This window comes from Hemiscyllium ocellatum, chromosome 12 (assembly GCF_020745735.1).
Source record: "Hemiscyllium ocellatum isolate sHemOce1 chromosome 12, sHemOce1.pat.X.cur, whole genome shotgun sequence".
Lineage (NCBI taxonomy): Eukaryota > Metazoa > Chordata > Chondrichthyes > Orectolobiformes > Hemiscylliidae > Hemiscyllium > Hemiscyllium ocellatum.
In genome coordinates, this window is record NC_083412.1 from 66,240,412 (window position 1) to 66,482,216 (window position 241,805).

Below are 241,805 nucleotides of genomic sequence, written 5' to 3' on the forward strand. Positions count from 1 at the left end.
TAACCACCTCCCCCCACCAACATTAACCAAACTCCCCAACATATATATACATACATACATACCCACATATATACATAGAGTAATAAAAGAAAACAAACCCACGCGGGGGGGGAATCAAATCCCTCTCCCCGTCCCCCATGATAATATTAAACAATAAGGTAAGAAAAAAGAGAGACAAAAAAGGTGGGGGGATGTAAACCAAAGTGGGGGGAAAAGGCAAACCAACATCCACTATCTCTTACAGTTTATTTAAGACAGTCCAAGAATTCCTTAGCCTTCTCTGGTGATCCGAAGTTATATATGGATCCTTCGTGGTTAAAGCGTAGCGTCGCTGGATAGCGTAAGGAGTACTGAGTATTTAAGTCCCTTAAACGCTTCTTCACCTCATCGAATGCCTTCCTCTTTCGGACCAGAGCTGGGGAAAAGTCCTGGAATAGCATGATCTTGGATCCTTTATAGATCATGGCTTGGGGATCTTTTCCAAGATTTCTTGAGGCTTCTAGGAGCATCTGCCTCTCCCTATAGCTCTGCAGCTGGAACAGGACCGGGCGTGAGCGCTAGTTTGAGCCGGGCCCACGTGTTGCGACCTGGTAGGCCCATTCCACCCTTACCTGGCCTGATCCAGCATGCAGATTTAAAAGCTGTGGCAGCCATTGCTCCAGGAATGTTGTAAGCTGGCCTTCCTCTTCCCGTTCGGGAAGGCCCAGCAAACGAATATTTTTTCGACGACCTCGATTATCGAGGTCGTCAATATGATTTTCTAAGGTCCGGACTCGCTGCTTGAGAGTCCGGACCTGATCGGCAGCCGATTGAGCTGCAGTTTCGGAGGTCGCGGCCTTTAACTCCGCCCCTCCGACTCGGCGCTCGAGTTCCTGGATATCTCGGCCGTGCTTCTGCAGCGCGGCCAAGAGTGATTCCCAGCGATGTCGGGACTCTTTGATAAATGTGTCGATCTTCGCGTCCAGCTTGGTGATCATCTCCACAAGGCTTGTTACCGTCAGTAAGTCCCCCGGGGCGGCTGTGGACACCTCTGCTGCAGCTGAAGAGGGAGAAGGTGGGGGAAGGGGTCCTGCTTGTTGAGAGCTACGGGCTCCCTTCCCTTTGGTCATTTTTCACTAAATGTTAGACTATTCAAATGTAATACTAAGCAACTATTTAAAGTTAACAGCTATTATGAATGATTTGGTGAGTGTGGTGGGGGTGGGTGACCCACTTTGCCCAAGTCTTGGGAAGAGCACTATAGACTCAGACTTGCTGGGTCGCCGCCATCTTGGATCCCCCATAGTTAGTACATTTGCCGATGACATCAAAACTACAGGTGTAGTGGACAGCGAAGAAGGTTACCTCAGATTACAACAGGATCTTGATTAGATGGACCAATGAGCTGAGAAGTGGCAGATGGAGTTTAATTTAGATAAATGTGAGGTGCTACATTTTGGGAAAGCAAATCTTAGCAGGACTTATACACTTAATGGTAAGGTCCTAGTTAGTGTTGCTGAACAAAGAGACCTTGGAGTACAGTTTCATAGCTCCTTGAAGTCGAGTTGCAGGTAGATAGGATAGTGAAGACGGCGTTTGGTATGCTTTCCTTTATTGGTCAGAGTATTGAATACAGGTGTTGGAGCGTCATGTTGCAGCTGTACAGGACATTGGTTAGGCTACTGTTGGAATATTGCGTGCAATTCGGGTCTCCTTCCTATAGGAAAGATGTTGTGAAACTTGAAGGGGTTCAGAAAAGATTTACCAGAATGTTGCCAGGGTTGGAGGATTTGAGCTATAGGGAGAGGTTGAATAGGCTGGGGCTGTTTTCTCTGGAGCATTGGAGGCTGAGGAGAGACCTTATAGAGGTTTATAAAATCATGAGGGGCATGGATAGGATAAATAGACAAAGTCTTTTCCCTGGGATTGGGGAGTCCAAAACTACAGGGCCTAGGTTTAGGGTGAGAGGGGAAAGATATAAAAAAGACCTAAGGGGCAACTTTTTCATGCAGAGGGTGGTATGTGTATGGACTGAGCTGCCAGAGGAAGTGGAGGAGGCTGGTACAATTGCAACATTTAAAAGACATCTGGATGGGTATAAGAATAGGAAGGATTTGGAGGGATATGGGCCGGGTGTTGGCAGGTGGGACTAGATTGGATTGGAATATCTGGTCGGCATGGACCAAAGGATCTGTTTCCATCCTGCACATCTCTATGAGTCTATGACTTCTTATCTCAAAACCAGACAGCTGTAGGTTCTGGTCTTCAGATATTCCTGTGTCTTCCTTTCTCCTTGTCATGAATTTCTGCATCACAGGTTACTGATCAAAAAGGTACCTTTTTAAGAGAGCTATTTTTCAGGCAGTCAGTTTACATGCTGGGCTTGTCAGTTCTCCTCTGAACTGTTCATTTTCCCTGGTCTTATACCCCCAAAGCAATGGATTGTGTCATTAGCTTTTAAGATTGTCAATATACTCAATTCAAACTTGATTGGAAATTGATATTTTTATTGGGGTATAATTTAAACTGATTGGCTGATTTTGAATTTGTTTTTGTCTCCAGGCAATGAACTATTCAAGTTGTTCAACCTGGTGTTCCATGCACTGTTGCCTTATTGAGAACATGGTGCTGTGTCTGGTAGTTCTGCTGCTTTTAACTCTCTTAAAGGTCCACCCACATCTTCATAATACTAATCCACCCTTCCATTTCCTCATCCAAGTCATTTATAAAAAATCACAAGGAGCAGAGGTCCCAGAATCGATCTCTGTGGAACATCACTGGTCGTGTAAAAAGTGAGGTCTGCAGATGCTGGAGATCAGAGCTGAAAATGTGTTGCTGGTTAAAGTACAGCAGGTTAGGCAGCATCCAAGGAACAGGAAATTCGACGTTTCGGGCATAAGCCCTTTATCATCAACTGACAGTCTGTACAGGTAGATCAGATTTCTCTTATCAGAATTGAGGATGTGATCAGTTTCATAGTAATGCTGCACAATGACACTGATTAAGAAATGGGAAACTACAATGTATCTGGAAATGGAGTAATCTAGTTACAAGGATGCTAATTGGAAAACAGTTATTGGATGAATGTCCTGTTCCTTCACACAAAGCAACATCCTGACAGTATTGAAAGTTCCATTCCTCTTCACAGGTAGGTGTTAATGTCTCCTCTGAAGTGGTGAGGTGCTTCCATTGTTCTGTTCCTGAAGCATGCCCTTGCTGGTGCCTCTCTGTCTGACCTGCTCTTTGTATGGCTTTGGTATTGCTGGTGAAACTCCCCTTGGGGTTTTGACATATCTGTGTTGCTCTGTCATGTTCATGGGAGCTTAAAGTGTATTCCCTTGTCTGCATGCTGTCCGATTTGGTTTATTAACTGCTCAGGAATTCTGGGTGTTTTGGTACAGGTTGGCCAATTTTGCTTTTGTGGGCCTATCATGGGCAGATCTTTTCCCACAGCAACATACCATCTGGAAATCTAACTCGTGACCCAAAATCTCCTGTTACTATTGCTCTCCTATTCTCCCCCCTTCCCTTCTCAGCCACAGAGCCATACCAAATGGGATGACTTTAAACCGAGACTGTCCATTTGGCGTTACAAAAGCCAAAATTGTCTTTGTTCTTTCAAAACTCCTGCCAGTATCCTCAGACTAAGTCCAACTTAGAAATTTAAGTTGCTTGTCCCACCTTCTCAACTCAGTCTTACAAACACGGAATCGGATATGCATCAGTCTTTGTAACTGCATTGTCATTGTAATAGTCCACACATTACTGTTGTGTACCATCTGGTTTTGGCACCTTTACTATGCGTGAGCTCCAATCACTGTAACTCACTTTGATTATGTCATCTTGGAGCGTGCATTCAATCTCCTTTTGAACTTGTACTAACTTTAGAGGGTTATACCAATAAGGACGTTGCTTAATTGGAACAGCATTTCCTATATCTACATCATGCATAATTAGGTTAGTACTTCTCAGCTTATTTCCACATATCTCCCCATGTGATAGTAATAGTTCTTTCAGGTCATTTTGATTTTGCTCTGGAAGATAATTCAATAATTTATCCCAATTTTTGACAACTCCCTCATTGTCCAATTTAGTTTGAGGCATGTCCAATTGAGAATCCTCTGAACGTGGCTCTTCCCTCGATGTTGTAACCAAGAACAGTCTCCGTTGGCTTTCCCTCAAAAGCTTTGAGCATATTCACATGACACAGTGAGATTTCTTTCTGTCTGGAGTCCTTATCTGTTGTTCACCTCACTCAATTCTCTTTCAACTTGACAAGGTCCATTAAAACCTTACTGTTAAATGTTTATCTATCACTGGAAATAACACTAACAGCTTAGCAAAATTGCAAGGTTTTGATTTCTTGTCTGCTTCCTGTTTCATTATATTCATTGTATGCGATGATACTTTTAAATGCTGTCTAGCCAACTCTCCCACTCTATTTAACTGTACATCTCTATGACTCTATGTGGTCTCTGAATTATGACTTGCCAATTTCTCTTTAATCAATTTTAACAGTCCTCTCACTTTCTGCCCCAAAACTAATTCAAATGGACTGAATTTGGTCAAATCATTTGGTGGATCTCTGATCGCAAAAGTACAAATGGAATTCCCTTATCCCAATCATCTGAGGTCTTTGATGCTATCTTTGATGCTATCTTTCTTGCACACCCTATGATTCTGGATAGCACACAATAGATTCAAATTGTGTAATTCCTAGGCTATCCGTAACTTTGATGTAATGTTTGACCCTTGATCTGTGGTATGTATGTATCTTGCGAAAAATTTGAGAAATTCCACTACAATTCTTTCAGCTGTGATATTGCTTTGTGGAACAGCCTCTGCAAATCTAGTTGATACATCCATTATTGTTAACGAATATTGATTCCCACTTTTTGTTTAGTTACAGATCCTAAACAATCAATTAGGACCCTTGTAAAAGATTCCTCAAATGAAGGTTAGGTACTACAGATGCGGGTTACATTACTGCCTGTGGTTTTCCAATTACCTAACATGGCAAAATTTAACCATAGCCTTGTGCAATCCAAGCCAGTAAAAAAATGTTTTTGTATTTTAGCTTGAGTTTTTCTCGCCCCTAAATGACCCCCTACTGGTAGCTCATGCGCCACATGCAACACCTCCATTCTATAACACACTGGCAATACAACTTGATATACTTCTGCCCATTTCTCAACTGCGCAAATGTGTGATGGTCTCTATTTCCTCATTAAGACATCATTTCTACAATAGTAACATCTAGAGATATATTCGGATTCTTTTTCTGTGTATGCCTTTTGATATAGTTGCTTTAAAGTTTCAGCTTTTTGCTGTAACTCAATTAATTTATCAGAGTTGAATATATCTGCTGTGTCATCTATCTGCTCTTGGCTTGTCTCCATCATTTGATCAAACAGGGTCTCTGCTAATTCCATTTCAACCTTATCTGTACTCTGATCTTGCCTGTTTCAACTGGACCTCGTTACCACACTGTCAGGAAAAATCCCAGGATATATGTCCTGCAATAGTTCAGTTCCCAGAGTTTCCACTGGCGTTTCAACCACAGTAGGCAGCACTCCTACTTGCAAACTAGCTATTAGCAAGGAAAATCGTATTCCCAGAACTAGGAGTTTGTCCAGTATCCCTACCACAACTTCTCCACTCTTCACTGGATATTCTAACCTCACTATACATAATTGAACACTTCTTCTCTCACCATGAATTCTGTTACTAGCACTTTTTCTGGCAATAGCCCTTCTGAGTTACATTTCTCCTCATCGTTCAACAACAGAGATTGAGGGGAACCTGTTTCTCTTAATATTGTAACCTCTTTATCTGCTGCTCCTAACCTTTGTGAGTAAACCATATACCTGTGAAGGTAAAGTTTAAGAAGATCTGGCACTTTCTCCTTAACCAATCTCTGACCAGGTTGTACATTTTGGTGCAGCTTTCTAGCCTCCACTGTGCTTTCTGTTACCACTCCAACAAAATTGACTATCTTACTCTGCTTTCCTACGTCAGGTTTCCGTGTGTTTTTTCATTTCATGTGGTCTACATTTATACAGTTAGAACACCGAAGCTTTTTGACTTCACTTTCCCCTTGAAGGGTTTCCTTTTCATCCTGTGGTAAGTTATCCTTATGATCTTCACCAGGATCTACCTTTTCCTTTCCATGCAAGAATTTCTCTTTTCTTCAATTTCTATCCCTCACAGAAATTGATTTTGGAAGCCAAACTTTGACTTATGGACCAACTCATAATCATCAGCTATTTTAGCTGTTAATCTTACCGTTTTAACACTCTGCTCTTTCACACAAGTTCTCACTACTTCAGGAAGTGAATTTTTGAACTCCTCCAAAATAATCATCAAAGACCATCTTAGGTTTCCTCCATTTATAATTTTTATAGGTAGATAAGGGCATTGAGTTTGAAACGATCAAACAAAGTAATGTAGGTTTGATTCCTGAAACATTGTCTGTAGGCTTCTGGCACAAGCTCATATGCACTAAGATGGCTTTCTTCACCTCCTCATATGCTCCAGATACCTCCTCTGATAGTGATATGATTACCTCACTAGCTCCACCTACAAGTTTTGTTTGGGTCAACAAAACCCACATGGTCACTGGCCACCACATTTGTTTAGCCACTATTTCAAATGAAGTGCCTAAGGTTTCTACATCCTTCTCATCAAATTTAGGCATTGCTTGAATATATTTAAACAGATTCTCACCAGGCCTTTGGCTACAATGGGTTTGTTCATCCTCACTCTCTTCCTCACTAAGTTTACCTTCAGCCTTCATCTCCATCCTTTTAAACTGTCTTTCCTAAGTGCCAATTTCTGAAATTTCCTCTCTTTTCGTTCTGCTAAAGTAATACATTTTCCTCTTCATCTGATCATAATTGAAACGGTTTCATTTCTGTTGCCCTTTCTTTGTCTTTTGCCTCTTACTCAAGTTGCTTCATTTTCAAATAAATTTTTGCCATCTATAAAAATTCTGATGGAGTTTCCAGCAAATTTAAATTCTGAGCTATTGCTGTAATTATCTCTCCTTTCCTCATGAAATAAGGCAGCTCCAAACACAGCTTGTCTGCTAATTCCAACAGCTTGGCCTTAATCACCTTTTGTAAAACCCCCAAAGTCATTTCTTCCACCCCCAGAAAACTCTTGGTGACTGAAAGAACCATTGCTATCCCAAGCAATTGTTTAAACCAACCAAATATAACACCCAGAACAAAGACATTAACACCTACCTCTCTGATTTCGAATCCATTAACCCTATTGCCAAACCGGAACTATAGAACAAATCTTTCAGAATAGGTGAGAACGCTACAGCTCTCCAAGTTAAAATGGAGTCAGCCTGCTCCCCTGATGGCTGAGCTGGAGATCTGGCTACAGGAAATCTTCTTTTCAACTTCAGAAGAGGGATACCAGGGAACTCACCAAGCAGATGCTCAGTTGATGAGAGAACAGCCTCCTCTAGTTTTAAGACCTCTCTCTTCTGGATGAAAACCTTTACAGTTTTAGAAGGAAGTTCTCAAACAGTGAAGGGCATGATGCCTTTACCCAGCTGAGGGATCAGGAGGTAAGGCAATCCAAAGCCTTCTCTCCAAGTTTGGAGGCAGACCTGAGAGGTTCTGAAAATGGACCAGAGAAGTTCACAGACACCCCCAAAGCTAGCAGGAGAGAGAGACCAGGCAAACTTCCAGAAAGACATGCACATGGTCCCCAAGACATGACTCACTAAACGGATGAACTGCAGGGCAGTACAGCAGGAGCTAGACAGCGATCTGTGGATAGTAAACCCTGCAATTAAGAGGCACAACTGGAGTACCAATCCCACCCCAAGATCAGAGTAAGTCAGTAACCCTGAAGCTCAAATCCACAAACTCAAAACTCCTTCTGTTTGGGACAAAATAGAGAAAAAAAATTATCAACTCTGCTTGTCTGTATTATTACTACATAATTGCAATATCTCATGAAAATTAGTAAGTTTTAAAAAGTAGCTCCTGAAAATCAAAATACAGAACTGAGGAATATCTCACCAAAAATCCTTGAGAAAAAAGACTCCTGGCTAGATCCATACTCATTTATTGGTTACACGTAGATGATCCTTTATCAGAAATCATCGGGACCAGCTGTTTTTCGAAATTTGGAATTTTTCGAATTTCAGAATAAGTGACAGTTTGGTGGTAAAAGTTTTTAAAATCTTACTGGAGGAGCAGACTTACTGAATAAAAACAGGCTTAGAGAGAATCCAGGCTGGATAGTGCTGGGCCACGCCCCACCACGTTGTATCTGAGGGACATGCATGTGTCGACTTGTGTTTACTGTTTGCATGGCAAACAATCTTGTTAATGAGAAAAAGAATTCCCCAAAAAATCTTTGTAGTTCAGAGCTTTTCGGATTTTGGAATTTCAGATAAAGGATCATCTACCTGTATATATAAATAACTTGAATGCTGGAATATGGGGCAACAATCCAAAGTTTTTAGATAAATTTCATTTATTCACGTTTCTGAGCTGTCCACAATGGAGGAATTTTTCTGCTGGGAAGATCTGGGAATTCTTGGGGTAGCACAACGTGAAGTCTGCAAGTTGGACAAGTTCTCTGTTCATTCAGCCATGATTCGATGCACTGTATGGAGCAATATCATCATTAGTCATTTTATTTTAGTTAGTGACTTAGTTTGCAATTAATGTTCATTTCTAAAGCATTTATTAAGGCAAAGTTCATGGATTATAATTTAACAATAAAGGGAAGCTTTAACTACCCTAATATTGAACACGTCAAAGCTTTATGTTAAGACCAAAGGGGAGTAATGTTTTGAAGTTGAGTTTAAGGCAATTTTATTGATCAGTATATTATCTCTTTAATAAGATAACAGGCATTACTGGATCTAGTGGACACCACATTAGAGGAGATCCTTGAAATTTGTGATCATTGTTTAGAGTCATAAAACCAAAAAAAAATTGCTTTATATCATCTTCAAGACCACAGGACATCATGTACTTTTCAGCTACTAATGGACTTTGAAAGCACAGTTGTTTTGTAATCCAAGAAACACAGCAACCTATTTCTGTGCAGTAAGCTCCCAAAACAGCATGATTATGCCCAGATAATCTGTTTTATTGAAGTTATTTTGAGGGATTATTATCGGCCAGAACAAGAGATAGAACTTATGTTTCTTTGAAATAATATCATAAAGAAGAACATTTAAACTCAACCAAGCCAGCACTTGACTTAACGTTTCATCTGAAAAGGACCTCTGACAGTGCAGTACTCCTTCAGCACTGTAGTTGATAGTCAGCTTTGATTTTTGGTGATTATGTTTCTGAAGTGGATCTTGAGCACATAATCTTTTGACTACAGAGCAATATAGAATAAAAATACTTGCAGGAGAGCTAACTTCAGTAAATTGAGGGAAGTTCTATGCTGTACAAACTGGAGTTAAAGATCAACAGATAGAAATGTAATGGAATAACGGACAGACTTTTAGGAGGATAATTTAGAAAGAATCTCTACAATGAGCGACAAGTAAGGACACAGAAGCCAGATTTCCCTTGGTGAGGGAGTGAGATGAAGTGGTAAAAGAGAGAAAAGTACAGGTGTCAGCTTGACAATATAAAAATAGAATCTGGCTGTTAAGTACAGAGGAGTGAAAGAGGAATTAGGATAAAGAGACAATGGGACAACCAATTGGCAAATTACATAAAATGAGATTCAAAAAGCCTTCCACAGACATAATAAGAGGCGTGTCTGGGGATTGCAGCCAATTAGGAAGAAACACTGGAAGCAGTGGGAGAGGCAGAAGGCACAGTTTAGCCATAAATGACCACTGCACGGAAGAGGAGATTACCAAACCCACATGAATGAAGACTACTGAGGTACTGGATGAGATAAGGAAAGAAAAGGGCTAGGAAGTTTGGCCATGTAAATAAGTCACCAGTCTAGATAGAATATTTCCTAGACTGCTGTGGGATGTATTAGCCACAATCTTCCAATGATCCTTAGATACAGGCGCAGTGTCAAAGGACTGAAGGAGAATTCAACAAAGAGGAAACAGTACATCTGACAATTACAAGCCAGTTAGTTTAGTGTTGGTGGTGGGAGTTTTTCATAAGCAGTAACTTAGGAGAAATTAATAACAAATTGTATAAACAGGGATAATAAAGGAGAGCCAGCAAGAACGCAAGGGCAACTTGGTTGGCTAATTTCATTAAGTTTTGTGATGAGTGATGGACTTTAGGCTCAACCTACACACTTATTATCTTTTATGTATGAGCCAAGTCCAGCGTGCTCTTTAAAATAAAGCAATAAAGAAAACATTTAATCTTGCACTTTTAGTTTTATTCTAACAATAAGTGGATAAAGTATACAGAGCTCTGGGTCTAAACCTTTCCGTCCCTGACAAACTACTAAGTCAGTCAGTTCACAAAGAGAAAAGACCCCTCTCTGTCCCTGACACAGTCTTTTATACATTACAAAACATCATACCATCACTCAAGTGAAACTGTCTTCTCATTGGCCATTGCTCTGATTCCATTCCCCGCCTCCTCGCATTTCCGGCTGTTTGACCTCACGTGACCTTCCCTTTGTCGGAGACAAAGGACCACCATGTGGCCTCCTTTCGAGCACGACCCGGCAGTCTCGCCCACTTCCGGGGCGCGAAATGGCCGATCACGTGACCTCCGAGCTGAGGACACGCCCCCAAGCCCGACAATCAGGAGACCACGTGACCTCCGAGCCGAGGACACGCCCCCAAGCCCGACAATCAGGGGACCACGTGACCCCCGAGCCGAGGACACGCCCCAAGCCCGACAATCAGGGGACCATGTGACCTCCGAGCCGAGGACACGCCCCCCCAGGCCACACACACACACACACACACACACACACACACACACACACGGTAACGGAGATTGTGGTTGCAGGAAATGCAGTCAATGATTTACAGGTACAGAAAAACCTCAGTTATCCGAACATCAATTATCCGAATTTCAGAATATCCGTACAAGATCTCAAGATCCTGTAAAAACATTATCCAAAAAATCAGTTATCCAAACAAAATACTCCTCGCCCCTCTCATTCGAATAATCGAGGTTGTTCTGTATATGTTTTTTTGTAGATATTTTTATTGAAATTTAACATTTTTGCAAATTTACAAAAATAAACAAAACTCTCAAATACAAACATTGATGTACAATTAAATCATATATACAATAGTCATAATTTAACAAAGAAAAGAGAAAGAAAGAAAACAAAAAGAGAAAAAAAAGAAACAAAAAAAGAAAGAAAAAAAACTCAACTTTCTACTAATCTAACCTATAACTAACCAGAGTGTATACCTAAGTCTCTTACATGCTCGGAATGTATAAACATCAAATATAATAAAACCCGTATTCGCGCAGGATTCCTCTCCCAAGGGGCCCCGGAGCAGCCCGGTCGGAAATCTTCACTAAATAAAAGCCCTTGTTAGGATAGCCGAAATATCTGCATTTATATAATTCAAAAAGGGCTGCCATATTTTATAAAATAATTCAGTCTTTCGGTGCACCATATTTGTAAGTCAAGGGGGATATATTCCATAATTAATCTGTGCCAATTTGAAAGTCCAGGGGGGCCCTCAGCCACCCAGTTCACCAAAATATTTTTCCTTGCACAGAAAGAGAGAATAGAAAATAGTCTCTTCCCATGCATATCCAGAGATGAGAGGTTCGAAAAGCCCAAAAGGAGAGATACAGGGTCCACCCTAATTTCCGTTCCTAAAATTTCTGTCAGGGTATTTGCCACTTTAGTCCAGTATCTGCGGATTTTCTGACAAGTCCACAGTCAATGCGCAAGAGTACCCACCTCTATTTTGCATTTGGGACACATTGGAGATGTTCCTGCCTTAAATTTTGCCAGTCGAGCCGGAGCTATATGGGCCCTATGAAGTATCTTTAGTTGGATAGCCTGAGTTCTGTTACAGATAGCTATTCTTCTAGCATTTTCCCAAATGTCATTCCACATATCCTCAGAGATTTCTAGCCCCAAGTCCTGCTCCCATGTTTTAATCAGGTCATCCATGTCTCCTGAGACTCCATCATGTAGCAAATGGTATATAGTACTAACGGAGGATAGACTCCATCATGTAGCAAATGGTATATAGTACTAACGGAGGATAGCCCCCGCTGGTCGTAAGACATTACGTTCTCTGTCTGATTTATAAAGACTATCTATTAATGTAGGCTTCCTCTGTATATAATCTCGAACTTGGAAGTATCGAAAGAGATCCCCATTAGGTATTCCGAATTTCAGACGCAGCTGCTCAAAGGACATCAGGATCCCATCTTTAAATAGGTCCCCTAAGCATGAGATGCCCCTGGATCTCCAGAGTTTAAAGGTGGCATCTGTAATCCCCGGTTGGAATCCCCATGCGCCTACTATTGGTACATGGGGGGATGTTTTATGTGAGTTACCCTCATTTTGCCGCATTATATTCCAGGCCTTAATTGTGTTTAATATTATGGGATTTTTACAGTGGTCTGTAATGATTTTCCTCTTATCTGAAAATAAAAGGTTAATAAGTGGGTATTTTACTTGGGAGGCTTCGATATCCAGCCAAATTGATTGTGGATCAGATGAAACCCAATCAGCTATGTAACTTAGTAGGGAGCTTAACTGATATTTCCTAAAGTCTGGGAAGTCCAGTCCTCCCCTTGCCTGTGGAAGCTGTAGCTTCTTCAGCTTAATAAGGGGCCGTCTATGGTTCCAAATAAAGGAGCCCAACCAGCCATATAATTTACGTAGGGCTAGCCTTGGCAGCATCAGCGGGAGCATTCTCATAGGATATAAGAGACGGGGCAGAACATTCATTTTAATTAATGCTATTCTCCCTAGCCAGGAAGTCGGAAGGTCTCTCCATCGCTGGAGGTCCTGCCTTATCCTTTCCATTAATTGTACAAAATTAGCCCTATACAGCTGATCAAATACTGGCGTGATAAAAATACCTAAATATAAGAAGCCCTCCAGGGACCAACGGAAGGGAAAAGGGGATCCGTCCATTAAGTGGGGTATCATAGCCAGACCACCCATTGGCATGGCTTCCGATTTTGAAAAATTAATTTTATAGCCTGAGAATGCACTAAATGTATTAATAACTTGAATTAGACGAGGCACTGACATTAAAGGATTACTGAGGAATAAGAGAACGTCATCTGCATAGAGGGTAATTTTGTGTTTACCTGTACCAATCCTCGGGGCCGTTATATTAGGATCAGTCCGGATGGCTTCTGCTAATGGTTCGATTATCAGTGTAAACAACAATGGTGAGAGAGGACATCCTTGACGGCAGCCCCTACCCACACTGAAGCCATCCGATCTTAACCCATTAGTAATAACAGCTGCTTTGGGGTCATTATACAATGTTGAAACCCATTTGGTAAACACCTGTCCAACGCCAAACCTTTCCAATGTGTAAAATAAATATGACCATTCAACCCTATCAAATGCCTTTTCCGCATCCAATGAAATTACTACTCCTGGTATCTTTCCCTGATGACAGGCTTGGATCATATTCAAGACCCTTCTGATATTATTGGATGATCTGCGGCCCTTAATAAATCCCGTCTGGTCCTCCTTTATAATATATGGCAGTACCCTTTCTAGTCTTAGTGCTAACATTTTTGAGAGAATTTTAAAGTCTACATTTAGTAAGGATATTGGTCTGTAAGATGCACAATCTTCTGGGTCTTTTCCTTTTTTGAGGATAAGAGAAATATTTGCTTCTTTCAGCGTGGGCGGGAGACAGACCTGACTATGCGCAAAATTATACATATCCATAAGTGGGTCAACCAATATTCCTGTAAATTCTTTATAGAATTCAGCTTGAAAACCATCCGGGCCCGGTGCTTTTCCGCTCTGAAGTTGCCTAATTGCCTCAAGTATTTCTTGGACTGTTAAAGGGGTATTTAGGGCCGACACCTGTTCTGGAGTCAGGCCCGGGAAGGTCAAATTTTTAAAAAATGACTGCATCCTCCTAATCCTATCTTCACAATCCTGCGATCTATATAGTTCAGAATAAAATTCTTTAAAGGTCGCATTGATCTTTTTATGATCATGAGTCAGGGTACCTGTACTTTCCTTGATGGTCGGAATAGTTTGAGGGGCTTTCTTTTTCTTTGCAAGAAATGCTAAGTATCTACCCGGTTTGTCGCCATATTCATATAATCTTTGTTTCGCAAATAATATTTCCCTTTTAGCCGTTTGAGTAAGCGCGGTGTTTAAAGCTGTCCTAAGAGCTGTAATCCTCTGCAATTTTGTGATAGAAGGTCTATCAGCGTATGCTGTTTCGGCTGCTTTCAGGCGAGCTTCGAGCAGACGCTGTTGCTCTCCCTTCATTTTCCTCTGGGTCGCTGAATAGGAGATGATCAAACCTCGTGCATAAGCTTTGATGGTCTCCCACATCATTGACGGATTGCTAGCCGTACCAGTATTAATTTCTAAAAAAGTTTTAAGTTCTTGGGAGAAGTACTTTAAAAATTTGCTATCTTTTATCAGGAAGGGGTCCATACGCCAATGCCGAGCGGATGTCCCATTGTTCTTTACCTTAGTTTCCATGTATACAGCGGCATGGTCAGAGATTGCTATAGTACCTATTTTACAGGTTGCTATAGAATTTAGAAAAATCGATGGGGCAAAAAACATATCAATTCTTGTGTGACATTTATGTGGATTAGAGTAGAAAGAAAAATCTCTACCCTGTGGATGGAGACATCTCCATACATCTACCAATCCTAATTCTTTATTCAGGTCCGCCAGTTGTCTAGATCTGGGAGATACTCCAGCGGCACTCTTGGGAATCCTGTCTATTTCCGGATTCATAATACAATTAAAGTCTCCCCCTATAATTGTATGACGGGCACCAAAGGCCATCAGTTTTGAAAAAGCTTCCATTATGAATTTAAAGGGGTGTGCCGGGGGGCAGTACACATTTAAGATCCCATATTCCTCTCCATTTATGAGGGCTTTAATCAAAATATATCGTCCAGATTCGTCTTTTATCTGATTTAGAATTTTCAAAGGGAAGTTCTTCCGGACAAGGATAACGACTCCCCTGCTTTTTGAATTAAAAGAGGAAAAAAAGGCCTGATCAAATCTGCCCTGTCGTAATTTTAAGTGTTCTTTATCCGACAGGTGTGTCTCCTGTAGGAGAGCTATATCAACTCTCTCCTTCTTAAGATTTGATAATATTTTCTTCCTTTTAACTGGTGAATTACTCCCCCTGACATTCCAGGTGCACCACTTAACCGACTGTTCAGCCATAATCATCTGGACAGATCCGAGATCCCTCGGGAGGGGAAACCCTATCTAGAACATCCTGAGCATGGAGCATACAAGATTTACAAAAGTAAAGACTCTCTGATACACTCAAAACAACATAACAAATAACTCTTTCTAAGTATAAAAGATATAAAACATTCCGAATTGAAGACTTTCTCCCTTGTTCCCAGGGAGCGTCACTTCCTCTCCCACAGTCCATCTTACCCTCTTCCAACCAGTGCCCCACCCTTGACCCAGGTGTTCCTCAATAAAATGAGGAGAATTCAAATATAATATAAAGCTAGAGTTAACAGTGAACACCCCACCCCCACCCACATCTAAATATATTTGGGAATATTAATACCATATATAACTATAAGATTACAATCTCAACATGTAATACTTAAATATAATACCACAAAATAACAGGGGAAAGAAAAACAACCCCGTTCCTAAAAACAGAAGTAAAATAGAATAAGGTAACCACCTCTCCCCATCAACATTAACCAAACGCCCCAACATATATATATATACATACACACATAGGGGGAAAGATAAGAAAAGATGAAGGGATGTAAACCAAAATAATGGGAAAGGCAGACCAGCGTCCACAATCTCTTACAGTTTATTCAAGAGAGTCCAAGAATTCCTTAGCCTTCTCCGGTGATCCGAAGTTATATATGGATCCTTCGTGGCTAAGGCATAGCGTCGCTGGATAGCGTAAGGAGTACTGAATATTTAAGTCCCTTAAACGCTTCTTCGCCTCATCGAATGCCTTCCTCTTTCGGACCAAAGCTGGTGAGAAGTCCTGGAACAGCATGATCCTGGATCCTTTGTGGGTCATAGCTTGGGGATCTTTTCCTAGATTTCTTGAGGCTTCCAGGAGCATCTGCCTCTCCCTATAGCTCTGCAGCTGGAACAGGACCGGGCGTGGGCACTGGGTTGAGCCGGGCCCACGTACTTTGACCCGGTAGGCCCATTCTACCCTTACCTGGCCTGATCCATTATGCAGATTTAAAAGTTGTGGCAGCCAATGCTCTAAGAATGCTGTCAGCTGACCTTCCTCTTCCTGCTCGGGCAGGCCCAACAACCGAATATTTTTTCTACGACATCGATCTTCGAGGTCATCAATGTGGTTTTCTAGGTTCTGGACTCGATTCTCGAGAAAACGGATGTGGTCGGCTGCCGATTTTATCGCAGTCTCGGAGGCTGCGGCCTTCGACTCCACCTCTCTGACTCGGCACTCCAATTCCTGAATGTCTCTGCCCTGCTTCTGCAGCTCGGCTGATTGAGTCTCGGCAGAGCAGAGAAGCACTTCGATAAAAGCATCAATCTTCGCCTCCCACCTGGCAAACATCTCCTCAAAGCTCATCTTCATTGGTAAATCCCCTGAAGGAGCTGAAGACACCTTTGTTGCAGCTGAAGAGGGAGAGGGTGGGGGAGGGGTCCCTGCTTTCTTAGAGCCGCCTGTTCCCTTCCCTTTACTCATTTTCCAGCTAGTATTAGACTATTTAAATGTACTAATAGGTAACTATTTAAGGTTAACAACTATTATAAATGGTTTAGTGAGTGTGGTGGGGGTGGATAGCCCACTTTGCCCAAGTTTTGGGTAGAGCACTGTGGACTCAGTCTTGCTGGGTCGCCGCCATCTTGGATCCCCGTTCTGTATATGTTTGATGCATAATGAAGATTGAAGAGTAAAGTAATTCATTTTGAGAGAAAATACAGCTAAAATTACACAATTTTAAAAGGGGTACAAGAGCAGAGACTGTGGATACGTATGCACAAATCTTTCAAGCTACAGCTGTTAATAAAATAAAATGCAACTTGGGTTTCATAAACGAAGCTCAGAGCTCAAAAGTCAGAATGCTATATTTAACTTTCTACAAACTGCAGTTTAGCTTCAGAGGGAGTTATGTCCAATTCTAGACACTACATTTCAGGAAGGATGGGGAGTTTTTGAGAAGGTTCAGATGAGATTTAATGGAATGGTTCAAGGTAAAAGGAATTACAATTAAGTGGATAAGCTAGAGAAGCTGGGGTTGTTGTCTTCAGAACAGTGAAGACTAGGAGAAGATTTAATCAGTGTTTTAAATTTTCAAGGGTTTAGACAGAGTAAATAAAGAGAAAACTTTTCCAATAACCGAAAGATCAGAGCTGAGAGGCGATTGCTAAAAGAATCAATACGAGCAGAAAAAGTGCAAAAATTGGTAAAATTTGGAAGGTACTGCCCAATGGGTGATTCAAAAGCTTTCAAACTGGAATTTGATAAAACTGCATTTTAAAAATTATGTCAAAAGTAATCTCTAGACAATTAAACATCAACAAAGCATAAATCTATAAAAGAAAAAAAAATTGCAAGAATATGTGGAAAGAGCAGGGACTGTTCTTCAATATAGCTGGCACAGACTTGATGTACCAAATGGGATCCTTCTGATTTGTACTCTATGACCTCCTTGTTGCAATGTTGTATAATTCAGAGCAAAAAGTACCTATTTCTGCTCCTATTTATGATGTTCTTATTTGTAGTGGTTATCAGTATGACCTCACATCTTTCATTCTGTAAGGCATCGAGCTGGTGTCACATGCAGATGCCAGAGTCCAAAAATGTGATGCTGGAAAAAACACAGCCGGTCAGGCAGCAACCGAGCAGTTATGGGTGCATCAGGTGCAATCAATAAAACTTTGGTGGTAAGCCAGAAATGGTCTAATCTCAAGCTAATATAATACACTTTAGGGCAGACTGGATTTTCAATTCCTTGTACAATAAACTAAGGCTGTTAGTAGATATGAAGATTGCTAGCCAATGTAATTCATCTATATTGTTCTCTGAAATGGTATTTTCCTGTTGAGAGAATGTTACTGTGGTGGATTCTCTTCCTCTCTATTTGCTCTACATAAGGCATAAAATGAAGTTAACAAAGGCAAAATGTGATAATACCTGGGAGTGGAACTTGTGGGCACATGGTAAAACCAGCATGGATTCTACAGCAAGTTCTTCATGACAGATCACACAAGGGTCTTGTTCCTCAGTCTACAAAATACAAGTATTATTGTGAGTTGCAATAATTCTGTAGCATTCAGTATGCCCAGTGAACTAACATATCGTGGTGGTTCAGCAATTAAAGTTAAAACAAAAATCTCAAGTGGACTGATACACAGTTTTTAATTCAGTGGAACTTCTTGGTTGTTGTTATAATAATTATAGATGAGCAGAAGATTTTTTCTTCTCCCATTTCTGATAAATGGCAAGGGCACGAGTGTTTAGAAAAGTGAATGTGCTCAAAAGGATTAGGTACCATATGTTCAAATGAAATATTGAGCATTGAATACAATCCAGTTAGTATTTTGGAACCCTTTCTAAACACATTCCTCTTTGCAATAATAAATATCATTATCCAAACTCAAACAAGACAAATCATTTTTCAAACTTTTGCCTTGTGCACTCTTTTTCAGCCCTGACAAAGGCAACAAAGTTTTATCTAATGTGATTCCCTTAAACGTCATTGGTTATCACTGTGCAATCTTCCTTCAGTTATGTAGCAAATAAAGTTTAGATCATAGACTTCTTCAGGCCACTCATAACTGGACACTTAGCTTACTAGTATTAATGTTGAATTTGTTAATAGCTGCTACTTTAATCTTGTTTCTCCCCAACCAAAAGATAGGTAGAGACCCAGTTAAAGAGAATATATCAATAGTCACCAAATTTTAATATTATTCAGGATGGCATTCAAGTCCAGCTCTCTCTGATTAAGAGATTAATTCTGCACTGGTCAAACGATCTGCTGTATCAATGACTGCTGATGTCTTTAAGTGTCACAATCCTTTCAAGTGATCAAATTCTTCAAGTCATAGTGTTCTTAAAATTCCAAATCAATAAGAATGCATATTGCAGAACTGTGCACTGGGAGCCTGTGGTTTATGTCATTGAATACTTTGAAAGGTAATGAAAAAATCAAAGGCTAGAGATACAGAGTTTGATGGCAAGAACATGGAAGAAGAATTATAATTTAAAAACACACATAAATGATCTGTCTCAAAATTATATATGTATCGCGTTTCAATACATTAATTGCAAATTACCATTGCCCTGGCTCCTTCCCATGAGTTAAGCTGCCTAGATGAACACCAAGCAAATTGATTAGAGGGCTTATTTTGACCACTGTTGCTGCTCTGAAATGCAAAAGAGACCTATATTAATCACTCTGGAAATCATCTCCTTCTTTAAAACAATACCAATTACTTGCACGCAATTTTCTTCTAGAAACATTGTAATTGCTCAAATTTACCTCAGAGAGTTTTGATTCAATCAATTGTGCTACTTTATTGACAATTTCATCATAGGATAATCCTGAAAGGGATCCACCATTGGACAGTCTTACTTCTTTCAAGAAATCAGTTAATGACCCCCTGAAACACAAACAGAAATATTATTTTCATTTTTAATGTGTCTCAGATTTAAAATAATATAAAAATCATTGCCAACAAATATACAGGAAAAGCAATATTGTAGTGAAGAAAATAAACTGCCACTTCTGTGAGCAAATCATTCTAGTTATTAATACTTACCTGGTAAAATGGGGATAGGATGTTGAAAGCCTCTCCATTATTCTCTCAAAGCTGTTCTTACCACGGATTCCTCCCGGTGTTACCATCAGCCCTGCTGGTCCTTTCGCAGTGAGCAGAGATTGCTGGGATGTGATTAGTTCAGATAGTGGGATAGTCCCTCGAACCTAAGGCATAGAAACTGCATTTTAAAAATTATGTCAAAAGTAATCTCTAGACAATTAAACATCAACAAAGCATATATCTATTTTAAAAATACACAACATTCTTCATCTGCTGAAGCTTCAAAAAGCAGATATTTATGCAAAGATCAACTTTGGAATTAGCACTGAGAAACTGAAGGAGTGTGTCCTTAAATGCAGCATGGCTTGGACAACATTCAGGCTTGGGCTGACAAATGGCAAGCAGCATTCGTACCACATTAATGCCAAGCAATCATCGTCTCCACCAAAAACAATTCTGAACATCTTCCTTTGACATTCAATGACATAAGCACCACTGAATGCTGCCACTGTTAATGTCCTAAAGGTCACCATTAACCAGAAAATGAATATGACCAGCTATATAAATATTGCAAGCACAAGGGTAGGTCAAAGGTTAGAAATTCTGCAAGTAACTTACTTCTTGCTCCTTAATGTTTGCCCAATACCTGAAAGGCACAGGTCATGAGTGCGATGGAGTACTTTTCAATTGTTTGAACGAGTGCAGTTCCAACAACATATCAGAAGCTTGACATCATCTAGGACAAAGTGGCTTGCTTGACTGACAAACCATTGTATATCTCCAAAGTACTCTTGCTCAATCACAGAGACCAGGGTAACAGCATGCACCAGCTGCAAGATGTACTACAACAATTCACGATGGCTACTTGGACATAACCTTCCAAATCTGTGATCTTTCATGAAGAAAGACAAGGACAGCAAATGCACCACCATCATCTGAAAGTCCCCATCTAAACTACAAAACCATCCTGACTTGGTTATTACTTCACTATATTCCTGATGAAGGGCTTTTGCCCGAAACATCAATTTCGCTGCACTTTGGATGCTGCCTCAACTGCTGTGCTCTTCCAGCACCACTGATCCAGAATATTACTTCACCATTGCTGGATCAAAATCTGGAACTCTCATAACTGCACTATGGCTATACCTATAAAAATGGACTGCAGCAATTCACGAAAGTAGCTCAGCACTTTTGTCTCAAAAGCAATCAGGGCTAGGAAATACATGTTCTCCTGAAGAATGATGCAAGCAGTTTGAATGAATGGAAAAAGATACTAACAAATTAGTTTTAATTTGTGTCATCCCAACCAAGAACTTTGCAAATACTTGCTAAAAAAGCTGGGGAAAAAGGAGATCATCAGAATGATGGAAGGAATATATGAGATGCAAGCACCAACCAAGTTAAATTACCAGACATCAAGTAACTCAACAAACTGGGAAAGGATTGTCCCACATTTCATATCAGTTCAGTTAGCCCAGGAGATACTGGTCCTTGTCATTAGTCTAATTAAAGTTTTGGTTTTTACCTGTTCATGTACAGCTGCTGAAGTTTCAGCCTGTCTGGGGACATTTGTCAACCTTCCATTCAAAGACTTTGACAGTCCAAATCCTGTCAGCACATCATTTGCTTTCGCTTGCAAATGCTGCTCCAGAAAATGCTTCATCTAAAAATGAAGGGAAACAAATGCAGACTACATTAATTTTTATGAAAACTTTGATCGCAGCTTTACAGAAATAGAAGATGATTACACAGCAAAATGAACCCAAAAAGATAACCGAGTAATCATACAACTGCATCAGGGTGTGGTGGTGGTGGTGGGATTTTAATCTTTGGAAGTACGTTCAGTTTCGTCCCACTCTTCACCAAGTTTATCTGTTCATCAAATTGATTCTACGAACAAAGGAAATGTTCAAATTAGCAAACGAAAATCCCAGATATTACAACATTTAATTTATTTATTGTCACATACATCTGGTTACAAAATATTGTAAAATGTGTTGTATAATGTTGCCACACTCTGACGTCTTCTTAAAACACAGAAATTAACAAAAATGTAAAATATAAAGATTAAAAAAAATGAAGAAATAAAGAAGCCAGCACAGAAAGACTTTTCTCATTATGTCATACACTTGCAATGAAATCACATTCAGAGAAGCATTCCCTTTCTAATTTCAACCTACTTTGCTAAAATAATGTACTTTTATTATGATACTGTTCCAAAGGCATAAAGGGCACTCTGACATAAAGAACATAGGACTTTTGCTCTTGGGTCAGGAGTGTAGAACTGGGACAATTTCTGTCTCTGAAAAAGTGTACTAAGAAAAACTGGTCTAGAAGCGGTGATCCTTGTTTCAGGGAGGCTGGATTCCCTGGGAACTGGAACAGATAAATGAGTGTGGAGGTTGCTGGGTCTGGAGACAGGCTGGATTGAAGTGTTATCTTGGAGTTTTTTCATTGTATTGATGTTTCAAAAAAAAAAGGACACTAAAACACAAAACAATCCTCAAACTCTCATTTCTCATCCATGTAAAATAGGTGCAGCTTCAACAACTCCTTAGAAACTTGAAACCAACCAGCACAAAACAGATTACTTGATAAATATCCCCTCCACCATCAGTGTATAGTATATGCAACACACATTATATGCAAGATACATTGTAACACTGACCAAGATTCCTTCAAAAGCACCTTCCAAACCTGGGACCTCTAACACAGACAATAAGAAAGGCAGCAGGTGCATGGCAACATTGTATCACTGACTGTTCACTATTCTCTCCTGAAGAGATGTAGGTGGACTGATTTGACAAAGAGCTTACTGATTCAAGAAGTCATCTCACATTATCAATGGGAATTAAGAATGGCAAAAAATACTGAAGATTTCAGATTCATCATCATCTCCTAATGAATAAAAAAAAAGTTGATGCTTTTCATTTGTCACAATTGTAGTGAGAACAGACCATCAAGGTTTTAAGTTACAGCGTTTTACTTTGATTCCTGCAAGTTTCCAGGAATAAAAATGTTACACAGTCAAAAAGTGTGGCACTGGAGAAGCACAGCTGGTCGGGCAGCATCTGAGGAGCAGAACAGTCAACATTTTGAGCATAAACTCTTCATTCCTTATGCTCGGAATGTCAACTCTCCTGCTCCTCAGATGCTGTGCTTTTTGAGTGCTGCACTTTTTGACTCTGATCTGCAGTCCTCACTTTCTCCTGCAAAATGGCACATACTAACCTGACAAACTCAGTGTTACAATCCCAGTTGATGGTAGTATAGAATAAATCAGACTTCAGAGTGAAATCTGGCTTGGTAGATCATAAATTTTACTTTTGTAATTTGGTTACTATGGTGGACAGTCATTAAACATATTCACATAAGGCTGTTAAAGTTATTCAAACAAAAGAATATAATTTATTTTACAAAAGAAAATAAAAGCTGTATGTACAAGATAATTTGGAAAGATCTTTCCATACCAAAAAGACAATTCAACACTTTTTCAAGATTATTTAGAAACCCTCTATTCTGGTGAAATGTCACTCAAATCTTAACTCTTTAATTTCTTACTCAATTAATGAGGTGGTTTCATTTTGATAATTTTCTCCATTATTAAGTCTCACTGAGATACACATGCACCAGCTAATTACTGATGTTTTCCAATTTTTAAAAAAAAAACCTATCTAATGTGAACTGCCAAGCAGTTTAAGACTTGTCCCCAACTCTGAAGTTTGTGGCAACTGCCAGGATATAAGTGTCCTTCTGCTGGCATAAGTCTTCTCAACTGAAACCAGATTCTGTCCCCTAGCCATTTGTCTTCTTGTATGTTGAAGTTCAACTTTGCAAATGGTTCATAAATTAACCCCCCAGGATGGGAAGTCTCAGATATGAGGAGAGATTGGATAGACTAGGCTTGTTTGCCCTGGAGCAGAGGAGACTGAGGGATGATCTGATTGAGATATACAAAATTATGAGAGGCATAGACAGCATAGATCGTAAGAATCGTTTCTCCATGGCAGACGTGTCTAAGACCAAAAAACATGAGCTTTAAGTGTGGGAGTAAGTGGTTTACAGGGAATTGGAGGAAAAATATTTTTACCCATAGGATAGTGGAAATGTGGGATGTGATGCCTGAGAGGATGATGGAGACAGTACTCACGCAACATTTAAGCATCTGCACAAGCACTTAAAATGTCGGGGCTTATTGGACTATGGATCAAGTGCAGGTAAACAGGATCAATGTAGTTTGGTGTTTGTTCGTCAACATCGACTTGGTGGGCTGAAGGGCCTTTTCCTATGCTGTACAGCTATGACTTTAGGTAGCTTCCAGGTCATTTAATTTGTGCTTTGTTGGAAATTCTGAGCTCTCTGCTTAAAAATAAATGACTTTCTAACTTTTTAAAAACACAGAACAAAAAGCTGCTTGGAACAAAAGAAACTGTTCACTCAGAACTCAAGGCCTGCAAACATTACCACTGCAGAAGAAACAAAACAGTAACTAAATATTTGGGGCTCAGCTCATTCTGACAGCTCAAGGACTCTAAAAACTTTAAAGTGGAACTGCCTTTCTATTCCTGTCTATCCTGGACACCCCTTCCCCTCTTGGTAAGTTAACTACCAGTGTTTATGCTTTGATGTCAGGTTTTTTTTTGGGGGGTAGCAAGTAATAAAATCTAACTTACTTGCACTCAAAGAAACCTCCTGACTAATTGGCTTCTTCATTTTGACATAAATTTCAATTGAAGTGTGATAAGAACATAAGGATTGGCCACTCAGTTGCTCAGGCCCACCCCACCATTAGATAACATCATGGCTGATTTGCCCAGGCCTCACTTCTCTTTTATACAAGCTCAGCATAGCCCTCAACTTCCTGATATTTCAAAAATTGATTTACTTCCTCTTTATATACTTTTAACAATCTAACTGCATAACTGTCTGGGGTCGAGAATTCAGACACTTACTACTTACTGGGATACTAAAATCCTTTATATCTCAGTTTTAAATGAGTGTCCCCTTATTCTGTAACTAATTCTCCTAGTTTGGGATTCCCTCACTAGTGGAAACATCTTCTTAACTTCAACCCTGTCAAGACCCTCCGAATCTTGTCTATTTCTATAGAATCGCACCTCATTCTTTAAAACTTTAAATTGGTTTAGTTATTTTTGATAAGTCAACCCCTCCATCTCAGGGATCAGCCTAGTGAATCCCTTTTGAACAGTCTCCAATGCAGTATAATCTTTCTTAGTTCTAGGTTCAAAACTATGTGGCATTCCACCTGTGGCCTCAACACCACCCAGTATTGTGTAAGCAAAATTCTGTTTGCCTTTGAATCAATTTTTGCACCTGCATGCTAGCTTTTTGTATTTCATGCGCTAGACCTCCCAGATTTTTCTGTACTCCACATTTTTGGAGTCATTGTTTGATAAAATATATTGTAATCACCTGACAGTGGTTTAAAAACCTCACTCATTTGTAACGCTAACACAAATTTCAAATCACAATCTGGACAAACACAACAGCCATCTTCTGCTTCTAAGCTATGACATTCTTTGAGAATAACCTGATGGTTATACAACCAAAGTGGAATACCTGTGGCCTCTTGCCCTAACATTAGTGTCCTTTCATCTCATCCACTTTACAAAAGTGTTTATGCAACTTTCTACTTACAGAAACTTTCTTCTAACCCAATACTTCTCTGTATTCAGGTGTTGCCGGTACGGTTTCATATTTTTAGTACTGACTACATTCTTTTCAGATTGGCAGCATTTGTACTTTTTCAAATCATGGTCTTGGGAGTTTCATTTATGCAAGTTATAACACTGACTTACCTTTGTATAACACATTTAAACTAGTAACACACATAACAAATAATTCCTAAAGGAACTTGACAACAGCATAATCAGACAAAAACTGACACGGACTGAAGTCAACACTTTATAATAAATAAATGAAAAAACCTTCACCTTTGTAAAATCAATTTTGTTTCTTATATCAGCTACAATTGCTTGCCAACCATCAACTGTCGCAAGTAAGTCAGCAGACTCAGGATTCCTGTTATACAAAGGTATAATGTTTTTGTTAGTTATGAAGAAGCAATGCATCTTGAACTGCTTATGCAAAGTCAAAGTAGGTTCCTCTTGGTGAGATAACGAACTACATTTGCATTTTATATCATTTCGACTTGGAGGGTATTGTCCAGATATCATTTCTGTTCAAGATTCAGCAAATATTGCATGTTCAAAGGTGGAGAAAGCATTAAACTCGGTAACTACAATATGTGCAATAGTAAGAGTAATAGTGGCTAGGCTACAAGAGGCCATAATATGGGATAAATTTAATATTCACTTTAAAACAGCAATTAGTATGAGTACTTCATAGAATCCCAACAGTGTGGAAACAGGCCATTTGGCCCAACAAATCCACACCAACCTTCCAAAGAGTATCCCATCTAGACCCATTCCCCTACCCATTTACTTTACATTTCTCCTAACTAATGCACCTAACCTACATATCCCTGAACACTATGGACAATTTAGCATGGCCAATTCACTTAATCTTTGGATTGGGGAGGAAACCAGAGCACCTGGAAGAAACCCACAGAGACACAGGGAAAATGTGCAAACTCAACACAGTTGCCTGAGGCTAGAATCGAACCTGGGTCCGTCACAGTGTGAGGCAGCAGGGCTAACCACTGAGCCACTGTGCTGCCCCTAAATTTAACAGGCATGTTGTAAATTTGAAACAATTAAGTTTATTGGGAGGGGTATTACCTGCAGTACTATTGGGCTTTTAAAAGAATTTAATAAGATGTAAGATCATCATTAATAAAAACAAGTTACATAGAATAAGTGTTAAGCAATAATGAAAGTCGGTTGAAAGACTGAAAACGTAGAGTATGAATTAATAGACAGTTTCATAGACTGAAGTGACATAATCTGGGGAACTCTCCGATTATCAGTGTTAGAACTAATGTTTCGATTTCTACCTCTTAGTCATACAGCATGGAAACAGACCCTTCGGTTCAACCAGTCCATGCCGCACATAATCTCAAACTAAAATAGTCCCACCTGCCTACTCCTGACCCATATCCCTCCAAACCTTTCCTATTCATTGACCTATCCTAATGTCTTTTAAACATTGAAACTGTACCCACATTCACCACTTCCTCAGAAAGTTCATTCCACACACAAACCACACTATGTGTAAAAATGTGCCCCGTAGTCTTTAAATCCTCCATCTTAGGGGAAAAAAAACTACCATTAACTATCTATACCTCTCATTATTTTATAAATTTCTATCAGCTCGTTTCTCAACCTCCTACAATCCAGTGAAAAAAGTATTCGCCTATCCGGCCTTTCTTTATAATACAAGCTTTTCATACCCGGCCACATCTTGTTAAGTCTCTTCCGAACCTTCTCCATCTTCATAATATCATTCCCATAACTGGCCGACCAGATCTGGACACAGTATTCCAGAAGAGGCCTCACCAATGTCCTGTACAATCTCAACATGACGTCGTGCCAAATGCCTTTTTAATCACTCTGCCAATGTGTGTCGCAAACCTCAAAGAATTATGAACCTGCTCCCCCAAGTCCATCTGTTCTATTACATTATGCAAGGCCCCACCATTAATGATAAAAGCTCTACCATTTGTTGTATTAAAATGCAATACTTCGCGTTTATCCAGATTGAACTCCATCTGCCATTTTTCAGACCATTGATCTTTTTAATCACAATCTCTTTGTAGTCTCAGAAACCCTACTTCAGATGACTGTACCACCAATTTTTGCATCGTCTGCAAACCTACTAACCATGCCTTCTATATTCTCATCCAAATCATTTACCTAAATGACAAACAAAAAAAAAAGAGGACCCAGAACTGATCCCTGTGGAACACTGCTGGTGACAGGCCTCCAGTCGGAAAAACAACCTCCACCACCCCTTTGTTTCCTGCTGTTAAGCCAATTATGCATCCATTTAGCTAGCTCACCCTGAATCCCATGTAACCTAACTTTACTAATTAGTGTGCCATGCAGAACCTTGAAGGCTTTACTAACTGTACAGTAAGATTAACTTTAAAAGATTACTGTAAATAAATTCAAATTCAGGTGGAAAAAATAGGTTGGTAGAGCAGGATTGATATCACATTAAATTCAATTGAAAAAGATGTGAGATAATGTTTACTCGTTAAAAAAAATCTAACACAAATGTACCTCTACCTACTGGACATGGACTGCAGTGGTTTAAACAGGCAGCTCACTGCCACCTTCTCAAAGGCAACTAGAGATGGGCAGTCAGCGATATCCATATCCCATTCGTGAATAACAAAAAAAAGTGTTAAAATTGGAGTAGACAAAGACAAAAGTTTAGAGTTTTGGTACACAAATGTTTGCAAACGAGTAGAAGAATTGATAAAGCTGTAAAAAAACTATATATATGGGTTGTAAAGTTGCTTAAAAAGGACCAAATATATTTTAAAAAGAAATAATGAGATGCATACAGCACAAAAAGTTGAGGTGTATATGGGAAAAAACAAAATATACATCTGATAAAGTTAGGGCTAAAAATATTAAATATATAAGTAGATGAATTAAAAACTAAAAAAAAAGGACTAAAATAGAAAGAATGCAAAAGTTTAATAGATAAAATAAAACTAAAATATAACAATAGCTAAAATGAAGGCTTAAATGAGACTAGATTAATTTACATCTGGTTGACATAGACAAGTTGGACTGAAGGGTCTGTTTCTGTGCTGCCCAACTCTATGACTCTAAACCTTCAGTCATAAATGAGAATGTAGTCTTAGAGGATAAAAGTAAAAATGGCAATGTGAAATAAATGGAGGTTTTATAAATGATAGTAGATGAAAGAACACTGACATTAAAGCAAGACTTAGAAGCAATGGAGATTAACTGTAGAAAAGGAGTTCTCTTTCTAAATTAAACATTACTCAAAGAAGATAAATCACTGGTCCTTATATAGCAGATACTGAATATCTTGTTTTTGTGCGCCCTGCTAGCAGATAAAGACTTTAGTCCCAAACAAGTGTTCTCCAAGGATCAAGCAAAAGTCCCATGATTCATAATAAACAGTAAACTATACGCAGAAGGTAATCATTTAAAAAAAAGGGTATTTCCCCTCGCTTTTTTTTGGTTCTGAGATATATAGCTTGGGGGCTTTTATGTTTATTAAATGAATAAACATAAAACAACTTCTCCAATTGAAAGCTGTCTGCAAGTGAAATATTTAGGGAGAACTCAGCAGTACAAAAGAATTCTCAAAGAAGATAGGACTTTCTGACTGAATACTAACTTTCAGACTAGGTCAGGGAACCAATTGTAAACTTAAAATTTAATATCTGTGATTTTCCTATTCAATCATAGGGCAAAAATTATCTTTGTTAATTTTGGGGTGCTTCATGGAGTTTCCTTCTCTCCATGAGCTCTAACAAGTTATTGCAAGCAATTCCCCACTGCTGACCTCATTATGTATTCATTCACACAGCTATGCTGCCACTATCATGCTGCCTTGCAATCACCAGCAGCAGAGATACTTGTTACTGCCGAGACTTCCACTCCTGGTGCCATATTTCAAGGCCAGGTGTGACTGGGTAAATCGCTGCCAGCCACGAATAGCTCATTAGTATGTAGTGGTTGCAATACAAAAAAAGACAAGATTCTGAAGGCACACAGGTGGCAGACTAAAACCTTCCTTGGAATTAGGAGCTTAAAGCTGTAAATATAATCCACTCTACATTTGTCAGATTATTAATGTAACTTCAGCTATATCAATTCAAGCTATATAGACTATTCGCCCTTGGCACTATACCATGCTTGAACCCTGTCTAAGGGAGCACTATTCATTCCTTAACACCCAGAGTATTGTGATATTTTGTCATTGTTCAAGATGACTGTGGTCCATTTCCCAGATTGTAATGATACAGAACCTCTCACGTTGGCTGTCCCAAGTGTCTGATTGACCACATAAAAGCCCCTGGACTAATATCAGATAATGTGCTTAAATTTACTGTGCCAGTACCCCCTGACTGATGACAGACTCCTTGACGTGACTAATCCCTTCAGTCTTTCAGACATGGTCATTTTTCACATGTGCGTGTGTGTTTGACACATAAGCTCAGCAAATGCTGAATGTGTAACATTGCAGCATGGATTTCTGCATGTCCATCCACCCTGACTGATCACTGATGGCTGACATGGCAATGCTGCCTGGCTTAAGTTTGCTGTAAGGCACAAGGCAAGACAAGGTAAGGTGGAATGATGTGAGCATCCAAGTAGGCACAGTGTGTGTGAAGAGAGCAAGTGAAGAACATTCCAATGCCCTCTGAGATGGCTACCTGTTACTGAGTGCAAAGGGGCCTACAACAGCATTACAGTGCAATTAGTCAATGTGCTCCAAAGGGGAAGCATTGAAGTGGATAACTGTATTGCAAGTGAGCTGGAGATATACTACAATGATGTAGTGAGGCTGGTGAATGTCTGATGACAACATCCGTTGAGTGATTGCAGGTGGCTGCTACCCAAGAAGCATGCCCTGATGTGCTTGAGACTGTTGGCAAAGACAGATGCCCAGAGGAGCAAGTGTCAAGCTGGAACCACAAGGTGCTTGCTTTGATTTCCACACTGGTAACTGTCACCATCTAGTTTCTCCACACCACATGGGAGAATAGCAAACTTGCTCATTATTCTTGCATGGTCCATCACTGGCTGGGCCAGTATTTACTGCCTGCCTCTACTTGCCCTTGAGGTGATGTTGGTGAGCTGCCTTCTTAAACTGCTGCAGTCCACGTGCTGTAGGTTGACCCACAATGCCATTAGGGAAGGAATTACAGGATTTTGACCCCAGTGACAGCAAAGGAACAATGATATGTTTCCAAATCCTTGTCCTTCTAGATGGAAGTGGCCATGCTTTGGAAGGTGTTGTCCAAAGATCTTTTGAGAATGTCTGCAGTGTATCTTGTAGAAAGTACACACTGTTGTTATTGAGTACTAGTGGTGGAGGGAGTTGATGCTTGTGGATATGATACCAATCAAGAGGACTGCTTTGTCCTGGATGATGCCAAATTCTTGAATGTTTTTGGAGCTGCACTCAATCAGGCAAGTGCAAAATGCATATAAATGAAGCAAGAATAGATAATAATATACAACTGTTTGCAAATCGGACTCTTATGACTCATTGGCGAGATTCCCGTCACGCCAATCAAATCTTGGATGGAAATCTAATTTTTAACCTCCATGCCAAAAATTTTTCTGATATTGCCATATTTTCCCAACTGACTCACCATTGCTCATATCATCCAGGGTTGGGAATATTCAGCACTTAGCATCTAAAGATTGAAGTGATTAAGAACATATGTTCAGAGATCAGCAAGTGCCAATGTCAGCTGCAATAGCCATATGTTCCTGTATTGAAGAACTGCAATTCTCAGTAAACACTCATTGGCAAATTTCTACCCAATTTGGAGGAAGGATACCTTCCTCAATGTCACTGAGTTCAGCTATTTATAGTGAAATACAGAGCACAAGAACACAGGGATATTGATGATCATAACATGCAACCTTGAACAACATATAAATTGTACATTTATTTATGCCACATCTATTGGAGGTGGACTCACTCTGTCAGATTTTCTTCTGCTGTCCTAAGCCGAATTGAACAGTCTTGTTCAGCCTGTTGCAACTGGAATAGGCCATTATCCCTACGGCACTCCAAGAACAAGATCTATAACAAACATTAAATTGACACAACATGTACTATATAACAAAATCCTAGTGAATTATGTTAAAATCAAGTACGAGATTTAATGTTTTCACCATAAAATGGAATTTACCATTGGTAATGCATTGGTTAAATCTTCTTTTTCATGACATTTCAGTAGATATTCAAAATTCATTAGGACATGGAGGCACAACAAGTGTCAAACTATTTCAGAAGGTCCATATTAAAGGAGGAAAGCAATGATTATAACATTATGCATGTTAAGTTAAAGACAAACAGGAAGGTAGACAGACCTGATTGAGTTGAATTACTTCTCATACATTTTAGTTTCGTTGTTAAGTAGCTGCCACCAAATCCAACAGAACTCTTACCAATATTGATCAGATAATTCAAGAGAAACACAAAAGAGAGCAATAATATTATTTTCGCACTGGAGATCTCACCTGGAATAAAACTGGAATAAGCGAATTGAGCTCAGTACTCAAAGACTACAGAAGTCATTATTCTTGTTTGCTATGTAATGACTCTAGATGGGACTGAATACTGATGAATGTGTAATTGAAACATTTGACAGAGCTTAAGATCATTTCCTGTGTGAGTGCAATGACACAAAACTTGTAATGCTGAAATACCCTTGTGCATTTGAAAAAAACTCTGAACAAAACCTCTATCAAGGCCAGTGCAGGAACTAGCTGTGATTCGCAACTATTATGGGATGGAATTCTTGACTGAGCAACTTGGCCTGACAGAACTGCCACACAAACTATCACCATCACCTAATGCTGCTCTACATGCCTCTATATCACAACGAATCTCAGTCTGATAACATACTGCATTCACTTTAATGTAGCATCAAACATTTTAACTCAGATTATCCTGAGGGTAAAGGACTTTAGAACCCAGTGTTTTTTTTGGTGAAAACCATTTCACTTGTATGACTGATCCTTTAATTAATGAATGATTTTAAACAACTTTTTGACCTCTAACTCCACTTAACGGACTGTAAAACACACTTATAGTGTCATCACCTGATGGCTTAAGAATTTCCAAACTAGATGCTTTTAATCTTAGCACCTTTTTCTTTCCGATATATATTTTCATTCTTATGTAAAAAAAAACCTACATGGTTACTGCGCAACAAAATCAGATTTAAATACAAAATAACTAATTTTAATGGCTGAAAAAAAATCAAACAGCTAGCAGAAATTAAAATATATTCCAATGGTGTTAAACCAAATACAAAATTCACAAATTATCCAATAATTTGAGCAATTTCGTATCTATGCTGAGATTATCAATAACACTTACCTCAGCAGCTATTGCTCGCTTTGTTGCCTCTACCAACTTTGCAATGTTTTTTGCAGTTACATCTTCTAGTTTTGCTTTGTCTTTATTCCACAACAACCTGCATAGGAGGGTCAAGAGAGCTCTTAAATATTTGAACTGATATCCAGGAGCTGACAATATTTTAATGAAAAATGTTCACTTGATATTTCAACTCCATGAAAGTTAAATCCAAAAGGTTTCTAATAGCCACCTAAAATCAGCCTTTAATATTACTCCAGGATATTCATTATGACTGCTTTTAAAATATTTATTTATTTTTAGAAGATAGTATGACTTGATAACATGTTTGGATTTGACTTTGAGCATTTTTCCCAAGCAGCAGCAGCTCTAGCTGGCGTGTGAATTACAGGTATGTTTGGTATTGTAAACAGGACAAAATATTTTATTCTATAGATCTACATTGTGATGATAGCTTCACTATCAGTCCAGTAAGTTCATACATGGTTGCAGTAAGCGATCATTTAAAGGTGAAAATTGAGAGGGAGCAGGATCTGATGGCACAATGTCCTCCACAGGTCCTGAGAAAAATAATAGCCCTCCTCTGCAGCTTCCAGTCCACTAGAATCCCTGTTGGAAATTCGAGATGCCAACTCGCAACCAACCACCATTGGTGGGGCCAATCTTCAGATGAACCAAGTATGCAGGGTGGCTCCGAGTGACAGCGTTTTACCAGGCTTGCAACTGCACTTTAATTAGGGCACTGGCACAGGGAATCCCAGGACAGCCTGGCAAGTGGAAAAAGCATGGCAGTACAGGCATCATTGATGGTGATAAGATGGCTCAGGACTGATAGACTCTCTTTAAGCTACATCTTTCCTTTTTCCCACCTCCCACCCTCCAACTCTTAAATTATTCAAAATGGCACCAAACCGTGGTGACAAATGAAAGCTATTCACTGTATTAAGTTGTATTCTTACTGCAAAATACACACGACAATAAAAAACATTCATATTCAGTGCTAAGGACATGCACCTCCAGTAAGAGGTATGATGAGTGGGGCAGCCAGAGGTGTACTGTTTGAATCATGAGGCAAGTTTCAGAAATAGTGTGAGAAATTTTACTAGGGCTCAGAGGTCAAATCTCTGCATGGAACTCAGCAAAATTGACACTTAGCTGACTTCTGATAAAAGTTAGCCCCACATGCCTGTTTTTAGTTGAGTTGTTAGTGCTAATGTCGATCACAACTGCTAACCCATATTTCATGCAGACCATATATCTGTCTTACATCAGGAAAATGTTAAAGAAACAAGTCGAGAAGTATGGTCCCCTGTTACTCGAGCATAAAAGGGTCTAAGATTAAGATGACAGTATCTACGATTTCCTGCTTAACATTATGTCACTGTCCCTTTTTTGTTCTAAAACACATTTCTTTCTCGTTGGTGATTTCATTTGGAAACTTGTTTTGAATTTGCTTACTCCTTCATCATCTTCTTTTATTACTTCTCTGCATTGCTTTACACTATATAGTAGATGTCAAGTTCCTTCATCTTACTGATTCCTTAGGACAGCACAGTGTCTAGCATTGCTGCCTCACAGCGTCGGGGACCCGGGTTAGATTCCTGCCTTGGGTGACTGTCTGCGTGGAGTTTGCACATTCTCCCAGTGTCTGTGTGGGTTTCTTCCAGGTGGTCTGGCTTCCTTGCACAATCCAAGGATGTGCAGGTCAGGTGAATTGGCCATGATAAATTGCCCATAGTGTTAGGAGCATTAGTCAGGAGAAAATATAGGGAGGGTCGGTGTGGACTTGTTGGGCCGAAGGGCCTGTTTCCATACTGTAGGAAATCTAATCTAATCGTTTCCTTAGCATTTAGTACTTTCCCATCTATTAGTTATACAGTCAAAGATGTACAGCATGGAAACAGACACTTCATGCTGACCAGATATCCCAACCCAACTAGTCCCACCTGCCAGCACCCAGCCCATATCCCTCCAAACCCTTCTTATTCATATATCCATCTAGATGCCTTTTAAATGTTGCAATTGTACCAGCCTACACCACATCCTCTGGCAGCTCATTCCATACACGTGCCACCCTCTGTGAAAAAGTTAACCCTTAGGTCCCTTTTATCTTTCCCAGCTCACACTAAAACTATGCCCTCTTGTTCTGGACTCCCCCAACCCAGGGAAAAGACTTGTCTATTCATCCTATCCGTTCCCCTCATAATTTTGTAAACTTCTATAAGGTCACCCCTCAGCCTTCAATGTTCCAGGGAAAATAGCCCCAGTCTCTCCCTATAGCTCAAATCCTCCAACCCTGGCAACATCCTTGTAAATCTTTTCTGAACCCTTTCAAGTTTCACAACATGTTTCCAATAGACATGACCTCCCAACTCCTGTACTCAATACTCTGACCAATAAAGGAAAGCATACCAAATGCCTTCTTCACTATCCTATCTACCTGTGACTCCCCTTTCAAGGAACTATGAACAAGGTCTCTTTGTTCAGTAACACTCCCTAGGAACTTACCATTAAGTAAGGTTTGCTAAGATTTGCTTTCCCAAAATGCAATACCTCACATTTATCTGAATTAAACTCCATCTGCCACTTCTCAGCCCTTTGGCCCATCTGATCAAGATCCCATTATAATCTGAGGTAACCTTCTTTGCTGTCCACTACACCTCCAATTTTGGTGTCATCTGCAAAATTAATAACTATCTCTCTTATGCTCACATCCAAATCATTTATATAAATGACGAAAAGAAGTGGACCCAGCACCGATCCTTGTGGCACTCCACTGGTCACAGGTTTCCAATGTGAAAAACAACCCTCCACCATCTTCTACCTTTGAGCCAGTTCTATATCCAAATGGCTAGTTCTCCCTGTATTCCGTGAGATCTAATCTTGCTAACCAATCTACCATGGGGAATCTTGCCGAACACCTTACCGAAGTCCATACAGATCACATCTACCACTCTGCCCACATTAATCCTCTTTGTTACTTCTTCAAAAAGCTCCATCAAGTTTGTGAGACATGATTTCCCACGCACAAAGCCATGCTGAATATCCCTAATCAGTCTTTGCCTTTCCAAATACATGAACATCCTGTCCCTCAGGATTCCCTCCAACAACATGACCACCACCAATGTCAGGCTCACAGACGTATAGTTCCTTGGCTTATCCTTACCACCTTGCTTAAACAGTGGTACCACGTTATCCAACCTCCAGTCTTCCGGCACCTCACCTGTGCCTATCGATGATACAAATATTTCTGTAAGAGGCCCAGCAATCACTTCCCTAGTCTCCCACAGAGTTTAGATTAGATTAAGTAATCTAATCTAATTAAAGTGTGGAAACAGGCCCTTCAGCCCAACAAGTCCACACCGACCTGCTGAAGCGCACCCATCCAGATCCATTCTCCTACATTTACCCCTGCACCTAACACTACGGGCAATTTAGCATGGCCAATTCATCTAAACTGCACATTTTTCAACTGTGGGAGGAAACCGGAGCACCTGGAGGAAACCCATGCAGACATGGGGGTAAATGTGCAAACTCCACATAGTCAGTCGCCTGAAGTGGGAATTGAACCCAGGTCTCTGGCGCTGTGAGGCAGCAGTGCTAACCACTGTGCCACCGTGCCGCCCACCTAGGTGCACCTGATCAGGCCCTGGAGATTTATCTATCTTTATATATTTCAAGACATCCAGCACTTCCTCCTCTGTAATATGGACATTTTTCAAGATGTCACCATCTATTTCCCTACATTCCATGTCTTCCATGCCCTTTTCCACAGTAAATACTGATTTAAAAAAACTCGTTAGGGAACTGATTCCAGCTAAAGTCTTGGTAATTCCCTGTTGTATGACCAAGAGCGGAAGCTAACTTTTGACATTGGGTTAGGGGACACAGGCTGAACTGGAAATTCCCACTTGTTTTTCCCAAATATAAATTGAAACATTAACCCTGATCTCATTGGCTGTCGTGCATTTTCTTCTCTGAGAACTGATGAATGCTGCATTTCCTTCAGATTTATCCTTCACTTTTACATGCTATGGAACCATTTTGCTTAAGCGCTAACTTTATATTTGCTACTTTGGCAGTGATCTTACCGTTCATTTGCAAATTGAGTTGCAATTTTCTTTATTTCTTCGTCCTTGCTCTGAAGTTGCTGGTTCACTCTTAAAGACACAAGTAAAAATGTTAATATTACTTACAAGAAAAGAGGAGACATTGACTGTAAGGCCCATTAAGCCTACTTCACTTTTTAATCCATTACCGACTATTTCAACTTAACTATCTAAGTACAAACATGCAAATTAGGAGCAAAAATATTTTGCCCCTCATACCGATTTCACCAATTGGTATGATCATGGCTGATTGGCTTCTGGCGTAAACTCCACTCTCTGATCTACTCCTGATAACCTTTGACTCTTCTGTTCATCCAAATCCCATCTCTGTCTGCTTAAAAATAGCCAACAGCCTGTCTCACTGCTTTCTGGGGAACAGAGATCTAGACATATGATTTTATTTATGAGAATTCTTTTTGATCTGACATTTCAGACATCTCTCGCATCCCAATAATCTATCTAGTTAAGCCTGTTGTTGCCCTTCTCAGACAGCTATATTCTTCCTTAGGAAAGGAGACTAAATTTGAAGAAATGTGTGCAGATGTGGTTCCCCATAAGCAGCACGATTCTATTACTTTTGTAAACCAGCTCTGTAATAAAGATGAACATACTATTTAACAGCTGTAACCCGCATGCTAGTTTGCTTTGATTTGTATCTGGAAGACCCTGGGACCCCCAAATCCTTTATATTTACATTTCCTGTAAAGACAAGTATTTAGGTTACATTACATTTATTTTGCCATTTGCAAGACAGAAACAAGAATTAGATACTGCAACAGGTACTCTCAGTTTTTGCATTGCATTCATACCAAATCTGCCAGCATATGCTGTCATTAGTTTGTAAAGCTGTCAGTAACTTATGTTAGCACATAGGGAACGCGCAGATTCAGAAGCTGTTCTCAGCGATTTCACACGCCTCCACCGAATAGAAAGAATGTTGACCTTCTCATGGATAGAAATCAATCCAGACTCACTTGACAAAAAGTTCCATATTTTTACTCTATTATCATTGCAAAATTCTTTGAAAATGCTAAGGTTCATTGATTGGGGTTTAAAAGAGAGAATTTGTAAATGTTTTGCCAAGTCAAAATTATTGAACAACCCTTCTGGACCCAGAAAAAAAAATGTTATATTTATGGAATGCAAATTTTTCCATTCCATTTATTTTTAGAAAATTATAAATTAATGAACTTTTGAAAAAAAAATGACATTTCAAATTTAACTTGATCCTACACATATGTCCCAATCATTATTTCACCTTCTGCAAACGTATATGCAGTGAATGATAACATCTGCTTGTTTGTTGTCTGCAAAATTTTTTCAAAATGATCGTCTGCATGCACGCTTGATAATATTAAAGTCAGTAGATTCCAAAGATGCCCTTTAGTGGGCACTAGAATAAAATTAATACTGGGAAATGTGAACATCACGTCAGAGTTCATTGGAACTCTTCATAGCAGCTTTCTTAGGCGTCAGCAGAAGCAGCATAATTTCTTCACTGACCACATAATCCAAGTCAATGTACTTTATATCTTGATTACGTGACATACACTCTGCATATTCCACATTGAGACAAACCTAGATATTTCTAGCTGATAGTGTTCTTGAAGTCTTGAATACTGGTTTTCTGCATGGGTCCTTTGTTGCTGCTCTTCCTGAAGCTTGGTTATTAATTGGTCTAAATTCCTCACAAGAGCCTGTAAAAGTTTGCAACAAATAAAACAGACGCTGAAATAAAATATTTTGTTAAAGTCATAAATTCCTCTACATTAACAGCAGGCAGTATTATATGTGGAAAATTATCTGTTCATGGTAATTTTCCAATACACATGCTTATGTCTGTTTTAAGAAATTATAATCACACTTTGGCAGGATTGGATGAACTACAGATTACTAATCTCTTGTAAAAAGCTTACTTGGTTTTCATTTTGTAAGGCAAGTAACTTTCGCCTCATTTCCGATTTCTCTTTCGCATTTTGCCATAGGTGCTCCTGTACATTAATGGTTCTATCATCTACTGATGAGGATGAACATAAATCCTGTAAGGGAAAATCAAATCGCTTAACTTCTCTCAGTAAATCAGCATTGGAACAATTGAACCTGTTGCCATATTGACAAAAACAAAATCAACTGCTGAGTCCCCCAGCAAAGCTGTGGAATCAATTATTAAGGAAGTCTTAACAATGCATTGATAAATCATGGTATAATCAGACAAAATCAATTCAGATTTACAATAAGGAAATCATCTTTGACAATACCACAAGCATCGGTGCTGGCTCCACTACTTTTTGTCATTTATATACAGTAAATGACTTGGTGTGACTTAAGAGGTATAGTTAGTAAGTTTGCAGATGACACCAAAATTGAAGGTGTAGTGGACAGCGAAGAAGGTTACCTTAGATTACAATGGGATCTTGATCAGATGGGCCAATGGCCTGAGAAGTGGCAGATGGAGTTTAATTCAGATAAATGTGAGGTATTGCATTTTGGGAAAGTAAATCTTAGCAAACCTTACTTAATGGTAAGGTCCTAGGGAATGTTACTGAACAAAGAGACCTTGTTCATAGTTCCTTGAAAGGGGAGTCACAGGTAGATAGGATAGTGAAGAAGGCATTTGGTATGCTTTCTTTTATTGGTCAGAGTATTGAGTACAGGAGTTGGATGTCATGTACAGGACATTGGTTAGGTCGCTGTTGGAATATTGCATGCAATTCTGGTCTCCTTCCTATTGGAAAGATGTTGTGAAACTTGAAAGGAGTCAGAAAAGATTTACAAGGATGTTGCCAGGATTGGAGGATCTGAGGCTACAGGGAGAGGCTGAACAGACTGGGGCTGTTTTCCCTGGAGCGTTGGAGGCTGAGGGGTGACCTCATAGAGGCTTACAAAATTATGAGGGGAATGGATGGATAAATATACAAAGTCTTTTCCCTGTGGTAGGGGAGTCCAGAACTAGAGGGCATAGGTTTAGGGTGAGGGGAAAGATATAAAAGAGACCCAGGAGCAACTTTTTCACACAGAGGATGATACGTGTATGGAATGAGCTGCCAGAGAAAGTGGTGGAAACTAGTACAATTGCAACATTTAAAAGGCATCTAGATGGTTATATGAATAGGAAGGGTTTGGAGGAATATGGGCCAGGTGCGGGCAGGTGGGACTAGAATGGGTTGGGATATCTGGTCAGCATGGATGGGTTGGACTGAAGGGTCTGTTTCCGTACTGTACATCTCTATGACTCTAAATTTATTAGAGGTTTCGAGAATGGAAAGGCTCGGTCAAATAGAGTATATTCAATGCTGTGATTAAGACCATAAGACATAGGAGTGGAAGAAAGGCCATTCGGCCCATCGAGTCCCCTCCCGCCATTCAATCATGGCTGATGGGCATTTCAATTCCACTTACCAGCATTCTCCCCGTAGCCCTTAATTCCTTGTGGCATCAAGAATTTATCAATCTCTGCCTTGAAGACATTTAGCGTCCCGGCCTCCACTGCACTCCGCGGCAATGAATTCCACAGACCCACCATTCTCTGGCTGAAGAAATGTCTCCACATTTCTGTTCTGAATTGACCCCCTCTAATTCTAAGGCTGTGTCCACGGGTCCTAGTCTCCTCGCCTAACGGAAACAATTTCCTAGCATCCACCCTTTCCAAGCCATGTATTATCCTGTACATTTCGATTAAATCTCCTCAATCTTCTAAACTCCAATGAATACAATCCCAGGATCCTCAGGATTATAAGGTGTACGATTTATACATATCTTAATACTAGTTATTTTAGATTTTTGAATTTTTACCAAGTGACATATGGGTTTGTGTGTCTGAAAAAATTTCATTATTGATTTGTAAGTAAGCCATGATGATTTATTTTAAAAACAGTATTAGTGAGAGATTTTGTGGACAGTTAAAAAGGTTCAGCTTACATTGGGAGAATTAACAAGAGAATAAAATAAGCAGTGTAGTTCATTAAGCTTTTCAATTAAAGACTCTGGAATTTTTGCAGGCTTAGTGGAAACATTCATAGCTAGGACAAATTAACTTTTATTACGATCTATAATGATCCTTATCGAGGGTATCAGATCTCAAGATAGATAAGTGAAGTCACTGTTAAACTAAGCGTATAAATTTGAAAGAATAGGAAATTCACTCTGGTGAGAGTACAATGTGGGAGTATTTTTGGGATTCATGAGATTGTATGTTTTAAAACCTTAAAATTTCTATTATACATAATTAGCTGGCTTTACTCTATTTTATCTTAATATCTTTTGAGCCATAAATGTCTGATTTATTGGTAAAACTAAATTGCAGCATTGCATGATTATGTTTCAGTAAAAGGTCACCTTACTAAAAGCAAAAGGGAGAAACAAAAAATCTAATCAGGCCAGATTTCAGCCTGGGGTCTGACTAGCAGGGTAATAAAATCAGCCATGGTCATAACAGTATACTTGGATTTCCAAAAGACTTCAATATGGTGTTGCTAAGGTGTGGAAAGATATTGGCTCATGCAGTTATAGGTAATATATATTAGCATGGATAAAGGATTGGCTAAACAGGCAGGAAGCAAATTGAAATGATCAGTGGAACATTTTTTAAATTGACAGATAGCATCCAATGAATTGCTACAAGGATTGTTACTGGAACTTCAGCTATTCATAATATGTATCAATGACTTAGACCAAGAGAAACAGAATAATGCATCTAAATTTGCTGACAACACAAAGCTCGGTGGAAATACACAGGAATGTGAAGATTACACAGAGAGGCTCCAAAGAGATGTAGACAGGTTTGGTGAGAACATAAGTTGGCAAGGGAGTACAATGTGTGCAAATGTGAGGTTACTCACTGGGCTGCAAGATTAGAAAAGTAGACTTTATTAAAAAAATATGAAATTTTCAAGTGTTGATGCTCAGAGAGATTTGGATTTGCTCATGTAAGGAAAACAAAGTTAGCACGAATGCACAGCAAGAAGGAAATTGCAAGAGGTTAGCACTAAGGAAGTATTGCTAAAATTCTACAAAGACTTTGGTAAGACTCCATCTTAAATACTGACTGCAGATTTAGTCTTAATATGAAAGGATATACTTTCACTGGAGGCAGTATACTAACGTTTATTAGATTAGAGAATTCTCCTATGACGGGTGATTTCAATGAAACAGGTGAGGTTCATGAAGGGGCTTCACAGAGCAGATTCACAGGTCAGGTCCTCTGGTAGGGGAATTTGAAACACGATCACAGTTTCAGGATAAACAACATATCATTTAGGACTGAGATGAGGAGAAATTTCTTCAGAGGATCGTGAATCTCTGGAATTTTTTACTTGAAAGGGATGTTGAAATAACTGCATGGAGGCAAGTATCCTATCACCAAGTCACTCTTTATTTACATGTGCACAGGATACTGGCTGTTGCCAGCCAGCTCGGAATCAATCATTGAAGTGAGGAGATTCTGAATCCCCTATGTATATTGGTCAGCCAGGGCTTCCTGATTGGCCCAGGTAAGCAGCCTCAATCAAGGATCTCATGGTAAACGAGATCCAGCTGGTTCCAATCACCACATCCCTCCAACCACCATCTCCCACCCCAAGTCCAGGTATATAGACCTGGTCTTTCTCTTGTTGATTTTCCTGCAATGTTTTCACCCCAGGTGTGGTTGCTCTGCCTCAGATTCTGATATGGGTAGTGTGTAGTGGACTGTACCCACCCCTTGGGCTGGAGCATCTCAGGAGAGATTCCTCTTCCTCTGGTGCTAACTGTATCAAGGTTGCATCCATTTCGACACTGGACAGAACAGGAGAACCCACACAGTTTCAAACAGGCCTTTCTGGCTATTCTGAGGGGCCAAATATGTTTTGCTCCTGTCCAGTTTGTGAGGCAGCAGCTTTCAGGTGATCCATGTGTGTGTTGAGGACCACCTCACCTAACTGAACTTTAAATCATAGGACCTGACCTCGCATCAACCTTGCCTTGTACCCATACAGAGCCATTTCTGTGGTTCTGGCACTAAACTTCATTCCCTGAAGTAAAGTGTCTCTCTCGGTTAGGGGAAGCACGTGGTTGACATTGGCATTCCTGCTGTCTCTTCAGGTGTGAATGCTTTATTTTGACTAAAGTCAAGGCTGGGAGAGACAGATTTTGGTTTCCTGCGGACCAAGGGATCTGGAGAGCAGGTGAGAAGTGGAGTTAAAGCCAAAGATCAGCTATGATCGTACTGAATGGCAGAGGAACGTTGATTAGCTGTACAGTCCATTCCTGTTCTTGTGTTAGTGATATGTACAAAGATTGGAAGGTGAACAGAGACTAAGTAAAAGCCAAACTAAGTTAAAACTGTCACACCATCTTATAATTATTATACCCAAATAAACATGCATTCTTCTAAACCAGAAAACATTCACCTCGACCAAAAGCAAATTCTGATTTGATGTTTGAGTGTCAAATTCATACTTAAGTTAACTTTACTGAGTATCAGGCCTATGTAAAAATATATCTTCAAAAGATCACAGATTTGAACTTACTGATGAGGTACATACTGAGGAACCAGTGGACCCCTCATCAATGAGTGTATTTTTAGTTTCATCCAGCTCTCCATCGCTTTCGTAAGTTTGATCAGGTAAGTCATCAAGTTTGTTGACTTCATGACTGGTTAGAAAGGGACCAGCATTATTGTTGTTGTGCACAGTACCCAATACAAGTCGCGATGAGACAGCTACGTCAGCACTAAATGTAGAAACATCACAGCTGGAATCTGCCACTTGCTTGTTGCTTCTGCCATCATCCAGCTGGTTCTCTTGCACAGGAATTGATAGGGTCTCACTGTATAAATAAAACTCAGGTAAGTTTACCTAGCAAGTTTACTGTTAATTAAACACGAGGACAAATTACAGCAGAAGACTTGTACTTGTCTTGAAAAGCTGGACAATCAAATTATTACTTCTATTCACAAAAGCTTTCTTTATCTCCAATCAGTTCCCACATCTTCGTTGACTTTGGTGCATGAAGACAACATGCATTTATATCAAGAGTATTGACCCTCAGAATGAAAAATAGACAATTGGGCATTTTTCCACGTATAACAAAGAATACTATAGCACAAGAACAGGCCGTTTGACCCACCAAGACTGCGCTTTTCTAAACTAGAAACCATTTGCATTTACACAGTCCGTATCTCTCTATTCCCTGCCTATTCATGCATCTATTGATCCTAATACATGGTAGTGGCTTAAAGCTAAAACTTTCCAGAAATACAAGAACTTGAGAGCTTCATGCAGTACACACATGACTCTAACATTTTCAAACCTGCCATTAACACTATATTCAAACTTTGAATGATTCTAGCATTTAAATAAATTCATACATGTGAAATCTCTTCTATAATCAACAGCTGTTTGAAAATAGTGGGGTTTAGATCAGAGTGGTAGTAGAAAAGCACAGCAGGTCAAGCAGCATCCAAGGAGCAGGAAAATCGACGTTTTGGGCAAAAACCCTTAATCTATTCCTGATGAAGGGTTTTTGCCTGAAACATCGATTTTCCTGCTCCCCGAAGCTGCCTGACCTACTGTGCTTTTCCAGCACCACTCTGACCTAAAAACTCTGGTTTTCCAGCATCTGCAGCCCTCACTTTTGCCTATTTGAAAATAGGCATCACAAATTGGTCAGTTTCCCAGGATTTAGTTTGTGTCTTCCAAATGGTAAGAAAGCTGCAGTCACACACATATTTCTGCCTGGCATAATGCAAGTGAAATAAATTCTGGAAATCTGAAATAAAAATAGAAATTGCTAGAGAAACTCAGCAAACTTTGCAACATCTGTGGACAGAAAGCAGAGTTAACATTTCAGCTCCAGTGACCCTTAGGAGCTTGAAACATTAGCTCTGCTTTCTCTCCACAGATGCTTCCAGACTTCCAGCAATTTCTCTTCTTATTTCAGACTGTGCCAAAAGTGATTGAGAGAAGGGAAACAAGGTGTATCCATTATCTATAGCTGAAGCAGAAATTTGGTTGTTTTCAAATGCAAACCAAGGAGTAAATGTCTATCTGAGACCCTATGGCAACAGTGACATGCCATGAGGATTCCTTACTATTTTGGCTGCAGCTTTCTGTAAGTTATTTACCTTTGAAAATAGAGCTGGCAGAAGATGTGATTTGTCAACTTGATTCCCAAATTCAAATCCTGATTTGGTAGCTCATTGCTAGTCAATATTATTTGCTTCTCTGGGCCTATTCCTGAACTATAAACCTCTGCTTCCATAACTCATCTTCCTGCCTGCTCCTTTTCCACGTGAATGGGATCAGAAGCCCAATAACTGACGGTCCTTCGATCATTGTGTAAAAGTGCAGGACAGGTATCCTGTATGGGGTGGTGCCCAAAAATAGCCATTTACCCTTCTCAGGGATAATTAGGGTTAGGCCTTACCAGCAATGCTCAAATTCCACTAATGATTCAAAAAAATTTGTAGGCTAAGGAGTCCAAATTTGACATAATATTTCAACTGGATGTCAATAATATAAGAGTAGAATCATTCAGCTGCATTTGATAGAGAATGATTGTTTGTCCTTTGGAAGGAAAGTTAGTTAGATGTTCCATGTCTTGTGATGCATCATCAACTAGCTTATCAAGCTCATATTGACACAACATTGGTATGAACAGAATATGAAGCAAAGTAATTATGTCAAAATCTGGCCAAAGTACAATCGAATTTAATCTAAGTGCAGATAAATAGGCTTATACGTGAAGGGAGGAAACTGAAAATAAATTGTTACCAATTAAGTCCTCATGTGAAAATTATAAGCCTATTAAAAATGAAGCTTACCATTGATGTATTAATCCATCCCGAGTTATATTGCGATTATCCTCATTTGTTTGAGCCTGAAAAGAAAGAATATAGTTTCAGAAAATTTCATTCACACATCTTTGCTTTACTTTCCATCAAAGTAATGATTCCACATTGCGAATGAAATCTGTGTTGACATAGGGTAAAGATAATAGATCCATGTACTATGGATCTGGATCACAGTAAATAGATTAGAGCAAACTTGTGATGATATCTTTATGTTCCATTACAGAACTGTTGGTTCTGCAATTGCCATTAACATGAACTACTATTCAATAATTATCGACTCGCTAGAATTGCTGTACATAGTCTTTTGTATTTGGTTTATCTTTTTCCAATTGTTTGATGCTTCCGATCACAAACCACATTGTAAAGTTAAGTGACTCTACAGACACATTTTCTGATCAAACTGGATTGCCGAGCACTGATTTACCACAGCTACACTGGTTTACTTGGCTTTCTCCAAGCTAGCGGCCTATGATGCAGCCTATCAACACCACATGGAATTCACTATTGATATGGGTGCATGCAAACATGTTGAAATAATGCTATGCAAGTTTCACACAATTTAAATCATGGATATGACACCAGGATCGCAAATTTGTACCACACAGTTTCTGCCAATATTGTAACGAACATTCCTGAAAAAAAGAAGTTTGAAGAAACAAAAAGGGTCCTCATTACTGTCATTTCATGAATCAGATTCCCTGATTGCAGGTTGGTCAAATTTTATGAAACTGTTTCTATTGAAAGTGTTGATTACATGTCATCTGTTTTTGGAATTATTTTGGTATGCTTATCAGAGCATGTTGTGGCATTCTCCCAGAGATGGTAGAGGACTAGATGAGCTGCTCATAAAAGGGCTTCAACAGTACAGGGTAGTGGCAGCAGTTTGCCTTTGCCAAATTAAAGGCAGATTCTTCCATATCACTTAACAGTAACAGGTAGCTGGCTGATTAGTCTATCGGATGCACCAATCTTTCCATGTTCACAACTATTAAGTGATGTCCTGCATACTCCCCCCATCCCACCAACCAATAGAACATAATATAAATCCCTTCATTTGTTCCTGATACCTTCATAAAAGGGTTGACTCAATGTCTCTATTGATGCTCCTCCGAACTAACTGTAGGCACTCAATGTCACAAACAAAAACCCAACTATTCCCCTTCTGTGAAATAACTTCTGAATTCTTTTAAATGGAGCTTTGGAATTCAACAATGTGAATCTGAACCTGGTACCATCCTACTGTAATGGTCTATTTTGCTGTCACCACTCATTAGCTGGAGATCTCATGATAAAAAAAAGGCAAGAACTTCGCTCATAACTGCAAGGTGTTTGCAAATCTATTTCCATGAACTGTTTAAAAACGTTAAAATAAAAGATCAATCATAACTGTAAAAAGCATGGAAATAGTTCAAGGAAATTGGTCATTAGAAGTACCTTAGGGTTGTATGGTGTTTCCAGATGCAATTAATTTGGACTAGGAATGCAGAAAGCAAATATGAAGGAATTATGTCAAAATCTGGCTAAAAATAGGACAGAATAAAGTCTAAATGTACAGAAAAAATGTATACATAAAGTGAGAATCCTGAAAATGAATTTCATCAATAATTAAGCACTGAAAAAGTTATTAAGAAGGCGGCTTGTTTGATTTTGAATGCAGCATCCTGACCTGTGTTTTGAATGTCATTAAAATACATAAATAATCACTTAATGTCTATTTTGAATTGCAATTTTGATTTTTAGTTCAGAACACACTTCTTTACCAGCTAATCAATAACACAGGTTACCTTTTTACTTCTAGACTTCTTCTTTTTCTTCTTAGACTTCGCTTTGGCTTTAAGTACCTACAATAAGACAAAAGAAAATGACCAAACAATGACATTTAACCTTCACCTAAAATATTTTACCAGCTTTCAGTTCGAAATTGGGGACCAAGTGGACAGCGTTTGAAACAGATGGGTAATGCAAATTTGCACTGGGTGATGTTGGCAACAATTTCCTCTACACATAAAACCGTAAGATATAGGAGCAGAGTTAGGTCATTTTGTCCATCTAGTTTGTTCTGCCATTTGATCACGACTGATATGCTTCTCAACCCCATTCTTAAGCCCATCTCCCATAACCTTTGGCCCAGCTTACCAATGAGGAACCTATTTTTTCTGTCTTAAATACACTCAATGACGTGGCCTCCACATCCTTTTGTGGCAATGAGTTCCACAGATTCACCACTCTTTGGTTAAAGAGGTTTCTCCTCATCTCAGTTCTAGAGGGTTATCCCTTCACTGAGGCTATGCCCTCATGTCAGAGTCTCACCTATGAGTGGAAACATTTTCTCCATGGCCATCCTATCCAAGTCCCTCAGTATTAAATAAGTTTCAATGAAATCCCTGTTCATCCACCTAAACGTCTTCAACTACAGACCCAGAGTCTTCAACTACTCATCATATAAAAACTCATTCATTCCCAGGATAATTCTGGTCTTCCTCCTCCAAGGCCATCACATTCTTTCTTAGAAACATATTCCCAATGCAGTCTGACCAGAGTCTTATACAGCCTCAGTTCCTATATTCAAGCCTTCTCGAAATGGATGCTAACATTGCAGTACCTTCCTAATTGCCAATTGAACCTGCATGTACCTGCCAATTTCAGTTCGGGCCACAAGCTCATTTACCTTGTTTTGTATACTGTGCACATTTAACTGGAACCCCAGCTCATTTACATACTACCTTGAATTTACCTCTTCATCCTGAAAAAAACAGATGATGTAAATTCAGAGCATGTATCTGGAGGTTGCAGCTTTCCACACATTGTCCCTACAGTCACCCAACTCTAACTTCACCAGTGTCAACCATGTGGAAAGAGTAACCTTCAGTCAGCATCACAGTGAAGCAGTTTGGGAAGGGTGTCCTACAGTCAGTTCTTGTTAGAAAAAAAGGTGACATTACAGTAAAACTTCAAGTTTGTTGGCTGAAGATTACCTGAGGAGTTGAAGAGATTATTTATTTGAAGAGTTGGAGATACAAAGAAATGGGTGAAGGAGCACTACGAAGCAAAATTGCATAAGTCACTGCAGGGCTCGAGGCCTATATCACGTATCTTGGGAGTTGGGGAGGTAGTGGGATCTGTGAGGGAGCAGTGTGGAGCAGAATTATATCAATCATGTTCGAGGCACGAGGCCTACATTATTGAGTTTGGGAATCGGGGAAGGTAGTGGGACCTGTGAGACAGCTTCTCAGGGGATAGCTGTAAAAGAATTATACACCAATTAGCCTACCATTGGTAGTGGAGGAAATGCTAGAGTTTACTATAAAAGACATGATAATAGAACATTTACAAAGCATCAACAGAATTGGACAGAGCCACAATATGATGTTCTTGTTACCAATGTGAATAAAAAGCTTCAGAACATTATTGCTGGAAGTAGGTTAACACAGGACGTGACAAATAAGTACAAAGAAGACTGCAGACTGAGCAACCTGAATGTAAGAAGATAAAATCAAAGAGACCTAAGGTCCACCTTTAATTGGCTGATTAATAAATAATAGTGACCTAAGTGACAAAAGGAAGCTGCAAATGGAGGAAATGACAATTAGCATAGTAGGGGAAATCAAAACAGATTTGAAAAATGGGGAGTAGTACCTCGAACCAGAGAAGCATTACAGCACAGAATTCCCTTGCATTCTTTACCCTGGCCAAATGATTAATCTGGAGGGAATTCCATTTGCCACTTCTCTGTCCATTCTCTGGCATCATCCACAGTCAACGTGCATCCATTTCACAATCAACTATCTGGCCAATATATGTGTAATGTACAAGTTTCTCAATTGTCTCTAACTTGTAAATCTAAATCATAAATGTATATCACATCAGCAAGGGACCAATACTGAACCCTGTGAAACAAACTGGAAACCACATTCCATTAACAAAAATATGCCTTTGTTCCCTGTCACTGAGCCAATTTTGAATCCATCGTGCCACATTTCCCTGTATCCGAGAGTTTTAATTTTTTTGGACCAATCTGTCATTTGGGATCTTGTCAAGTGCCTTATTAAAATCAGTGTAGCTATCATCCACTGCACTGTCCTCAACAATCCATCTTGTTATTTTCTGAAATAAATGCAATAGCAAAGCATGATCTTTCCTTAACAAAACTGTGCTTAGATATGCCTGATTAATCCATGCATTTCCACATACCAGTTAATCCCAACTCTTATGATTTGGATATGAATTCAGGAGGCAAAGTTTGTTGATTACATCAAAATAGGTGGTATCATCGTTAATGAAGAAGGCTATCTAGGATTACAAAATCATCTTGATCAACTGGGCCAATGGACGGAGGAGTGGCAGATGGAGTTTAATTTGGATAAATGAGAGGTATTACATTTTAGTAAAACAAACAATCGGCAGGGCCCTGGGTAGTGTTATTGAACAGAGACACCTAGGGGTTCAGGTACACAGTACTTTGACAGTTGCATCACAGGTAGACAGGGTGGTTAAGAAGGCATTTATAGCACACTTGCCTTTATTGCTCAGTCCCTTAAGTATAGGAGTTGGGACCTCATGTTGAGGTTGTACAAGATGTTGGTGAGGCCACTTTTGCAGTACTGTGTCCAATTCTGGTTCCATTGCTATAGGTAAGATATTATTAAATTGGAGAGGCTTTGAAACAATTTACAACGATGTTGGAAGGTTTGAGTTATAAGGAGAGGTTGAATAGGCTAGGACTGGAGCATAGGAGGTTGAGAGGTGACCTTATAGAGGTTTATAAAAATCATGAAGGGCATTGATAAGGTGAATAGCAAAGGTAGTTTCCCTAGGATGAGGGAGTTCAAAACTAAGTGGTGTATTTTTAAGATGACAGGAGAATGAAGGGACTGAGACGCATTTTTTCCAGATAAAGGGTGGTTCACATGTGAAATGAACTGCCAGAGGAAGTGGCAGATGCAGGTACAGTTACAACATTTAAATAACATTTGGATAGGTACATGAATAGGAAAAGTTTAGAGGGATATGGGCCAAATGCAGGTAAGTGGGACTAGTTTAGTTTGGGAAATTTGGTTGGCGTGGACAAGTTGGACTGAAGGATCTGTTTCTGTGCTGTAATGACCGGGTCCTACGTTGCCTCATAGTTTTCCCCTTATCTTCTGTACCTGAAGATTCCTTACTCTTTCCATACTCTCTGTCCTATTACTTGTACTGGAAACTTTAATACTCTCTGCGGAACACTCCCCTCTTTAACTATTTAAAGGTCCTTTAACCACCCTATTTAGCCTTTCAACAAGGACCTATTAGCTGCACAGTAGGCAATTCTAAAGCTGTATATGGATGTATAAAAATTCTGATAGCAGGCCTCTCCTCAATGCTATAGCTGTTAGGAAAGATGCACCTGATCAAATGTATAAGTGATGCAACGTTTATAAGACACACGTCATGTCTGCATTAAATAGTACATGTGGAGCTGCAAGATTATGTCTTATTGTACTGCACCATTACTACAATTGTCCTTATGGTAGTGCAAAGTATGTTTCCTTGCAGTAGCCATATAAAATGAACTGATTTAAATCAAATCAGCATAATGACCTTTTTAAGAGGAAACAAATTTAAATGGATCTTTCACTGTCAAAGAGATTTTCTCTTTCTCTTCTTTCACATGCTAGACATGAAAGAACCATGTCCTATTAGCATGGTCATAGCTACCTAATTCCCAAACTTGACCATCGAAAATTTATAAAAGGTGCATCTTACCGGTGAGTCATCATCACTCTTCAAGTCAGTTGGCTCCATTGTTTGCTGTTTTGTCTCTTGTGGAGCAGTAAGTGCAGGAAGGCCAGTTGCTGAAAGATTTAACAATTTGTCAGCCTAATATCACTTAGTAATGTATAAGGATTAGGTTTCTCAATTACAGGAACACTAGCGCACTGGTTAAACAAACATGTTGGTGATTGTTTGCAATAATGAAACAAAATTGAACAGTACCCACTCTCAGTTATGATCAAATCATAAATCAAATCAAATCAAATCATGCTTCGACAAAACTAATTCTAAAACAAAACTGTAATTTAAATAAATTTTCCTTCTGAAAGCGGCAGGACAGACTAGCCATGAAGTTGTGCTGACAAAGCATTCAGATTTGATATACATAAAAAACAGGAGTAGTAGGCCATTCAGTCCTTCCAGCTTGCTCCATTTCATTAAAGATTATGGCTAGTCATCCAATTCAATACACAATCCTCACATTTCCCCCACATCCTGTGATCCCTTTAGCCCCAACTACTTCTTGAAATCATGCCATGTTTTGGCCTTGACTGCTTTCTGCAGTAGCAAATTCCACAGGCTCAATACTTTCTGGGTAAAGAAATTTCTCCTCATCTCAGTCTTAAATGGTTTATGCCAAATTCTTAAAATTGTGAGCCGTGATCTGATACTCCCCTGCCATTGTGAATTTTCTTCCTGCATCTTCTCTGTCTACATCAGACCACTGTTCATAGACTTTGGTTCGGCATTTAAACTATCACTCCTCAGTACTTGATTGGAAAGCCGAGTCTGCTGGGCCTAAATACCTTCCTTCGTAACTGGATCCTGGACTTTCTGACTGGGAGACCTCGGTCACCATCATACTGAGCACAGGGGCTCCCCTGGGCTGTGTGCTCAATCCACTGCTGTTCACCCTGCAGACACAACAAGTGTGCAGCAATGCATAGGTCAAATTATATCAAGTTTGCTGATGATACGACTACAGTCTCTTCATAAATAGCAACGAGTCAGCATACAGAGTGGAGGTGAAGCGGCTGACGGACTGGTTCAGAGACAACAACCTGTCTCTGAACATGAATAAGGTGAAAGAGATGGTTGACGACTTCAGGAGGGCATGGAGTGACCACTCTCCATTGGACATAGATGGCTCTCCTGTGGAGATCGTAAACAGCACCAAATTTTTTGGTGTCCACCTGATGGAGAATCTCACCTGGACCCTCGCCATCAGCTCCATAGCCAAGAAAGCCCAGCAGTGTATCTAATTTCTGCACAGGCTGAGGAAATCCCACCTCCCAAACCCCCCAACCTCACCACATTCTACAAAGGGTTCACTGAGAGTACTCTGAGCTGCTGCATCACTGCCTGGTTTGGGAAATGCACTGTCACGAATCATAAGACCTAACAAGTGGATAGTGAGGACAGTTGAGATGATCATCAGGGTCTCTTTCCCCTCCATTACAGACATTTACACCACACGCTGCATCCAAAAGGCTAAGGGCATCAAGGAAGACCCCAATACCCCTCACTCAAACTCTTCTCCCTCCTGCCATCTGGCAGAAGACACCAGAGCATTGGGGTTCTCACAGTCAGACTGTGCAATAGATTCTTCCCCCAGGCTATCAAGCTCCTTAAACACAGTATAATGGAGCTCCTTCCCACCTGAAATTCTTTGCGTGACTTTGAATTGCCGCTAGAAAAATGTCTATTATTTATCATTCTTCTAATACGCTATAACTTTCATGGTTTGCAATTCCTATTCACTTTACATTGTGTAAGAGGGTGTAGTTTGTGCTGTCCATGTAACACCTTCGGTCCTGGAGGAATGCTGTCTTGTTTTTTTTTAAACTGTATCCAGATGTATACGGTAGAAATGACAAATAAAAAGCTACTACTACTACTAGTCCTGTTACAATTTCATAGGTTTGTGAGATTCTCCTTCATTCTTCGGAGCCTTTCAACCTACTTCCTAACTCCCTAAATTGTGCTTTTAGGACCCCATCCTTTTTTTTCTTTTACCTTGCATTAACGTACCAATGTATACCGTGTTCTGCAGCTACTCGGAGACATCCTTGACCTTAGCACCAAATGTACCATCCAGGAATCCTGTTTGTGCCCAAAGAAATACCCGTCTATCTCTCTGACACCAGTATCCCCACAGTCTTTACTTGTCCCCTGTGCAGCAGAGTCAGCACTTCTGCAATAAATGTGGCCGTTATTGCTTTACTGAGAGGCCACTCCCCTCAACAGTATCCAAAGAGTTATGTCTGTTGTGCATAATATTTCTCATGTACCATGTTGAGACCTGCTAAGTTTCTCCAACATTTTCTGTGTTGGTTTCAGATTTCCAGTATTCTGCTTTTATAGACACTTCGGTTCCTGAGAGGATTTTGACAAAGTGGAGAGGAGTTTCTCCTTAAAGACCAAGACTCAGGAACACAGTTAATTTTATAATATTTTGAAGGTGGAGGTAGATAGATTTTTTACTACAAAAGGGTCTCAAAGATTTTCAGACGTAGACAAAATTGAGGCAATAATCAAATCAGCTATAATCTAACTGAAAGATATTGCAAGGTTGAGATTTCTATTCTTAAATTGTATGTATCACGTCGGTCTGCCAGCCACTTGTAGTCAAAGATCTGCAGGTCAAGAGTTGACCTGTTCAGTCACATGAAGATCCACAGAGGAACTTATAACCCTGAGTAGCTATCTTACTCGAACTCAGAGACAGCACACAATGATGATAATTATTTTAATGTGCCATGATAAATCCAACTTGTCCCCGGTGCTTAATTTTTGGCAGAGATAATAAAACTGAATAAGTACATTACTGAAATGTTGTGCTAAGAATAATTAGTACAGCCAACTACTTACTGTTTGTTGATATTTCTCTTTTCGTCTGCACTGATGTCTCTATCAAATATTAAAACAGAACAAATTAGAGATTTTTAAGTTACGGGTTGCCTGAAAGTGAGAGAGACAATTTTCAGCCTTCAAGCTACATTTTCAAACTGTACTTTTGAATTTATTGATAATAGCAAAGTAAGTTGGCTTTTTAGCATATACAGTAGCTTGGCCAATTCTAAACATTACTCAATAATCAATCAATCAATCAGTCAATCAGTCAGTCAGAGTAGTTTAGTTAGTATGAGAGCGCAGCAGAATGAGGAAAAGGCTGAGTCAGTTAGTAGAAGAAAGCGAGAACTGCAAATGCGAGAAATTAGACTTGAGTGGGGGGTGCTGGAAAAGGACAGCAGGTCAGGCAGCATCTGAGGAGCAAGAGAATCAATGCTTCGGGCAAAAGCCGACTGTACTGTTGAACATTTTGATCAAAGTGGAAAGTTAATGCAAAGTGGGACAGTGGTACTTTAATTAGGGTATACTGCAAGAAGTAAAAACTTTCCTGATCGAGAGGTCAATAGGACATGATAAAAGGCATGGATCGAGAGGCCGGTCCACAGTGAGACCAGTGGGAATGTGCAGTCACAAACCATAGTGTGATATGAGTGGAAGGAAAGATGCTAATTAAATATTAGATTCATACTGTGGTTAAAACAATTTTAGTGTATATAAATGAAATATCATTACAGTGAAGTGTAAAGAGCAGGGAATCTTGAGTAATTAGTTTATAAGTTAAATACGATAGCGATGTCAGGATAGGTAATGTGGAAACTGCTGGACAGCAAGTGATCCACAGCAATTACATCTGGAGAAAGGTCGGCAGCTCAAGCAACTTTGGATGTGAATCAAGAAACTGGAGCCTCAGCTGCAGGCAGTGCATCAGGGAAAGGGAAAGTTACCGAGACAATTTGCTTCAGAAGACGGTCACACTCTTCAGATTAGGTACAATCAAAATTGGTCTGTGATCGGGGACACAAGGCTGTGACTGTACGTGAGGCAGTTATGAGGACCATGAGTGTTAAAACTAAGGAGCTTTGGTCCCAGCAATTGTTCAATAGTTAGAAGGTGAGAATGTAGGTTGCAGGAAGAGAGAATAAACTGGCTATGGCATCTTGGTGCAGGTGACATTGGCTCAGCAGTTAGCACTGCTGCCTCACAACGTCAGGGACCCAGGTTCAATTCCAGCCTCGGGTGGCTGGGTGTGGAGTTTACACATTTTCCCCGTCTCTTCATGGGTTTCCTCTGACAGTCCAAAGATGTGCAGGTCAGGTGAATTGGCCGTGCTAAATTGCCCATAGTATACAGGGGTGTGTAGGTTAGGTGCATTAGTCAGGGGAAATGTAGAGTAATAGAGTAGGGAAATGGGTCAGGGTGGGTTACTTTTCAGAGGGTTGGTGTGGACTCGTGGGGCCAAATGGCCTGTTTCCACACTGTAGGGATTGTATGATGCTATTCAATTGTAAGGAGGAAATAGGAATTTGATTGGATAGACATGAGGGAATAGACCAGTCTCTGGAGCCATTCACAAGCGCATTGGACTGAAGAAGAAATTGGAAAAAGAGGAAAGGCAGGATCCAATAGCCCCTCATCCACGCTGGTACCAACAACTTTGTTATGACTGGAAAAGAAGTTTTGCTGAAATATTTTAACTAGTTAGGAGCTAAATCAAAAGGGAGAACCTTCCAGGTAATAATTTCTGGATTACTACCCAAGCCATGGGTAAACTGGCATAAAGGTAAATAAAGTATTGGAGTTATTTCGAGGTTATACAAAATATTGATGAGACGTCTTCTGGAGTATTGTGTCCAGTTCTGGTTGCCCTGTTATAGGAAAAATATTACTAAGATGGAGAAAGTTCAGAAGAAAATTACCAGGCTGTTGCCGGAAATAGAAGATTTGAATTATAAGGAGAGGCTGGGATAGGCTGAGACGTTTTTCACTGGAGTGCAGGAAGTTGAGGGGTGACCTTATACAGGTTTATAAAATCATGAGGGGTATAGGTAAGGTGAATTGCAGATGTCTTTTCCCTAGTGTGGGGGATTTCAAGATTAGAGTGTTTTTTTTAAAAGGTGAGAGGACAAAGATTTAAAAAAGGACATATGGGGAAGCTTTTTTTAAAAAGCAGAGTGGTTTGTATGTAGAATGAACTGCTAGAGGATGTGGTGGAGGTGGGTACAGTTACAATGTTTGGATATTTAAATAAGTACATGAGTAAACAATGTTTGGAGGGATATAGGCAAGCACAGGCCAGTTGGGACTAGTTGCTTATGGTCAACATGGAAAGGTTGGACCGAAGGGTCTGTTTCCATGCTGAATGACATAACTCTAAACGAATGACTCAAAAATTAACGTGGGTGAAAATGGATTTCATTTCATGGAGCACCAGTACTGGGGTAAAAGGGAGCTGTTCTGGTGGGATGGGGTTCACTTGTACCACCCTGAGATGAGTGGGGAAAAATTGTATAAACACAAAATTAATTACTCTTCCTTTGAATGTATGTGTATTAACAAAATACAATGCATTAATGACACAAATACAGGTTAACAGGCATGATCATTACAAAGACATGGTTAGAAAATCACTGTTAGAAACTAAATATTCAGGGGGTATTACAGTGTTCAAAAGGACAGGCAAGGAGGAAAGGTTTGTGGGGTAGCACTGTTGCTACAGGATAGAATAAATACCATAGCACATTCGACGTGACTGCACTGTTCACATCAATTGACAAAACCCTAGCCAGAGAAACAATAGCCAACCTACTGGACATACATAACAGAACACAGGAGGCCGAACCTATCAACAAGGACGGCATACTTAAACTACTAGACCTGTGCCTCACCACACACTTTACATTCAACAATCAGATATACGAACAAATCAACGGAACACCCATGGGATCACCAATCTCGGGACTCAGCAGAGGCAGTTATGCAAAGGTTAGAACATACAGCCCTACCACAAATCCAACCCAGACTCTGGATCAGATATGTCGATGACACCTTTGTAATCATCAAAAACACAGAAATAGAAAAAACACACCGAATCATCAACGCCACACTCACAGGAATACGATTCACGAGAGAAGAGGAAAAGGATAGCCAACTCCCATTCCTAGACATGTTAGTAGAGAGAACACCCAACGGAGAATTCACCACAAGGGTACACAGGAAACCAACACACACAAACAAAGCTGCATCAGGACACTATTCAAAAGAGCCACAACACACTGCAGTACACCAGAACTGCGAAAAGAGGAAGAGGAACACCTATACAAGGTATTCGCCAAAAACGGATACCCACGCAACTTTATCAACAGATGCCTAAGAGATAGACCACGGAATGAGGACATGCCGCAACCAAAAGGACTAGCCACACTACCATACGTCAGGAGCGTCTCAGAACTGACAGCCAGACTACTGCGACCCTTAGGACTCATAACAGCACACAAGCCAACTTCCACACTCAGACAACAACTCACTAGAACAAAGGACCCAATAGCCAGCACAAGCCAAACTAACGTAGTTTACAAAATACCATGCAAGGACTGCACAAAACACTATATAGGACAAACAGGAAGACAGCTAACAATCCGCATCCATGAACATCAGCTAGCCACAAAACGACACGACCAGCTATCCCTAGTAGCCATACACTCAGACAACCAGGAACATGAATTTGACTGGGAAAACACTACCATCATAGGATAAGCCAGACAGAGAACAGCCAGGGAATTCCTAGAGGCATGGCATTCATCCACAAACTCCATTAACAGACACATCGACCTGGACCCCACATACAAACTACTACAGCTGAAACTGACACCCGGAAGCGGCAAGAACAAACCACTATAAATACCGGAAGAAACATCAAAGCAGCGCTTCACAGGAGGCTCCAATAGCACTGATGATGTTCCCTAGCCAGGGAACAAAACGTTTGCAGCAAAAACTTCCAGCTCGGCGAACAGAACCACAACAACGGACACCCGAGCTACAAATTTTCAACCAGACTTTAAACCATAGCGAGAAATTGAGTTAAATCCATGTGGGTAGAGGTAAGAAACAAAAGGAAAGAAGACACTAGTAGGAATAATCAACAGGGCCCTTAAGAATAGCTCGGGAGTATGATGCTGGAAAAGCACAACAGGTCAGGCAACATCCGAGGAGCAGGAGAATCGACATTTCCAGCATAAGCCTTTTATCAGGAATTACGCCTGAAACATCAATTCTCCTGTTCCTTGGATGCTGCCTGATCTGCTGTGCTTTTCCAGCACCACACTCTTGACTCTAATCTCTGGCATCTGCAGTCCTCACTTTCTCCTAGCTATTAGAATTATGTAAAATTTTAGAATAAGGGGCTACCTTAATCTAAATAAAACAAATTTAAAAAGTGAATAAGCATTTACAAAGGAAGAATACAAACATGATACCAAATGTCAAACAGCAGGGAAATAAAATTAGATAAACCCTAGTTGAAAAGGTTATGAATAGGATGAATGGCCTTCTGCCTTATAATCTATGATCAATGGGACCATTCAGTAATACTTGACCAATACATGCTTTCTGAATACTTCAAAAGACTATTTCCAACTAATTATAAAAACAATTCTCTTCAGTTTCAATTGTACTGTACCTGGTTGGAAAAGTGACAATAGCATCTGCATGACATCTGCTACAGGTTTGCCCAGATAACTGGCCAGTTGATGGTGATCCTCCCAGAGATTTTCAACAGGACAGTTTTTAAGTTGCTTTAACAATTTGCAATCTGCTCCTAGGCTCACGAGGACTTCTGTGATTTTGTCCCATTCAATGGTAAAATCAGGCTCCTTGATTCCAGTGTTCAGAGTTTCAAAAAGGAGCTGGTTTCGCAAGTTAGAAAGGCGCAAGACAGCAGCACTTTTGCTCTGATCATTTGGCAATGGCTCGGCATCCCATCCACCGCGTGGTGCAGGAAGGATCTTTAGGTGTCTAATAAGTGATGCCAGTAACGTGATATCAAATTTCTTGGAATTGGGCTGTTCATGGTTAGATGGGTAAAGCAAGCTCCATTCGCCGGAGTTAAGTGCAGATCGAGATGAACCCTTGTGATAAGGCTCTAGGATGCGTTTATTCTTCAGTAATTCCCTTTTCAGTATCTGAGGTGGTACAGCTCGATCAAATATCCGCAAAAGGACCTCAGTTCCCTTTATTATTAGTAGATGAAGGAGACGGTAAAATAAAGAATAATCCATATTCTGGGAAAGAGGATCCGCAGACAATATAGTTCCAAAATTAGGGACATGGCCTTTGTCTAAATTCAGTAAGCATTGCATTAGTTGAAGAATAACAAAATAATCAGTTTATCATACATATAGGCAACTGTTGTAATGCTATGATTCCACAAAAGTCATATACAAAAGTTAACAGAGATCTGTCATTCAGTTAATCTTTCACTTTATCTTTGAATATACAAGATTTATATGTGGAAAAGCCAGCTTTCAGCAAAACTAGTATATTATCTATTTATTTATTCCTGTTAATTCTACTCAATCAACAGTAAGTCTGGATCAACAAAATAAGAACCTTCAAATACACTGCTTTCAGTTAAATGTGCTAGCTGTTCCATGATCAGTATAGCATAGAACCTTTCACCAATAGTATTGAGAGCTGAAATGAAATTGGGAATTGCTGCAGTTGAGGACAGCAGTTTCCAATTATTTCTGAAAACAACCTTACATCTTCTACTTGTCTCCACTTGATGTGGATCACACATCACCTACCTGCTCAACTTTCTGCAAATCTAGTAAATATTTTCAAGTCAACCTGTTCAGACATGTTATTACACTTCTGGAGAAGTTGGGGCTTGAATCCAAGTGTCCTTACTCAGAAGTAGGGTCACTACCACCACACTATAGGACCCTATCTACAAATCTGACAGATACTTTTTGATCAACTTGGTCAGAAATGCTATTACAGGTACACACATCTGGACCAGATGTAACTTGAACCCAGGCCTCCTGTTTCAGGAGCAGGGACACTATCATTGCATCACCAGAGTCCTCTCCAATAATGTGATACAGACAGGAACAGAATAGCACTCTGGTACAGACAACTTAATGCAAATATGTAAAGCATGGCCTCTGCTGTGTTTGATGCTAATTGAACACATTAGAGACTAAATGCAGGGCAGCTGATATCCAGTAGAACAAGACAATTATTTCAATTTCCAGCATCCACAGTATTTTGTTTTTATTACTGCAAGACTGCTATTGTGATTTTCTGGGTAATTACAGAAAGAGAGCTTGCTTAAAAGCTGGCAGTATGAGTAACATATGTTTCATCAATTGAAACAAACTCATCCAAAGCCACTTTCATGTTACGTTCTTTCTATTTGTAAAAAAATCCTGAAGTCTGCTACTGCAATTCTTTGCTTCAACCTGTCACCGCTCCCTGATGAAATCCAAGGCAGCTGGTCTCCCATGGTAAATGAGGCTGGTTCAACACTATTTGTCAGGCTTAGAAAAGTCTCATGAGCTAATGAAATCCAACCTCTCTCCTCAGCTTCCCCTGCACTCCCACCCCAAAACCTGGAAATGTTCCCTCATCAAAAAGGTGGAGAATGGCAGAAAGTCTAGGCCATTCTGTTCATGGAAACGGAAATATTTTTCCCTAATTTGGGAGTTCTAATTTGACAAACCTTGACTGTAGATTATGAGCTTTCATAAGATTACTTTAGCAAAGCCTTTGACAAGATTCTGCATGGTAGACTAATGTTCTTTAGGGAAGGAAACTGCCAACCTCATCTAATGTGGCCTGCATGTGACTCCAGACCCACAGCAATGTGGTTGACTCTTAATTGCCCTCTGGACAATTAAGAATGGGCAATAAATTCTGGCCTAGTCAGTGATGCCCTCATCCCCTGAATGAATAAAAAAAAAGTCAGGGTGAGCTTGCCAATTAGATACAAAATTGTCTTAAGGGCAGAAGACAGAGTGATGGTGGAGGGATTTTTTTCAGTCTGGAGGCCTGTGACCAGCGGTGTCCCACATAATTGGTACTGGGTCCACTTTTGTTTGTCATTTATATAAATTATTTAAATAAGAATATAGAAGGCATGGTTAGTAAGTTTGCAGATGACACCAGAATTGATGGTGTAGTGGACAGTGAAGAACGGTGTCTAAGATTGCAAAGCGATCTTGATCAATTTGGTTAATGGGACGAAGAGTGGCAGAAGAATTTAATTCGGATAAATACAATGTATTGCAATTTGATAAAACAAACAAAAACAGGACCTATACAATTAATGGTAGGGCATTGGACAGGTTGGTAGAACAGAGACAGAGGGGTTCAGGTAGAGAATTCTTTGAAATTTGCATCACATGTACACAAGGTAGTTAAGGCGGCAGTTAGCATGCTTGCTTTCATTGCTCAGACTTCTGAGTATAGGTTATGGCTGTTCAAGACTTTGGTGACCTCTTCTGAAGTACTGGAGAGGTTTACAAGAGATTTATCAGGAGATTGCTGGGGATGGAAGGTTTGAGTTATAAAGACAGGCTGGATCTTTTCCTTTCCTCAAGCATGGGAGGTTGAAGGATGACTTCTAGATGTTTTATAAAATGATGAGGGGTATAGATAAGATTAATATTAGGTAGCATTTTCCTTGGGTGGGGGAGTTAAGGGGTATAGTTAAGGTGAGAGAAGATAGATTTAAAAAGACATTGGGGCATTTTTTTTGTTTTACACAGCAAGTGACCTTCCAGAAGAAGTGATAGATGGGAGTATAGCTACAATGTTTAAAAGTCATTTGGATAAGTAAGTGAATAATAAATGTTTGGAGGGATATGGGCCAAGCACAGGCAGGTGGGACTAATTTGGTTTGGGATTATGATCAGCATGGACTGGTTGGACCGAGAGTCGGTTTCCATGCTGTGTGACTCAGAGATAAATTGGACAGGTTGGGTGGCCCAACTGGTGAAATCTTTCCCCTCAGTTCCAATCTGAGATCACTCAACAGCCTCACTATGAATACACCACACCTCTATGGCACCATGCTTACCAGCAGCAGAAATACCTGTCACTGCCAGGACCTCCTAGGATAGGATCGGGCTGTGGCAAATTTAATGCCCAGTTTGTACACAAGGTCAACTGCTGCCAGCTATGAGGAGCCCTTCATGTACACATAGAGTGAGGGAAACAAAAAAAAAAGAAAAGCTTCCGAGGATGTAGGTGGGTTGGGCAAAATTTCATTGGAAATAGAAGCTGACATTGGTAAATGTATTGCTACTCTACATCATCACCTGTCTAATCAGCTGTCTGTAATAACTGCAGCTATAAGAATCAAGTTAAAAAGACAACCCATCCTTCATGTCATACCACGCTAAAACCCTAAGGGAGCGCTACAGTTTTCTGTACAACACAGCATAACTTCTATCATTGTTCAATGTGAGAGTATCATATGCAGGAAAGCATATGCAGTTATAAACATTCATTTTTATTGAGTACCAAGGCAAAGAACAAACAGACAAAAAAAAAAGCTGCATTTGTTTCTGGGAGTAACAGAAACTTGTCTTTCAAGTAGGAGCAAATTCTAAGTCAATGAATGATCCAATTCAAATCTGTTGGAAGAAGGTGTCAACCAAGTACTGAATGCTCGTTTGTCTGAAGCTGCAATGTCCTAGCATAGTGAAGATGCCGTTTCTTCAGCTCAACATCCTCCTCAAAAACTGCTGCTGCTCGCCCAGCTCTTCAGGGGCCATTACAACCCCTTCATGTTTGCTCCAATTGTGCAAAGCACAGCATGAAAGGATTATCTGGCCGACTTTATCTAGATGATACTGCAAAGCTCCCACTCCCTCAAGCATTTCTCATTCTCTTACTACCTCGCAGGCCACTGAGGCCCACGTTCAACAGTGACTTTCAGAAGTGCAGCTGCAAAACTTAGAGGAAACATGTTTAGATTAGATTAGATTATTTAGTGTGGAAACAGGCCCTTTGGCCCAACAAGTCCACACCGACCCTCTGAAGAGCCAACCCACCCAGACCCATTCCCCTACATTTACCCCTTCACTTAACACTACGGGCAATTTGGCATCACCAATTCATCTGACCTGCACATCTTTGGACTGTGGGAGGAAACCGGAGCACCCGGAAGAAACCCACGCAGACACAGGGAGAATGTGCAAACTCCACACAGACAATTGCCCGAGGTGGGAGTTGAACCCGGGTCTCTGGCGCTGTGAGGCAGCAGTGCTAACCACTGTGCCGCCCCAGTCTACGCCAGATCAAACCAAATACTGGAACCTCACCTTTGCAAGGCCTATGATCAATTCTAGCAATACATCTGACTCTTAACTGATCCTTTTGGACAAATAGGGATGGGCATTAAATGCTAGACTAGCCAGCAATGCCCTCATCCTAGTAGAAGGCTTGGATTATATCAACACTCACCCTCAGTTAGTGAGTTGTGCAATGAAGTCATCTGCCATGGTTGCTGATGGGAACCCTTGTCTCCCAGTAATATCTTGTGAAATCATGAAATGAAGCACAAATCTGAGAGCTCTTAGGATATGAGCATCATGGTAAGGCAGTGTAAACCTCTAAGATGTGGTATTGATGATCACAGATGATTTGTAAACTGAAGAACTGGAACTTTTTGCTGTTGATAAAGTTAGCAGTATTACGATGTGGGGCCCTCAATGCAATGTGGTCACGTTCTACAGTGTCCTGCACCTGGGAGAAGTCAGCTATTTTTGCAAAGTCTACACAGTCCAAGCTGCCACTTTGACCTAGTCACAAAGAGGCAAGATGAAGTGTATGATCTGGCACAAATTGTTCTGAGGAAGGGTCACCAGACCTGAAACGTACACTCTGATTTCACTTCACAATAGTTGCCAGACTTGAGTTTTTTTCCACAACTTCTGTTTCTAAGCCTTGATACAGGTGTGGGTTGGAGGATTGAAAGGTCTCACACTGATCCCCAGCAGATCCTTGAAAGCAGCTAAGTGCAATATTTAGCACACACCCTAATGACCACCAACTCCTTCAGGTAACAGATCGCACTCCAGAAGATGGCAGAGTTCTGTGACAGAGTGAGAATATCCCAGGATACTATGCGAGCAACGAAACTCACTCATTTTGATGAAATCATACTGTGGACGACAGACTCTGCACCTCCTGTACCTTCTCTGCATCACGAAGGGACGTTCAACTGTGACGTCTTGATGTGGTGGCTGTTTGGCTGCTGGTCCTGGGCTTCCTGGCACATGTATTCTGCTCAACCCCTCTGCATTTGACTACGCATCGGTCATAGCAATGATCACACCTGCTATAGATCCACTGGTTGTGGCTCACAGGAACCTACATGGGAAATTTCAAAAGCAAAGTGGATCATTAGTATTGTGAGCAGTCAACACTACCATCTCAAACAAATAATGGTAAGGCATAACCCTCTATAACCATCGCAACATGGAGGTCCTGACAATGTTAGCTGTGGAATGCCTATCTATGTCCCTTTGATGTAAAGGATTTTATCACAATGTATGCATCACAAGCCAATGCAGTAAAAGATTGTGAATTCAAAAGTGAGTACCGAAACATTGTCACATCATCCAAGAAAAGTAGCACTGCATTTTAGGAAATACTTACAGTTCATGGTGAGAAGAAATCAGCTCCATTCCAGTTACAGCCCAGGAGACCTTGGATCGTCTTCGTGAATTATGGCTCGCAAGTGACTCTGTTAATGGTATTCACTTTGCAGAGGTGACTGTGGTCAGTTTGTAATGACAATCAAAGGTCAATTTTGCTTGTGACCAGAATACATATTCCACACAGTTGGACACAGCACTTGTTTTCCACGCATGGTACTATAAATACAAATGTCTTCCAAAGAAAACCAATGAACTCCAAATGCTGGAAATCAGAAACAAAAACAGAAATTGCAGGAGAAACTCAGTAGGTCTGGCAGCATGTGGAGAGAAAGCAGAGCTAATGTTTTAGGTCCGGTGACCCTTCTTCAAAACAAACTTTAGTTTTGAAGAAAGGTCATCAGACCAGAAATGTTAACTCTGCTTTCTCTGCACAGATGCTGCCAGACCTGCTGTGTTTTTCCAGATGTCTTCAATCTGTTCAGTGTAAGCAATTGAGCCTTGAAGGATCTGACTTTGTTCACAAATCGAGTTAGTGTCCGGAGCAAGTGGTGAGTTCACTTTCGTATTGGAGCTGTTGTCATCCATTTCTCTCCAGCATGTGGCAAAAATAGGAAGTTGCATAAAAACAATTACATAATAATGAGATGTCAATGCATCAAAACAGGCCTCACCAGCAAGAGTCTTATCTCACTATTGAAACCTTCGGTGGTAAATTGGGACTTTGATGTTGGGCATCCCATCTTTCCAATCTCACCATATTTTCCCACTGTCTTTCCAAATGCTTGATCCATCAGATTTCACACCCCACCCTGGGCTTCTCTGCTCAATGTAAAACCACTCTGGTCTTTCTTCATATCTAAATCATTCCTGCCCAAGCAACATCTGGCAAAATCTCTTCTGTCTCACTCTAGTCCAAAGAATTTTTCATATAGTGTTACAACTGGAACTGCACACAGCAACCTAGCTGTGACCTTACTAATGTTATATACAGGCCCATCACTATCTCCTTGCTCTTGTATTCATGCATTGCCTAACAGAGGCAAGTATTGCATATGCCTTCCTAATCACCTTATTACTGCCTTTGAGGATTTATGGACATGCACATTATGGTCTCACTAATCCTCTGTACTTTCTAGTGTGCCATTATTCAACATGTTAGTCTTCCAAAAATATATCACCTATACAGAATTAAATTCCATTTGCCATTGTTTCGACTCGTCTATATTATCCAGTAGTCGAAGGATTTCCTCCTTGCTCTTTTCCAAACCACCAACTTTCATGTCAGCTGTGAACTTACTGATCATACTTCCTATGTTCATGTCTATATCATTAACTTACACAACAAACAGGAAAGGTTGCAATGAATTCTGTGGCATGCCACTGGTCACAGGCTCTCTGTTAAAAGAATACCCTTTGACCATCACTCTCTGCTTCCTACAGTAAGCCAATTTTGAATCCTGTTTGACAAAATACCGTCTCCCATGGACTCTTGATTTCCTGGTCAATGTGCCATACCATGCCAAAAGCTTTATTGACTTAAGCTATATAAACTTCATCAATTGCACTAGCCTCACCTACACACCTTGTAACCTCTGAAATATTTATTCACATTTGCAGATATCACCATTTACAAAGGCGATGGCCTAGTATATTATCGCGAGGCTATTAATCCAGAGAAAGTGAGGACTGCAGATTAAGAGTCAAAAAGGCCGCATCCGACGAGCAGCAAAGTCAATATTTAAAGCATAAGCTCTTCATCAGGAATGAGGGGATGGCCCAAGGGAGCGGAGATAAATGGGAGGGGGGGTGGGGCTGGGGGAAGGTATCTGGCAATGCAATGGAGGTGGGGGTTGATGGTGACAGGTCAGAAAGGAGGGTGGAGTGGATAGGTGGTAACGAAGATGGACAGAACCAAGTTCGGAGGTTGGATGGGGGGGGGGGGGGGGGGGGCGAATGAAGAAACTGGTGAAACCCACATTGATCCTGGGTTGTTGGATGGGCCCAAGGCAGAAGAGGAGGCATTCTTAATCCAAATGTCAGGTAGGTAGAGTTTGGCGGTGGAGGAGGCCCAGGACTTGCATGTCCTTGGTGGAGTGGGAGGGAGAGTTAAAGTGTTCAGCCACAGGGCCAAGGGGTTGTTTAGTACGCGTGTCCCAGAGATGTTCTCTGAAACATTCTGCAAATTGGCATCCTGTCTCCACAGTGCAGAGGAGACCACATTGAGAGCAACAGACACAGTAGATGACCTGTGTGGAAGAGCTGCTAAATTTTGTTGGATGTGGACAGAGGTGAGGGGGAGGTGTGGGCACAAGTTTTGCAATTCTTGTGGTGGTTGGGGAAGGTGGGTTGGCGGGGGCTGTGCCATTGACACTCATATCTCTTGAATGAAAACAAATGCCATGCTGACTGTACTGATTAATCTACCTCTCCAAAATTCTATTCCTTAGATATTTTCTAGTAGATTTCCTACCACAGATGGAGTTTAGAAGTGTGAGGGATGACTTTAGTAAAGATTGATAAAGTAGACAGGGAAAATACATTTCCTCTGAGTCAGTCTTGAACTAAGGGGCACTATTTAAAAATTAATGTTTGCCCTTTCAGGACAGAGTTGAGGAGATTGTTTTCCCAGAGGAAAAGTGGTTTTTGAAGCTCTCTGTCTCGGAAGGTGGTGGAGGCAGGGGTGTTAAAATATTTTAAAGCCAGATGATTTTGTTGCCTCACAGGAATCTAAGAATTATTGAGGAGGGTAAATAGTAATGTGAAATTCAAAACAGACAATAGACAATAGGTGCACGAGTAGGCCAACTGGCCCTTCAAACCAGCAGCACCATTCAGTATGATCATGAATGATCATCCACCATCAGTATTCTGTTCCTGCCTTATCACCATAACCCATAATTCCACTATCTTTAAAGGCTCTATCCATCTCTTTCTTGAAACAGATGTCCAAACAGTTCATCTATGATCTTATCAAATAGTGGAGTGGGTTTAATCATGTGATCCTATAGTTGTATTCTCAATGCTCAAGCTAAAGCTGGCACATTTGCTTCTGTGTGCCTGTACACAGATTGAAGAATGCTGTGTTCATGGGTCACTTTTGACAATTAAAGACCAATAGAGTGTCAGGATGAATAAAATGTGTTGAAATTGTGTGGTCTTCTTCAACTTACTGAATTTCTCAAACTCTCGGTTAAACTCATCAAACAAAGGCTTCAGTTTGGGTAGACGATCTTGTTCTTCAGCCAGGGCAAACACGAGCTCTCCCATCTGCCAGACATCTTTGTGACTAGTCACTTGTTCCATCAGAACGTCTGGCCTTTGTTCAGATGGGGTTAATGCTAGCATCTTTACTTCTTCTTTACTTAGAGCTTTTCTTGATAGAAGCTTTTGAGCAAAGTTCAGGAGATTTTCCATATCACAAAGGATTGGAATTATAACTTTTTTGTAGCTATACAGGAAGCACAGACTACACTGATCACCTAAAAAAGAAGAAAATGATTGTTTGTACACAAATAAAGGTGCATTGGGACACCTCATTCAGGAAGTGAATGGTCTACACATGCAGCTCATCATCAGGCAATTGTTCAGAGGGAGTATGAAATAAAACAGCCTCTGAAAAACTTATCAATTTTTCCCCACTGTTTGGGATATACTGCCAGGTCTTTAACCAAACAAGAAAAATTAGATTTTAAAAAAAAACAGGATTCCTGAAACAAAGGAGTGTGAACTATTGTTTTGTGAGTTTTAAAGGGAAAGATCAGATATGGTGAAATAGACTGTTAAAGAAAACTACTAGCCCAATTTGCATGGCTGGTATTGACCAATTACAGATTGTGGGCCAATTAGAAACCATTAGAGCAGATGAATGTTGAATAACCTGCCAGTGGTTTCAGAAACTGAATAGGTTGAAGTAATGAGCACCACTAGTAAGAAAGTATCAAGAAAAAAAAGTGAAATGATAAAAAAATGTGACAATAGAAATCTCAAATTAGATTATGTTACAATTATCATTGATATCAAGGAAACAAGCTGGGGAAAATTCTACCGCTAGTGACAATATTGCTTTTAATGGTAATGGTGTTTTAGAATAAAAGGCTTTTGTGAAACCAGATTTAAGATCGACATGGCATTTTGCAAGGAAGGCATAATACAGGCATGACACAGGTATAAGAAAAATTTAGAAGCCTGCAGAAGTCATCTAGCAACAGAAGGAAAAACACCCTGAACACTTGATTTCAACCTTCATCCTGATAGGTTTCCAAAATCCATTTACACCAAAAGTATCATTCAATTTAAATATTTCAGTGGTGGTCTTTAAACTGAGGTCAGCTCAGCACAAGAAAAATTAAAATTCAATCTTACCCAGTTCCAAAATGTAAGTTATCCATTTCTTTAGTTCAGGGTGATTAGAAAGATCCTCATCTTTAAGCATCATTAAAAATTGTCTGATTTTAAAATTGCAATTCCACCTTAAAACATGGTTTAGAATCATTTCTGCAGTAATTTCGCTGCTTTTCTCCATAAATATGTTTTTCAAATCCCAACTGATTATTAGTTCAGTTACTTTTCCAGTTTCAACAATTGCATTTTCAATCAACTTTCTTTTCAGAATGATTTCACGGTACAAGCGACATTTATCTGCAAAAGGCAACAGAATTTGGTAGATGTTAATCACACACTCACTAAAAATCATATGCATATTTATATCGGTTTACATTTGACAAGGAGACAACATTTTACATTACGTTGTGTTGGAACATACTGTGACAGATATATTGAGCAACATCAAGATGTGCCACACTGCTTCTGCATTAAAGCCAAAGTTAGGATTATCATTTTGTACAATTTTGATTTTTTTTAAAAAATGATGATCTGTAATATTCTTTAAAGCTCTATTATTAAAGCATTATTTCCCCATATTTCCCAAAGAGTTGTAACACTCTTTGGTAAATCATTCATTTTATTTGCATAGATCTTATCTACACGATGGAAATTTATAAATGGAAATATTTAATATTCTGTTTAACACACAGAAAAGATTTCCTGATTTGTAGAAATCTGTTTTCAATAATGACATCAGCACTAAGTGAAAAGAAACAATAGCAGTTAGTAAAAAAGTGACGAATAGAGTAAATTTTCCTAACTCTCCATATCTAAGAAAAGGAGAACTAAATCCTTTACATAATAAACAAATCATGAATGCAACGACTTGGCAAAATGAATGTCCATCCTAAAAGCAGTATTACTGCAGGCTACATGTGTCATGTTTAAACAAATTCCTAGTCATAATTTGAAGTATACTATGACAAACAATATTTGAGTGATTTTTGAGAATATTTATTGTTTATTTAAGGAAATGGTATATCCTCTGGTTCCCTGGGTAGGCTATCCCAATCATTTTGTAGAGTGCTTCACTGCCAGAACTTACAAACAAACACCAAGACATAGCTTGGCTGGTGGTAAGAAAGGACTTTCCTGTTCAGCCTTCCTGCATGCACAAAGTCTCAGCCCTTCACACACAGCTGTTGAGATAGCGATGTTATGGAAGAACCATTGATTACCTCCTCATGGGATTTGGCTTTGCAAAAAAAAGTCTGGGGAGAGAGAGAGATGCAATGGCTTTTGTCAAGGTTCATCTCAAGCAGCTCTCCATAGGTCCAGGGACAGAGTGCAGACAACGGTACTGAAAGGATTGTATATAAAGAGCCAGTACGGACTTTATGGTTGGAATGGCCTCCTCTTGTGCTGTAATACCCACATGTAAACATTAGCAGAAATTGCTAGAGAAACTAAACACTTATGGCAGCATCTATTGAGATAAAACAGAGTTAATGTGCTGAGTCCAGTGTCCTTTCTTCAGTTCTACAGATGCTGCCAGACCTGCTGAGTTTCTCCAGCTATTTCTGATTTTGTTTGTTTTACATGTGCAACATCTGAAGTTCTTTGTTTATTCTTATGATTGTAGACTGCTGTCGTCATTGGAAGATTATAAGCTATCACTGATGTGCAAAAATAAGATATCACGATAGGAGCTTTAGACAACACAAATCTTCTTCCAATATTATTAAATCATTAAAAATATATTTTGGTTCAGTCTTCACAAAAGGAGGACACAAACCACCTCCCAGAATTGGTATGATGGGAGAGAAGAATTGAAGGAAAGTAGTATTTGTAGGGAAAAGGTATTGGGGAAATTGATGGGATCAAAGGCGAATAGATCCTTAGGGAACGGCTATCTACATCCCGGTGTATTGAAGAAAGCGGCTCGAGAAAAGAGTGGATACATTGGTGGTCATCTTTCAAGACGCTATAGACTCTGGAACAGTTCCAATGGATTGGAAGGTAGCTAATGTTCCTGGTGAAGGGCTCCTGTCCAAAACGTCAAATTTTCCTGCTTCTCGAATGCTGCCTGATTTGATGTGCTTTTCCAGCACCACTCTAATCTTGACTCTAATCTTCAGCATCTGCAGTCCTCACTTTTGCCTAGCTAATGTAACACCTCTAATTTAAAAAGGTCAAGAGAAAGCAAGGAATTATAGACCGCTTAGCTTGACATCAGTAGTACAGAAAATAATCGAGTCCATTATTTAATAATGTTGACTTTAATAGCAGAGAGGAAAGAGTGAGGACTGCAGATGCTGGAGATCAGAGCTGAAAAATGTGTTGCTGGAAAAGTGCAGCAGGTCAGGCAGCATCCAAGGAGCAGGAGAATCGACGTTTCAGGAAGAAGGGCTTATGTCCGAAACATCGATTCTCCTGCTCTTTGGATGCTGCCTGTCCTGCTGCGCTTTTCCAGCAACACATTTTTCAGCTTTAATAGGAGAGAATTGGTGACAAGATTGGACAGAGTTAGCATAGATTTATGAAAGGGAAGTCATGCTTGACAAATCTATTGGAATTACTTGAGGCTGTAACTCAGTTGATGAGGGGGAACTAGAGGATGTTGTTCACTTAGATTTTCAGGTGGTGTTTGATAGGGTCTCCCATAAGAGATTATTTGTAAATTAAAGTGCATGGGATTGGTGGGGGTGGGGAATAATTACTGACATGGATAGACAACTGGCTGGCAGAGAGGAAACAAATAGTTGAAATAAATGGGTCATTTTCTGAGTGGGAGCCAGTGGGGTAACTGCAAGATCCAGATATTCACAACATATTGTTTAGATGAAGGAACTAAACATAACATTTCCAAGATTTCAATTAACACAAATCTGGGCAGGAGGGTGAGCTATGAGGAGGATGCAAAGATGTAATTTAGACAAGTTGTATGATTAGGAAAATGCATGGCATTGAAGTATAATGTAGATATAAGTGGCGTCATCCACTTGGTAGTAAAAACAAGGAGGCAGTTTCTTATCTGAATGGCAAATTGGGAAAAGGGATGTGCAACAAGACCTGGGAGTCCTTGTAAACCAGTCACTGAAAGAATGCATCCCATAACAGCAGGAGGTCAAGAAGACAAATGTAATGTTGGCCTTCATAATGAGAAGATACAAGTACAGAAACAATGGGCAGTGTCTTGGTGAAACCACACCTGGAGTACCACATACAATTTTGGGTCTCAGAGTCAAAAAGCAGAAACAGACTCTTCGGTCCAACCAGTCCATGCCAAACATAATCCCAAACTAAACTAATCCCATCTGCCTGCTCCGGTCCATATCCCTCCAAAGCTTTCCTATTCATGTACTTATCGAAGAGTATTTTAAATATTGTAACTATGCCCACGTCCACCATTTCCTGAGGAAGTTCTTTTCAAAATTTAATCATCCTCTGTGTAAAATACTTGCCCCTCATATCTTTTTTAAACTTTCGCCTCTCACCTTAAAAGTGATGTCCCCCAGTCTTGAAGTTTGGATCACATCTATCTCCTCATGATTTCATAAACCTCTAAGGTCACCTTTCAATCACCTATGCTCCAGTAAAAAAGGTCCCAGCCTATCTCGCCTTTCTTATAACCCGAACCTTCCATACATGGCAACATCCTGGTAAACCTCTTCTGAACCTCGATCTAAAAAAACACATCCTTCTTATATTAGGGTGACCAGAACTGGACACAGTATTCCAGAAGGGGTCTCAACAATATCCTATACAACCTCAACATTACTTCCTACCTCCTACAGTCAAATAACTGAGCAATTAAGGCAAGTGTGCTAACCTTTTTAACTACCCTGTCTATATGTGATGCAAACTTCAAAGAATTATGTAGTTCCCAATTCTACAACACTACTCAGGGCCTTACCATTAATTGTGTAAGTCCTACCCCTGTTTGTTGTCCAAAATTGCAAAATGACACATTTACCCAAATTGAACTCTATCTGCCATTTTTCAGCCGATTGATCCATTTGATCAAAATCCTTTAGTAATCTTAGAAAATCTTTCTCACTTTGCCTGAGGAAGGATGTTCTGGCTATGGAGGGAATGCAACAAAGATTTACCAGACTGATTCCTAGGATGGCTAGTCTGATGTATGAAGAGACACTGGATTAGTTAGGACTATAATCACTGTAATTTACAAGAAAAAGGGAGGGATCTCATGGAAATCTATACTAACAGGAGCTGTATAGGGGAATCGATTCACCATGACCAGGGAGTCCAGAACCATGACTCTCAGTCTAATGATATAGAGTAGGTCATGTAGGACAGATGGGGAAAAATGTATTTACCCAGAGAGTGATGAGCCTCCTGAATCCTCTACCACTGGAAGTGGCTGAGGCAAAAACATTGAATGTTTTCAAGAAAGCAACAGCTATAGCTCATAGGGGCTGAAGGGATCAATGAATATAGTGGACTGGGCTTAAAGGGCCAGATGGCCCACTCCTGTTCCTGTTTTCAATATGACAGTGTTCGGGGATACGATTGGTGGGGGCAGGAGGTGGAATTTCCAAAGTTAAGCTGAGGAAACTGAATTACTTCCTGTAGGTCGTACAAGTTTAGCAAAGAAGAAATTCATATTACACTCCATGTAATGTTCTCGACCGGTTTTATAGTACATGGGAGAAGAATTTTCCGGTTTGGTTTTCCCTAATTGGCCCTGGGTTTCTTCTGGATATTTTGTGCCTCTTTTAGGTGTTTTGATAGTCACTGAGGGTTGGAGATGTCTCACTATTATGTTCCTGGCATAGGTGTGGGATGACCTAGACTGGCCAATTTGTCTTTTCCTGCTCATTATTTTCACTTGTTTCAGGAGTGCAATCACAATGAAACACTCTTTATTCTCAACAATCCCTTTCCTACCATCTTCCTTACATTAAAAGTGAATGGATTTCACAAGTACTTAGCTAGTTGAAAAGCACTTTAGGACTTGTTATTTAAAAAAGGTGCTATATAAATGGAAGCTTTTTTTTACTTCATCACATGAACAGCAACTTCCCTCTTCAAAGATTATACATAAACCGCCCCCAAGGCACCTCACAGAAGCATAATTATGCAAAAACAGAAGTCAAGCCAAAGAGGATATTATGAACAATGACTGAGAAGAATAATCAAAGATGTTGATTTTAAGAAAAATCTTAAAAGGAGAAGAGATACAGTTAGGGAGAATTCTCAAGCCTATGGCTTGTACAGCTAAAGGTACAGTCAAGCACAGAGCTAAGACATTGCGTAATGCACAAGGCTGAAGGTTAAAGGAACACAGAATTCTAAATCCGTCGTGGAGTTGGAGGAAGACCAGTGAAGCGCAAAGGGATTTAAAACAAGAAGCTAAGCAACAGCCACGACTGAAGTGATTAACGACAGACCAAACAAACCTGTCAGCAGATCGGTTTCTTTTTCTTTCCTTTCTTTCTCACACTCATTCTGTTCATTACGTTTACTCAATCCTTCCAGGGTATTTACAGCCTTTTGTTCACTTTTTCTATAAAAGGAAAATAAAATATTAATTCAAAAGGAAACCCAGCTTCTCTTTTGTAGGACAAGTTGAATATACTGAATACTTGATAAGACCCACAACTGACCCAGATATACCGATGGTTGGTTTCCCCATCTCTGAAGTGTGGGCTGGAGTTCTGCATCAAGACCATTCGCAATCACTGACACAGCTAACACTGTGGGAATTGCCTGGGAAATCGAGATCTTCATAGGGCAATTCCTCGGCTTCTGGAACTCTCTAAAAAAGCCCCTTAAAGTTAGAAACTCAGACTTCAGCTCAGTTAAACTTAATAGTTACTGAAGAAACATTAGGGGATAAAAAATATATTAGTTCTTCAGAAGCTGTTTAACTGATCTCCCCAATTATATATGAATAACTTGACACCCTTAATCTCCATCAGCCCACTGGATAAGCATTGCTGATCTCCCTGCACCCCAGAAGCAAACTAGTTCTTGATGACCGGGTGCCCACAATGCCACAAACTGATCTGACTACTCCCCTCTCCAAAAGCTAGACTTGACAAAAATTCTCACCCATTAACCTGACCCTACCTGTCGAACATGTTACACCCAACATGACCCACCCCCAGCCAACTGAGCCCTCGAGATACCAAAACATTCCACTTCCATATGCAGCAAGACCTGGATTATGCTCAGAGCTGGGCTGACAAGTGGCAAGTAAAATTCGTGCTGCACATGTGACAGGCAATGGACATTTCCAAGGAAGGAATTTAACCATCGCCTCTTGATACTCTATGGCATTACTGAATTCCCGACTACCAACATTCTATGATTATCAGTGATCAGTAAGTGAACTGGACTAGCCATTGACGAAAAGAGCAAGTCGGGGTATGGAAATTCTGTGTTGAGTAACCCGCTCCCTGTCTCCCCAAAGCCTATATGACATTTACAATTCAGGAGTGCACTGGAATATTCCCCACTTCCCTGGATGTATGGAACTCCTATGATGCTTAAGAACCCTGACACCATCCAGACAAAGCAGCTTGCTTGATTGATATCCCATTTGTCAGCTTCAGAATTCCATCACTTTACCACTGTTGTATAGCGGCAGCAATGTGTGTCATCTACAAGATGCACTGCAGTAACTGACTAGGATTTCTTGAATAGCACCTTCCAAACTCAAGACCTCTACCACATTGAAAGACAAGGGCAACTGATACATGGGAATATCTCCAATTGCAAGATCCCGTCCAAGCCATTCACCATCCTGACTTGAAATATATCACTGTTCCTTCACGGTCACTGGGTCAAAATCCTGGAACTCCCTTCCTAACAGCAATATGGGTACCCCTACATCCAAAGAACTGTGGTGCTTTAAGAAAGCAGCTCAGCACTACCTTCTCCTGACTTAGGCAGGAATGGCCACATCCCACAAATGTAAAACGGAAAAAAAAATCCCAACTCCTCAAATCCGCAAAAATGTCTGGTTGGGCCTTAGGATACAGTCAAAAACTGAACGGAATTAAACTTCTTCAGAAACTGCTCTGAGCAAAATCTATGAAATAATTCAAGTTTCCCAATGTAGTAAAAAATAAAACTAATCAAAAGTCCATGTGTGGCAAATAAAAACACTGCATTGTTATACTGACATTTTCCAATTAGTAAAATCCAATATAATTTTACTAAAATGAACTGCAATCACATCATTATCTTTCAATTTTTCTCCCCAGTTATACCCTATAATTTATGTGGCTTGTGTTCTATGCATTCCCCCTCTCTCTTTCCCCTGCCTGTCTCACACTTTGTCCTACATCCTGCACAGCTATCTCTTTTAGTTCTTCCTCCTAACCTATTGCTTTACTACTTCCCAACAAACTTCATTCCATCAACTATCTTTCTGATAATTTTGTAGTGGTTCTGTTCGCCGAGCTGGAAGTTTTTGTTGCAAACGTTTCGTCCCCTGGCTAGGAGACATCATCAGTGCTGTGGAGCCTCCTGCGAAGCGCTTCTTTGATGTTTCTTCCGGCATTTATAGTGGTCTGTCCTTGCCGCTTCCGGGTGTCAGTTTCAGCTGTCCGCTGTAGTGATTGGTATATTGGGTCCAGGTCGATGTGTCTGTTGATGGAATTTGTGGATGAATGCCATGCCTCTAGGAATTCCCTGGCTGTTCTCTGTCTGGCTTGCCCTATGATAGTAGTGTTTGCCCAGTCGAATTCATGTTGCTTGTTGTCAGAGTGTGTGGCTACTAGGGATAGCTGGTCGTGTCGTTTCGTGGCTAGTTGGTGTTCATGTATGCGGATTGTTAGCTGTCTTCCTGTTTGTCCTATATAGTGTTTTGTGCAGTCCTTGCATGGTATTTTATAAACTACATTAGTTTTGCTCATGTTGGGTATTGGCTCCTTTGTTCTAGTAAGTTGTTGTCTGAGCGTGGATGTTGGTTTGTGTGCCGTTATGAGTCCTAGGGGTCGCAGTAGTCTGGCTGTCAGTTCTGAAACGCTCCTGATGTATGGTAGTGTGGCTAGTCCTTTTGGTTGTGGCATGTCCTCGTTCCGTGGTCTATCTCTTAGGCATCTGTTGATAAAGTTGCGCGGGTATCCGTTTTTGGCGAATACCTTGTATAGGTGTTCCTCTTCCTCTTTTCGCAGTTCTGGTGTATTGCAGTGTGTTGTAGCTCTTTTGAATAGTGTCCTGATGCAGCTTCGTTTGTGTGTGTTGGGGTGGTTACTTTCATAGTTTAGGACTTGGTCTGTGTGTGTTGTTTTCCTGTGTACCCTTGTGGTGAATTCTCCGTTCGGTGTTCTCTGTACTATCACGTCTAGGAATGGGAGTTGGTTGTCCTTTTCTACTTCTCTCGTGAATCGGATGCCTGTGAGTGTGGCGTTGATGATCCGGTGTGTTTTTTCTATTTCCGTGTTTTTGATGATTACGAAAGTGTCATCGACATATCTGACCCAGAGTTTGGGTTGAATTTGTGGTAGGGCTGTTTGTTCTAACCTTTGCATAACTGCCTCTGCTGAGTCCCGAGATTGGTGATCCCATGGGTGTTCCGTTGATTTGTTCGTATATCTGATTGTTGAATGTAAAAAGTGTGTAGTGAGGCATAAGTCCAGTAGTTTAAGTATGCCGTCTTTGTTGATAGGTTCCGCCTCCTGTTTTCTGTTGTGTATGTCCAGTAGGTTGGCTATTGTTTCTCTGGCTAGGGTTTTGTCAATCGAAGTGAACAGTGCCTTCACGTCGAATGAGATCATGGTTTCTTCTTTGTCTATGTGTGTATTCCTGATGGCATCCAAGAATTCCTGTGTTGATTGTATGGAGTGTTTGGATCCGCTGACCAGGTGTTTCAGTTTCTGTTGTAGTTCTTTGGCCAGTTTGTATGCTGGTGTCCCTGGTAGTGATACTATGGGTCTGAGTGGGATGTCTGGTTTGTGTACTTTGGGTAGTCCATAGAATCTGGGGGTGTTGTTGCTTTCCGGTTTCATTCTTCGTAGGTCCGCTTTGGTTATCTGTCCGTTTTTTTGGAGATTCCTTAGAGTGTTATTTATTCTATTGGTGAGTTGTGGTGTGGGGTCCGAGTCCTTCATTTGGTAGGTGTTGGTGTCTGCTAGGAGGTGTTGTGCTTTTTTGATGTAGTCTGATTTATCTAGGATGACAGTCATTCTGCCTTTATCTGCTGGTAGTATGATTATGTTCTTATCATTTCTTAGTGCTTTCAGTGCTTCCCTCTCCTTGGTGTTGAGGTTATGTGTTTGTCTTTTTCTTATCATCATAGGTACGACCGTTTGTCTCACTGTTTGTTGTGTCTCTTCAGTCAGTCCATTGTTCCTGACTGTGCATTCCAGTGCTGCTAGGAAGTCTGCTGTCTTGGCGTCCCTGTGGTTGTAGTTGAGTCCCTTGGTCAGTATAGTTCTTTCCATGTCTGTGAGCTGTCTGTGGGAGAGGTTTTTAACCCAGGTGTGTGTTGTGGTGTCCTCTTTTTTGTGTGTTAGTTTGGCCAGTTTTTCTTTTAGTGCCGTTTTTTTTGCGATGTGTTGTCCTGTTCTGTCCTATAGTGACAGCCTGTTCTATGGTCCGGGTCCATTCATGATTAGCGGTCTTTGAAATTAACGACTTTTGGTGCGCAATTTCTTGTTTGTATTTGTGCAGTCGGTTGTGAGCATCTGTGATCATTACCTGGATCATCCTGAGTCCGTTCTGCTTGGCTGTTTCCCTGGCTTGTGGATTGTTGACTGGTGGTCTGTACCTGACACATTGTGGAAGGATTTGATTCTTTCGGCATTCGTGTAGAAACCGGAGTTGTTCATATGTTGCGCTTAGGCGGTTAGCGCAGGATTCCCATTTCCTGGCTTGTCTCAGCGTCTCTCGCCCGTAAGTGTTCAAAGTTTGTGCGAAGATTTGTAGCTCGGGTGCTTGTTGTAGTGGTTCTGTTCGCCGAGCTGGAAGTTTTTGTTGCAAACGTTTCGTCCCTTGGCTAGGAGACATCATCAGTGCTGTGGAGCCTACTGCGAAGCGCTTCTTTGATGTTTCTTCCGGCATTTATAGTGGTCTGTCCTTGCCGCTTCCGGGTGTCAGTTTCAGCTGTCCGCTGTAGTGATTGGTATATTGGGTCCAGGTCGATGTGTCTGTTGATGGAATTTGTGGATGAATGCCATGCCTCTAGGAATTCCCTGGCTGTTCTCTGTCTGGCTTGCCCTATGATAGTAGTGTTTTCCCAGTCGAATTCATGTTGCTTGTTGTCAGAGTGTGTGGCTACTAGGGATAGCTGGTCGTGTCGTTTCGTGGCTAGTTGGTGTTCATGTATGCGGATTGTTAGCTATCTTCCTGTTTGTCCTATATAGTGTTTTGTGCAGTCCTTGCATGGTATTTTATAAACTACATTAGTTTTGCTCATGTTGGGTATTGGCTCCTTTGTTCTAGTAAGTTGTTGTCTGAGCGTGGCTGTTGGTTTGTGTGCCGTTATGAGTCCGTTATAAAATACCATGCAAGGACTGCACAAAACACTATATAGGACAAACAGGAAGACAGCTAACAATCCGCATACATGAACACCAACTAGCCACGAAACGACACGACCAACTATCCCTAGTAGCCACACACTCAGACAACAAGCAACATGAATTTGACTGGGAAAACACTACTATCATAGGGCAAGCCAGACAGAGAACAGCCAGGGAATTCCTAGAGGCATGGCATTCATCCACAAATTCCATCAACAGACACATCGACCTGGACCCAATATACCAATCACTACAGCGGACAGCTGAAACTGACACCCGGAAGCGGCAAGGACAGACCACTATAAATGCCGGAAGAAACATCAAAGAAGCGCTTCGCAGGAGGCTCCACAGCACTGATGATGTCTCCTAGCCAGGGGACGAAACGTTTGCAACAAAAACTTCCAGCTCGGCGAACAGAACCACTACAACAAGCACCCAAGCTACAAATCTTCGCACAAATTCTGATGATTTTTCTGAGTGTTCAAGCTGCTTTCTCAATTTAAATGCATTTAATTATACTAATGCAGTAACACAAATGTAATGCAGTTAACAAATACAGTTTATTCATTTAAAACACTTACATAGTTGAAATTCGTGATGACAGATCTGAATTTTTTATTTCAAACTGCAAAAGAAACATTTTAAAGTTAAAACAATTCTCAAGATTAAAAAAATACATAAATTGAGGAGGTAGAATTAAGCAGCTCAAAACCTGAATAGGTTCCACAATTTAAAAATAGCACTAATTTTGGGCAAAACAGATTATTTAAATAATGCAGATCAAAATTAATAATACAAACTAAAATATCAAACAGTGAACTCAGACTTAAACTATAACTTAATATAGAGTTCAAACTCATTATCTAACATGAAATCAGAAATAGGCTGTGTTCCAGCTATACCACCTATGATGCTAGGCATCAGGGATTTGATGGCAATATTCTAAGCTCACTAATCTTACCCTAACATAGAATCAGAGTCCTTTAATAGTCTAATTCTTACCTCAGTCTGTGCAATTCCTGAAGCATTGTGAATTACACATTTTATGATCAGACCTTTACAATCACTGTTCAGACATTTCATTGAACAGAAATCCTAAAATACATAAAATAAATAAAATCATTTTTATTTTTGAAGTCAAGGCAAATGCAAATTAAAACTGGAGGTCTGATTTTCAGACATGTGCTACTTCAAAAATCTGGTGGGACATGGATTCAAAAATCCAGTTCCCATTCCTGGCAAATTCCATTTTTGCAAGTTTGGGGAAAGTTATAATTCAAACAGTTGTGAAGTGTGAACTTAGCAGGGACATTTGCATTTAGAGCTGAGTTCAAACAGGCTTTGTTTTGGCTTTTCCAGCAACTTAATCAGCAGTGGGGAAGTTACAAATTAATGCAACCAGTGCACATATCCTTGAAGGGCAGCCAAGATCTATTTAAAGGGTCATAGTATGTTTGTTTTTAAATTCTGCACTTTGAACATTGTAAAAGGAGCTGTCAGTAAGACAAAAGAAAGACTTTTTATTGACAGATTATATAATGTAAGAAAAAATATAACCATTTGTTTCACATTTTCACCAGAGTTCCTCAATGACATTTCCCCGGAGAGCTATTGTTATAATTAGAAATGCCTGGTTGAATTTCCAAAGGTTTAAAAGTAGATATCACAGCAAAGGGCTCCGAGTTCACAGTTTAATTAATAGTTTGGAGAGGATCTTGAGGATTAGCTGTCTTTGACATGGCTACTCAACAGAGGTATGTTTGTTTTTATAGTATTAGGAGATTTAAAAGCTTCGATGAATAGGAGTTTTTTTTTCACTATCAAATACACATGAATAAAAAATTATTATATTGTTGGAAGTTTTTTTTACATAAAGAGGTTGTTCCCAAGGCCTACTACATAGATGATTATGATGGAAATAACAGGAGAGGTTTGACAGGATATGCAGGTGAGTGGGGGCAATGTCTGCACAGGGGTACGAGGGGGCATGAGTTAACATGGAGATGGTATGGAGATTGGGGAATAAGGACTAGAGAGCCTAACAACTTTTAAAACAACTGGAATAAAGATCCAGGGAACATAAGTAGGCTTACTAATGATGCTCGAGTCAAAGAGTGTGGTGCTGGAAAAGCACAACTGCTCCGCCAGCATCCGGAAAGCAGGAGATTCAACGTTTTGAGCATAAGCTCTTCATCAGTCATCATGCTGCCTTGACACTCACCTATCCTCAAAATTGCCAATGATTTGCTTTCTGACTGGCAGGATAGAATCTATTATTCTCATCCAACACCAATGTTGAACAGGATACTTCAAACTTAGACAGATCTATAAGTGGGAAATGTCAGGACTCTATCTACCTCCCTTGGTAAAAAAAAATCTAGCTCTTTATCTTTCAGGACAGTAGAAGTAGAACTTCAGAAGGCCATCGACAAGTTGGAGTGGCTAGATAGGTGGCAGATGAGTTGCAATGTACAGGAGTGTGAGGTGATATATTTTCGTGGGAAGAACATCAAAAGACCATACAAAATAGGGGTACAATTCTAAAGAATTGCAGAAGCAGAAGAACTGGGAGATATCTGCAGAGGTCACTGAATGTGGCAGGAGAAATAAATAGAGCATCAAATAAAGAATAAAGGGATCCTTGGCTTTATTAATAGGACCATAGAGTACAAGAGCAAAGAGAGGGTGCTGAACTTGTATCAGACACTTTTAGACCTCAGTTAGAGTACGGTGCACAATGATGCAAACGTATTGGAGTTTACAGAGGCTATTTAGAAGAATGGTTTCAGGGATGAGAAATAGAAGGATAGATTGAAGAAGCTGAGATTGTTGAGATTGTCCTTGGAAATAAGATGACTAAGAGGGGTCTTGATAGAAGTCTTCAAAATTATAAGTGACTGGATAGAGTAGATATGATGGAATCTGTTCCTACCCATAAAAAAGGACTACAACAAGAGTACAGATTTAAAATGATCTGCAAAAGAAGCAAAAATGAAGTGAGGATAAGCATTTTCACTGAGTAGTTAGGGTACGGAATGCACTGGCTGTGTAGGGAGGCACGTTCAATTCAGACATTCCTGAGGCCATTGAATAATCATTTGGATAAAACTAACATATAAAGGTAGAGGGAAGAAAGCACGGGACTGGCACTAGGCAATCATTTAACAAGTCAGTTGCGGGCACAATGTGCCAATTGGCCTCCAATGCCACAATGCTTCTGTGATTCCGAGACACCAAAAACTGTGGACAACAGCAACATTTAATTTAGTGGTGGCATGTACTTCCTGCCCTCTAGCTGTTAAAACAGATAAAATAAATAAAGGGAAAAATACTTCTTACCTGATTAGATTTCCCATGATACGGAGAATCCTTTAGCCTTTTCCAGCAAGTAAGGTGATATGATATCAAGCAATAAGAATCACAGGAAAGTTCTACATAGCCCTGAAATGAGACAAGATGACATGCATAGCTGTGTCAAATTTCACAGATACAAAAATAAATATTTCTTCCTGTAATTTCAATAGAATTCAGAGGAAAAAAAAGGAAGTCATTAACAAAACATTTTGTTAAACTTGCTGAACTGTTGAACTTGAAGGAAATTAATATTCAAGGATAAGAGTAAACAGGAGAATGGATAAAGATTCTGTTAAAATTGTATCGACATTGAATGCTTTTGATTGATAGCCACCCAAACCAAGGCTCAATAATAAACAGAATTTCCTTCAGCTTTGCTGCATCCTTTATTGTACATGGATCTTACTGTAAGAGCATAATACCATAAGCTTTATTAGCAGAAGTAAGCCATTCAGTCCACTGAGTTGTAGTGTTTATTTCCTCTCCTTCTTTGCCCCTTTATTATTTAGTATATCTGGAATGTTATTAGTGTCCTGTATTATGAAGACTGATGCAACTACTAAGAAGAAGTTGGATATAGCACTTGGAGTTAAAGGGATCTAAGGAATTGGAGAAAAAGCAGGAAAAGGCTGTTGAATCGGATGATCAGCAATAATTACAACAAAAAGCAGAGAAGGCTAAAAAGAATGAATAGCTGACTCCTGCTCCTAGTTTCTATCTCCCAAGGATGAAAGAATTTGTAATGGCCAAGCATTGCTCATCTTTCACAAACTACGGAGTCTTTCATTTCAGATAGCTTCCAATGTCAGGAATCCTTGATGTTAAATCCATGATAATCTGTGGGAAGGATAGAACAAAACCATCTAGTTTATTGAAAGGAATCCTCAAACTTTACACCTATCATAATATAGCCTCACATTATACAGTATGGAGGCTCTGCAAGGAGGTCTTTGTCTTGCTTATATAAGGAGCTCTGAGAACATGACATTGACCAATTGTACTTTGCACAGCCAAAATTTTGTCTGATTGCAGATGCTTTGTACACATGACCAGAAAGGAATTAATGTGTGCCATGTGATATTTCCGATTGTTTGAAGCTAAAATATGGATTGTAAATTCTTGACCATGCACATCCTGCCGACTGAAGGGCTTTTCCAGCACCACTTTAATCTAGGCATCCTGCCGATTAAGTCCAAATTGAAGCTAGATGGGTTGCTCCTAATAGGGACTGTAATTCCAAAGGATTTTACTCAGCCCTTAAAATAAAAACAGTAACTTACCCTACCTACTTTGCATAAGCTGTCTGTAATTTTGAGCAGTTATTGCGCATTGACTTTGATCTGACATTGCAAGGTTTGACCTTAAATATTCTTTTCAGTGAGTTGCAGGTTCCACCCAAGATAAAAAATGGTCATTCCCCACCCTTCATGTTCCCTCGCGTGTTGCTGTCCCTGTGCCCCTCTGTCCTTACAGCCTCCCATTTTAGTCTAGTTCTTCACATTAGCACTGATATGCTCACTTTACCCCCACAGCATTGTAGATTCACCGGCCTTTGATGGTCCTCCCGATGTAAGGGCCAGAATAATCAAGACCTGTGAGACAGTTTATGAATGACGAATGAGCTCCCAATCATCGATATAGAATTGCCCCCATCATTGTATTCATTCCCTTACTAATCCAGTGCAATGAAATCCATCCCAATCTTAAGTGCCCCACTTTCCCCAGGACTCCATTACCGGACCTCTGATAAACCCCTGATCTAAATCCCTGACCCCAAGTGACTGACTGACCACAGCCAATGCCCTGGACTACAATCAGACAAATCCCTTGACTGATTGTGGCACCACTCCCTGACTTACTATAGGCCCCCTTTACACCACTAAGGATTTGTCTCCTCAGACTTTCACAAATAGTCTATGGTTTGAAGCACAGCCAGTGTGTTTTCCACATAAAGCTACTGGTACATGTTACTGTACAGAAACATGTCCATCCCTTTGATTGTTCAGTGCTCCCTACCACAACTTGCTGCTTGTCACACCTTGTGTTAACAAGCTATGTAAGGCAGAGAGGTTCGCAGCCTCTAACTGAACAATGAAGATATTGTGCACTAAAAAGTGAGACACACAAGTGATAGGAGAAAGATTTGAAAAGGACCCAAGGGGCAACCTTTTCCACACAGAGGGTGGTTTGTATGTGGAATGAACTGCCAGAGGAAGCAGTAGATGCACGTACAGATACAACATTTTAAAGTACATGAATAGGAAAGGTTTAGAGGGATATGGGCCAAATGCAGGCAAATGGGACGAATTTAGTTTGGGAAACTTGGGTCGGCATGGACAAGTTGGACCAAACGGTCTAAATCTAGGACTCTAAATCAGCACAGAAGCACACCACATCCACTGGTTCTCATTTATCTAACCTACTGAATTAATCCTCAGAAAAACAACAGTATATCTGTTAAGCATGATTTGCCTTTCACAAACCCCATGTGGCTTTGTCTAATTCTGTTAATGCTTTTATCGTAGACTCTAGAATTCCCCCACTACCAGTGTTAAGTTAACTGGTCTGTAAGTCTTTTACTGCAATCCCAACAAGCCCCCTCACACATCCCACTACCTTCACCAATTCCCAAATTCAGTGATGTAGGCCTTGAGCCTTGGACATAATTTATATAATTCTGCTCCACACTGCTCCCTCACAGATCCCACTACCTCCCTGGCTCCCAAGGTATGTGACTTAGGCCTCGGGTCTTGCCATTATTTATATAACCCTCCTCCATGCTGCTCCTTCACCCATCTCGTTATATCTCCAACTCAAGTAAGTAATCTCCCCAACTCCTCAGCTAGTCTTCCAAAATTCAATACTTCAGCCAATGAACTCTTGTTTTCTAACAAGAACAGATTGCTTCACTGATGTTCACTGCAGGACAACCTTCCCAGATTGCCTCACCGTAATGCTGACTGCAGGACCTTCTTGCCATACGTGTGATTATGAAGTATGCAGTGACACTGTTGTGAAGGCAGTGATGGGTGATTGTGGGGACAGCAAGTGGAAAGCTGTCCATCTCCAGGTACATGCTCTGAGTTTGCATAATCTATTTTTTTTTCAGGAAGGAGAGGTGAATTTGAAGTGGTGGATAAGTGAGCTGGATTAATAATAAAATGCAATTTATTTGGGAATAATTAAACGGTGTTCAATACTGAGATCATGAATTTGTAACCAGAATGTGGAGATGCCAGTGTTCAACGGAGGTGGACGAAGTCAGAAGGCACATGACATCAGGGTAAACCTGTTGGAACTATAACTTGGTGTTGTGTGACTTCTGAAATGAATATGGGGGGGGGGGGGGGGCAACAGTTGCAAAACATATTATTGACATTCTGATTTTTTTTCCATTCTTGTCATATTTTCTCAACTTTCTTGTGATGACCCAAGCCACAAGTGGAACATTCTACCCCAATGTTTTCATTTCTATTATTTTCTCACTTATTTACTCTACTATGGTTAACCAAAGTATGTGAGAAAATAATATATCCATATGTTGGAATAGGCAAAGGATTTTCAGAGATTACAAAAGGATCTTATTATATCTATATATTTATATAGTAAAGTGTCAGTTTCCAACTTTCCCTCCTGGACCCTTTCCCTGTGCAGAAGCCACTGGACAGAAGCCCAGTTTTTAAACAGCATCTCAATCAACTCTAACTGTTCTGGCTTACCCTTAAAAAGGACCTACATTTCTAAGTGATATTCTAAACACGGAAATTAATTTTAATTCAAATTTTCGAAATGAAGTGATAGTCCCGTTAAGTGTGAAGCCACTTAAATCTTTTCCTCAACTATTCCTTGAATCAAATACTTTTGAATGGAATTCAGCAATGCATTCAACAAAGTTCTGCGTGGTACACTGGTTACTCAAGATAGATCACATAAGATCCAGGGGGAGTTAGCCAATTGGATATAAATATGGCTTAAAGGTTAGAGACAGACGGTGGTAGCAGACAGTTGCTTTTTGGACTGGAGACTTGTGACCAGCAGTGTGTGACGAGAATCAATGCTGAGCCCACTGCATATGATCGTTTATATAAATGATTTGGATGGGAATATAGGAGGAATGATTAGTACATTTGCAGATGATTCCAAAATAGGTAGTTGTGGACAGTGAAGAAGATTATCTCAGGAGTACAAAGGCCTGATCAGATGGGCCAATGAGTTGAGGATTGGCAGATGCAGTTCAATTTAGATAAATGGGAGGTAATGCATTTTGTAAGGTAAATCAGGGCAGGACATGTGCAGTTAACGGTACAAGAAAGTGAAGACTGCAGATGCTGGAAAAGCAGAGCAGGTCAAGCAGCATCTGAGAAGCAGGAGAGTCGATGCTTCAGGCAAAAGCCCTTCATGGGGACTTCCCTGGAGGGCTTTTGCCTGAAATGTTGATTTGCCTGCTCCACGGATACTGCCTGATCTGCTGTGCTTTTCCAGCACCACACTCTTGACAGTTAATGGTATGACCCTGGGGAGTGTTGCTGAACAAAGACCTAGGGGTACAGGTTCATAGCTCCTTGATAAAGGAGGCATTTGGCATGCTTGCCCTCATTGGTCACAGCACTGAGTATAGGAGTTGGAATGTCATGTACAGGACATTGATGAAGCTACTTTTGGACTATGGAGTAAATTCTGGTCATCTTCTATAGGAAGGATGTTGTTAAACCTGAAAGGGTGCAGAAAATATTTACAAGGACGTTGTTGCTACTGGAAGGTTTGAGTTGTCGGGAGAGGCTGAACGGGTTGGGTTTTTTTCCCCTGAGTGTTGAAGGCTGGTGGTGATCTTACAGAGGTTTATAAAAATCATGAGTAGAGGGGAAGTCCAAAATTAGATGGCATAGGTCTAAGGTGAGAGGGGAAAGGTTTTAAAAGAATCTAAGAGGTAACTTTTTCATGCAGTGAATGGAATGAGCTGCCAGAGGAAATGGTGGCAGCGGATACAATTCCAACATTTAAAAAGGCATCTGAATAGGTACATGAATAGGATGGGGTTAATAAAGAAATGGGCCAAATGTTGGCAGATGGGACTAGGTTAGACTGGGACGTCAGGTCAGCACAGACAAGTTGGAACAAAGGGTCTGTTTCAGTGGTGTATATGAATCTGGATAAAAAGAACTACTGTGTACAAATTCTGAAGCTAATTAATGAAGGGTACAGGTCTGTAAATCAGGATATTATAAAAGACTGAAAAGAGCAAGTGGAAAGACATATTAAACCATACATAGACTTTGCTGTTCTTGAGTTTACAAAACTGGAGCACAGAAGTGTAGGCTTTCTTCACAAAAGGCAAATTTTTGCAGCACACAGCAACAGCCTATGAAAACATGTGAAGTGACTCACAGTCAACCAGATGCATAAACTCCTGCTGCTAAGTGCCAATGGTGCAAACAAAAAGTGAACATCGAGAAACAGTGCTCATATTTGCCTTTTTAAGTAAGATACTGGCAACTGCGTAAGTTCCTTTCAGATACATACCCTAGGTTTTCAAAAGAAGTTTCACATGGAGAAAACAATTCTTTCCTACACATACAAGTAGTGCTGTTGTGTAATGGAGCACAAGAAGCACCAATAAGGATTCTACTATATACAGTCTTCAATTATCTGAATAGGTTGGTGACAGGATTGCCTACTTGAACAAATAAGACATTGAGACATTGCTTTAAAGATGTGTAGACAGTTAAAAGGTTAGCTGTTGTGGCTTGGCTGCAGATTGGATGCCTCTTGGATAAGTACCTTTCTTCAAAAAAAAAACTGAAGTATGTCTGCCTATGCATCTTGAGAAGATGATCCTTGCTCAACTCCCTCATCCTCTCTCAAGGGCAATTAGGGATTGGCAACAAGATTAGATTAGATTAGTTTACTTACAGTGTGGAAACAGGTCCTTCGGCCCAACAAGTCCACACCGACCCACCAAAGCGCAACCCACTCAGATCCATTCCGCTACATTTAACCCTCACCTAACACTCTGGGCAATTTAGCATGGCCAATTCACCTAACCTGCACATTTTTGGACTGTGGGAGGAAACCGGACCACCCAGAGGAAACCCATGCAACACAGGGAGAATGTGCAAACTCCATACAGTCGCCTGAGGTGGGAATTGAACCCGGGTCTCTTTTGAAAAGCAGCTTCTTTTCATCCAAAAATGGCAGGGTGATATTGGGCTCAAAAAGGAAAAAAAAACCCAGCAGACAAATGGTTGCAGGACTCAAAAATCTATAAAATTCATTGCGGGTGGATAGAAATAAGAAAGAGAAGCAATTACTTGCTACCTGCACACTTTAAAGCAAATTCTGTTCCAAGATCAGCACTGAGCAACCCTCAACACTCAGGTTAAGTTAACAGGAAGAGAAGCAGTATAAGAGCAAGAAAAAGATTGAATTACTTTAGCACACCTTAATTAATACTAATAAGCAGAGAGGTGCTTCTTTAAATAATTAGAACAAATGGAAATAGGCAGACAATCAGCACAATAGATCTCAATCCAATTTTAAAAAATGACAATGCTCACTTATAAGAAACATCAATATATTTCCGATATAAGTTCTATCCAAGCAGCTTTTAAATTCATATGTTTCTTTATGTGGAGTTCCCCTTCTTACACTGATAAATACAACTAAAAATACAATACCATTATAACTTCAACAAATGTTAGTGGGTCATTTGGCAACATATTTTCCGCCTTCAAATGATCCATATTAGAATAGATTATAACATGCAAATATTCTGATTTGAGGAACAGACCAACCTTTAAGTACAATTAGAGCATAGAACATTACAGCACAGTAGAGGCCCCTCGGCCCTCGAAATTGTGTCAATCTGTGAAACCAATCTAAAGCCCATCTAACCTACACTATTCCATTATCCAATGACCATCTAAATGCCCTTAATGTTGCTGAGTCTACTACTGTTTCAGGCAGGGCATTCAATGCCCTTACTACTAGGAGTAAAAAAAATTACCTCTGACATCTGTCCGATATCTATCGCCCCTCAATTTAAAGGTATGTCCCCTTGTGCTAGCCATCACCAGAAGGAAAAAGGTTCTTACTGTCCAGCCTATCTAATCTTCTCATCATCTTGTATGCTGCTTTTAAGTCACCTCTTAACCATCTTCTTTCTTACAAAAACAGTCTCAAGTCCCTCAGCCTTTCCTCATAAGACCTTCCCTCCATACCATGTAACATCGTGATACATCTCCTCTGCATCCTTTAATATGGTTTTACATCTTTCCTATAATATGGTGAACAGAACCTGTACCCATTACTCCAAGTGTGGCAGCAGAGTTTTGTACAGTTGTAATATGACCTCGTAGCTCCAAAACTCAATCCCTCTACCAATAAAAGCTAACACACCATATGCCTTCTTAACAACCCTATCAACCTGGGTGGCAGCTTTCAGGGATCTACGTATATGGACACCGAGATCTCTCTGCTCATCCACACTACCAAGAATCCTACCGTTATTAGCCCAGTACTCTGTATTCTTGTTACTCCTTCCAAAGTGAATCACCTTTCACTTTTCCACATTAAACTCCATTTGCCACTTCTCAGCCCAGCACTGCAGCTGAATCTATGACCCGTTGTAACCTGCAACATCCTTCCACACTGTCCACAACTCCACCAACTTTAGTGTCATCTGCAAATTTACTAACCCATCCTTCTACACCTTCATGTAGGTCATTTATAAAAATTATAAACAGCAGTGGCTCCAACACAGATCTTTGCATACACCACCAGTAACTGAACTCCAGGATGAACATTTCCCAACAACTACCACCCTCTGTCTTCTTAAAGCTAGCCAATTTCTGATCCAAACCACTAAATCACCCTCAATCCTATGCCTCCGTATTTTCTGCAATAACCTACTGTGCAGAATCTTACCAAACCCTTTACTGAAAGCCAAACACACCACATCAACTGCTTTACCCTCATCCACCAGTTTGGTCACCTTCTCAAAGAACTCTAAGGTTTGTGAGGCACAACCTACCCTTCACAAAACCGTGTTGACTATCCCTACTCAACTTATTCTTTTCTCGATGATTACAATTGTCAAGATTATTTGGATTTTCTTATAAATACATACCTTGTAATCCGGATCAGTTGGATAGATTTCCCTTTTATAATATCCCTGACAATTTGAATCTTGGCAGATGGCTACAGGCTTAGGAGCACGTTTACACATTTCGATATATTCATTTATTTTGATCTATGGGATGACAAAAGCAGAGTTTCACATTATTTTGAACAAGCAAAAATAAAATGAGGGCTACATGTTTAAAATTATTAATTATTTCAGAGAGTATTTGGATTTTAGGATATTAACTCCAGTCAAGTGGTCTGGTTAAAGCAGAAGTAGTATTACCTGAGCCACTTTCAGATGAAGCCTATCTGCTTCCTTTAACTTTTTTAAAAAATAGTTGATTTATATCATGTCACAAGGCTATATCCCTTGAAGATATGATTTTTAAAAAAAAATTCAACTGGGTGGAACTGTTGAAAGTTGTTCCGAGACAAGGCAAAATGCTTGAACACACAAGGCTACCTTTCAGGTGAAAAAACAAACAACTCTCACTCAGGGAAGTATAAAAAGAAAGATTTCCAGACACTGTCTAAAACTATCACAGGTCGTAATAAGACATTAATAAATGTAAAGTAATGGGATATTGATACAATGACTGGCACATACTGACTGACCGACTGACCCAAATAACCTCTTGGAGAAACACAATGGAACAGGTATTTCAAAGGAGGCTGTAACTGCATTTTTAGCAGCTAATTAAAGAGAAGCTGTCATCTCTATTTTCTCTCTTTCAATAAGTTGACACCAGCTCCCCACAGAAATAGCTAAAGCAAAAAGTCAAAGGACCAAGAGTTTTCTACAGCTGCAAGATTCATATGATCAATTATATCCACTACAAAGAAGCTAATCAACATCAGCCACACATTAAAACTTCATGCAAAAACAGGGCTCAGTTTTGGTGCCCTTGCAGTTTGCGGCTTGTCAAAGATTTGGATTCAATTGTAGATAGTTTGTGGATATGAAATTTGGTGCCCCTTATAATTTAATTCTATGCCTCTTATAATTTAATACACCTCAATCATGTACCTTCCTCTGCATCAAGGAAAACAGCCTCAGTTTATCCAAGCTCTTTTTGTAACAAAGATTGGAGGATAGCCTTAGATTGTAGGAGGATATAATGGTATGGTCAGATGGGCTGATCAGTGGCAGAAGGAATTCAATCCAGATAAATGTGAGGTGATGCACCTTGGTAGGACAAATAAAGGAAGGGAATACATGATGAACGATCCTTGGATGTAGCGAGGATCAGAGACCTCGGTGTGCATATCTGTCAGTCCTTTAAAAGGTAGCAGGACAGGGGGATAAAGTGGCTAAGAATGCATATGGAATGCTTGGCTTTATTAGCTCAGGCATGGAATTTAACTGCAGGGAGGTAATGCTGGGCTGTATTAAGTATTGGTTTTGCCACAGCCACTGTGTTGTTTTCTGTATACTATGATTGTGATTGCACTGGACAGACTGCAGAGGAGATTTATCAAGATGTTGTCTGGGCTGGAGAGTTTATTTTGTTACAAAAAGAGCTTGGATAAACTGAGGCTGTTTTCCTTGATGCAGAGGAAGGTACATGATTGAGGTGTATTAAATTATAAGGGGCATAGATAGGATAGACAGGAGGAAACCTTTCTCCTTTATGGAGTGATCAATGTTCAAGAGACATAGATTTAAGGTAAGGGTAAGAAGTCTAGAGGAGATGGGAGGAAAGATCTTTTCTTCCAGTGGGTGGTGAGAATCTGAAACCCACTATCTGTGGGAGGGCAGTGGGGAATGGTGCTGGAGATCGAAGCCCTCAAAACATTTCAGAAATATCTAGATGTGCATGTGATGCCAAGTCATACTAAAGGGAATCTGTCCGTCCTTACCTGAACTGACCTATGTGTGACTCTAGACCCACAGCAATGTGGCTGACTTAACTGGCCTCGGACAATAAGAAATGGGCATTAAATGCCGGCCTTAATGTGATATAGGCATCACTCTTAACAGATAAAATAAAAACAACTATGAGCCAAGTGCTAGGAAATGGGATTAGAACAGTTGGGTGGTTGCTTTTGACCGGCACAAACTCATGGGTCAAAGATTCTTTTACTGTGCTGCAGATTTCTATGTCAGTCAAAGTCGTATGTTCTTTTACTTTCCTTTGTGTTGGCCAGTACTCTCCTCTAACTTTGAAGATGAGTGTGCATGGGCTGAAGTGAGACCATATGCTTGATGTTACATTTTTCTCTCATTTAAATCATTCATAAATTTGTTCTTTCTTTGACTCAAGAAAACCTTGCAACAAACCTTGCCAGCCCAGTGATGCTCTCATATCATAAAAAGTCTCTCCTTATCCAAAAATCAGACCATGGCAAGTGGACATTAGGGACAAATAGATAACAGTAAATCAATGGTTATAGAACTCTACAAAAAATGCAAAATTCATAGGGTGTAGATAGAAAGCAGAAAAATAAAAGTTTTGGCAGTTACTTTTCAAAAAAAGCCACCTGTAGGCTTTAAAGCAAATTCTGTTCCACAATTAACTATTTTTACTGTGAGCTGAAAAGAAAAAAAGTCAAATTCTGTTCCACGAACAGAATTGACTTTTTTCTTTTCAGCTCATGGTAAAAATAGTTAATTGTATTTTTAACTAGAGAGGGGAATCGTTTCATACAAAAAAATTCAAAACTTTTATTGTTCACACTGGGGAGGGTGAACAGATGGAAGCCAGTTCACCCCTTCTCATTTGATTTCAAGTTCAACATAGACTCACATACTATGTTAAATACTATTAAACTAATTTTACTGAAAATCCCCAATAAAAAAAAAAGTTGTTAGTGAGCACAGCTCTTGCACAACGAGAAGATAGGTCCTTTCCGATTGTAAATCAATTTCCCGTCACACGTTTAGGTCATTAGAAGCATGACTATAAAATAAATCAAAGTGAAATTGGTCAAGTTGCCTATCTGCACAACTGCAACTGTGGCTCACAAGTAGCAATGATATTTATAATGCTTTGCAACACAGAAGGTAAAGTTTTGAGTGACAATTTTCAATTTGCCTCATCTCCACTACTACGAGCTATGAATTTCTGCTGAATAATAATTCTTCAAATCGTAACTTTCATTGAGTTGCCTCAAAACAAAACAAAAACCCAAAGCGATAGAGTATTTCATGATCAGGGGATATTTTACAGCCATAAAGTTCAGGTATAATCCACTGCAGAAATCTAAAAGAATAATGTGATAATGAAAAATAATTGGTTTACTATTATAGATTAAGGGATAAATAGTGGACAGGAGACTGGGAACGGGAGCAGAGTGTTAATAATAGACTAGATGTCAGATGCCTCGACAACTGTTGCACAAATACATGTTCAAATCTTACTTCCGCAGCTGGAATTTTTAAAAAAAACTAGTCTTATTATTGATGATTATAAACTACTGAACTGTGATTAAAGAATCCTTCTAGTTCACAAATGCCTTTCTGAAAAGGAAATTTATCATTAAGGCAGACCTACACTCCATCCGCATTCAGTTGTGAATGCAGGTGAACAATTAAATAACTCACCAGAGGAGCAGGCTCCTTATATATTCCCATCTTCAAGAATGGGGAAGCCTATCAACTGAAGTATCGGCAACCATTTTTAGCCAGAAGTGCTGTGCAGGTGACTCATCTCAGAACCTTCCTGCAGTCTCAACCATTATAGATGTCAAAATTCAGCCAATTTAATTCACCCACACAATAACAAGATGCAACTGATAACCCTTGATATGGACTGGACAATACCTTGTCTGCAGTACTGATGACTTACCATCAAAAACTAACCACAACCAAATTGTTCCAGTGTGGCTATAGCAGTTGTATCTATCCAACGCAGAAAATCACCTAGGTACATCCAATGCAATCTACCCAATTATTTTCCCAATCTATTCTCAAATCATCAGTAAACTGATGGATGTTCTCACTGACATCATTATCTAGCAGCACTTGCAGAGCAATAACCTGCATACCAATGCTCAGTTTGAATTCCACCAGGAATTGCTCAGCTCCAGACTTCATTACAACCTGAATCTAAACATAATAGAAAAAGAAGTTGCAGTCAAGAAGTGAGGGGCGAGTGACTACCTTTGAAATCAAATGTAGACAAGGAGGAGGCTGGGAGAACACAGCATCAGGAGGTAGAGAAGTCGACATTTCGAATGTAACCTTTCTTCAGAACTGGAGGTAGATGTCATGGGACCCACAGATAAAGGGGGAGGTGCAGGATAGTGAGATGGGAATAGGTGGAGACAGGTAAAGGATACGACTGGTTGGTTGATGGGAGGGATGAATCTGGTGGGTGGCTGAGAAGAATCGAAAGGAAGGGGAAGGATTGGGGAACCGGTGGGAGGGATGGGAAGGGAGGTTATTTGTTTCAACATTGAGTTCTTCAATTTCAAAATAACCTCACTTCCCTTCCCATCCCATCCCCCTCCCTTCCACTCCTCTCAGCCACCTACCGGATTCATCCCTCCCGTCAACCAACCAGATCGTACCCTGTACCTGTCTCCACCTCACCACCCTGCCTCCCCTCTACCCCCTATTCCTGCAGCTCCCTTAAGACCTGAGCCCAGTCCAGAAGAAGGGTTACACCTGAAACATTGACTTCTCCACCTCCTGATGCATCTGCAGTTTTTTTTGCCTCTACCCTTGACACCAAAGCAGTATTTGACACGGTGTGGCAAAACTGAGATCAATAGGAATCAAGGAGAACGTTCTTCTTTGGTCAGAGTTGTGTGTCACACAAATGTCTTTGTTACTGGTGCAGGTCGATTATCTTAACCCCAAAACCTTGCTGCAGGTGTCCTTAGGGCAATTTCTTTAACCCAACCATATTCAAATACCTCATTGGCCTTTTCTCTAAAATAGGCCACGTAATAATGTGAACTCATGTTTCAATATTCAGTAAAACTCATTATTGGCAGTAACTATAACAGTCCACGACTCTATGTTGAAAAATCTGGACAACTGAAAAATTCAGGTTTGAGTTAATAACAAACAAGTCAAATCTGCCCAGCAATTACCATATCCAACAAGACAGAATCTAACCCACATATACTCAGCATCCATCAACATTAACATCACTTAATCCTCACCATTCTGGGGGATCATCATTAACTACAAAATAATTTTACTAGTCACAAGCTTAGATTTATAGGAAGAACCTTACCTCGTGCAGTAAACCTGCCCTTCATCTATGAAGACATGATGGAATGATCTGCTCTTGCCTGGATAGCTACAACTCCATCAGAAAGTTGACATCTTCCAGGACAAATCAGCATACTTGATCAGTACCCTACTCACCAATTTAAACAGCCATCTCCTCCACAACCTGGACACCATGGCTGTGGGGTGTAGAAGATTCACTACTGAAACATGCTAAGTCTCCTTCAACTGTCCCTTCCAAACACATTACTTCTACCACTTTAAAAAAACGAATGCAGTAGCCAGAGAACACTCCCGCCTGCATGTTCCCATCCAAGCTGCACATCATCCTAATTTGGTCTTCTACAAATGTCAAAATCCTGGAACTCTCTTCCTAATGGCACTGATGTATTGTCGAAAAAAAAACTGGTCAATATTAAGTTTTTCAAGGGAGATTATGGTTCAGTTAAATGCTGATCTTGCCAGTGATGCATTCCACGAATAATTTTTGATTTTAAAAACACTTACTGGAAAATGTTTTGGTTCAATTTCTTCTGATTTTAGCACCAAATCAGCCCATTCTATTGTTGGTGGGTTATCTTCAAATTCTTGCTTTGAGTTTTGAAACCATTTCATAGCCTCGTCAAATCTACAAAATATGTTTTGAATCTTAGATCACCATTAACATAAGCACAGAGAGAGGAGAGAAAGTAGTAAAACCATAAATCAACACGCTATAAAGTCTACACAATTTAAGTTATGAAAATATAAAAGGACATTGCAATTTTGAACCAAAGCCACGGTGCTTAAGAGTTGACAAAAGGAAAAGACTTCACCCTTTTATTAAGGCCAAAAGAGACTTTGGTGTAGAAGCAGGCCATTCGGCCCACTGAGTCTGCTGTCATTCAATGAGATCATGGCTGAACTGTAAATCCTCCACTCTAGTGCCTTATCTCCATGGTAAGAACAAGGACTGCAGATGCTGGAAACCAGAGTCTAGATTAGAGTGGTGCTGGAAAAGCACAGGTCAGGCAGCATCCGAGGAGCAGGAAAATAGACATTTCGGGCAAAAGCCCTTCATCAGGATCCTGATGAAGGGCTTTTGCCTAAAATGTCAATTTTCCTGCTCATCAGATGCTGCCTGACCTGCTGTGCTTTTCCAGCACCACTCTAATTTAGACTTTGCCTTATCTCCATGACATTTCATTCATTTACTGATTCAAATATCTCTCTCTCTCAGCTTCGAATCTACTTAATAATTTGGCTTTAACAGCACTGTGGGTAAAAATTCATAGATTCACTACCCTCAGAAAAAAAAAGTCATTTGCATCTGACTTAAATGGAAGATTCCTTACTCAGAGATTATGGTCTCTGGTTCTAGAGTTTCCAACTGGGAAAAAAATACCTCTCTATATCCATACTACCAAGCCCTCTGAGAATCTTATTTGTTTTGCTAAGGTTCCCCCTTACTCTTTGAGACTCCAGTAAGTACAATGTCAACCTAACATTATGAAAATCCCTCCATACCCGTAAACAATCTAGCGTATTTTCTCTACTGTTGCCAACGCCCTTACATCTTGCCTTATACAAACATGTATATCCATGATACAGATATATGCATAAAATACATCCTTCCTCAGAATCATAATTGTTCACATTATTCTAGGTGTGGCCTTGTACACTTCTAGCAATGTTTTTTTTTTGGTTACATTTTATAGTCAATTCCCTTTGAAATAAATGCCAACAGTCCATTTGCCTTTCCTAATATTTGCAGCACTTGGATACAGGGTTTGTGATTCATGCATGAGGACCTCCAATAATATTGAACTCATCTATTCTTCCTGCCAAAGTGCCCATTATCACATTTTTCCACATTACATGTAGTTGCCAGGTTTTTGCCCATTCACTCCACCAACTAACAAGCCTCTGAAGACTCTGTCTTCACTAAACCATATGGCTTTTTATGCTAATCAGCGGTCCTGTTATCTCAACCTTAACTAAAGTTTCTACTACTTTCCCTGTGACCAATGTTAGGGTAACAAGCCTTAGTTCTGCATTTTCACTTTTCTTATTTTATAAAAGTGTGATTACTTTTATCATCTCGCAATCTATTGGGACCATTTCAGAGTCTGTGGAATTTTGAAAAATGACCAGCATTCACATGATTGCAATGCTTGCTTCCAAATGCAGGTAAATTCCTGTATGTGTTATTGCTTTCTTTCATAAACTTCAGTATCAGATTCCTTACCTATTTTGCTTGAAGTATAAGCAGCCTAACATGTGATATGCGACATACAGAAAACTTTGACATTCTGGGGTCTCCTTCGTCATTTTTCTAATTGCCATAATATGTTTTTCAGCTTCAAATAGATCCTACAGAAAGAAAATAATAATATAAAAAGGCTGCAAAGCAAATCCAACACAAAACCTTTAAGAAGTCTGGGTTAAAAATTGAATAATGCTGATAAGTAGGTGCTTTATAACTTGCCAGCACTTGCTCTAATGGAGGTGGGTAGCAGCCAGTTTTAGTTCTGGGGTTGGGTATGGGGTGGTGGTGTACAAGATGGCATCACAGGTCAATTTTCAGATGAAATCGGTAATCATTTGTCAGTGTCTGAACCTAAGCACTTGCCAGATGTGCCATTAATGACCTCAAGTGGATGGTCAGCATCAGTTAAAGCATCCGAAGATGACATTTCCTACCCTTTGCTTTAAGCATCTCCTGCTGCTCAATGTACCATGTCTCTTTTACTCAACCATCAGCAGTGCCTTGCACTCAGGATCTATAACTATCCACTACATATCCTTCATCCATACACTACACATCTCCCACATTTATCTTTCAATGCTGCCAGCATTCATCTACTTCTCACTGTCTCCACATGCTTCTCACAATTTAGTTGTGGCATGTAAATCATCTAAACAGTGCAATTTAATCAGTGAAATTCTTCTCTCTCTTGCAGACAGGAAGTGGCACACAAAGGATGATGTGCAGTGCAGAACCCATGGAGATACTTGTATTGTTGAGAGGAGCTGGCTCTTCACATTCTAAGACCTGTGACTACACAGTCCTCAATATCTTATGTTGCTAAAAACCTTACTGGTACACAAAGAATAAAGACCAATATAACAAAGGAAAAGGCCCTTCAGCCCACCAAACCTGTGCTGACACATGATGCGTTTCTAAACTAAAAACGTTTTGCCTTCACGTGGCTCATAACCCTCTATTCCCCCCATTCATGTTTCTGTCAAGATAAATTTTAAAAGTTGCTATTGCATCTGCTTCTACCATCTCCTCTGGCAGTGCATTCCAGGCATTTGGCACCCGCTGTGTAAAAAGCCTGACCTCTACCTTGCCTTTTAAATTAAACCTATGTCCCCTGGTAACTGACATTTCTACATAGGGAAAAAGACTTGGACTATTCATTCCATCCATGCCTTGCACAAATTTGTAAATTTCTATCAGATCACCTCACAACCCCAGATGTTCAAGGAAAAACATCCAATCTCTCATAAATCACACCCTCTAAACCAGGCAGTATCCTAGTAAACCTTTTCTGGACCCTCTCCAAAGCTTCCACATCATTCTGACAGGGGCGACCCAGTGACATTATCACTAGCTTATTAATCCTGAGACCCATATAATGTTCTGGGATGAGTTCAAATGGTGTCAATTCAGATATGGTGGAATTTGAATTCAATTTTAAAAATCTGGAATTAGGAGTTGAATGATGACCATGAAAGCATTGTCGATTGCCAGGTAAAACACATCTGGTTCACTAATGCCCTTTCAGGAAGGAAACTGCAGTCCTTATCTGCTCTGGCCTACATGTGACTCCAGACCCACAACAACATGGCCACATCATTAATGGCCCAGAGGACAGTTAACAGTCAACCACGTAGCTCGGTCACATGTATGCTTCCATGATCTTCTCAGATTTTAACTGAATTCAAGTTCCACCTGTTTTGGCAGGATTTGAACCTGCGTTTCCAGAACATTATCTGGGTCTCTGGATTAGTAGTCTATTGCTAAAACCATTAGACCATTGCCTCCTGGGTCAAGGACACAATCATGAAAGGTCACTTGAGCATCGACACCTCAGACAAAAAGCAGGCATACATATTACATGAAGCTTCATTAAAATCCAACAATTCAAGCTTTCTCACTACACATGGCTGTCTTTCATTCAGGACCTTTTTTTAAAATCATAATTCTTCCAAACCACTTTCTTCTTATTTCAAAATACAGACAGACAATCGCAGCTCCACATTTCCCCCTCCAACTATTGATACAGGCAAACTACTTACATACCTATCGTAATGTCTTTTAATGCCTTTACACTTCTGAAAGAAAAGTTCTAACACAATAAGATGTCAAGATGGGTTAGATTGGGCTTGTACTCACTGCAGCTTAGAGGAATGGGAGGACAGCTTATGGAAACATGTATGATTATTGGGGGCTTGACAGGATTGATGCAGAGAGATTGCTTCTTCTCGAGGGAATGCCTAGGGGACCAGACAGCATAATCTCAGAATAAGAGATTGTTCATTTAAAACAGAGATAAGGAGGTTTTTTGTTCTCTCAAAATGTAATTATCTGTGAAATGCTTTACCGTGCAGGGCTAATAAGGTTTGGCCATCAAATATATTCAAGGCTGAGGTAGGTAGATTTTCAATCAATAAGGGAATTAAAGGTTATGGGGAAAAAGACTGAGTGGAATTGAGGATTATCAGATCAGTCATGATCTCATTGATTAGCAGAGCAAACAATGGGTGGCACGGTGGCACAGTGGTTAGCACTGCTGCCTCATAGTGCCAAAGACCCAGGTTCAATTCCTACACATTTTCCCTGTGTCTGCTGGGGTTTCCTCCGGGTGCTCCAGTTTCCTCCCATAGTCCAAAAATGTGCAGGTTAGGTGAATTGGCCATGCTAACTTTCCCAGTGTTAGGTGAAGGAGTAAATGTAGGGGAATGGGTCTGGGTGGGTTGCGCTTCGGAGGGTCGGTGTGGACTTGTTGGGCCAAAGGGCCTGTTTCCACACTAAGTAATCTAATCTAATCAAACTCAATGGGCCGAATAGCCTACTTCTGCCTCTAAAATTTATGGTGTCATAGAGGGTGACATACTTGAACTCTGTGACATTTGAGAAGCAGTCTGTTCAGCTTGGCAGGATTTGTGCAGAAGATGAGATTGGATATGTCCAGCCAGTTAATGTGCAAATGTGAGCAGATGCTTATCAAGCACCAAAATTTTAATGCAATCATCAGTAAGGATATAACACATCGAGGCTTTTCTCTGCAGCATCTGAATCACCATAACAGATCAGTGAATTAATAAAAGCTAATGCAGCATCTTTTCCTGCCTCAGCCAGCACAACTCTGAAGACCTACAGCTGCTACTGTTAAAGGAAGTACCATCAAGGTGTTCTACCCTACCCTCCACCAAAACAAAAACTTTCACCTCAGTGGGTAATGTTTGTGGAGTAGACACAGGGGTCACATGCTGGTCAATATAGCACTGACATGGGTCCACAGTTAGAGGCGGGAGAAGTGGCCAAGGTCTCTAACATTTGAAGGATTAATAGGAGAATAGTCCCCTTCTGACATATTTGGGTTTTCTGACAGAGATGCAGAGGAAGTAGTGGAAGGTCTGGCAGAGTCATAGAGTCATACAGCATGAAAAGACTGTTAGGACCAACTCATCTGTGCCAACCAGACATCCCAGGTGCCAAATAGTAGGAAGTGAAAGATGAAAAACCAAAGTTACTCTGCTGCATGACTGCAAACTTTTTGTAAAATACTTCCATGGAAAGAAATGCTGCTCAGTGTTCTACATTCCTGTCGTCTCATGCAATCCTCCGACAGTTTGCCATAATCTTGATGCTCACATGAACATCAAGTACAGCATTGCAAAGACTACCAATGCTCTCATGCATATCTTGCATTAAACCCTCCAGGAAGTGAGAACGTACCCTATAAGGTTGGGTTTATGAGTCAATCAGCACGGTGCAGCTCCTCCACATCTCTGAAATAACTAAAGGTCGGTGCAAACAAAGGTCGATGCATTACTTGCATACTAACATGTAAAACTATAAAACTCAATCCTGATGCTCTGGCCTTCAAACTCAACAAAATTTACTGGTGCTAAGGGAACCAAAGACTTGTACAAGGCATGACAAGCAGAACAACGAAGCACTGCTGCCTCACAGCGCCTGTAGACCCGGGTTCATTTCCCGACTCAGGCGACTGACTGTGTGGAGTTTGCACGTTCTCCCCGTGTCTGCGTGGGTTTCCTCCGGGTGCTCCGGTTTCCTCCCACAGTCCAAAGATGTGCGGGTCAGGTGAATTGGCCAAGCTAAATTGCCCGTAGTGTTAGGTAAGGGGTAAATGTAGGGGTATGGGTGGGTTGCGCTTCGGCGGGTCGGTGTGGACTTGTTGGGCCGAAGGGCCTGTTTCCACACTGTAAGTCTAATCTAAAAAAAAAATATTCTCTTGAAAGCAGTAGGCATCATAATGGGCTATTAGTTCTGTGTATTTAGCTATTAGTTCTCAAACTTAGGCCCAGACAACTTGATAGAGGCTTTCAGCCACAGTTTGCCACTGCCCTGGCTTGCTCAGCATCCTCAGCACTGGTGTTCACTCCCTCAGCATCTCAGTCAGCTTCACATTCTTCCTCATCTGAGGGAACAGTCAGCTGCTCCACCTTCCTCTCCAAGTTCTTAACTTATTAGTGAACTTGGGTTTGCACTGCCCAAAAAAATCATTACTCTGGCTGGCAAGCGTTGTCTGCCCCTCCTGAGCAGCCCACACAACAGAGGTACATCTTCAGAAATTCAATTTTCACTTCAATAGTGGTCCAAGTAAATGCATGTGCTGCATTGTGGTGCTGTTTGCCATCAGTTTAAGAGTTTTCATAGAATCTTAAAATCCCTACAAGTATGGAATCACGCTGTTCAGCCTATCGAATTCACACCGACCCTCCGAAAAACATCCAACCCAGACCCAACCCCCTACCTTATTCTGTAACGTTGCATTTCCTAGGGCTAGCCTACACACCCCTGGACACTATGGGCAATTTAACATGGCCAATACACTTAACCTGCACATCTTTGGACTGTGGGAGGAAACTGGAGCACCCAAAAGGAAACCCACACAGACATCTGGTTTGAATTTGAAAACTCCATATAGACAGTTTCCGGAGGATGGAATCAAACTTCAGTCTCTGGTGATGTGAGGCAGCAGTGCTAATCACTAAGCCACTGTATCATCCCAGTGTTTTACACTCGACTCATTACTCATGTTTTCAAAGGTACCCCTCGTCACCCAGGACCCAGTCCTGGGGATGATATGGGAGATGCAAATATTTGAAGAACTTGGGAAACATGCAGAATGTAAGTGTATGGCAGGCTTCCTACATAGTGACTGCATATATACAGAGGATATTGAAGTCACAATAGTTTCAAACAAATTTTAAGAGTACAAATGAGAAGAAGAAGAAAACAAACCTGTGCTTGGCCTCTAGAACAAAGAGCCATAACAAAATAGTGTAATAGTAACAGATACTGCACTTCACTCAGCTGGCGTACCTAAGAACAAGAAACACAGAAAAACAGAATTAAGTCTCTAAAAGGACTGCTGCTCTATGAACTTGCTCTAGAAACTAAATATTTATGTAGTACACTACCCAAGTGTTTGATACTCAACAGTTTTACAGCCAATAAAATATTTTCCAGGTATATTTACAGCTGTAATGGTGAAAACTCTGCAACCCATTTGTGCACAACAAGTTCCCATGCAACAAGGGGATACTGACCAATTAATCTACGTGAGGGATAAATATTAGACTAGAAACATGGGAAATATCCTCTGCTGTTCTTCTAATATTTCTAGGCAATCTTTACAATCCACCGCTGAACTTACCCAGGGTCTCAGTCATATCCAAGGGACAGCATTTCCGACAACATAGTACTCCCTTAGAACGTGTCCATCGTATCAGCTTATATGCAAAAGATTCTGAATTGAGATATGAACCCACTGTCTTCTGGTTATGACGAAAGAGTGAAAAGACTGGAGGTACAGCTATCATACTCCTCCTATTGTTAGTTTGATGGAAAGAAAGGTCACTTAAAAAGAACTAGTTTTCTCCAGTGCTCAGTATCTTTGACTAACTGCAGACTTGGTTGTTCTGCATCATCTTGCCCATGTAGCAAATATCTATGGTATGCAAGCATGGAAACTATTTGATCAAAGTAGATATTATCCTGCCTTTACACAATGTTGATGTAAATTTTCAACAGATGTGGCTAGATAATGATCAGTGGAAAGAATTTTAAACTTATTTTTCTTTACTCTTTCCTCCTAATTAAACAGTACTATCTTCAATTGAAGTATCCAACTTACTGAGTGATGAAGGGGTACTTAAAGCCATGAGACGGTTCAACTGTACATTAGATACCAAAACCAAGTCAAGACTTTTTGGAAATGGAAGCAGGCCTTTAGTGTGACCTGGCCTTTAACCTGCCTCCATTTCTGCCTTCGGTCTGAAGCTTGAAAGGTCCCACCTTGCTGGCATTTTTTAGACACAAGAAAGTCCCACCTCCTGATCTCAGAAAATCTACTCAGAAGTTCTAAAATTCTTAAGTTTTATTCCAGTTATGATTTTAACATGTAAACAGAAGGGCAGCAGAACAGAACAGCATTTATTGTTATAGATCCTCCTCTACAGAATCTACACCAACCATCTGAACAGCATCTCACCCATCACCAACCCTATCCCTATAACTCTGATTCCTGATGAAGGCTTATGCCTGAAACGTCAATTTTCCTGCTCCACGGATGCTGCCTGACCTGCTGTGCTTTTCCAGCAACACAATCTCGACTCTGATCTCCAGCATCTGCGGTCCTCATTTTTTCCTGCATTTCCCATGGCCAATCCACCTAACCTGCATGGAAACTGACTCTTTGGTCAAACTCATCCATGCTGATCAGATATCCTAACCTAATCTCGTCCCATTTGCCAGCAATTGGACCATATCTCATCCCTTCCTATTTATATACCCATCCAGATGCCTTTTAAATGCTGCAACTGTACCAGCCTCCACCACTTCCTCTGGCAGCTCATTCCATACATGCCCAACCTTCTGCATGAAAACTTTGCTCCTTAGGTCCCCTTTATATCTTTCCTCTCTTACCCTAAATCTGATTAGATTACTTACAGTGTGGAAACGGGCCCTTCGGCCCAACAAGTACACACCGACCCTCTGAACAGCAATCGACCCAGACCCATTCCCCTACATTTACTCCTTCACCTAACACTACAAGCAATTTAGCATGGCCAATTCACCTAGTCTGCATATTTTTGGGCTGTGAGAGGAAACCGAAACCGAAACCCGGCTCTCTGGCGCTGAGGCAGCAGTGCTAACCACAGTGCCACTGTGCAGCCTACATTTATTCCCTCTAGTTCCGGATTCTCCCACCCCAGGGAAAAGACTTTGTTGGTTTACCCTATCCGTGCCCCTCATGGTTTTATAAAGGTCCTCGCTCAGCCTCCGACGCTCCAGAGAAAACAGGCACAGCCTACTTAACCTCTCCCTATAGCTCAAATCCTCCAACCCTGGCAACATCCTTGTAAATCTTTTCTGAATCATTTCAAGTTTCACAACATCTTCGGATAGGAAGGAGACCAGAACTGCATGCAACATTCCAACAGTGGCCTAACCAATGTCCTGTACAGCTGCAATATGATCTCCCAACTCCTATACTCAATGCTGTGACCAATAAAGGAAAACATACCAAATGCCTTTTTCACTATCCTATCTACCTGCAACTCTACTTACAAGGAACTATGAACCTGCACTCCAAGGTCTCTTTGTTCAGCAACACTTATACACCATTAGGTGTGGTAGTCCTGCTAAGGTTTTCTTTTCCAAAATGCAGCACCTCACATTTATCTAAATTAAATGACCTCTGCCACTCCTTGCCCATCTGATCAAGATCCCATTGTACTCTGAGGTAACTTTCCTCACCCTCCACTATACCTCCAATTTTGGTGCCATCTGCAAATTTACTAACCATATCTCCTATGTTCACATCCAAATCATTTATATAAATGACAAATAGTAGTGGACCCAGCACTGATCCTTGTGGCACTCCACTGCTCACAGGCCATCTTGGGACTATGGCTGGAAACTGGTGAACTCAGAGGAAACCCATGCAGATACAGGGACAATGTGCAAATTCCACACAGATAGTCGCCCAAGGGCAGAACTGAATCCGGGACCTTGGTGCTGAGGCAGCAATTTATACGCCACAGTTCAAAATAAAAATTTGCAAAGCAGTATATTTTGGGTTATCAACAAACAAACTATTTCACATTAATTTCTTATATACAATTCATTTTCTGTTTGCTGTGCAGGGCCATACAACATGGGCGGCATGGTGGCACAGTGGTCAGCACTGCTGCCTCACAAGCGCCAGAGACCCGGGTTCAATTCCCAACTCAGGCGACTGACTGTGTGGAGTTTGCACATTCTCCCCGTGTCTGCGTGAGTTTCCTCCAGGTGCTCCGGTTTCCTCCCACAAAGATGCACAGGTCAGGAGAATTGACCATGCTAAATTGCCCGTAGTGTTAGGTAAAGGGGTAAATGTAGGGGTATGGGTGGGTTGCGCTTCGGCGGGTCGGTGTGGACTTGTTAATCTAAACATAAAATCCCAGCAATTTCTTTTTCTACTAGATTAATACTCACCAGATCATTAATCAGAGCAGTTGTGAGAAACATTTGAAATTGCTTAATCTTTTCATCTGTACTCATTGATTGGAGGAAACCAAGCTTCTCAATTATGTCTAATGAATTATTTCTGGATGATTCTTCAACATAGTCATTCTTCACCTAACAGGATGCATTATATCAGAATGAGTAAGTAGCACTTTCCTTTTGTTTTAAAGAATTAGATTTAAACATTTTGACTACTAAAATAGGTTTTTCAATTTGATACTTATCTTATGAATTAAAGTGGATTGCATATCAAATAATAGTACAGCATAAATAGTCTAGAAACTGCAAAACTGTGGGCTCTAGTGCCACGGCAGTTTGGAATTAAATAACACTTTTAAGTTAGCAATACATCTCCACTGCACATCAGAGGAACAGAATCAGAAAAAAAAAGACACTAAAAATTAGTAAATAAAATTGGGGCAATCTGAAAGTAAGGTCAAAACAATGTATTTTTGGGAAGGTCTTTGAAGAAGAGGGAAATGACTAGGCAGAGATGAAATTCCACAAAAGCACGGTCTCAAACGATGAAGGTCCAAGAATCAACTGTGAAAAAGTGGACATGCACAAGAGTTGGAGGGACAAAAATTCTTGGGAAGGCTATAGACCTGAAGAAGGTTTCTGAGGTAGGGCACATGATGCCATGAAGAAATGTAAATACACAGATGAGAATTTTAAAATGCATGCATAGGTGGATCAAATAGAAGTGGTATTTGGACAGGATTGGATAAGTTAAAGCTGCGGGGGGTGCGGGTGTGTGATTGGGTACAGAAGGCTACCCAAGACAGAACTGAATTACTCAGGTCCAGAGGTGACAGAAGCTTAGTTGAAGTTTTGATACTAAACAACCTTCAGAGAAAGGTGATATGATGTAGCTACTAATAACGACTTTTGTGATAGAGGGGATGAATGGTTATCAACTCAGCAAATACAACAGGAGTCTGAAAACTTTGGTACATAGTTTCTTAAAAGTGGAGCTGCAGGTAGGTAGGTATGCAATGAGCTGCCAGAGGAAGTGACGGAAGTGGGTACAATTACAACATTTAAAAGGTATCTGGTTGATACTGAATAGGAAGGGTTCAGACGGATATGGGTCAAACGCTGGCAAATGGAATTAGGTCAGCTTTGGAGGGATATGGGCCCAACACAAACAGGTGGGACCAGTTTAGTTTAGGAACACAGTCAGCATGTTCTAAAGATTGGGCTGAAAAGTCTGTTTCTATGCTGTATAACCTTACGACTCCAGAAATTGTAATTTCTTTTTATAGATGTTGTTGGATCTGCTGTGCAATTTTCCAAGTTATTTCACTTTTAATGTATACACTCTGAAAATGAAAAATATGACCTACCTCTGAACAAGTCACTTGTTCTTCAGCCTCAGGACCCATCTTAACACAGTCTTCTTTTTGACCTGTAACAGATATTTTTTTAAATGTAGAGAAATAGCTCAATGGAAATCTATTTCAGTTATGCTAGTACAAAATTTATACAAATTATATGCACAAGGGAATTTCTACAATAAAACACCCTAATTTCCCCCAAACTTTTACTCCTCCAGATAAAACTTTGCTTTGGCACATTTCCTGTTAAGTCTGTATTAATTCCCAAAACAAGCATAGGTGTTTGAATTTTTATAGCTGAAACATCAAATTTATACAATTAATTGTCAGTTGGTTCAGACGTAAATCAAACATCCTGCAAGAAGGTTTCGGATCTCCTCAGCATTTTCTTCTTTCTTCTGAAGGAAATGTTTGGTGCCTGAAGTACCACTACCCTTGAGTAGCAGAGTCACGTAGCTATTCTTCATGTGTGAGACTATGTCATGTCTTGCTATCACAATTTTAGTCTAACTCAATGCCCACATAAACGCCATTTTTAATTCATATGTCACAGAACATATGCAAACTCTGCCTTGATGGAAGCTAAATTTAGCTGATTCCAATTAAATCATTTAGTTACAGGCCTACAACAAAAATTTAAATTGTAAAAAAAAATAAATCCATGGAAAGAGATGATGGTTACATTAAACAAAATTCAAAATTTGCTATCACAATCTGTTGATTCAGTTAAATGAAGTAGGTGGAAAAAGTAACATGCTGAATTGGTACATGCAAATGTACATCGCTAGAGACTCTCTATATCCAACCTATTTGACACTGTAAGCAGCATGAAAATCACTAAAATAATCAAAAATAATTGGAAGTTTTCACAAAATCTTGCTATAATTTAGATGAATCTGGTTCCAATATTATTATCGAGTACCATGACTGATAACGGAGTGAATAGTATAACTGCAAATGAATGAATTATCAACATTCTCCAGAATGTCATATCTTTTATTGCCTACACTCTATATTTTAATTCATAAATCAACAAGTATGAGTTTAATGTAGTAATAGATCTGAAAAATGTCTACTTAATATCAAATAAAATGTGGGCCACTGGATACAAGCATTCTGAATATCTGGTTTTAACCAAGGTGAAGCCATTTTCGGAAACAGAAGAACAAATTATAAATCCACACCTATAGCTGAAAACTGTGCAATCTTAATATGTTCTGAAATTATCCTAATGTTTTGCAAAGTATGAATTCTGGTAAAGCATTAGTTCACAGCATAAGGTTTCTGAAACAGAGGCTGGACAAATAGAGAAGTTTTCTAAAGCAAGAGAAGTCACCTTTGCAGCTTTGCTATCAAATCACTTGAAAATGATGTTTGTACTGGATTACAACATTATCTCAACCTCTTTAATCGTGTCTCGATGATATTCTAAAAGCAAGCACAGGACCCTTTTTGAATAGATAAGGTAGCTAAAAGCCAAATAGAAATAGTTTAGTTTTATTCATTGATATACCTACATAAGATCCTTGGCAATTTATGCACTTAGAAACCCAGGACCCTCTGCATCTCAGAGCTATGCAATTTCTTACTGTTTAGATCATATACTGTTTAGACTCTCCATTTTCCAGATCTTTGTCAACGCAGTTACCTATGTTCCTTTGTAGCTTCCTTATAAGTCGATTCTGTTATAACGTGTGTTTCTTCAAATTAGTTTTTACGCATTTGAAGAATTTATAGAATGTCAAAGATCCTTACCTGTATTGGCTAAAACGTGATTCTGGCCGCATTAGTTTAAATAGTGCAGTTATTGCGTTATTTTCTTATAACGCAAGATCGCACGAGAACAGAACTATTGTATTATATCTGAATTGACTGTATCTTTTTCATGACTTACTTTCTTAGCTCTTTCTGTGTCATCAGAAAATTTGGCAACCATGCGTTTTGCCCCTTCAATCTTATAATTTAAGTGACTGTTAAAAGTCCCAGTACTGACTCTATGATGCATAACTTATTTCACCTTTCCAAGTACTAATTGACTCATTTATGTCTACTTTCTGTTCCTGTCAGCCAGCCAACTTTCTATCATGTTCTACATTAGAGTGGTGCTGAAAAATTGACGTTTCAGGCATAAGTCCTGATGAAGGGCTTTTGCCCGAAACATTGATTTTCCTGCTCCTCGAATGCTGCATGAACTGCTGTGCTTTTCCAGCACGACTCTAATGTAGAATCTGGTTTTTACCTAACTTTCTATCATGCCAGTATGTTATCCCTTACAAGGCAAACTTATTTTCCTCAACAACGTTGCAAGCAACTTTCTGAAATGTAACAGTACATTCAACAGCTTCTTTTATCGACAGGGATATTTCTTTAGAGAACACCAATAAACATGATGCCCCTTTCACAAAGTGATGTTACTACTGCTTGATTATCTTAAAGCTTTCTAAATGCCAGGCTATAACATCTTTAATCAAAACTTCCCTATAACAGATGTTAAACGAAGTGATCTGTCAGTAACTTGCTCATCACTAACAGGAGTGCAGTGGAAAGTGTTTCTTCAGTGAAATAAGCCTTTAATCAGTCTGCATCATATCTTGAGATCAGTTCATATAGTTCCTTCACACCAAATGAACCACCAGTAGCAGTATAAATAGCAATGACTACCTTCTTCTCAGCTGCATCCATCTCCAGAAGTTAAATGGAATCGACATCACAATCCAGCTGAAGAAGGTAAAACCAGCAATATGGTGCAAAAGTGGCAGCTCTTTCTACATATCTGAGCAGCAGTGTTTTAGAAGGCTCAGGCTCTCATTGCAGATTGCTAATAATATCTGCAGTCTCCTGGATCAAAACCATCTTCTCAGTGGGCATGTAACACGTGCTGAAATCCTTTGCTGTGTAATTGTGTAAGCAAACAATATGAATGGAAAAAAATCTGAATATTGTACCATTCCAGAAACAGTGTGTCCCAATAGTTGCTACATTTAATCCTGTCTAGCAATAAAGGTAAGATTTGCCGTCAGATTTGCAACTGGTCACTCTAAACAGCTTAAAGAGTCACTGAAGAACAGTTCAATGGTTAGAGGCCAATGAGTTATAATTGGAGAGAGAGTGAGAAAGGAAGAATGAGAGCGAGAGCTCAAATGAGTAAGTTACATGCAGGAAGATGTCCCAAGTTCTGCATGATAGCTTTGTGTAGTTATGACTTTCAAAAGGGCTAAGATCAAGTCGCTAAGAATTGAAACTGGGTCTCAGAAATATTGAGTGGGCGTGGTGGTTGAAGAAGCCTGTGAGACATTTATACTTCCATCCAGCAATTCAGTTTACAAAGCACACAAGCAGTACTTATTTGGTCCAGATATAGAGTTTGGAGAACTGCAGCTGTACCAGTTTAATGAAGTTATGCCTGTGAGCAGGTGCTGGAGTACAATTTCTACAATTTAGAGAAGCATAGTTCCTATTGGGAGTCTGAAAGACCAGGCCACAAGCAGTCTTTGAGGCAGTGTATGACACAGCATCTTTTGAGAGAATTCCAAAAATAAGTTTTAGAAGAATTAGAATCCCTTGTAAAGATCTGATGGTGTTTTCAAAACATGCATCAGGAGAGGCTTCTGAGAAACCTGTGGGATCAGTCCAGATCTTAATTTACTATTTGATTTGCTCTGTAGGGTTCTCAATCTCATATTTACTGCAGATTAATTCTGAACATTATTCAGAGTCATACAGCATGAAAACAGAAGCTTCGGTCAAACCAGTCCATGCTGAACATAGTCCCAAACTAAACTAGTCCCACATGCCTACTTCTGGACCATATCCCTTCAGACCTTTCCTATTCATGTACTTATTCAAATATATTTTAATTTCTGTAATTATAACCATATCCACCATTTCCTCAGGAAGTTCATTTCACACAAGAAACATCTACTTCAATTTCCTTTTAAGTTGTAGATATATTGTAGATTGAAGTTGTTCTAACTTTATATGGTAAAATTTATTGTTTGTTCAAAACCTTGAAATCTTGTGGCATTATTCTCGTAGTAAACATATGAAATCTCGCACTTCACATTTTTAAAACGTTAGTGGTTTCTACTCAGATAACATATATATCTGGTCTGAGCTGCAGATGTACAGTTCTCAGTGGCTACCAAGGTTCTTGTCAGTGGAAGGCTTCCACTCCCACCCCAAAAATATTCAACTTACAGCAGGTGTGTTTTTTGTCCACTTGAATTTGAAGGTTCATAATGATTTGTGTGGAGTGCACAAATTGATGCAGGAAGGCTAGTGCTGGGAGATAAGGAAATAGCTGAACTTAATAAATACTTTATGTCAGTCTTCACAGTGGAAGACATGAGTAATATTCCACCAATTAAGAAGAATCAAAGGGCAGAGTTGAGTATGGTAGCCATTACAAAAGAGAAAGTGCTAGAAAAGCTAAAATATCTAAAAATTGATAAATATTTAAAATCTGATTGAAGATTTGTAGCTCGGGTATCCGTTGTTGTGGTTCTGCTCGCCGAGCTAGAAGTTTTTGCTGCAAACGTTTCGTTCCCTGGCTAGGGAACATCATCAGTGCTGTTGGAGCCTCGTGTGAAGCGCTGCTTTGATGTTTCTTCCGGTATTTATAGTGGTATAAACCACTATAAATACCGGAAGAAACATCAAAGCAGCGCTTCACACGAGGCTCCAACAGCACTGATGATGTTCCCTAGCCAGGGAACGAAACGTTTGCAGCAAAAACTTCCAGCTCGGCGAGCAGAACCACAACAATTGATAAATATCCTGGCCCCCAAGGGGCTGCGTCCTCGAGTTCTGAGGGAGGTGGCTGAAGAAATAGCAGAGACGTTGTATGTAATCTTTCAAAAATCACTGGAGTCAGAGAAAGTCCCAGATGATTGGAAAATTGCTGTTGTAACCCCCTTGTTCAAGAAAGGATCAAGACAAAAGATGGAAAATTATAGGCCGATCAGCCTAACCTCAGTTGTAGGTAAAATTCTAGAATCCATCATTAAGGATGAGATTTCAAAATTCTTGGAAGTACATGGTCGCATTAGAACAAATCAGCATGGATTTAGTAAGGGGAGGTTGTGCCTGACAAATCTGTTAGAATTCTTTGAAGAGGTAACAAATAGGTCAGACCAGGGAAACCCTTTGGACATTACCTACCTGGATTTCCAAAAGGCCTTTGATAAGTTGCCTCACAGGAGGCTGCTGAATAAGGTGAGGGCCCATGGTGTTCAAGGTGAGCTACTGGCATGGATTGAGGATTGGCTGTCTGACGGAAGGCAGGGAGTTGGGATAAAAAAGGTTCTGTTTCAGAATGGCAGCCAATGACAATGGGTGTCCCACAGGGTTCAGTGTTGGGCCGCAGCTGTTCACTTTATATATTAGTGATCTGGATGAAGGGACTGTGGGCATTCTGCGAAATTCGCCAATGAGATTAAGTTAGGCAGACAGGCATATAGTTCTGAGGGGGTTGGGAGGCTGCAGAAAGACAGTTTAGGAGAGTGGTCCAAGAAATGGCTGATGAAATTCAGCGTGAGCAAATGCGAGGTCTTGCATTTCAGAAAAAAGAATACAGACATGGACTATTTTCTAAACATTGAGAAAATTCCTAAAGCCAAAGTACAAAGGGATCTGGGAAGGCTAATCCAGAATTCTCTACAGGTTGACTTGCAGTTTGAGTCCATAGTTAAGAATGCAAATGTAATGTTGTAATTTATCTCGAGAGTTTGGAATGTAAAAGTAGCAATATACTACTGAGACTTCATAAAGCTCTGGTTAGGCCCATTTAGAATGCGGTATCTAATTTTGGGTCCCACACCTCAGGAAGGACATACTGACACTGCAGCATGCCCAGCGGAGATTCACATGGATGATCCCTGGAATGGTAGGCCTAATAACGATGAATGGCTGAGGATCCTAGGATTGTATTCATTCGAGTTTAGAAGGTCGAGGGGTGATCTAATAGAAACTTACAAGATAATGCACGGCTTAGAAAGGGTGGATGCTGCAAATTTGTTTCCATCAAGTGGGGATACTAGGACTCATGGGCAGTCATAGAGTGAGAGTGGGTCAATTTAAAACAGAAATGAGGAGACATTTCTTCAGTCAGCGAGCCTGTGGAACTCATTGCCTTGGAGCACATTGGAGGCTGGGACGTTAAATGTCTTCAAGGCAGAGACTGATAACTTCTTAATTTGGCAAGGAATTAAGGAATATGGAGAGGGTGCGATAAGTGGCAATGAAATGCCCACCATACATGATCGAATGGCGTCGTGGACTCGATGGGCCAAATGGCCTTACTCCCACTCCTATGTCTTATGGTCTAATTTGGAAAACCACTCCGAGAAATGGGTGTAGGAGAATAATAAACTTAGATGAGCATGACTGTCAGCTGCTTAATGGAGATGTGAGCTAGAAAGACAGGGACCATTCCAGTTGGAACTAAATCTACAAAATTTTGATCATGCTGTGTGTGCCAATGCTGTGTCTTTAAGGAGGAGTGTTTTGTTCCGGTTTCTTTTCAGGAAAGACGGAGGGGGGGGGCAGGTGCAGAGCAGTCTGTAAGAAAGTAAACTGCTTGTGAGGCATTGGGTTTTTTTAAAAAAAGTTGGAACAATTGAAGCAGCCTGAATGGGTGTGGTCAAGCTCCCACAAAACCAGGCATTTTAGGTTCAGCTTTTAGTTGCTGTTGGGATCTTGAAGTAGTGAAAGATATTCTTTCTCTCAAAGTTACAGCCAAAAGCTGGGAGTTTTCTGTCTGCTATGTGAGTTACATGTGAGAACAATCTGTTTTCAGAATTAGCCTTTTTTCCAAGGTTGTGTTTATGGGATGTTACTATGTTGGAACAGTTAACTAGTAACAGTTACTATTATTCTGTTAAGTTTTCCAACAGAGTTTAGTCAGTTATTCCAATTCCTTCTTTCTTTCATTGTATTTAAATGCAGTGGATGACTAAAGTGTATTTTGCTTTAAATTTGGTAGTTTGACCTATTGACTTGCACCTGGAATATAATGCCTTGCATTTACCTTTAAAATAAGAAAAAGTCAGAGTCTAGAGAATATCTTCTGAATATTTTGAGGCGGTTTGGTCTAGTCCATAACATGTGTAACTGTATTAAACTATTACAGCATTTATTTTACAAGTATATTTGCAAACAGTCAATTTTAATAATATGGGTGAATTAACATTTTGCACCATCTACCTATGCAACTAGTGTATCCTTAGATATGCTGTAGACACACATCTAAGATAAAAGCCATCTAGAATGATCAAATCTGTTTATACACAAGGCAAGGTTGGATTCTGTTTCATGGCTGCTACTGCAATGTTCCAGCAATCTGATTGGGATAACAGATTTTGAAAAAGAAGAAAATGTAATATTGAAGGGCTCAGTATGCAGACCAGCCAGCTAGCAGATGCCAGGCTGAGGTTTCATAAATATACAGTAAACTTTATAATTGGTCCAAGTTATACATCCATGTTATTGCACCAATAAGCACCAATCCACAGCATTCTGTATCAAGCCATTCACTCATTCCAAACACAACAGTGTCCAAGCAATTCTATTTGACTCAGAACTGAAATTAAAATCCAATACCAAATTACTCAAAATCAAAATGTCCATTTCAGCTTCTCTGGTCAATCAGATGCCTAGTGTGACCACTTATACTCCAACTTCTACAGAATCTTCTGAAACCTATTCTTTAGTAAAGACTGCCCACTACCACAAACCCCCTCCCCACTGTTCCATTTTTGTAATTTCCTACTGGCCCCTTTTCCCAAGAGATGGATTTCAAAATGACTACTGTCAAACAATGAGCCATTAAATAGTTTTTGAAAATTCAAAGTCTTATACATAAAAACAAACTCCTCCAACTGTCAGTTATTGCCACCACATCCTTCCCGATCATCATCAGTTGTAGTCAAATATACGCTTCACTCTGCTCACAACTTTGCACAGACCATTTCCGTGTTTTTGCACTGCTAAGTAAGATAATTAGAGGTCCATCTTAGTGTGCCACCATGTAAAGTGAGAACTGGGAAGACAGCACCAGAGGCAAAATCTAGCTGTGGTAATGGGGTCCTGCCTACCAGTTGGAAAGCAGCTGTGAAAAAAAGGTGCATCCTTTCCAATGAAACCATGATGTAATTACAAAGTAAGTAGGCTCATACCTCAACAGCACCAGGTCTCACATCAGACTATGAATCCAAAAAGGAGAATTCCTGCACTCAAGATCAGCCAGCCAATCACAGGTTGGCAGCTCTTCATAACTAGCAGTGTCATAGGAGTGGTGACCTCTTGTCAATAGTACCTCGAGTGCTTTCACCAGTGATTGTTGCTGGATTGTCATTGCTGAAGGGGATGATTGGAAGCAATGGCGGTAGAAGGGAGTCACTGGATTAACGTCCTCTCATGCGGAGTCCTTTGTGAACCCACAGGCAGGTCAGGTCACTAGAAATCCCAAAATGGCTACGCAGCTTTCTGAAGCCATCAGAAATGTGGATCTGTGTATTGTTTAATTACTGAGTCACCCAGAACTAACTGGTTTTAAGTTGCTCATTAACAGCACACTTACTGTTGCAGACTGTTCGTACTACTCACTAAAAGTGAGATAGGTTTTCCAGCCACTGAGGGTCAGATCAGCGAATTCCCACCTGATTCTCTGGACTCTCATGCCAGCAGCCTCACTTTTAGAAGGCTCCACTAAATTCTGCTTGATGTCTCTTCAATCAACAAACTGAAGAATCTACCCTAAGACATACAAAGTTTAACCAGGGTGCTGGTAGTATGGTGGTAATTTCACAGGGCTAGCACCAGATTGACGTTCTGGAGAACACGACATTCAAATTCCACAATGGCAAGTGGGGAAATTTGAATTCAATAAAAGTACAGAATTAAAAAGCTAGTCTAATGGTGACCATACAACCATTGTTAACTGCTGTAAATATCCATCTGGTTCACTAAGGTACTTGAGAGGATGAAATCTACTACCATTACCTAGCCTGTCCTACATGTATCACACCATTATATATGAAAAAAAATTCATATAAAATATGACTATTTATTCCACACTGGAGCTTGTAGTTTACATCAGCTTCATTGAACTTTTCATGTTATTCTCTTAACGTTTCCTGATAAATTAATCTAGTCGGTTAGGCAATAAATGTAGAAAGAACTAGAAATGTAATGTTTCAGACTGGAACTTCTTTGTGACTCATCAAGCTGAAACATTAAACTTTTTTTCAGCAAAGATGCTACTTTACCTAAGAACTCAGTCTTTATGTTAGTTTCTCAGCATCTAAAGTATTTTGCTTTTGTCCACCTATTTTTCCCACACCTTTAAATTAAGAAGGAAGAAATAGTGTGATCAAATGAAGACTACAGTACAAAATTAACTTCTACTGAACTGAATCAAGTGTCATTATCTATTCAACAATAATGCAAATGTAGACTTTCCCAGGGTGTGAAACTTATTCTCTGTTAGTAGAAACTAGTAACCCTGAGAATTGATACATTACAGAACTCGGGTAAAGTAGGCAAAGAAACTGATAAATGATATTTATTGTAACAGAAATTGAGTGCATGGGCAATGAATGAAATAAAGAACATCAGGTGCTGTAGATCTGAAACAAGTAAAACCAGAAATTGCTGAAGAAGCTTAGTATGTCTGGTAGCTGGAGAAAACAGAGTTAACAATTCGAGTCAAGCGACCATTCTTCAGAATTAGTTTGCTCTCCACAGATCCTGTCAGACCTGCCGAGCTTCTTCAGCAATTTCTGATTTTTGTTCTTACTAAAGGAAGTGGCCCTGAAAGTATCAGTTGTATTGGTGGCCATCTTCCAAAATGTCCTGATTCTGGCGCAGTTCCTAAAGATTGAAAGATGGACAAATGTAACCCCACTATTAAAAAAAACGACAGAGATAAGGAACAAAATTGCAAATCAGTTAGGTCCACATCAGTAATAGGGAAAATGTTACAGACTATTATAGAAGATGTGATAAAAGAATACTTGGAAAGTATTATCAGGATTAGACAAAGTCAGCATGGGTTTATGAAAAGGAAATCATGCTTAACCAATCTACTGGAGCTTTGAGGATGCAAGTACTGCAATAGATAAGGGAGATCCAGTGGATATGGTGTGTATGGATTTCAGAATGCTTTTAATAAGGTTTCACATAGAAGCTAATGGGAAAAATTAAAGCACACAGGATTGGGAATAATATTCTGGCATGAATTAAGGATTAGTTAACATACCAGAAACAGACAGTGTGAACAAGTGTCTTTTTCCAGGCTGCATGTGGTGATTATAGGGATCAGTGCTTGGGGCCCAGCTGTTCACACACATACAAATGACTTGGATGAAGGAATCAAATGTAATATTTCCAACTTTTCTGATGACACCAAACAATGGGATTGGAGGTCTGGGAGATGCAAGGAGGTCTAGATAAGTGGCACGGTGGTTAACACTACTGCCTCACAGTACCAGAGATGGGGGTTCAATTCCCACCTCAGGCAATTGTCTGTGTGGAGTTTGCACATTCTTCCAGTGTCTGCATAGGGTTCCTCTGGGATCTCCAGTTTCCTCCCACAGTCCAAAAATGTGCAGGTTAGGTGAATTGGCTATGCTAAATTGCCTATAGTGTTAGGTGAAGGGGAAAATGTAGGGGAGTGGGTATGGGTGGTTGCTCTTCGGAAGGTTGGTGTGAACTTGTTGGGCTGAAGGGCCTGTTTCCATACTGTAAGTAAGCTAAACAAAAATTAAGTTGAGTGATTGGTTAAATGCACTGCAGATGCAGTATCACATGGATAAAAGTTACATGTAAAACAGAAGTATTACTTAAATGGTGATGTATTGGGAAATGTTAACGGACAAAGGAATCCGAGTATCCTTGTACACCAGTCACTGAAATTTAACATGCAGGTAAGTTAACCAGATGCCACAAGGTAGGTTAGCTTTCATTGCAAGAGACTGGAATTCAGAAATAAGAATGTTATCCAATTGGTGAGACTGCACCTGGAGAATTGTGTACAGTTTTGGGGGAGGATATACTTGGCTTCCAGGAGGTACAGAAATTCACAAAGCTGATATAGTGACAGTTAGATTGTTGTATCATGAGAATTGGGCTCAAGTGGATCTAGAACTTAGAAGAATGGTTGAAATGAATTTCAAAAATATCTAGCAGTGTCTGACAGACTAGGTGTAGGGAAGATATTTCCCTTGGTTGGAGTGTCAGTCTCAGGATATGAAGTGGGTCATTTAATTTTAATCTGTGGATTTGTCTACCCAGAAAGTAGTGATTAGGTCAATGAACATATACAACAAGGTTTTTTTCCCCAAATATTGAAAGATTCAAATGGCATCGCGAGAAAGCGAGAATGTATTAAAAGACAGGATCAGCCCTGATCATAACGAAAGGCTCAGAAGGGCCTAGTTCCTATGTGTTCAGTCGAGAAGTACTTCACTGAAGAAATTATTGTTCGTTAACATAATAATGTCAATCATAAGCAAAAGAACCAAGGGCAGCACGGCCAAGTACAGTATGAGTTTGATCAATTTTACCCAGGCCTCAGTACAAAAGTCCAGGAAAAAAAATCCAAAATTATTACCCCATCGACTCACCACAGACCGCAGTTTGACCCAATTCTCCAATCACCTCTTGTAGTTTTGTAGATTAAAAATATCAAGAGGAGAAGCGGTTGGGTTTGAACGGAAGGCCCCGAGAAGCAGTTTAAAACAAAAGGGCAAATAATTAATTAATTAATACTTCAAAAGAACAGCTCACGGCAGGCTCATCGGCCAGAGAGTGACACAGGAACAGACAGAGGGGAAAAAAAACAAGCAAACGTTAGTAATTTTCCGGAAATACCCGTGGGACTGACTCATCACTGGAATCAGACACATCATTCACCACCACCCTCCAAACAAAATAATAACTCCTCACACAAACACCCCGGTAGACCCACCTTGAGCAGCCATTTGAGTTGCGTATAAAGCTCCTCGGACACCCCCTTTTTTTTAAAAAATGAATATTATTTTGTTTGTTGTCGCGCTCGCGCTCGCCGACGTGTCAGCGGCTCTCCTGCCTTTTCAGTTTCGACGGTTATTTCCGCACAGGCGTGGTCGTCAGTTTTCATCAATACCGTCTGACATCTCACACACCCTGCCACTCGCGAACATGAGCGTTTGTTTTTGACAGAGTGCGTCAAGAGGAATGGGATTTAGGAATATCCAGCGGGGCGGGGGGGCTCATCTTCTATGCTGTGTTCTCCATGACACTGGGAAGGGCTGAATGCAAACTACCTTGCTCTTTTTTTTTGAAAAACAAGGTTGTGGGTGTCGATTAAGGTGTGAAAGGCAGGGAATGAGTCGTCAAGGTAAACTAGAGAAGGCTGTACCTTGGGGGTGGCTAGTGTAGGGTGTGAGAGAAATGGAGAACAACCATCTGTTTCTCAAATTATGGAATTCAGTGCTGAGACCTGAGTCTGTAAAGTGTCCCAAGTAAAGTTGTTGTTCCTCAAGCTTGCATTGTCATTCATTGGAACATTAACTCATAGAACATAAAACGTAAAAGCACAGTACAGGCCCTTCGGCCCTCGACATTGTGAAAATAGTCTGATGCCCATCTAGCCTACACCATTCCATCATTATCTATATGTATGTCCAACGCCCATTTAAATACCCTTAACATCAGCAAGTCTACTACTGTTTCAGGCAGGCCATTCCACGCCCCTCCTATTTTGAGTGAAGAAATTACTCCTAATATCTGTCCTAAATCTATCACCCCTCAATTTAAAACTATGTCCCCTCATGTTAGTCTTCACCATCCAAGGAAAACATTTCTCACTTTCTACACTATCTCACCCTTTGATTATCTATATGTCTCGATTAAGTCACCTCTCAACTTTCTTATCTCCAAAGAAAACAGCCTCAGTTCCCTCAGCCTTTCCTCATAAGACCTTTCTTCCATATCAGGCAACATCCTAGTAAATTTCCTCTGAACCCTTTCCAAAGCTTCCACATCCTTCCTATAATGTGGTGACCAGAACTGCACGCAATACTCCAGGTTCGGCCTTACCAGTGTCTTGTACAGCTGAAGCATGACCTCGTGGCTCCAAAACTCAATCCCCCTACCAATAAACGCCAGCATACCATATGCCTTCTTGACAATCCTATCAACCTGGGTGGCAACTTTCAGGAATTTATGCACCAGGACAATGAAATCTCTCAGTTCATCTACCCACCAAGAGTTTTACCATTAGTCCAGTATTCTGCATTCCTGTCACTTCTTCCGAAGTGAACTACCTCACACTTTTCCACATTAAACTCCATTTGCCACTTCTCAGCCCAGCTCTGCATCTTATCTATGTCCCTCTGTAACCCACTATATCCTTTGGCACTATCCATAACTCTGTCTACCTTATCATTATCCACAAATTTACTAACCCATCCTTCTATGCCCACATCCAGTTCATTTATAAAAATGACAAACAGCAGTGGTCCCAAAGCAGAACCTTGTAGTACACCACTGGTAACTGAGCCCCAGGATCAACTACCACCCTCTGTCCTCTTTCAGCTAGCCAATTTCTGATCCAAACTGCTACATCATCTTCAATCCCAAAAACTCCTTTGTGCAATAGCCTACTTTATGGTACCTTATCAAACGCCTTACTAAAGTCCATATATACTACGCCAACCGCTTTACCTTCACCCACCTGTTTGTCACCTTCTCGAGTAATTCAATAAGGTTTGTGAGGCACGGCCTACCTTCTCAAAACTGTGTTGACTATCCCTAATCAAATGATTCCTTTCCAGATGATTACAAATCCTATCTCTTACAACCTTTTCAAACATCGTACGCACAACTGAAGTAAGTCTTGCTGGCCTATGATTTCCAAGGTTGCTCTGACTTCCCTTCTTAAACAAGGGAACAACATTTGCTTCCAGTCTCCTGTTGACAATAATGACATAAAGATTAATGCCAAAGGCTCTGCAATCTACTTCCTGGCTTCCCAGAAAATCCCTGGATAAATCCCACCCAACCCACGGGTCTTCTCTATTTTCAGACTTCCAAGATTGCTAAAAACTCCTCTTTGTCAACCTCAATCCCATCTAATCTTGTAGCCTGTATCTTCATATTCTCACTAATATTGCCCTTTTCCAATGTGAATACTGACAAAAGGTATTCATTAAGCACTTCCCCATTGTCCTCAGATTCCAGATAAAACTTTCCACTACTATCTTTGATTGGCCCTAATCTTACTCTAATCATTATTTTATTCCTGATACATCTATGGAAGGCCATAGGGTTTTCCTTGATGCTATCAGCCAACAACTTCTCATGACTCCCCCTGGCTCTTCTTAGCCCTCTCTTTAGATCTTTTCTGGCTAACTTCTAACTCTCAAGTCTCCTAACTGAGCCTTCACACTTCATCCTCACATAAGCATTCTTCTTCCCCTTGTCAAGAACTTCAACCCCTTCAGTAAATCATGGCTCCACCTTTCAAGTGTATCCATCCCCTCCAGTTTTCTTCCTTATCCTATGCATCCTAAACCTAGCCTAATTGTATCATAATTGCCTCTTCCCCAGTGATGCCTCTTTCCCTGCGGTATATACCTATCCCTGCCCATTGCTGTTGTAAACGTAACTGAATTATGGTCACTATCGCCAAAGTGCCCACCTACCTCCAAACCAATACCTGGCCGGATTCCTTTTCCATTACCAAATCCAATATGGCGTCTCTCCTTGCTGGCTTGTCCACATACTACGTCAGAAAACCCTCCTGCACACATTGAACGAAAACTGACCCATCCAAACTACTTGAACTATAATATTCCAGTCAATATTGGGGAAGATAACAACCAGTAAAAAATGAGGTCTGCAGATGCTGGAGATCACAGCAGCAAATGTGTTGCTGGTCAAAGCACAGCAGGCCAGGCAGCATCTCAGGAATAGAGAATTCGACGTTTCGAGCATAAGCCCTTCATCAGGAATAAGAGAGAGAGCCAAGCAGGCTAAGATAAAAGGTAGGGAGGAGGGACTAGGGGGAGGGGCGATGGAGGTGGGATAGGTGGAAGGAGGTCAAGGTGAGGGTGATAGGCCGGAGTGGGGTGGGGGCGGAGAGGTCAGGAAGAGGATTGCAGGTTAGGAGGGCGGTGCTGAGTTGAGGGAACCGACTGAGACAAGGTGGGGGGAGGGGAAATGAGGAAATCTGAATTCATACCTTGTGGTTGGTTGGAATCATCATTGCTATCCTTTTCTCTACATCCCTGGAACAATTTGGAGGTCTACAGAAAAACTCCCAACGGGGTAACCTCTCCTTTTCTGTTTCTAACCTCAGCCCAAACTACCTCAGTGGATGAGTCCTCAAACATTCAGCTGTTGTAATACTATCCTTGATTAACAATGCCACACCTCCCCCACCCCTTTTACCATCATCTCTGTTCTCGCTGAAACATCTAAATCCCAGAATCTGCAACAACCATTCATGTCCCTCCTCTAGCCATGTTTCTGAAATGGCCACAGCATCGAAATCCCAGGTACCAACCCATGCTGCAAGTTCACCCACCTTATTCCGGATGTTCCTGGCATTGAAGTACACACATTTCAAACCAACATCCTGATTGCAGGTACCCTCTCACAACCTTGTAAACCTAACCCTAACACTGTGCTTTCTACCTTGACAGATGCTGCCAGACTTGCTGAGTTTCTCCAGCATTCTCTTTGTTTCAGATTTACAGCACTCTCAGTGTTTTGCTTTTATTAAACAAAACCTGTTTGCTTGTAGTAATTTGAGTTGTTTGAAATATTATAATATTGAGTGTCTGAAGATCAAGAATTGTCTGTATGTTTCTCGGTATCTTTGTGAACCAAAGGTATTCAGGTATATAGGTCACAGGGCAGTCATAATCTCATTGGTGGAACAGAATCACTGAACTGCAGAATTATTACAGTGCAAGAGGAAGCCATTCGATCCATTATGATTTTACTTGCTCCCAAGCATTTAGTTTAGTGCCAATCTCTTATCTTTTCCTTTACATATAAACATTGTTTCTATTTAGATAATGATCTACTGTATTCTTGAACACTTCAATTGAACCTGTCTCCACCATAGTTCCATGCAGTGTCTTGCAAGCCTTAACTATACTGTGAAAAAATTTTCTCCTCTGCAAATCAATTTAAAATTGTGCCCTCTGGTTTGAAAAATGTGGCACTGGAAAAGCACAGCAGGTCAGGCACCATCTGAGAAGCAAGAGAATCGATGTTTTGGGATAAGCCCTTCATCAGGAATGTGGTGGGGAAGGAGGCCAGGGAATGAGAAATAAATAGGAGGGTGGGTGAGTTGGCGGAAGGTAGTTGGGAAGGTGAAAGGTAGATGGAGATGGGGTTGATGACGTTAGGTCTGAGGGGAGGGCGGAGTGGACAGGTGGGAAGGAAGATGGACAGGTAGGACAGGTCAAGAGGGGTGGTGACGGGTTGGATCTGGGATAAGGTGGGAGGGGGGGAATGAGGAAACTGGTGAAATTGACATTGATGCTGTGTGTTTGGAGGATCCCAAGGTGGAAGATGAGGCGTTCTTATTCCAGGCATTAATTGGCTAGGATTTGGCAGCAGAGGAAGACCAGGACTTGAATGTCCTTGCCAGAGGAGATATTGAAGTGGTCAGCCACGGGGCGGTGGGGTTGGTTGGTGCGTGTATCCCAGAAATGTTCTCTGAAACATTCTGCAAGTTGACGTCCTGTCTTCACAATGTAGAGGAGACCACATCGAGAGCAACAGACACAGTAGATGAGGTGTTGGGATGTGCAGGAAAATCTCTGTAGGATGTGGAAGGAATCTTTACCGCCTTGGATGGTGGCGGGGGGAGGTGTGGGCACAGACTTTACACCTCTTGCGGTGGCAAGGGAAAGTGCCAGGAGTGGAGGGTGGGTTGGTGTGGAGTGGGGACATAACGAGGGAATCGCAGAGGGATTGGTTTCTGCAGAGCACAGATAGGGGTAGTGAGGGCAATATATCTCTAATGTTGGGTTCTGATTGTAGTTGGTGGAAATGGCGGAGGATGATGCATTGTATCTGGGTGTTGGTGGGGTGGAAGGTGAGGACTGGGGGGGTCTATTCTTGTTGCAGTTGGAGGGGTGGGATTCAAGGGCGGAGGTGTGGGAAGTGGTGGAGATGTGATGGAGGGCATTGTTGACCACATGGGAGGGGAATCTGCAGCCCTTGAAAATAATAGGCCATCCGGGATGTTCTGAAGTGGAATTGCTCCTCCTGGGAGCAGATATAGCGGAGATGGGGGAATTGGGAATAAGGGATAGTTTTTTAAACAAGGGGATGGTAGGACATGTAGCCCATGTGGTTGAGGGAGTCAATGGTTTTGAAGTAGGTGTCCGTGTTGAAGTGGTCACCAAAGATGGAGACTGACAGGTCCAGGAAGGGGAGGGATATATCCAAGATGGTCCATGTGAACTTGGGACCAGGGCAGAAGGTTTACATGAATTTGTTTAACTGTTCAATCTCCTTGTGGGAGAATGAGGAGGCACTGATACAGTCATCAATGTAGCAGAGGAAAAGGTGGGGAATAGTGCCTGTGTAACAATGGAAGATGGATTGTTCTACATGTCTGACAAAGGGACAGGCATAGCTGGGGCCCTTGTGAGTGCTCATGGCTACCCCTTTGGTAGGAAGTGGGAGGATTCGAAGGAGATGTTGTTGAGGGTGAGGACCAGTTCAGCCAATTGAATGATTGTGGGGGGTGAATGGGTACTGGTTGCATTAGCGGGAAAGGAAGAACCAGATGGCTTGGACGCCTTTGCCATGGTGGATGTACTTGTACTGGGACTGGATATCCATGGAGAAGATGAGGCATTGGGGGTCGGGGAAGCAAAGGTTATGGAGGAGGTGGAGGGCGTGGGTGGTGTCTCGAAAGTATGTGGGTAGTTCCTGGACCAAGGGGGGTCAGGACAATGTCAAGCTATGAGGTGATAACTTAGATAGGGCTCTAATAGTGTACTTGTACCCTAACTACCGGTTAACCACAAGATCAAACTGCCCAATGTAGTGAATTAACAAGTTAATTTTCATTTTTAATTTAAACATTTAGTTCATTATTATGACTTCTAAAGGGGATACAGGAGCAAAGGCACTTGAGTATATAGGTGCATAATTAATTGAATGTGACAGGACTGGTTGAGAGAGCAGTAAATGAAGCACATGATATCTGGGATTTATTAATGGAAAATGACATGATGCTAAACTTGTATAAAACCCTGGTTCATCCTCAACTGAGGCAGGATTTGGAAGACATTAGAGAAAGTGAAAAAAAGTTCTTCAGAGTAATTTCAAGGGTAAGGAAATGAAGTCGTGCGTGTATAGTGAACTTTGGACCTTGGAGCAAAGAAGGTGGAGAGGAGATTGTATATAGGGAGATAAAAAAATCTTGAACCAGTTACCAGGGATGGAGAATCAAAAGGAGAGGTGACAGATTTAAGGTCATAGACTCGTAGAGATGTACAACCCGGAAACAGACCCTTTGGTTCAACTTATCCATGCCGACCACATATCCAAAATTAATCTAGTCTCATTTGCCAGCATTTGACCCATATCCCTTACACTGACACCCTCACCCGCCTGGCTGAACTGGTCCTTACCCGTAACAACTTCTCCTTCCAATCTTCCCATGGAACAGTCCATCGTCCGCAGCTGCACCAGCACTACCTGTTCCTCCGCTACACCAATGACTGTAACGGTGCTCCCTTGTGCTCCCATGAGGAAGTTGAACAGTTCATCAACTTCACTAACTCCTTTCATCCCGGCCTCAAATTCACCTGGACCATCTTGGACACCTCATTCCCCTTCCTGGACCTCTCTATCTCCATCTCTGGTGATTGACTAACCATGGACACCTACTAAAAGCCCACTGACTCCCACAGCTACCTAGACCTCCTACACTACCTCCTGTAAAAACGCCATCCCTTATTACCAATTCCTCCACCTCTGCCACATTTGATCCCAGGATAACTAATTCCACCATAGAAAATCCCAGCTGGCCTCCTTCTTAAAAGATCTCAATTTCCCCTCCCACGCGGTCGATGATGTCATCCAGTGCATCTCCTCCACTTCCCACCCCTCCCAACGCAACAAGGACAGACCCTCTCTCCTGGTCTTCACCTTCCACCCCACCAACTTCTGGATATAATTGCATCATCCTCACCACCTACAAGCAGACCCCACCACAAGAGATATATTTCTCTCTGCACCCCTATCAGCATTCCAGAGGGACCATTCCATCTGCGACTCCCTCATCAGGTCCACACCTCCCACCAGCCCACACTCCACTCCCAGCACCTTCCCTTGCCACTGCAGAAAGTGAAAACCTGCACCCACATCTCCCCCCTCACCTCCGTCCAAGAACCCCAAGAATCCTTCCACATCCAACAGAAATTTACGTGTACTTCGACCAATGTTATCTACTGTATCCGTTGCACCCGATGTGGTCTCCACTACATCAGGGAGACAGGATGCAAACTCCAGATTGTTTCAGGGAATATCTCTGGAACACCTGCACCAACCAACCCTACTGCCCTGTGGCTGAACACTTAACCACCACCACCCCCTCCCACTCCACTATGGACATGCAATTCCAAGGCCTACTCCATCGCCAAACCCCAACGACAAGTGCCTGGGGGAAGAATGTGTCATATTCCGCTTTGGGAACCTGTAACCATGTGGGATCAATGTGGATTTCACCAGTTTCCTCATTTCCCCTCCGCCCACATTATCCCAGTCCCAAGCCTCCAACTCAGCACCGCCCTCTTGACCTGTCCATCACCTATCCCATATATCCCTCACCCTCCTCTCCGACTTATTACCTTCTCCCCCACCATCTACCTATCACATTCTCAGCTACCTACCCTCCTCCCTCCCATTTATCTCTCAGTCCCTTGGCCCACAAGCCACATTCCTGATGAAGGGCTTATTCCCGAAACACGATTCTCCTGCTCCTTGGATGCTGCCTGGCCTACTGTGCTTTTCCAGCACCATATTCTTGACTCTGATCTCCAGCATCTGCAGTCCTCACTTTCTTCATACCTCTCTAATCCTTCATGTTCATATTCTCATTCAGCTGTCTTTTAAGTGTTGTAATTTTACATCCAACACGACTTCCCTGGCAGTTCATTCCATACATGCACCATCATCAGGAATGTGGCTTGTGGGCCAAGGGACTGAGAGATAAATGGAAGGGAGGAATGCATCCCCTGAAAATGTGGTGGAGGTAGGTTCAATGGACGGTTTGAGGTAGTCTGGAACTTTGTCACTGGAGTGTAGGAGGTTGAAGGGTGACCTTATAAAGGTTCACAGGAAACATAGATGAGGTGCACAGCAATGGGTTTCTTTTGTCTAAGGTAGCGGAAGACATACATTAGAGGCAAAGTGCATTAAAAAGTAAATCAACTGTGTGTTCCCACGATTTTGTTCTGTTTCAGACTTCTGACTTGATTTGGTGGTTTGACTTCCCTTGGATACATGGCAGCAGATTAAATAAATAGATTGGTGAACAGGAATTTAATACAGAGCAACAAGAAGGAAATTGCAGTGTGTGACAAACACAGCAGCCCCCATTCAGAAAGGAGGAACTGATTCAGACAAACGACTTATGCAAATGAAACATTAACCATACAGGACAGAAAGTAAAACCCATGATCCTGTTACAGTGATTTTAATTTGATACAATTCTTTAACATGATTTTAATCAGAACCACATGGTTAATCCATTTCTGATTTGGTTTTTTCTAACATTTCAGATTAAAAGGCTCCAACTCTTAAAAAACATTGGCAACTCCACTGGGGATGGGAGGAGCAATGTCAGTTCCCCATATCCCACTTCATCCAGGAAGTGAAACAGGTCAAGAGAAGTACATCTATTCAAACGATATATTCATGAAATAGAAGCCAGCTCAGATACTTCTGTTTCAACAAACTTGTTAACAAATCGTTCACAGAATCGTTAGAATGATTGCTTGGAGGAGAATATGAGCAAATTTATGATTTCAACTGGATTTATTGATCGGAATTAAGCGCACATGTCAATTTCATTAGTAATAATATTCAATTAAAAGGTGATAACAAAATGAAATTCGCCAAATAGTGACACCTTGAATCATTCTCAAAGCTGCGTTATAGTCCAGCACAACCACCAGGTGGAGCTAACTCTAAGCACCTACGCAGCTATCATCCTCTGGTCTTGCCTTTCATATATTTTGCATTCAATATAATTTCTTAATGAGACGTTATCAGTGTCAAAGGTGTTATGTACACATTTTGCTGTTTGTGCCAGGGAAATGCTTTCTGTGTATCTATGCGATGAATCACATCTGTTTCTGACAGAAAATGTGTTTGACTTCCACACGTAGTAATGTAAAACAATGTGCAACTTGCATTGGTGGAGTGTTAAACTTTAAGTGCATTATGAACATGTAACAGAATGTGGTACCAAGGGACATTTTAAAACTTTGAATAATCAGTTTTGCAATCGAGATTGTGGTGCTGGCAAAGCACATCTAGTCAGGCAGCATCCGAGGAGCAGGAAAATCGATGTTTCAGATTTTTATACTCAACTTTAATTCTAATCTGCTGTTACTAATTCTTTTTGCATTTAGTAATTGGCAAACTCATTCTGTTAATTCAACAAAGCCTGGTTAAATGGGCTCCTTTAAATCACAGGTTGATTTAGGTCTGGGAAAACAGTATGTTGAAGGAAAGGGATCATTTTTAAATTAAACATGTTACAACTAATGGAGATGGATTAATAAAGAAGGAGATTGAGTTTATCGCTCCTCAACTTGGAGTTTAACAGTTTCCATTATCCTGTCTGGAACCATAATGAATTGGGGAAACTCGTCCAGGGTCTGGTTGTAACGCATTGTTTTATTTAGGTTAGATTCCGTATAGTGTGGAAAGAGGCCCTTTGGCCCAACCAGTCCACACCGACCCACCGAAGAGTAACCCACCCCCCTCTGACTAATGCACCTAATATGTGCAGTCTAACATGGCCAATTCACCTGGCCTGCACATCTTTGGACTTGGGAGGAAACTGGAGCATCCGGAGGAAACCCACGCAGGCATGGGGAGAATGTGCAAAATCCTCACAGATAGTCGCCTGAGGCTGGAATCAAACTTGGGAGCCTGGTACTGTGAGCATGCTAAGCACTGAGCCACCATGCCACCCCACTGCAGTCATGGGTTCAGTAACAATGACTATCATCTATCAGTCCACCATCCATATGGGGATCTGAAAGAGGTAAATTTGATGAAACAGCATTATCAATCCAAAGTGTTACTATTTATAACTTTTGAGAACAAGAAAATATAACACAAAGTCAGTTTGAAGATATTGCACTTTCTCTTCCTTTATGGACTGTTGCTATCACTAACAAGGCCAGCATTTATTATGTGTTGCTAAGAGAATGAGGAAGTAATGGTGAGCTGCTACTTGAAACACTGCAGTCCTTGTGGTGTGGTACACAGTATTATAAAGGAAACAATGCCAGGATTTTGACCCAATAACAACCACTTCAAAATTATTTCATCAATTGTAAGGTGCTTTGACATGACCAATTTTGTGCAAGCATGTAAAGGTCTGAAAGAATTAATACTAATGCTTTAAGTACCACCCACTGTGATGATGTGATGTGGACTTAGTGGAAGACATCTTAGGATCTTGAAGGAGTAAGAACTAATATCCAGGACCTTCAAGTAGATTCTGTAACAGTGTCTCATGAACTTGTTGTTCAGTACAAGTGGCTTGCCCCCTAGCTGGACCAGTCACTGGCTTTTCTCTACCACAGTAGACCAAGCAGGCCCTTGAGCCCTTTACTCCTAAAGAGGATGTTGGCAGCAAATACAGGGCAACCTACTTTTTTGATCACACAGCATTGCCCTTTGTTGAGAAAGGCACTACTTACCGCTTTGGTGTTTGCTCTCTTCCTTTTGGTGGAATGTAAAAATAGATTTATGCAATGTTGTTCTTCACTGTGTCCTACACCTGCACACACGTGACATGGGTGCTGGGGAAAAATAAGCACTTCTACTGTTAGGCGGTAGTGTGGGGCAAAATCTTCATAAAAAAGAAAAAGAAATAAAGGGGAGTGTCAGAAATGATGAAAAGAAGAAAAAATGCAGAGCAACCTTGATTATTCGAACGTCAGTTATCTGAACATGATCTAAAGGTCCCAATGCTTGGGTAAACTATTATCTGAACATTCGATAATCTGAACAAAATACTCCCCACCTGTGTCGTTCGGATAATCCAGGCTGCCCTGTATATCCCACAGTGAGATGCAGACATGGTTTGGCTGCGTATACAATATCCAGTCTTCATAAAAATGGCTTTATAAATGCAAGCCATTCATTCAAGCCAGGATGATTTGAGAGGATCATGCGAGGAGTGCTTCTTCCATGCAGCTGCTATCCTTGGTCTTTGTGGTGGCAGAGGTTAAGGAATATAACAATGCTTGGATGGACTATCTTAAAATAAGTTCGGAGCAGGATTCACACTTGCTGGAAGTTTCAAGAGAAAATATGCAAAAATAAGTGCTTTGAAGAACATCGGCAATGAAATCTAGGAACAACCATCACAGAAACATGAGCCTTAGCTCAGAGTTCAGAGAAGGACAGACCCAGCTGGGTGATGGAAGCCTGGCCAGTTTTCCCACACTGGTGTGGATAATACCTAAGAGGAAACTTTGTAATCTGACAGTTTTATGCTCTCGTATTAAACTGAAGGAGCATTAAATAAAAATGTAAACTGCACGGGGTATAATCATTGTGTTCATTGGTGTTGACCAAGTTAGGGTAATGGACAACATCAGGTCAGGTCTGTGGTCTCGGATCCAGGTGGAGTGTGGTGTTGGTGTCAGGCTAGCAACAGGTGGCAGGGTTGTAAGGATTTTAGGTTATTTTAGCTTGTCTGGGGATGAGAGTTAGGGCTGCAGGGTGGAGGAGTTAACTGAACTTTGAAACTGAGGATCATATATTCAGTTACTAGTAAGGTGGTTACTGCATTGGTTTCAATTTTCTGAAACTCTGTTGATTAGTGTACAAGTCTATTTGATTATAAGGTAGCTAATGTAGCTCCTTTGTTTAAATAGGAAGGAATACAGAAAGCGGGAAATTACAGACCAGTTATCTTAACATCTGCCATAGGGTAAGGGACTTGGATAAGTTCAAAGTAAAAATGCTGAGTCAAAGTGGTTTTGAAAAGGAAATCATGTTTTACCAATGTATTAGAGTTCTTTGCATTCAAAGTAATCGAAACCAGTGGATGTGCTGTATAGTATTAAGTAAATTAATAAGATACCACATCAAAGATTATTGCAGAAAATAAAACCTCATAATGTAGAAGGATAGTAGATTGGCTGGCTGACAGGAAGCATCAAATGTTTAGATTGGCAAGCTGTAACGTGTGACACAGGGGTTGGTGTTGAACTCTCACATTTTTAGAATTTTGGGCGGCACGGTGGAACAGTGGATAATACTGCTATCCTCACTGTATCAGGGACATGGGTTCAATTCCAGCCTTGGGTGACTTTGGAGTTTGCACGTTCTGCCCACCCACATGTATGTGTGGGTTACCACTATGTTCTCTGGTTTTTCCCACATTCTAAAGATGTGAAGGTTACATGCATTGATGATGCTAAATTGCCCCGTAGTGTCCAGGGATGTATTGATTAGGTGGATTAGTAATGAGAAATGCAGGGTTACGGAGATAGGGTGAGGGGTTGAGTCTAGGTGGAATGCTCTTTGGAAGTTCAATGTGGATTCATTGGGCCCCTTTTGCACTCTTGCGATTCTATAATTGAATTCTTCTTTTCTAACTTATAAATAACATCAATAATTTATTTAAAATACTGATATCCATATATTGAAATAGGCAGCAAAAGACATTAAAAGATTTACATGAGTTTATTGTAAATCCATTGTTTATACCATGTTCTTTACAATCTTTGCCCTAACCAAAAGCCAACACCTCACTGGGGAAGAAACTAGCTCATTTCTTTTTGAAGTCACCCTGTTTAGGCTCACTAAGACCAAAGGGCGGCACAGTGGCTCAGTGGTTAGCACTGCTGCCTCACAGCACCAGGAACCCGGGTTTGATTCCAGCCTCGGGCGACTGTCTGTGTGGAGTTTGCACAATAGGAATTGGCCATAGGTGAATTGGTCAATAGGTGAATTGGCCATGTTAAGTTGTCTGTAGTGCTAGGTGCATGAGGGAAATGGGTCAGGGTGGGTTATTCTTCAGAGGGTCGGTGAGGACTGGTTGGGCTGAAGGGTCTGTTTCCACACTGTAGGGAATCTAATCTAATCTAATCATAAGATATGGTTATGACCATGTGGTTATATATATCCCATAAGATATGGGAGCAAACATTAGGCCATTCAGTCCATCGAGTCTGCTCCACCATTCAATCATGGCTGATAAGTTTCTCAACTCCGTTCTCCCACTTTCTCCCTGTAACCCTTGACTCCCTTGACAATCAACAACCTATCTATCTCCAAGTACACTCAATGACCTGGCCTCCACAGCCTTCTGTGGCAGTGAATTCCATAGATGCACCACTCTCTGACTGATGAGGTTTCTCCTTAACTCTGTTCTAAAAGATCTTCCCCTTACTCTAAAGCTGTGCACTCGGGTCCTAATCTCTCCTACCAATGGAAACATCTTCCCAATATCCAGGCCATTCAGTATTCTGTAAGTTTCAGTTAGATCCCTTCCATCCTCCTCAAGTCCAATAGACCCAGAGTCATCAAATGTTCCTCATATGTTAAGTTGTTCATTCCTGGGACCATTTTTGTAAATCTCCTCTGAACACGCTCCAGGGCCAGTACATCCTCAGGCGACTGACTGTGTGGAGTTTGCACGTTCTCCCCGTGTCTGCGTGGGTTTCCTTTGGGTGCTCCAGTTTCCTCCCACAGTCCAAAAATGTGCAGGTCAGGTGAATAGGCCATGCTAAATTGCCCGTAGTGTTAGGTGAAGGGGTAAATGTAGGGGTATGGGTGGGCTTTGCTTCAGCGGGTCGGTGTGGACTTGTTGGGCCAAAGGGCCTGTTTCCACACTGTAAGCAATCTAACCTAATCTAATCTAATCTAATCCTTCCTGAGATATGGGGCCCAAAACTGTGCACAATACGCCAAATGTGATCTGACAGTGCCTCAGAAGTACATCCCTGCTTTTATATTCAAGTCCTCTCAAAATAAATGCAACCATTGCACTTGCCTTCCTAATACTGACTCAACCTGTAAGTTTACCTTGACAGAATCCTGGATCGAGAACTCTCAAGTCTCTTTTCACTTCAGACTCCTGAATTTTCGCCCCATTTAGAAATAATGCATGTTTCTATTCTTAGAGATCCAGCTGGTAGTAGTGATGATGATGATGATGATGATGATGGAGGAATATCCTTGCTCAAAGAGATGGGAATATAGGACAAAATTAATAAGCCTGATTCTGTATCCATTAAATTCTATCCTTTTTAAACCCTGACTTTGTCCCTGACTTTCCCTGACTTTCACCCCTGAAAAGGTGAAACACACTTCTCAAAAAGAGACACTGGAACCCAACATGTTAACTCTGCTTTTTCTCCACAGATGCTGCCAGACCTGCTGGGTTTTTCCAGCAATTTTTGTTTTTGTTTCTGACTTCCAGCATCCGTTTTGCTTTGATTTTCTTTTGAAACAGACTTTGTTATTTTAGTGAGGAGAATTTGCAATAAATAAAGTTTTAAGCTTCACTGGTTTAAAATGTGTTTTGTTTGCAAACATGTTTATTATAGGTGACCAAAAAGCGCTAACAATAACAAGTCTTGAACTAGAAATAGTGGGCGGCACAGTGGCTCAATGCTTAGCACTGCTGCCTCACAATGCCAGGCACCCAGATTCAATGCAAACCTTGAGTGACTGTGTGTGGAGTTTGCACATTCTCCCCGTGTCTGCGTGGGTTTCCTCCAGGTGCTCTGGTTTCCTCCCACAATCCAAAATGTGCAGCTTAGGTGAATTAGCCAAGCTAAAATGCCCCTGGTGTTCAGGGATGTGGAGGTTAGGTGCATTAGTCAGGGGTAGATACAGGATAGATGAATGTGTCTAGGGGGAATATTCTCTGGAGGGTTGGTGTGGACTTGGGCCAAAGGGCCTGTTTTAACACTGTAAGGAATCTCATCTTCTAAAGTTGCATAACCTCACATTTTCCCACATTGTACTCCATCTGCAATTTCTTTGCCCACTCTCTTAACCTGTCCAAATCCTTCTGCAGCATCCCTGTCTCCTCAATGCTACCTGTCCTTCTACTTATCTTTGTATCATCTGCAAACCTAGCCAGAATACCCTCAGTTCCTTCATCTAGATCAGTGATGTATAAAATGAAAAGTTGTGGTCCCAACACTGAGCCTTGTGGAACACCATTTGTCAGCGGCTGCCACCCCGAGAAGGACTTTTTTTTATGATTCTCCACTTTCTATCCATGCTAGTACCTTTGCTCCAACACCATGGGCCCTACCTTATTCAGTAGCCTTCTATGTGGCACCTGTCGAAAGCCTTTTTGAAGTCCAGATAGATAACACCCATTTGCTCTCCTTGGTTTAATCTGTTTGTAATTTCCTCAAAGAATTCTAGCAGATTTGTCAGGCATGACCTACCCTTGATGAACCCATGCTGACTCTGCCCTATTTTACCATACACTTACAAGTATTCAGAAATCTCATCATTCACAATGGATGCCAGGATCTTACCCAGAACAGAGGTTAGGCTAATTGGTCTGTAATTTTCTGTCTTCTGCCTTACTCACTTTTTAGACACGGGTGTTACGTTAGCGATTTTCCAGTCCTCAGGGACCCTCCCTGATTTTAGTGATTCCTGAAAGATTATGACACACGCCTCCACTATGTCTTCAGCTATCTCCCTTAGAACTCTGGGGTGTAATCCATCTGGTCCAGGTGATTTATCCACCTTCAGGTCATTCAGTTTTTCTAACACATTCTCCTTGGTGATTGCCACCATACTCAGCTCTGCCCCCTCACTCTCTTGATTTTTTGGGATACTACTTATGTCTTCCACTGTGAAGACTGACCTGAAGTAATTATCCAGTTCCTCAGCCATCTCTTTGATCTCCACAACTATTTCTTCTGCAGCAATTTCCAGCAAAACAATGTCTACTTTTGCCTCACTCGCCCTTTATATATCGAAAGAAACTCTTATAGCCTTCTTTTTATGTTACTGGCTCATGTAACCTTATATTTAATCTTCTCCCTTCTTATTTCTCTTTTTGTTGCGCTCTGTTGGTCTTTGTAAGCTTACCAATCCTCTGGTTTCCCACTGTTCTTCGCCACATTATATGCTTTCTCTTTTGCTTTTATGTTATACCTGACTTCCTTCATCTGCCATGGTTGCCTCATCCTCCCTGTACCATGCTTCTTTTCCCTCAGGATTTCTCTGCTGTGCCTCCTGAATTACCCCCAGAAACTCCTGCCATTGCCGTTCCACTGTCTTTCCTGCCAGGCTCCACTCCCAGTCAATTCTACCCAGCTGCCCCTTAATGCCTGTGTAGTTGCCTTTATTCAGTTGAAATACTATTACTTCTGATTCTATCTTTTCTCTCTCTCAAATTACAATGTAAATTTGATCATGTTACAGTTACTACTTCCGAAGAGTTCCTTCACCTAAAGCTCCCTTATCAAGTCTGCTTTATTGCACAACATTAAATCCGGTACAGCCTGTTCCCTACTGGGCTCCATCACAAGCTGCTCCAAAAAACTATCTCGTAGACATTCCACAAATTCCTTTTCTTGTGAACCACTGCCAACCTGATTTTCTCAGTCTGCCTGCAAATTAAAGTCCCCCATGATCACTGTAACCTTGTGGTTCCCCAATTCTACCCACACAGATTCAACACCATCGGACCCTGCTTCGTTTCTTACTGTTGATTGAATTTCATTTCTTACTAATAGGGCAACCCCACCCCCTCTGCCCACCTGTATATCTGTGAATATTCAGCTCCCAATCCTGATCTGCGTGCAGCAACCTCTCTATGATGCCCACCACGTCATACCTGCCAATTTCCATCTGCACCACAAGCTCATTCACCTTACTCCTTATGCTGCATGCATTCAGATAAAGCACCTTCAGTCCTATATTAACTGTCCCTCTTCTCATTGTCATTCGTTTGTTCAGTGTACCTGATATTTGATTGCTTACCCTTTCTATACACTCTGTCCTATTTGTGTCTGTGTTGGAGATTTTAAAGTTATTAAAATCCTGAGCTTTGCACTCTTATCACCTCATTTAGTTTGGGTTTTCTAATTTCCCCTATAACTGAACCCTCCCCTCATTTAGTTTAAAGCCCTGTCTACATCCCTAGTTATGTGATTCACCACGACTCTGGTCCCAGCACAGTTCAAATGGAGGCTGTCCCAACGGAACATGTCCTGTCTTCCCCAGAACTGGTGCCAATGTTCCATGAATTCAAACCTATTCCTCCCACACCAATTGTTGATCCACGCACTTACCTGCTTACTCTTATGGGCCCTGTGCCAATTAGCTTGTGGCTCAGGTAATAATCCAGAAATTATTAACTTTTTGGTTCTGCTTTTTAATTTAATTTAGCTCCTGGCTGTTCAGACTCCCTTAGCAGAACCTCTGTCCTAGTTTTATATATGTCATTGGTACCTATGTGAAGCACGACCACTGGATCTTTACTCTCCCACTCCAAGTTCCTCTGCAGCCTAGATGAGATATCCTGAGCCCGAGCACCAGGTAGGCAACACAACCTTCAGGATTCGCGATTCTGGTCACAGAGAACAGTATCTATGCCCCTAACTATACTATGCTCAAATACAACATTTCTCTTCTGTTTCCTCAGTGAGACTGGAAGCCAGAGGCAAGGATACCATCTATAATGGTAAGGGTACCACTACACCATAACTCAGCTCTTCTTTTTGTTTCAAAAAAATCCAATGACCAAATCAGCCGATATCAAATAACCCCACCAGAGAACAATGGAATTATAGTCTTTGAAGGAGAAGTAATGCACATCAATTCAATGGTGCCCACCTCTCTCTAAAAGCTTTGAGGGTACCAGTGGATATACGTACTCCCTCTCCAAGTACACCTCAGTGGATACACGTACTCCCTCTCCAAGTACACCTCAGTGGATATACGTACTCCCTCTCCAAGTACACCTCAGTGGATATATGTACTCCCTCTCCAAGTACACCTGGGTATGTATGTAAACGTGGAAGAGAGACAGGCAGTTGGGAATTACGAGTAGCTCGTTTTTTTTAGCAGCCCACCACCAATTAAACAAAGCACCCAATCACCTAATTACTAATGCTGGCCAGCAGGGGCAGTGTAACAATAACCAAGAAGAAGTGGGGCAAACAAGAGAAGGAACAATATCAAAATAGTACTCGAGGGGGAAAATAATACACTCCGCTCCCCATGGTGCCCACCTCTCTCTAATAGTATCATGGGCACCAAAAGACATCCATGCACTATATAACTGTAGAAGAAAGGCATGCAGCCAGGAATTACAACCCCCAAGAATGCAGGTCTTTTTAATCAATTTTTGAAATCCATCACCAATTGAACCAAACAACCAATCCTTTAACTGCAAACACATCTTACTGGGCCTGTGTGACAATAAGGAGAAAGTGAGGACTGCAGATGCTGGAGATCAAAGCTGAAAATGTGTTGCTGGAAATCGACATTCCTGAAGAAGGGCTCATGCCCAAAACGTCGACTCTCCTGCTCCTTGGATGCTGCCTGACCTGCTGCGCTTTTCCAGCAACACATTTTCAGCTGTGTGACAATAACCAAAATAAATGAAAAAAAAACAAGGGAGGAGGCTCAATGAAAATTGTATTATTGGGAAAAATGTTGAGGGTACTGGTGGATACTGCATTCTCCCACTCCAAGGATACTCGGCATTGATATACCTGTGGAAGAGCGGGAGAACGTCAGGAAATATGACTCCAAAAATGCAGCTCTTGTTTTTTTGAAAATTATTTCACAAGGAATTAAACTAAACACCCAATGAACAAATTATAGATAGTGTCTATCAGGGGCATTGTCACAACAACAAAAATCACAAACAAAACAGAATTTGTGTGGGATATAATACACCCAAACCCCCATGGTACTCACCTATCTCTGAAAGCCTCAAAGGCATTGGCAAAAACCAAAGGAAAGCAGCATTTAAGAAAAAAAGATTAGGTATCACCAATTCAAACAATAACCAAATTCACACTGTCCACCAGGGGCTGTGTGACAATAACAGAAATTAAAGAAGTGAGTGGAGCCAAGGGAGGAGTCTAAATCAAAATGTTGTTATTGAGAGAAATACTGTATCCGAGCCTCTGTAGTATCCATGCCTACCCTTCTCTGAAAGCCTTGAAGTAAAGGATCAGTTCATTTTTAATTTTATTTTATTAATGGAATCAGTAGCAAAATATTGCACCTCAGCACTGAGTGTGCCCACTTTTCTGAAGGCTTCTGGGGAGAACACAGTTCTTTGTTTTCAAACCACCCATCAAATCATCCATTTACCTGACGAAACAGATCTTACTACTCAACAGGTGCAGTGCAGCAATAACACAATTCATGGAAGGTTCGGAAAAAAGGGCGGAACAAAATCAAAATGAGAATACTTCTTTTTCTATATTTGGAAGTTCCCATCATCAAATTGGCATGGGTTTTTACATTTACTTTTAGTTAACCTAATAAAAATGTTCAGAGATGTTATAAACACTCCTGGAACAGGTGAGGTTTGAATCTGGATCTCTCTGTTCAAGGTAGGGATACTATATAGCCAATTGAATATTTACATGGAAAGCCCATTAAGAGTAATGCAAACCATTAGAAGGTAAGAAGAAGGTAAAGAGAGGGACTTAAAGCAAAATTAGAATACAGTCTTTTTAAAAACAAATTAGACCACCAAATTATCTTTTTGACTCATTAAAAACAGAACAAATTACAAGGAGTGCTCACCAGAAGTAGTTCTGAAAAAGTTCTGAAACATTAAATCTGCTTTCTCTCCACAGATACTGCCAGATCTGCTGAGTTTTTCCAGCACGTTTTGTTTTTGTTCCTGATTTCCACTATCCATATTTCCTTGGTTTTTTTGACAAAATGCAAAATGTTTCTTAATGAAGGATCCAAATTTGTATTCTTTGGACACTCCAGGAAGCATGCCCACACAGTGCAGCTCAAAAGCAAAATACAGAACCATTTGCTAAATTTGGATAATGGTAATGAGCTGCTTTGTGCTCTGTATAATAAAAATTTGTCCCCATGCTTCGTTATGTCTACATATGCATGGAATGCCGAACACACTGAGCAAAAATGACTGAGTCAGTCACTGTGCAAAAGTGATGTTTTCAGAACTGCACACAATACCCCAAAAGTGGCTTAATTAAAATCTTATAAGCTGCAACAGAACTTGCCAACTTTTATACTCAATGCCCCAATTTATGAAGGCAAGCATGCTGTATATCTTCTTTACCAGCTTACCCACTTGTGTTGCTACTTTCAGGGAGCTATGAGCTTGTACCCCCAAGATCCTTCTGTATGTCAATGCTCCTAAAGGTCCTGCCATTTATTACATATTTTCCTCTTTTATTAACTCGCACTTGTCCAGATTAAACTCCATCTGCTATTTCACCACCCAACTTTCCATCTGGTCTATATTCTGTTATATCCTTTGTTTACCTTCCTCACTAACCACAACTCCATCTATATTCTTGTCATCTAGAAACTTACTAATGAGATCATCGGCATTTTCATCCAAATCATTTACAGATCATCCTGTTATAACATGCGTTTCATTAATGTAAATTCACTGGAATCCAATTGTTGAACTGGGGACACTGTTTCTAAAGTGCAAATTTTTAATACATGTGTTGATTTTAATACAATTAAATTGCCAAAACTTTGAGCATTATTTCTAAAGCACGATTTTTCTTTAATGTGGGGTTGCACAAAAATGCAACCAAAACGTTATAGAAGAACTACCTGCATATACATTACAAACAACAGAAACCTCAGCACTGATCCTGGGGGACAGCACTTGTCACAGACTTCCAATCAATAAAAATCCATCCCCAACAATCATCTGTCTTCTATTACCAAACCAATTTTGTATTTAACCTGTCAACTCACCATTGATCCCATGTGGCTTAATCTTTGGGATTAATCCATCATAATGGACCTTGTCAAATCCTTTAGTAAAGTCCATGCAGACACCATCCACTGCCATACCTTCATTGATCATCTTTAAAAATCACACAACACCAGGTTATAGTCCAACAGGTTTAATTGGAAGCACACTAGCTTTCGGAGCGCCGCTCCTTCATCAGGTGATTCTGAAGGACACAATTCTAAGGCACAGAATTTATAGCAAAAATTTACAGTGTGATGTAACTGAAATTATACACTGAAAAATACCTTGATTGTCTGTTGAGTCTTTCATCTGTTCTAATACCATGTTAGTTTCACTTTTTTCATGTGTAAATCACAAAACCTTTTTTTAAAAGTTGCATTCTCGGGTTATCTGTTAACAATGGTGATAGCTAGACAATATGTTGAAGGTGTTAGCCCCCTGTGTTCTCTGTCTATGCCATGATGTTTAGATTGATTCTAATCTAAAAAGTGAGAAAACAGAGTTTTACATGATTTCATGCAGTTTTTGAGCAAAGTACAATGTAAATCTGCAAGTACAAATTAACCCCACAAAATATATGTGTGCATGTAGGTCTTTGCGTCTGTTTGTATGTGTCCGTCTGTCTGGACTGGGGATTGCAAGTGTGAGAGAAAGTGTATATGTGTGTGTTTTGAGTGTAGAGTGTCTTGAGTCTGTGAGGGGGTGCATGTGTGAGTGTGGGAGTGTGTGTGTGTGTGTGTGTGTGTGTGTGTGTGTGTGTGTGTGTGTGTGTGTGTGTGTGTGTGTGTGTGTCTGGGGTGGGGGTTTGTGAGTGTCTGTGAGAGAGAGTGTATGTGTGTGGACATAAGTGTAGAGTGGTCTAAGTCTCTGAGAGGATGCCAATGTGAGTGTGGGAGAGTGTGTGTCTGTAAGGGTGTGTTTGAGTGTCTGTGTGCGTGTCTGTGTATTTGTGTGTGTGTGTAGGAGTGTCCTCCACTATCACCTGATAAAGGAGCAGCGCTCCGAAAGCTAGTGTGCTTCCAATTAAACCTGTTGGACTATAACGTGATGTTGTGTGATTTTTAACATTGTACACCCCAGTCCAACACCGGCATCTCCAAATCTTGGTCATCTTTGTACTTCTTCAATTACGCTTGTGAAACAAGACCTCCAATGCATAAAGCTGTGCTGACTATCCCTAATTAGTCCATTTTTTTCTCCAAAATGAATAAATCCTCATCTTCCAAGAATCCTCTCCAAATATTTTCCTACCATTGATATAAGGCTCACTGGCCTATAATTTCCTGGATTATTCCCATTGTCCTTTTTAAACAAAGGAACAGCATTGGCTATTCGCCAGTCTTCTGGGTTCTCACCTGTGACTAAAAGGGAAATAAACATCTCTAGATACAATAATCTCCATCAAGTATCCAGCAATCTCCTCCCAGTACCCCGGGACAGATTCCATCAAGCCCTGCATTCCATCTCATTAGTTTTGAGATATAAAATTAAGTTAAAATGGGGCAACACGATTGCATTCCTGCCCAGAAACATCCTCAAAACAGTTTTACCAAAATTATCAATATTTGGCTCTTTCTCTGCTCTAGCTCTCAAAGAACTTTATTTCATATTTTAGCAATATCTTATTTACATTTGTATAGAATAATGACCACTCTGAATTATTTACCAAAAAGTGAGCAGGGAATTGCATCAATACTATTGATTCAGACCCTAAGCCTTCCATGCGAATATTGAAGTTATAACAGTCTGACTATAATGTCTGTGCCATCAGGACACCTTGATTATCTCATGTTGTTTTGGCAAAGGTGACCTTGTTCTCATCTGCACATAGCATGACTGTAGAAGAAAAACAAATGTTTTTGCATTTAATTTAAATTCCTGCATATTCTTCAAGTACAATCAAGTATGTGGTTAAGCAACTACAGGCCAAAATTCGGCATCCGAAATTGACCCACAGCTTGAGAAATTCAGTCTGACAGAAAATTAGCCAAATTGAATTAAACAGCAACCAGCAGCTATTAGCTAATGAGAACAGTGGTAACTAAGGTCACAAAGGTTCGGGTGGGGGGGGGGGGGGCGTTGCCTGTTACAATCAGACTTTCTGGCACCTTGACTTCCAGCCACTTTACCCATCCTTGCTATGGCAACAATGACGACACTGGGTGCTTTGAATCCTGATCATAACTCCATTGGCTAAAAGCCATAGAATATTTGGGAAGGTCTGGGGTGAGGGGGAGATAAAAACACAAAGGGCAGCATGATGGTTGAGTGGTGAGCACTGCTGCCTCACAGCGCCAGGGATCCAGGTTCGATTCCAGCCTTGAGAGACTGTCTGTGTGGAGTTTGCACATTCTCCCTGTGTCTGCCTGGGTTTCCTCTGGGTGCTCCAGTTTCCTCCCATAGTCCAAAAATGTGCAGGTCAGGTAAATTGGCCATGTTAAATTGCCCATAGTGTTAGGTGCATTAGTCAGAGGGAAATGGGTCTGGGTGGGTTATTCATCAGAGGGTCGGTGTGGACTTGTTGGGCCAAAGGGTCTGTTCCCACACTATAGGGAATCTAATCAAACCTGGAAGTCACTTTCTGAGAGAAGACTCAGAGCAAGATTGAAACAGATGATCATATGGCAACCCAAGAAGAACCAGAAGAAGATCCTTCCTGACCAGTAAGACCTGTCTTGTGGAATAGAGAACCAATGCAGGGTAGAAGGGGATTCCAATAGTCCAGCTTAAACACATGGATTGTTGTAGATAAGATTATTTCTCAGATGGATAGAGCTAGGTAGAGTTCAGGTACTATATTGTTGAGGCTCAGAATGGAGGAGAAAGGAAGTAACATTCATATCTCTTGTGCACTGCACCTGAGTTATGAGGGCATTGAGAGAGCATGAGAGATAAAGAAAATGAAAATTTTATTGTCAGGTGAAAAACAAATTTCTACAAAATAGAATATTCCATAATTGATTCATAGTCAATGCCAAGTGAGTCAATCTTACCCAGTGAAGCATTTGAAATGTTCCAATGGCTCTGGGAATCAAGCAAAGTCAATGATCAATTTGATTTCCCACTCCTGATCAATAGTGAATGATGAACATTATACAAATTACCTATGGTAACAGCTGTAAGGTTGCCATTGTGGAGGAGGTACCCAATTTTAGACAGTGACTTTTTATTACAGCTCTAAATCACAGTCCCCTTTGTCCCTCACTACTCCTACTTATTAACTGTTTTTTTTATACAATGTTAACATTTCCTTTTAATGAAAAGGGATTAAAAACTAATTCTAGGTTCATTGATTCACAGTTTCATGTTACGTGCTCAGGAACCAGGAAGGTAAAGATTGAATTTTTATTTCTAATGTTCATTGTGGGATTTGAAGCCCTTGTCAGAACTTTCCTCAGGTGCTTTTTATTCCAATTGCCAGTGGAAGGTTAATAGAAAATTAATTTGTGCATCATTCAATGGTTTTGGCCAATCTTTTATTCACGTTTCTTACTTGATTTGGAGAATTTTCTGCAGAAGTTCCTTGTTGCGTCTTGTACACAGGTACTTTATTTCCTTCAAGATGCACCATCTTGCTGTAGTGAAGAGACTTATATTTTCCAGTGACCCTGAGAGTGATGTCATCTGGAGCTCACACTTCTGGCAGGACCTCCCATTGTGGTAATGTTAGGGGCAGGTTCCAGATGAAGTTTGATCCAACAAGTTTTCAATAGTAGAATGTGGAGGAAAGCAACCTCAATGAGTGCAAAGGTAGAAGATAGTTGCAGCAAAAAGTGGCACCAGTTGTCCTGGTTTGTCATTGCCACTGACCTTGGCCACCAACTGTCAAGGTCATATGGAACCTGACTGCACAATGGAGTCTCATGCTAAACTCAACGTGAACAGGCTTCTGTTGCAAATCCTGGATTGTTAACTGACATCATATTGAAATTCTTGCAAGGTTCAACCAGTAGTGTCTGCATTGAATACTGGAGGTCCCCAGCAGGCCAATGCAACTGTCTTCCATGAAGCTGCATTTATCATCCTTGAAGCTCTGTTCCTAAAGAAGCCAACTTTGATGAACATACCATGGTATTTGAATGCCTGAAAACCATTCACCCTGTAGGTTCTCCTTTCCTAGCTCTCCACTGGCTATTGCTGAAAGCACAGTGTGACAATATTATGGTTTTAAGAGGTGTACTTTGTCCTGGTTTTTTTGTGACAGAGGCGCCAGGCAGTCTGCTCCAAAGCCAATTAAATAAACAGGTTGTAAAGCCTTGGGGTTTAGTTTTAAAGTTGGAACAATAGAAGCAGCTTGAATGGTTGGGGTCATGCTCCCACAGAACCATTGTGGGAACTATTTTTACTCCTAGTTTTTCAGTAGTAGTTGATAGATCTTAAAGCTGGATTTGGAAGCTGCAAGACATGGCTCCCTGCTACTTTCTCTCTTTCTTTTGTTGTTTTCCCTCCTGAACTGGAGAATGGCCTATAAGACAATCTATTTTATTGAGTTTGCCTTTGCTAAGAAAGGTTATTAGAAAATTAATTTATGTATTATTCAATGGTTTTGACCAAGCCTCAATTCATGTTTGGTACTTGATTTGGAGAATTTTCTTAGGAAGTTCTTTACTCAATGAGTTGTTGGGATGGAAATATATTTGAAAGTGATCAATTTAGAGGGCTGCGAAGAATGGTTTCTCTTTCTAGAGCCAATAAAGGCATGATTGGTCCATTTAGCATAATGATAGTGTCACACAACATGATGGAAAGTATCCTCAATGTGAAGACAGAATTTCATCTCCACAAGGACTGTGCAGTGATCACTTTTACTAATATTGTCATAGACAGATAAATTTACAACAGGCTGACTGGTGAGGATGAGGTCAAGTACAATATTTACTTTAACTGAATCCCTCACCACCTGCCATTGACCCCATCTTGCAACTGTATCATAGAGTCAGACAGCATGGAAATAGACCCTTCGGTCCAACCAGTCCATGCCAAATATAATCCCAAACTAAACTAATCCCACCTGCCCGCCCCTGCCCATATCCCTCCAAACCTTTCCTATTCACTTATCCAACCAAATGTCTTTTGAACATTTCCATCTCAGTCAATAACGGTGCTTCTAAGGCACTCTTGGTGATGGATATTGAGGGACCCAACCCAAAGTACGTTTTCTGTCTTTGCCACCCTGAGTGTTTCCTCCAGTGGGAGGAAGTTGCAGGAGGGTTTCCTGACACTGTATGTGGAAGGACCAACAAGAGGGGAGGCCACACTGGATCTGGTGCTTGGTAATGAGGTATTTGATTGTGTTTGAGGTGTAATCAGGTGTTTGATTTAGTTGTAGGTGAGCACTTTAGAGAGAGTGACCATAATTCAGAAAGCCAGTTTAACGATGGAAAGGGATAGGTACATGCCACAGGGCAAGAGTTATTGATGGGGCAAGGGCAATAATAATGCGATTAGGCAAGACGTAGGATCATAGAATGAGGTAGCAAAATTCAGGGGATGGGACAATCGAAATATGGAGCTGATTTAAGGAATAGGTATTGCGTGTCCTTGATAGGTATGTCCCTGTCAGGCAGGGAGGAAATGATAAAGTAAGGGAACCATAGTTTACTAGAGAAATTGCATCTCTTGTTAAGCAGAAGAAGGAGGCTTGTATGACAATGAGATGGTTCAGATGAGGTGATGGAGAGTTACACATTAGCTAGAAAGGATTTAAAGAGAGAGTTAAGAAGAGCAAAGCAAGGACATGAGCAGTCTTTAGCAAGTAGAATAAAGGAGAACCCTAAAGCTTTCTATAGCTATGTGAGGAATAAAAGGATGACTAAGGTAGTAATAAGGCCAGTCAAAGACAGAAGTGGGAAGTTGTGTATGGATCCTGTGGAGATCAGAGAGGTGCTAAACAAATATTTCTCATTGGTTTTCACTCAGGAGAAGGAGAATATTGTACAGGAGAAGAATGAGATATGAGATATTACACTATAAAGGATCGAGATTAGTATGGAAGTTGTGTTATCAATTCTTGAAGGAGTGAAAGTAGACAAATCCCTTGGACCGGCCGGATGGGATTTATCCGAGGATTTTCTGGGAAGCTGGTAGGAGGTGTTGGAGCTTTTGGCTTTGATCATTGAGTCATCATTGTCTGCAGGTTTAGTGCCAGAAGACTGGAGGATTGCAAATGTAGTGCCCTTGTTCAAGAAGGTAATGAGATGACCCAGGAAATTATAGACCAGTGAGCCTTACATCTGTTGTAGGAAAAGTTTTCAAAAGGATTATAAGGGATAGGATTAATAATCATCTAGAAAGCAACAATTTGAGTTCAGATAGTTAACATGGTTTCGTCAAGGGCAAGTCATGTCTCACAAAGCTCATTGAGTTTTTTGAGAAGGTGACCAAGCATGTGGTTGAGGGTAGGGCAGATGATGTGGTGTACATGACTTCAGTAAAGCCTTTGATAAGGTTTCACATGGTAGGCTTTTGGAGAAAGTTCAGAGGCATGGGATTAAGGGTACTTTAGCAGTTTGGGTTAGAAACTGGCTTTCTGAAAGAAGGCAGTGAGTGGTGGTTGATGGAAAATATTCAGCCAGAGTCCAGTTACTAGTGGTGTGCCACAAGGATCCGTTTTGTGACCATTGCTGTTTGTCATTTTTATAAGTGGCTTAGATGCAGGCATAGGTGGATGGCTTAGTAAGTTTGCATTTGATACAAATGTCAGTGGAGTAGTGGATAATGCGGAAGAATGTTGTAGGTTGCAGGGGGACTTGCATAAACTGCAGAATTGAGCTGAAGATGGCAAATGGAGTTCAATGCAGATAAATGTGAGGTGATTCACTTTGGGAAGAATAACAGGAAGGCAGAGTACTGGGTCGATGGAAAGATTCTTGGTAGTGTGGATGTGCAGAGGGATCTTGGAGTCCGTGTACATAGATACCTGAATGTTGCCACACAGGTTGATAGTGCTGTTAAGAAGACATAAGGTGTGTTAAGTTTTATTGGTAGAGAGATTGAGTTCCAGAGCCGTAATGTCATGCTGCACCTATACAAAACGCTAGTGCAGCCGCACTTAGAATATTGTGTACAGTTCTGGTCACCCCATTACAGGAAGGATGTGGATGCATTGGAAAAGGTGCAGAGGAGATTTGCCAGGAGGTTGCCTGGTCTGGAGGGAAGGTCATATAAGGAAAGGCTGAAAGATTTGGGTCTGTTCTCATTGGTATGGATATGATAATTGGCTAATGGCAGGAAATAGCAAGTGTAGATAAGGGATTCTTTTTCAAGTTGGTGACCTGTGACCAGCGAGATTCCACAGAGATCAGTGCTGGGATTGCACTATTCAGTATATATTAATGACCTTCAGGGAGGTCATTAATTTAGAGATAGATAGCTCAAAAATAGTTGGAAAGGCAGGTTGTGAGATGGATACAAGCAGTTTACTGAGAGGTGTTGCTAGGGTATGTAAGTTGGCAAATAGAATATAATATGAGAAAATGTTTAGTTAACCATTTTGGAAAGGAACAGAATATTATTTAAATAGCAAAAAAACTGCAGAAAGCTGCAACACAAAGAAACTCAAGGGTAATTGTGCATGAAACACAGAAAGCTAGCACAGAGGTTCATCAGGTAATCAGGAAAGTTAATGGAATGTTTGCCCCTATTTCAAGGGGGTTAAATTATAAAACTAGGGAAGTCTTACTGCAACTGTGCAAAATATTGCTGTGCCCAACAGAGACTGGTACTGTGAACAGTTTTGGTCCCTTTATTTAAGAAAAAATATTAGTTCATTGGAAACCGTTCAGAGGATACTCACTACACTTTAATCCCTGTATGGAGGGACTGATTTTGAGCATAGATTAAACAAGTTAGGACTCAACTCATTAAAATTTAGAAGAATGAGAGGTGATCTAATTTAAACATACTAGATTTTTAGTGAGCATGCAGGACAAATGCTGAGAGGATCTTTCCACACATAAGACAGTCTAGAACAGAGGGCATAGTCTCAGAATTAAGGAGCACCAATTTAACACTGAGATGAGGAGAAATCTCTTGAGATTTTGTGACACCTTGCTCCAGACACCTGTAGGGACTGAGTCCTTGTTCACATTTAAAGTTGAGATAGATAGATTCTTGATTAGTCGGGGAATCAAGGACTATGGGGAAAGGGCATTAAGGTGGATGTGAGGTGTGTTGGATCAACCATGATCCTATTAAATGGCAGAGCAGAATCGAGGGGCCAAATGGCCGACTCCTGTTCCTATTTCTAATGGGTTCAGTTAGTAAGGAGGATTTTGCAGGACTTTTTTTTCCCCGTTGTGGTTCCCCCTACCATAGTCAATGTTGATTCTTCTTTATTCATTCATGGGATGAGGACATTGCTGGTTAGACAGTGTTAATTGCCTGTCCTCAACTGCCCAGAGGGCAGTTAAGAGTCCACCACATTGCTGTAGTTATGGAGTCACATGTAGACCAGACCAGATTTGTTTGGCAATTTCCTTCCCTGAATGGCATGAGTGAAGTAGTTGGGTTTTTCCAACAATTGACAATAATTCCATGGATTTTTAATTCTAGATTTCTATTGAATTCAGGTTCTCATATATTTCCTGGGTCTCTGGATTACTAGACCAGTGACAACACCATTAGGCCATTATATCCCCTTAAACTGAGATGAAACAGCAATGTCTGAATCATCAGTTCATTTCTTTTAATGTAAAGTCAAAACACTGGATGCAACTCACTTCTTCTTTGAAATAGTGTCATTGGATTTTTTATGTCTACTGGAGGGCAGATGGTCCCTGCACTAATACTTTGTACGAAAGCACCCTGATAGTGCAGCATTGCAGTCAATGTCAACTTAGGTTTTGAGTTCAAAATTTTAAAGTGTCACTGTGACTTACAATCCTCTTGCTCAGACACTAGGGTACAAACAAATGAGTAAAGCCTGACCCTTAGAGGAAACTCTAGCCACGTTAAAAATACAATTTGAGAGTGTGAAATTAACCAGACTTGTCCTTCAATAACTGACATTTTCCTACTTAGACCACATATTTTATTAGACTGTCAATTTCACAAGTTTACTATCTTCTATGCAACTTAGAATTACCGCATAAAATTAGAATGTATATGCATTGGAAACTTACTTTACGTCATTAAAAGCTGCCGTAATAGATCCCGTGGTTTTCAGGTCACCAATCTGGTGAAGCATTGCATTACTAATGCAACATTTTTTTTCAATTCACGTCTGACCAACAACACTTCATCAAAGCATTTTCCACAGAAATGGTCTATGATGTATGAAAGGAATATAACTGCTGATTTCTCTACAAATTTGTATTGATATTTTCAAACAAAAGTAAGATTACATTCCACAGAAGCCAAGGTAAGTTTGCAAAATGACAATGATATATGGTTACACTTAGTAAAGTTATGAAAGGGATAAAAGCCGTAAACTAAATTGCATGTCATTTCTGTATATATATTTGTACTAAAATATTCAAATTATTCATGATGGCTATTATCTTGCAACCTTTGTTTCTCAAACAGCTGAAATAGTTTGTACAATCTAGCTAGTTCCTTCATGTAGAATTTATCATGCATCTTCATGTAGTTAGATCTACATGCACACTACAGTGGTAACATGATGAGAATTTCCTGACAAGACAAAAGCTATGAACAGGCTATGTGATAAAAGTCATGATTTGGAAATGCCGGTGTAAGACTGGGGTGTACAACGTTAAAAATCACACAACACCAGGTTATAGTCCAACAGATTTAATTGGAAGCACACTAGCTCCTTCATCAGGTGATAGTGGAGGGCTTGATCATAACACAGAATTTATAGCAAAAATTTGCAGTGTAATGTAACTGAAATTATACATTGAAAAATTGTTTGTCTGTTAAGCCTTTCATCTGTTAGAATACAGTGATAGTTTCACTTTTTTCACGTGTAAATCACAAAACCTTTTTTTAAAGTTGCATTCTCGGGGTAGCTGTTAACAATGGTGATAGCTAGACAATATGTTGAAGGTGTTAGCCCCCTGTGTTCTCTGTCTATGACCTGATGTTTAGATTGATTCTAATCTAAAAAGTGAGATAACAGAGTTTTACATAAATTCATGCAGTTTTTGAGCTCAGAGTTCTACATGAATATATGCAGTTTTTGAGCAAAGTGCAATGTCGATAGCTAGTGTGCTTCCAATTAAACCTGTTGGACTATAACGTGGTGTTGTGTGATTTTTAACATTACTATTATTTTCTCATTTATAAGAGCAGTAAACACTGTAATGTTAATATTGAGAGTAATGAAACAAATGACTGATGGTATCATGCACATTGACCTGGTTATTTAGAGAGTGGAGAGAGTGACAAAATTGATTGGGATGCATATTGCAGTAGTATTGTGTGTTACAGGATTAATAGTCCAGAAGCCTGGACTAATGATTCAGAGATCTGAGAACAAATCCCCCTTGCCAGCTAATTCAGTTAACATACATTCCTTCTGCTGCTGTTATAATGTACTTGCTGTATGCACTTTTTTTAAGATGCATGGCAGTGACATGTCAAACCTTCTTTGGTGGCACCCTCCAACACTTGAACTTTGACTACTGAGAAGAGCAAGAGTACAGGTGTATAAGAACACCACGACTTGCAAGATTCTCTCCGAATCATGCAGTATCCTGACTTGAAACAATGTCATCATCCCTAATTGTTGCTGGGTCAAGATTCTGAATCTCCCATTTCAGTAGTCTCTCAACTTAGCCTTCCACATACAGAGATTTGTGTATTTACAATTGCAATGTTACTGCTTCTCCCTTAAAATTGTACTGTAGTTAATATTGCCTTCTCTTTATTCATAGAAAAATGTACATTTCACAGTTGTCTGCAGTAAAATTTAATTGGTCTTGTATTTGCTCATTTTACCAGTCTATTTCTTCCTAAAACTTGATATCATCTTCATTGTTTACTGCATTTCTCTGTTTACACTCATCACCCAATTTTGAAATTATGTCCTATGCTTCCAAGTCCAGATCATAAATAGAGGTCAAGAATTACAGAAGTCTTAATATTGCCAATGAGGGAACATCAATGTGTACTTTCCCATTTAAAAAAAACTACAGAGATCCAAGATGGCAGCAACTCAGCAAGTCTGAGCCTATAGTGCTCCTCCCAAGACCTAGGCAAAGTGGGCCACCCGCCTCCACCACACTCACCAAATCATTTTAAGAAGTTCTTACTTACTGTAATTAACGGTTCAATACTAAATTTAAACAGTTCAATCTCTTGTAAAAGGCAGGAACCCCTCCCCCACCCTCTCCAGCTGCAGCAGAGGTGTCCGCAGTTGCCCCGGGGGACTTACCTACAATGGCGAGCCTCATGGAAATAATCTCTAAACTTGATGCAAAGATCAATGCTTTCATTGAAGAGTCCCGAAGTCGATGGAATTCATTCTCGGCCGCACTACAAATGCACGGCCAAGACATCGAAGAAATTGAGCGCTGAGTGGGAGGGGTGGAGCTAAAGGTTGCGACCTCCAAGGCCATTGCAGAATTGAGGTCGTTGAAAAAATATTTGTTTGCTGGGTCTTCCTGAAGGGGAAGAAGAAGGCCAGCTTACAGTGTTCCTTGAACAGTGGCTTCCACAGCTTTTAGATCTGGAGGCTGGATCAGGCCAGGTAAGGGTGGAATGGGCCTTCCGGGTTGCAATACGCGGGTCCGGCTCGAACCAGCGTCCCCGCCCAATCCTTTTCCGGCTGCAGAGCTATAAGGAGAGGCAGATACTCTTGGAAGCCTCCAGAAATCTTGGAAAAGTTTCCCAAGCCATGGCTTATAAAGGATCCAAGATTATGTTATTTCAGGACTTTTCCTCAGCTCTGGTCCGAAAGAGGAAGGTGTTTGATGAAGCAAAGAAACGTTTAAGGGATTTAAACATTCAATACTCCTTGCGCTACCCAGCTACACAGAATGGTCCGTATATAACTTCAGATCACGGGAGAAGGCCAAGGAACTTTTGGACTCTCTTAGATAAATTATAAGTGTTGTTTTGCCCTACCCCCACCCGGGTTTACCCCCCTTTTTTTTCCTTTCATTATCTTACTATTTAATATTATCTCCGGGGGTGGGAAGAAGGGTTTATTTATTCATTCTTTACTTAGCGATTTTCTTTCTCCCTTTTCATATATATATATATATATATAGGCCAGGGGTTCTAGTTAATGTAGATGGGAGGGAAGGTGGCTACCTTATCCTATTTTATCTTTGTCCTTGGGAGCAGAGTTGTTTTCCCCTGTTATTTTATATTACTATATTTAATTATTATTTGCTGAGACTGTAATTTTATAGTCATATATGTTCATATATGGTATTAACATTACCAAATATATCCAGATGTTGGTGTGGCTTGGGGGGGGGGGGAGCGGGAGTGGTGGGGGATAGAGTACTCACTGTTAGTTCTAGTTCAGCAGTGTACTTGAATTTTCTTTATCCTATTGTGGGGTGCCTGGATCAAGGGTATGGCACTGGTTGAGAGAGGTTATGATGGGTTTTTTGGAAGGGAAGTGATGCCCCCTGGGAATAAGGGGGAGGATCTCCATTTAAATATGCTTTTTTTTTATTTAGAAACAGTTTTTTTATTATATTGATCTGAATGTATTAAAGAGCTTTTATTTTTGTGAATTTTATATGCTCTATGCTTGGGATGTTTTGGATAGGGTTTCTTCTCCCGGGGGGGGGTCTCGGACTTGCCCGGTGATTATGGATGATCGGTCGATTAAATGGTGCACCTGAAATGTCACGATGAGTAATTCACCAATCAAAAGGAGGAGAGTATTATCAAACCTCAAGAAAGAGAGGATCGATATAGCTCTCCTATCAGAGACACATTTATTGGATAAAGAACACCTGAAATTACGACAGGGAAGAGATTATTTTCCATTCTCTCTTTCTATGCAAGGAAAAACATTTTGGTAAACTGGGTGGCTGAGGGCCCTCATGTACTTTTGAGTTGGCACAGAATAATTATGGAATATACTCCCCCGACTTCCTTACAAATATAGTGCACCAGGAGAAAAAACAAATTACTCCATAAAATATGGCACAAATACAGATATCTTGGTCATCCTACAAGGGCCTTTATTTAATTGAAAGGGTGAACCTGGCTGGTCCGGGGCCCCTTGGGAGAGGAATCCCACATGAATACAGGTTTTGTTGTGATCTGATGTTAACACATTCTGAGCATGTATATCACTGCTCAATTTATGTGTTATCTGTTGGGTTTTTTTTTCTCTTGAATAATGTAAGAATTTTAATGATACATTCTGGTCAGTTGTAAGTTAGATGAGTAGTTAGTTGAGTTTTGTCTTTTTTTTTCTCTTGGTATTTCTTTTTTCTTGTTTGATAGATTTTGGTTAGAGGAGGTCTGGAATCAAGAGACACAATCTCAGAGAAAGGAGCAGACCATTTAAGAGTGATATAGAGAGGATTTTCTTCACTCAGAAAATGGCGAATCTCTGGAATTCTCTACTTCATGGGGCTGTGGAGGTTCAATCATTGAATATATCTAAAACTGAGATTGATAGGCTAATAAGGGATATAAGAATAGTGTGGAATGTGCTGTTGAGGTAGATGATCAGTCTTCAATCAAAGATAAAAATCACACAACACCAGGTTATAGTCCAACAGGTTTAATTGGAAGCACTAGCTTTTGGAGTGCCGCTCCTTCATCAGGTCACTTAACCTGCCAATATCCTTTTTGTGGACTCTCTTCTGTCATCTTCACCATTTGCCTTTCCACCTATTTTTGTATCATCTACAAAAGTGACTTTCATACATGAATCTCCCTGATCCAAATCATTAGTACATATTGTAATGATTGTTTCATCAGCAATGACCCCTTGTCATCCTGAAAATGTCTCTATTATCTAACTCTCTGCCTTCTATTAGTTAACCAATCATCTATTTAGATAGCCTGATGTTGGTACACTTTTCCAAAGCACTTTTTGGAAATCCAAAATTACATCACCAGATTCCCCTTTATCTATCCTGTTTGATACCTCAAAGAACTCTTAAATCTTTTCTCTAGCATGATATCTCCAACATGAAGCTATGCTGACTCTGCTTTATTATATTATGCATTTCTAGATTATCTTCTATTATATCCTTCATGTTAGACTCTTAACACCTAATTCCAAAGATGAATGATAAGTGAACTGGCAGCTTCCAGGACTTTCCAGGATCTAAGAATTGTTGGAAGATTACTGTCAGTGTATCCACGTTCTCTGTGGCTATATCCTATAAAGTCCTGGGAAGCATCCCATCAAGACCAAGGGCTTCTTGGCTTTAAGCCCCATTTGTTTCCCTTTCCCTCCAGTGAATATTTTGGCATTTATTTCTTTTTGCCCTTTTGTCTCTTGATTATTTAATCTTTTTGGAATGTTATTACTGTCTTATACAATGAAGATTGATGCAAAGTTTTTATTTAACTTGTCTGCCATTTTCTGGTTCCATATTATTTCCTGAGAGGATCTCTTAGTGTGACATTACTCTTTCACTCAGCTTCATTGCACATGGTCAATTTAGATCGGTACGTCCCTCACCAGTTGCACAATTGGTGTCTGAAGAAACACTGACAAAAACATTCTCTAAACTCCTCTTCGAATATCACTCTTGCCAGTGTAATTGTCCCAGATTATATGAAGCTTGAAGATTCTCAAAATTATCACAGTGCATTGGAATGGTATGGTGGCTCAGTGGTTAGCCCTACTGTCTCACAGGGGACCTGGGTTCAATTCCACCTTCAGATGACAATCTGTGTGGAGGTTGAACATCCCCTCTGTGTATGTGTGGGCTTTCTAAGAGAGCTCCGCTTTCCTCCCACAGTCCAAAGATGTGCAGGTTAGGTGGATTGGTCATGCTAAATTGCCAATAGAGTCGAGGGATATGCAGGTTAGGTGCATTAGCCATGGAAAATGCAGAGTTATAAGTGTAGGCTGGGGAAGTGGGATGCTCTTCAGAGATTCAGTGTGGACTCAATGGGCTGAATGGTCTGTTTCCACACATTAGGATTCTATGATTATTATTTCCAAGGCCTCATTCTCTAAGGCACTTATGTTCAGTTTGATCACTCTTTTCTATACATTTAAAGAAACCAGGATATCTGCTCGGGGTGGGGGGAGGAACGGGAGGGTCCAGATTTTATGGTCCACTTAGGCACCAATATAGATAGATTGAGAAAAGTGTTTTTGCACAGCCAATATGAGGAACGAGGCATCAAATTAAGAAGCAGAAAGGTTCATTGAATCTTTGGGTTGTTACCTGAACCACGTTCAAAGAAAGCGCAACTAAAAGACTGGAGTGGGAAAGTGCACAGTGGTCCTTCAGGCACCAGTACCAATACTGGGAGAAGTGGGATCTGTCCTGATGGCACAGTCTATACCTAAACCATGTAGGGACAGGTGTGCATGTGAACTGCATAACCAATCATACAGAGTGTGATTTAAACTAAATTGTGGGGGTAACGGTCAAAATTTGGGAAGTTGTGGTGAATCACAAATTGGGAAAAATGCAACAGAGGAAGGAGACAGTGCAAGATAGCAGGTGATGACACATACCTCCCAGACGGTCTCAACACCTTCCATGCTCGCTTTGAGCACACTTTCGGCGGAGAGATAACACCTATTCCGACAAGTCCTGACGAACCTACCCCAACAGTCACTGTATCAGAGGTCAGATCAGTTTTCCTTCATGTGAATCCAAAGAAAGCGATGGGACCAAACAGAGTACCAGGCTGTGCACTCAGAGCATGCGCAGATCAACTAGCAGAGGTCTTCTCAGACATCTTCAACCTCTCCCTGCAGTAGTCCAACATCCCTGGTTGTTTGAAGAGGGCCATCATCATCCCTGTGCCAAAGAAGGCTCAAGCAGCATGTCTCAATGACTATGGCCCAGTGGCCCTAACTTCAGTGGTCATGAAGTGCTTCGAAAGGCTGGTCAAGGCATTAATCAACTCCAGTCTCCCCACTACTCTTGACCCACTCCAATTTGCCTATTGGACCAACAGATCTATGTCAGATGCCAAATCACTTGCCCTTCACTCCTCTCTAGAACATCTTGACACCAAGAATAGCTACATAAGAATCCTACTCATTGACTACAGTTCAGCCTTCAACACTACCATCCCCTCGAGACTGATTACTAAACTTAGTGATTTTGGACTAAGCCCCACTCTCTGCAACGGAATCCTCAGTCTCCGGATCCACAGGCCACAATCACTTTGGGGACAATATTTTATCCTCACTAACACTCAACACTGCAGCCACCCAAGGGTGCGTACTCAGCCCCCTATTGCACTCACTGTATACCCATGACAGCGTCGCCAAATACCAGACTAATGCCATTTACAAGTTTGCTGATGACACCACCATAGTCGGTTGAATCTCAGATGGCGACAAAACAGACTACGGACGGGAGGTGGAAGACCTGGAAAATGGCACACTGAGAATGACCTCACTATCAATGCCAGCAAAACCAAGGAACTCATTACTGACTTTTGACGGGATGTTACTCATGCCTCCCTACATATTAACAGCACAAAGATGGAACAAGTGGAGAGTGTCAAGCTCCTGGGAGTGGTCATCAACAACAGGCTTTCTTGGACTCTTCATGTGGACGCACTGGTTACAAAGGCCCAACAACGTCGCTTCTTCCTCAGGCAGCTCAGAAAATTTAACATGATGGCAAATACCCTTGCTAACTTTTATAAGTCGCCATGGAGAGCATTCTGTCTGGACGTATCACTACCTGGTATGGTAACTACCATTCAAGATTGGAAACAGTTACAGAGTGGTGAACTCGGCCCAGAGAGCTCCAACAAGCCCAAGTGGCTTACTCTTGTTTCTTATTTGTACGCTTGTATGTAATTGAACCATATCTTCTTTGTGCAATGATTGCTTTACATTCCAGTTTTTGGTTCCAATCCAACGAGCCAATGATCTTTTCTATACACTGAATTAGCCTTCCACTTGTTCAGTATTTTTATGCCTGATTTACCTTTTACTTTTCCATTAATCCTAAGCCAGTTTTTGTGATAATCTTCATTCCCCAAATGCTCTCCCACTGAAGAATACTGCAGATATCCCATTTCATTTCTTAGAACTAGATCCAGCACTCCTTCCTTCCTCATTGCACAGGAAACATTCTGGGCTAGACTCTACATTGTTAAACAAAACCTGACATAAATCTCATGGAAGGGGCTGTCTATGCCTGGCCAGCAGGCAGTAGTTTATTTTTGTTTAGGAGATAGTTTTTAAATTAGTATCTAGATTTTCATTCAACCTGTTCACACATGCAATGGCCCATATCTAAAGCAAGTGGGACTTGAATCCAGACATTCTGGCCTAGAGAGAGATACTAATCCTGCACCACAACTGCCCAAAATGACAATTGAATATGGTTTCATGGTCACGAATACACTTTTCAGTCCAGAATTTTTATTCACTGATTTCAAATGTCACCTTGTGTGATTTGGACCAGCATCCACAGCACATTATCTGGGTGTCTGGATTCCTACAGCAACAATACCACTAAGCCATCATCTTCCCCTTTTATTATTATGGGGGTGTCCAGGAAGAAATATTGGCTCACTGAGCTTCTGGACAATCTGCAGCCAGCAATTGTGTCACTTGCTAGTATCAATGGCTAGTGCTGATATCACAGGAAATCTGGCAGGACAGGGAACCACAGATATATCTAAATCTGGGCAAGTCTTGAGATCTTATTGGGGCTGTGATGGCAGGTCGCAGAAAGGGGACTGAGTGGGTGGTGTTGGAAAATGTGCAAATGACACTCTCATCTGACTTATTTTGTACATTTCAAAATGGAGCTCCAGTATGTCTGTGTTTATTTCCATATATTACTTTACTGGCATTTCCCTCCAGGAAAGCAGTAGAGAAAATTGATCACATTTGGCAAAACTGTCAGGGTACATTGCCTATTGGTATAGGGAACATATAATGGAGACGTGTCCCATGTCTCAACATGTCACTGCCCAGCAGTTCATCCTGCCAGGCTGTACACTGGACACGGTCTTCTCCCAATGTCTGTTATATTGATGAGATGGGACTATTACTATGCATTAATTCCCTACTCAAGAACTCCAATGTGGCAAAAGATGTGAGGCTCATCTGCACTTCCCTTTCTGTCCAGAAAATCATAGTGAGAATGTGAGTGGCAAGGCCGGAACTGTGACTGCTTTCCTGTCATTGGGTGACCTATAAAGTTCGAGTAAAAAGTGAGGTCTGCAGATGCTGGAGATCAGAGCTGAAAATGTGTTGCTGGTTAAAGCACAGCAGGTCAGGCAGCATCCAAGGAACAGGAAATTCGACGTTTCGGGCAAAAGCCCTTCATTCCTGATGAAGGGCTTTTGCCCGAAACGTCAAATTTCCTGTTCCTTGGATGCTGCCTGACCTGCTGTGCTTTAACCAGCAACACATTTTCAGCTCTGACCTATAAAATTCAACCTACTCATTGAGAATTAATGTTTGTAAGCATTTTTGATTTCCTTCTTTGCTGTTTGCAATATTACAATTCCAGTACACATCTGGGTCATTAAAGACACCATTTGCAACGTGGCAGGTCTTACCATAATTTCCCTGAAACATTTCTCCTCTACCGCTTTCCCAATATTTGGTAGCCATTAATATACACCCAGTAGCTGTTGTTTTTAATACTCAAACTGAATAGGCTGTGTTTTTGGACCCTCATTCACATCATCCTTTGCCAATGTTATGATATATTTCTGGATCAATATGCCATCCAAATTTTGTTCTTATCTCCATACTTCCTGTATACATGTGGGCTTTGAACCAGATACCAGCTGATTCTACTTTATCATAGTCCCATATCAATGCCAATATGTGCCTTCAGTCCATCCGCCTTATTTACCACAAAACCTTAGATTTGAATCTTAATGTGTACTGAACTGGCTGTACACAGCCGGAGCAGAAATATAAATGGTAATTGCAGCATTAGAGTCTTGAGGCTAAGAAGGCAAATACTTATCAAGGATGTCTACTGTGATAAGACCATAAGAATTAGGAACAGAACTTGTCTCATGGAGTCTACTTTGCCATTCTGTCATAGCTGCTATATTTCTCAACCTCATTCTCTGCCTTCTCCCTATAACCTATTATCATTTTACTAATCAACTGCTGTTGATATCTAGTCACATTTAGTTGTGGACAAGAAAGAGTCACTTTAGCTCTTTGGATAACGATCTAGAAATCTACAGTTCATCTCTTTCTTTTAACTTGTTACTTTTTTTTACTGCTCACTTCTATAAATTATAGTATTAGAAAGCATCAATGGAACTGTCATTATTGTGTTAAACCATGATTCCTTGGTACTCCAAGGTATTAATTTTCATCTTAATTTGTGCTAAGATAGTTGATCATGGCCAAAGTGGCAGAAATAGTACAGTTAACTTCAATGTTCTAGGGCAAAGCAAGAAAATAATTAGCCAGGATGTCTACATTTGATTCCGATCTGGCGGTTCGTCTGATACAGAAAATGTGGTTTGAATGGTTTCACGGAAAAATACTATTTTAATCTGTAGCCTGTGACAGCATTTAAACAAAAATGTTTCCTTGACTGAGTGCTTTTACCACAGATGCCACAGGATATTGATGATGTGGAGGTGCTTGTATTGGACTGGGGTGGACAAAGTTCAAGAACACAACACCAGGTTAGAGTACAGCTGGTTTATTTGAAAGGACAAGCTTTTGGAGCATTGCTTCTTTGTCAGGTAGTTGGTGAGGCAGGAGACAGGGGACACAGAATTTATAAGTAAAAGATCAAAATGTCATAAAACTGAAGTGATGTATTGGACAATTCTAAATGGCTGTTCAGTCTTTAATCATTTAGAATGGGGATGCAAGTTTTGATTGATTAATATGTAAATCACAAAAGTTCTTTCAAGTCACTACCCCGAGATAACTTAAGGTTTTATCAGTATATAAAAAAAATGACATCTCAGCTCTGGCAATGCATTAAAGGTGCAAGATTAGAGTTTGTCTGTATCCCAACCGGACTCAAAATGGTTTTATTTCCAAAGTAGGAGTTTATAAAATGTCACATTGACTGTCTACAGATTGTGTGCTTTTTGGACAAAATAGAATGTATTTGCAAAAACAGATCTGCAAATGCAACTTCATCCCATAGACATTTATGTGTGTGTGCATGTACACACGTGAGTGTGAGAGAGGGAGAGGAAAAGTGCGTGTAGGAGAGAGAGAGAGTGTGTGTGTGTTTGTATGGGTGTAGGAGGGTGGGAGAGAGTGTGAGAGTGTGTGTGTGTGCACGCATGCATGCTTGAGAGAGTGTGTGCATGAGTATGACAGAATACATGCCTGTAAGAGGATGTGCGCGTGAGTGTGTATGTGTGGGTGAGATCGTGTGTATGAGAGAGGGTCTGTATGCAGGCTTGTGTGTATATGAGAGTGTCTAGTGTGGTGGGGTCACCTGTAGTGTAACATGAACCCAAGATCACGGTTGAGGCAATCATCATGAGCGTAGAACTTGGCTATCAGTCTCTGTTCAGAGATTCTGTGCGGTGTATCCCGATGTCTGCCTTGGAGGATGTTCACCTAAAGATCCAAGGCTGAATGTCCTTGACCGTTGAAGTGTTCCTCCACTGGGAGGGGATAGACAATGTTGTCTATCATATGTTACAGGCAACTATGTCCAAAGGCATGATATACTGGCGAAACTACCCAGATGCTACAACAATGGATTAATGGACACTGTGCAACAATCGCCAGACAGGGATGTTCATGGGTTTATGGCACAGATGACCCCACCACACTGTACACACTCACACACAAGTACACATTCACACTAATTCTCACATAGACCCGTTCTCAAGCACATGCTGTCTCTCTAACACACACAAACTCACACTCATGTGCAAACCCTCTTATAGGCATATACTTTGTCACACTCATGCACACACTCTCTCAAGCATGCTCACACACACACGGACTGCACACACACACATACAGATTTGTTTTTGCAGATACATTCTATTTTGTTCAAAAAGTACGCAATCCCTATGCAGTCAGTCAACATGACACTTTATAAATGCCAATTTTGGAAATAAAATCAGTCTGACTCCAGGTTGGGATACAGACAGACTTGCATCCCCATTCTAAGTGATTAAAGATTGAATAGTCATCGCATCAGTTGTATGACACTTTGATCTTTTAATTATAAATTCTGTGCCTTATGTATTCTGCCTCACTAGATACCTGATGAAGGAGCAGCACTGCGAAGGTTTGTTGGACTATAACCTGGTGTTCTATGATTTTTAACAGGATATCAAAACACCTGTGTTGTGAAACTTTTGGGGGTAGAATTGTAGTCCAAATCCTTATTATCAGCAGGGGATAAGGGCATGAAACATCCATGGATAACACAAATATGTGGCTAATGTAATAACAGGAATCCCTTGTCCACTCTGAAGGACCACACATTCTTTTGGCACCTGTCAATTAGGGAAAAGAAAATTGGGTCTTGGGCTAATTTTGCTAGTATGCAAATATGCTGCTAGTGAATCTGTGCATGATCAGGGGTGAGTGGATCATATTTTTGTCTTCATTGCCATCAAACTGGGGTGGCGAAGGCTAGTGATGTTATGCTGGACTGTTAATCCAGAAATCCACTTAATGTTTTGGGGAACTGGGTTTGAATCCCACCACGGCAGATGGTGGAATTTGAATTCAGTCAAATCTGGAATTAAAGATTTATTGATGACTATGAATCCATTGTCAATTGTCAGGAAAAACCCAATTCATTCACTAAAAACTGCCATCTTTCGCTGGTGTGCCTGCAAGTGACTTTAGACCCACAGGCAATGTGGTTGACTCTTAACTTCCTCTTGGCAATTAGACATCATCAATCAATGTTAGTTTAGCCAGCAACAACCTCATCCCATGAATGAATATTTAAAAGAGGGCAAAGATTGGATCTAGTTTGATTGTGAAGTTCATTATGTTGAAGTAGTGAACTGGAGTTACACATGATAGACATGCAACGCACTGGGAGATGGTCAGCATCAATGGAACTATATCCCACAAATAAGAATTCAGTACCTTTACAACAAAATAACATTGAAAACAAAACTCACTAAATAAACAGAATATTTGCTGATGTTCCCTGATCATTTCTCAAAGAAAGCAGAAGTAAATAAAGTTCAGTTTGTGGACATTATGTTAAACTATTTTCATCACTGATCAGGTAATAAAATTAAGATTTAGCGTGCAGCATAAGCAAGACGAAGAAATTAATTGAGTTACTTATATTGTTTTGCTCTTCTGCCTGTAACAGGTAACTGTTACATTATGGGTGTTACTCTCTCAGTGAACATTTATTTCTCATTCCTAACTGTCCTTGACAAGGTGGTGGTGAGCTACCTTCTTGAATTACTGCAGTCCATTTAACATAGATACACCAATAGTGCTATTTGAAAGGAATTTACACGACTTTGATCCAGCAACACTGAAGGAATGGTGAGAAACTTCCAAGTCAGGATGGTGTGTGACTTCTTGGGAAACTTGCAGGTGGTGGTATTTCTGTGAAACTCCTGCATCTGTTTTTCTGAGTGGTAAAGGTCATGGGGTTTGAAGTTGTTATCAAAGGAGTCTTGGTGAATTGCTGCATTGCATTTAAAGATGGTATTTGCTCCTGCTACAGTGTACTAGAAGTGAAGGAAATACATATTGAAAGTCATGACAATGGTAGCAAACAAGGGAGATGCTTTGTCTTGGGTGATATTTCGATTTTTGAGTATTGTTAGATCTGCTCTCATTCAGGTGAGTAGAGTCTATTCCATTACATATCTAATTTGTACCTTGTTGATCATGGACATGCTTTGGGGAGACGGGAGATGAGTTACTCGACCCAGATTTTCCAGCCTTCGACGTATAATGTGGCTATAATATATACATGTGGCTAGTCCAGTTCAGTTCTGGTCAATGGTAACCCCAAGACGTTGATAGCAGGGGATTCAGCAGTGCTAATGCTGTTGAACATCAAAGTGAATAGGATAGATGTTGTAACAAGATGTCTCCTGTTGCAAGTGGCCATTGCCTGATACTTTTGTGCCGTGAATGTTACTTGCCAGTTATCAGCCCAAACCTGGATGTTGTCAATGTCTTGTTGCATATGGGTACAGGTTGCTGAATGTTGTGCATTATTCAGTGAAAATTCCCATTTCCATCTTTATGATGGAGAGAAGGCCACTTGATGAAGCGGGTGGTGATTGGGCCGAGGAGAGTACCCAGAAGATCCTATGCAATGATGTCCTCGGACTGAGCTGATTGACCTCCAATTACTACAACCATCTTACTTTGAGGTAGGTATAACTCTAGTCAATGGAGAAATTTAATCGTGGTTCACTTTGCTTCTAGTTTTGCTAAGATTGCTTGATATCACCCTCAGTCAAATGCTACATTGATGTCAAGGGGAGTCATTCTCATCTCACCACAGTTCAGCTTTTTGATCTTTGTTTGAACCAAGGCTGGATAACCAAGGTTTCCGGGGGGTCCTGTTGTGTGTGCTTCCTGCGCAGAGGAGTCGGGTTGTAACAATCCATATGTACAACCCTCACGTCCCAGCATCGGATATCCTGACCTTCCTGAGAAGATACGTCCAGGTCAAGGGAGAGAGTATCGATGTGGTCGATCCTTTCGGGATCTGGACCAGCAAACAACAGGTCAGGGCAATACTGAGGATCGATGCCAGTGGGAACATTCTCCACCCACCCTCCAGCTTTGCCATCACAGGAAGCAGAGGTTACCTGACATACACAGGGCAGCCGAAAGTGTGCCAAACCTGCGGGAAGTTAGGCCACATAGCGGCAGATTGTAAGGTGACCGTCTGTTGAAACTGCAAGCAGGAAGGCCACCCGACCAAGGAATGTAAGGACGCCAAGAACTGTAACTTGTGTGGAGAGGCGGGCCACATGTACAAGGCCTGCCCAAGACGAGTGGCCGCCATCTGTGCACAGATGGCCAGAGGTGGCAACACGAGCCGTGGACCGCCTAAGACCAGCAAGGTACCACAAAACAGCACGGGAACGGTGTCTCGAGGCACCCAGCAGGAAGGGCAGGCTGTAGCGGAGCAGATGGCAGATAGCGGGGAGATGCAGCAGCCAATCCAAGCTCCTTCAAGGCTGACGGAGGAAATGGAAGAGGTGAGAACAAAGGAGGTAGAGGATTGGATTACTGTCAAAAGCAGGAAGAGGAAACCTCACAAAGCCACCCAGCAAAGGGGGAAGCGACAACTACACGACGAGGATACAGCAGATCTTCCAACAGTGAGGACGGGCACAAGGAGGGTTGTCACCAGAGGAAGAGACAGAGCGCCACAGGGAAAAAGGAGGGCAGCACCGCCCAAGCAGGAAAAGACAATCCCTCTGAGGGGATGGGTAAAGGCCTCCCCCTCCACCCGGTGAGAGCCAAGAGGTACCCACCGGCCCACAGCTCCAGGTAACTGGGAGCAGCGGTCTTGTGACAGCCCCACTGTCAGATGGAGAACTGGACTGCGTGGACCCTGGGCCTGACCCGAAGACACCAGAGCGGGGAAATGGCTCCAGCATTGGAGCCGGACAGCTACCTCAGACCTGGGAGGATCCAGCAGTTTGCCGTCACCATGGGAATGCACACAGCTAACCCAGAGAGGCAAGACCGGCAGCAAATGGACACTGGTATCCTTGTAAACTGTTAAAATGGGGATAAGAATTGCCAGCACAATGTGCATAGCATCAAATCGGCTACGCAATGTGTATCTACGATGGCCTTCCTGGCCAACGTTAAAACCGACGTCCTGTTTCTGCAGGAGTATGGGATACTGCACCTCAGCAGCTACAGGAGATGGTTGAGCTTGTGGGCCCATGGGCCGTCAGTTTGGTCGGGGGGCAACGATAGCCGCGCCCCCGGCCTGGGTACCCTGTTGCGAGGAGGCAACTTCACCAACTCTGAGGTTAAGGAGGTGGTGGGCGGACGTCATGTACAGGAATGCTCCCCTGAGACTGATTAATTTGTACGCCCCAGTGGGTAAGAGGGAATGGTTGGCCGTCCTGCAGCAGCTTCCACTGTTGCTGGCTACGTCCAGACCGGTCATTCTGGCTGGAGACTTCAACTGTATTATTGATGCAGATGGATGATCCGGCGGGGGCGGGGACAGTAAACTGGACGCCACGTCCAGAGCCCTGCTGGACACGGTAAAAGATGCCAAGCTGCACAATGTCTTCAGCACCCCTGCAGACGGAGCGCAGCGTAGATACACCTGGTCACAGGCAGACAGGTCTATCCACTCAAGGATAGATTACCTGTTTGTATCCTGAATGCTCTCGGTCAGATCCACCAACGTCAAGCCGGTGTTCTTCTCTGACCACTGCCTCCTGCTGGCCAACTGTCACCTACAGGACGAACAGCGGGCTGGTAAGGGAACGTGGAAACTGAACACAAAGCTGTTGACCCCAGGAACATTGAGGACCTCAAGAGGGACTACGCAGGTTGGAGAACTGTGAAGCCCCTCTGAGTCCCCAGCGGACTGGTTGGAAACAGTAAAAGGGAACATCAAGAGGTTCTTCATCCTCAAAGGTGTTCAGGGGGCGGGGAAAACTGTCCCAGTTCCAGGAAAGTATGCAGAACTTGCTCCTGCTGCAGACGTTGGGGGTTGATGTCACAGAGGTCCTCCAGGAGTGAAGGGCCAGCAAGCCTTGTTCTTTGCCTCGGAGGCCTCCAAGATAATCTTCCGGTCCAGGGTTCGCTCGATGGAGCAGGACGAGACGTGCTCACATTTTTTCTTCCAGAAGGTACACAAGGAGAGCCCTGTGCTCAGCAGATGAAGGAAGACGATGGCTCAATTACATCATCTCAGGCTGACGTCATGAGGATCAGCAAATCCTTCTATGTCTGTATGATGTGAAGCCACCCGACAGCGCGGCCTCCCAGGAGGTCTGAGACGATAGAACACGGGAGAGGCTGGACCAGCCGTTATCTCTGGATGAGCTGGCCAAGGCCCTCACGTCCTTCGAAAAGAATAAAACTCCCGGAAGCGACAGCTTACCAGTCGAGCTCTTTTCTGCTCCGTGGGACTTGATTGGCCAGGACCTGCTGGAGGTGTATGTCAGTATGCTTCGGGCAGGTACCATGAGTGAATCCATGAGGAAAGGCATCATCACCCTCATCTACAAGCGGAAGGGGGAGAGGGAGGAACTCAAAAATTGGAGACCAATCTCACTGTTGAATGCGGATTACAACATTTTGTCAAAGGTAATCGCCAACCGGGTCAGGTCTGCTCTGGGGTCGGTGATTCACCCTGACCAAACCTGTGCTGTACTGGGCAGGAAGATCGCTGAGTGTCTCATACTCCTTAGGAACACGATTGCCTATGTGCAGGACAGAGGATTTGACACCTGCCTTATCAGCCTGGACCAGGAGGAAGCCATTGACAGGATATAACACAGGTATATGAGAGATAGTCTCTCCAAAATGGGCTTTGGGGAGGAAATCTGCAATTGGATCAGACTACTCTACACCAACATTGTCAGTGCAGTCTCAATCAATGGGTGGGAATCAGATAGCTTCCCAGTCAGATCTGGAGTCAGGCAGGGCCCCCTCTCTCTCCTGCCTTGTTTGTGTGCTGCATAGACCCATTTGTCGAGTCCATCAGGAAGGATGCCAGCCTGAGAGAGGTGACTATTCCTGGCAATGGAGGCCTGCAGGTCAAGGCCTCCCTGTACATGGATGTCATGGCCGTTTTCTGCTCGGATCCGCTGTCCATGCGCAGACTCATGTGCATATGTGACCAGTTTGAATGGGCCTTGGGAGCTAAGGTAAACCGAGGCAAGAGCGAGGCCATGCTCTTTGGGAACTGGGCCGACCAATCCTCGATCCCCTTCACCGTCAGGACCGACCACTGGGCATTTGGTTCGGGGGGGGCTGGGGCGTGCATCAAGTCTTGGGAGGAGCGTATCAGCAAAGTGAGGCAGAAAGTGGAAGCTACAGTCGCTCTCCATTGTGGGAAAAAACCTGGTCATCAGGTGTGAGGCACTGTCATTGCTGTTATATGTGGCACAGGTCTAGTCTATTCCCAGAACCTGTGCCGCTGCAGTCACCCGGGCCAACTTCCAATTTATACAGAGGTCAAAGTTGGACCGGGTCCGAAGGGACTCATTGTACAAAGATCTGGGCAACAGGGGAAAAAAATACACCCAACGCCACCCTCACCCTGATGGCCACCTTTGTGTGTGGATGCATCAAGCTGTGCGTGGATCCCCGGTACGCAAACGCCAAGTGTCACTACATACTGAGGTTCCACCTGTCCCCGGTGTTGCGAAGGATAGGCCTGGCCTCGCTGCCACGGAACGCTCCAAGTAGTTGGACTGTTCCGTATCACCTGTCCTTCGTGGAGAAGTTTATGAAGAAAAATACCTTTGACCACAAGTCCATCAGGAAGTGGTCAGCACATAGTGTCCTTGAGACCCTTTGGGAAAAGGAGAGGGCGGATCCTATCGAGCGGTTCCTGAGCGGGCTGTCAAAGCCATTTGGCAGAATGCCTCATTGCCAGAACTTTCCAGCAAGCACCAAGACATGGCTTGGCTATTGGTGAGAAGAGCTCTGCCTGTGAGATCCTTCATGCACTCCCGGACTCTCAGCCGCACCTCATGTTGCCCTCGAAGTGGCCACGGGGGGGACAAGACTGTCACACACCTCCTTCTGGAATGTGCCTATGCAGAGGAAGTCTGGAGAGGAATGCAGCGGTGCTTGTCGAGGTTCGTTCCGAGCAGCGCCTTGACGCGGGACTCCGTGCTCTACGGTCTGTTCCCCGGGATGCACACCGAGACGAACATCAGCCGTGCCTGGAGGATCATCAAGTCGGCGAAGGACGCTCTCTGGGCGGTCCGAAACCTGTTTATCTTCCAGCTGAAGGAGTTGACTCTGACTGAGTGTTGCAGATTGGTATATTCCAAGGTCCAGGACTACGTGTTGAGGGACGCGCTGAAGCTTGGGGCAGCTGCCGCCAAGGCGCGGTGGGGAATGACCACCGTGTAACATCTGCCTGCCTAAGAAGAACAGAGGGTCCACGCAGTCATTTGGGCTCTGCTGACGCCTCAGCTAAATATATGGACATATGATTGATAAATGTACAGACCTGTATATAAAAATGATAAATTCTGATCTCTGTACGTAAATGTTTACGTATGTATGGTATGACCAACTGTACAGACCATCAAATTATTTTATGAATAAAGTATATTTTTGAAATAAAAAAAGGCTTCCAACAACACTCCTTCAATAGTAGCTCCTTGCCCCTCCTCTAGAGGAGATCTTTCTGTCAGCAGTATGCTATGTAAACTTAAATATGAACTGCAATACGGCTCTTTGCCTTCTGTTGTATGAATGAATTTTGTGGAAATGTATTACTTATTGAAAATTGGAATGTGTCCTCCAGAAGCAGGACAGAAACATTTCCATTCAAGTCATGTCTTCCATGAGGGTCTGGGAAGAACGTTTCATGAAGAGAACACAGACCCTTGATACCAACAATTACATTCTAATTTAATCCAAATGCAACAGAGCTAAATATACAGCTTCCCTCTGTTTATTTTGTCTCTAACCTACAGAATCCTGAGGGTTTCCCCACACAGACCATCCCATTTTGCAGAACCAGTTACAAAGTATTGTCATGGAAGGGGACCTTCTGCCTACGCTGCTTCTCGTCATTTGTTTTTGTAATGGAAGTTTGTTTTGCATCATGAGAAAAAAACAATCTTTTTAATACATGGCATCAACATTTTTAGAGCTGGATATTTTAATTACAAATAAATAATAATTCTACATGAAAAAAACCTTTAAATTTTAGGCAGACATTACTTTTAACATATCTTTTACATTGAGATAAGGAGGAACATGAGAACATTTGGAGCAAAGTAGGTAATCAATTACTGCTGCCTGTTTCATTGAACTGAAACCAACATGGTCACTTTAAAAGATGAGAGACTAATTTCAGTTACATCACGCTGTGAACTTTTGCTATAAATTCTGTGTCTTATAGTCGTATTCTCCACAACCACCTGATGAAGGTACAGTGCTCCAAAAGCTAGTGCTTCCAAACTAACCTGTTGGATTATAACCTGGTGTTGTGTGATTTTTAACTTTGTACACCCCAGTACAAAACCAGCGTCTCCAATTCAAGCCTGTTTCATTAATAATTTGAGACGTTGTGTTAGATGCTCTGATCCACTGTGAGCATAATTTGGACATGTACAAAAATTTCATCATAGTTTGAAACTAGGAGTTTTTAAAGACCATTTTAAACTTGTCCTCACAGAAGATCAGTACTAATATCAACTCAAGACACACACAAGGTTTTCTTAAGATTCTTTCTTATCAATATACACTTAATGGTAAGGTCCTCAGGGAGTGTTTCTGAACAAAGAGACCTTGGAGTGCAGGTTCATAGCTCCTTGAAAGTGGAGTCGCAGGTAGACGGGATAGTGAAGAAGGCGTTTGGTATGCTTTCCTTTATTGGTCAGAGTATTGAATACAGGAGTCAGGAGGTCATGTTGTGGCTGTACAGGACATTGGTTAGGCTACTGTTGGAATATTGCGTGCAGTTCTGGTCTCTTTCCTATCAGAAAGATGTTGTGAAACTTGAAAGGGTTCAGAAAAGATTTACAAGGATGTTGCCAGGGTTGGAGAATTTCAGCTATAGGGAGAGGCTGAACAGGCTGGGACTGTTTTCCCTGGAGCATTGGAGGCTGGGGGGTGACCTTATAGATGTTTACAAAATCATGAGGGGCATGGATAGGCAAAGGCTTTTCCCTGGGGTCGGGGAGTCCAGAACTAGAGGGGAAAGGTTTAGGGTGAGAGGGGGAAGATATAAAAGAGACCTAAGGGGAAACTTTTACACATAGAGGGTAGTACGTGTATGGAATGAGCTGCCAGAGGATGTGGTGGAGGCTGGTACAATTGCAACATTTAAGAGGCATTTCGATGGACATACGAATAGGAAGGGTTTGGAGGGATATGGGCTGGGTGCTGGCAGGTGGGACTAGATTGGGTTGGGATATCTGGTCGGCATGGATGAGTTGGACTGAAGGGTCAGTTTCCATGCTGTACATCTCTATGACTTTATGACTCTAATTATTGTTCCTTACATTTGTTTACTAATCACCCAATGAAGAAATGCTGGAATGTGAATTCTAATTTTACCCATTTGTTCAGCTTTGAAAAATAACCTATTGAGAAACTTAAAAATAATATTGTTTGTTTGTTTTTTCAGTCTAGATCAATGCCTACAGATTATTATTGTGAATATGAGATTTCAAAAGACAGAGAAGTATAATTAGGTGATAAGTGAACACAGGGTATATAGGACAGATATGATAGAAAGGTAAGCAGAACAGACAATGGAGAGTGAGTGATATAAGCAGGAGAGAGGTCTTGGGGAAAAAAAACGTGAGAACTTATGGATGCTGTAAACTAGAATCAAAAACACAAATTGCTGAAAAAGCTCAATAGGCCTGGCAGCAGCTGTGGAGAGAAATCAAAGTTAACATTTCAGGTCAAGTGACCCTTCCTCACAACTTCAGTCATCTAAAACATAAACTTTGTTGAACATTTGAAAGACGTGTAATATGATAAAAATAGACTTTCAATATTAAACTTTCATCATTTTACTTTAATACCTGAAATTTTAATGAACTGAAATTGGTATTAAGAAGGCCACTGCTGATCTAGAGTAACTGTTGTGATCACACAATGAGCCATGGCAATCCACATCCAATACATGAATCTGGCTGCCTTGAAATTGCCACTTGAATCAAAAGACACAGAAACTTTTGTGATTAGATTACTTACAGTGTAGAAACGGACCCTTCGACCCAACAAATCCCCACCGACCCGCCGAAGCGCAACCCACCCACACCCATTCCCCTACATTTACCCCTTTGCCTAACACTACGGGCAATTTAGCATGGCCAATTCACCTAACCTGCACATTTGTGTAGTGTGGGAGGAAACCGAGCAAACCCACGCAGACACGGGGAGAATGTGCAAACTCCACACAGTCAGTTGCCTGAGGCAGGAAATGAACCCGGGTCTCTGGCGCTGTGAGACAGCAGTGCCAACCACTGTGCCACCATGCCGCCCACGAGTTGTCAAGAATTTTTTTTTACTCACACTTGCGGGTTAACTTCGTATATTAGAGATGAAAGCTTGCTCATTTACAAAAAAGATAATAGAGATTGGAATGAAATATAAAAATGAATCACATTTCTGAAGTTTGCCATGTGTAACAAAACAGAGGGAGAAAGCAGCATGAAAAGACAACAGAAAGAATATGGGAAGCTTTTCCTCTTCTCCCTCTTAGAGTCATAGAGTCATATTCACTTTCTTTCTCAGTTTCAAAGTTAAAAATCACACAACACCAGGTTATAGTCCAACAGGTTTAATCGGAAGCACACTAGCTTTTGGAGCGACGCTCCTTCATGAAGCATCTGTTGGACTATAAACTGGTGTTGTGTGATTTTTAACTTTGTCCACCCCAGTTCAACACCAGCATCTCCAAATCATTTCTCAGTTTCAGTCTCAAACTCAAACAGCACACAACCACCAGAAAGAAACAACTTAGATAAACCACAGTGGACTGAGAAATAAAAGGTATCTGAAAGTGTGTTGCACCTGAAGATGTAGACTCTGGTTTCATTGCCACACCACAAAGTCTCTAAACATTGTAAACTGCCACTGCTTTTATCTTCCACCCCATCCCCCACTTTCTTTGTAAATCCTTTACTTCTGTTTTGTGTGTGAGGTTGTTGGTTGGATGTTATATTCTTCTGGGGTAGTAGTAGATAATGAAACTCCACTCCATTCAAGCAAATCTTGAAATTTGCTCTCCTTCATTTTTGATTGTGTTAGCTAATATTAATTGAAATGTGATAGCTGCATGCAAAAGATAAATAAAAAAATGGTCGTATTGTCTAATTATCACCATTGTTAGTAGCTAACCCGAGAATGCAACTTCAAAAAAAAGGGTTGTGATTTACACATGAAAGAAGTGAAACTATCACTGTATTCTAATAGATGAAAGGCTTAACAGACAATCAATTTTTCAATGTATAATTTCAGTTACATCACACTGTAAATTTTTGCTATAAATTCTGTGTTACGATCGAGCCCTTCACTATCACCTGATGAAGGAGCGTCACTCCGAAAGCTAGTTTGCTTCCAATTAAACCTGTTGGACTATAACTTGGTATTGTGTGATTTTTAACTTAAAAAATGGTTGTTATTGAGGGGTTTAAAATGAGGGGAGCTGCGATTCTCCTCACCTTGTTGTAACAACTGTAAGCAGTACTAATAAAGCTCATTCACACTGAGGCAAGAAAGAACGGAAAAAAAGTTCGTCAGAGTTTTTAAAATGTACTTTTATTAACAAATGAAACAGATACACCAATTATACTATGGTCTTGAAAAGCAGACCTTATTTATATATATATATAATACATAAACACACACACGCACATTTGTATTTGTAAAAAATATATATTTGTAAAAACCCTTTGGATTCTCATTAATTCTATTTGTCAGCGATATCTCATGTCCCCTTTTTGCCCTTTTAAGTATACTCCTACTTCCTTTATACTCTTCTAAGGATTCACTCGATCTATCCTGTTAATACCTGACATATGCTTCCTTCTTTTTCTTAACCAAACCCTCAGTTTCTTTAGTCATCTAGCATTCCCTATACCTAACCATGCCCCGAGTTTATCTGCCTTCCCTGTTAGGCCCCCTGCATTGGAATAAATTGCAGTTTAATTTATAGGTCCTACCTTGTCCCTGGCTGCCCAGAATGTTTGACTTGCTTCTTTTCTCAACTGTACCAGTCTCAGATTAATCTCTTTCCTCACTATCTCCCTGGGTGCCACCCCCCCCACCTTACTAGTTTAAATCCTCCCAAGCAGCTCGAGCAAATTTCCCAGTCAGTATATTAGTCTCCTCCCAATTTAGGTGCAATCCGTCCTTTTTGTACAGTCATTTCTACCCCACAAGAGATTCCAATGGTCCAAAAATGTGAATCCTTCTCCCACACACCAGCTCCTCAGCCATGCATTCATCTGCTCTATCCTCCTATTCCTGCCCTCACTAGCTCGTAGCACTGGGAGTCATCCAGATATTACTACTCTCAAGGACCTCCTTCATAAATTTCTGCCCAACTCTCTGTAATCTCCCTTCAGAATCTCAACATTTTCCCTTCCTATGTCATTTGGTTCGAATGTGGACAATGACCTCTTGCTGGCCACTCTCCCCCTTGAGAACATTCTGCACTCTCTCTGAGACAGCGTTGGTCCTGGCACCTCAGATCACTTGAGGCATGACACTCTGTCGGAAGCATGCTGGTCTGTTGTAACAGAATAGGTTAATGTTAGCCCAGGCATTAATTCAATTTTTGTACATTATCATTTGATGTACTTAATATCTATTTGATTCTTCAACATCATAATATCCATTGAACATTTCTTATGTTACAAGAGATACCATAAGCATTGCCACATCAAGTAAAACACTATTTTGAAGGTTAACTCACACTACCGAAGCAGCAGTAGGTATCTAAAAAGAACATATCTTCATTAGGGCTGTATGGAAATTTATGGAAGCCAACCAGCCAACAGCTTTGGACACAGAGAATTCCAGGAATGGGAGGCTCCCTCACCTTTAAGCAGCATTCATTTCTGTCTGTACAGACCGTTGTCCAGATCTGTCTATAGAGCAATGATTACCAATAAAACAGAACTAATTTTGATTAAAAATTAAGTTCACTCAAATGAAAAAAAATCTAAGAATGCCCAATTTAAAAAAAAGCTGAAGTGAATTCTTGAGTTCTAACAGAATCCCCTTGATATGACTCCACCCAGCTGGAAAGCTAGATTCTCTGCTTCCAACAGTTGATACATAAATAACTGTTTCTCCAACAGCAGCTACAAAAACCCTGTTCACAAAGGAGGAGCAATTTGAATTTTACACTGACCAAGTCAGGGACACAACATCTTAAGATAATACTTCCCAGCTTTTTTAGAGCAGGAGTTTTGAAAGCTTAAAGGGAACTGAATGAGATGGAGCCAAATGAGGCATAATTTGGAAGGTCCACCACCACAGGTTGATATAGTCCCATCACATTTTTTTAAAGAAAGACAGCATCCATAAGAGCATGACTAGAAATAAGTCACCTCAATTTTTTAGCATAAAGGTGCCCACATAAATACTGATGCTCCAAGATTAAATACTAGATTTTCCAGAGCAGGACCTGGCCACTGATCATTTAAAAGAAGAATGTGAAGAGCTCATGACATTTAAGACTTCATTTGAATAGACAGTTTTCAACAGTTACTATTTGGTCCACCAATCAGCCAAAACGCAATTCAGCAGCACATGGATTGGATTATTGCAAATATACTTGATTGCATTGGCATAGTTGACGATATTGCAGTCATGGGTAAAACAAAGACAGAGTTATGACTTTAACTTTCACCTACTGATGACAGAAGTGTGATAGTACTTTAAAGCGTAGAATATCAGGTCAATATCAGCTGAATATAGTTCTCTGGGTCTGTTTACACTGATTTGGCCAGATCCTAATAAGATCAAGGATATTTAACAAATGCTGACTCTACAGGATAAGGAGGATTTGTCACAATGCTTCAGATTTATAAGTTTCATTTTCAAATAAATACCTAACTTTGTGAGCAAGGATTCTCTGCTGAGATTTGCTTAAGGAGAACATCCATTTGTGTGCCGATTTCTATCCTCTCAATTAGGTTCTGACGAAAAAAACTTACCTATTATAATTCTACAAACCCAAGAAAGTCAGGATTCTCAAAATGGGTGCATCACAAAAAAGCCCAGATATGCAATACTGGCAAGATGAGAAACTTATTGCATTTGATTCCAAAACATGATGATCTGTGTAAACCAACTATCCCAATTTAGAATGTGAGAAATTAGCTCTCGTAGTCAACATCATGTGATATACACATTCTTATTTATCAAGAAATTCACCATTGAAGCAAATCACTAGCCATTAAAATGATATGCTACAAACTGATAATGAGCTCACCAACATGTCAAGTAACTAATTTTTAAAAATTGTTTTAAGAAACATGAACATTCTTCAAGATAGATCAGAATGAAAGAAATACATTATGAGTGAATTATCAAAGTCCAAATAAAAGATTCTATAGTAAGCAACCAGCCCAGATCCTATGGCATCACTGCTGATTATGGTGCTGCATAGTAAAGGCAGAGAAGCAAGCTCAGACACAATCATGCATAAAGAGTTTGGAAAACACCTAATAGTGATTGTGTGGTGATGTTGAATGTGGCAACCAGGCAACCAGGTTGTTAAACAAATGCAATGTGTATCTCTGCTGATGGGTATACAATCACCAAATTAGGATAGCTGTCAAAACCCAAACCTCAAATGCATTACATCTACTTCACCTGTTTGTATCGCTATTGAATTGATAACTTGTACCTATTTACAACCTTTTTTTTCTGTTAATAGAGGGATAGACTCACATTAGTCTCTGGACAAGGACAAAACACCACTCCTAAATGCCTAGACATCCCATTATTCCTGAGCCCACTGTGGTTTATGTTGCCTCAGGGATTAAATGGGAGCCACATAGTTTCCCAACCCACAGGAAGCTGCTCAGGAGTCCCTGTCTGGGACATCCTAGGTTGCGGATGGGTTAGTGAGCCTGTTCCGCCTACACAGTTGTGGTGTTCATTCAAGAGATTGTGCCCTCATCAGGGAATGGCTGCTGAAAGTGACATAAATCCTTATCCACCTTCAATCCTTACTCCACAGTTCCAACCCTGACTCATCTTTGGTCTTGGGTGCTACGATGATCCTGAGCATCTGGCAGCTAAAATACCAGTCTCCACTCCAACTGGAACTAAAAGGAATGGAACAACCAGTCAATGATTGGCTGGCAGCTCATGCTGCGAGGGACTCCCCTGACCAGGAACTCAACCAAGAGTTCATTTGTGACCACTTAAATGCCTACTTTTGATTCCATTGTGTTTTCCCCATAGGAAAACAGGAGTTCTCCGATCAGTGGGCAAGATACCCGTTGGTCTAACAGAATCATAGGAGAAAGTGAGAACTGCAGATGCTGGAGATCAGAGTCAAGAGTGTGGTGTTGGAAAAGCACAGCAGGTCAGGCAGCATCCGAGGAGCAGGAGAATCGATCTTTCGGGCATAAGCCCTTCATCGGGAATGAGGCTTGTGGGCCAGGGCTGAGAGATAAATTGGAGGAGGGGGTGGGGTTGGGTGGGGTGGGGAAGATTGCTGAGAAAGCCATAGGTGGATGAAGGTGAGGAAGAAGGTGATTGGTCAATGGGGGTAGTTATGGACTGGTCTGGACGGCGGTGCTGAGTTGGAGACTTGGGACTGGAATAAAGTGGGGGGAAGGGGAAATGAGAAAGCTGTTGAAATCCACATTTATCTTGTGTGGTTGCAGGGTCCCAAGGTGGAATATGAGGTATTCTTCCTCCAGGCGTCGGGTGGTAATGGTTTGGCAGTGGAGGAGGCCCAGGACCTGCATGTTCTTGACAGAGTGGGAGGGGGAGTTGAAGTGTTCAGCAATGGTGTGGTGGGGTTGGTGGGTGCGGGTGTCCCAGAGATGTTCTCTGAAACAATCAGCAAGAAGGCATCCTGTCTCCCCGATGTAGAGGAGACCACACCAGGTGGATGACATTGGTTGAGGTACAAGTAAATTTCTGATGGATGTGGAAGAATCCCTTGGGGCCTTGGATGGAGATGAGGGGAGTGGTGTGGACACAACTTTTGCACTTCCTGCAGTTCGAGGAGCGGGGTGTGGGCTGGTGAGGGGATCTTGGACCTGACAAGGGAGCCACGGAGAGAATGGGCTCTTTGGAATGCTGATAAGGGTAGGAAGGGAAATATGCCTTTAGTGGTGGAGTCTGTTTTGAGGTGGTGGAGCATGATATGATGTATGCGGAGGTTGGTTGGGTGGAAGGTGAGGACCGGGTTGGGGGTGTGGGGTTCTGTCCTTGTTGCGTTGGGATGGGTGGGGTTCAAGGACATGGTGCGTGAAGTGGAGGAGATATGCTAGAGGGCATCGTCAACCACGTGGGAAGGGAAGTTGCAACCAGAATCCTAGCCAGCATTCCTCCATAATCTGATTTTATCCTCAAACCAATATCTCATAGTGATATTTCAGTACTTGTGATTTAAGCTATGCTTTTTGAATTAAATTCACAAACTTAGATCTTCATTAGTAGTCCTTCATCTTGCTTGTTACAAAATAATAAATTATTATTTTTATTCTTTCTTATTCACTAGTTCATATTAGGCTTTCGGGACAAAGACCAAGATTTCAAATGTGAATGGAAGTGAAGATATGAGAAAAAAGCTGGGCCAAATGTCTGCTGTGGCATCACTCCCATATTTTCATGGAAACATCAGCAAAAAGGCCTGTGAAGTTTTATTTGCAGCCAAGGGAACAGATGGAAGTTATCTACTGCGAGAGAGTGAGACCATCCCAAATGCTTTATGCCTCAGTGTCTTGTAAGTACCAGTGCAACAACATGAGTTTTACTTACAGGTTCATTATTAAGAAAAAGTCAAATATATTTTCCAATAAACTATAAATTTCCAAAGGAAACAGAAAAATGTGCCAAACTCTTGTTTGTCTTCAACTAATATTTCTGCTACGTACATTAGTTATTGATCAAAAATAAGATCACTGACCAATTTGCTCATTCTCTTGCAATTTGAAGACATAATAACACTTCAGCTCAGGTCAACTAATTCAGCATTGGGAGTTAAATCTGAGACTCTTCTGCTTTGCATGTCTCAGTTCATCACTTTTAATAATTTATACTTAGATGCATAACAATTCTTTTATAAGAATTAATTTATCATGTGGCCTAATGTTTTTTGTCTCCATTTTCTTACAAATTCATTTTTCTCTCTCTATCATAAATCTACTAAAGATGACAAGACAGAGAAGGACAGAGAGTTGACAATCCAGAAAATCATGTTATACTTCTTTAAAAAAGTAATAAAGGAGTGTATTCTTTCCTGTGAACTGTTCTTCATTTTGAAATTACAGAATTCAAAATAAATGCTCTTGCAATTAATGATAATATTGTTTTGGTTGAAAATATGTTATATGTAAATGTGGTTTTGGCGTTGAATGCTGTATTCTTTTTGGAGGAAAGGAGTTTATTAATTTGAAGAAATATGCATTCATTATCAGACTTGTGGGTGGTTTTAGGCTGTAGTGTGAATCCAGTAAGAATATATAATAGGCGAAAGTGAGGACTGCAGATCAGAGTCAAGATTAGAGTGGTGCTGGAAAAGCATCCGACTAGCAGAAAAATCACATTTTGGGCAAAAGCCCTTTATCTGGAATGAGGCTGGGAGCCTGTGGGGTGGAGAGATAAATGGGAAGGGGATGGGGCTGGGGAGAAGGTAGCTAAGAGTGCATTAGGTGGATGGAAGTGGGGATAAAGGTGATAGGTCGGAGAGGAGGGTGGAGCAGATAGGTGGGAAGAAAGATTGGCAGGTAGGACAGGTCATGAGGACGGTGCTGAGCTGGCAGGTCGAAACTGGGGTAAGGTGAGGGAGGGGAAACTGGTGAAATCCACATGGATGACCAGGGGTTGAAGTGTTCCAAGGCGGAAGATGAGGCGTTCTTCCTCCAAATGTCGGGCAGTAAGGGAGTGGCAGTGGAGGAGGCCCATGTCCTCGGCAGAGTGGGATGGGGAGTTGAAATGTTCAGCCACTGAGCAGTGGGGTTGATTGGTGTTGGTGTCACAGAGATGTTTCCTAAAGCGCTCTGCGAGAAGGCGTCCAGTCTCCCAATGTAAAGGAGACCGCATCGGGAGCAACGGATACAATAAATGACATTTATGGAAGTTCAGGTGAAACTTTAGTAAATGTGGAAGGCTCCTTTGGGGCCTTGGATGGAGGTGAAGGGGGAGGTGTGGGCGCAGGTTTTGCAATTCCTACGGTGACAGGGGAAGGTGCCAGGAGGGGTCGGTGGATTGTTGGGGGGCATGGACTTGACCTGGTAGTCACGAAGGGAACGGTCTTTGCGGAAAGTAGATAGGGGTAGGGAGGGAAATATACCCCTGGTGGTGGTGATTTTCCTGCTCTTCGGATGCTGCCTGACCTGCTGTGCCTTTCCAGCACCATTCTAATCTTGACTAATAATATATAATGGCTGTAATTGGTTTATGGAATGCCAGAGTTTCAGAAAATTTAGGCTGCTTATAAACTGTAGTTCTGTGAAAGTGGTTTCATTAATATCACTTGATATAGATGCAAAGATTTAACACTTTATGAATGAGAAAATCATAATTCAATTTATTCTTGAATCAGTTGGGATCTCAAATCCAAAGTTACAAGGCAGAATACAAGCACAGATTTATAAAACAGAAATAGTGAAGCTCCATTACTGGTTTGAATTAGGCATGGATATGAGGTATAGAAAAGGTCAGAATAATTATTAACAGAACATTACTGAATCTCTCATTTGTGCACACATCTAGTTGAGCCCTGATTTAGCAGCAATGTCGAACAGAGATTTCTGACTTATAGTGTTAACTGTCTCTTAAAAGATGCAAAACATATATCGTCATAAAATTCACTCAACACTAATTGTATAAATTTAATAATTTTACAGTTTAGTAATCAATATGGTGTAGAGATACTCACGAATACCTTTTTTTCTTGCTTAGCTTTCAAAAAACTGTATATACATATAGAATTTTGAAAAGTCATCAAGGGCGTTATGTGGTTCAGGTAAGAATGCAATTAATGTTTTGATTAGATTACTTACAGTGTGGAAACAGGCCCTTCGGCCCAACAAGTCCACACCGACCCGCCGAAGCGCAACCCACACATACCCCTACATTTACCCCTTACCTAACACTACGGGCAATTTAGCATGGCCAATTCACCTGACCCGCACATCTTTGGACTGTGGGAGGAAACCGGAGCACCCGGAGGAAACCCACGCAGACACGGGGAGAATGTTCTTTGACCTATGACTCTACTACCCATTATCGTGCTTTTCACTGCAGTATATAGCACAGCAAATTGTTTGGAAAGAAATGAGAGTCAATTTTCTGACAAGCTTTTAGCTCGCAAGAGATGCAGGCCATTCTCTTAAGCTGTGATACATTGTTGCCAGTGCACATAACATAGATCATAGAGTATAAGTTTGTGCAGCATATAAGATGAACTCATTTCTCCAGCCTCAAATGTTATGTTTTTGCATAAAGTCGACATGATGCCACATCGTGCTACTTGCTTTAATAGACTCTAGATTAAAGTGGTGCTGGAAAAGCACAGCAGGTCAGGCAGCATCCAAAGAGCAGGAAAATCAATGTTTCAGGCAAATGCCCTTCATCAGCAATGAATGCTTTAATAGTCAGCCTATATTTTTCACTCTACAAATAAATATTTTACTTTCATGTTGCTTGATTATTGCATGCAAGTGACCAAACAAGCAATATAGATTGTATTTTAAAAATATTCTGCAACAAGTAGGTCCTTTGCAGCGAATAAAAAAATTAAAAACCACCCACACTCGTGCTGATGGTTCATATTTATATTTATATTGTAACTTTCACACATTTGTGCATGTATGTGCAAGATTTTTTTTTAAATTCTGTGTACTAACAGTAAGGCTGTTTTATGAAGTAGTCCAGTCATCTTTATCTAACATTATTGATTATATTTAACTGATAAATACACCAAAAAGGTAGGAGATCTGTATGCAGATGTGAAATGTTTTGGGATGTACTGAGATATGAAAAGCACTATTTAAATTTGCTAGTTATTTCTCTGAACCAACTAGTCCTACACAATAATATGTTTTTTTTCAGCAATAATCAATTCCTTAGAATTCATGAAACTGCTCATCGGTTTATGGTCAGATACAGTTTCTTGAATGTTTACAACATTGATGATCTTAAAACAAATATTGCAAATAATTACATGCCATACCATTTTTAAAAAATCATCAATGACGTTTTATGGTTTAGATAAGAATACAATTAATGTTGTTTGACCTACTTCCACTGCACTATGTAGCACAGAAAGTTATTTTTCAAAGAAATGAGGGACAATTTTCTGACGAGCTTTTAGCTCTCAGAAGATCCAGGCCATTCTCTTAAACTGCAGTTCATCAATCACATTACAGTTATTGATGCACAAAACATAGATTAGGGGGTATAAATTTATTCAGCTTAAATTGAACTCAATTTTCCAGCCTCAAAAACAGGACTTTGCATATAATCAGTATGATGCTATAACTGAAAAAGTTGACATAAACAGACAAACATTGAAATCCTTAAGTTCCTCTATCTCTCCATATATTCAGATTCACAGAACATCCGTGAGGTTATCAGAAATTATGGATTTAGATTATGGATGACAGAAGAAATTAGATCATTATTATCCTATCTTCATAAAAGGTTGTGCTTGCATTTATCCAAAGTCAGCATCTTAATCCCTTTGACAAAATGCTTTTGAAATTAATATTTTGCTAAGATTATGTTTATTATAATACATAATACAAATTGTGAGCACAAGACCAAATTTCTCCCATTTTACAATCCAGGGAGTGCTTGAGATATTTGTTTCTGGAAGTGGTCCAAAAGGAGGTATTCTTTACTCACATTTTTTAATGATCAAACATTCTTCATCTATAAGCAAAGTTAAAGTTACAAAGATTTTAAGAACATTTATTTTGGTCCTTGATAATTAAAGTAATTAATTTATCTTTTCTTACCGCATGAGTATATTAATCTGTTCAAATAAATTAAGTGTTAAATTAAGTGTAAGAATAAAGCAGTCCAAATAAATCCAGCTGGCATTTGGTATTTAAGTGACTAAGTATATGGAAAAATTTATTGAACACACATATTTCAGGCATCCAACTTCACAATCTATTTCTGGGATGAGCTTATAAGCATTTTTAGCAAAAAAAACCTGGTTTTGCATCTATTATGGGCTTTTCATAAGGTCTGACAAGGTGAAGAGGAGTGAAAAGGCTCCCTTCTTTTCAATCTCCTTGATTGGTCGCAACAAAGGTTTAACTCGTTTTTTTAGCATTTAGCTGTACCATTCACCAGTTAAAATGTAGCCAATAAACATACTAAATACTGGAAAAACTCAGTTAGACCTATTAAGCATATTGTCTTCAAGCAATCTCATGCATACAGCGGTACAAAGTTAAAAAATGATAGTGCTCAGAATTAAAGGAAGTTTAAAATATATATGGTTCAGTATCTGTTGGATGTCGACAAAGTATAAATTGTTCACCTACCACAACTGGTTTCAGGGACCATTAACAGCAGATCATACCGCAAATCTTGGTTTCCCGATGTTTCTTTTCAGTTAGTGTTGTCACTAGATTTTCTGCTTGGGAGGAAGAAAGAGCTTTTTACAGTTCCGCAGTCAAAAATGCAACACATTTACTTTTTTTCTAATTCTAATAATCCCCTACAATATGGAAGCAGGCCCTTCAGCCCTACAAGTCTACACCAACCCTCTGAAGAGTAACCCACCCAGACCTATTCCCCTACCCTATATTTACTCCTGACTAATACACTATGGGTAATTTAGCATGGCCAATTCACCTGACCAGCATATTTGTAGATTGTGGGTGGAAACCAGAGCACCCAGAGGAAACCCACGCAGACCTGGGGAGAATGTGCAAACTCCACACAGACAGTTGCCCAAGGCAGGAATCGAACCCAGGTCGCTGGCCCTCTGAGGCAGCAGTGCTAGCCACTGTACCACCCTGTTGTTTCTCTAAAAGATACTGCTTGAAGTACAATATGGTTGTATAGTATTAATGGACTCTTACAAGTACTTTCTGCAAATCATGTTTCATTCCTCACATGTGAAGATGGTGCAAACCTGATAGGAGATGAGGACTTTCTCGGTACTTCTGAAAACCAACGTTTTCCAGGGTTTGGGGTGAGGGTGGAGTGCATTGACTACCTAGAGAAATTTGTTCATTTCCACTCAGACTGCTTCTTAATTTTTTGGTTTCGTGAAATGTGGCTGTGGGAGATTTGTTATAACCAAAGCAACCATCTTTTCACATAATAAAAGTCTGGAATCCATTTTAAATCTCATATTAGTATCTGCTTGCTAAGTTTGTACGTTCCCAGGCTCAGTAAAGTGGCTGACCTTGCAGCTGTACTAACACTGATAGTGAGTTCTTTCCCAGCATGGTAAAAACAATGACTGCAGATGCTGGAAACCATGGTGAAGATGAGACCCACGCCCTCCACCTCCTCCAAGATTTCCGTTTCCCCGGCCCCCAACGCCTCATCTTCACCATGGATATCCAGCCCTTCTACACCTCCATCCACCATGACCAGGACCTCCAGGACCTCCGTTTCTTCCTTTTCCAATGTCTTTAGATTAGATTACTTACAGTGTGGAAACAGGCCCTTCGGCCCAACAAGTCCATACCGACCCGCCGAAGCGCAACCCACCCATACCTCTACATTTACCCCTTACCTAACACTACGGGCAATTTAGCATGGCCAATTCACCTGACCTGCACATCTTTGGACTGTGTGAGGAAACTGGAGCACCCGGAGGAAACCCACACAGACACGGGGAGAACGTGCAAACTCCACGCACAGTCAGGAATTGAACCTGGGTCTCAGGCACTGTCCCCAACAGTACCCTTCCACCGACACTCTCATTCGTTTGGCTGAACTGGTCCTCACCCTTAACAATTTTCCTTTGAATCCTCCCACTTCCTCCAGACCAAAGCGGTAGCCATGGGCACCCATATGGGCCCCAGCTATGCCTGTCTCTTTGTTGGCTACGTAGAACATTACACCTGCATCACTCCCAACCTCTTCCTCCGCTACATTGATGACTGCATTGGCGCCACCTCGTGCTCTTATGAGGAGGTTGAACATCAACTTCACCAACACATTCCACCCTGACCTAAAATTTACCTGGACCATCTCTAACACCTCCCTCCCCTTCCTGGACCTCTCCATCTCCATTAATGATGACTGACTTGACACCGACATTTTTTACAAACCCACCGACTCCCACAGCTACCTGAATTACACCTCTTCCCACCCTACCTCTTGCAGAAATGCCATCCCGTATTCTCAATTCCTCCGCCTCCACCGTAACTGCTCCCAGGAGGACCAGTTCCATCACAGAACACACCAGATGGCCTCCTTCTTTGGAGACTGCAATTTCCCTTCCCATATGGTTAAAGATGCCCTCCAACGCATCTTGTCCACATCCCGCACCTCCGCCCTCAGACTCCACCCCTCCAAATCGTAACAAGGACAGAACACCTCTGGTGCTCACCTTCCACCCTATCAATCTTCGCATAAACCAAATCATCCGCTGACATTTCCACCACCTCCAAATGGACCCCACCACCAGGGATATATTTCCCTCCCCACTCCTTTTCGCCTTCCGCAAAGACCGTTCACTCTGTGACTACCTAGTCAGGTCCACGCCTCCCTACAACCCACCCTCACATCCTGGCACCTTCCCCTGCCACCGCAGGAATTGCAAAACCTGCGCCCACACCTCCTCCCTCACCTCCATCCAAGATCCAAAGGAGTCTTCCACATCCATCAAAGTTTTACCTGCGCATCTACCAATATCATTTATTGTATCCGCTGCTCCCGATGCAGTCTCCACTACATTGGGGAGACTGGACACCCCCTAGCCGAGCACTTTAGGGAACATCTCTGGGACACCCGCACCAATCAACCACACCACCCTGTGGCCCAACATTTCAACTCCCCCTCCCATATGAATCAGAAGGGTTTGGAGGGATAATGGCAGATGCTGGCAGGTGGGACTAGATTGGGTTGGGATAACTGGACAGCATGGACGGATTGGACTGAAGGGTCTGTTTTCATGCTGTACATCTCTATGGCTCTATGGCACTCTGCCGAGGACATAGAGTTCCAACAGTTCCAAACTTCCAGCTAAGCACTGTTCCCATGACTTGTCCTACCTGCCTATTTTCTTTTCCACCTATCCGCTCCACCCTCCTCCCTGACCAATCACCTTCATCCCCTCCCCCCACTCATCTATTGTACTCTATGCTACTTTCTCCCCATCCCCACCCTCCTCTCATTTATCTCTCCACCCTTCAGGCACTCTGCCTGTATTTCTAATGAAGGGCTTTTGCCCGAAACCTCAATTTTACTGCTCCTCGGATGCTGCCTGAACTGCCGTGCTCTTCCAGCACCATTAATCCAGAATCTTTCCCAGCATGGACATGTTCTTCTATTACAAGAATCTATTGTAATACTAACACTTAGCAGCTACTAACTAGCACTGTCCAGACACTATGTGACTGAGGCTAGTGATCGGGCAAAGTGCCTACTTACTCATTGTACTACAATTAACAGTTTCCTAATTGTTAAATGATTGTAACCTATAATATAATCACATAACTCTTTATATCTCATTGGAGTGACTTGTGACCATTCGGTCAACTTGTCTCTCCCTGTGAGCTCACAAGTAAAGTCAATAACTCAAGGTTTGTGTGGCACAATTCATTTTTCTTCTAAATTGCACCACTATGAGTGAGTTCCCACTCCACAATTTATTTATTCCCCAACAGTGGCCAACTTATACGTCTTGTCTGTGGCCATTTTAATTAAGTGATTTGCTCCCTATTTAAAACCATTTTAGTTCATGAAAGTCCCAGGTATTAAACCAAATCATGGATTTCAAAGACAATAGTCTATATTTATTTCGTTGTGACATTTCGTTTCCGCAGACAAAATGGACACTGCACAATAGTTGTCCCTCTGATTTACAGTTCCATTTCAAGGTCAGAATGAGATCAGTACGCAGACATTCCATATTCACTCTCTTTGTTTAAACTTGGGTTAAAAACCCAATTTAGGAGTGTCAAACAGATTTGGCACTCAGTCTGTGCTACCTGTCTGAATCTTATGCGTTCACTATTTTGTTCTAAATTTTATGTAAAAGCAAAATACTGAAGATGCTAGAAATCTGCAATAAAAACAAAACACAGGAGACATTCAGCAGGCCGTGCAGCATCTGTGGAGAATGAAATTCTTTGGAATTTCTTTAGAATGCTCCTCAGACAGCTAAGATCCACACAAGCACTCTATCACTTCTCTCTTTCTCTCTATCAACATCACCTCACTTTATCTCAAAGCTGTTCCTGGTACACAGTTCCATTTCATTTTTTGTCTCATTGGAAGTCCGAGCAAGAAACACTTCCATTTTCTTTAATCTACAATATGTGTTTGATTCAGCCGTTCTTCCACATTCCATTTCAGGTGGTATGTAGGTCTGGACTTGTATTCTGCATGTCATTTGCTTTGAACTTTACATCAAACCAATTCAGCTATTTGAGTTTTGAAACTTGGCTTGTTCCTTTGATCTCACAATGGGTAACTCTGGTTTGAATGCACTGGCATGCTCTTTGTCATCTCCACCAGTAGTGTCTGTTGTGGAGGATGTTCCCTTTGGTTTTCTCCCTGAACCTGTTCATATTCTCTGGAAGATTACTGCCATCAGGTGGATATTCAGCTTCTGCTTTAGACCCAACGTGGATCTTCCACTAAATGAGGCATCACTTTCACTTTTTCCTGGCCTGTTTGAGAATTTCTCTGATCTTCCTTTATAGGTACAATGGACTATTCAATTAAGCAGATGTCTGGTTTTGTCCTTTCATCTTCCCTTTTGTTTAGTTATTCTATCTTGCTACCTTGCATTGCGATGGACCTACCTCCAGCCCTTTCTAACTTCTTCAAAACATATTTTCTTACCTATCTTGGTATCATTCGTGAATTTAGCTACTGTGCCTTTGCTCCACTCATCCAAGCCATTTATGTAATTGTAAAAGGTTGAGATCTCAGAACAATCTCAGGTGGGTCTCCACTCATTACATCCTGCTAATCAAACAACGACACATTTATGCACGCTCTTTTGCTTTTTGTCAGTCAGCCAATATTCTGTTCATGCTAATATGCACTACGAGCTTTTACTTTCAGCAAAATCCTTCTATTGGTACCATGTCCAAGTGCAGTATTTCGACACATTTCCTTTTATACAGCACATATTACTCCTGCAAAGACATCTAATAAATCGGTTACCTTGAGGTTTTCTAAGTACCAAATTGTAATTTCTTTAATTAGATTCCAATGTTTTCACTATGACAGACATCAAGATAAATGGTTTTAATTTCCTGTTTTCTGCCTATCCCTTTTCAGATAGAGGGGTTATATTTTCTATATTCCAGCCTAATGAATTTTTTTCTTGAATGTAGTAATTCTTAGGAAAAAAGATCAACCTCAAGACATTTATGTTTATATTAGTTACCCTTCTTATGACCTCAGAATTAAGTCCACCTTTATTCAGAACTTGTGATTCTGCACCACCGATTTGTTTCGTACCACTTCCCTAGTAATTGTAATTTCACTATGCTCCTCTCTTTTTTCTACCTTCTCTATGGTTATTACTGGAATGCACTTTGTACCCTCTATAGAGAACACAGCAGCAAAATATTTGTTCGTTTCAAATATCATTTCCTTATTATCTGCTATTACTCTTTATTACCACTGTCTGAGGACCCACATTCAGATTATTTAGTCTTTTCCTTTTATGTACCAGTAAGCACTCTTGCTATCTGTTCTTACATTTCTAACTAACTCTAGTTTGTTTATCATGATTGACATTTAAGTCATTCTCTACTGTTTTGTACATTCTGTCTAATCATATGTTATTCCACTCATCTTTCAACGGCTATATGTTTTTTCCTTAAGTTTAAATACTTTCCTTAACTTCTTTATATAACCACAGATGCTGCATCCTCTGTACATAATTTTCTTTAAGGTAAGAATATATTTATTCTGATTATACAGAATGCAAAAACATTTTACCTGCAGCTATTCTAATAATCCTACTAATTTGCTTTCGTTGTTTCTTGGGTGTTATCTTTATCTTTCCTTTCAATTTTAAGAGAATGATGTCCCTCCCAAAAAGGTGTTGTTTAAAAGCCAAAGCGGTTTTTAACTTTGGGAGTAAATTGGAGTTAATTTATTCCTAAAACAACAGATTTCCTGAAACTCATAATACATTAAGCTGATCCAGTTTCAAATTTACTTTCAACTGCAAAAGTGCTTTTAGCAATTGCAACATTTTTGAGGCAACCACATTGAGCAATCTTGAATTTAAACCTGCGTGACTGAGACTGCAGGTGGTCCATTATTGTTAATTGAATATTTCTATAAATTGAATTTGTAAACAGACAAGTATCTTCTACATGTTGCGTTTAATAAAGCAAACTGTCTAATTATATGTATTTGTGCCCTGGTAGGTGATTTTTTTTCTCTATTTCAATATCATTAGGATTTAGTACTTGAATCGCACACCAGTAAAATTGGTTGTTCAGCTTAAATTCAAAATTAAAAGAAACACCATTAGGAACTTGGGTTAGTGGTGCTGGAAGAGCACAGCAGTTCAGGCAGCATCCAAGGAGCAGTAAAATCGACGTTTCGGGCAAAAGCCCTTCACCATTAAGAACTTGTCATTTTAGAATTCTTTCCGTTGAATTCTGAATGAACAGAGAATTGCATAGCAGGAGCTGCTCACAATTTATTGATATAACCAAAATTCAATGATGAAAAGGTATATAATATTTATAATTGGCAATTGTAATTTGTTCACTTTCCATAATTTCCTGGCAATACTCAGTAATCAGGAAATTACATTGTAAATAGAAACACCTAGCGTGGGTCATCTAACTTATCATCAAATTCCCCAACTTCTTCCTAACCCTCACTCTGTTTTCTTCCCCAAATTGAGACATAAAAGTTTATGGGTGGATTTGCCAGGCGGATGCCCAAAATAATGTTTCCCCTTAAGGGAGAGAAAAGGGGACAGGGTTTAAAAAATAAAGGATCTTCCATTTTTAACAGTGATAAGGAAGTGTTTTTCTCCAAGGGTTGTGCTTTTTTAACACTCCTTCAGAAAGTAGTAGAGAAAGTCATTCAATATCCTCAAGTTGGAAGTAAATAGAACTTCCATTTAGAAAGGAGTCAAAATTTACTTGGATATGCAGGAATACGGGATTGAGATCATAATCAGATCAGCCATGATCTTATTTAACTAGTGTAGCTGACTCAAAGAGCTCAATGTCTCCTGTTCTTAATTTGATTTTACTGAATAAGTCAAAGCTCATTTTTAGAGGAATTTTTTGAGGCTTCGAAGCTTGTCTTATATGCTATAGAAATTGATGTGAAAGGGGTTACACAGGCTTTCCAGTAGCATTTACGGCAATTTGCTTCCTTTACCCTAGCTGTTAACATTATAAACTTCAACAATCAGTTCACCAAATTGGGTCTAAATCATTCTTTCTGAATATTGAAAAACTACTGTAATAAAAACAATGAATGTAATAAATTAATTTTGCAGCTTAACTTTAATTAGCAATAGAAATACTTAGACATATATTTGTACAATTTAACCAGTTTGGTGCAATTTAAAATTAGGACTCCTAAGATACTGAAACAACAGACTGTTTTCAAGTTTGCTTATATTTAAACATAGTTGGATAATCAGAGGTCAAACCACATGTGCTATATGTTGTTGAGCATTTCAGATAACTATCACCGGTAAGAACCCATGTTGACTACTGGTATTTATTGGTGCACTTTCCGCTATTGCACCACTCCTCTATGCCGACAAACCACTCTATAAAATGGTTGTGCAAGCAAGGGGTGAGGAGGAATCATTGTTGTGGACGTGTTTGTTATAACAAGCAACTTTCTTCAGATAACAGCAGTGTAGCATGTCTCATTTGAACATTTAGGCTCAAATGTGTACATTGTAGCAGCAGGACTCATGATGCTGGTTTTACTCTTGCAATGCCGGAATCAAGACTACCCTTTTGTTTCAAGCTGCAGTTCTGTTTCATGTACAGACTAACCCTAATAGTACTTTCATTTTATTTCAGGTTTATAACATTTATGATTGTGCTTTTTACCCCAGACAATTTGTATTATTACAACATAGGTGATAGTTGTTGGTCTGTACATAAAATATTGCTTGTATTTTTAAATGTAAGTGTAAACTGTTGGTTACAAACTAATGTCAGATTACATAATTTTTGAATATTTATACAAGGGAACTAGGTGGCACAGCGCACTGTCCTTTAACTTATAAGACATTTACTAAGTGACAGATCAGATTGATGGCCTACAAGATTCTTTTGTTAACGTGCTGGACAATTATGATGCAAAATTAAATGGAGCAGTTTTAACTGAAATCCTAGTAGTTTTTGGGCTACAGCAGCAAGCCATTCTTTAAAAATTTAAAATCCAAGCTTAACTCAGGAGAGTTGGATGTTAGCAATCAATAAATGCTGGAGATCACAGCGGGTCAGACAGCATTCATGGACAGAAAGCAAGCTCATATTTTGAGTCTAGATGACTCTTCAACAGAGCTGGATGATGCTTTGATGAAATGTCAGCTAGACTCTTCCAGCATCTGAGGGAATTTGCTCTTACCTGATTTGGGTGTTAGAACTCTCCATCAGCTCGAGCAAGTTATCTAATACAATTCTTTGTTACTCGTGTCATTGTGTGTGGACCGCATATCTATAATGCCATTCATACACTATACTGTATCTAATCATTGAAAATACTTAGCACGTTCAGGACCATCTGGGATATCTGACGCAGGCATTATATTGAAACTGCAGTCACACATGAGGTCAATTGCTGCAAGTCAGAAACTGTCAGTTTCAGTTGCAATGTTGAACAAATTGCCAGTGGAAGCAAGTTGGTACCCCTATTTTCTGACAGGATCCAGGGGGTCCTGTGGACATAGTGGTAGTGAGGATGGCCATCCTCTTTCCTCTGGGTCATCAGAGGAGACCACAACCCCAGACCCTACCAGCCTGGTCGGAAGTTGCCATTCAGGATAGTGTAGTGTCCACGATTGAGAGGAATGCCCAGCATTGCTGAAAAAAGGTTAATGACCTAGTGTGCTCCAGAAGGGTAAGTGATACCATCTTCTCTCTGCTACCTTATAATCACTCCAACTCCTTTATTGCACCCACCTCCTAAAAAGGCTCACAACTGCTTGTAATATCTGGCCTCAATTGCTGTTGTGCACCTGAACCCCCAGACTACTCATCCTCCATGGAGTCTGCACATCCTTTTCATGTCACCTTACAACCTTTTCTCCACCTGCACCAATATTTATAGCTGTGCCAAACACCACCATCTCACTCAATTCCTCTTTGTCTCACGTTAGCAGAAAACATTCCACATAACTGAAAAGGCCAAGATTGGTAGTCGATGCCCAACCTTAGTCCCCTCACACCCTACAAGGAGAGAATCCTTACCCTAGGAGGGGAGGGGACCTTGACTGTCATATAGTGATACAGAGACCTTCACATTCTGAAAACCAAATATAATGTTCATCGTCACATGCTGTGCTGCTCTCCCATTACCAACAGTATGAATGTATTTTTACATGCCAAAACTTCAACCATATCTCATGACTCATTTTCACTTTATTCTCCTGTAGGCACCAGAGGCATCTAGATTACATTAGATTCCCTACAGCGTGGAAACAGGCCCTTCGGCCCAACCAGTCCACACCAACTCTCCGAAGAGTAACCCACCCAGACCCCTTTGCCTCTGACTAATGCACCTAACACTATGGGCAATTTACCAATGCCAATTCACCTGACCTGCACATCTTTGTACTGTGGGAGGAAACTGGAGCACCCTGAGAAACCCACGCAGACACGGGAAGAATGTGCAAACTCCACACAGACAGTCGCCCAAGACTGGAATTGAACCTGGGACCCTGGTGCTGTAAGGCACATGGTCTTTTTCAAGAAAAGACTAGCCCTCGGTGCTTTATCACCTCCTCCACTGCTGAGGAACAAGGTACAGACACCTCAGATGAAGCACTTACAACTCTTTTCTCCACCAGCACAGACATTGACACTTCCTTGATATGTGAGCTAGATTAGAGCCCAGAGCAAATTCTGATGAGTATATTACTGCCATTTTGACACAGTTGTCTGAGAAAGAAATTTCCCAGGTTGCTAGCACTTAGAGAGCTTTCAGAAATCAAGCACTTACTTAGCCCTAGGTAGGGAATGGTGTCAGCATTACTAATTTTATTCAAATACACACTAAGAAACAGGAGCAGCAGGCAAGTTTGTCAGAGGCACTTGGGAAACTGACTCAAAAGTTGGAGAAGTGCACCAACAGTATCTGTACTGTGTTCCCTGTGGCATGCTGACATCTGATTGCCCCTGTGGACCGGTCGATGGCTGCTATGAAGGCCCAGGTCTGTACACTCAGTGTCTGTCAAATATACGCACAGACCTGCACTCCATTCCTCGAGTCATAGGTGCTCAGCATTGATGGCAAGTTGACAGGCAGATGAGGGACCTTTATTTCATTACAGGTGCCTTTCCTCACTACTAGGCACCCAGTATGAGGAGGAACACATAAGGCAACCCAGAAGTCACCACTCAGTACACTCCAGAAGTGCAGAACCTCCACCTCCACCCTGCCTGCAATCTGGAACCCTTTGGGAGTTCCAACTGAGGACGGTGAACCTGCATCTGGCCAGGGTCCTCTAGCCACAATGGCCCCAGAGGCAACAGTCCAAAGCACCAAGACCAACAAACCAACAGGACAGCTGCCAACCCAGGACTGCATCTAGGTGTGGTAGAAGGCAATAGAAAATGACAGCCATCTGAGGGAATGTAACTGGCGTGGGTGACACTTCAATGTAAATGCATGATCACATTTATAGAGACATGTTGACTTTCCATCAGCAGCAGGGTGATTAACTATCATCAAAGATTTAACTTCAAGGATGGAAATCGAGAGGCTAGTCATGCTTAGTGCCACATGATGTGCTAACCCTGTTTGAACAATAGCCAGCCTTTTCACAGCAGCCATACTAGCATGTAACTTTGTCAGATTGAATAAAGGAGCATCAGATGTTGTGAAGGCTTCCATTAATTTTTAACCTTAAATTTTATTAAACAACTACAAAAACATTAAAAAAAATCAAAGGGCCAAGCTACAGTTGCATTTGGGATTACACAGGGAGTGCTGGCTTATGGAGCATCAAAACACTCGCAGACACATGGGTTCAGGTCCCCTATATTACACAGAAGTCCTGTCTGGGTTGCTTCTGCCAACACCACTGTGCTCTGGGATGCTGAACGTGCTGTTTCTTCGAAATAACATTCTCAGTGTCTTACTGTACCATGCTATGGCTCTCAGGAGTCCTCATCATCCGTCACATAGCCTTCATGCATCTACCACTTTAAGAGAATTAAACAGTGCCTCAACAAACCCCCATAAATGACCAGAATGGAAGCTTGATGTGAGGGAGCTACCATATGGTCCTCCTTTACCCAAGTGGAATATGGTATTGTATTGCACATATACTAGATGTCTTGACATGGTGTTTTGACTGCTACATCTAAACAAAGTACAATGCCACTGCCTTTCTCTCACCTGCATGACATTCTATTAAAGATGAGTTTCTGTGGCTCTTTGGCATCTTTGACACATCACAAGGGCACTTACATCTAGAATTCTGCAATAGGAGCTGCTTCACATCCCCTGGAGGTTGCTGCTAGTCCTGGCCTCCCAAATGCATTTATTTCTCATCCTATCATGTGAAACAGCTACAGAGACAACCACACTTCTGTGTCTGGATTCATTCTGCATAGTTCCAATGAGTCTATATGGCCAATATCAGAAACAAAGCTGCTTCTCTGTAATGTGATAATTCAAGGGTTGCAGCACACATAAATAACATTTATAAGCTACCTCAAAATATTGTGAAATAGAAGTCTCCAACAAGGAGGGCAAAAGGATGCCTCTGCATGCACCTTGCATATTGCTGACCTGATCCAGACATATGCTGCTCAAGCCTTTTATCTGTACTAGGAGATAGTATGTGTGATAGCAATAATGCGAACATTTCACTTGACAACAAACTTCAGATTACACAAGAAAGGCAGCAATTAATATAGGATAATTGTGTGGATCTTTAAGAGTCTAAAATATGAATCTTAGAATCCTTGTAGTGTGGAAACAGGCCACTTGGCCCAACAAGTCCACACCAACCCTCCGAACTGCATCCCATGCAGACCCATCCCCTTATTCCCTTATTCCATTCTGTAACCCTACCATTTCCCCATGGTTAATGCACCTAACTTACACATCCTTGAATACTATGGATAATTTAGCACAGCCACTCCCCCTAACATACACATCTTTGGACCGAAGAGGGGGGGCAAAAACAGATATCCAGCAGAAACCCAAGCAGACACTGGGAGAATGTGCAAACTCCATCCAGGAGTCTCTCCAAGCTGAAATCAGACCCAGGTCCCTGGCTGTGTGAGGCATTAGTGCTAACCATTGAGCCACCATGCTGCCCTGAAGTGAACAACTTGTGTAGACTATGAAACTGGAAGGTGACTTCAGCTTTTGCAGTTAAAGTGAATCGTTACAACTTGCCTTGATTCTTCCTCCCGACGTGGCTTACCTCACACGTTCCCAAATGTTACTTCATCTGCCATTTCTTTGCCCAATCTCCAAGCTTGTCAAAGTTCTTCTGCAATCTCTCCACTTACTCATACTACCTGTCCTTCCACCTATCTTTGTATCATCAGCAAACTAAGCAACAATGGTCTCAGTTCCATTGTCCTTTTTGTTAACATATAATATAAATAGTTGTGGTCCCAACATGGACCCCTATGGAACTCCACTAGCCACCCCGAAAAAGATGCCTTTATCTGCACTCTGCTTTCTGCTAGTCAGCCAATCCTCTATCTGTTTAGGTACGTTGTCCATAATACCATGGGTTCGTATATTTAACAGCCTCCTGTGTGGCACCTTGTCAAAGGCCTTCTAAAAATTCAAAAAGATCACATCCATTTGATCTCCTTAGTTTAACTTTCTTGTCACCTCCTCAAAGAATTCTAACAGATTTGTCAACCATGATCTCTCTTGATGAAACCATACTGACTCAACCTTATTTTACCAAGTACCCTACAATCTCATCCTTAATAATGGACTCTAAGATCCTATCAAGCATCAAAGTCAGGCTAAACAGTTCTTAGTTTCCTGTCTTCTGCCTCACTCCCTTCTTAAATAGGGTGTCATATTAACCATTTTCCAGTCCTCTGGGACCATCGTAGCTCTAGTAATTCCTGTAAGAAATCTGGCCTCAGCATGGACCCAGTGAGGCATCCTCCTGGCCCAGTGTGGCAATCACCAGGCCTGGTGTGATAGTCCCCTGGCTCAGCATGGCAATCTCTCTGCCTAGCATGATGGTTGCTTGACAAAATGTGGTATTCCCTTGGCTGAGAAGAAATTGAGGACTACAGATGCTGGAGATCAGAGTTGAGAGTGTGATGCTGGGAAAGCACAGGTCAGGCAGCATTCAAAGAGCAGGAGAATCAACATTTTGGGCATAAGTACTTAATCAGGAATCCCCAGCAGGTCATTCCTGATGACCATCTGCCACCACTCAGCCCATTGGCCCATCTGGTCCAGATCCTGTTGTAATCTGAGGTAACTCTCTTCGCTGTCCACTACACCTCTAATTTTGGTGTCATCTGCAAACTTACTAACTGTACCTCTTATGCTCACATCCAAATCATTTATGTAAATGACAAAATGTAGAGGGCCCAGCACCGATCCTTGTGGCACTCCACTGGTCACAGGTCTTCAGTCTGAAAAACAATCCTCCACCACCACCCTCTGTCTTCTACCTTTGAGTCTGTTCTGTATCCAAATGGCTAGTTCTCCCTTTCTTCCATGAGATCTAACCTTGCCAATCAGTCTCCCATGGGGAAACTTGTTGAATGCCTTACTGAAGTCCGTATAGATCACATCTACTGCTCTGCCCTCATCAATCTTCTTTGTTACTTGTTACTTCTTCAAAAAACTCAATCAAGTTTGTGAGACATGATTTCCCACACACAAAGCCATGTTGACTATCTCAAATCAGTCCTTGCCTTTCCAAATACATATACATCCTGTCGCTCAGGATTCCCTCCAACAACTTGCCCACCACCAAAGTCAGGCTTACCGGTCTATAGTTCCCTGGCTTGTCTTTACCGCCCTTCTTAAACAGTGGCACCACGTTTGCCAACCTCCAGTCTTCCGGCACCTCACCTGTGACTATCAGTGATACAAATACCTCAGCAAGAGGCCCAGCAATCCCTTCTCTAACTTCCCACAGATTTCTCGGGTACACCTGATCAGGCCCTGGGGATTTATCCACCTTTAACCGTTTCAAGACTTTCAGCACTTCCTCCTCTGTAATCTGGACATTTTTCAAGATGTCACCATCTATTTCCCTACAGTCTATATCTTCCATATCTTTTTCCACAGTAAATACTGTCACAAAATATTCATTTAGTATCTCCCCCATTTTCTGTGGCTCCACACAAAGACCGCCTTGCTGATCTTTGAGGGGTGAAAATGTATTGCTGGAAAAGTGCAGCAGGTCAGGCAGCATCCTGATGAAGGGCTTGTGCCCGAAACGTCGAATTTCCTGTTCCTTGGATGTTGCCTGACCTGCTGCGCTTTTCCAGCAATACATTTTCAGCTCTGATACTCCAGCATCTGCAGACCTCACTTTCTCCTCGATGATCTTTGAGGGGCCCTATTCTCTCCCTATTTACCCTTTTGTCTTTAATATATTTGTAAAAACCCTTTGGATTCTCCTTAATTCTATTTGTCAACGATATCTCATGTCCCCTTTTTGCCCTCTTAAGTATACTCCTACTTCCTTTATACTCTCCTAAGGATTCACTTGATCTATCCTGTCAATACCTGACATATGCTTCCTTCTTTTTCTTAACCAAACCCTCAGTTTCTTTAGTCATCTAGCATTCCCTACATCTACCTGCCTTTCCTTTCACCCTGACAGGAATATACTTTCTTTGGATTCTTTTTATCTCATTTCTGAAGGCTTCCCATTTTCCAGCCATCCCTTTACCTGTGAACATCTACCTCCAATCAGCTTTTAAAAGTTCTTGCCTAATACTGTCAAAATTGGCCTTTCTCCAATTTAGAACTTCAACTTTTAGATTTGGTCTATCCTTTTCCATCATGATTTTAAAACAAATAGAATTATGGTCGCTGGCCCCAAAGTGCTCCCCCATTGACACCTCAGTCACCTGCCCTGCCTTATTTCCCAAGAGTTGGTCAAGTTTTGCACCTTCTCTAGTAGGTACATCCACTTAAGAAATTCCTCTCCATCTAAACCTTTAACACTATGGCAGTCCCAGTCGATATTTGGAAAGTTAAAATCCCCAACCATAACTACCCTATTATTCTTACAGATAGCTGAGATCTCCTTACAAGTTTGTTTTTCAATTTTCCTCTGACTATTGGGGGGTCTATAATACAATCCCAATAAGGTGATCATCCCTTTCTTATTTCTCAGTTCCACCCAAATAACTTCCCTGGATGTATTTCCAGGAATATTCTCCCTCAGCATAGCTGTAATGCTATCTCTTATCAAAAATGCCACAACCCTTCCTCTCTTGCCTCCCTTTCTATCCCTCCTGTAGAATTTGTATCCAGGAACATTAAGCTGCCAGTCCTGTCCATCCCTGAGCCATGTTTCTGGAATTGCTATGATATCCCAGTCCCACGTTCCTAACCATGCCCTGAGTTCATCTGCCTTCCCTGTTAGGCCCCTTGCATTGAAATAAATTGCAGTTTAATTTATTAGTCCTACCTTGTCCCTGCCTGCCCTGACTGTTTGATTCACTTCTGTCCTCAACTGTACCAGTATCAGATTGATCTCCTTCCTTATTATCTCCCTGGGTCCCACCACCAACCCCCACCGCGCTCCCCACCACCCCGCCCCTTACTAGTTTAAATCCTCCCAAGCAGTTCTGGCAAATTTCCCTGCCAGTATATTAGTCCCCTTACAATTTAGGTACAATCCATCCTTCTTGTACAGGTCACCTTTACCCCAAAAGAGATTCCAATGATCCAAAAAAGTGAATCCTTCTCCCATACACCAACTCCTCAGCCATGTATTCATCTACTCTATCCTCCTATTCCTGCCCTCACTAGCTCGTAGCACTGGGAGTAATCCAGATATTACTACCCTTAAGGATGTCCTTTTTAAATTTCTGCCTAACTCTCTGTAATCTCCCTTCAGAATCTTAACCTTTTCCCTTCCTCTTGCTGGCCCCTCTCCCCCGTGAGAACATTCTGCACCCTCTCTGAGACATCCTTGATCCTGGCACCTTATCCTCATATTTCATCCTATTGATATTTTCTCTGCTGGTTTTTAAAGGCTTCTCAATCCCTTGGCTTTCCACTAATCTTCACTACATTGTACCTTTTTCTTTTGCTTTTATGCTGTCCCTGATTTGCCTTGTCAGCCATGGTTCCCTCCTCCTTCTCTTAATATGTTTCTTCTTCCTTGGGCTGCCAGAATTACCCCCAGAAACTCCTGCTTTTGCTGCTCTGCTGTCTTCCCTGCTAAGCTCTCCTTTCGGTCAAACCTGGACCAGCCCCTCCCTCATGTCTTTGTAGTTACCTTGACTCAATTGGAATACTGTTACATCTGGTTCCAGGCATGTGAGAGGTACTGCAAGGCTGTAAGTTCTGAATGAAGTGACAAAGTACCAAAAAGTAAAGTAAGGTAAGGCAAGGCAAAACACAGCAAGGCGAAGATGCAAGAGCATCCAAGTAGGACAAAGTGAATGAGCACTGAAAGCACCAGCTAGGTGCCCTGAGATGCACTCGGTTATAATCGTTGAAATAAGTGCCTGTTCCTTTGCACAAAGTGGCAGGAGCATTGCCACAAAGGATGTCAGTGTGCTCCAAAGTGCAGTGCTGAAGTGGATAATTGTATTCTGAGTGATTCAGAGATGTGCCATGATGATCTGGTGAAGCGTGTCTGACACCAACTTCCATGGATGAAATATGCAGGCAGTTGCTTCTCATGGAACATATCCTAAGATGCTGGTCAAGGAGGAGATTCAGAGGAGCAATGATCTGGAGCTGTCAAGTTTTCATTCTGAGCATCGTACTGTCTTATAGTTTCTCGTTGTTGCATGGCAGAATAGCAAACTGCATATAAATGACATGAGATTAGGTACTAATGAGACGTAAATACATCTCAATAAGCCCTCACTGTAGTGGTTCTGTTCGCCGAGCTGGAAGTTTTTGTTGCAAACGTTTCGTCCCCTGGCTAGGAGACATCATCAGTGCTCTGGAGCCTCCTGCGAAGCGCTTCTTTGATGTTTCTTCTGGTATTTATCGTGGTCTGTCCTTGCCGCTTCCGGGTGTCAGTTTCAGCTGTCCACTGTAGTATATTGGGTCCAGGTCGATGTGTCTGTTGATGGAGTTTGTGGATGAATGCCATGCCTCTAGGAATTCCCTGGCTGTTCTCTGTCTGGCTTGCCCTATGATAGTACTGTCGAATTCATGTTGCTTGTTGTCTGAGTGTGTGGCTACTAGGGATAGCTGGTCGTGTCGTTTCGTGGCTAGTTGGTGTTCATGTATGCGGATTGTTAGCTGTCTTCCTGTTTGTCCTATATAGTGTTTTGTGCAGTCCTTGCATGGTATTTTATAAACTACATTAGTTTTGCTCATGTTGGGTATTGGCTCCATTGTTCTGGTAAGTTGTTGTCTGAGCGTGGATGTTGGTTTGTGTGCCGTTATGAGTCCTAGGGGTCGCAGTAGTCTGGCTGTCAGTTTTGAAACGCTCCTGATGTATGGTAGTGTGGCTAGTCCTTTTGGTTGTGGCATGTCCTTGGTCCGTGGTCTATCTCTTAGGCATCTGTTGATAAAGTTGCGCGGGTATCCGTTTTTGGCGAATACCTTGTATAGGTGTTCCTCTTCCTCTTTTCGCAGTTCTGGTGTACTGCAGTGTGTTGTAGCTCTTTTGAATAGTGTCCTGATGCAGCTTCGTTTGTGTGTGTTGGGGTGGTTACTTTCATAGTTTAGGACTTGGTCTGTGTGTGTTGTTCTCCTGTGTACCCTTGTGGTGAATTCTCCGTTCGGTGTTCTCTGTACTATCACGTCTAGGAATGGGAGTTGGCTATCCTTTTCTACTTCTCTCGTGAATCGGATTCCTGTGAGTGTGGCGTTGAGGATCATCGCAGGAGGCTCCAGAGCACTGATGATGTCTCCTAGCCAGGGGACGAAACGTTTGCAACAAAAACCTCCAGCTCGGCGAACAGAACCACTACAACAAGCACCCGAGCTACAAATCTTCGCACAAACTTTGAAGCCCTCACTGTTGGCTAGCAAGATTCTCATCTTGCTTTTCCAATGCTGGGTGCAAAATTGGACTGTATCTTCTTGACATCAAGAATCTCATTTTTCTGATCTTGCTGTATTAACCCAATTGGCTTGTCATTATCCATGACATTCCGGGGTTTGGGCGAATTCAGCCTAACTTGTTTTCAATCACATCCCTCTCCTGAGCAAACATTCACTAAAAAAAAGTTAAGCTTACAATTGCAATATATGGAATCTTTTAAAGATTTTCATGATATGAAAGATGTATGTGTGAGAAGTTTCCTAACAGTGAAAGAGGCACAAAAACATTAGGGAACTTGTAAAGGAAACCTTATGAATTATTCCAATATGAAATCCTGTTAGTTGTAGATCCTTGACTTTGAATAACACAAGGGAGGCACAGTAGTAGTTTGGCGCACCGATCTTTACACCGCTGAAGCTAGACACCAACTCGCGGACCCCTCTTCCTACTGTCCCCTTGACCATGACCCCACCTCCCACCACCAAACCATCATCTTCCAGACCATCCATAACCTCATCACCTCAGAGGATCTCCCATCCACCGCCTCCAACCTCATAGTCCCACAACCCCATACCGTCTGTTTCTACCTCCTGCCCAAAATCCACAAACCTGACTGCCCCGGCCGACCCATTGTCTCAGCCTGCTCCTGCCCCACTAAACTCATCTCCGCATACTTCAACACTGTCCTGTCCCCCTTAGTCCAAGAACTCCCCACCTATGTTCAGGACACCACCCACGCCCTCCACCTCCTCCATGATTTTTGCTTCCCTGGCCCCTAACGCCTTATCTTCACGATGGACATCCAGTCCCTAGACACTTCCATCCCCCATCACGAAGGCCTCCAAGCCCTCCGCTTCTTCCTTTCCCGCCAACCCAACCAGTACCCTTCCACTGACACCATCCTTCGACTAACTGAACTGGTCCTCACTCTTAACAACTTCTCCTTCCAATCCTCCCACTTCCTCATAACCAAAGGAGTAGCCATGGGCACCCGCATGGGCCCCAGTTATGCCTGCCTCTTCGTCAGCTATGTGGAACAGTCCATCTTCCGCAGCTACACTGGCACCAACCCCAACCTTTTCCTCCGCAACATCGATGATTGTATTGGCGCTACCTCGTGCTCCCATGAGGAGGTTGAATAGTTCATCCATTTTACTAACACCTTCCATCCCAACCTCAAATTTACCTGGACCGTCTCAGACTCCACCCTCCCCTTCCTAGACCTCTCCATTTCTATCTCGGGTAACCGACTCAACACAGACATTTACTACAAACCAATCGACTCCCACAGCTACCTAGATTGCACCTCCTCCCACCCTGCCCCCTGTAAAAATGCCATCCCATATTCCCAATTCCTTCGCCTCTGCCGCAATGGCTCCCAGGAGGACTAATTTCACCACCGAACAACCCAAATGGCCTCCTTCTTCAATGACCGCAATTTCCCCTGCGAGGTGGTCGACGATGCTCTCCACCGCATCACTTCCACTTCCCGCACCTCCGCCCTTGAACCCCACCCTTCCAATCGCCACCAGGACAGAACCCCACTGGTCCTCACCTACCGCCTCACCAACCTCCGGATACATTGTATCATCCTCTGTCATTTCCGCCACCTCCAGACAGACCCCACCACCAGGGATATATTTTCCTCCCCACCCCTATCAGATTCTGGAGAGACCAACCCAACCTCCACTCCTGGCACCTTCCCCTGCAACCGCAAGAAGGGCAAAGCTTGCGCCCACACCTCCGCCTTCACCTCCCTCCAAGGCCCCAATGGATCCTTCCATATCCGTCGCAAATTCACCTTCACCTCCACACACATCATTTACTGTATCCGCTGCACCCGATGTGGTCTCCTCTACATTGGGGAGACAGGTCACCTACTTGCGGAACGTTTCAGGGAACACCTCTGGGACACCCGCACCACCCAACCCAACCGCCCCGTGGCTGAACACTTTAACTCCCCCTCCCACTCCGCCAAGGACATGCAGGTCCTTGGCCTCCTCCATCGCCAGACCCTGACCACATGACGCCTAGAGGAAGAGTGCCTCATCTTCCGCCTAGGAACCCTCTAACCACACGGGATGAATATAGATTTCTCCAGCTTCCTCATTCCCCTCCTCCCACCTTATCTCAGTCCCAACCCCTGGATTCAGCACCCCCTCTTGACCTGCAATTTTCTTCTCGACCTCTCCGCCCCCACACCCTCTCCGGCCTATCACCTCACCTCCTTCCACCTATCATATTCCCAGCGCCCCTTCCCCAAATTCCCTCCCCCCTAGCTTTTATCTCAGCCCGCTTGGGACACCAGCTTCATTCCTGAAGAAGGGCTTATGCCCGAAACGTCGATTCTCCTGCTCGTCAGATGCTGCCTGACCTGCTGTGTTTTTCCAGCCCCATATTTTTCAACTTTGAATAACACTCTGACAAGTAGACTGTTGATTGATCATGAATGGGTTATGCTACTTTTTAACAAGATGCATTGTATTTTCATTGTACAGACTGGATATGGAGTTAAAGAAAAGTTCTTCAAAACACTGTCTGATTTAATTGCCTACTATAAAAAACCTGGCAAAGGTCTAGTGATTCAGTTAAGTTGCCCTCTGGAAAAAAACAAAACTAAACAGGAAGATGAAGAGAATGAATATGAAGGTAAGTGGGGTGTTTTTTTTAATTTTTGTGCTTTTTAACAGTTTTTGTAGAAGCAATTAATTTGATGGCGAAAATAAGTGAATAAATCAGAAATAGTTTAGAGTTAATTCAAATCCATTACCACTGATGCAAATAGAATGTAAACTTGTGCTGCCTAATAATTTAAATGACTATGGGAGTGTCGACTGAAGTGTGGCTGCACATCCTAGTAAGGGATCTAGGTTTATTTGTAGTTAGCCTGCACTGCATAATACCAAACTGTACCTCTTAAAAGGGAATCTTGGTTGCAGCAGTGCTGGAAGTCATTGGAAGGCATTCTGACCAGGAAGAATGCAGAGTAAAAAAACAACAGGGCAAAAAAGTATGTTTTAAGGATCGCTGGTGCATCAATAGAGGCGTTAGTGCAGGAGGTGAATAGCAGGAAAAGATTCCATCTGTAAGGTATCAGAAAGCCCTCCAAACAGATACTGTGAGGCAATCGGAGAAGAAAACCTCTGTTTCAAAGTCAGCATTGTAGCTCCCGAGTCAGCAATATAGCCCCAAGGTCTGGATCTAGAGCAGTAAGAAATATAGTAATCTTTTGTGAGTAGTCAGGGAATGCATTTTCAACTATATCTTTACTTGCCAAACCACTTGATTGACATGCTCACAACCACCTCACTCATCTACCCAGAATTTCAATCAACTACAACCTAAATTACATTCACAGTTTCACCACATCTTCAACACTCAAGCTGCAAGCCTTGCAACATTTCACAGATGCTCACATACTCAGTTATGACAAGTACATTGCACTTCACACACTGATATAGTGACTTCTCTCAGGACATTTTGGTAGCAGCTCTGAATCAACAGATAACAGGTAGACTGCAAGTCCTTATCCCAAAGGTGAAGATGGTCCTGGCCATCATGGAAAGTGACATAGGCTAGTAGCAGGGCTGAAAAGATTGATGTTGATGGGATGTTTCAACTCAAACCTTCTGATTTACAAATTGGTGATGGTCCAAGCAAAGACAACCCCTCTCCCCCTACCCTCCACCATAAGCTTCCCGTCATACCTTTCTTCCTTTAGATTTCCAACAATTATCATCTGGTGATGTGAGGATCAAGGGATCTCACACTCAGAATACCAGCTTGGATATAAGCATTGTACAGCAGTTTAAAAAATCTGGCTCCAAGCTGCCACAAGGCTAAGGGCAGAGTTTGGAGTCCACATGGAAATGGCAGCCAACTTCATGATAACAGTTATGGAACTGATCATGATACAGCATCTGCAGGCCAGTATCTCAGCTTGTACTGCAGTAAAAGCAGAAGCTGCACAACATTCTGTCATGCAACTAAAGCTCAGACTGAGATCACTCCCCTTCCCCCACCTCACCCCAGCTTCAACCTTCCAGCTCAGTACCACCCTCATGACTTGTCCTACCTGCCTATCTTCCTTTCCACCTATCCACTTCACCCTCCTTTCTGACCTATCACCTCCATCCCCACCCCCATTCACCTATTGTACTCTATGCTACTTTCTCCCCATCCCCACCCCCTCTCATTTATCTCTCCACTCTGCAGGTACCCTGCCTCTATTCCTGATGAAGGGCTTTTGCCCAAAACGTCGATTTTCCTACTCCTCGGATGCTGCCTGACCTGCTGTACTTTTCCAGCACCACTCTAATCTAGACTTTGGTTTCTAGAATCTGCAGCCCTTGTATTTCCCTATCATGAGATATATGCTTGTTGCCATCCAAGTTTGGGTCATGCAAGATCATGGACTGCTGAAATCACAGCTACTGATAACAGTACTCAAAGGAGCAAAATCGAATTGTCTTATAGCAACTCAGCAACCTATCCTCAAATAAATTACAAGGATTGCTGAGACCTCATAGGGTTTTTAGTGGCTTTACAGTGCCTGAGCTACTGCCCTTTCTGAGGAAAATGACACTTATCATTTCACATCTTGCCAAGAGCTTTACAATACACTTTGCTCTTGTCTGTCTACTAGAAAGCGCAGACTGCTGCCAGCTTATGTCAAAATACTGCAGTTTGAAGCTGGTTTTCTAATGACAGAACAGTGGAAGGCCATTTGTTGTCTCTCCCACTGAAAGGCAGCAGCCTTAGTTCTAATGATACATTAAGCCAATAACCATCTACCTGCTTAGATGAACGTAAAGGACTCCCCCATCAACTGCTTGCTGTACAAAGTGATTAACAAGGACTTTGCCACATAGTGATTGGGTTGTGCAGGATACAGCAGACCAGAATGAATAGTATCGCATGCCTGGCAATTAATTCAGGGTTCCTCCAAAGTGTTCCAGGCAACTGATTTATTATTTGTGTCAAACTGGTCTGTTGAATTGTGTGTGGCATACCTTTCATTCTATGCCTGCTGAACATGTGTCTGGGTTGCCCTCCAGTGTTATGGATCAGGTGGTTACAATGGTTGGGTTGCCCTCCAGTATAATAGCTGAAAATGTGTTACTGGAAAAGCACAGCAGGTCAGGGAGCATCCAAGAAGCAGGAGAATTGACGTTTCGGGCATGAGCCCTTCTTCAGCAATGAGGAAAGTGTGCCAAGCTGGGTAAGATCTTAGCCTGCTTGGCACACATTCCTCATTCCTGAAGAAGGGCTCATGCCCGAAACGTCAATTTGCCTGCTCCTTGGATGTTACTTGACCTGCTGCGCTTTTCCAGCAACACATTTTCAGCTCTGATCTCCAGCATCTGCAGTCCTCACTTTCTCCTCCAGTATAATAGGTCAAGTGGTTACAATGATTATCATAGAAGGAACCCTTACAGCCCATTGAATCCATGACTGCTCTCTGCAAGGACAATTCATCTAGTCTTACTGTCTTGTCCTTTCTTTATTTTATCTTCAGGTGCTTATTCAATAATTTTTTGAAATGTACAATCTGCCTTTACCACTCAATTGGGCAGTGCATTCCAGTTTCTAACCTCTCACTGCATTAAGAAATGTTTAGTTATGTCACTTTCAGTCTTTTTGTCAATCACCTTAAATCTGTGTTCCTTGATATTGACCTTCTGCCTAAGGGAACAGTATGTTTCTATCTGCTCTGTTTAGACCTTCATGAATTTGAACATCTCTATCAAATCTCCTCAGTTCTTTTTTTCTCAGGAAATCTTCAGCTTCTTCAATCAATCAATTAGAAAAGCAAATGAACCATTGGCCTTCATAATGCAAGAGGGTGGAATATTAAAGTTAGAAAGTCTTGCTACCATTCTTCAGGATTAGGCACTAGGCCACCCCTGCAGTAGTCTGTACAGTGTCCAATCATTTAAGAAGGGATATACTTGCATTGGAAACAATTCAAAGCAAATTCATTAAATGGCTCCTGGGATGATATTCTTGTACTATATTATAAAACGTTGCCCTGTGAGAAATGTTTGATCAAGTCTGACTGACACTCAGAGGAGTTTAGAAGAATTACATATGTTCTTATTAAAGCTACTAAGAATCTGAAAGGGCTTTTCACGTTGGAAATTTAGAGGATATTTCTCTTATTGAGGAACTATAACTAAGAGTCTTCAGGCTGAATTTTCCCAGCCACTGAAAAATATGAGCAATAGTCAGTCATTTAGAAAATATGAAGAAATTAGATAAATTAGATCCTCAATGTTGAAAAAAAAATCCACTTTATGACATTCTCGCTAGTGACTTGCAGTCCAGGCTGACCATTTAAGTGTAGAAGTCTTGAAAGATGAACCTGAGGGTTCAGAGAGGCTGGCATGTCAGATGCCAATGTCCATGGATGTAGGTTTTGTGTGTGTGTGGCTAGTACCAGAGTGTGCCCTGAGATGTTGGTGCCCAGTTTCCAACATGGAGAGCCTTTGGAGCAAGCAGTGAGCTAAATTTGCCAAGTCTTCATTCCAGTTTCCTTATCATGTTTTCCTGATGTCAAGATCATTTGGTGAGTTTGATAAAATGGTTAACCCAATATTAATAAGGTTGGTTGTGACATTAATCACTGCTTAGTGAGGATCTTGCCATGCCACTTGTCAAAAGCATAAAGTATGGCGTGACTAGTTCCTGATCTCGAGATGACCTCACTGTACTTGTCTCTTGATCCTGCCATAATCTGAAACATGGTGTTCAGACTTCTATAATGTTCTGCCTAATGTGTATCCTCAAATGCTAGCAAGGGGGAACTTTCCTGGTTCACAATGTTCTTTATACAAACATATGAATAAGAAACAAAAGCAGGACATTCAGTCCTTCGGGTCTGCACTGCCATTTAATAACAACGTGTCTGATTTGATGTTAACCTCAAGTCTACATTTCTTTAAATCCCCAATAATCTTTCATTCTCTTGGTAATCAAGAATCTACCTCCCTCTATCTTGAAAATATTCAAAGCTTGTGCATCAACTGTCAACAAGCTTACAGCCCTCTGTGGGGAAAAAAATGTTTCTTTATCTCTGTCTTAGATGGGCGTCCCTTATTTTCATAACCCCTAGTTATAGATTCTTATACAAGAGGAAACATTGTTTCAATATCCACTCCTTAAGTACAGGGGATACATACCTAGTCTGCCTAACCTTTCCTTATAATGTAATCTACTCATTCCAGATACAGCAAGCTTTGTTTAAGCTGGCACCTTATCAACCAGCACTCTTGATAAGCCAGCAAAAATTATTTACTCCAATTACTGCGATTTACTATGATGTCCAAATATTTATGCTGTAAATAAAGTGTAACAATGATGCGTATACCCCTGCATTATGTTTCTATTACTTACTGTCTGTTTTTACATTGGTTTTAGGAGGGGTGTTTATGTTTATAGAGATTTTTTTCAGGAATGTTGATGTTTTGAAGCTTCACTTGGTTTGAGTTTACAGCAGTTATTCAAAGCTCTTGATTATCCAGAATATTTGATCAACTGGTACACTCCTGCTGCCAGAGGTGCTCATTAACAAACATTTCGCTGTATCGGTCCAGAAAATTTTCTCTGAACTGCTTCCAATGCATTAACAGCCTTTCATAAATACTGTACATAGTACTCCAGATGTGGTCTCACCAATGCCCTGTCTAATTGAAGCATAACCTCACTCATCTTGCATTCAGTTAACCTCGCAATAAAACATAACATTCTGTTAGCTTTTCTGATTATATGCTGTACCTACATATTGACCTTCTGCAATTCATGCACTAGGATTCCCAGATTCTTTGCATCTCAGAATTTTGCAATCTCTCATGATTTAGATATGCTTTTTTAAAAATTCTTTCTGCCAAAATAGACAATGGCATCATTTCCCACATTGTTCTCCATTTGCCAGATCTGCCCACTCACCTAACCTATCCATATCCCTTATGTGCTCTTCACAACTCAGCTTCTGACTGATCTTTGTTTCCAGTGCCTTGGTAGATCCAAATAGTCTGCCTAGTTTCATTCCTTTTATTAGACTTTGTATAGTTAGATATTAGTGACGTGTTGGGCCATTCCAGAGGCATTTTAAAGTCAACATCATTGCTGCAGATCTGGAGTCCTAAGTAGGCAAAACCAGGTGATATTAATGAACCAGATGAGTCTTTTTTGACAATTGACAATGGTTTCATTATCACAGTAGACCAGTTTTTAATTCCACATTGTTAACCAAATTCAAATTTCACCATCTCCAATAATGGGATTTGAACTTAGATCCAAACAGCATTAACTTGGATCTCTTGATTACCAGTGCAGTGCAGTGACAATCCTATATGCTCCCACCTCCACCAAATAGTTAATAATTTCTGAGCACTATCAGGAAGAAATGTCTGCATAATATCTATTTTATGAAATCAGCTGTGTAAGATTGTGTGTGCAAAAAAAATTGAAAGAATAGCTGGTGTCTGACACATTCATACATGTTTCATGAGTACTGCTTGAGAAAGAAATGTGAGCCATTGACTGATCAATGACAGAAGTAATAATGGGCACATTATCAGGTCAGAGATAGGCTATTTGCAACTGCAAATCTTGCCTTCAATTTATAAAATAGCCTCTATTCAATCATAAATTATTTATATGAGCATTTTTTAAAAGAAGTAAGCTAAAAGAGGGACAAGAAACGGTGGAAGGGTTTCAGGTGGTTTGTAGCAATTTAGGCTATTGTACTTTAATCAAGCCTAGGCATTAATAGATATTTTGCTTTCAGCCACTGCCAAGCATCTTATGCTTCCATTGTTGTTCTTTTTCCAGAATGTTATTGTTTGTGAGAAATTTACATCATTAATAAGTTATTGAAGAAAATATGATCAGAAACATCAACTGAGCTACTCTGAGTCATCTCCTCTCAACTATGTGGAATAATTAGCAGGCATTGACAGTAACATGTGCTGAACCTCTGTTAGAAGTGGCATTGAGTTGCAGAGATCTGAAAAGAAAATAAAGTTAGAACAAAAACTTGCCAGAAAATAGATAAAAGTTACTTTGAAATGATTTAAACATTATTTCAATACAATCTCCCCAATTTATTATTCATTTGTCTTTTATTTGCAGAAGTTAATGATGCTGACTATGTTGAAGTACTTGGCGAATGAAAATGTTCAATCTTATCGAACAGAAGAACAATCTTCTTTCTTCTTAAAGTAACATAATGCATTGGAATTGTAATAGCACAATTTATGCATATGTGTATAGTACATCATAAGAATGTAACCACTTAACCCAGATGCAATATGCATATTGCATTGAAAAACTCCTTTAGCTTCTCTCCCTCATTAGCAGCAGCCTTCATTTATTATAAATACCTTTAAATGTTCTTTGTAGCCATTGATCTTTAAAATTTCTAAGCAACTATAATTTGCTTGAAAATTTCTTTAAGGCCCCAGTTTTGTCATCAATGGCAAATTGATAACACTCATTGCTGACCCCTAAGGAATTGCCCAGGAATGCATTTCACATTTCATAGAGTTATAGAGATGGAAACACTCCCTTCGGTCCAACCCGTCCATGCTGACCGGATATCCCGACCCAATCTAGTCCCACCTGCCAGCACCCGGCCCATATCCCTCCAAACCCTTCCTATTCATATATCCATCCAAATGCCTCTTAAATGTTGAAATTGTACCAGCCTCCACAACATCCTATGGCAGCTCATTCCATACATGTACCACCCTCTGCGTGAAAAAGTTGCCCCTTTTATATTTTTTATATATTTCCCCTCTCATCCGAAACCTATGCCCTCTAGTTCTGGACTCCCCGACCCCAGGAAAAAGACTTTGTCTATTTATCCTATCCATGCCCCTCATAATTTTGTAAACCTCTATAGGATCACACCTCAGCCTCCAACACTCCAGGGAAAACAGCGCCAGCCTGTTCAGCCTCTCCCCGTAGCTCAGATCCTCCAATCCTGGCAACATCCTTGTAAATCTTTTCTGAACCGTTTCAAGTTTCACAACAGCTTTCCAATAGGAAGGAGACCAGAATTACACGCAATATTCCAACTAATGACCTGTACAGCCGCAACATGACCTCCCAACTCCCCTGTACTCAATACTCTGACCAATAAGGAAAGCATAACAAACGCTTTCTTCACTATCCTATCTACCTGCGAATCCACATTCAAGGAGCTATGAATCTCTTTGTTCAGCAACACTCCTTAGGACCTTACCATTAAGTGTATAAGTCCTGCTAAGATTTACTTTCCCAAAATGCAGCACCTAGCATTTATCTGAATTAAACCCTGGTGTTAATTTGATTTTACTGCCAAAAATAGGGGCATGCTGGTATCCAGCACCAATGCCACTAAATAGTAAATTGAAAAATTCTCAGTAACAGGAAAATGGGATATAAAATGCATTCGTTATCCTTCACTTTTTCCATCAACTTGTAGAGAATGAATTGCAGATTGGAGTGCACACATAGGATTAAGACAGAAAGTGAAATATGTTGAATAGAAATTCGAAAATGATTTTATATTAAGTCCTATGACAGCTTTCATAAAGAAGAAATTTGACATTTCAAAAATATAAAATTAGATTTTGAGGGCTAAAATGGCTGTTCAGCAACAATCAACGCTGACAGCTTTAACAGCATTATCACTGCAAAATCAAATCCCTTGCAAAGTCTGGGCTTTTGGGCTGATAAGGCCTCCATAAATTATTCTATATTTGATTTGGTAGAAATTGCATAGAGAAAGTTCTGACTATTTTCATTTGGGTTTCTGCACAAATAAGGAAAGAAAATGAGAGTTCTGTAATTATCATAAAATTATTAAAGTCACAACTGTTAATTGTTAACAGCAATCCCACTTTAATAAGATTTTTCAACCTTAAATCTAATTTCCTCTCAACCTGAAAAAAAATGCTGGAAAAACTCAGCAGCATCTGTGGAGAGAGAAATAGAATTAATATTCTAAGTTTAATTGGACTGTCTTTTGGAAACCCTCTCAATCTGACTGGGATCTACGCTCATTAAACCTGAGAACCAGCTGATCTGGTTTCCACTTGTTTGTGAGAGTGCGTGAGAGGGAAAAATGGAAGTCAAATTTCCAATTGGCTGATTGACAAAAAAACTTATTTGTCACTGCATGAATAAGGTGATCTTTGCAACAGATTGAAGGAATTGTAAATTCAAAAGCCAGTTGCACAAAAACATGGCATTTCTGAATCACAGATTTCCCTAATTCTGAACTGAAAATGTCTTTTTGGAGTGAAAAGGCAATGAAAATAGGAAAGGCAAGTGTAAAAGTAAAAATCACCAATATTAATGAACTGCTTTGCTAATTTCATTACAAAAGAACTCAGAAAATCAAACTTGATGGATGACAGTTGAGAGATAATATTAATAACATTAAGACCTTGCCAAAGGTCTGAGTGTGAAATTATTTCAAGAGTTACATGGTTAAATGAATTCCTGTGCCAATGGAAAGTGAGACAAAGGCTTGCCATCAAAATGCTGTGTGGATATTGATCAACACTCTGGTAATGTATGGACAAAATAAATATTTCCAGATTTCTAAGTTAAGTGTCTACCTATTCCTTCTGATCAAATTATGCATAAAAGGGAATGTGTAGTTTGTGGTTAAAAATGAGAATGCATATTATCACTGTTAATTAGAAAATTGTTCATGTTGGGGGAAACCCTTCTGAATGTGAAAAAACAAGAGCCCACATTGGTTTAATAATGTAGACACTTTGCCAATCCATTGTGAAAGCAAACTACCGCTTCAGAACATAAACAACTTTTGGAATGTAGTTTTAATGTCAAGCTGAGACAAAGGTGCATTCAGTGGATGTTTATTTTTATTCTTTGATGGAATGTGAGTGTCTCTGGCATTTGCTTCCCATCACTAATTTATCTTTGAATGGGAAGGCTTAGTAGGCCTTTACAGAGGTCAGTTAAGAGTCAACAATATTTCTGTGGATCTGGAGTCACAGGTGGCCAAACAGGGAAAGGTTTTCCTTCCCTGAAATGACATTAATGAACAAGATAGGTATGAACAAAAATTAACAGTGGTTATAAGTTTGCCAGTAGATCAGCTTTTAATTACAGATTTATTTTTCAATTCAAATTTTACTGTAGAGATTTGTTCTGATAAATACATATATCCCTACAGGGGTGAGGGCTCATTTTCAAGAATTAGCCCTAACCCTAGAATTATCAGTTAAACAAATAATATTTGGAGTGATGAAAGGAACCATAACTGATTTAATGAGCCATTTGCAGTTCCACTGTACTGGCCGCGTATATTTAAACATGCATTGTTTTAATCTTTGGGATGAGCATGTAGTACTGGTGGGATCAACCACATATTTAAATTCTATCAGTTACCAAGCTGGGATATGAATCCCTGGTCCTAGAACATGAGCCTAGGTCTTTGGATTACTAGTCAAGTAACAATATTGCACCACCGCCATGTCATTGCTATTATATGACTCAGTTGTTCACAAGGGATAGTGCAAATTTTATACTCATTAGCACTTGCATCAACAAGCTGCAGGGCCAAAGCAATATTGCACCTGAGCAAGGTGCATTCCATTTTAGATGCCACTGAGGAATCTGTCAATACCACAGGTAATGAAAAGCTACAGCTTTGCAGTTATTCAAGAGTTTGGAGTTTGTGTAATGGAAGAGAGAATGCAAAATTTAATAACTGTGAATTCCTACCAAAAGTAAATGCAAAATTCTTTGTAGCTTAAACTTGAATTTCAAAAGATCAAATGATGAAGCTTTTTTTTTAACATTTGAGACCGTGTTCACATTTTAAAAATTTTGCATTAACTAGTTGCTACATTAAACTTTAAAGTTTTTTAAACTTTAGTGTTAGACTATATATCATCACTTTAAGAAGCTTTTCAAAATTTAGCCAAATAAAACATTTTGCATTAGACCAGTCTTGATTTGTTTCTTCATGCTTCATGCTTTAGAAACATTCCTGTTTTATTCTAACTTGCAAGGTTGTTTCTGAATAAATTATTGTACAGCACAAGGCAGAAAGTAAGGAAATATTAAATGTTTCTATGTCTCAAGGAAATTCAAGTTTTCTCCATCAAGTCCGTTGTCCTTGGAGGAGAGATATGGATAAACCTGTTTGAAAGAAGAACAATTGTTAACAGGGTCAGTTTGGAAAATTATTCAGTAGAGTTGACAACAACGACCAAAAGTTTAAAGTGGGAAATAACACTACTTCTCAGTATTGCTTTTGTCAAATAAACACACATACTTACAGCATAGCAGTATATGGTCCAAAAGCCTCAGAAGCAAAGATTGTGTTTGTGAGAACATTTTAAAGTTTGATACAATTTCAGTAATGTGACCTTACGAGTGGAAGGCTAGATGGTTTACTATTTATCCAGATTCTTGTCTGTAAGATACCTGGCCGAAAATTGAAATCTGAGTGTTAGGAATATTTAGTATGATATAACATGTAAAACATGAGAAAATCATTCCCATGATTTATAATGAATTATAACATTCTGATTGAAATAATTTTATTTAGCAATATATGTCTGCCTTCATATAGAGTCATAGAAATGTACAGCATGGAACCAGACCCTTAGATCCAACCCGTCCATGCCAACCAGATATCCCAACCCAATCAAGTCCCACCTGCCAGCACCTGACCCACATCCTCCAAATCCTTCCTATTCACATACCTGTCCAAATGCCTCTTAAATGTTGCAATTGTACCAGCCTCCACCACTTTCTCTGGAAGCTCATTCCATACACGTACTACCCTCTGTGTGAAAAAGTTGCCCCAGAGGTCTCTTTTATATCTTTCCCCTCTCACCCTAAACCAATGCCAGGGAAAACAGTGCCAGCCTGTTCAGCCTCTCCCTATAGCTCAAACCCTCCTACTCTGGCAACATCCTTGCAAATCTTTGCTGAACCCTTTCAAGTTTCACAGCATCTTTCCGATAGGAAGGAGACCAGAATTGCACGCAATATTCCAACAGTGGCCTAACCAATGTCCTGTATAGCTGCAACATGACCTCTCAACTCCTGTAGTTGAAAAATGTGATGCTGGAAAAACACAGCAGGCCAGGCAGCTTATGCCCGATATGTCGATTCTCCTGCTCCTCGGATGCTGCCTGGCCTGCAGTCCTCACTTTCCCTCTCAACTCCTGCACTCAATACTCTGACCAATAAAGGAACGCATACCAAACACCTTCTTTACTATCCTATCCACCTGCAACTCCACTTTCAAGGAACTATGAACCTGCACTCCAAGGTCTCTTTGTTCAGCAACACTCCCTAGGACCTTACTATTAAGTGTATAAGTATGTTTGTTCCTAATCAATCTTAATATTAAGTTAAGGGCGGATTCAATGGTCCATGTAGCCTCCTTATAGATCTACTTATGTTCTCATGCAGTCTTGAACACAGCAGAGCCAAGGTTGGCTGCATTAGAAGTAATTGTCCACATTTGAGGTTAGCCCCTAGTTTAGCCCCTAATCCTGTTCTGTGTGCCAGATAAGTCTCTGCAATACTGAACTAATAGGACATCTGTTTATCCACACGTAGTTGAACAGTAATTATTAAATAAACCACTTGAAATCACCAGCTAAAAGGTCAGCATTAGAAAAAAGACTTAATGTGGAGTCAGAAAACATTAAAACAGGAAGCTCTTGTAGTTAACACTGGGTCCTATTGATACTCTTCATCCAAATTCACTCCCGCCCATCACCAAGAAGCTGGATGGAGTTGGGGAGGTCGGCGGTCCAATTGGGATGGGCGTGGGGGTGGGCAGGGGTCGCTGTTGGACCAGGTTGGGGGAACGAGGTGGGGGGGAATGTTGGAGGGGGCTCACCTGTGATGTGCTGCTGCCTCTCCTCCTGAACGGGGAATAGACTTAAAAAACTCCAAGCCCCAGAGGAAAGGCATTTAATCAATTAACCGAATAATCGATTATCCGAACAAAATAGTGCCCACCCATTTGGCTTGGATAATCGAGGTTCCTCTGTACTCAAATTCCCTGCTGGTAAGCACTAACCTGTTATCTGTGACCAACATTTCCAGGCACAAGAGGCAGCAACTCATTGTGCATTACATGTTGCCAATATCAGAGGCAGTGTTGGATGAACCTGACCCAGGTGTAAAATACTCCAGGAGGATCTACAAATAAAAAAGAACTGGCCTACATCCACAGATTCAGATGAGGAGGATAAAATTATTGTAACAAGGTCAGCTGGGTGGACCTCAAAGCATATGAGTTCTCTGATTGGGGCTGTTAATCTGGTCCTAATCAGGAAGTCCAATCTGACAGATATAAATAAGAATGTCCGAGATTCTGTTCCCTCTGGCAGCTGGCTCTGAGAAAACTGGACCAGTGTCAAGAACTCTCCATGTGTAAATAAAGGCTGACTTGGTGACAGGATACCGGCCTGTGTGGAATCATTTGGGGAGTCCAGGTATAACAAAAGATGTATGTGGTTTTTCTATAATCGTCCTTGTATTTGATGCAAGAACTCTCTGCCCTGCCATTTTCATGGGTGTCCACAATGACTAAGAACATTGAGGCCATGAAAGGACCTGCACAGTCAACGTGTAACTGAGTCCAGGGTCTACTCAGCCGTTTCTATGAATATGGAGGTGTTGTTGATGATAATATTTGTCCTTATTTGCACTCTGGGCCTTGTCCCACCAAAGCGGTTATGTTTGCATCCGATCCTGACCACCAGATATAACTTCTCATCAATATCTTCATACTGGAAAACCCTGGATGACCCTGGTGGAGTTCAGCCAGTACAGCCCTAAGACAATCACTCTTGCTCCCCAAAATAATATGCCATCATTTTCTGTGATCTGGATTCTCTGGGTTCAAACAGATTTCAATTCTGATTGTGATGGCCCTTTGATTTCGCCCACCACTACCAGGTGTTTCAGTTTTTCCAGAATTGGATCTTTCTGCACCCAAAGTCTGATATCTTCAGCTGTCATTGGAGGTGTGTCCAGAAAATTTAAAACCGTTATGGACTCTTTCTGTGATGGAACTACTGGTGATGTAGCTGCCAGTGAGAGGTGGCTTAGTGCATTCACATTTGCTACGTGGCCTCCCAAAAGGTGTTCCAACTTGTAATTTTGTGCAATTAGAACCCACCACTAAACTTGGCCTAAACTTATGAGCAGGACTGCCTAGTCCTCTTTTAAGTAGATCTAGCATTGGTTTGTGGTTCATTATTATTACAATTTTACAACCATAAAGGTATTGATGGAACTTCCTAAATCCAAATATGACCATCAAACCTTCCTTCCCTATCTGGATGTATTTACTCTCTGCATTAGCCAAAGTCCTGAAAGTATACGCTATTAGGCAGTCTTCTTCATTGGGCTACCTATGAGCTAATGTTATGGGGAGGTATGGCATATCAATACCAGACTTGCATGGGATCATAAAGGCTACCTGATTATGTCCAAGGTTGACCTTTCTTTAAGAGTTGATGCAAAAGTATCAGGATGTAGGCCCGGTTATCTATGAACTTTCCATAATAATTCACCAGCCCAAGGAAAGACCTAAGCACCAGTATAAATGTAGGAGCCAGGCACCTTTGATTGCCTTCACTTTATTTTCCAGTGGGTGGAACCCAGACTTATCAACTCCATAGCCCAAGTAGGTCATTTGGTGTGCTTGGAACACACATTTTTCCCTTCTTAAGTATACGCCAACCTGGAAGAAACATCTAAGGACTATGGCCAAGTTCTCTAAATGCTCCTGATTGGGTATTCCTGCTATTAGCATATCATTGAGATCAATAGTGACCTGGTGTAGACCTTGTTAAATGTTCTTCATCATCTGCTGAAACATTGCACAGGCTGATGAAATGCCAAATGGCAGTCTTGTGCATTTTTGCAAACCCGAATGGGTATTAATTGTAGCATACCTCTGGGAATCCTCATCTAACTGTAATTGCAAGAATGCAAGGCTCATGTCCAGCTTTGTTAAGGACAACACCCACCTGCCAGCTTTGCAGCTAAATCCTTTTTGCAAGGTTTAAGGTATTTATCTATATGTGAAAAACAGTTGCCATTTGTTTAAAATGCTCACAAAGACAAACCGACCCATCAGGTTTCATAATCGGTAAGACCAGTGCTGTCCATTCCACAATTTGGCCTGGTTTGATGATTCCTTCGCTTTCCAATCTTCTGATTTCTGCCTCTACGTTTGCTCAAAAGGCAAACAGAACTGGGCTGGCCTTGCAGAATCGTGGAATTGCTTCTTAGTCAACAATTAAGGTTGCCTTGGCTGCTATGATAGTGCCTAGATCTTCCTGAAAAATGTCCTGGTACTTAATTAGGACTTCACCCAGGCAGCCATTTTTTAAATCAAAAATATTAAGCCAATCTAGGTGAATTTTCTTAACCAATTTTGCCCCCTCAAGCTTGGGCCCGAGCCTTTTACCACAGTTTGTGGTAACTGAACTAAATGCTTCTCATATGAGACCGGAAGTGAATTTATATCCTTAATCAGTAAAGGTTCCCATATAGGTTCGCAGTCTAGCTGAGGTCTTGTGCAAGGGTTGAAATCCAGAGTTATTTTTGTTAAAGAATGGCTGTGTCATCACGAAAACGTTCACACTGGTATCAACCTCCATCAGAACCAGGTGACCATTTAATCAGATATTTAGTATAATTGCTTCTGATTTGGATGTTGTTGAGCAATGTAACTACTCCAAACAAGATGTAGGTGGATTTTCCAGGATGCGCATTCTCCCTGATATCAGCCTATGAGTTCTCTTACTCAATCTAAGTCCAGTGGATCTCTTCTGTTATCTCAAGTCCGCATACTGGTAGCAACTCCATTGGATTGCTAGTCTGAATCCTAAAGAAAATTTTAAACGTTGGGAAAAGGCTTAGCTTTGTTTTGGGTTTTGCTGTGGCCTGTCATGGAATCCCTCTGCTCGGGGTATGTCCTGAGTGAGGCTATGCAATTGTCTTTTTTTAAGTGGTGTTCCCCTAGATCAGTCAGACTGGTTAGGGTGTCCACTTCCATCAGAAAGCCCTGCAACTCATCTGCTCCACTTGCCACATGTTCCAGTGATAAAGCTGGTTGCAGTGCCTGTTTGAAGTCCAGTTGAGCTTCAGTTAGTCGGTGCTTTTGCATGGTTACATCATTAACCTCACACACCAAACGGTCTCTCAGCTTCTCATTAAGGGTTAAACCAAAGTCACATGCCTCTACCAGTCGTCTTAACCTAGTCAAACCTGGCTGAAAATGTGTTGCTGAAAAAGCGCAGCAGGTCTGGCAGCATCCAGGGAACAGGAGATTCGACGTTTCGGGCATAAGGCCTTCTTCATTCCTGAATCTCCTGTTCCCTGGATGCTGCCTGACCTGCTGTGCTTTTTCAGCAACACATTTTCAGCTCTGATCTCCAGCATCTGCAGACCTCACTTTCTCCTAGTCAAACCTACACAGATTCCCTTGGTCCTTGAATTGCTGAGTAAAACCAATAGTATCTCAAAATTAGAAGAGGATTGAGGTTATAGTGTTCCTGAACTAAATCCATCAACTCTTTCAAGATTTTAGTATTTGGTGCCTCAGAAAAAGTTAGGCTCCGAATAGCCTATAAAGCAGCTGACCCACAATCTGTTAGGAGAATTACCCATTGTTTTTCATCTGCCCCAATGTCAACTGTGCAGAAAAAAACTCATTCTTACTACGTACTTAGCCCAGTCTTCAATGGCAGCATCGAATGACTCAAGCTTCCCAAATAATGTCATGTATCAGAAAAGCTTACCCCAGCATGCTTTTCTCTCATCGCCACTGAAATAACTTCACAAACACTAGTGTCGCATCACCAAATCACTCTTTATTTACACATGGAGAGTCCTTAACACTGACCCAGCTTCCTCAGAGTGAACAAAACTTCTGACACTCCTACATATATATATATATATTTCCTTTTTTCAAATGTGCACAGCAGATGGGCTCTGACCAGCCAGCTCAGAGCCAGTTCCTAGAATGAGGAGTCTCTCCAAACGTCCTTTTGTTTGCTTCTAAAATTCCCCACACTACCATTGCACTGAAACAGGGCTAGTAGTAGTGGTTATACTTTCCCCACATCACTCATGGCTGTTGAATGTGTAGTGAAACAGTAAAAAGATGACTCCTATTAATCAGGGCTTCCTAATTAGACTAGATTAACAGCCACAATCATGGAATTCATGAGGTCCACCTGGCTGACCTCATTACAATTATTACATTTTTGTGCTTTTCTTCTTATCTCCTGTCCTTGGGTGGCACCAACAATCTCTGGGGTGAAGCCAGTGCAGACTCCCATTCTTGAGTGAAGCCAGAATGGACTCCTGGCCACCAGAGACTCAAAATAAATCCCAGCAAGAACTGGAGGCGAGGCCCAGTGCAGACTGGAGGTGTAGTCCACTGCAGACATGAGGCTCTGTTCGGCACAGACTTGAGGTGAGACCTGGTGCGGAATGGAGACAAGGCTCAGTTTGGACTGGAGGTGAGGCCTGGTGCAGACTGGAGTCAAGGCCCAGCACAGACCTGTCTGCTCCATCGTCTCTGCTTGGAAGGACCGTAATTCTGAATGTTTTATTCTTTATTCTTCTCACTTATTCCAAAGACTTTGTAACTTTTGTACATAAGATGGCGCGAAAGTGTGCAATGCTGGATATTTTATTTCTTTATTTTTCTAATTTATTTCTAAGAACCTGTACCCAGGTACCTTTGTACCTAAGATGGCAATATAAATATTCATCGTGGAAACTTTTCATTGTACTCATGTGACAATAAACCTAAATCGAATTCTAACCATGAAACGATCATTGAGCCATCGGTGGCGTTGTGGATTAGGCTCTGGCTACTCAAAGAACAACCACCAGTCTCACAAATATTCAGACTACAATATGGTTTGGAGACTGAAATATACTCTGACCTGTTATACTAGCTGTCTGGTCATTCTTGAGTGACTGGAATGTCTTCATTTGATGACAATTCCTGCAATTCCTTTGCTTATCCGGGACAATGGGACGTCATAGTCATAGGAATGTAGAGCATGGAAACAGACCTTTCGGTCCAACCCATCCATAAATCAAGATATATACTCCATGGATGTGTACTGTCCTGCCATGCCTCTAGTAGACTATTAAAATACTATTTAAATAAATAAAAATTCAGCAGTTACTCACCATAAAATTGCTTTTCCTGTGCTAACACAGAAAGATAGTAATGTAATGGTAATTTCCTGGATTAGTATTCCACAATTCCACGTTGATGTTCTGGGTAAATGGGTTCAATTTCCACTATATCGGATAGTGAAATTTGAATTTAATAAAAACGCTGGTCTGAAGGTGACCACATAATCATTGTCATGCATAACCATCTTGTTCACTCATGTCTTTAGGGAAGGAAAATCTATCAACATTACTTGGTCTGGCCTTCGTGAGAACAATCTAGTTAACACTTATGTTACGACACAGCGGTTAATTAAACTAAACACCCAGAAAAGCTCACCTCGCCTTGTAATCTTTTAAAAATAAGTGACAGAGAACTCCCAAATTCCACTACTTAAATAAAATAACATCAATTTATTTTTAAAATTCCAGTAGTGAACATTTACAATAACCATTCACAACAGTAAGCCCCCTTTTCTTTTAAGTGCTTATTATCTGCCTTCAATTCTATAGCAATATCCAGTTCCAATAATTTGGAGATGCCAGTGTTGGACTGGGGTGTGCAAAGTTAAAAATCTCACAACACCAGGTTATAATCTAACAGGTTTAATTGAAAGCACTAGCTTTCGGAGCACTGCTCCTTCATCAGGTGGTTGTGGAGTACACAATTGTAAGACAGAGAATTGAAAGCAAAGGTCTACAGTGTGATGTATCTGAAATTATACATTGAAAAACACCTTGATTATTTGTTAAGTCTCTTATCTGTTAGAATGACTGTGTTAGCTTCACTTCTTTCATATGTAAATCACAAAACTTTTTTTAAAAATTTACATTCTCAGGTTAACATTAATAGTTGTTGTCAGCCCAGATAATATGTTGAATGTGTTAGCCCCCTGTGTGCTGTTGGCTGTGCCATAATGTTTAGACTGAGTCTAATCTAAAAAATTAGTTAACAGAGTCTTACATGGATTCATGTATTTTTTGAGCAAAGTACAACATAACTCTGCAAGTACAAATTCACCCCACAAACGTGTGTGTGTGTCTGGGGTGGGAGATTGTGAGTGACTGTGAGAGAGTGTGTGTGAGTGTAAAGGGATCCAAGTCTGAGAGAGTGTGTGTGTGTCTGAAGGGGTCTGTGTGAGTGTCTACGCGTGTCTCTGTATGTAGGAGTGTCTGTGTGTGTGTATATGTAGTGCAATGGTGGTCACCTGTAGTGTGACCTCAACCCAAGGCCCCGGTTGAGGCCCTCCCTATGGGTACCGAACTTAACTATCAGCTTCTGCTCGGCCACATTTCGCTGCTGCCTGTCGCGAATCCTGCCTTCAAGGATGGTCACCTGAAGGTCAGAGGTTGAATGTCTTGGCCCGCTGAAGTGTTCCCCAAGTGGAAGGGAACACTTCTGTCTGTTGATTGGTGTGCGGTGCCAATTCATCCGTTGCCGTAGCCTTTGCTCGGTTTCACCAATGTACCATGCCTCAAGGCATCCTTGCCTGCAGTGTATGAGATAGACAACATTGGCTGAGTCGCGTGAGTACCTGCCACATACATGGCAGCAGCTGTTCCCCACGTATACCCCATGGTGGTACCCATGTCTACACTCTGACACATCTTGCAGTGCCTACCATGACAGGCTTTTGTGAAGTTGTCCTGGAAGCTGGGCAGTTTGCTACAAACAATGACCTGTTTGAGGTTTGGTGGTTATTTAAAGGTGAGGCATGGGGAAGGTCTTCATGAGGTGCCCATCCTCATTGATAATGTGTTGCAGGCCATGAAGAACATGGTGTAGTTTTTCAGCTCCTGGGAAATACTGGACAACGAAGGGTACCCTGTCGTTTGCAGCACGTGTCTGCCTCCTGAGGAGGTCATTACGGTTCCTTGCTGTGGCACATCGGAACTGACAGTTAATGAGTTGAACATCGAACTCCGTTCTTATGAGGGCATCTTTCGAGTACTTCCAAGTGCCCGTCGCACTCCGCCTCATCTGAGCAGATCCAGTGTACACGCAGGGATTGTCCATAGGGGATGGCTATTTTAATATATTTTGGGTGGAAGCTGGAGACGTGTAGCATTGTGAGGTTGTCTGTGGGTTTGCGGTAGAGTGTGGTGCTGAGGTGCCCATCCTTAATGGAGATGCATGTGTCCAAAAATGAGATAGATAGTCGAGAGTAGTTCCATGGTGAGTTTGATGATGGGATGAAACTTGTTGATATCACTGTGTAGTTTTATCAGTGACTCCTCACCAGGGGTCTAGAGGAAGAAAATGTTGTCAATGTACCTGGTGTATGGTGTTGGTTGGAGATCCTCCGTGGAGAAGAAGTCTTGTTTGAACCTGTGCATGAAAATGTTGGCATATTGGGATGCAAATTTGCTCCCCATGGCTGTTCCGTGTGTCTGGATGAAGAACTGGTTGTCAGAGGTGAAGAGGTTGTGATCGAGGATAAAGCGGATGAGTTGTAGGATGGTGTTTGGAGATTGGCAGTTGTTGGTGTTGAGTACTGAGGCAGTTGCCGCGATGCCATCATTATGGGGGATGCTGGTGTAGAGTGCTGAAATGTCCATTGTGACGAGAATGTTCCCAGTTTGATTGGTCCTTGGGTGCTGAGTTTCTGTAAGAAATCGTAATGTCGCGACAGAAGCTGGGAATCCCCTGTACCATGGGTTTCAAGATGCCTTCGACATAGCCAGAGAGGTTCACACACAGGGTCCCATTACCTGATAGGATGGGACATCCTAGTGCATTGGCTTTGTGTATCTTTGGAAGGCAGTATAAGTTGCCTATGCGAGAGGTACATGGGATGAGGCCGCGTAGGGAACTCTGAAGGAGTGGATCCAAAGTCCTGATCAATGTGTTTCGTTCACAGGTGTGCTCTTTGGTTGGATCACCCGTAGTTGCCTGTAGTGTTCCTTGTTGTTCAGTTGTTGGTACACTTGCTTGCAGTAATCTGTTCTATTCTGAATGATGATGGCTCCTCTTTTATCTGCTGGTTTGATGACAATGTTGTGATTGGTTTAGAGAGCATGAATGGCGTTGCGTTGTGAATGGGTGATGTTTTGCTCTATTGTGTGGGTACAGCTGATGAACCTGGCATTTATATATTTCCAGACAGACATAGATACCACCATTATGTGAGGGGACACCTCCCACCATGTATGCGGCAGGTATTCATGCGACTCAGCCAATGTTGTCTATCTCATATGCTGCATGCAAGGATGCCCTGAGGCATGGTACATTGGGGAAACTGAGCAGAGGCTATGGCAACGGATGAATGGTCACTGCACAACAATCAACAGACAGGAGTGTTCCCTCACAGATGGAGAACACTTCAGTGGTTCAGAACATTTGACCTCGGACCTTCAGGTAACCATCCTCGAGGGCGGACTTTGGGATAGGCAGCAGCAAAACATGGCCGAGCAGAGGCTGATAGTAAAGTTCGGTACCCATAGGGAGGGCTTCAACTGGGGCCTTGGGTTCATTTCACACTACAGGTGACCACCATTGCCCTATACACACACACACACACACGCACACCTGTACACAGATGCATGCACAGACACACACACACCCTCCTACAGACACACACACTCCCACATTCACACATGCATCCACGCACAGACTTAGACCCCTTTATACTCACACAAGCACATATACACTCTCTCTCACAGACATTCACAACCCCCCCACCCCAGACACACACACACACACATCTACGTTTGTGGGGTGAATTTGTACTTGCAGAGTTACATTGTACTTTGCTCAAAAAATGCATGAATCTATGTAAGACTCTGTTAACTCATTTTTTAGATTAGAATCAGTCTAAACATTATGGCACAGACAACAGCACACGGGGAGCTAACGTCTTCAACATATTATCTGGACTGACATCAATTGTTAAAGTTAACCTGAGAATATAACTTTTAAAAAGTTTCGTGATTTACATATGAAAGAAGTGAAACTAACATGGTCATTCTAACAGATGAGAGACTTAACAAACAATCAGGGTATTTTTCAATGTATAATTTCAGTTACATCACACTATAAACTTTTGCTATAAATTCTGTCTTACAATTGTGTACTCCATAACTACCTGATGAAGGAGCAGTGCTCCAAAAGCTAGTGCTTCCAATTAAACCTGTTGGACTATAACCTAGTGTTGTATGATTTTTAATTCTGTTCCAATAAAACACTTACAAAAATTACATCAACTCAATTTCAAAACCACACAGCCACTGTCAGCTTCGATCTTTCTTCTTCTGGCTGAAGATCTCTCTGGGTCATCTTCTTTCTTTTTACTGCAAGTATGTTTCACATGAAAAGGTACCTTTGATAAGAGAGTGTTTCCTAATTTCTTGGGTCTCTCTCGATGGCAGTTGCTCTGTCTGCAATTTTCAAAATGTCTGCATTTTTATATACCCAACATTAGATCATTTCATTGGTTCGATGTTGGCAAAACAATAAATTGAAATTCAATTGGATTTTAGCATCCTGGGGCATAATTTAAACTGATTTGATAACAATTCATATTTAACCAAACAGCAATCAAAACTCAGGTATCCATTTCCCAGCTAAATGTTACATATTTTCAATTTTCCAGTACAGTCTGAGACTGGTATCTAGTCTTAAGTACAGATGCTTGTAACCTCTCAGTTCAGAACACCATTCACTCTCTCTTAAAGGTTCAGTACATGCCTTCAACTACGTAACACTTAACTGTCCTCTGGGGAATTTGGGCTATGCATTAAATACCCACAATGAATTTTAAAAATTAATTAAAATATTCTTTTCCTTAATTCTTCTAACCTAAAACCTTAAATTTTAATTTGCTGAAATATTCTGACTAGTTTAGCTTTTCTACCATCTATTATTTACTTTGAATTTTATCCCTCGTTATGATTGATTGATTTAGCATTGATTATTTATTTATAGTAAATTATCAAATTTAACTTTAATTTTACCTTTTATTCTCATTAATCTATCAAGTCTTACTTTATAGTTGATTAATTTAAATTAAATGATTGTACTCACCCTAACTCTTTTCTTGAGTGGCCAAATGGTTTATTCCTTTTCGAATTTCTTACTCTTTATATCACTTTGTGACTATTTTTATTATTTAATCTCTCACGCTTGGTTCATATTCATAGATCAAAACCAATTCCATGCTATTTCACAGTATTTCTGACCGGGTCCAGCGTGCTTTAATCCCAATCTGCTACACAATGCTCTGATCCTGGACAGCTTTACATCATTCCTGATCTGCTCCTTACTGTTCTAACTTAGGCAACATTGAACCCAACCAGTTACAATGTGCTCCACTCCCAGTCTAATTTACGCTACTCTCAACTTGTTTCACAGCCATTGTGACTTGCCTTACAGTGATCCTGAAGTGTTTCACACTGAATCAGACTTACTACATACTGCCCCAACTATGGTCTGCTTCACGCTGTTCCCAGCCTGTTTCATGTAATCTTGATCTGCTCCAACAACCTGCTTCAAGAGACCCTTTCCTGCTTCACACTGCTTACTGTCTACTTCTATTGCTATAGATGTCTGAATGTCACAGGACTTTAGAGCTTTGATCTGATACATTGGATCATCAAGCTTTGTCTAATTCATATAAATTCATCACAAATAGTAAGGTAGTCTAGGCTACTTGCTACATCTAGTGGTTATTTGTAAAATAGCTGCAAATGTGTTGCTGGTCAAAGCACAGCAGGTTAGGCAGCATCTCAGGAATAGAGAATTCGACGTTTCAAGCATAAGCCCTTCATCAGGAATAAGCATGAAGGGCTTATGCTCGAAACGTCGAATTCTCTATTCCTGAGATGCTGCCTAACCTGCTGTGCTTTGACCAGCAACACATTTGCAGCTGTGATCTCCAGCATCTGCAGACCTCATTTTTTACTCGAAGTTATTTGTAAAATAACATTGATAGAAACTCAGGGCTGAATTTGATGAGAGAAATTGGTATGCATCAATTTGAGAAGCATTTCTCCTTGAGCCCTATTAAATTTTCTTGTGCTATTTTCTGAAACTTGTCTCTGTAGCTACGCTTTATGCCTCTATGTTACTCTGTTCATCATATCTTCCTTTTTGCCACGCGCAGAAACACTTGCCACAACCAGAACCATTTGCTATAGCCAGAACCTCCCAGGATTCCAGGCGTTTGCACCACATTTACAATGTGGTTGCGTACTGGATCAAGCGCTTTCAGTCGAGAGCTTGCATGCACAGTTCCTTTGTCTCAATAGGACAGGGCAGACAGAGGAAAACTGGCACTTTTGCTTTATTGACAAGGACCTGGAGGTCCTGGTGAAGGGAGTGATGCAGAGGAGAGTTATCCTCTTCCCTCAGAACCAACAGAGAGGTCTATGGTATAAGAACTTGCCTGTCTGTCTGAGAGTGTATTCCAGGTCAGTGTTGGTTCCCTCGTTTTAAAGAAGGGGAACTATCTGCTATATGGTCAATGACAGTCTACACTCTGCAAGATTATGTGCCACCATCTTCTCTCTGAAATTTCACATTCACTCTCTTACTGCATCCATCTCCCAACAAGGCTCATGGACTCTAACAATTGCAAATAAGATCTTCTTTCACTCCCTCACCCACCCAATTACTCTAAGTTACTAAGCCTCTATGGCGTCTCTGCTGCCTACTCATTCACTGAGGACACTTCATAACTTTCCCCCTATCTGCACCAGCACTAATAGCCAGCCACTTGTGACTTCTTCATTTCTTATTTTGTCTCACTTCATGGAAAACACCTCACTAGATGGAGAGAACTAAGACAAGTAATGGGAAGCTTGACGTTCTTCTCCCCACATCCTACAAGAAAAGATCACTTGCCTTAGTTGTGAGAACCATGACTGCTTATGAGGGGATGCCAAGACCTCAACGTCCTGGCAACTATTTAAGGTTTATTGTCACATTTTCAACTCACTGAACCCCCTCCCATTGTCTCATTTCAGGAGAAAATGGTTCACAAGATACCAGAACAAGCCAGGGCAATGACGGAATGCCTGACATTTATCTCTTTATCCGCTGCGAGAACCATGACTGTTCCTAAGCTGAGGCCAAAAGCTCCATATCCCAACAACAACTAAGAAACATTAACACAGAAGAAATATTTTCCAGAAGTTGCTGGAAAAGTTCAGCGGGTCTAGCAGCACTTGTAAAGAGAAACCAGAATTAACATTTTGGGCCTGGTGACCTTTCTCAGAATTGATGATAGCTAGGAAAATGTCAGTTTATATTTACATTTTTTTTAAAAATTCACCGCTGTACAGGCCCTTTGGCCCTCGATGTTATGCTGGCCTTTTATCCTACTCTAAGATCAGATTAACCTACATACGCTTCATTGTACTATCTTCCATGTGCCTATCCAAAAGTCGCTTAAATGTCCTAATGTATCTGCCTCTACTACCACTGCTGAAAATGCATTCCACACACCCACCACTCTTTGATTAAAGACCTACCCCTGACATCTCCTCTAAACCTTCCTCCAATTACCTTAAACGTATGCCCCCTTATGATTGACATTTCCATCATTGGAAAAAGACTCTGGCTATCCACTCTATCTATGCCTCTCAACTCCTTGTACACCTTGATCAAGTCACCCCACATCCTTCTTCGCCCCAATGAGAAAAGCCCTAGCTCTCTCAACCTTTCGTCATAAGACATGCCCTCCAGTCCAGGCAGCATCCTGGTAAATCTCCTCTGCACCTCTCTAAAGCTTCCACATCTTTCCTATAATATTCCAAGTGTGGTGTAAGCAGGGCTCTACTGAGCTGTAGCATAACCTTGCAGCTCTTAAATTCAATCCCCCTGCTAATGAATGCCAACTCACCATACAACTTCTTAACAACCCTATCAACCTGGGTGGCAACTTTGAGGGATCTACGGACACGGACTCCAAGATCCCGCTGACTCTCCACAATGCCAAGAATCCAGCCTTTAATCATGTATTCTGCATTCAAATTTGACCTTCCAAAGTGAATGACTTCACGCTTTTCCAGGTTGAACTCCACCTGCCAGTTCTGCATCCTGTTAATGTCCCGTTGCAACCTACAACAGCCCTCCACACTATCCACAACTCCACCAACATTCATGTCATTGGCAAACTTCCTAATCCGTCCTTCCACTTCCTTAACCAAGTCATTTATCAAAATCACAAAGAGCAGAGGTCTCAAACACCACTGGTCATCGAGCTTCAGGCTGAATACTTTCCATCAACCACCACTCTCTGTCTTCTACGGGCCAGCCAATTCTCTATCCAGGCAAAAGTGAGGACTGCAGATGCTGGAAACCAGAGTTTAGATCAGAGTGGTGCTGGAAAAGCATAGCAGGTCAAGCAGCATCCGAGGAGCAGGAAAATCTGTATGACAGACAGTCAGGTTACCCTGTATCCCATGCCTCCTTACTTTCTGAATGAGCCTACCATGGGGAATCTTTTCAAACAACTTTCTAAAATCCATGTACACCACATCCACTGCTCTACTTTCATCAATGTGTTTTGTCACATCCTCAATGAATTCATTAAGGCTTGTGAGGCGTGACCTGCCATTCACAAAGCCATGCTGACTGTCTCTAATCAAACTATTGTCTTCCAATTAATCATAAATTCAGTCTCTCATAATCCTCTCCAATACTTTGCCCACCACTGACTTAAGACTGACTGGTCTGTAATCCCCAAGGTTATCCCTATTCTCTTTCTTGAACAAGGGAATAACATTTGCCACCCTCCAATCATCTTGCACTACTTCAGTCAACAGTGAGGATGCACAGATCATTGCCAAAGGTACAGCAATCTCTTCCCTCATTTCCTGTAGTAACCTAGGGCATATCTCATCGAACCCAGGAGATTTATCCATCCTTATATTTTTCAAAATTTTCAGCACATGCTCCTTCCTAACATCACCCTGTTCTAGCATATCGGTCTATTTCATGCTGTCCTCAGAAACGTCAAGGTCCATCTCAATAGTGAATACTGAAGCAAAGTATTTATTAAGGACCTCCTCTCCTTCCTCCGATTCCAGGTGAAAGTTCCCTCTCTATCCCTAATCAGCCTTACTGTCACTCTGGTCATCCTCTTGTTCCTCACATAAGTGTAGACTGCCTTAAGGTTGTCCTTAATCCTACCTGCTAAGCTTTTTCATGCCCCCTTTTCGCTTTCCTAAGTCCATTCGTTAGCTCCTTCCTGGCTACCTCTAAAGCCCTGTCTGATCCTTGCCTCCTCAACTTTAAGTAAGCTTTGTTCTTCCTCATGATTAGATGTTCCACATCTCCTGTCACTCAAGGTTCTTACAACCTACCATCCTTTCCTTGCCTCAGTGGGACAAACCTGTTCAGCACTATCAGCAGGTGCTTCCTCAACAACCTCCACATTTCTGTCGTGCATTTCCCTGAGAACATCTGTTCCCAATTTAGGTACCCCAGTCCCTGCCTAATAGAATTGTAACTCCCCCTTCACCAATTAAATACTTTTCCATATCATCTGTTCTCATCCTTCTACATGAGCATAGTAAAGGTCATGAAGTTGTGTTCACAGTTACCGAAATGCTCTCCCACTGAGAGATGATACCTGGCCTTGTTCGTTGCCAAGCATCAAATCATATTTTGGCCTCCCCTCTCGTTGGCCTATCTATATATTGCGTAAGGAACTCTTCCTGGACACACCTGACAAAAATTGCCCCATCCAAACTATTTGAATTAAGGAGTTTCCAATCAATATCAGTAAAGTCACCCATGACAACAACCATATTACTTCTAGACCTTTCCAAAATCTGCCTCCCAATCTGCTCTTCTGTGTCTCTGGGGGCCTTTAGAAAACTCCCAATAAAGTGACTGCTCCTTTCCTTATATGCAGAAGGTAGGGTAGGGGAGGGCAGGGGTATGCGATCAGGGATAGGTGGGGATAGAACCTAAAGAGAGAGAACAGTTGGACAGATAATGTGGTTAGGGAAAGTGAATCGCTATTAATGGAGACTCTTAGTGGCTGGCAATAGGTAGTGTGTAATAGTGGACTATGTGATAACACGGCTTGGTGCTTGGTGGTAGGACATGGGAAAGGTCAGGCCTTAAAAATATTTAATTTGATATTGAATCTGGAGGGACCAGGAGTCTGGCTCTTGTTTCCACAGCCACATCACATTCCTCAGTGATTGCCTCTGGCTCAGACCCACCCCACATGATTCCAACTCAAATTTAAACCTTTGTGCTTTGAATCCATCCAGCATCATGGGTATCTTTGTGATTTTCAACGATTCAAAGACAGCAGCTTTTGCTGCATCCTAAGATCCACACTCAGAGTTATATGGCATCATATGCACACTGATGAAGGGCTTTTGCCCAAAACGTCGAATTTCCTGTTCCTTGGATGCTGCCTGACCTGCTGCGCTTTAACCAGCAACACATTTTCAGCATCATATGCACACTCTCAACCTCTCTTTCTCCAACAGCAATGCATCACACTGGCTCGGGCCTGCTCCATTCCGCATTTCCACTTCATCTTCTGGCTCATTCACTATGTTAACAAACGACTTTTTCTTTTCCTTTCACACAAGATGCAACAACTTGAACCCTCTGGAACCTTCATTCCCTCCCCTTTCCTCTGATTCCATCCCCTCCCCTAACCCCAGCTCCAGTCATGTATTCACCATCCCTCCTAACCTTCCGCTCTCTGATGCTGAATGTTTTGTACTCAGCAAAGGTCTTGGCTTTATCAGGTCACTGATCTTACTTTAAATTAAGCCAATTAATAACTTTGGCTTTAACAGGAGGAAATTATGGCTGTTCCAGGAATGGATGTTGGACAATCTGAATTTTGCAGATTTTGGCTGAGATTTTCTATCCTTTCTAATGCTGTGTTGGAATGTATAGAGGAAAAATAATTAAGGGGTACAGAATGAATGGGCTTCATGCCACCTTTTTGCTTCCATCTTAATCAGACCCAGTATAGGATAGCCTTTGATTAACTCTTCAACCTCACTGCCAGTTGAGGCCTCAGAATATTAACGACCTCAAAGTGATTCATTCCACCACCACTGGTGTAAACGCAGCTGCAGTTAGACCAATGGAGGCCCTTCCTTCAAATGTGTAGTTCCTGATCGTGGGAGCCAACATCAGGAAATGAAGGCTGGGATGTCTTCTAAGCCCTTGCTGCAGGCCTCCCTCACCCTGCAGGACCAATCTTGCAACCAATCTTTTCTGCACTCTTGTCATTCTGACAGCATCTATTACATTTACATTCAAACTTCTAACTGATCAGCCATCCTTGGCAGGACAGATTTCTACCATTGGGTCTTGATTCTGAATACCTTCCCTTGTGCTGCAATTGCCTGAATTGCTTGTAATATTGCATGCCTTTCCCAAAGAAGGCAAGCAGGCAACACCCACATCACATCTACAAGATTCCACTCTTGTTTCCTGCTAAAACAGCAGGATGTCTTGCAAGTTGGAAACCCATTTGACTGATTGCCATGTTTGCCTAAGACTTTTATTCCAGACCACAGCCTCCTACCTCCAGACTCACTTAATCAGACTGGCTGCATCTGTCAAAGGACGAATATCTGATTAAGGGGACTTATGACACTTAGATTTTTGAGGCTGCAACATCCACAAGTGTGGAGAGGAGATCTGTGCATTTAGAAGCCAAGTTTCTCATTCTCACCTGGAGGACATGTTGAACGGCCACAGTGAGATGAGTTCTCCCAAGGATGAAAGGAATAGGACTGTTTCTCCAAGCAAGCAGGCTTGGATGGAATTGAATGTGGATATCAGATTTGTGGCTCCTCCAACCTGGAAACAATGCACTAAGTAAATTCAGAACCACAAGAGAGCATGGCAGGCAATTTTCTTCCTTATTATTAATTTAAGGAAGTGGACAAAGTTGGCTAGGCCGGTATTTGTTGATTATTGCTAAATTCCTTAGAGAGGCTGGTGTGGAGCTGCCCTCTTAAAATGTAGCAATCCTTGGGACAGCCAAAGCACTGTTAGGAAGTGTATTGTGGGATCCCCATTTCAGAAATAGTGAAAGAACAGCGATAAATTCCAAGTCAGAGTGGTGTTTGGCTTGCAGTGGTTTTCTTTATGCGTCTGCTACCCTTGTTCTTCTACAAGGTACAGATAATAATTCCAGTCTGGAGTCTGTTTGCTAGTTGATTTGTACTCAAGTTGGAACACAGTGCAATACAATATAAAATAGCCATTCATAAGTACAGGAAATGTTTGTATGTTGGATCTTTAAAATTACATCACTGTAAGGGATTGTGTTCATCCGTATAAGCTTTCATAAACCAGATATTCATCAATCAAGGATCCTCTGTATTCTACTCACCTACTGTTGATGATGAGAGACATTTGTGGAGTCTCTTCCTCATGTTAGTCACTGAATTGTCCACCATCATTCACAACTACATCGGGTTGGACTGTAGAGCGTAGCTCTGATTAATTCATGCGATATTTCTTCACCCTGTTGACTGCATTTTGCTCCTGTTGTTGGCACGTAAATAGTTCTATGTTGGAGCTTTACCAAGTTGACACCTTTTTTGTGGATGTATCTGGTACTGCTGCTTGGATGATTTGCTGAATTCTTCATTGAACCAATATATATCTCCCACCTTCACATAATAGTGGAGTGGCACTGTGTATGATCTACGTCATGAGACTTCACGAGGTCTCTAGTCAATGTGAAACTGTCTCCCAAGACAGTTCGCTCTTAACATTATATACCACCATCCTTGCTGTGTCTGTCTGTCCCATGGTAGGACAGAACATATTCAGGGATAGTTATGGGGTTGTCTGGGACATTTTCAGTGAAGTCTAATTTTGTGAGCACAACTATGCCAGATGGTATTTTTTTGGTTGATGAGGCAATTCGCCCTATTTCAGCACTAGCCCCCAGATGTCAGTAAGGATGACATTGCTGGGTCAACAGGCAACATGCATCGTTGTTATTTCTGGTGCCTTTCTCAATGCTAGATGGTCTATCCTGTTTTATTTATTTATCAGACTTAGCAGCAGTTAGTTGAAACCGAGTGGCTTGCTAGGCAATTTCAGAGGACAGTTCAGAGTCAACCACATTGCTGTGGGTCGAGCCTCATGCAGACCAAACCAAGAAAGGATGATATATGTCCTTCCCTAAGACATACTTGTGAACAAGATAGGTTTAGATGACAATTGTCAATAGTTATAAGAGACTAAGTCAATACCTTTTTTGGCTAAGTACAAGTTGCATCAGGTTTTTGGAGGTTTTTTTGCTGTATGCTTTCTAACAATATCTTACCTCATTAATCACATACCTTTTCCTTATAGTGTCCCTCATGTCCTTTTAACTTCATGCTGTTCCTGGAACAACTTACCATTGTTGTGATATCCCAGCATTCACTGGCAATCTGGCACCCACGCCATCTTTAAAAAATTACTGTCAGTCCTGAACTGCTGTACATGATTATTAAAATTTGCCATGGCATGCAGGGATAAATTGGTCCCCATCCTTGGGAACCCAGAGATCCTGTTAATTGGGTAGTTGCAGAGATGAGACTTCCTCTTTCCTTAGGACTAGCAGACAAGGCCATCAAACCAGACGATGCCAGTCTGGTCAGAGGTTGCTATCCAGGTTAGAGTAGTCTCAGCCAATTTGAGGAATGCTCAGCATTGTAGACAGAAGGTCAATGTCTTTGTCCATTCTGCCAGTGTAAGTCATCAGCTTCCAATACTCGACATTCATTCTATCTCCATTGCTGTACCCAGCTCCCACCAAAATTCAAGCTCCATCACTCATTACTGCCTGCAATATCTTCCCTCATTTGCTGTCACCCACAAACCTCCAATACGAAAACGTCTGCGCTGCCTCCACTCATTTGGGAAACCACCCCTCGTGCATTAAACATAATACCTATGCCACCCAATTTCACCTCCCATAATACATAATACCTTCCCATTCCAGGTGGAAACACAGCTCACAATAGGGCAGAAAGAATTGGTGAGCTCCAAACATTCTGTTCCTCAGCCAAAACACAACCCAAGTGGCTGACTGAACACGTCCAAGCATCTGGACTAGAATTGGAGGTTGCTCTTGACTAACAATACTAGAACCTTTGAGTGAGGGCTATCCTCCTTAATATAACTGAGGCCTGCTGACAACTACGGCACTTTCCTGCCTTTGTTTCTGTGTTAATCAACACAGCAAGACAGAAGTAACATAAGACAGATAGATTTAGCTGAGGGGGCACAAAGGCAGGGATGATGTGAGCATCCAGATAGTCTCAGGGAAAGTGAGCACTTTGACAACAAGCAAAGAGCTCTGAGTGCAACCTGGTCCAGTCCATGAACTGGGTACATGTCCCTGAGAACATAGTGTCCTTGCTCTAGCATTACAATGATAGTTGCTGGTTCACTTGAGGTTAAGGACTAAAGTGTAGAAATAGGAAAAAGTGGATTCTGCACATGCTGGAGATCAGAATCAAAGAGTGTGGTGCTGGAAAAGCGCAGCTGGTCAGGGAGCATCAGAGAAGCAGGATAATTGATGGTTCAGGCATAAGCCCTTCTCAGAGATCTCCCCCCTTCCCTTCCTGGACCTCTCCATCTCCACTTCGGCATCTCCAAATCATGTCCATTTCTAGCAACCACCTCCAGATACACCACATCATCCTCCACCTTTTTTGCACCTACAAACAGACCACATCACCAGAGATATATTTCCCTTCCCATCCCATCTGCATTTCAGAGCGACCGTTCCCTCTGTGACTACCTCGTCAGGTCCACACTCCACCCACTAACCTACTGTCCTCTCTTGGCACCTTCCCCTGCCAACGCAAGAAGTGCAAAAGCTGCACCCACATCTCTCCACTCACCTCTGCCCAAGGCCCCCAAGGATCCTTCCACATCTGACAGAAATTTACCTGTACTTACACACGTTATCTATTGTGATGCGATCTCCTCTACATTGGGTAGACAGGACGCCAACTTGCAGATTGTTTCAGAGGACATCTCTGGGACAACTGCACTGACCAACCCCACTGCCCTGTGGCTGAACACTTTAACTCCTCATCCCATCCCACCAAGGACATTCAGGTCCTAGGCCTCCTCCATCACCAAATCATAACCACTCAATGCCTGGATGAAGAATGTCCCATCTTCCGCCTTGGGGCCTCCCCAACCATACCGGATCAATATGGATTTCACTAGTTTCCCCATTTTCCCTCCCCTGCCTTATCCCAGTCCCAACCTTCAAACTCAGCACTGCCCTCTTGAACGGTCTTGCCTGTCAACCTTCATTCCCACCTATCTGCTCCACCCTCCTCTCCGGTCTATCACTTTTCCCAACCTTCATCTACCTATCACATTTTGAGCTATCTTCTACCCAACCCCATCCCCCTCCCATTTATCTCTCAGCCCCCTTGGTCCACAAGCCACATTCCTGATGAAAGGCATATGCCTGAAATGTCGATGCTCCTGCTCCTCGGATGCTGCCTGACCGGCTGTACTTTTCCAGCACCACATTCTTCGACTCTGAAGTGTAGAAATATTCTGTAGGTGGCTCAGAGATGTCCCAAGGTTCAAACAGGTTGGCTCCAATGTCTGTGGATGTGAGCTGCTAGAGGAGGTGATGAAAGCAGGTACAACTACAACAGTTAAAAGAGTTCTGGGTGGGTACATAAATAGAAAGAGTTTAGATAGAAATGGGCCAAATGTTCATAAATGGGACTAGTCAGTTTAGGAGCTTAATTTAGATAAATGTGAGATACTGCATTTTGGAAAGGCAGGACTTATACACTTAATGGTAAGGATCTAGATTAGAGTTGTGCTGGAAAAGTACAGCAGGTCAGGCAGCACCTGACCTGCTGTGCTTTTCCAGCACTACTCTAATCTAGACTCTGATCTCCAGCATCTGCAGTTCTCACTTTCGCCTACTTAATGGTAAGGTTCTGGGGAACGCAGGTTCATAGTTCCTTGAAAGTGAGTCGCAGGTAGATAGAATAATGAAGAAGGCATTTGTATGCTTTCCTTTGATGGTCAGAGCATTGAATTTAGGGGTTGGTGGGCCATTTTGCAGCTATACAGGATATTAGTTCGGCCACTTTTAGAATATGGTGTGCAGTCCTGGTGTCCCTCCTAAAGGAAGGACGTTGTGAAACCTGAAAGGGTCCAGAAAAGATTGACAAGGATGTTGCCAGGTTTGGAGAGCTTGAGCTATAGGGAGTGGCTGAATAGGCTGAGGATGTGTTCCCTTGAGTGTCGGAGGCTGAGAGGTGACCTTATAGATGTTTATAAAATCATGAAGGGCATGTATTGGGTAAATAGATATGGTCTTATCCCTGGGGTGGGAAGAAGTTGAGGGCATAGGTTTAGGGTAAGATGGGAAAAATTTGAAAGGTACCTGAGGGCAACATTTTCACACAAGCGGTGCTTGTATGGAATGAGCTGCCAGAGGAAGTGGTGGAGGCTGGGACAAATACAACATTTAAAAGGCATCGGGATGGGTATATGAATAGGAAGAGTTTAGAGTGATATGGGCAAAATGCTGACAAATGGGAATGGATTAGTTTAGGATATCTGGTTTGCATGGACGAGTTGGACCAAAGGGTCTGTTTTCGTGCTATACAACTCTATGACTCTATAACTCTACAGTCAGCACAGATGAGTTAGGCTGTAGGGTTTGATTCGCTGCTGTATGACTCTATGTGACTGATGCCCATGAAGTGTGTCCTGGGTTATTGATGTCCTGTGTCAAGCATGGAGATCTTTTGGAATAAGCATGAACTGAAATTAGCAAGTATCTGCTCTGATTTCCATGACAAGAATTCTTGATGTCTATAATAAATCAAAGAACTGCAGATACTGAAGGTCTGAAACAAAAATAGGAATTGCTGGAAAATTTCATCAGCATCCGTGGAGTTCACATTTGAGTCTGATGACCTTTCTTCAGAATGTCTAGCTTCTTGATGTCGAGTTTGCTAGTCTTGTTTGGTAAAATAGGAAACTAAGTATGAATGAGGCAAGTTGTGTCATTAACAAGGTGCTTAATAAGCAATAATTCCCTTTAATTGGCAATTAAGTAAGAAACTCATCATGGGGAAATCAGTGGTGCAGTGGTAGTGAACCTATCCCTGGATTAGGTTCACTAGATTATGGTTGCACCTGTGCAGAGGTGTATAATAACACTTCTGAACAGGATGAATAGATAAGATTTTAAAATCAAGAAACTCTCATCATGCTGCTTGTCAAAAGCATTAAAGATGGAGCAAGATGCACCAGATAGGCCATCCTGGGTTCATCATACTGTTTTGCCACAAATCTTGCCACGGTTCACATCATTCAGACCCCTAAAAGATTTCATCAAAGTTTCCATTAGGTCACTTTTTAATTCTGGATTTTCATTGAATTTAAATTTCAACATTTTCCGTGTTGGGATTTAATCTCACATCCCCAGAACATTAGTATTAAGCTCTGGATTGCTTACCTGATGTTACACCATTATTTTCCCTCAGTTGCTTAACACTTTCCAATGCCAAAACCTACACTGTTGACTTACAAAACATTGATCTGTACAGCATATCCGTCGGTACAGCACTTTGTAGGATAACACACCAGGTAGGGAAAGAGTTAAATTTTAGGTTGTATGAGACAAAGACTCAGCTAGCATGACTTGGATCAGATAAGAACTTGCAGTAAACAATGAGGTGCTGGAGGCAAGGGTAATGGGTTGATGAGGTGAAAAAGCATTCTTTATGTAAAGCCATTTAACAAGATGAAAAAGCATTCATTATGTAAAGTCAGTTAACAAGGTGAAAAGCATTCATTACATGAAGCTAGTTAACAAGGTTATGAACATTCATTGTATATTGCCAGATGGCTTAGTCTTTACTGTTGACACTCGCTGGTTGTAATGGTCACCCAATCAATATAGCTGTTGCCTTATTTGGAGGCTGGTCTCTGTAAGTGACTATATAATTCCTTAAGAATCTGCTATTCGAGAGAAGACCAAGAACTCATGTCTCTGTGACATGGGTGACCGTTCCCTCTCCCCCTAGGACCCAGAATACATACTGTGTCTCTGAGTGTTTGCTTTGATTGATACAGGGATAGGGAAACAGGACGACATTGCAATTGACTTAATTCCTCTCTCTCCATGTGCCCATTTAGGCAACCAACGTTTACACTTACTGTCAACCTATTGTCTTCTTTCAACCATGCCTCACAGTCACCCTTGACAAATAATGTCATATTCTCCTCTCCACACAAATCATTATGAATGAACACACTCCTCCTTGCAGACTTGACAAGACACAGATATTAGAGTAAAGTTTTGGCAGTCCAGTGAAAAGCACCTTATCTATCACTGGCAATGTTTGCAAAACTAGTCCACAAGAAAGCAGAGTGTAAATGTCATCACATCTACTGTGACAGCCTGAAATTGCTGGAGCATTGATGCTAACTTGGGTTAATGGAACTGATTTTCCACTCATAGAGACCTTATGTTTGAGGTTTCGCTGCTTACCAGTTAGGTCCAACAACACCAGGTTATAGTCCAACAGGTTTACTTGGAAGCACTAGCTTTCAAAGCACCGTTTCTTCATAAGTGGCTAACATCCATACCTCTGCCTTTTGCAGAGGTAAGTGGCTGAGGAGAGGTAAGCTGGCATTGCTGGAGAAGTTGATGGTAAACTTCTGTTGTTGGCTTTTATAAGAGTTGCCAGATACACCTGCATTAGATGGTTGTGCTGTGGTGAAGATTGGCGGCAGGGAAGTGGTGCTGAAGATGAATTATGTATTAGATAGATGAAGTGCCTTCCAAGAAATTAAAAATCATCTGCCAAACAGTAATAGGAGTTTCTGAGATAAGCAGCCTCTCAGGTGGCAGTGGTTGGAGCTCTTCAGCGTAAATTTTCAAAACTTTCTCAGCTTGTGAATTTCACTGAAGAAGCTCCTCCCGCTGTTTACTTGCATCTGTGATCTTGGAGAATTGTTGTTAGGTCAGGAAAGAGGTTCAGTTGCAGATAAATCCAGAATGGTGGTCAAAACAATTTTTTAAAAAATTCTGTAATATTTTCTTGCTCAGCAGTAAATTTTCCACCCAGCCTCAAGTTCACCTAAGTGAAACATGAAGAAGGCGAGTAATGTTTGAATACAAACCTGGCACCAATTTTAGGTGATAGCTCCTTGCAGTGAGTCAAAACTGTCTCCCCTTCTCTGGGAAAACTCCTTCCACTGAATCCATGGAAGTGTTTGACAGGGTAGAGAGAATCTCTCAGTTGAAAAATATGGGACAATAGTAATCCTTGTGTGTTAATTAT

At 41.1% G+C, this 241,805-nt stretch overlaps 2 protein-coding genes across 6 annotated transcripts; one reads left to right on the forward strand and one right to left on the reverse strand.

Annotated features, from left to right (window-relative positions):
• Positions 1-8,460: 8,460 nt before the first annotated feature.
• Positions 8,461-120,908, reverse strand: LOC132821096 (E3 ubiquitin-protein ligase DZIP3-like). 3 transcript variants are annotated; one of them, XM_060833619.1, is made up of 32 exons: positions 120,628-120,908; positions 108,669-108,730; positions 107,293-107,436; positions 104,053-104,133; positions 98,797-98,921; positions 97,077-97,197; positions 91,392-91,514; positions 83,252-83,353; positions 80,915-81,007; positions 80,494-80,537; positions 74,837-74,943; positions 69,453-69,728; positions 68,261-68,569; positions 59,099-59,755; positions 54,442-54,480; positions 51,562-51,650; positions 47,604-47,660; positions 45,790-45,845; positions 43,496-43,793; positions 38,906-39,028; positions 38,568-38,686; positions 36,972-37,040; positions 32,884-32,980; positions 31,475-31,578; positions 25,803-25,890; positions 21,637-21,738; positions 21,374-21,511; positions 19,849-20,012; positions 19,569-19,689; positions 19,363-19,452; positions 18,218-18,310; positions 8,461-8,610 (listed from the first exon to the last, which is right to left on the reverse strand). In XM_060833619.1, exons 1-32 carry the CDS (start codon positions 120,638-120,640, stop codon positions 8,479-8,481), a joined length of 4,236 nt encoding a protein of 1,411 aa, XP_060689602.1. In that variant the 5' UTR covers positions 120,641-120,908; the 3' UTR covers positions 8,461-8,478. The 3 variants fall into 3 exon arrangements, with proteins under 3 accessions (XP_060689602.1, XP_060689603.1, XP_060689604.1); XM_060833620.1 differs by lacking the exon at positions 120,628-120,908 and adding an exon at positions 120,284-120,482; XM_060833621.1 differs by lacking the exon at positions 59,099-59,755 and having other exon boundaries at positions 120,628-120,907.
• On the forward strand, positions 119,511-213,920 carry LOC132821099 (SH2 domain-containing protein 1B-like). 3 transcript variants are annotated; one of them, XM_060833627.1, is made up of 6 exons: positions 151,128-151,225; positions 178,001-178,124; positions 179,274-179,498; positions 181,679-181,742; positions 204,803-204,953; positions 211,440-213,920. In XM_060833627.1, the coding sequence occupies exons 3-6, from the start codon at positions 179,332-179,334 to the stop codon at positions 211,478-211,480; spliced, it is 423 nt and encodes a 140-aa protein (XP_060689610.1). In that variant the 5' UTR covers positions 151,128-151,225; positions 178,001-178,124; positions 179,274-179,331; the 3' UTR covers positions 211,481-213,920. The 3 variants fall into 3 exon arrangements, with proteins under 3 accessions (XP_060689611.1, XP_060689610.1, XP_060689609.1); XM_060833628.1 differs by lacking the exons at positions 151,128-151,225; positions 178,001-178,124 and adding an exon at positions 119,511-119,584; XM_060833626.1 differs by lacking the exon at positions 178,001-178,124.
• Positions 213,921-241,805: the final 27,885 nt, after the last annotated feature.

What these genes read in the sequence shown, in the direction of transcription:
- LOC132821096 (XM_060833619.1), bottom strand. An exon ending in ATTGTCACTTTTCCAACCAG is followed by an intron (nt 54,481 to 59,098) that starts GTACAGTACAAT and finishes AATATTTGATAG; the next exon opens with AGACATCAGTGCAGACGAAA. An exon ending in AGAAGTCTAGAAGTAAAAAG is followed by an intron (nt 45,846 to 47,603) that starts GTAACCTGTGTT and finishes CTTTCTTTTCAG; the next exon opens with GCTCAAACAAATGAGGATAA.
- LOC132821099 (XM_060833628.1), top strand. Translation starts at nt 179,332, where the DNA reads ATGAGAAAAAAGCTGGGCCAAATGTCTGCTGTGGCATCACTCCCATAT. An exon ending in GCTTTATGCCTCAGTGTCTT is followed by an intron (nt 179,499 to 181,678) that starts GTAAGTACCAGT and finishes TTTCTTGCTTAG; the next exon opens with CTTTCAAAAAACTGTATATA. An exon ending in TGAAGAGAATGAATATGAAG is followed by an intron (nt 204,954 to 211,439) that starts GTAAGTGGGGTG and finishes TTTTATTTGCAG; the next exon opens with AAGTTAATGATGCTGACTAT.